Source organism: Hippichthys cyanospilos, chromosome 2 (genome assembly GCF_059441005.1).
Source record: "Hippichthys cyanospilos isolate Australia breed blue-spotted pipefish chromosome 2, RoL_Hcya_1.0, whole genome shotgun sequence".
NCBI classification, from domain to species: Eukaryota; Metazoa; Chordata; class Actinopteri; order Syngnathiformes; family Syngnathidae; genus Hippichthys; species Hippichthys cyanospilos.
The window spans coordinates 28,878,480-29,142,630 of NC_142370.1; the positions used below are offsets into that span (position 1 = coordinate 28,878,480).

At 43.6% G+C, this 264,151-nt stretch overlaps 20 protein-coding genes and 2 non-coding genes across 37 annotated transcripts; 10 read left to right on the forward strand and 12 right to left on the reverse strand.

The window, feature by feature from the left end:
• Positions 1-2,122: 2,122 nt before the first annotated feature.
• On the forward strand, positions 2,123-12,418 carry lima1a (LIM domain and actin binding 1a). 3 transcript variants are annotated; one of them, XM_088408904.1, is made up of 9 exons: positions 2,123-2,290; positions 3,840-4,172; positions 8,816-8,882; positions 9,322-9,404; positions 9,505-9,570; positions 9,649-9,703; positions 9,801-9,844; positions 9,924-10,057; positions 11,017-12,418. In XM_088408904.1, the coding sequence occupies exons 2-9, from the start codon at positions 4,059-4,061 to the stop codon at positions 11,963-11,965; spliced, it is 1,512 nt and encodes a 503-aa protein (XP_088265030.1). In that variant the 5' UTR covers positions 2,123-2,290; positions 3,840-4,058; the 3' UTR covers positions 11,966-12,418. The 3 variants fall into 3 exon arrangements, with proteins under 3 accessions (XP_088265030.1, XP_088265031.1, XP_088265029.1); XM_088408905.1 differs by lacking the exons at positions 2,123-2,290; positions 3,840-4,172 and adding an exon at positions 4,953-5,044; XM_088408903.1 differs by lacking the exons at positions 2,123-2,290; positions 3,840-4,172 and adding an exon at positions 7,033-7,432.
• Positions 12,419-31,219: 18,801 nt separating this feature from the next.
• On the forward strand, positions 31,220-36,080 carry LOC148428148 (insulin-like growth factor-binding protein 6). Of its 2 annotated transcripts, XM_088406468.1 has the most exons (5): positions 31,220-31,379; positions 31,469-31,981; positions 32,471-32,505; positions 33,020-33,139; positions 34,156-36,080. In XM_088406468.1, exons 2-5 carry the CDS (start codon positions 31,645-31,647, stop codon positions 34,267-34,269), a joined length of 606 nt encoding a protein of 201 aa, XP_088262594.1. In that variant the 5' UTR covers positions 31,220-31,379; positions 31,469-31,644; the 3' UTR covers positions 34,270-36,080. The 2 variants fall into 2 exon arrangements, with proteins under 2 accessions (XP_088262594.1, XP_088262605.1); XM_088406479.1 differs by lacking the exon at positions 31,220-31,379 and having other exon boundaries at positions 31,462-31,981.
• Positions 36,081-37,198: 1,118 nt separating this feature from the next.
• On the reverse strand, positions 37,199-43,529 carry LOC148428149 (phosphatidylinositol 5-phosphate 4-kinase type-2 gamma). Its single transcript, XM_088406456.1, has 10 exons — positions 43,152-43,529; positions 42,310-42,407; positions 42,123-42,219; positions 41,659-41,808; positions 41,228-41,374; positions 39,907-39,945; positions 39,698-39,811; positions 39,117-39,384; positions 38,592-38,695; positions 37,199-38,480 (listed from the first exon to the last, which is right to left on the reverse strand). The coding sequence occupies exons 1-10, from the start codon at positions 43,320-43,322 to the stop codon at positions 38,400-38,402; spliced, it is 1,269 nt and encodes a 422-aa protein (XP_088262582.1). The 5' UTR covers positions 43,323-43,529; the 3' UTR covers positions 37,199-38,399.
• A 2,028-nt stretch (positions 43,530-45,557) lies between these two features.
• ackr5 (atypical chemokine receptor 5) lies at positions 45,558-48,200 on the forward strand. The gene is made up of 2 exons (XM_088408256.1): positions 45,558-45,636; positions 46,729-48,200. The coding sequence occupies exon 2, from the start codon at positions 46,739-46,741 to the stop codon at positions 47,795-47,797; it is 1,059 nt and encodes a 352-aa protein (XP_088264382.1). The 5' UTR covers positions 45,558-45,636; positions 46,729-46,738; the 3' UTR covers positions 47,798-48,200.
• Positions 48,201-48,499: 299 nt separating this feature from the next.
• zbtb39 (zinc finger and BTB domain containing 39) lies at positions 48,500-54,790 on the reverse strand. The gene is made up of 4 exons (XM_088437657.1): positions 54,693-54,790; positions 52,757-53,800; positions 51,707-52,045; positions 48,500-51,256 (listed from the first exon to the last, which is right to left on the reverse strand). Exons 2-4 carry the CDS (start codon positions 53,768-53,770, stop codon positions 50,378-50,380), a joined length of 2,232 nt encoding a protein of 743 aa, XP_088293783.1. The 5' UTR covers positions 53,771-53,800; positions 54,693-54,790; the 3' UTR covers positions 48,500-50,377.
• A 551-nt stretch (positions 54,791-55,341) lies between these two features.
• Positions 55,342-77,664, reverse strand: agap2 (ArfGAP with GTPase domain, ankyrin repeat and PH domain 2). 4 transcript variants are annotated; one of them, XM_088401689.1, is made up of 19 exons: positions 70,351-72,413; positions 67,383-67,441; positions 66,641-66,728; positions 66,088-66,173; positions 65,887-66,022; positions 65,067-65,201; positions 64,861-64,979; positions 64,067-64,213; positions 63,852-63,926; positions 63,040-63,144; positions 62,624-62,801; positions 62,205-62,315; positions 61,647-61,781; positions 60,977-61,036; positions 60,661-60,812; positions 59,350-59,440; positions 58,375-58,597; positions 57,880-58,132; positions 55,342-56,997 (listed from the first exon to the last, which is right to left on the reverse strand). In XM_088401689.1, the coding sequence occupies exons 1-19, from the start codon at positions 71,456-71,458 to the stop codon at positions 56,791-56,793; spliced, it is 3,468 nt and encodes a 1,155-aa protein (XP_088257815.1). In that variant the 5' UTR covers positions 71,459-72,413; the 3' UTR covers positions 55,342-56,790. The 4 variants fall into 4 exon arrangements, with proteins under 4 accessions (XP_088257815.1, XP_088257843.1, XP_088257834.1 ...); XM_088401717.1 differs by lacking the exons at positions 60,977-61,036; positions 70,351-72,413 and adding an exon at positions 77,182-77,664; XM_088401708.1 differs by lacking the exon at positions 64,067-64,213.
• A 1,221-nt stretch (positions 77,665-78,885) lies between these two features.
• tspan31 (tetraspanin 31) lies at positions 78,886-85,077 on the forward strand. The gene is made up of 6 exons (XM_088401729.1): positions 78,886-79,074; positions 80,047-80,214; positions 80,296-80,376; positions 81,866-82,006; positions 82,247-82,357; positions 83,220-85,077. Exons 1-6 carry the CDS (start codon positions 79,012-79,014, stop codon positions 83,292-83,294), a joined length of 639 nt encoding a protein of 212 aa, XP_088257855.1. The 5' UTR covers positions 78,886-79,011; the 3' UTR covers positions 83,295-85,077.
• A 5,033-nt stretch (positions 85,078-90,110) lies between these two features.
• marchf9 (membrane-associated ring finger (C3HC4) 9) lies at positions 90,111-101,947 on the forward strand. Its single transcript, XM_088408711.1, has 4 exons — positions 90,111-91,404; positions 95,685-95,840; positions 98,246-98,438; positions 100,881-101,947. Exons 1-4 carry the CDS (start codon positions 91,042-91,044, stop codon positions 101,210-101,212), a joined length of 1,044 nt encoding a protein of 347 aa, XP_088264837.1. The 5' UTR covers positions 90,111-91,041; the 3' UTR covers positions 101,213-101,947.
• Positions 101,948-107,425: 5,478 nt separating this feature from the next.
• On the forward strand, positions 107,426-119,807 carry ctdsp2 (CTD (carboxy-terminal domain, RNA polymerase II, polypeptide A) small phosphatase 2). The gene is made up of 7 exons (XM_088407810.1): positions 107,426-108,090; positions 109,699-109,859; positions 112,048-112,152; positions 113,287-113,343; positions 115,034-115,126; positions 115,982-116,167; positions 117,174-119,807. The coding sequence occupies exons 1-7, from the start codon at positions 108,030-108,032 to the stop codon at positions 117,297-117,299; spliced, it is 789 nt and encodes a 262-aa protein (XP_088263936.1). The 5' UTR covers positions 107,426-108,029; the 3' UTR covers positions 117,300-119,807.
• A 1,594-nt stretch (positions 119,808-121,401) lies between these two features.
• Positions 121,402-127,730, forward strand: tmbim6 (transmembrane BAX inhibitor motif containing 6). The gene is made up of 10 exons (XM_088406026.1): positions 121,402-121,550; positions 123,110-123,186; positions 123,272-123,380; positions 124,443-124,563; positions 124,654-124,702; positions 125,763-125,860; positions 126,680-126,759; positions 126,822-126,922; positions 126,989-127,064; positions 127,139-127,730. Exons 2-10 carry the CDS (start codon positions 123,131-123,133, stop codon positions 127,160-127,162), a joined length of 714 nt encoding a protein of 237 aa, XP_088262152.1. The 5' UTR covers positions 121,402-121,550; positions 123,110-123,130; the 3' UTR covers positions 127,163-127,730.
• A 153-nt stretch (positions 127,731-127,883) lies between these two features.
• nckap5l (NCK-associated protein 5-like) lies at positions 127,884-151,777 on the reverse strand. Of its 2 annotated transcripts, none has more exons than XM_088406003.1 (13): positions 151,639-151,777; positions 139,470-139,554; positions 138,175-138,315; positions 136,968-137,036; positions 136,862-136,900; positions 136,654-136,773; positions 135,664-135,756; positions 132,942-135,526; positions 132,072-132,204; positions 131,913-131,985; positions 130,008-130,259; positions 129,775-129,929; positions 127,884-129,481 (listed from the first exon to the last, which is right to left on the reverse strand). In XM_088406003.1, exons 3-13 carry the CDS (start codon positions 138,313-138,315, stop codon positions 129,248-129,250), a joined length of 3,894 nt encoding a protein of 1,297 aa, XP_088262129.1. In that variant the 5' UTR covers positions 139,470-139,554; positions 151,639-151,777; the 3' UTR covers positions 127,884-129,247. The 2 variants fall into 2 exon arrangements, with proteins under 2 accessions (XP_088262129.1, XP_088262139.1); XM_088406013.1 differs by lacking the exon at positions 151,639-151,777 and adding an exon at positions 140,893-141,666.
• Positions 151,778-152,978: 1,201 nt separating this feature from the next.
• kansl2 (KAT8 regulatory NSL complex subunit 2) lies at positions 152,979-160,901 on the reverse strand. Its single transcript, XM_088436143.1, has 10 exons — positions 160,683-160,901; positions 159,240-159,515; positions 158,127-158,287; positions 157,832-157,949; positions 155,690-155,853; positions 155,412-155,575; positions 154,783-154,879; positions 153,443-153,696; positions 153,192-153,374; positions 152,979-153,124 (listed from the first exon to the last, which is right to left on the reverse strand). Exons 2-10 carry the CDS (start codon positions 159,506-159,508, stop codon positions 153,080-153,082), a joined length of 1,455 nt encoding a protein of 484 aa, XP_088292269.1. The 5' UTR covers positions 159,509-159,515; positions 160,683-160,901; the 3' UTR covers positions 152,979-153,079.
• Positions 160,902-161,700: 799 nt separating this feature from the next.
• Positions 161,701-168,225, reverse strand: ccnt1 (cyclin T1). Of its 4 annotated transcripts, none has more exons than XM_088408682.1 (10): positions 168,079-168,225; positions 167,321-167,437; positions 166,221-166,302; positions 166,000-166,128; positions 165,649-165,709; positions 165,122-165,184; positions 164,973-165,027; positions 164,677-164,840; positions 163,810-163,880; positions 161,701-163,646 (listed from the first exon to the last, which is right to left on the reverse strand). In XM_088408682.1, the coding sequence occupies exons 2-10, from the start codon at positions 167,338-167,340 to the stop codon at positions 162,402-162,404; spliced, it is 1,890 nt and encodes a 629-aa protein (XP_088264808.1). In that variant the 5' UTR covers positions 167,341-167,437; positions 168,079-168,225; the 3' UTR covers positions 161,701-162,401. The 4 variants fall into 4 exon arrangements, with proteins under 4 accessions (XP_088264808.1, XP_088264807.1, XP_088264805.1 ...); XM_088408681.1 differs by having other exon boundaries at positions 167,321-167,461; positions 168,079-168,199; XM_088408679.1 differs by lacking the exon at positions 168,079-168,225 and having other exon boundaries at positions 167,321-168,044.
• Positions 168,226-168,525: 300 nt separating this feature from the next.
• On the reverse strand, positions 168,526-174,325 carry sarnp (SAP domain containing ribonucleoprotein). 2 transcript variants are annotated; one of them, XM_088408760.1, is made up of 11 exons: positions 174,227-174,325; positions 173,203-173,302; positions 172,297-172,346; positions 172,149-172,213; positions 171,412-171,463; positions 171,255-171,328; positions 171,019-171,056; positions 170,910-170,935; positions 170,749-170,817; positions 170,391-170,477; positions 168,526-169,444 (listed from the first exon to the last, which is right to left on the reverse strand). In XM_088408760.1, exons 1-11 carry the CDS (start codon positions 174,257-174,259, stop codon positions 169,403-169,405), a joined length of 636 nt encoding a protein of 211 aa, XP_088264886.1. In that variant the 5' UTR covers positions 174,260-174,325; the 3' UTR covers positions 168,526-169,402. The 2 variants fall into 2 exon arrangements, with proteins under 2 accessions (XP_088264886.1, XP_088264884.1); XM_088408758.1 differs by having other exon boundaries at positions 172,297-172,352.
• A 591-nt stretch (positions 174,326-174,916) lies between these two features.
• hsd17b10 (hydroxysteroid (17-beta) dehydrogenase 10) lies at positions 174,917-178,247 on the reverse strand. Of its 3 annotated transcripts, none has more exons than XM_088409100.1 (6): positions 178,111-178,247; positions 177,255-177,419; positions 176,758-176,922; positions 176,399-176,527; positions 176,095-176,203; positions 174,917-175,240 (listed from the first exon to the last, which is right to left on the reverse strand). In XM_088409100.1, the coding sequence occupies exons 1-6, from the start codon at positions 178,132-178,134 to the stop codon at positions 175,050-175,052; spliced, it is 783 nt and encodes a 260-aa protein (XP_088265226.1). In that variant the 5' UTR covers positions 178,135-178,247; the 3' UTR covers positions 174,917-175,049. The 3 variants fall into 3 exon arrangements, with proteins under 3 accessions (XP_088265226.1, XP_088265224.1, XP_088265227.1); XM_088409098.1 differs by lacking the exon at positions 178,111-178,247 and adding an exon at positions 177,942-178,097; XM_088409101.1 differs by lacking the exon at positions 178,111-178,247 and adding an exon at positions 177,607-177,880.
• Positions 178,248-183,816: 5,569 nt separating this feature from the next.
• fam120c (family with sequence similarity 120 member C) lies at positions 183,817-203,003 on the reverse strand. The gene is made up of 17 exons (XM_088407488.1): positions 201,469-203,003; positions 199,274-199,520; positions 199,108-199,190; positions 197,808-197,936; positions 195,844-195,946; positions 194,684-194,757; positions 193,969-194,240; positions 192,954-193,116; positions 192,770-192,853; positions 192,481-192,682; positions 190,610-190,859; positions 188,839-188,953; positions 188,568-188,777; positions 188,233-188,470; positions 188,003-188,138; positions 187,125-187,188; positions 183,817-187,025 (listed from the first exon to the last, which is right to left on the reverse strand). Exons 1-17 carry the CDS (start codon positions 202,000-202,002, stop codon positions 186,774-186,776), a joined length of 3,156 nt encoding a protein of 1,051 aa, XP_088263614.1. The 5' UTR covers positions 202,003-203,003; the 3' UTR covers positions 183,817-186,773.
• A 2,534-nt stretch (positions 203,004-205,537) lies between these two features.
• On the forward strand, positions 205,538-212,283 carry LOC148428163 (isocitrate dehydrogenase [NAD] subunit gamma, mitochondrial-like). The gene is made up of 13 exons (XM_088407404.1): positions 205,538-205,677; positions 206,765-206,809; positions 206,927-206,941; positions 207,018-207,115; positions 208,057-208,172; positions 208,236-208,296; positions 208,895-209,027; positions 209,708-209,841; positions 209,915-210,017; positions 210,360-210,506; positions 211,160-211,315; positions 211,599-211,744; positions 211,847-212,283. The coding sequence occupies exons 1-12, from the start codon at positions 205,624-205,626 to the stop codon at positions 211,698-211,700; spliced, it is 1,164 nt and encodes a 387-aa protein (XP_088263530.1). The 5' UTR covers positions 205,538-205,623; the 3' UTR covers positions 211,701-211,744; positions 211,847-212,283.
• Positions 212,284-213,435: 1,152 nt separating this feature from the next.
• LOC148428164 (monocarboxylate transporter 1-like) lies at positions 213,436-228,419 on the reverse strand. The gene is made up of 5 exons (XM_088407402.1): positions 228,295-228,419; positions 220,733-220,982; positions 217,230-217,373; positions 216,376-217,155; positions 213,436-215,073 (listed from the first exon to the last, which is right to left on the reverse strand). Exons 2-5 carry the CDS (start codon positions 220,947-220,949, stop codon positions 214,802-214,804), a joined length of 1,413 nt encoding a protein of 470 aa, XP_088263528.1. The 5' UTR covers positions 220,950-220,982; positions 228,295-228,419; the 3' UTR covers positions 213,436-214,801.
• Positions 228,420-233,995: 5,576 nt separating this feature from the next.
• On the reverse strand, positions 233,996-250,071 carry cables2b (Cdk5 and Abl enzyme substrate 2b). Its single transcript, XM_088408179.1, has 11 exons — positions 250,017-250,071; positions 249,038-249,684; positions 241,921-242,016; positions 239,871-239,948; positions 238,682-238,787; positions 238,440-238,608; positions 237,917-238,014; positions 237,105-237,211; positions 236,907-237,026; positions 236,479-236,563; positions 233,996-235,494 (listed from the first exon to the last, which is right to left on the reverse strand). Exons 2-11 carry the CDS (start codon positions 249,514-249,516, stop codon positions 235,348-235,350), a joined length of 1,485 nt encoding a protein of 494 aa, XP_088264305.1. The 5' UTR covers positions 249,517-249,684; positions 250,017-250,071; the 3' UTR covers positions 233,996-235,347.
• A 644-nt stretch (positions 250,072-250,715) lies between these two features.
• ccm2l (CCM2 like scaffold protein) lies at positions 250,716-258,879 on the reverse strand. Of its 3 annotated transcripts, XM_088407913.1 has the most exons (12): positions 258,763-258,854; positions 258,043-258,170; positions 257,072-257,162; positions 256,519-256,602; positions 256,066-256,249; positions 255,095-255,627; positions 254,882-255,011; positions 254,284-254,347; positions 254,035-254,194; positions 253,817-253,955; positions 253,290-253,437; positions 250,716-252,269 (listed from the first exon to the last, which is right to left on the reverse strand). In XM_088407913.1, exons 3-12 carry the CDS (start codon positions 257,126-257,128, stop codon positions 252,137-252,139), a joined length of 1,632 nt encoding a protein of 543 aa, XP_088264039.1. In that variant the 5' UTR covers positions 257,129-257,162; positions 258,043-258,170; positions 258,763-258,854; the 3' UTR covers positions 250,716-252,136. The 3 variants fall into 3 exon arrangements, with proteins under 3 accessions (XP_088264039.1, XP_088264038.1, XP_088264040.1); XM_088407912.1 differs by lacking the exon at positions 257,072-257,162 and having other exon boundaries at positions 258,043-258,210; positions 258,763-258,879; XM_088407914.1 differs by lacking the exon at positions 258,763-258,854 and having other exon boundaries at positions 258,043-258,179.
• A 1,108-nt stretch (positions 258,880-259,987) lies between these two features.
• LOC148428167 (U5 spliceosomal RNA) lies at positions 259,988-260,102 on the forward strand. The gene has a single exon (XR_015864942.1). It is a non-coding gene; the product is annotated as a U5 spliceosomal RNA (small nuclear RNA).
• A 548-nt stretch (positions 260,103-260,650) lies between these two features.
• On the forward strand, positions 260,651-260,764 carry LOC148428168 (U5 spliceosomal RNA). Its single transcript, XR_015864932.1, has one exon. It is a non-coding gene; the product is annotated as a U5 spliceosomal RNA (small nuclear RNA).
• Positions 260,765-264,151: the final 3,387 nt, after the last annotated feature.

A 264,151-nucleotide genomic window follows, 5' to 3' on the forward strand; every position in this document is an offset into this window, starting at 1 on the left:
AGCCCAAGACGACATTGTAAGTTCGTCGCTGGACCCACCAAATGGAAAATATTTGCTATGTTATACTGAAATCAATCATTACCGCCATTTATTGCTGGGTTGATGAAAATCTGCCATATGGAGACTCCATATGCTGCATACACTCCAAAGTTTTTTTTTTGTTTTTTTTAAGCATGACTTTTAAGGGCATTTGGAAATGTATTTGGACACACACGCAAATTGCAAGGACAAAATAGAAATACTTTATGTTTATAGTGTCTACTGTGTGTAAAACCATAGGCCTTAAATACAGTGCCTGGTGGGGTGGAACGTGAATGTTTGGGTGTGAGCAGTGGGCGGCAGCAGCTACTGGATGTCTGCATGCTTGTTGTGTTTGAGTCTGTTTTACTCAGGCTTGACTTAAAGTGACAATATGCAAGATTTAGACTGTTTTTCATTCAAAAAGGAATAAATTATAAATGTCATAAAATAGCAAATACATGTGTTCTCAATGACCAACAGTATTATTTAAATACATATAATCGTCGGGTTAGTAATCATTAAATTATAGTACATTATAGTACTACGGACAGCCGGAGGAGGAGTGTGTATTGCTGCATTTATCGTAATGCCCCTGAAGCTCTCACAGGCGCATACGAAAAATTTTACATACTCCCTTTAAGAGCTAGAAAAAAGATGAAACAGGGAATTCTACTTGCTTTTTTTTTTTTTTTTTAGGAAAATTCACGGGGTTTTTTTTCTTGATTATAGTTAGCTGATTAGAATAGGCAAAAAAAAAAAAGATTGAAAGTTGGTCAGGAAGGACACGAATGCAGCAATTGTAAATCGCTCCTGTTAAGCATTTGCAGCCTGTCAGCTTCTGGCTCATTTTCTTGCACCCCTCGAAAAATTTTGAAACGCAAGAGTCTGCAGAGCCGGCGAAGCTGATGACTTCCGTGGCTCCGTTGGGCCACAAGAAGTCTTTGACGGTCAGCGCCAAGGAACTGTCCATCAACTCTCCTAGTGGCAAGAATCACGACCGTCAATTGTTTATCAAGAACATTCCATCCGTCCGTCGCGCTCTACTGACGACTTTTGGTACACTTTCGTTATCACTGATCAGCCCTGACAAGTTCCTCTAGTTGTACTCAACTGACGTATCTTTCAGGCTCAAAAACTCATCTATTGCATCCATAGGCATCTGTAACCCATTGCATAAAATATCAGATGACAGAAAATTTTACATAAAGGGAAACTAAACCCAAAAATTGTTGTTTCTTTTTTTTTTCACAGAAAAACATTGCAGGATTTTTGGTATTCAGATTTTTTGTGTGATTTTTTTACTGCGTCAGGGTTTGTCTCAAAGTCACAAACATTCTCCAGATGTTGAACTAAATTTATGTGTTTTAAGAGAAGTAGGTGAACGTCTGGCAAAATGATTGGTGAACAAATGAGCTGATGTTCATCTCACAGTGGGATACGGGCTTTAGCAAGTTTGCATTACGGCACTGAGATGTAGTGATGCGAGTAAAAACAGGAAATACAAAGTATTGCAAAAAATGGGACTTTAGATTAGCTTTAAAGGGACAGTGTGTAAGATTTAGACAGTTTTACAAAACGGACAGCAGGAGGTGCTACAGGTGCTGCTTTTACCATTGTCCGTTGCTATAACAAACATGGTCGCCTCTGGAGAAGTCGTCACCCCCAGGTAATATAACTTAATGAAAACTAGACCTCTGATTATATTTAAAACATACTGTTGGTCATTTAATACCGTCATGTTGCACGTGGTATGCGGGCTTCCTCTAATGGTAAAGAATCACTTACTCAGTATAGTAGAGTTGTATTTATTCAATTAGAGTTTTATTGGCTTCTGACTTGTTGGTCTGGCACAAATTGGTAGAAGAGGAGCGCAATGCGAAATGGTAGGTGAACATCTGACACTTTAGAACTCCACTGAGTGTGCCAACAGACGGCAAGCATTGAATCGATCCTATGTTAACAAAGTTTGAGGTGGTGTTTTGTTTGCCACCATAGATCGCCCCCCACCCCCATTTCCTGGACTTATTTTCCCTCATTGCCCTCACTGACCACCTCTGTTTTTGATTTTCTCCTCCTCCCCGCCCCTTCACGTCCCGCTTTCCTTCCTTCCCGCTCTCTCTCTCTTGCTCACTCTCTAAGTGGGGCGTAGGGGGTGGGCTGGGTACTGATCACTTCTTGCTTTCACATCTGGAGCGCCTTGTGGCAATTCTTGCCGGCCGGCCGACGCTTGATCGCACCAGCGGATCGCCGTGTCCTCAGACACGCTCAGGTTTGGACTTTTTCTTTGACTAAAAGTCTATATTTCTTGGCTCCTTTCCTCCCTTGTCTGAATGGCTCTTTGTTTTTTTGCGGAGAGTTGTTTCCTGTCTATGCTGTCTTTTTGCCCCCCGACACCCGCCCTCCCCCTCTGACAAAGTTATTTGTCCGCCACTTGTTTAAAATGCCTTTAACCTCACTCACTCTTGTTTCTGAGCATCATTGTGAAAACTTTCCCCATTTAACTAGAGAAGGCGCCTCTCGTATCACTCATTGTGTGTCTAAGAAATGGTGAGTCATCACATCTGGAGCCCGTCAGGGAAACGTAGTCAAAGTTTAGGCAATCTATTGCACCCATCGGGCATTCTTTGATGAGAAGTTTTACGTTTCTTGTCTTCCGACAGCGAAAGAGAATTTCTCTTATCTAGTGTTGCACTCATGACCACACCAATGAGACCAAGACCTTGTCAAGGCTACAGCATATCAAGACAAAATGGCAGGATCATTTGTTTTTTGATGCATTTCTAAACAGTCATTGCTTATTCTGCGCTCTCAGCACTGGCCCCACCCAAGCAGATAAATATGACTTGCGAGGGTCCTGATGACGATAGCAAGTCCTTGTATCATCCATGCAAGAGTAAATACACGCCGACCTCATTCGCGTCACTGAGTGTTATTTTGGTTCAGAAGTTCTGGAGAAGTTTTGCTCTGAGTCATCCAAATAAACAGCAATTTTTCATTTTTTTAGTTACAATGTTTCACAGGTAGAAAATGCCGGTGGCGAAAATGTGTGTTTGGGGGGGCGCTCCCAGACAATCAATGTCAGTAGTAAATAATTAACCCGCGGGCGGAACTCTTGTTATGAATACTGGTTTCCCACGGGACTGATTTAATGAAAGGAACAGCTTTTAGTGAGTGCGGCCTCTTGACGCTGTTTTGCATTTCAATGTCAGTAAAATACCAGTTTTGGCTCATTTATTCATTCCACTGGGGTAGTCTCTAGCGCTCCGCAACCCTCGTGAGGATAAACAGTTAAAATAATGGATGGACAGTAGCTTTGTGGCCGACCGGCATTAACCAATGTCATGAAGAGGTTGCACCAGCCACACAGTGACGGGTCCGGCTTCAGTAAACGAGACGTTTCACTACTTGGTTAGAAATATTGGTACTATAAAACTCATTTTAATAAGAAATAAATCGCCAGTGTGCCAAATGTGATTTATATGCATATATTTCACAATTGAAAGTTTAAAATATCATAATATGGACTCTTAAAAAAAGTTGAGAAGACCAATCTCAAGGACTACAACACCCACTCTTAACTGACTAACAGGTTCTGAAACATAAAGGGTTAGCCAAGTCACAGAACTTCTCTTTACCCAAAATTATTAGTCTGTACACAATGAATTAAAAGTCTTTTTTTTAAACAGATTAACAAATATAGTTTTTGGTTATTGGACATAAGCTTTTAGTTTGAGGATACAAATCATTGTGCTGACTGAGTGTGTTGGACCACTCACTGGCAGGCAGAAGTCACTTATAAATAATCTTTGTCTTTGTAGGCGGCAGAATCTTCACAGTCATCCCTTGGCACCTGCAACATAGGTGTTCAAAAGAAACCATCCAGTTCAGCCTTCAGAGAAAGTCACCTCAATCAACGGGTGGTGTGCTGAGGCCCACATCGTAGATCCAGAACCTCGCCAACACCCACCAACTTCTGCCTGAAGCAAGACTCAGAGTTGGCAGCACACGGCCGTCACGCCCATCAGGAGCGAACGGGGATGGAGGCCAAGGAGGAACCAGAAAGCGGGCCGGCAGAAGTACCCGAATCAGAAAGACCAAGCGTTCCCCTCAACCACCTGAAGATGATTTTCGAAAAGGGTGAGACGGATCAGGTGAGTCGTCTCCACAAGGATTGGGAACATACTAGAACAGAATTTCTTTGCGCCGCCTCCGGGGTCAGTGCAGCTGTTCTGATTTCAAAACATGTCAACAACTTTGCCTTTGGTTCAGACTGCCGATGGAACAAGTCGCTAATCGGTCACGCTTAGACTCAATCAGTTTGTTGTCAAAAGAGCCTCGGAGGCATCACACTCCTCGTCACATGCTGCGCTCGCCTCTCGTCGGCCTTTGTCCGAATGGAAAGGGGGCTAATGCTTGAAAATCTCAAATTGGAACAATCGCACGGAACATAAAGTGATTATGGTACATTAGCGATCTAGTTTAGGATGAAATATGAGTTTTATTTATTTTTGCTACCAATATTTCTAAGCAGGAAGTGAAACATCTTCGTGACTGAAGCCACGCCACATGTGGTTGCAACGCCCCCTTCGTGATGTTGTTCTTAAGCCGAAACAACAACAACAAAAGTGAATGTTGTAGCGACTACTAATGGGAATCAGAGGCGGTTCGAATGAAGAAGCGAAAACAGGCGTTTTACTGAAATTGAAATGAACTGGAGTCGCCAACAAAGCAAAAGTCATGTCAAGAGACCACAAACAAAATCAATCCTCATAACAACCCCATAAAAAGAGGTACACATTGGAGCTCGGTCACATGTCCACACAATGAGCACTCATCATTAATGTGGTCACTCCTTATTATGTCAACGAAGGCGACGAGCACTTGAAAGCATTTGAGGTCCGGCATGTGCGCCTTTAAGCCATCACGTGTCATCATAGAGGATATGACGCCACCTGATGAGTGTGCTTGGCAACGGCTGGCCAACAGTCGAGCGCAGCTGCGTGGACGGGTCAATTCCAAGCAAGTGAGTATGGACTCCATTTAAAAAAAAAAGCCAAAACCTACTTTGGATTGAGAATCGTTGCAGAGCAGAAAGTTGGGAAAATGCTACCTAGTCAGTGCTTGAAAATCAGCATGGGTTCATATCATCTTGACAGAAAGCTTGGAGTGAAGATAGGCCATGCCTCGGAATGCTGGCTTGTTCACTCATGTGACCTTTTTTTCCGCTTTTATCTTTGGATCAGGAATGTCTTTGTATTGAGTTCACCACAACGGCAGCCTGCTTAGACATGATCAGCAGTAGTCGAATCAAAACACATGACATGACTTGTGGGAAAAAAAAAAAAAACATTGAATATGTTGCAAAAAATTTCCTTGCTGTTGGCTTAAAAACGTTAATGCAAAAGTGCGTCAATTTTGCCTGCCATACATTTGTTACATAGTGTTGAATCGGCCTGGTTTTTGTGGATTACTGTCCTGGTGAGATTGAACATGTAATTCATATCGCTGGTGAACCTCTTTCTGACTTTGTGAATGTTTTCTCATCTGTTTTATTTCTCTTATAGAAGTTGTTACCTTCCTATTAGTTAACAAGATATTATTGCATGACATTCATTGTATGTGGCCTGTTTTGATAATGGAATATTTCTAACCACTCTTGTCATTTTTATTGTGCACGGTGGAGATAATACGAGAATAACTCCAGAGGATCTCCTAATATCTATGAAAAATGTGCATGTGGTCAAGGTGGAAGTTGCCATGAAAAATTGGCACCAAAAAGTTCTAAACTGTAATTGTACTTTTTTTTTAAACTGATTTCACACAAAAAAATAGTTCTTTTATTTCTGTGCAGTTTTAAGTCCACAGTTGGATATTGACGGAATGACAACTTTTAAATCCCTTAAATAGGCATATGGTAATATTCGCTTGGCACAAGTTGGCTGTTGTATGAGCGCACCACTTGGATGATGTAGTCCACAAGTGCAGCCTTGTTAAAAGTAGCTTTATTGCATACTTGCCTGATTATGAAGCGCTGAAGGCGCAAATGAAAGGATGTGAGCGAGGGTGCAGAGGCTCGCACCATGGCCCCCGCTGTGTTTCATTGTTAGCATCGTGACATCATGCTGCTTGTTGATGACATCATCTGATCTTCAAGCAATGCTTACCTCATCAGTCACGTGTGCCATCCCTAAACACACAAGCACACTTGAAACCTCCCCCTCCACTTTTGGTTACCCCTTTAATCCGGCCGCCTCCCTCTGACGCTTATCCAAATAGGCCCCTACCTCATCCCCATCCTTCCTGTCCCCGCACGACGACGCCCTATTGTCAGGCCTGGAAAGAAAAGCGGCTCTTTAGCCATCTGGGTTGGATGTATGAAATGCCAGGGAGGCCTTCTCCGCTGGCTGAAAACTCCACATTTTGGTCCAATCAGATTTCAGACCATGTCTTGCCATGCTCACCTACTCGTCAACTTAGCCTTTTCTTTAGCCAGTACAATTTCAGAGAGCTAGCTAGCCCATAACGCTAACACTTTTCTGTCTCCTGTTTAGTGTGAAAAGTAAAACTTAGGAGTAGGAGAACACACCTGTTGCATTCTGCTCAGTAATACATTTGATCATAAGGATCTCTGACCTTTTTTTTATAAACACCTTACTTGATTTACAATGAGATATAGAAGTGATGGTTTACATAACTGTTAGAAAGCTATTATGCTATTAATTCAGGTAAAAGGTGTGCTGAAAACCTGAGGTCAAAATCTTGTTTAATTTGTTTTCTATGATTTTTTTGTTTAACCCCATAGCTCCAAGAACCCCTATTTTGAGGAAAGATGTGTAAAAAACTTTTGCAGTGCAATGTTCAGTTTTATTCTGTATTCCACGGCTCAAAAGAGTGAATTTAGCTTAGAAATTCAACCAACATCACGTTCTGGCTTGGTACAAAGGCTTGACAATGAAGATTCAATTTCCAAAACGAAGCGTGTGAGATTTGTCAAGTCATTCACCTAGTTCAAGACCCACGTAAAATCAAGTCTTTCATAAGTTTGAAGCAAGCAAGTTTCAAGTCCTAAAATTGGTCCCCCAGCTTGTACGGTAGTTTAGCCCTGACTTTTGGAGCTCATTCGGCATCATGGAACCCTCCTGCAAACGTTTCTGATTACGCCCCCTTAAACCTCCCCTGTTTATCCCACAAACCATCAAGTATGAGCCCCCACCCCCGAGCCCCCCGCTGCACCTGCTCCCCATCTCCATCGCCTCCCACCCTTTCGCCGAGGCCCCCCGGGGGCCCTGCTTCAGCCCTCATCCCCTCTCAGTCTGCGCCTGGACCCGTCAGAGCTGAGCACCGCCTTGTCAGAGCGTCCGCGCCGGCTTCTCCGTCAATCCGCCTCAATTGTTGGTTCTCTTCACAAGAGGTAGCTAACATATGCATTTTTGCTTTTCTTTCTCTTTGCCCTTCTTGATGTCTTCCAAGTTGTTGTCTTCATCATGAAAAGCTGTCTCTCAAAGTTGCCTTCATCGGAGGAAGTCTAGGAGTGCTTCTTTGGCACCAAACATTGTGGCCGGTGCTGAGTTGAATGTTTTCCTTCCTTGTCTTTGTTTTTGAAAGGCTCAATGTGAAGTCGGCTTTATTGAGTGGTGGGTAAGAGAGATTGCATGTTTCAATCCAGACGGGGGCTTGGACGGCATCAAGGTTAGCGGCAGATTCTTTGTCTGGATCATTGAGCTACCCTGCTGAAAGCCCGCCTGCGTGTGTGTGTGTGAGTGTGCGTGTTTACATCGGGCTGGCCACATGTTTACACCCCCTCTTCGTGTGTCTGGGATACCCCCCCCCCCCCCCCCCCCCCAAACATCTGTTGGTCCCTCCCATAAGCTTCCCCCTCGGCCTGTGCAACATAATCCACCCATGGGGATTGATTCAATACCACGGAGGTGGTTTGGGGCTGAAGTGAAGCGGGACATATCTAACACACATTTTTGGTCTCTGTGTTTCATACTTGGTTGCGAATAAATTGCTGAAATTGCTAACAATTAATTCAAAGTGAATGCTGTAGTTTCTGCCAATTTTTGACATTCTTACACCTAACACTGGTAACCAGGTCAGGGTGTCCCCAGCCTACTCCCTGAAGCCAGCTTGGATAGGCACCAGCAAGCCTGTGACCCTTGTGAGGATAACCGGCTCTAGTTAATGAATGGATGGATCTTCTGCACCAAACATAATCGTTCTGCAAGAAAATGATAAAACTCCCCTCAGCAAGGCTCAAGGTGTATTTTGGTTTGGAAATATAGCCATCACAATAACCCAATATGACTCAATAACTCAACTATTTCATAAGAAATTGAATCGCCATTGTGCCAAATATGATGCCTAATCATTTATATGCCAATATTTAACAGTGGAAAGTTAAAAATAAGCACAATATAGGTCTTTTAACTGCTTGAATAAAGTTGAAATTGATAAGAATAGACATTTCCAAATCTTGTGGGGTTTCATGATTTGACTTCAAATATACAGCATAGAAGCAGAGACATGTGCGGTGTGTTTTGTCTCGTGCTGATCAGACTGGTTTGTCTGTCGGGCTTTCTGAGCTCATTAAGGGGATTAATGTGGTGGGGAGACTAAGACACACACACACACACACACAACAGTGGCTTTGAGGTAACCTTTTCTGAACGTGACATAGCACGTTGCCACATGAAGAGTGTGTGTCATGCAGGACACACTGACAAGCGATTTTTTCCTCACTGGCTTGTGTTTAATTGCCTCTTATATTCTTTTCCTGCTCTTTTCGTCACAGCTGTCTCAAGAACAGCCAAGCGGAGGAAACAGTGTTAATACAGCCAGTATGGAGCAGCTTCTGGGGGGTATGTACTCCGACTGTGCTTAAAAAGCTCCACCTAAATGCTAAATACCACACTTGGGTCCATTTCACAGAGAGTGCGGGTGTATCGGATGGTGTGACATCTATCCAGCTATTCTTTAAAGTTAACATTTTTTGTTCTTCACTGCAAAGCGGACTGGAGTAGCTCATGATTTTTCTTGGCACATCTATAGATCATTCCCTCTTTTTCCCGTTTTTTAAGGTAATTGGGATAAAGACGACATCACACACCAATTTTAAAAGATGACAAACCCCAGCAATAGCGGGTAGTGTTAAAGAGGTTCTGATAATATTCCAGAAAACGAGAAAAGACCTGGTTGACAAAATTTGCCCCGATTAACAGTTTGACCACAAAAGAAGAAAGTGTAACAAGCAGAATCTTTTCCTTTTACTTTGAATGTCGTATCTTGTGTTTGGATCAGACGGAAGTCTCGCAGAGTCGACTCCTCTACGAGACAGAATGGCTCTCTACCAGGCAGCCATCTCCAAACAGGAGGTCACCCCGGTCAGTCGGAGTACTATAAATATTCCCAAAAATCCACGGAGTTAATTACTTCGTGAAAAAAAAAGACCATTTAATAATAGGAGTCATTTGTCCCTGTCAGACTGATCTGCAAGAAACATTTGGTGGCAAACAGAAGGAGAATGTCCCACCCTACTCCTTGGACATGGTGAGCTCAGCATGAAGCAGGATACGACGAGGACTTTTGGATCATCAACATGTGACACAAATTGTTCTCTCATTACAGAGTCCAGAGTCTGAGGCACTAAACAACAGAAAAAGTTTTAATGCAGAGAACAACGGTAATGTATTTACTGGCGCCATTCACTTAAAAAAAAAAAAAAAAGATAAACTGCACCACTCAGTTTTCAATTTGTCTGTTGCCTACTGCTGCCACAGGTCCTGGCAATCTTGCTTCCTGTTCTCCAGCCAAAACTCCGAGGGTGAGTCTTTCACACGCATTTATACACACAGACACACTCCCCTCACATTGGTGTGTCTTTAACTGTATATCCTGTGCAGAATTTTTGTCTACCCGTGCGGGAAGCGTGCGTGTCCTGTCAGAAGACTGTGTACCCTCTGGAGAGGCTCGTAGCCAATCAGCAGGTCTTTCACAGCGCTTGTTTCCGCTGCTGCCACTGCAACACCAAACTCAGGTGAGGAGGCAGTACACATTTGTGCCTCACTTTCATTGTTGGATTCATTAGGACTATCTTGTCATATTGGTTGCTAGCTTTGGTTTGATCAAAGCCATTTTCAGAGCTTGTAGGCAAGCCTTCTTTCATTTACGATTGGCATACAATCAAGAAACCCGCTCGAATGCACACAAGATGCAAACCAACATCTAAAATGCCATTTGAATTACAGTTCTACAGGTTTTCATCCTTCAGTGTTCCATAGCTAAAAGAAACATAACACCTCCATCTGAGCGACACTTCCCATTTAATAGAATTAGCGACTACTAGGCCCAAGATTTTCATACTTAAAAAAAGTTGATGTGATAGAACATTTGCATACTATTGAAATGTATAGCTGTTTTTAAAAATGAGAACTAATACACACTGTACCTTTAAGCCACACTTTACATTATGTATGCACTGTCCATTTAATTATTTCTTTAGTTTACCACTAGAGGGAGCTAACCAGTCACACGTTGACGTATCAACATGGGCAATTATATATTTATGTATTAGGGGTGTCCTATGCAACTTTTTCATCATGGATGCGATTCCCATATTGTAGCCTAGAGCGCTTTCCAATTCCAATATGGATCTAATATTATATCAGAACGACTGATACATGCTTCTAAACATTTTCTAGTACCAAATGTTAGAGACTTGATTAAGTAATACTATTCAAACGTTCAACAGACAACAATAGCAATGGTAGGTACTGTATTCCAGATGAAAGATTTTGGATGTACAGTAGAACTGGTCTACAACAAAATCAGTTGCACTCCTCAGCACGGAGTCCAAACTGAACACATTTTGTGCAACGCGTATCTTCCTGAATTTTTTTACGAACGGACAACATCTTCGAGTCCTCACACGTTTTTGCTATATATACATAATGTATATATACATAATGTTTATTTTTTTGTCCTCTCGCCATCTAGTTTGCTCAACTACGCCTCCCTGCACAACAACGTGTATTGCAAGCCGCACTTCTGCCAGCTCTTTAAGGCCAAGGGCAACTACGACGAGGGCTTCGGCCACCGGCCCCACAAGGAGTTGTGGGAGAGCAAAGGCGAGGCAGGAGAGATGAACACGCCTCCACCGACGACTTTGCCGCATGTCACCAAGAGCCCCTCTTCTCTCGGCTCTGAGCTGGTGAGCCCTAGCGTGGAGGAGTCTCCGCTGGCCAAGGTCAACGTCCTGACCGCCACCATGGAGGCCCTGGGACAAGCAACCCCAGAGAAAAGCGAAAAACCGGCGGAGGCGCGCAGGTTGAAAATCTCTTGGCCGCCACTACCCGAAGGCAACGGCTGCCAAAGTGGAGCCGTGACAGCCGCCGACCCAAGCGGCAAGCCCATCCGAGCCAAATGGCCCCCGGAAGACAACGACGACAACTCCTCTTCCTCCTCGCCACCCGGGCAGGGCAGAGAAGCTTCCTGTCTGCGCAGGAGCTCCTCCTTGAAGGAGCGCTGCATGGCCTTCACACTGGCGGGCCAAGCTGCCGCCGCCAAGTCCCCGGGCAGGAAGCCGCAGCCCGAGGGGCCGTCGCCAGACGACCGCAGGCCCAGCAGTGGAGAAGAGGCGGAAGACATGCCAGAGAAGGATGTCCACGACGCGGCCAAGGCAGAAGACGAGCTAGAGCACCATCTCAGCCACGATGAGGTCAGAGAAGTCGGTCCAACTCTCCCGGAGGAGCCCATGGAGCACAAAGAAGAAGAGGTGAGAGGCAAGAATTCGTCCGAGGACGACGAGGTGGAGGCTAGTCGCTCGCCACAGGATGTGGGCTACTGGGAGGGCGAGGAGCAGGAGGCGCTGACCGAGGAGCAGGAAGCGCTGACCGTGGAGGAAATGATCAAGCAACATCGTTACTATGACGAAGAAGATTTCTGAATTGAGCTGATGTCCTAGCCCGCAAGTTTCAGGTTGAACGTGACCAACTTCTTCCATCTGTGCCTCTTTTACATTCAAAGCCGTTCCATCTTTATCTTACTCTCCTTTTTACGTGAAACCTATTTTAACTTTGCCCCAGTTAGAATCATTTTAGACATACAGTAAAGGCCCAAGGACTGGAATGTATTTTACATGACCTTTTCTGACCAGAATTTGACTGTTTTGTGCCACTGCAGCTTGCTGCATTTCGTTGTAAATTACCATGACACCAAAAGCGCTAAGAAACCAGAACCGACCAAGCCCTTCAATTTTTTACTATTTTTAAAACCTTTGTTTAATTTTATTACTATTCAGTATGTTCATGTTGGAAAATTCTAAACCACGACTGGATAATCTGATTCTGATATTTTTTAAGGCCATGACTCGCTATTTAAATAAAATATGTACAAAATATCTGAGATGTCGTTTCTCTTAAAGTTGAATAACAAAAGGTAATTTTAAGGTGTCTTTAAAAATGTGTAGGGTATGAGGGGATCATTAAGTACTCATCCACCATCAAAAATGATTTCCCCCCAAACTTGGCTGATAGTTGATGTGCACATCTGTCAATTTCATCATTTACCATTTCAACAAAAATTCACCATCACAGTCGTTGACAATTAAAGTTCTGTGTACGTGTGCATGGTTTTGGACTGTGCGAAGATACAGCGAGATAGTCTTACAGTATTGTAGACTTTGGCTCCATGCCCACTTTTAGTTTTTCCAAGAGTCCAGAATGGATTCAATGCATCTTATAAAGAATGATGATGTATGGTCGTGACTAGGCCATTTTATGGTGTGGACAGGCACTATAGGGAGAACGAGAGCTATGACATATCACTAAAGTTACTCTGCAATAGATCTAAGCATTAAGCGGGCCCGAAACTCGATTTAGGGTAAAGGAAATTTGATTAAGAGGCCTGTGTGAGGCAGTGATTTCATTGATCACAAGTGACAAAGGTGATTTCAGTTGATCACAATTGGTAAAGGATTTAACTACATAAAAAGCAACTTAATCATCAAATAAATTACAGACAAAATAATAAAATCTGGGAAAATCTCAATGAATGTACTGTCCCTTTAGACATACTATAAGACAAACTGAACCGTATGTTTAACTCATCATGCAAGATAAATGTCTGCATAACACAACCTTGACAAACATGTTCGTGCAAGCACCTGTAGACTACTGAAACTGGCAAACAGCGACTCCCTGATTACTTACTTTATTACTTTCACACTTATTTTCAGACGCATGAATGACTTTTAGGACACGGAAATCAATTTAGGAAGATGATGCTCTAATCCAGGGATGTCAGAGTTGGGTCCTTGACAGCCCCTATCTGTCCTGTTTTCAATGCACTTCAACAACGCACAAGATTCAAATTATTAGCTTGTAGGCAAACTTTGCAGATGCTTGATAAAAATCAAGATCATTTGAATCCAGTGCCTTGGAGGAAGGAATATATGCAAAACAGGGTGTATAGGGACTGTCTAGGGCCAGACTTGGTCATTCCAGCTTTAATCCACGAAAAATGAATCTTCATGCTGAAAGTGAAAACTTTATTGGAAAGTTTTGTTGTGCAGAGGCTTCGCTTGTAATCATACCAACGTGTGCAACATGTTCCACAAGTATGTACTCCGTCACTGGGGGGCGCCCTCTGCCGTACAAAGCTTCTCGAAGCTGTGAGGGCCTCACAGACGTTTAGCTATTTTTTCTTGGTCAAAGAGTCAAATGAAACAAAGCAGAGCAAGGGTGTCGGACCTCTGCTGTGACAGCTGACAGAGAGTGCCGCATTGGATTTACAAGCTGGTGTTGGCGTCAAGGTCGCCTGATGAGGCGCTGTGAAGATGACGATGACATTTACAAGCCAATGGAAGCCTTAAAAAAGCCACCTGCACAGTCTCCAATGTGGTGTGAATACTCTTGTTTTCAGATAACCGCCGAGGAGGGTGCAGAATATGGCAGGAGGTGTGAACAAACCACCGGAGATCATGTTGAAGGAGAAGAGTGTAGAAGGCACAGTTGACATATGATTGGAATAGAATTACGGATCCACTCAAGGTCCCTGCAGCCAAGGATGTGATGGAAACAAATTCTTGTCAGTGCATCTAGTTTCTTTTAATTAGCTTTTCTCACTGGCCATGTCTCCTATCACTACTAAAGGATGGCGCAAACCACCACTAGAAGGAGCATTGCTACCAAGCAGCGCCATTCTCAAGCTAACTCATGGAATTCTATTGTTGAAGCATTGTTCGTTAGTTTAAGGACACTATTAGATGTGTAAGTATGTATAACATTATGTGTGTGAACTAAATGTTATTTAGAGTTTGTTAAAGTTAATTGGTGATGGCTAATGCAAATGCTAATTGCGACTGCTAACTGGTTAGCATAGGCACGTTTTGTTGGCGTTCATTCATAAAAATTAAACATAATAAATAATGAGTAGGTATATCCACTCCATCTCAAGTTCAACCCTAGTAAATATTTAAAAAAAAAAAAAGAATCAACTAATGTCCAAACTAATTTTAAAAAATGGAAGCGGCAGGGAGTGGCCATTTCACGTTAGAATAATATGTAGGATAATTTTGATTCAATAGTGTAAGACCCACATTTAATGTGAATCTTCAAGAACATCTTCAAGAACTTGTGGCGGCCAAATACAAGGAGTAACCTTGCGCTTTACGTATTGCCTGGGTGTGATGTCAGTCAACACCATTTTATGCTACGTGCCTCACTAAGTTGGCCAAGTGATCAAATATTATCTAGCTGTTGTGAAAAGAACATCAAGACAATTTTTAACATTCATACAAAAGGGCTTCTTTCCAACTCGCAGAACAAACACAGACTCCCTAAAACAACAAGTCAAGTGTGTGTCTTGCTTTTCAAACTTTTCATGTGCCACCCACTTGAAAGGAGAGGCTTAGTTGCTATTGTGAGACAAACTGTCGTCATGCATTTGCAACAATAACATCAAGGTGGTGATACGGCACACAGACGGACTATTACATACACGCACGCACAAGCACAAACACACTCGCGCACAATTGTGGCCCGATGCACCTTGGACACCTTCGCACACGTGCGGCCGCGCCCGCTAACCAAGACCTCGTATGTCAGGGAACAGTGCATTGAGGCCAACGAGTTGTACTGAGCAAATGTTGACAAATGGAAGGATTTTCTGTTCTCACCCACTTGGATTTCAGGAGAACATGCGCTCACATCAACTCTGTGACCCTTATGGCTTGCAAATGCCAACGTGCGGCCAGCTGATGAGTTTCACCAAACAGAATATTTGATGTTGACGGAACATAAGTCAGTATCATGCCCTTATGACGACCTTCATTTGAACCCATTATACAGTAGAAATGAAATACAATTGAAGAATAAAGCATGTACTGACACTCTAAAGCCCTTATCCCACCGAGGAATGGTCATTTAGTACAATTGGCTAAGCTAGCAAAATGCACGTTCACATCAGAGATTGTCAGGATTCATTCAAGGTCGCATTTATATGCAATATGTTTGTCAGATGTTTGCCGTTATTTTTCATTGTAGGAAAAGTTTGAATGTGTTCAAAATTCCCCTGGCACAAGAAAGTACAGGTGAACATTTGGCGAGCATTTTTTCCAACATATTCCACCTAAAGCAAATTCCTACAAGAATGCAACATCTGCCTTTGAAAACACTCGGAATTGTTCACTTCTCAGTTGGATGCACTATCACCGCGATTTGTAAAACGCACGCATGCACACACACCCACACGCTCACGCATTGGTGCTGGACTAAGAACTTAAAAGAAGTGGTTTTAAATTTTCAAAAGTGCTAATGGAGGTTTGCAATTTTTAAAGTAAGGATGTGAATACACAAGCTCTGCTCATCCTATTCCATTTGAAGCCATTAGGTATGAAAATAACTTCCCACAATAACTGTGAAACAAATTGTTTGGAAGAACTTAACCCGCAATCAGATTTGGCCAGTAAGAGATGGCCTAATTGTCTTTGGTAAACATTGGATGGTTTGTTGGTCACAAGCTTCAGCTGCGAGCGTTGAGTCAGAGCATATGACTCATTGTCGTTATGTCGGCGAAAGTGATAAAGGTAAGAAAGCTTGCAGGGGAGCACTCTGCTCACTGCTTATTTATGACAGGGCACAAAGGTGAACCTGACTCACTAAAGAGCAAAACCAAGACATCACGCAAGATGATACTTCCCAGAACGACACCAAAAAACTCAAACAGCTACAAACGTTGCTTAACTGCCAGCAATGTGAACGGTGGACAAGTCAATGACGAAAATTAAATGAGATCCAGTACCCAAGAAAAACTGTCGCGAAATATAACAGATTACAAGCAATACAAAGGTCTCAGTCAAACGTGAAGATTGCACTGAAAATTTTTGTTCTCTTGGGGATCCCTGTCCCAATATTCTGCTGGAGTATTTGTGATGACCAGTGTGTGTGCCAGGGTCTGACCTGCTGAGTATGTAAGTATAAAAAATAAATGTACATGACATAATAACACATATAAGAAGTCCTATCAGCTGGAATTAGAAAGCAAAACTGCTTGGGGCACAAAAGTACTTCTTTCTGTTCTGGGGTTACCAAAATGGATGGACTGATGGAGGAGACTGCGTAATGATGTCATCTGCCCCAAGAATTCTAGCATTCACAAGCATTCACTGCATATTGAACAAACACAAAAAGGAGACATAAAAACATAGTGGTATGAGGTCCAGGCATCATGTATTTGCGAAACCTGTTTCCAGAGCCTATTTTCTTTTATCGCAATGGCAAAAAAATTCAACACTTGCATGTGAAAAAATGTCACTTGCGAATGATATCCCTTTGCTCTAGCGTTTCCATTGAGGTTTACTGTCACAATTCTTGAAAATGTAAACTAAAAAATAGTAATTACAGTACTTTGAAAACCACTTAGTGACAATGAACACTTTTATTTACATCCTGAGTATAATTTACAAAAAAACACAGCCACAATGTGTCACAGAAATGCTGCACTGGCTTGGAAAACTGGATTGGGATCTCAATTTTCAGCTCTTTTTGCCGCAGTCATATGATACGGCCAACATATGCATTACTTGTCACCACTCCAAAAAGTATCTGCATGAAGTTCTTGGAATTTCTGAGAACTTCTATGAAAGTCTCATCTGCGCAGAGGGAGCCGTGGCTCTTGGTTTGAAGTAGCTGGATCATAGCTCGCTCTTTCACCCGCTCATGTCAAAGCCCATCTCACATAAGCCACTTGCATCATTCTCATCTCAACCAAATAAGATTGATGGGGGCCGCCCACACGGTTGCCAAAGCAGACATGCCGCATCTAGCGGCAGACCTTTGGGACCAAGCTGGTAAGGGTCGCCCATCACTCAGCGGCAGTCTCGTCCGCAGTGACATCCCATTGTGTTAATCCCTTTTAATTTGCATAAGCAGATGGCGAGTCAAATAAGTTTTCTTTTTCCTGGAACCAACATAGCTTTTTAAGAACCATACAGTGGTACACAACGCTCTCATGAAAAGCTGCCGATGAGAAGTTGAGAGCTCGACCTTGTCAACTCCACAGGCATTCTAGAAATTAGAGCAGACTGTGTGACTGTTGAAGAAAGAAAATCCAAAACAAACTGCAAACTTGTGCACCCAATTCTTGTTTTTAAACATCACTTAAGATGGGTGTTGTCCAATCTGGAAAAGGAACAGCTCAAATAAATCATTAAAAGTCACCATTTAATGAGAGTCACGTCCATACAGAACAACTGGATTGTCATAAAGATCTTTGCCAAAGAATGACGAAAAATACGCAGAACGCAGCTGTGGACGTTCCGGTGCTTGTGTGCTCCTGCCGCTCTCACAAGGCCGACAGCAGCATTCAGTAGCTCATCATTTACTGATGCCCTGATTGGCAGGTAGCGGTTCTTACAAATGACTGATCATGTGTTAGCACAAAGGGCCAAGACTCAAAATGTAGTCAAATGAAATGACTGTCATTTTTTATTAAACTCTCTACTTGACTCTGGTACACTATTTTTGCCTTCATTTCTCAATTAGGAATGATTTTTGTATCAGATTAGACATGGAGGTTTAGGGGAATAAAAGATTTGACACTACTGTATATACTTTAAGATGAAGCGATAGACGGGACTGCAATTTAATGTAACAGTTGATTCTTTCCCACAACTAACGACGCATTGAAAAGAGTTATGGTCAAATGATCACATACCTGGAGGCACATCTTTTACTTGTGGAAACAAAGAATGAAAAGAAATCTTTCATGGTCAAAAAGAAAAGTGGTGTCTTGCCAATTTGCTGACTGATAATTGGCTTGTCATGTTGCTGTCTCTGGCAAGATGACATGAGTCCTGTCATCTGAAGCTCTTTTTCATCACTGAAAACATCTTCTCACCTTGCAGAAGTCCCCGACATCTGTTGACTTGACTTGAAGACTGGATACGAAAAAGGTGAAGAACTTTCCCATTCAAGTGGCATATTTACGAAAGGATCCTGAGGTATATTCAGCTTAACTGCATATACCAATAAAGAATACTCTAAACTTTGCCTGGGCGAATAGTGAAGGCTTCACGGTCCTGTCAGTTTGGACTTGAGAACAAATTATGGTTATATATATATATATATATATATATATATATATATATATATATACACACACACACACTGTATGTACAGATATTTGATCTCCATGGGAAACTTTGTTGGTAAAGTCAATGAAATCAAAGTGCTGAATCATGAAACAGATTGTAAAAAAGTCTCAAAAGCCACAAGGCATTTTATAATGGTACAGGGCAGCCTGAATTTCCACACAGAAAAAGTTCTCAATATATCAACTCAGTAGTGGATTAGGCCAGATGTAAATAAATTACAAACGCGGCTTATACAAAGACAAGTGTGGAGGGAAAGTTGTGCATTTTATGTTTGTGCGTGCCCACGCAACCTTGCCAGGCAGGACTGAGGTCGTGCAGGCGACCGATGCAGCTCTGGTTTTGGAACCCTGGGCTCATACTCCAGACCATAACAGAAACCATGTGACATTAGCTGCTGATCAGGCTGCAGTGAGCACAAGAACAAAGTGGATGTGTCGGAGAACGCTGGCAAAGACACGAGATAAAAAAACTTGTTTGTCGTAGGGCTGACAAAGTGAAGCAAATGTCCACTAGCTAGGTTGCAGACTGGTCTCCTGTATTATTATATTATCCTATATTATTATTATGAATTGAGCTCTTTTAAACCTTTTTGTTATTTATTTCATCTCTTATCGGCTCTGTATGATGTTTTAGTCACTTTAGCACGCTGTAATTTTTGCATTGTTTTTGTTTGAACTTCTTTATAATGTACTTTTGTGCACATGATGCAACACACTCGAGAATTAAAGCTGAGTTCAATTGAAGCAATTTGCTTCTCGTTACAGGATTTTCAGCATGACAGCAGGAAGAAGGGCCACCGTCAAGGCTGCAAAGTGAGTGAGGGCCAACCAGGATGAAGGAAACATATATTATTGCCAAATCTTTAATCCTCCAGCACACTCATTTTATTGTACAACTTCAGGGGGTTGTTTGTTTTTGTTACCCCTAAATTCCAGCGCAGAACTGAGCCTGGATCTCTCTTTGTTCCGTGTCCCGGCAACCAGTCTGTGTGCGGAACGGAAAGACAACATATCAAGCAAGTGTGCTGTACATTCAAAGCCGTGGGGCCTTAGCTTTAAAGAGGAGGAGGTCAAGTAAGGGCATAATTTTTTCACTGAAACACAATGTACTACTACCTTTCATTTCCCCAAAAATATCCTGCATGAGGATGCCACGTAACAAATTTCCAATTCGTTATTCGTCAGAGACAGACGTCCGTCGGTGATGACCCTAACAGATTGCCCAATTGATGGATTATAAATGATGATTTCATCATCGGCAGGACAGCACGTGATGATGACGGTGTTGTGTGAGCAGGTGGGCAGCTAAGCATGACTGCATGTGCGCAACTAAGCAAACAGCAGCAAATCAAATTGAAAAATACGCCTCCATTTTCAAAGAACGAGATGACAGACACTGTGGGGGTGGATACAATTAGCTCTGGATTATATTCCGTGTTTGCACACACCTGCACAAGTGTGTGTGCGTGTGTGTCAGGGCCCTTGAAGGCCACACCCGATGTGAACAATCTTAATAAGATAATAAAACAATTAAAATGAGGGGAGTTCTATTTTCCATGTCTGTGACTGTTGCTTAAATGAGTCACCAAATTCAAAGCAAATCAGAAACAAATACATATAACAACTTCTGCTCTGTGAGCTTGAGTGAGAGGATGACCGTCATTTTGCATTCACACAATAACAGCGAGCCAAATGGATGGTATTATTTCAGCGATATGACTGAATATGTGTATGTGTCATAACAAGTTAATTTATTTTCCGTTCTTACAAATGTTTAAAGAACAAGAGTCAAATGGCTTCATGAATAGTTGGGATCATTTATGGATTTGTGGTCACAACACACGAAAACTGCAACTCACTCAGGGGCGTCACATGTAAATTGTGCAACTCAACCACATTTAAAACGAATCCAAGCAACATGATCAAATTTACTACATTTGAGACAAGAATGGGTTTAAGTGTGTGTGTGCACGTATCCTTGGTTTTTGCTTAATTTTGAGGACCAAATCACTGGTTTTACTGTCTTTGTGGGAACCTCCTGCAGTCATGGCGACCCTTTTGTTGGACCCCACAAGATCAGGCCTCCTTGTGAGGGTCAAGACTTGCTTTTGGAATGCAGGTTTCAATTGGAATTTGATTGAGGTTAGTAAAGGCGATATATCGTGATGGTTAAGGTTAGGGGCTCGGAAATGCATTATGTCAAAGGAATGTACCCACTGTGGTAGAAAAACCCCCGTATGTTGTGTGTGTTTGTGTGTGCGTGCGTGCATGCGTTGGTTCCATTAACAAAAAGGACCAAATACTGTACTTTGAGAGCATGCTAAAGTGTGTGCAATTCGTGTGGCTCTCAAGTGAAAACCTTTCTCCAGCTGCCACATTCGTGGTCAGCCAAATTCAGCCAATGTTTTGAATGGCTGTTGTCCTGGCTGATCTGACAACGCAGCAGCAGGACGGTATTTCCCTTTGATGAGAAACCACACCTCTTTCTTGCTTTTTTTGCTGCTGACTCATGGAAGATGAGCGCCAGACATAGCCTGGAGCAAAGTGTGCCTGACTGAAGGTAGCTGACAACATCCTTACCTGGCAGCGGCATGAATGTGGATGACTTGTTTTGTTGGGCTGCTGCCTGGGAGACAGATGTAACATCCATACAGTGGCCCTGCCTGTATCCTGTCAATTCGGAGGATGAGCCCAATGGAGGATGACAGATGCAGGACAGAAGCCTCACTTTCTTGGGTTGTTTCAACTTTCTAGTTAGATAAAACCATTTAGCCACTGCCTCAGTAGCTCTCGATCACTCACATTGTATTAGTAAAAGTGATCCTAAGATGCTTTCAAAACATTTAAAAGAACCATTATACAACTTTGAGATACTACTCTAATTGGCCATTGTTTATATGAAATTAAATACCATTAATTAAGGTCTCAAATCTTCTCTGAACTCACACTAATCTAGCCAGAGAATTGTTGAAAACTTGACATTTTGTCAGTCTTGGTGTTGTATCATTTGTGTTCAATTTGTTGCTCAATGGGTAAAAGTATCGCAGTATAGCTGTTTTGCTTGTGAAAACAACTCACCGTCACTGATCTCCTGCTCATAGGTGAAAAGAGAAAGGACGAAAGAGAGTAAGGCACAGACAGACACACACACACACAAATGAAAGAAAGAAAGAAAGAAAGAAAGAAAGAAAGAAAGAAAGAAAGAAAGAAAGAAAGAAAGAAAGAAAGAAAGAAAGAAAGAAAGAAAGAAAGAAAGAAAGAAAGAAAGAGAAAATTGGTCAAATTATGGTTTGTGTCTCACAAAACGAAAATGTTGGGCCACTCATATCTGGAGGTACCGCTATACAATATTGCTCTTTGGGGATAAAGCAGTCTTGTTTGGACACAATAAAGCCGTAACGTATAACGGTGATGTGGGTGAACAATGTGGTAAAAACTTTCAGGCAGTAGATTACCAAAGTCAAGTTGAGTATGCTTCCATTTGCTTTGAAAGGCTCACAATGAATGACTAGTTGTGAGATACATATGTCTGTAAACATATGAAAAAAAAATTAACAATCCAATATCAATAATCCATCAGTGCTACGTCATCCTAAGATTAAGGGTACGAGATGATAGAACAAACGACTATTGACGCTGCAACTAATTCGACGCGACAACAATAAAATACAGAAGCAACACTAACAAGCGCTTCAAAAACCAGATCACATTTTCGATGTTTAAAATAGCACAATCGGGGCCAATCAATCACTCATTTCAAAACTTGAGCAGCATTCATGTTCAAGTGCGCAATGAGTCAAAGTCAACGTGTAGCAGCAAAACTGATGCCAGTTAAGAAGCTCTACAAAATATTTGACAACATCTCCATAGACAACCAATCACAGCTGCTAACATGGACGACAAGTCAACATTGACGAGTCGTCAATGAAATGACGCACGCACATTCAGGCGTCGTCGCCAAGCAGTTGCCCTTGGATTTCTGTTGAAAGTCGAGAACATGACACCTAGTCACTCGCTGACTTTGGATGCACTTCTCTTAGCATTAGCGTTACAGTTAAGGCTGTCATTAGCAAATCTTTTTGAAGTTGATTATTCTGACGATTAATCGAATAATCGGATCGATTTTTTATTTTGCAAAGCATATGGCAAAAAACATTTTTTCTTCTTCAGAGTTTATTTACCAATTATTGTTGGTTAGTTTGTATTGTTTAGTGATGAAAATCAACAACTAAGAAATGAAATAATATTACTCGAGAAGAATTGATGAAGCTTTTTTGAAAAGCGTTCAGTCACTGCTTCAGATTTTTCCCTGAACTCAAATTCAAATGTCTTATTTTGATAACCAGAAAAGATCACCATTTGCTTTCTTCTATGTAAAACAGTGATCAATATTTTTGCGTGTTTTTGGCATTGCGTAAATAATGTCATTTTTGAATAAATATTTAAAAATTGTAAAACATGTTCAATTGATTCATAGACAAAATAACAGATTGGTTATTAACAGAAATTGCAGCTCTGGTGTCCTATGCTTTTTTTTGCTCAATCTCCATGCTGTAAATCGGCCTTGAATTTCCCGAAAGCCCCCCAAAAAAGCCAAGTCATTAATATTATTAATAAAAGGTCATGTACTTTATGAATGAATTGTTTCGTGCTTACACTGATTTCAGATGTCGCTGAAGTACTCATTTGTTTGTTTGTTTTTTTAAATTCCACAATTTTCTTGAAAATACTTTCCTTTGTGCTGAATGCAGTTTAGAACATTTGATTACTCACCACTGCTGCTTATTTCTTGCGCTATTTCAAAGCCAATCAGGCACGTCCAACGTTCAATAACAAAGAAAAAGAAAAATGAAGCAAAAGTGGCAAAAAGACAAGAAGCAGGAACGGAAAATGACGCGGAACGAATGAGGACATGATGATGGTGGATCAGATAGCCAGCCATCTAAACAGGAGGGCAAATTTGTACTGCCGAAAACTCACTAGCGTCATTGTTCTCTGTGCTTTCTGCGGTCTTGCACTTAACAAGTGAGGCCTCTTCAAAGGCACAGCGGTCCGACAAGTCATTTATCTTCCGTCGACGTTGTGTTACTGGCCGTTCAGTAAAGAGAGAAATCAAGCACCATGCTGATTACAACGACTGCGTCAAATATTAACATGTAAAAACCAGAATGGTGCTGAGCGCCAGCCATGGTCTTATTTATTTAAGGCAAGAGAACAATCATGAAGTCATGGAGGAAACAATCATGCTGGATCTGTTGGAGGGGATTGTGTTTGGCATAACCCAGTCTTTCTCAAATAGTGGGGCTGGCCCCCCTAAGGGGCGTGGATGACCCCAGAGAAAAGACTTTTGTTTTTGTCATGTGAAGTGCATTTGCAATAAAATAAGGATTGGTGTCTTTTTTTCCAGGCATTTTCGTTGCACTTGGTATTTTTTTCTGTTTTAGACTAACCTGTAAAAAAAGAAACAGTGTATAAAAGCTGTAAAAAAAAAAGTGGTTAACAGTTTTTGAAAGTTGATTTATTATAATCCTTTTTTGTTTTGTCAACGATATAAAAGGATATAGATTTAGCTGTACAATCTTTACTGATAATCCTACGGTTGGCGTGACGAGTGGGGGACGTGGAAGATTTTCCGTTTCCTGTGGGGGACAAATATAAAATACAGTAATCGAGAAGCACCAGCATAACCTAATAGGCTCCTGTTATGGGTGAGAGGGCAGAAGAAAGATGTGAAAATGGAAGGGCATATGAGAGGTGTCCGTCCAATGAATGGTGAATTTAACTTGGGAAAAAAAGGGCCCCGACAGCACCTTTGATTTAGCAAGAGTGATATGCATTCTTCATACAAAGTAGTTTGCTTACCACAAAAGCAGCTCTAGTTTAGCCAACCACATGAATGCAAAGCAGGCAGATTTGACTGCAGCCATAGCTAACGATAGCAACAAAGACGATGTGTAGCCGGCCATGGCAAAGAGCAAGAATCGAATGGGGTAGTAAACATTGAAAAAAAATACACTTTCTGTACATTCTTGCCTTATGGGGATAGGGGGGGGGGGGGGGGGGGGGGGGGGGGGGGGCATCACTTCTTGGGGAAACCACAAATACATAATTCAGTCTTAGCTTCTGAAGAGATAACATCACTTTCTAGATTGAAATGACATGACAAAACATTGGCTGCTGGTGTCCAACCGGCTGCTCGACATGCCAAATATGTAAAACTAGCAGAAATGCAATATTTTCTTTTGGCTAAAATTAGAAAATGTGAAATACTCCCCAAGTCGTTGACTGGAACGGTGAATGTGGAAGAAAAAAAAAAAACACCAGAGGGCTCTCATAACATTCCCCGGGAAAGCTGTTGACCTAGAAGAACATGATAACTGCCGCTAAAGAGCACCGAATGTTTAAATTCCATTTACAACCGCAACATTTTAAAAAGCGGGGTTTCTTATAACAAGACATTATGACAAAAAGCAAATGACAATCAACTACTAGACTAGACATGAGTCATTATCCAGGTTGACATCGAATCTTGTATTCTGATTCCAATCGGGTTAGAAGCGTTAACTTGATGAGAACACTCTATATAAATCAGAAAACACGGTTTGGTAGAATATTCCTTTTGCCAACGTACCGTTCGGGCAAAGGACATAGACACACGCTCTCGGCCAATGTATTTTTTTTATTTTCATGACTATTCTCACTATTCTCACATTGTATATTCTCACTCAAAGACTCAAAACTATGAATGAACTTGTGGAGTTATGTACACAATAAAAATGGTGAAATAATAAAATGTTTTATATTCTAATATCTTCCAAATAGCCACGCTTTGCTCTGATCACTGCTTTGCACGCTCTTGGAATTCCTTCAATGAGCTTAAGTGACCTGAAATGGTTTTCATTTCACACATGTGCCTTATTGGCATTGAATAGTGGAATTTCTTGATTTATCAATGAGGATAGAACCATCAGTTGATGCGTGCAGAAGTTAGGTTACAACACATCCAACTACCGATTGGACTACTATTATTATTTATTATTATTTATTATTACTACTGTGGTAAGAGCGAACAACGAACCGCAGAAAAATGAGTGTCCAGAATTAAATTAAGAAACTGAATTAGGAGGTGTGTCCAAACGTTTGGCCTGTACTGTAAATGCTAATGTGCAATGGCGTCGCCGTTTAATTACGTTTGGTCTGTAACAGAGGGCTTAATTTTATTACAAATTGTCAACGCTATAGGCAAACAAGGAACATTTAATCTATTCAACAAGTCCATGACTAAGTCAGCAAAGCCCGGATACATTGCTATGGAATACTCTAGAGTTCTATTAATGTTGTTTAAAAAGTATTACAACACAGGATGAAAAAAATATATATATTTTGATTAGATGGTTCCTATTTGTCAAACTACTGCTTCTGGTTCTGTAAGTAGAGTGCGTGGGCTGCCACCACATAACACGTGTAGCCTAAGTCTCTTAAGGACACTCACTCCTGTATGTTGAAGCCAATCATTTAGGTCTCTGCATTTGTTCATTGACGAATCTGTCTTAGAAGAAGGCACTTTTTGCTGTAAAAGGGCAGGAATTTGCTCAGTGATGATCCTGACCAACGAGCGAGCAGAATGCTGCACATTTTTAAAAAAGGTGAAAGGGAGTCCACGTGAAAGCCCAGCCAGGAGAAACAGCCACGACGCATACTTGGACGGTAGGCCTGACCTTTAAGAGGAGAAAAACTCCAGCGTCTCAGATAAATGGACAGCATGTGCGTCACAGCTGCAGAAAAATCATTGCAGAAAACAAAATAGTCGCGTAGTTGCATCGGAGCGGCCTTGTCTAAATGTCAGGAGGACCTAGCCGGCTCCAAATGTGACGTCTCATATCAAGACAAACGCTGTTCTCTTGAAAACTCGATGCGTGGGTCAAACATTGCGTTTCACAGAAAATGTCAGGCGCAAATCACAGGCACCTGGCCCCCACCATCGGCAGCGTACGAGCACCCAGCAGACTCGCGTGTCCCTGAAATGAAAGCAACCACACACGAACCACCGTCGGTTCACATGTGGCAGCTTCCAAGACCGAAGCTGACTGCTGACATTTAAGGGCGGGCATAAGTAGAGAAAGAGTAACGCAAGGCCAGTGACCCTTTCCAAAATTGTGAAACCTCACAACTGAGGTCCCTCCACGGTTTGTGAACTGATTTTTGTCACTTCTTTCATTCTATTGTTTAAAGACGAACGAAAACCAGATCATGTAGCTATATAACAGGAAAGGCGCTGACGTAATCTGCAGCCTTTTGAAAAGTGAGAGGTACTTCTTGACAACTGATTCATTGCCAAGGAAGGGCTACTAGCATTAACTAAAACCTCTCAATAAATCTGTAAGAATGATGGTCATGTTTTTCCAAAAGGAAACAGGATGAGCTTTTAACAATTTTAATAAATATTAGCTCTTAATGATTACCAAATTAGTTGATTCACTAATTCACCTCTACTTGTCAGAACACTGGCAAAGCCTCTTCAAAATCCAACAATCAAAAATGGGAGAGAATAACTTGAGTAAGAAACGCAGACGCTTATCTGTGTATGAACTACAGTGGTACCGCTACTTACGGATTTCTCTCGTTACAAAAAAAATCAGGTTACGAAATGCCTCTTCGGAATAATACCGCCTCTTGGTACACAGGAACTTCGGGATACGAAAAGCAAAAATTGTTCGTGTATAATATTAAGACACTAGCGCTTGCTCAACCTAGACTGTTAAGTTATGCGTCATCGCAACTCGCAATATTTTCCCTCCCCTAACGAGATAACGACAATATCACACTCACATTGGTAAAGCACTGAGCTGAGCACAAATCTTTCGTGGGTTTATATCAAATGTATACATCTTTATTCACCATGAGCCCCAGGAACTGATGGACAGTGCCGGTGAGAAGAAGATAGGCGGTTTGTCTAATTTTTGAAAAATTATTAAAAGCCCGCCAAAGGTAAACATGTTGACATGTTGTGACCTACTGGTCGCATTATGATTATCCAAATAGATTATTCTTACCTCTGGCAGCTACTGAAGTAACCCTTAAGAATGCTGATGGGTCTGGCCTCTATAATGCGTTTAACTTCCATCCCTTCCTGTAGATTCTCAAGTGAACCCTGTACAAATTTCCACGGGAGTTTCCTCTTCCAAGTGAATCTCCTCGGCATCCTCTTTTTCCGGTATTTACACAATTATTTACAAAAAAATAAACAGTGCCCAAAAAAAAGGTGTACAATGAAAAAAAAAAAACAAAAACACTTCTTCCTACTGAGTCCTTAAACGGCTAAAGCTTGCATGCCAACCAGCTACAATCAAAAATGCACCGATGAACACGTATCAGATGGAATTTTTAAAACGTTTTCAAAAGGAAATAATGTGGGTTTATGAATGTAAGGCTTGGTTAGTTAGTGAACTAACTAGTTTACTGAAATACCTTTACTGGACAATGTTTGATGTAATTTGACCATTATTGATGGTTTTGACATTTTGGAAATTTAGGAGGCTGTAAATGTGAGTTGCATTAAAATGCGTGGCATTATTCAAATATCCAGATTTTTAGTTTTAGTTCTAACGGTGTATAAAACATGTATCTATAACATAATGTACGGGCAATTAATTGAACAGGGAGGTGCTATAAATTCCACAGCATTCGGCTGTGTTACTGTTGTGATTGAAATTTATGCCACGAAGGCTGGTGGGCTTCTTACTGTGAAAAAACTGAACTATGATGAGTCAGTTTGCGCATTTAACTGCACAGTTCACCACTTAGCAATTCCATTGGATAGCCAACGGAACCAAGAAATGCTGCAAACAACCAGGCAAAACAGTTGGCTTGTATTTCCGTCGGCATAACGGGGGCGTCGGATTGACGGACATCTGACGGAATGTCTATTCCGGCGATTTAAATGACGGATGAAAAACAGCCGTTCCGATATTCTTATTCCGCCATTTTTTGTTTTTTTTTGATAAACGGCCAATCGCAGGGCACACAGAGACAAACAACCATTCAATTTAGTACGTTCACTACACCTGCCATGCATGTTTTTGGAGTGTGGGAGGAAGAGAACCCACACGGGCTCTGGGAGACAAAAACTGTAACAGGGGACTTGGAATGCATTAGGCTATTTACATGTAAAATGTGCCTCACGAAAAATTCACGTTCTGAAATTACTTCCGGAAAGAATTCATTTCAAAAGTAGAGGTACCACTTTAGCGTGATGCTGTGAGTGGACTGGAGTCAGCAAACGTGGAAGCGCTGAGCCTGACTGATTTCCCCTCAGCAAATGATGGTCGGCCACCTAGCAACCCACTTCTTCAGAGTTCCCTTGGTAACAACTACAGGCAATAAATGTCAGGTCAGCATGACGAGCACAAGAGCGCAACTTTCGAGTAAAACTGCATCTGCACTATCGATCCAAACAGCATCGAGCCACTGTACTCACATAGGAATTCGCGAGGAAATATGGGTACAAAGGAAAGCAACGTGATCATCGCTCGCAACAGCCTTGCAATGACTGTCTCGTCAGCCATCGATGAGACAGCAAATTACATCAATGAGCAGGCTGGAAACATGGTTGCCATCTATATATGGCAATTCAATATATACATACACAGCCAGGAAAGCCTATTAGAAAGTCAAATGATTTTCACTCGTTTTTTCTCTGTTTCACTCTCACTATTCTGTGATGTTTTTAAAAACGACCTCAATGTCAGAAGAAGCTTTGGAATTACACAAACACGCAACATATTCGAGTTGCTTTTTAGGAATGTAAATTTGAATAGTCAGACGTGAAGCATAAAGCAAGTCGGTAGAATTGAGGCAGTTGGTAGCGTGTTGACACCGGTTGCCATGTTGATAACAGTACAAAAAAAGAATCATCACGGGGAATGTGGAAACAGAGAGCCCCACTTGGTCTGCTGCTTGTCTCGGAATGTTCTCCAAGTATGCAAGATATGCGGACTAATGCTGAAGTCTGCAAAATGATGCGAGCGTGTGTCGGCAGGTGATTTTAGCCGCCCTGGCCAAGATCAATACAACCTGCGGGCCGCAGATAGCGCTTTCATTTTTTGCCGCGTGTTCCTCGGAATTCCTACAGAGCGATGGGGATATTTGCTCTGCCGCGCTCTGACATCCACTGGAAACCTCCAGAAACATAGAATACATTGTGCTCACGGACCACTTCTCGGCCATATCCTGACCACATACAGTAAATCTATTCCAAAGGAAATTGGATATCACTTGTATGACAAGTCACTCACTGTTGACAATTGAAAGGAAAATGGCAAGTAAAAGGATGTACGCAGACAGAGATGAAACACTTTCGGTACAGTTTGAAATGTTGGTGCTCATCGATCTAGTGCACAGGTATCAAACTCAAAGCTCGGGGGCCAAATCTGACCCAGCACATCATTTTATGTGGCCCATGAAATGATGATTTGACTTCAAGTTTCTGGCTAAAATACCAAACTTAAAAGTACGTTTGTTCTATTTCTATGCTCTTAGCTACCGGTGCGGAAAGAGTTAGCTTAGCACCTAGCGCTAAAAACCAGCCAAGAAAAGGGAGAATGATTGACTGAATGATGTGAACAAGATGTGAGATTGAATGTCTGGATTCCTAATAAAATATAAAAATATTCAGGTTTTGAATTAAAGTTAAGTTTAAGTTAAAAAGAACACACACAGCTTTGACGATTACAAAACCGGGAGATGTTGAGTCTACAGAGACCAGGACATTTTCGAGACTAGGGAGTATCAAGACTGAGACAAGACCGAGGGCCTCTACATATTCTTGTTCTTGCCAAGGACACTTCCTTTCCTAATAATCGAGATGAGCCGGAAATACTCGCAGGAAAAGATCTTCTGGATTCTACAAATGAAGTAAGGCGCTCGGATGCCACATTTAAGTCACCTATAGAAACACTTGCTCCTGATCAACATTTACACCAGGATGTTACCTACGATTCTTCACACCTGTCATATCCGAAGCAATAAGGCCGTTTTAAAATGTAAATGTACTGTATCGTTCCTAACTTGCACGAGCGGATCAGGACGGGTCACAACAAATGATTTAGCTGGTCCCGTTTGAAGAATGATGCGGCGCTACCATTTGCTTGACTTGTTGACCCGCTGACATTCTTCCACCGTGACCTGATGTGAGTATTGTGATGAGGGGGACAGCTGGAGCAAGCCTTTTGCAGTGGTATTTGGAGGAGAAAGGTGAAGGTGACACGAGTGATCCATGTTGCTCAGAAATAGCTTTATCTATTTTTAGCCGGCAGAACATCCACATAGGCGCGGGAGCCGGCCCCAACAATTAACGGCGATTAATCTTCATTTCCGGATGTGGATCGACTTTTATGTGCCAAATTGGGTTGTGTGTGTTAATTGACCTAATTTGGCGTCTGTCATTTTCTCAAGCGTTGCCACAGGGAACGCTCTGGCGCTATCCGGCTGAATAATCAGGCAGCTGTGCAGCCGCGACAGTGATGTTCCAGATTTGTCCGCATGGCAAACGGAGGGTCCCCAGCGCTGGAAAGCACGGAAAGGGCGGTCTTCTTGCAGAACTAGCCGAGACGTGCGACTGTTTGGATCATTTGTGAAAGGGACGGCATCCACCCCCCTCTTCCTCTGTCCCTGCCACCTTCCTTCCTTCCTTCGCTCTCTCGCTCTCGGTGAGTCCCAGCCCCTGAAGGTGTCATAGCTGAGCTCGCTCGCTCTGCCTCCCTCCCCCTCGTGCTCTCTCTCACTCATCGCCTTTCAGATCTTTAAAAGCCGGTGCCGTGCAGCGTCTCTGTCGAGCTCCGTTCATCTACTCTGGCACCACAGGGGACTCGGCTGGCAAGGCACCGAGGATAACCGCTAGTGAGAAAAGGAGTGGGAGCGGAGAGGTGCTTTCAAATCAGCTACATTTACCTGTCAGCGTGGAGAATCAGAGATATGCCTTTGCTGTGTAACTTGACCAGCGTAGTCTTATTGCTGATTGTTAACTGGGGCTCATGGACGGGGGCGAGCCATTTGGGCCCCTTCAAGGTCTGTCCTGGCTGCAAGGATCCGCTGGGGGCGGGGAGGCCCCCCCGGGAGCACAACCTTGCCGGCAGCACGTCGCTGCTGGCCCAGGGGGAGCCCTGTGGTGTGTACACCCTCAGCTGTGCCAAGGGGCTCCGCTGCATACCTCCACCAAGGGAGCACAGCCCCCTGCAGGCTCTCTTGCAGGGCAGGGGCATTTGTGTCAAGCACAGCAGGACCGGTCCCACCGAGAGGCCCCACCCTACAGGTAAGATGCCAGATCTATAGATGGCACCTGCACCTCGGCATACATACTGCCACCACATGTCTTTCAAGCTGCGTATGTCAGAAGAAGCGGCAACATCCGGCGTTGCTCTGCAGTGCCTGACTCCACTCGATTGTGATGTCCACCCCCTCGCAATTTGTCAGCAACTGGCCCCAAACGTACCAGTGACAGACATTGCGGCTGAATGAGGTTTCGGTACGGCGGTTCAAATGATACGATGAGTCGCATTGACACGACTTGCACGGCGCTCCACGTTATCGCGAAAGGGGCAGCGACCCATATCGTGACGGAGGAGCTTTTTACTGTCGATCCAAAAAAGAACTGCATCTTCCTCACATCCGGCGGACGATGTATCCATATCATCGGTGCCACTGTTTGAAGTGCTTTGTGCAGAGACAGATCAAGCAGCTCTCTGATGCTTATAACTGGGCAGATGCTTTCACATCACAATCTAATATTGTTTTTTCTCAGGTCCTCACCCTTCACACAGCGGTGACATTGAAAAAGTAAGTTGTCTTCTTTTCCAGTTATAAGTGAAGGTGATTCGCGGTGCCCTGAATGATGCCTAACGAGGTCACACTGATATAATGTGCGCCGTTTGAGAAATCAGCCAGCTTTGCTATTGGTTGTGTTGCACTGTCACGCATTCACACATGGCACGATGGTGTACGATTAGCCTGCCGCTATGCGGCACACGTCTCCGAGCAGGTCCACAATTGTCAAAGTTTCAAGCCTGCGAAAAATGTTTCGAGTTTGACCCGATAGGTTTTTTCAAGGACCGTATTTGATCAGGGATAATTGATCACTTGGTCTTTTGTGATATTGTCACAAGAAACATCCAGACGTGCCCCCACCACAAAAAAACGAGGCATTGTGTAACAATGTGGTTATATAATGTCATAGGATATGTGCTTGGTAAACACTCTTTGTCAGCTTGTGGCTCTCGTGCAACGTATGCAAACATGTGACCTCTCACCAGCTTTGCCTCTGACTTCACCCTGCTTCGCGTTTGTCTCTCAGGCGCCGTGTCGCAAACTGCTCAACAGCGTCCTGAGAGGCTTGCAGCTGACCATCATTCAGTCGGACCGCGATATCTACATCCCCAACTGTGACACACAAGGCTTCTACAGAAAAAAGCAGGTAAAGACACAAGCCGTGATGGCGTCAAATAATGCAGCGTCATTCCTATATCGCTGTTAAAGCTGTGGTTGAAAATAAACAGTCACCTTTTTTTCTGTTGCCGACAATAAGAAACGATCATCTTCTCATGATCACCAGAAGCAAATTTTCAGTTCTAACAAAGGGTTGGGCCCGCCCCCGCCCCCGCCCAAGGTCACCAAGCTAAAGTGTTGCAAAGTGTGCGACTGCCCCACATTTCTTGACGAGGCCCTCAAGGCTGCGCTCATCACCGTTACTTTTCGTCACCGTTTCCCCTTCCCCTTCACACTCTGTTCATGTACTTAGATAAAGTGCTCCTCTGTGAGCATCCAGCTTCTTTTGGAGACATTCTCGCCATATGGAGAAGGTTTTCTATACAACCGCAAAGTCACTGTAATTCTGAAGTTTACAAAGCCTGACTGAGACCATCAAAAGGCTGAAGAAAACCTTTGCAAGTCTTTGAGTGAATTAGTGGACGTGTGTTAGTCACAAGAAGTCTACAATCTATTTAGGTGAGCGTAGTACATAATCAGTCATTTATGCAAGTTGTGCTAATAATTTAGTAAACAAAAAAAATAATAATTTTGTGTACATACCATACAAAGTCCCATCCACTGTCCTGCCATAATGTTCCAGATAGAACTTAGAAAATATGAAGTGTCAGATACATTTTGGAGGAAGTGAGTTTCTAAAGGTTGGCAGCACTGGATTTGAATGATTTCAGTAGAGGTTTTTGAATGTTTAGAAACAAATAAACAGAATACATTTTCACCCCTTTGTCAGGAGAACCCGAAAATGTTTGTTGAATCATTAGCAAAAGATTTTCAACACATGGAACTGACCCAAAAAGGACTTGCAGGGTTTTAGAACAACAACAGCGATTTGTTTTTGGAAAAGTGAGCGACCCAACTGGGTATCATAGCCTGCAGTGTTTGGAACAATCCCAATTGTGTTTTGGTGATATGTCATTTCCTCTCTCACCTTTGTGTGGCGTCCAGTGTCGCTCTTCCAAAGGCATGAAGCGCGGCCACTGCTGGTGCGTTGACGAGATGGGCACTCCAGTGGCCTCCCGAGCCAGCGAGGATGGTGTGGTACCGTGCGACGGGGAGTGAGCACCCAGCCCGTGCTATCCTTCTGCGCCTGGAGGGAGACGAGGAGGAGAGGTGCTCAGGGAGACGGGAGCTTTAGCATGGATTAGACTAGATCTGCATTGCCTGGACACAAGGGAGCAGGGAGAAAAAAAAAAAAAACAATAACTCACCAGTTGTGAAACAAGATATTTAGGTAGACTCGCAGCTCAAGCCTGAAGGTCCTACTGCATGCTGATGTTCTCGGCCACTCAAGCCAGAACTCAGCAACAGATGGCTCTCTTCCCTGCCTCTTGTCCCGGCCTTTGGGTTCCATTTCTCTTCTCCTTTCTACTAGGGATGCACCACAAAGGAAAATTCAAACACCAAAAGATATAAGAATACCTTCAAAAGTTCATTAAAAAATCCTGGGCTGGATCATTTCCCGCACTTTCCCAAATTTGCCTAAATGTGAGCTGTCTTTTCTTCTGCGCAATGCACATGCCTTGACAGTTGCTGGGTAGCTTTCTGTCTCCGAGCCAATGGCCGGCCACGGCGGCGAGGGAATTTGGGACTCATTTCCCTCACCGTGACATGACACTACCCCTTGCCAGATCCCACTCAATTTTTAAAGTCTTTTAAGTCAGAAACCCGGATTTCCCACTCCCTCGTGAACCAGTGGTGTCCAAACCGAGAGCCAAGTGCACGTTTTCCAGGTTTCTTTCTCGACACACCTGATTCAAATGATCAGGTCCGTCATCGGGCTTCTGCTGAGCTGATCGTTTGAATCAGGTGTAACTAGGGAATGAAACCTGGAAGACATGCAGGAGGATACCATGCCTCGAGGACCGGGTTTGGACACTCCTAGCCTAGTCCAGAGAGCTTTCTTGAAAGAATATTGTTAGCGCCACCACAACACCCAGAAAAAATCCTTCAGCTAAAAACTGCACTTTTCGTGACGGAATTTTCGGTGCATCCCTACTTTCTACTTTAGTATAGCTGCCACTGCCCGTGTTTGTTCTGATCTCAGTGGGCTTCAATGCTGTTATGATGCAGGTGATGTGACACAACCCTTTGAAAAATGTGTCTCCCTCACCATCCTCTCTCCCTCTCTCCAAAGATAGGGCTCGCAACAATTCTATTCTATAGAAGTAAATGATTTGGGGGTCTGTTCATTGCATACTGCTTTAATTAAGCTCACAACTCCTATATTTGTGTATGTTGTTTCTGGAAAAAAAAAAAGTCACATGAAAATGATCCAGAATGCTTTCTTTGTCAAGTGGGTGTGGTGAATGCTTGTTGGTTGATTGTAGTGCATATGTTGGACTTTTGTGCTTGACTGTGTGACGTTCTGAAGCGGCAGACAAAAAGCCTACGGCTGTTGTCCTTTTCAAAAAGTTGTAAGGCATATTTTTATACACCTCAATATATTTTGTATATGAATCGTTGCTTTATTTAACAGACTACAGTATATTGCCATGTATTTTTATATTGTCAGCTATTTAAAGACTGAGATTATTTTGTTTCATGTTGGTGCAAGTCTCATGCTTGAAGGGCACAGAACTTTACGGAAATACCATCAGAGCTCACTTCCAACTACTGTACATGTTATTTTCATTAATGCCTTGTTGAATTCAGATCTGAAATTGTTCATGAAAACACATACTTTCCTGCTTAGAAAATAAGTCTTGCCAAAGTCATACAAATGGGTGTGTTAAGTGTCATTAGAATTTATCAATTTCTGACCAATCTTGTTGTGCAAATGTGTTACCATAATGAATGGATGTCCGCACACAAAGGACACTAAACATCATACTAATAAATATGGGAACGAATAAAACGTACGTTAAATAGGAGTCCGAGCACTGAGTGAGTTCTTGCTTCACAGCCGCAGGACATGCAGAAATTCAGGGCGCATTCTGAAAGATGTGCATCATGCTCCACACATGAAGGATTATTTCTCCTGCTTCTTCACAGTACCGAGATACTGTACATGTCAGTTTCCAAGGTAACACCGTCTGTGGAATTACTGTTTCTGCCCAGGCAAAATGAAAGAAAGGCCCGGCAGAAAATGAGCATTAATCCACCAGCCGATGGTGTGCGCTGCTCATCTCTGGTGTTTCTCTTGCGTTCTTCACACTCAGAAAAGATGTGATTTGTTCGATTCCATATTTGCAAAGACCATGTTTTTATTAAAGTCATTATTCATATGGTTATTGTGAAGAAGACAACGGTGCTGGTAAAACACAAGCATTGTTACATCAATGTTCATAGTCAAAGCCAGTCACAAAGAAAACATTTGTCACCTAGTTGTGGTCCTTTAAACTGCAAGTACGGTGTTCACGTTTACTCAACACCGTAGAGTTGTCAGTTGAGAGTTCTCAAAACGTTTTATCCCGAATACTAACGAAAACAAATACTAAGGTTCGCTAAGCCTGAGCTCAATTCAAGTTGAATGTAAAACGTGCTAATTAGTTTTTGAGACCTCGGTGTCTCCATTAAATTAGAATTGCTGCTAGTAATTATTCTTCCTTCACCTTAAGCAGTAATATTCCGAAAAGATAAACCTTCTTTTAAGCCTAAACAGATTTAATACTGCACAATCTGGTAGGGGGCAAACTGAAGAAACAGCGGTTAATCAGTACAGATTAAACTCTTTAGGCCAAACGCTGGAATCTTACATTTATTTCTCGCCGTTTGTAAGCGGAAAACTCGTTAGAGATTAGCAGTTAGCAGCTACCTCGAAAGGCGCCAACGTGAAGTCGAATGCTCCCGCACGCCCCCTTCAGTGTGGAGCTTGAAACCTTACTACCCTGGAACATCGATAAATCATAGCTACCTCTTCTCATCTTCATTTGAAAAAACATTCATATCAACACAAAGGTTTAACACATTACTTGAAGTCGATCCCCAATGTACTGTAGTTATCAGGATTCAAACTGCTAAGTTAGTACAATAAACACCAATGACAACATAACTTTTTTGTAAAATATATTTTGGTCAGAATGCTGATTTGCAAAATTACAACATGTGCAAATGGTGAGACCGTACACATAGCAGATTCCATAGTACACTTCCATACCAGCTTTTTGGAATTCAGAATTGCATTAAGGCTAACTGCTAAGCTACTAAATGCAGATTTAAACATAGGCCGTCACGCTGCAATTTGATTCAAAACCATACAGATGTAATACTAAATTTATCCCAACCAAGACATCATTGCACCATCGTCAATAAACTACCTATACGATTCACTTTTAATTCAAGTCTGATATATTAAAATATTTAAGTCAAATGTGCTTTTATTAACAAGTAGTGTAGTCCTTTCAAACGATATATTCATTTCTTGCACTTGTCTCTGGGTCAAGTGCCAAATGGGCATGCACAAGTGTGGACATGGCAGACATTTGGCAGTCGATGGTCAGCTCTCATGAATGTCATGAGGACAAGCTTCATTGATCTCCGTTAAGTAGTGAGAATTTGCCCTCATCACTTTTGCTGAGATCTGTGTCAGAAAGCTATTGTCACTAATTTTCAAGTCTGCCATGAGCCCCCCAACATGGCTCAGGCTCATGAATCATCTTTTGCCTCCAAAAGAAAACCGTGAAGCTAGACTTCCTGGAATGTACATTGTGTGCAATACGTACGTTTTTGTACGTCGTCATTCATGTCCGTGTTCTATCCTCTTTTCCCCCTCAAGGTTCATTTATATTGCTTCTATGAAGACAAATCTTCTCGTTGGCCAAGTACCCTCCTCTTCTCCTTAGCTCCCGGTGAAGCTCCGGCCAGGATCACGGAGGAATGGAATGAATAGTTGAGAAGTTCCTGCCCTGTTACTAGACTTGAAAGCCAGTTCAAGAGCAACTACACTAAACAGCGGCCTCTAGTGTCAAAGGGGAATTGCCTGTAGGGCTATCTTTGGAGAAGCCATTCCTTTCCCAATCAAAATTAGTCTTTAATTCGAAAGAAAGACTATGTTGTAGACTTGAACGCTAGCCAAGCTCCAGATTTCTTCCTTCCAGAGAAAGAGCGTTACCAAATCTTGGAAATAAATAAATGAATATGAAGCACACTATATTGTCTATCTAAACAATGAAAAGTATTGTTTCTTCTTGTCAACAAATTCAACGAATTGCTTGCGCACACTAATTTTGGTCAACCATAAGGCGTTTAGGTTATGCAAAAATATTGGAGATGAAGTCCCGGAATCGTTTGGCGTACTGCTCGGGGTGTACGGTGGAGATCTCAGCACCCGCCTGTGACAGAGGCACAAGACCAGACCGGTGAGTCCGAATCCAGCAAGCAAAAGGCGAAAAGTGCTCTGCTTCCTTCCTTCTTTTGGTTGCTTTCTGACGTGTTATACTCACCCCGTGTTTGACGGTCTTGGCTGCATGAGCTGCTTTTTTCTTGGTGTCATATTGGGTCAGGACATCAATCAGGCCCATGAAGTAGACCTCCCTCTGTGGGGCGCCTGCAACAAGAGGCCATTTGTCAGAATAAATATATCGGTTTATCGGTTGATTATATCGGTTTGTAAGAGGTCTTTTCAAAACAAAAACATAAATACAACTTTACTTTTGAATTAGAGTCAATGCTGTTCAGTATGTATGTACAGGACGTATATGACGTGCATGCCTGGCACCTCATTGTTCAGCTTGCTTCTGCATTTTGTCATATCTTTTGTCAAATCATGAAATGTCAGGAAGTATAGATCCATCGCTACATAATACAAATCCATCCATGGGCAATATAAATGCTTATTATGTGTTTTTTTTTTTTTTTTTTAATGTTCTGAGCAATCTGGAATTTTTCTGCCAAATATTGAAATTGGCCTCAAAAAATAATTTTGGTTGAAATACACCATAGCACACGTAATCTGCACGCATGCTTACCAGGGCAGCTTGCGACAGCATAGACATCCACGTAAGGGTCAAACTCGCCGGGTCCGAGAGGTTTGCAGCAGGACATGTAGCCAGCGATCCCCTCAGGAGACGTGCCATAAGATCCCACAACAGCGGAAGCAGGAGCCAAGCCATTCTCCGCCTCCTGCTCCTCCTCGTTGGAAACCTCTTCGCCTTCCTCCTCGTCCCTCTCGGCGCGGCCCACATCGTGGATACCCAACAGAAGGCTGTAGTCCATGATCTTCAGCTTCACCAGGAACTGAGCAGAAAAGAAGGAACCTTGTCAAATTAGTCAGGTTTGTCTTTGTTGAAGAAAAAAAATCAATATGAATGACAGTAGACCTCAGTGATATATGTATTTAAAAAAAAGAAAAAAAGATTGATTTGTTGGAGACGATTTTGAAAATAAGTGGATATTTTCCTCCCCTGTTGCTGTGGCATGTGTATTTGTGATGTTCTGTGTGACGCTGTCTGTGATTTTTCACCTGTTAAGCCCTTTGAGATTGTGGTGATTCAGGGCTATACAAATAAATTGGACTTGACAAGGCGTTTGCGTCATCCTTCCGGCTCACCTCAACATCACGATTAAGCTTCTCTATGAACTTCTCCTTCTGCTCCTCAGTCACATACACTTTCTGCATGTTGTTACGGAAGTCCTTGTCCTTAAAGGTGGGAAGCTCCTTACCCTAATGAATTGTACCATTAAAGCACAGTCAAAAGATTGAAAGAATTAAATATAGCTTGTTGTGAAATGCTCAGCTAAGTTCAGTCGGCTTTTTACTCGTTCTTTGTCGCTTGCTTCCCGATCCACCAAAGAACCCTGCACAGATCAAAGGAACAAATATTTGCATTTTTCTTAAAACATTTTACACCAAATAACAAACAACAGAATGAGTCAGCGAGGAATAACAAAACTGTACTGAAGAGGGCCTTAGGGCTAGGTAAAGTAGTGTTTGCTAAACTGTGATATCTTACATTTGAGCCCAGTGACATTCTCATTGATCCTTGTGAGGATAAGCGGCTGAAGTAAATTGATGGAATTTGGTATCAAAAGTAGTTTTTATTAAAAATGTGTCCACAATTTACAGTATGGTGTAGTGATATATAGAACAAATACATTTTGATGAAAGTGTGTATTTGAACAACAAAAAATAGCTTTGTGTTAAAGGGTAGGGAGCAAATCTTTTGTTGGATCTGGTAATTTAGTGTATTTTTAATGTTTTGTACTAAAAAATGTCATTTCTAGGAAGGTGTCAACCATGGTTCAATTAAAATTAACTGTTAAAGACCTAATGCTGCATTCAAACCGAACGTGAACACGGAAAAAAGTGGATGTCTTTGTATTGCAGTCAATGTAGTTTGCGCAATGGGGCATGAAGGAGCGTGAGACGCCGCAAAGGACGCTTATGGAGCGAAGTGAGGTGACACGCGAAGTGAAATTCTGGCATATTTCGCACGTTGCAATAAGTTCAAAAATGTTAACATTTGTCCTGTCTCGCAACAGCCAATCAGCTTTGGAACGTTCAAAGTCTCACACAGGGGCAGGAATGGGTTTGCGGTCATGCGGAGCTACCCAACACGGCCAGCTGAGCTTTCAATACAAAAGCAGAGCCAAGCGAGAGCGCTCACCTGGTAGAATTGCAAAGGGGGAACTTGGGATAACTGGTATGTGCAGCATTTAGTTCCTTTTTTAACAGTGTGGAACTATAGTTACTGTGACATGATAGTGATAGTGCAGCATTGCCAGCACAGTATTTAGCACAGCATCGGCCACTTAATTGCAACTTTTAAACTTTTTTCTGTCAGACGAGTATTGCCGCAAAACAAAGGACACGCAACATAGAAAAGGAAGAAGGTGCTTAATGAGAAAACATTGGCTCTGCTATATCCCGAAAAAGTTCTCAGCAATGCTCTTGACACCAAACCCACTGTAAAGTGCACATCCACATCTTGCGCGAATATGTGAACAAACTAAATTCCAGCAATTAACACCCGTAACCAAATGCCCACTGAATAAGCATAGCAACGCGGTATTTCGCGTTCTGGCTGAATGCAGCATAAGTGCGCTTAAAAAATGCTAAGAAATATGAGTTTGGCCTCACCTTCAGGTCGTATTTCCTGTGTACCACCAGGCGGTGGCTGAACATGTTCCTCATGACGATTAGGTAAGTCTCTTCACTCTCCACACTAACCCGGTACATTCCCAAAAACTGAGGCAGCAAGGTACTTCCATGACACTTTACTATGTGCTTGAGGCAAACAGAAACAAAAAGTAAAATTTAAAAAAATATATGTATATATATTTATGTTTAGAGGCACAACAGTTGAGAAAAATCCTTGTAGTAGCCATCCTTCAGAGTCAATTAATTAATTATGAGTTACACCTTTCATAATAAGTTAAGAGATGCTTTATATGAGAGATGTGGAAAGCCGCAAGTTGATTCACCGCCAATCAGATTTACCTCCAGGAGAAAAAAAGCAAATTTCTATTTGAACGGGCTACAAGCCAGCTGTCCCAGACATTCAGACCCACCTGGTGATACTCAGACAGGATGTTGTGCATATCGGCCACATCCTCGCCAGAGATTTGCTTGACGATCAGCGTGCGGTCGTAGGAATTGAGGAGTAGCCCCTCGCCTTGTTCGTTAACGCTCCTTGTCGGAGGACTACGTGTCAAAGACACCTTGGAAAGTTTGGGGAGAAAGACAGCCAGTCAACACCAAGCTCAATCCCTCACCATGGCGTCTTGCAATGGCCTTTTAAAATTTGCTGAATAATTCAAGTAATAGACTTAATGCTGCTGTGTTTCTTTGTGTGTGTGGAAGAAATGCAAAAAATCTTAACAGGTCAAAACGCCTGTATGCCTCTTTTGCTGAGAAGTACAAAAAATAAAATCCACCTGTCCGTTGGACAAAAAAATGTGATGAGGGTGGGGTGGGTTTCAATATTTGCTAGCGAAGGGGGGACATTAAAAAAATAACAGGAGGAGGAACTGACCTGATAGTCGAGATCTTCTATACCGAAGCGCTCCCTTAGATTTCGAAAGACTTGAGGACAGTATTCCTTGAATTTAAAATGTCCAGGGAGATTTTCTCTGTGGCCAAAATGAACAAACAATGCCCTGTCATTTGACAAGACAGATGTGGCCACAAACCACACGGTGGCTACCATTAAGACTTCTTACTTGTTGAAGAGGTGGTTGTTCACTTTGATTTTTGTGTTTGCCTTGAAGTCATCGGGGAGCAACATGACAGGCACCGGAACCTGGTTCAAATCATTAATCTGGTGAAAGACCAGCAAGCAAATTAGATATGAAGGTTACTTGTCCAGGGACAAGTTTGTGATGAGAACATACGTCTTTTAATTTTGTGAGAACGTCAAAGGCATTCGGATGATATGCACATCTTATTTTCCACCACAACAGGAAATATTCTCAAGACTGATTCTCTAATATGCCATTTGCTCTTGTGTTAGCATAAAATAAATGATTTTACAAATACTCTGATGTGAAATGACTAATGTCATCATTTGTAATTATTTCTGCACTGCTAACTTGAAATCTTGTTCGTATAAAAAAAAAAACAAGGTTACAAATTGAAAACGGTTTCATTGATAGAAAAAAAAAACTTATTTGATAATAAGTCGCAGCCCTCTCCTCAACCGTATGTTAGCACGAGCAGCAACCGCTACCATATGTTCTTTGAGTGACATTTTTTAATGGGGTTTTCTTGTGCAAAAAAAAGTATAGGAGGGTTCAATAAAGGTCAGGAAAAAGTGCAGTAAGCGAAGGACAGAATTGATTTAATTCGATCAAAATTGATTTTATTTGACTGTCAAGAGTTTGTTCTAAAAATAAACATCGATATTTTGAGGCTAAATTGCACGGATATGAAGTCAGCCAACGGTAAGGAAGATTTGCTGATTATGCGCGTGCCTACGAGCTTGCTTGGAGCGCCAACTAGCATCAAAGCTAACTGCCCTTAGCTAAGCGCGCTAGTAACGTTAGCATGCTAGCTTGCGACTCACCGAATGGTTAACGCCCCACATGAAGACGCTGAGGACAGGGTCGCTGGCTCTGAACACTTTGACCTTCTGCTGAACGAAGTGCTTCTTCTTGGTCTTGGTTTTGGGGGCCAGCAGTACCATGGGGCTGCTGCCGCTCGACGAAGCGGCCGCCGAGTTCCCCAGCGAGGCCATGGCCGCCGCCGCAGCTACTCAGCTACGCCAGTAGCGAACGCGCGAGCAAAGGTCAAAGGACAACCAATGGACAGCCGTCGATCGTCAAACGAATGCGTCACGCCGACTCACGCAACGTGAATGCGCCTCAAGCCCGAACACAACTTGAGCTTCATCGGTCGCCAACATTCAGCTTCCATGAAGTTGAAATCTTCTTCTGCGTCTTTTTTGTCGAGATTACTGGCGGATTACATTTCTTTGCTGCCACCTACTGTTTGGGAGCACGCAAAAAGGGCCCCTCATTTCACTTTGACGTTGCTTCAAGTCATAAATGTCAATAACTTGCACTTTTTCGGTTAGGTCACTTGTGCTGGAGATGTTTGTTTTGAGGCTAGCGATGAGGACGAGGATGTTGTGGAGGTCAGGGACTGGTGTTTGTCTCATTTGTGTCCCAAGATGGACTTCTGCTGACTGGTTCCTTCCTGTCAAACCAAAGAAGATAGAACATGCTGACTCTTGGAAGTCTCTCATATATACACACACGCAATCACATGTACCCACACACACACAAACACACACACAGGGCCCCATACACACACACACATGCACACTCACTGTTCCAGGCAGGATGAATGATTCTCTGAAAAAGCACCATGCAAATCCTAAACTGCTGACAATTCCGAGAAGCAATTGTGTGTGCAGAAACATCGGCCAATGTAAATGTTCCTGTGTTCGTTGCTTGCTGACCTTTTAGCGTCCACCAAACTGCTCCTGCAATGGAAACTCCAAGCAGATACCTGCTGCTCAACTGTCAGTTGAAACTGATTTCAAAATCAATGAGCACACAATAATCCATCCATTGTGAACATTTTAGTGAAACGGAAGGTGTCACTTTCCCGTTTAAGTCAAGTCAAGATTATTTGTCTAGCTCTTAATCACCACAGTCTCAAAGTGATTCACAAGTGAAAACAAAACAAAAAAGATCACATATAGCACATGTAGGGAACTTCGGTTCCTCGAAAGCCATATCCTGCCTGTTCCCGCTTGTACCTAATTGAAATGATAAAGGATCGTTATCAGGCTTCCGCAGGGCTTGCAGATGAGCAGATTATTTGAACCTGGTGTAAAAGGCGAGGGAGACATCGAAAATAGGCAGGATATGGCTCTCGAGGAATCGGTGTTCCCTTCCCCTGAAATATACTCGGATAACACAGGACATAACAAATACACAATGGCAGCCCTGAACAAAGCTCCCGGTAGAGTCAGGAAAAACTTAAAAAACCCCATCTGGGGAAAAGATGAAACCTTCAGAAGGTTGGGTGGGAGGGGACCCATTATAGGCTCAAAAAGTTGCACTAGATGCACAATGCCAAAAATAACACATTGTGCCATCTTAAGCAGTAAGTGTCCAGTGAAGATGTTATGATGCCAGGAGATGCCATCGGGTAAGATCCTCCTCACAGTCGGCCCGTTGCGTCCATCTGTTTAAGACATTTCATCTCATGTTATTAGTTTTTTTTGACAGGGACTGTGCAATTAGACAGTTAAAAGGCAAAGCCTGCAACAGATTTTAGCCATATTAAGCGAGAGTGCAAGAGCAAAAGAAGTGACACAGGGACAGAGTGGTAAAAGAAGGAAGGGAGGGAGGGGCAGAGGTGGAGCAGAGGAGTTTCCAAAGACATCTTGTAGACAAGAGTGGCTACAGACTATATGTCAGCTTTTGTCAAAACATTTATAGTAGGGTGTAGTGTAAACGCATGTGCTAGTTAATGTATTTGGCTTAATTTCCAACATGCCTGAATGTACCTATCACTTACAATATTTTAGAGGAAAACAATATTAAATGTCCTGTCACTCAAACACTTAAACCATGACATGAATTGCAATGTATCACTCAACCCCAGTGTTTATTTTAAATAAAAAACTTTGATGAGCTAAAAAAAGCAAAGAAGAGACAATCTTTTCAATGTCTTTCTTAGTGAAGGATTGGTGAATGAATGGATCCTTTTAAAGAGCCCAAAGGGTAAGGGTAAGTTATATATATATATATATATATATATATATATATATATATATATATATATATATATATATATATATATATATATATATATATATATATATATATATATATAATTATTCCGGTCTCTCAAACCTGCAGCGGAATTTATCCACTACTTTGCAATTTACACAGGATGTCCTGTTGGATTTGTATGTGTGTGCGTGCATGTGTGAAAAAGGGGGGAGAAGGTCGAGCAGGGCTGACGAACAGCTCAGACGTCGGTCAACACAATTGCTGCAAAGCTGCAGGCGAGGAGGAATCAGGAGCCAGCAGGTAGGATAATCTTGGTTACAGCTTTCCTCCAAATTGACAAGCGGAGGGTTCTACAAGAGCTTTTATTCCAAAATATTGATTGATCAGTTCAATACGTAATATGTATTGAAAAGTTCAATACAACTTCAATTTTTCATCAAATCTGGGCTCTGTCTGTACAATGGTATTTTTGGGGTGCTCAAACATCCCTAAATTGAATGCCAGCACCCTCTAAATGTTTCTTAAAAAATGGAGAAGTAATTGTATCAGTGTGCAATATTTTGCTGAAACATTTTGAAAGCAAAATTACACCAATGCCCCCACCTAAAAAAATGGTTTATTCCACCCAAGCCCTGCCACTTTTCCTCGACCAGTTTTCAAAGATGAATTTGGTGCCTTTCGATATTATATTGAGCTACAGCAAGTGTTGGCGTCTAAAAATATAGTTTGTTAGCTCATAGCAATATAGCATAAATAGTAAATAACTTGTTTAAATCTGTCATGAGGATTTTTTTTTTTTTTACCTTTTACCACTCAGGACTTGAATAAGACTTTTATCATTATCACATTGCCGCAGAATTAAATTTGAGCTCACTATTGATGTTCTTATTGCACTTATTGTTCTTGTAAGAACAGTGTTTTAGCACCACTTTTGGGGCCGAATCTCTTAATAAGGAGTCTCCAGACAGGTCTAGAGAACTACTACACTAGTGATGTGATGTGTACCTTATCCACAGTCAAAAGCCGCAACTCATGAATGCAAGAACAAATTACTGGATACAAGCATGCCAAATCAGTTTCCTCCGCAAGGTGTGTGAGCTAACCCTAACCAGTTAGTTGGTTAATTTGAGAAACTCGGTCATCCAAGGGGGCTGTTCACCTGACTGGCCCGGGGACACTTCCCTGGAGGAGCTAGACAAAGTGGCTGGGGAGAGGGAAATCTGGGCATCCATGCTAAAGCTGTCACAACTCGAACCAGGATAAGCAGGAGAAAATGGCCGAATGGCTCGACGGAGTCGGCGAAGTTGCACTTTGACATCCACTGCCTAACGTTTCGGAAAAATGAAACAGTTCGTCGAGATTTCTTGTAACATTTTTTCCGCTTGTTTGCAGAGCGTCCGGGATGAGCGGAGAGGAGTACAACGGGTCGCAGGCGGTGGCCAACGCCACGCCATGGTTCGTGCAGGAGTGCACCCTGCAGCTGGACGTCGAGTACCGCCGCATCTGCCTCTTCCTGCTCTACCTGTTTGTGTTTGTGGTGGGCCTGCTGGAGAACGGCGTGGTGCTGTGGGTCAACTGGAGGAGGCGCCACTCAGCCAGCGGCGTGGTCTTCTGCGTGCTCAACGTCAGCCTGTCAGACATGATGGTGATGGGCGTGCTTCCCTTCTTTATGATGGAGGTGACGGTGGAGCGCGTGTGGCTGTGGGGCCGCTTCCTCTGCAAGCTCACAAGCCTGGTGTACGGCGTCAACTTCTACAGCAGCTCCCTCTTCCTGGCCGCCATGACCCTGGAGCGCTACCTGTCGCTGAGCCGGGCCTCCGCGCCCGCGCTCTTCTCTGCAGCGGCGGGCCGGCGCCGCTGGGCGCTCTGCGCGGGCATCTGGGTCTTCTCGCTCTTCCTGGCCTTGCTGGAGAACGTCCACGTGGACCTGCTGGAATGGGACCAACCAGGCTGCTACATGTTACCGGAAGCCAACTATGCTGAGTGGTTTACGTCAGTGGCCTTACTGTGCCTCATTTTCCAATTCCTGGGGCCCGCCTCAGTCATCATCACATGCAACGTGCTGATCGCCCGGGCCGTAGGCGCCGCGCCCGACGTGCGGGGCCGCCGCGACGTCTGGCTGGTGCACGTCTATTCGCTAGTCTTCCTGGCCTGCTGGCTTCCATACCATCTGGTCATGGTGCTGATGATCATCGGCGACATGGCCCCCGAGCTCTTTAGCTGCAACATGGTGGAATTCGTTTACTTCTCCTTCGGCTTGGTGCAGTGCCTGTCGCTTTTCCACTGCGTGGCCAACCCCATTCTCTACAACTTCCTCAGCAAGGGCTTTCGCGACAACCTGGTCAACGCAGTGCTCAGTCGCCTACCCCAGGTCGGGACCAGGCCCAACGGCGAGGGAGGAGAGGCCGCCGGCGACAAGGGCCGCGAAGTCAGCACCAGCCAGTCTCAAGTAGCCTCTTGACTGAAGAACGCTCTCTTTTTTTCTGTGACCGATCCACTGAGCCTCATTCCGACTTGTCGGGTCAATTCATAAACACACAAAGGCCCGAACGAGACAAACCGCGGTCGTCGTATCCTCCTGACACCCCGCCTACTAATTTTACATCCAGCAAAAAATGATTGCATTTTAACATGTAGGTTGAACTTTAATTTCGAAAATAATGAAAATAGTTTTTACATTATAGAGGGAACGATGTTTTGATGATTTTCCTGTGTATGATTGTGCCAGACGGCAGTTAGGCCGTCTGTAAATGTATGTATTTTCTTCTTTATCTTAAGCAAAAGTGTGATTTATGTAAATGCTTATTGCATGTTTAAAAACACTTCCACATATTTGGGGGAAACCAGAGCTGCTTTTGTCACTGTTTTTATAAAACATTAGCATAGGTATTATTTTACAGTTTCTGCTGTTGTATTTGGGGGTGGGGGGTGGGGTATGCCCATGTCGACAATTTGAACGATAAGCAAGAGGAAGAGCTGTTGTTAGTACAATGGCAGGAAAAAGACAACGGGAATTTTATGAGGGCAGGGGTCGCAGAAATGTGTCAAGTCATCACTGGCCTACTGGGGATGGGTACTTTTTTCTTTTTTTTGCGAGGGGGCACAGGGTCAGGCAACATCAGGAGCCATTGGCACGCCAACCATGAATGATGACACAACCCCCTTGATGCATTTGTTTTATTCTTGCCAATAAAAAGGCATTTACAAAAACAGAGACGCATTGTATAAAGGTGTACAAAGTCATAAATAATGGTCACAGTATCATAAAGATGAGGTCAGACTAATTACAAAATCAACACCAAACATTCTACAAGTTTTCCTTCTTGGAAGTTTCTCAGGTCTCGTGTGCACACCAAATAAAAAGGAAACTCATTTGTCTAAAAATGGAAGGTACGGCCAGTACTGCACGTGCAAATAGCCGCCATGGCAGTTTCTCCAGAAAGTGCGCTCCATTTATGGACTTACACATCCGACTAGGTTAAGAGCGCAAATTTGTATTTTGTGCACTCCGTTTAGCTACATTGTAGCCACAAATTTATATTCGGTGAGAACCATTTAATGTTTGGAGACCACAATAGTCTTTTCTCCCCATACCCATGCACAGTGAGGTGCTCAGTCAATCCGTGGCTCCATATTGGACACTTCGGTGAGCAAATGGGGTGCGGCTTGGCTACTAATGGGAAAATAGTACATGTAAGGGGCGGGGCTAAAGCTACATAATGGGCAGGGACAGTGTGATTGAATATGATTCAGCATTTTTCTCATGGTCATGGAATTGACTTGCACATTATAAAAAAACACGAATACTCCTAATAGGGGGAGGGGTAAGAAATCTTTTGAGTGAGGCACACAAAAACAAACATTTGAACACACAAAAACAAACATTTGCACACACAAACAAACCTAAGGACAATTTAAAGTGCCCGATTAACCAACTCTGCAAGTTTTTGGAAGGAAACCGGAGTGCCCAGAGAAAACTCACAGGTATGAGGAGAACATGCAACGATTAGCATGTTTGCCTTCACTTTTGATATACAAAATGAAAACAAACAAACAATGACAGATACTGTAGCATAAAAAAAAAGACCAATCTACTCCAACATAGCGATATGCTAAACTTTCATGACGTGCTATTTTCTATTATTCTAACTTGCCATTTAACAGACCAGCTGAGACTAGCTGCCATCGCGAGTACACCTTAAATTATGGTCAGGAGTTGGCCTGATCCCAACACTTGCTATTATTACAGTACTTACGGCTTTCCCATCACTATTCTTAAGCCCCTGTCCCACTGAGGGGCAAACTCTGGTGCGTGTACGCAAATGTGGCAGGTCTTGATCTCCTCAGGATTCATTCAAGGTGACAGCCATTGCTCTAGTTCAGTGCTTCTCAGTTATATTTTGCCAAGCACCCCCATGGAAAGAGAAGCTCTTTCCAAGGGGGCTTGCCACCCCCCCCTTTCTGACGTGCTGACTATAAGTTTATTATCTATAAAAATTTTAGGTCTCCCTAAACCTGTATCCTTTTTAACATTAACAAAAGAAAAAAAACAATATAAATCAACTTTCAACATCTGATAGTTATTTTTTGCAGTGTTTACATGGGTTATAGCTTAGTCCAAAACAGAAAAAATAACCCAAGTGCATTAAACTGCCTGAAATTTAAGATTTTTTTTTTTTTTTAATTTAATTGCAATTACCCTTCACATGACAAAAACAAAGCCTTTTGCCTTGGGAGATCTGCGCCCCCGGCATTACTTTCGCCCCCCCCCCAGGGGGCACTGCTCTAGTTGCAAAGAAATTCTGAATGTGTTCAAAATTTTTTTGCGACAGGAGCAAACGTTTGGCGGCTTTGAAAAAAGCCTGAGGGGATCAAAGAGCCGCTACCTTTGTGGTCACTCACCGATATTGTGGGATGGGGGCTTCAGCATTTAGTTTAAAAGTAGGTTTGAACACATTTGCAAGTACATTCAAACAAGTTTGGCAGCTTCATACATTTTGAATTGAGCGTCTCTATAAATGGACGCAATTCCCACGGCCCGTCAGATGTCACCAGATTGCAACGCTTCTTTGGTGTGGTCATTATACATGAACGTATGCTCCATGTTGAAGTCGGGCGGCAGACGGTCCTTGTGCAGTTCCACGTGGGCTGCCATCATTTTGAGTGTGGAGCAGTAGAGGCCGCAAACGGTGCAGCGGTACATGAGAGCGCCGGCGTGCGTCTTGAGATGGCAGATGATGGTGGAGCGGCCTCGGAAGAAACGCAGGCACACCTTGCACTGGTACGGTTTCTCCCCAGTGTGGATGCGCAGGTGGTAGGTGAACTCACCCGAATGCGCAAAGCGCTTCCCGCAGTAGCGACAGCGGTACCACTTTCCGCGGGCACCCACCCCATCCTGTCCCTGTGTCGGCCCCAGGAAATAGCTGTCGGGAAAGCCCAGGCCAGGGCCGAAATTGGCGCCGCTAGTCTTTCCAGGAGCTCCCGGATCCCGCGGGGAGGAGGAAGAAGAGGGCGGGTGCTCCGAAGGGTGCTCGGGCTTCCGCTTGCCGAACCAGGCGGGAGCGTTGTCCGCTTCCCCGAAGGACTCGTGCTGGCCGAGGTTGCACAAGAAGGCAGTGGAGGCGGGCGACGTCTGCGGGCACAGCAATCCACTCAGCTCCTGGGCTCCCGAAAGATTTTCTCCCCCGACTGTGACCACTCGGATGTCGTCCGGTTCCTGGCCGTGCTCGGCGGCCAAGTGGGCCTCCAGCAGGGGGCGCTCCACAAAGCAGCGGGCGCAGCGCGGGCAGGCGTAAACAGGCAGCGAGAGGTGGGCAAGGGCATGCCACAGCAGGGAGCACAGCGAGCGCTGGCGGATGCGGCAAACGCCACAGCACATGCTTTGAATGCACACGTGGCTCAGGATATGCTCTCTCACCATCTGGCGGCCAAAAAAAAAAAAAAGTGAGAACATTGCTAGGTCTGACACTTGATGTTGATTATATTTGTAGACAAGTATTTATTGAAAATTATGTTACTTCTTTTTGATAACAGACCACTTCTATGATCAAAAAGAGGACACTTAATGTTAATTCTTTTTTATTTTGTGGACCAATACCAATTAAGTTTGAAAGGCTCTAAAGTTTAATAAATCGGTCAATAATGGCATGTTTTAAGTCTTTAACGCAAAAATGCTTTGCATTGGTTAAGGGGTACTTGGCTGAAAACATATGTCAGGGGGTACACAGGGCTCGCTTTTTCACTACATTTGTCCGCAAGCACAAATTAGAGGCTGACATTTTACAGGTATCCTGCAGGCCATCTCGCCGTGTTAAAAAACGGAACGCTAGCCGTGAGCAAAACATTTTCAGTAGGGAGGGGAGGCTCTAACCTGAAAGTCCTTGCTGAGAAGTTGAGCGCACACAGCGCAACGCAGCTGGCAGCCTTGGCCCAGTGGCACCAGGGTATCGGTGGAGCCGCTCTGCCGCTGGTGGCGCAGCAGCTTCTTCTGGCTGCAGAATTCCAGGTGGCACATATCGCAAGAGAAAATGCGAACGCCCATGTGGGCCAGCCAGTGGGTCACCCCGGCGGCGCTGTCCGGGAAGGCGGTGCCGCACAGAATGCACCGGGCCGGCTCGCCCACGTGGCTCTCGGCGTGTCTTCTCAGAGCAGACGGCTCTGTGGGCAGAGGGGCCGCGCAGACTCGGCACGCCAGCATGTCTCCCTGAACCTGCGTGGAAAAATACCAGCATGTGAAATTAACAATTAGGCCTGTCCCCATATGACTTTTTCACTTTTTTTTTCAAGTGTTAATGACAGATCTTTGGCGACAAAATGTGTGCGTAAACACTGGCACATGGAAGAGGAGTGCCAGGGAGGCGTCCAAGGCCAGAGTGGTGAAATTCTATGTCCCAGGAGCGAGCTTCTGTAGCTGGGGATCGGTCCGCCAAGACCCTTGCCCACCGCCCAGCTCTCTCTGCACCACTTTGAGCCCTCCCACAGGTGATGAGTCTATGGGATGGGGGACCCATGTTGCCTCTTCAGGCTGTGACCAACTGGGTCTCATAGGTGCAGGCCAGGCCAGTGGGCACTCGGCAGTGAGCCCCTCCTCTAAGCCTAGCTCCAGAGGGGGGCCCTGCTGAGCCGCATTTGGCCGAGGAAGAACGGGATCCAATTATATGATATGAGCCTTTTGCCATGAGTGGTCCTAGCAGGGGCATAAAAGCCCAAACAAATTAGCTCCTTGGATCTCTAGTACAAGCAAACCCCTCCGCCACGGCAAGGTGACAGTTATCTGAAGAGGCAGAATTCTCACATCATAGAAATCTGACTTTATTTTCTAAGTTCTGAGATAAAACTGAGAATTCTGGCAACATTTGTTTCTTCTCTGATTCTCATCCTCTTTGTGCTAGCCTTTCTAATTGAGCAATGCAACCATTACCTGGCTTGATTTGCTCCCATGGCCATTTTCCACGCAGACAAGGTCATCTTCGCTCTCATCATTGTCATCTTCCTCCTCCATCAAGTTGTCGTCATCGCTCAGTTCGATGATCTCGCCTGCCAGTGGGCCCCAAGGCTCCTCCTCCGGCTGTCCGATTGTGCCGTTGCATGGCAGAGCTCGCCGTTCCGCGTTCAACTCTTCCAAAGTGCTCGTAAGCCCCTCCAATGATGAGGAGGTCCCCGCTCCGAGCTGAGCCAAACTCCCAGGCAAGGGGCGGGAAGCGGATGGCTCTGAGTCGTCGGTCTTCTCAGAAACTGCCGGTGCACCTTTAGCCTCTGCCTCCACTGTCTGCTCTTTCTTGGTTAGGAGCTCAGGATCTGTCGACGGCGCCTCACTGCTCAAAAGGCAGCTTCCTGGAACTACTCGCCCGTAGTCTATAAGAGACTGGATGTCTTCTATCTTCAAGTCCGTGGACTGGGTCTCAGTGGGAGAGCGGCGGTCGGTCGTGGGCCCGCCAGCTGGAACGTGAGGTGACGGGGCGGCGGCAGGAGTCAGGGCGGCCGACGATGACGGTGACGAGCAGGATGCGGCGGAGGAGCAGACGGAGGAGCCGGCAGGGGGCGCTTCAGGGCTGCTGGCCTTGGTAGAGCCCCGCAGGTCCGGGAAGGTGGCGTGACAGGCCCTGACCAGCTCGCTCACACCTAGCCGCTCGGCCAGCTCGTAAAGAACCCCCACATCAATGAGATCCGTCAGGATCTCCCCGGTGTACATGAAGCCCAGCACCTTCTCGAAGGTGGCTGGGGAAATGAAGTCCAGCGAGATGGGGTCGACCGGTGCCTGGCCCAGCAGGTTGCGGAAGTAGGTGGCAGCGCAGGCTAGTACAGCACGGTGCGCCGAGAACGTGCGCTGGCCCACTTGCAGGAAGACGTCGCAGTAGCGGCCCGACTGCCGGCAGCGGTTCAGCTCGGCCAGCAGGCTGCCGGCCAGGCCAGAACATTGCAGCCGGATCCTCATATCTCCTGCTGCTGCTGGCCTACAGTTGTCCTGAATGAAACAAAAGTGGAATGGTCAGTTCATTCACAGCTCACACTTCAAATTTACATTCAGCATGCTTGAACGCAGCTCTATGCAAAGTGGGATTCATAATCCAAACTTTAACTTATTGAGATTTATGTGACTGTGTGACAGGAACAGCAAGTGATACCGATGATGTTACTATCACTATCAACTGAAGTTGCTGAATAAAATATGCTACTAATGTAGCTCCAAAGTTTAATAACTCACACACGATTGTCACAATACTGTATTTAAAGTCTGTCTTTTCATCCAAAAATGCTTTGCCCTGGTTAGGCGCACATGCAAGAGAAAAAGAATTCACAATATTGGAAAATGATAAATACGCACTGGATAACTCTGTTGCGTTTCTAGAACCAAAATCACTTCTCCGCCTGACATTTATTTTTACAAAAATATTTTTAGTCAGTTGATTGCGGTTAAACTAGAACAAGTATTATTACCAAAGGACATAAAAAGCAAACTTTCTCCCCTAGTAATACTACAGTACTGCACTGTTTCTTTCGACGAGGTTCGTACCTAAGTTATCACACAATGTCATATTCGGAGGCTCTTGAAAGAGCAGTACAAATGCTGTGAAACGGTCGACAGATAAGAACCATGATAAAGAAGCACTTGTTGACTTTTGGGGGAAGATGATTAAAATTAAGAGCGGCGCTACTAAGGACCAGCTTTGCTCCTCTTCGAGCAATTCACGTGCTAGCTCCTGTAGTTCCCGTAGGATGACACAAACAAGACAACAACATGATTTCATATTTGCAAATCTAGAACATCGAGAGGTTCGGCATGATTGCGTCGAGCGCAAACGTTGGCGAAGCAAGCAAAGGGGAGCTGGCTCACTTGCTAAAAAGCAAAAGCTTACCCGGTTTAGCAGCCATGACAGTGTCGCTTGTTCGCTCTTGATTGTGTTTACAATAAGACGCTCCGAAGAGCCGTGACGCCATCAACCTTTCACAATGAAGTCGTTCTCGAATGTGGGGGGCGCGTGTTGATGACGCACAGGATGAACCGCTCTGTGTAAGGGCGTCCTCTTCAGGCATATCGGTAAATGCACTTTCGCTCCTGGAAGAAGAATGCTTCAGCTTCACGTGATCTTTTTTTTTTTTTTTTTACTAGTCAGCATTCACCGTTTGAAACGTTTTTACGTGTGCATTCAATGGACCCACTTGTCGCAATATTCTTGCTCTCGAGAAATACTTTTATTGTTAATTAATACAAATTTAATGTTTGCTTCATTCCTGTTTTGTTCGAGATATGCCGGTTGCTGCGCGTTTGCTCCAGTCGGCCACCGTACTTATGGATCATACAACTAATCAAATCAGATCTAAAATGAAGCAGATTATACGTTGCTTTTGGGACCTCTGCTGACATTGTTTTTTTTATTTAAATTTACCTTTGATAATTATTTCATTGTTCATGCAATACATCTTTATTTGTGAATATTCCTGCTGACAATTGTTTATGCAATTAATCAATGGTCTCATAGCTCAAAATAAAACAAGTTATCAACATAATGTTTAAAAAAAACTTTATTGAATACTGAATATTGGAATTCACACGACCCACACGGTGTCAGAAATAACAATGCTTCTTTCGTCACAGTAGACTGGTGGAGTAGACCGACGCAACGTGAGCAGATATGGAATGACCTCTTCTCGTCTTCCGTCGTTTTGAGACGTCTCAAATGACATTTCACTACCTAACATGGATGTTGTCATGAAATTATAAAAATACAATGAAAAACACAAGCAAACAAACTGATGCTTAAAAAAGGGTATTTAAGAAATAATTTACAAAAAGGACTGATTGCTTTCCATTACAGTGAATGTAGTACAGGTCTTAATATTAAAACAGCATATCTTGGACCAGTAACAGAAACATACATTAACACATGTTCCAAAGTATTCCATCTTGACTTCTTAAGGCCAAGGCTCGCGTCAAAGGGAGGCCACAGGCTGGCGGCGAGCAGACGACTGATCACTTTTCGGCTTGTTTGCTCGGAGAAAGGAAGAAATGCTTCCTCAGCAGACATGAACATGTGAATAGACCCTCCCCTCAGCACCCACCAGCCCTATTATTGCACTTGTTCGAGAGGAAGTCCAACACAAGTAAGTTGTGGCTTTACAGCAGTTGTCACGAATGAGGTGAAGGGCGACCACATCGCGGCGCTTACTCACACCCGGAATGAATATTGCTTCAAGTGCTATGATATGTTGCTCAGCTTTCACTTATTGGCTCGAACTTCAGTTGGGAGCAACTCACAAATGTGCAAGTCAGACGGAAGTCACAAGTTTCAAGCAAGAAAAAAAAAGTGGAGTCCCCAATTTGAAGCATGACTTGATTACCTTCCATAATGTTCAGTCACATCCAATATCTGCTCCTTTGCCACCTCATGTGTCATCACCTTGTGCATTGGGAGGTACTTAGCTGTACATTCACATCACTTATTGTTCCAAAACCAGCACCTGAATTATCTATCCTTTAACTGTCTTCTCAATTAACAAAGAATGTTGCTTAGTTGACTCATGACCACTATGAGAGATCTTAACCCATCTTTGTGCCTTTCATAGTGGCCAATGAAGTTAGTCATGCCTCTTATCTTTTCATAATGTTGTCACTCAATTTTTCTTTGAAACATAATCTTTGAATCATAAAGGAAAACCTCATTATGCTTGAATCATGAGCTGGCCGAATCAGTACGTATCGGTGGCTTGCCATGTTCATGTGCACAACACTTAAAAGAATTTTTCAATCATGAAAATGTGCATTTTCAATGCACAATACTTAAGTCTTGGGCAAGTCCCAAAATGGACGACTTAAATCTGACTTGTGTCAAGTCTTGTAACTGTCTCTCACCTCCACCTACTACTCCATATCACGTTTTCCTCTTTACGGCCCACTGGAGCGTGTTGAAAGTTTAGCGCCAGCGGGCAACTCCAGCGCTGACGGGCACATCCAAACTATTGGCCGAGCTTCCTAGAGCCGCTGCGGCCCAGGCTGGCCGTGCTGGAGCGGCGGGACAGGACCGGCGTGGCCACGGCGGGTGAAGTCTCATTGGAGCAGCCGTGTTGGAGCAAAATATCCATGCAGCCTTTACTCCCACCTTTTCTGGCCATCATCATGACCGTCCGGCCCTGGTGGTCCCTCGCGTTCACATCGATTCCATACTGCAGGTGGACAAATGAAGTAGCCTCATGTCAGTCCAAAAAAAACTAATTTCTGAACTTATAGTTACCCTGCAATCTGGATGCTTCAAAAAGCTACTGCTTGCCAAGTGATTTGACAAAGCTTTCACAACACACCACTAAACAAGACAAGAGTTTAGGAAATTTAGGGACATTATGGTTTCAAGTTCAATTTCAGGATAACCCTGAGATGGGAAGTCAAGTCAAAAACGCTCTTGACATTAGTATCCTCTTTGCCAGATGTTCTCAAATGGTGGTACGTGTACCCCTGGTCGTACAGAGAGGCACTTCAGGGTTTTTGTTCGATTTTGAAATGGCTTTTGCCGGCACCAGCAAAGCATCTAGTTCAATGCTGAATGCAGGAACAGTACTGTTTTCAATTCAAATTAAGAGAAAATAAATTGGAACACAAAACAAGTTCATTCGTGATAGACTGATTCCTTTGCAAAATATTCAATGCTTTTATTTTGTTAGGTGAAAAAAAAATGTTGAGAAAAAACATTCTGTGGGGTCCCTCCCGCTAAAGAGGGCATTCTGATGCATATTGCATTTGAGGAATATGAATAAAGCAGCAAAATCAGGGCATTTTCATCCATGTCAGTGAATGGTCATTTCGCCACCAACAAAGAGCTGAGCCATGCCCCTGTTAACATGCAATGGTATTTTAATGAGATTTTTTAGTCCAATGACATTAAATGATTGAATTAGGATTCTCAACATACGTATCTTATGTTTTTGAAACGCAGAACATCAGTAAAACTACGAGTATAGATGAGTATTATAGTAGTATTTAAAAAAAAACAAAAAAACATCTTCAGCACCCGACAATGACCACAAAGGAGGGGAGAGAAAGCAGTTGCGCACCCAGATTAGCAGTTGTGTCATGACCACGTCGCCCAGCTGGCAAGCGGCGTGCAGGGCTGTTCCAGTCGTCGGCGGCTGAGCGTTGATGAGCTCCTTGCTGCTGTGGGCCAGCAGCAGCAACAGGCGAGCCAGGTCGCGCTCGGTCACCGCCGACAGCAGTCGCGCCGACATGTTGACGTCCGCGCGCGGCTGCAGCGGCGCCACGAAAGCCCGTTGTTCATATTTGGCGCGGATCCACGACTCTCTCTCCTCACTAAAAAAAAAAAAAAAAAAGGACAAAAATAGCATTAGAAACTTGAACAATTAGATTTTTGGAGAAAAAATAATAGACCATGGTCACATAAACCGCCCTCAAAAAAAAGTACATCTTGTGGGAGTGGGGGGGGCACAATACAACACAGAAGCTATGCCACATTGTGGCGGCCATTTTGAGCAAATAAAACTTTGGGCACTGAGGCGGTTTTGCAAAATGAAAATAGCGAGGTATGCACACACCGTGAAGCGTTGGGCGCGGGCTTGGCCCGGCCCAGAGTGCGGGCCTCCCAGACGCTGTTGGCCGTGTGGTTCCCGATGGCGGCCAGCACTTGCGTGAGCTCTCCGGGCCAGTCGTCCAGGTCCAGCGAGCGTACCCGAGACAAGTGAGTACCCAGGTTGCGGTGGATGCCCGAGCACTCGATGCAGATCAGGGCGCCTAGGTTGAGACTGGCCCAAGTGGGGTCTTCGGGGAGACAGTATACAGGGGAGACATATGACATGAATGATTCCCAAATACAGAAACTGCTTAGCTGATTGCTCCTGTTTTACCCTCTGAATGTCAAAATAAGATTTGGCTGCTGTTCAGCACAGGAGTAGAATTTTTTTATGGTTGGCGGGCCACCTCAAAATCTTGTCAAATCCTAATTTATGCTTCATGCAAAGCTGTCCGGGTAGCATTTTTTATTTCGTTTTTCTAACACTGAAATATATGACATATGGAGTTGCTTGATTGACTGCTTTTGATGTGCTCAATAAATTAATTTTAAAGTAGCCCTTGAACCTTACGCATTTCTGTGTGTAGTCCCTGGGGGGGCTTTGGACACCGCTGCTCTACTCCTCAGGATTAAAATCAACTTTGATTTGATGATAATATATTCCACCAATTAAAGCTTCATGTACTCTGCAGGAAGAGATTTTGGTCCATTCTGTAGATTTATTGTGGCCGGGGGAGGCAGCTGTACTCCAAAATAGTAACATATAACTCCAATTAGAGAAGATAAAATATGATTATAAAAACAACAATTTTATCGTGCAGGTTCACTGACACTTTCCTTTTCGGCGAATCACTTTACATCACTTTTGTTTTACAATGAATTACGCATGTTCTGCTTCACAAGCACTTCATCATTAAGTTGCAATTATTTTTCCTTGAATGTGAATATTGAACTCAAGTGGACAATGACGATGCAGTTAGAGAAGCAGGCCAGCACTCACTTGGCGCCTCGCAGTCAACACACAGATTGTTGCCTTTGGTGTTACGGATGCCCTGCAGCGCCACTGCCTCGCTCTGGCTGCTGCGTCGTGCCTAGACACATGCAGACATACACACACACACCTACATTTAAAGTGAAATACTTTTGACGAATCACTTTTGATCAGTCGTTACATGTTAGGTGAACTATTTAATATCAAAATAATGAGGCAGGTACACTACAGTGGCACATTCACCTTTATTAATTGCTTGCCCCCCATTTCTTGAATCAATGTTCTCTTGAAATGACAATTACCCACGCAAGCAGACTCTAGAAATGCTTAAAATACATGACAAGAAAATAGCACTTCATGTTGTTATAGGACCAGACTGACAGCTATTTCAAGCTATTTCTTTTTTTTAAATGTATCGGCCGATTAATCAGTAGTCGGTATTTTTTATGCCAAAAATTGGCAGAAAGGGATTATTTGAACAAGAAAAACCGCGCTATAACATCAGGTGTGGGCAAACCTTTTGACCCAAGGGCCACAACAAGATGGATGGAGTGTTTTGATTATCTACTTCAAGAGAGAAAAAAAATGCAAGCTGTCTAAAAAACATGTGGTTTAATTTGAATAGAAAAATGACAAAAGCATTACAACTTTCATGTTTGGTTGGGGTTTGTTGTTTTTTGTTCATGTTATTAAGTTCATGTGTGTTTCCCTAGCATCTGCCTTTCATGTCTATGTCTCGTTAGTTTGATCTCGTCCACCTGCCTGTTTAACTACCCCCGCTTGTCATCCAATCCGCTTTTCCTGCCTCTAGTTCCCTTCCAGGTGTTGCGTGTTTCCATAATTAGTCTTCGTGTGTTTAAGTCCCAGTTTTGGTTCAGTTATTTGTTGGGCCATTGCTTTTTCCTTGCTGTTATGCTGCCACCTACCGTTTCCTGTGAGTTTAGTTTACTGTCTCGTTCATTTGCTACTTTGTCAATTGTCGTTCCTGCATGATTTTATTGTTAAACCTTCATGGAGCTTTTTGGAGCTATTTCCTCTATTTCCTGTTTTTGGGTCCCCCTCCCTCCTTGCCCCCACTCAAGTTTATAGCACTCGTATCTCATTTTTGGTCAGAAAAGTTGGGTCAAGAACAAGCTGGGTCAAGAACAGGCCATTGTTCTCTAGGAATGGAATGTAACATTTAAAATCCTTTGCTCAGCCAGATAAAGTGTAATCCCATAATATCAAAATCTAGTTGTCACTCTAAAGAAGATTTCCTGTCTGTTTGGAATCTGTCCATTTGAAATATCGATTGCCCCATAAAGCTATCGACGCGCGTACCTTGTTTCGGCCACTCTCACACGATTGCAGGCTGGCCAAGATCTGACTCTCAATAGCCGACACCCACGCGTCCCTCTCCTCCAGACTGGGTGCCTCAAAGTGCCACGTCTGGCCGGTAAAGGACACAATGATAAAGTCGGCGTTTTCTTCATCTGAAAGGCAAACAACACACACGTCAACAAGCGCCAGCCTCTGCTAACCCGTTTTGAGCGGCCCACCAAGAGACACTGCATGCGAGCAAACGAGACAAATGAAGACATCGGGGTCGGCGATGACCATGTCAGTCAAACAGAGGAAACGTGAGCCCAAATGTTACCTGTCCTGTTAATGTTTCTCAAGCTACCAAAGCTCTTTAACTTCCACATTTTGCGCTTGGCTGCAGAGCAAAAGACGAGCACAGAGGCAGAAGACAAAGCAAAGGAAGAAAGCGCACAAGTTAAAAATTGGCCCAGAAAACATCTTCAGATGAAAGTCACATTCATTCAAGTAATAGAGGAATAAGATTTTTGGTTGAGGGTTGAGCTGGCATGTAGGCTACTCCCTGGATTGGTCGCCAGTCCATCACAGGTCACAAGCACACATTCACAAGTTAGACTAGCGGCTGAATTTTTTTTTTACCTTTAATCACACGAGATTGGGACAGTACAGAATAAAACGTTGACGGGAGCAGCTAAGAGCAAGATTACGCAGGAGGAAGACAAAAAAAATCCTTGGAGAGGTTTGCTTTATTTTTTTAAATGTAGGCTTAAAAGAGAGAGGTTTTCAACTTTCATTTTCAACCAAATTTGGATTGTAAAAAGATGTGTTAAAGATTTGCAAGTTACATTGTTACAAACCATATTCAGACGTTCTTTGGACAGACACAAATAATGCCTGCTCGATGTGTTTTCAACCAGTTTTTGCTGGTGGGTGGGCTACCAGGTGGGTGGTCTCCCCGTCTACTCATGATTCTGCGCAGTGGATTTCTTTTCCTTGAGAGCAATTACCTTCGGCCTGCCCGACGGCTGCATCTCCTTTTTGATTCATGCTTTTCTTCCTCCTGTTCTTCTTGCGGTCTGTCATGGGAGATGACTGGCCGGCATCTTTTCCGGAAAACGCTCCGGACGCCCCCTCCAGCGTATCTAACAGTTCAGATAAGACATTGAAGAAATTGAAGAATGTGAGTACCCTTGGGGGGATGAGTAGGCACTTCAGGGGGTCCCTGAGATTGTAACCTCTGTCGGTAGTTGCAAATGTTATGGTTTTTAATGCTGTGACAGAAAAAGTATAATTTTCTTTTCAAATTAAGAGCAAATGAATTGGAAATTGAAGCAACCTATTGTTTTGCCTTGTTTTGTAAAGTCATAAACCGATGCACATTTTCTACAGCTGTGTTTTATGTTGTCACAATAAAGGGAAATGTTTTGCAAGGATTCATTTTGTATCACAGACACCTGGTGGCAACTTTTTATATCCACTGGGACTTACTGTAAGTAGGGCTTGTGAATCCTTTTTGGTAGCTGAGCTTATTTGTGTCCAAAAGCAGCTTGAGAAAGAGTACGTACCGACGCTTTGCGCTTTGGTGGACAAAGACGAGGGGCAGCGCTGAAGGCCTCGCTCTCCTCCAGCAGAGCGGTCCTCAAGGACAGAGAGGGTGGAAGGACACAACTGAGGCACTGGTGAACAGACAAACAGGAAGGAAGGGTTTTCAAAGAGACATCTGCAACAGGGCTTCTCAAACTACGATTAGACTCTCCTTGTCAGTGTCACTGGGTCCACCTGTCATTGTTAACCAGCCCCCCTCCCCTTGTGTTGACCAATCAGCTCCCTCTGCCAATTGTTTCCTGTCCAGCTGTTTCCAGTTGTCTCATTAGTTGTGTTATGTTATTTTGTGTTTAATTGGTGCTATGATAGTCCGGTTTGTGGACAAACACTCCCCTGTTGGTTTTTATGAGCCATTTGAAATAAGTGTAACATGCAGTACCTGTACTGATGCTCTCAGCAGCTGCCAGTTCCTTACTGAGCCCGTTGAGGCCCGACGAGGTGGGGGGCACAGGTGAGGGTCCTGCGGGAGTCACAGCTCTCGGAGGACGTTTGCCGGGAACCTTCACTGTCACGCGCAGCAGGTCGATTTCTTTCCCGTGCGCATTCTGCATGTAGTCCTAAAATCCGCAACACATTATTATTCTGCTGCTTTTTTTTTGCTTTTCTAAATTTAGACAACGCCCATATGCTAAAACTGATAAAAAGTGCGACAAGAAAGGGCTGCTGAGCTGTCTTAACAAGCAACTTGAGTCGACAAAGAAATGCAAAAAAATGCTTCTAAAATGAAACGGTAGCAAAATGCGAAGATAAATTTGAGAGAAATGTGGATGCACTGTTTGGTAGGGATCGTCTTACACTTGAGCTGGAATGGTAGCTCAGCGTGCCATTTTTGGACAGAGTGACATATTTTTTCTTCCACTCCTTGTTCAGAGAGCTGCCACTTCTCTTCCACAGGATGCTCTGTGGAAACATAGCAAGATCAAGTAGGCAATCTGTTAAAGTAAAAATATATCTTATAAAGAGAAAAGCCAGTGACAACTTGTTTTCATCTGTTTTTGTCAAATAAAACTCCGCAATCAGTCTCCTGCTCATCAACCTGTTCTTGTGTAAACCAATCAGCTCCCTCAGCCAGTTTTGTCTTGTCCAGGTGTTCCTCATTGTCTCATCAGTATGGCTTGTATTGATCCCACTTCTTTCTTTTAGTTTTTTTTTTTTTACTTTTAATCTCATTTTTGGCATTGATGATTAGTTTATTTTGCTTTGTTTAATCCCAATACTTTGCTTACGTTTCGTCCTACTTGAATACATGTTTTTGGTTTATTGAGCACTTATTGCATCACTGCATTTGGATCTTCAAATCCCATGCAAACCCAACAGTGTTTACTCATGGTCACTTGCAAATGTCTGGATTTGGCAAAAAAAAAAATATTTTCCAAATTAGGCTTGTTTTTCGAATTAGTGTTTTTTTTTAGTGTTCCCAGCCTGAAAGATGAAAAATTACGCCCTTTTCACTTTAGATCCCCACACCCAGTATTTTAGCAGCTGGTGTGCTGGAGCCTATCGCAGCTGAATTTGGGTGAGAGGCACACCTTGGAGTTTTCTTCTTGCACGGACTGTAAACTGAAAACGCAATTAACGAGTGATCACAGACAGATTCTGGCACCAACCTGTTTGATGGGAATGGGTCGATTGCCACTAGCATCCCCTTTGCTGTCAGCTCCTCTCTTGTCTGAGTCCCGGTTCTGAAAGCAAAACCCAACGGCGGGAGTATGCATGACATACTCACAAGATAGTAAAAGGACAGCAAGTGGCAGACGGTGGGGTGAAATGATGACAAAGGTGTGACATGGCTGTGGGCGCTCGTGGCTGACAGAGGACTGACCTTGAAGAGCGAGGGTCTTCGTGGGATGCTCTTGAGAGAACGGGAGCTTCCACCCCCCTCCCCGTGCACCACCCTCAGCTCCCTGTGAGTGAGCACGGGGGTGGAGGGAAGGGAGCAGGCCAATCCGCCACCCACACCGTTGCTGACCTGAGAGGAAAGGTCGCAGGGTGCGGCGGCATATGAGAATGGAGGAAGACGATGGATTGGAGACACTGAAGGTGAAATGTCGAAAACAAAGCCTGCATCCGGGATGGACTGTTTGAAAGGCGCCCACTCTTCTTGCAGTTACCCAAAGTGTAAAGTAAGAACTGGATGAAATTTCGTGCCCGGACAACTGACGTCCCCGTGTCACCTACTTGAGCAGCCTTGCAGGTTACTTCTAAAGGTAATTCACCAGTGCTTTTTGAAATTGAACTGGGTAAAAAGTACAGATAAACGTAAAAAGCATTCCAAATAAATAATACATAAAATACAGAGGAAAACTATTTCAATACAATAACAAAGTATTTGTACTTCATTAGTGTGCTTGAGTATGAAGTATTTGTACTTTGTTATATCCCATCTTTGGATACAACAGGGCTTTTTTTGATTGGCTGTTGCCTCTGCGATGTTGCCACACCACTCACCTGTAATTCAAATTTCATATTGTAAGAAGAATAATTTCCAAAGATTGGACACTTTTGAGAACGAGTTGCAGAACCCTGCAAAATGTGTCACAGTTGCATCGCGGGCTTCTGCAGTTTGGGTAACCACAAAACAAGTGTGCAAATAACAGCACTGTGGGGGTTTCCAACCTGGCCGGGGAAGGATGCTGATCCCGGTGTGGAGCTTCCAGAGTGACTGGGGGAGTTGGGCAAGGACTTGCAGGCCTGCAGCGCCGCCTGCTTCTTTTGGGCCACTATTTTCTGGGCAGCTGGGAACAAATGTGGGCGACTTGATTGCTTGCCATGATGCAAGTGGCTTTTGCAAGTCCATGGTGGATTCGGGTGGTACGACTCACCTTCCGAAAAGACTCTATCGACGTTGAAGCCATAGGTGGCGCAGGTCTCATAGAAGAGCGAGTGACGCACATCGATGCACAGCTGGCGGGCTCTTTGGTCCTCAATCACACGCGGGTTGCTGCTGCTGATTTTATCTAAACGAGTACCGCAAAAATATCAGACTCGTCCTAAAACATCAGACCTAGGAGGAATCCCCCGAAATTTTGGACTATAAGACTCCAAAAAATATTTATTTTATTATTTTTTCTATGGTAAAGGCCAGATCATATTGTGTAGAGATGGTCTGCTTTTCACCTGGTCATTGTTGCTTCAAATCCCTGTAATATCAAAGAAACGCAGTTCTACCCATTAGTTTGTGTCCGGTCTACTTTGAAATTACCATGACAAATTGCATTCTAAATTCAAAAGAAAGAAACGGTAAAATGTTGGTTGGTGTGTCTGCTTCAAAAGGTTATGAGCCTCCGGGCCAACCTGTGTGAAATGTTTTCACATTGCCCAAACTTTGCTGAAATTACCTCAAACTCAAAAAGCACTCAAGAAAATGGATGAGCGAGAGAAGAAAGCTGAACTATCTACCATCTGTCCCTGATGGACTCAGCACAAGTCTAAGGGGAGAGCAACGTTTATGGCTCAACAAACATCATTAATAAAACACGCGGCTCAGCAGAGGTTGCCTTCACAACTGAGTCAACATGACCAAGGAAACACTCACCTCATGACTATCAACATCTTCCCTTTTGATTTTATCTAGCGGCAACGGAGAGACGATGCCAAGCCAAACGTGTATGTGAGAGTGACAGGACAGCTGTGCTTGCTCACCTTGAGTGCCAACAACGATGACGGGGACGTCGGCACGCAGTGAGCCCAGCTGGCTGTACAGCTGGTAGAGCTCCTGGAAGCTTCCTTCGTTTTCCAGACTGAAGACCAGCAGGATCGCGTCCGCCCAGCTACTGAACTGAAGGAAGCAAACGATGAGGTAAGAGGAGGGACCCATCGTCGCACGCACCCTGCTTCGCATACCTGCGCATCGGGCGGACCGGATTCCTCTCGGATCAGTAATAAATAACTCTGGCCATCCACCAGCACCTCCTTTTTGTACCTGCCGCCTGACCAAGACAAGTCATGAAGCAGCAAAGCGCACACACACACACACTCATTTCACACCACACAACACATCCTGGCTCATGCAATGAGTTTGTGAGTCCAAATTTATCTTTCATGTGGACATAATCAAGGTCAAATCTTTAAAGATGGTGTACCTTTGAGACCCCACATTTAACATTAAAAAAAAAAAAATCCATATCAGAGTTTTTGTCACAATATTTGTGGTGTGCTCTCCAAATTGAATCACCGCACAGAGGAATATGGCCTGATCAAATGTGGTGTGCATAGTGATCTGACTTTTGTCTTTTGATTGGCTTTTCACTGTGAACGATGGGACACATCTTCAGAAAGAGCTGATCACAGATTGAGGAAATGTCATCGGTCATGGGTATGAAAGGCAAAATCGCCTTCAAATTCTGAATTGTAACCCTTCCAAGTTTTTGCCTTGTTTTGTTTTCCTATCTCTTACCATCGGGTTTCTCATTTGCAACATAACTGCCAGTGATGTATTTGGTCACCAGGGCCGACTTGCCACTTTTCACACTTCCCAGAACGCCCTGATGGAGAGAAACAAGTGCAAAGTTTGCACAATTACAGCAGGAAACAGTTCTACACAGTGTTCAAATGCACTATTTTGGGAGACACAAGAGGAGAATATTCCAATATGTTTGATATTTGAATACATTGTGTCTGCAAATGTTTTCCTTGTGCTTTTGATTTGTGATCCATTCTTGATCTTGTCTAGATTCATCTTGAGGTACCGGGATGGGCAACGGGCGCCTGCATCTGGTCGTGGCCACAGGCCCCTTGATTCATTTTCATAGGGGAAAAAAAAATTAAATAAGGAAAAGGGGGAAACGGGTCATAATAAGACCCACCCAATATGAGTCAATTTGACCCTTCTGGTTTTCATACAACCCCCAAAATATGGCATTTTGTAGATGACAAACCTCAAAAATTGAGTTGTTTTGCATAAAACTGTGAAAGTTGGGTCAAATTGATCCAAATATTGGGTCGGTACTTTTTCACCCATAATTGGGTGATTTGAACCCCCAACTGTTTTAAGAGTGTCTATTCAAGGGGACCCATCCTTCCCATACTCGTAGTTCGGCACGCTCGGGTTTATCTATTCGCAGATGTTTATTCATTGTAAATATAACAAATGTCTAGTGCACCTTGTTAATTCAAGTGTTAATTCAGTTAAGCCTCACCAGTCTGAGCTCTGGGACGGATCTGCTCAGGCTCCATTCCTGGCTGTTGCTGATGTTTACTGCACACATAGAGACAAAGACAGTCACTGAGAAAGCCATATATTCGAGGTTTCATCCATTTTATGAAGAACATCACGACAGCCTGCAACCAGCCATAAATCGCGGCTCTCTGACAGGACACGTTGAGCAGACGTGTGGCCCAGGCACCCACGTTAATGAATGTAACCTTTGTGTCACTATGGGGGCCCTAACGCGTTGCTGTCAGGCTGCTCATTAGTTTTTTTTATTCCCCTCGTGCTGCGAAGGACTAACAAAGCCTGAAGAGGAACATTTTTTAATATGCAAGTACTAGGCAGCTTATTTGTTTTGAGGTGGGGGCCATTGTCCACAATCAGCAAAGAACAAGAATAAGACCAGAAATGCATATTATGGCTTTGTAAGCATTTTTTTAAAGGATGTTTGGAGGCATTTAAAGTAATATGCATTTCCAGAGGTGAGCATTTTACAAATCTCTCTTATCATTCATCCACATTTTTTTAATGCTAAAGCATACTGTAATCCTCAGCCGTTGGGCCATTATTTCATAAAGAACTCAGCACAAAAGATGTCAATGTCTTAACTGCTGGCAACAAATGTGAGTGCATCCTTAAGTGACAAACTCGGCCTAACTCATCATTTGCTGGCTTCATCTGACTCATTACTGGTAAAAGGTGTCAGGTGTGTTAAATTTATCATTATCACTCCTTCATTCCCTCCTACTAGTCACTGAAAAATCAATATGGTCAAGAACTCATTGAAGATCTGGAAGGAGAACAAAAAATGACTGTTGTTTTTCATGGAGACGGCCTCGATTAGAATTTTTCCAACAAATAAAAAATGGACTGCAGCACTGTGGCCAAAATAATTTATCAGTTAACCACAATGTTCCTTCCATTCGTCTCCAAGGTCCACCAAGAAATCTCAATCCATGTTCTCAGCCTCACATCCAGAGGGTGTCTTCACAAACGAGACAAAGAGGAAGACTGTTGACAGCATTGCTCAGTCATAGAGGGCAGACTCCGTGACATCAAATTAATGGGCGTAGTTGTGGTAACGGAAGTAAGCTACTTTGAAAATCTTGCACAGGGAAGCATACAAACAGTTTGCTGAAGACACGCCGCCTAAGGACAAGAATGGCTGAAACCGTGTCCTGTGGTCTGATGTGGCCAAGGAAAACCATGGCTGGGTACACCCATAAAGACAATCAAACTATTTTAGTCCTATTTTGCCCCTTCCTTACAAGTTTCAATATTTACATCCAAAAATATTATGTGGGAAAAGTTGAAGTTTCCCCAAGTCAATGAGTCAGTGAATGTTGATATGGAACAGAATGTAACCAATCCCAGAAGCACTTGAAAAAAATCCTACCCAATACCGCATTTTGTATAAAAGTAGGTCCCCAGACACCACAAAGTACTTTTCTTGGCAACATCATTTTTAAGTGTGCCCCTCTTCAGAAACACTCGGTAAACATCAACATATCGGGGAGGGTCTCTTCTTATTAGTTTTTGTGAGATCACATGTTATTACTGCCTCAGAGGACTTAGTTTCAAGATCGATGGTAAGCAGAATCTTAGGACCTGAAATGGGAGACCAACATCCTGAAAAAGGCCCAGATTATGTATCGACTACAGATAGTGCAGACTTTAGGACCAAAGAGCATCATAAAACTGCTGGAATGCGAATGTGGGTCTTGGTACGAATGATGAGTAAACAACCAAATATTTTTAAAAACTATTAGTCACTAATCACACCTTCACACAGTTTGATCTATAATAAACATGACATATTTTTGCTTCTTCAATTGAGAGAAAATAAATTCCTGAATGTTGGCTTCAGGTTTGTCTTCCTTCCCAGGCCAATACTGATCAGACATTGTAATTCTTCAGCTGCTCTACCGCGCAGATTCCACAGAAAGACAATTATCCACGCTCTGTGCCCCAAAGCAGCCGCGTGGGATCTACTTAGCAGCCCCACGAAGCTGCCATTCGACGTTGAACACAACCAATCTTTCCATTTCATTGTTTTGGGAGGGGATTTTGTTGCATACACACACACACACACACACACACACACACGCATACACACACAACAAACCCTCGTCCTCCGCCACCCTTCTGTTTCATCAGACTCTGCCGCTGTGGCAGCAGCAGTCGTCCTGCCGGTTGCCATGGCAACACTTCCTCCTGCCCTGGGTGAAATTGCATGTGTGTGTGTGTGTGCGCGCATGTACAAGTGTGTGTAGTCTGACTACTTGGGTGAATCCACAATGTGCCTGTGTAACCGTGTGAATGCACAATGAATGAACGAACAGACACACACCCACATCCATACAATTGTGAAAGCTCTCAATGTTCAAATACTACTGATAATTATAACGTTAGTGAATGAAAGGCAGGGAGGGAGGGCAAAAAAAAATTGGCATATGAGGAGGGTGGACTATCGAAGAAACGCTCTTGACGTGAGTGAGGATATATGGTCTCGTTCCTTTCGTAGGTGCAGCTTTATGAGCTAAAAATCACCCCAAGCAGTGAGACCCATCTGTGCAACCTGCAAGCCCCCCGAGGAATCATTATATGATTTAGATCTATGCTGGGAACGTTGGTTATGTGAATGTGTGTGCAGATTATCCCTCCAGCGGCGTGAAATCAGACCACGCTCAGAGGAGAATAAGATTAGGACTGTCCAAGACCATTGTATCACGCCCTCTCAGATGAAAGACGTTTATCTGTCTTCAGTCTGAATTTGCACATTCACAAGAGCATGTTTCAGGACATCAATTTTAGTAACAAACCCATCCCGAGAGCAAGACGGACACATGAACTTTACCCTACCAAACGGGGGCCTCAGATATGAGATTCTTTAATGACAAAAGCTGGAGGACAGAGAGAGAGAGAGACCGTGGGAGTGTGTGTTGGTGGCCACCTACCCTCCTCCTCACTGGAGTCCCTCTGAATGAAGACAGAAGCAGGCGATGTGGATGAGCCCGCCACACCTGAATTGCTCTTTGTGAAAATGCCGCTGATGAATTTCAGCATCTTTCTATCTTTGGTGGCACCTCGCTGGCCCTGTTGTGTCTCCCTGCTCAGCGCTAGGTCTTCAGAAAGGCTGTTCAGGTCGCTGTTGTCCAGGGTGCGACTTTTTCCCTTGCGAGGAGCTTTGCTGGGCTGGGTGACCGGTGCAGGTAGGGAGGTTGAGCCTGACTTGAGTCTGTCCTTGCGAGGCATGTCTCTCAGTATTGCAGCCATGCCACCTCCAATCTCCAGCTGTATCCCAGCTTGGACCTCATCCCGCAGGTCCCGCCATACTTCGGTCCTGCTCGCCTCAGCCCAAGAGGCCCTGCAGGGGCCTGGTGAGCGCGTGGGCATTCTGCAGTCCTTGCGATCAAGACTCTGGGCCGAGGTTGGACTGCGATCGCGACCCTCCCTGGAGTCCCGGCCGCGGGTGGCCACGCTGCTGTGAGATTTGAGCAGACTCACGGGCCTCTGGCCTACAGGACGGATAGGTAAGCTGGTTCTGGTTGGAGTACGGGCAGGTTCAACTGAATCTGTTGAGGCTGCACTGGTTAAAAAGGGAGGCCAGGATTGCTTTGATTCAGGGGCACAATGTATCTTTTCTGCATCAGCAGACTTCAGAGATGTGGCTTTCTCAGGCTGTAATGGGATAGCAATTTTGCACAGTGATTTCTCACAGGTAGCTCTGGGGGAATCAACAGTGGAGGGGGATTCATCTTTCGACTTGCTCTGAGGTTTACTCTCTTCATCTTCATTTGATGTGACTCCTTTCACAAAAACAGGACCTTCAGCCCCCAACGCTTGGGCCTGGGCCTCTCCAGCTTCATGAGGTTCAGTATCCAACTTCGCCCCGGCTTCTTCTCCCCAGCTCGCACTCGGCTGGGTCCCCGATTCTGCTGTTGCCTCCCTCTCCGATGTGCTGCTCTGGACCTCCCCTCCATTCTCCTCCACTGCCTCTACCTTAACCAAGGTTAGGGAGATGAGGTAGGTGGTGCGTTGCTGCAGAGCACTGGCTTCGGTCATGGGGTCCAGCTTCACGACACACGGTAGATGAATGAAAGCGGGCACTGGGAAGTCAACTACTGACAGTTCGTCAGCAGGTTGAGATGCGGAAGAATCCGACGGAGCAACTGATACAAAAAACTTGCACGAAAGGAGCTCAAGTTTCTCCTTACGTCAGCAGAGAGCCCCTTGGCTTTATCCATTCCCAACTCTCCCTCTTCCTTTGTTTGGGTTTTTAATTGAAGTCACAGAGAATCTGCACATTCCATTGCTTTTGCACACAAGTCACAAAAACTCTTTGATGTGAGCGGCTACCGAGGTTGCTAAATCTTCGTTACCGTGTGCAATGCCTCATTCGTGTCGGACCTCAATTGACCTTATTTATAGCACCCTCCATCTTGTACGTTGCTTATCCAGTGGCTCTTTTTGTGCAAAAAAAAGGCTTCTCTTCACGACTCCAATTCCCCTGCATCGTTTACGTCATCAAACACGGGATCAGTAGCAGCTGTAAAGTCTTGAAATATTCGAGAGTCACCTCAAAGCAACAAAGTCAAGTGCAGCCGGGGATCTGGATCATGAGCTCTCAATGCCATTCCTCCAGCCTCACATGCGTGTTGACAACAGGCAGGCACACAGGAAGGACACTGACGAGGGAAGAACTGGATTGGGTGGAGATGCCAGCAGAATCCCTGGCGGGGATGCATAAAGGAGTCAGGGCGCCTTTGGCCATCACGCCCCTCTCACCGTCTTCCAGGTTGTCCGAGTCCTCGCAGCGCATGAGGCATTTAGCATGACGAGGAGGCGGCGGCAAGTCACGGCTTACAACGACACAGACGCCGTCGCACAGGTCTGACGAGTCTGAAGCTTGTTATGAGTTCAGAGTCCGTCTCTTAAGCACGCTGCTTGTAATCTCCATCTGCATGCCCCTCCTTGATGCAAGCCACACGATCCTGCTCCACTGCCGCCGTTTCCTCTTGCAGAGCCTGCTTGCTCTCTCCTCTTTATTGCTCATCCCTTCTATTCCCTCCTCCCCTCCATCTTTCTCCCAGCTTGCTGCCGAGGCGGGGGTGGGGTGTCTATTGGGGGGGTGGGGGGTGTCTTTGAAGTGTTGGACCTGCTAAATGAGCGGAGACAGAGGAAAATATCACTGGAAAAGGGGAGGGGCTGTTAAGCAAGAATGTGAATAAAGGATGGAGGGGGGAAAGGGGACACTCAAGCTGGGGTTTTCTTCCCAAGAAATAATTTTATCAGGATCATCCATCTGTCCGCAGCTATCTGTCGGGGTGTGTTTATGCGTGCATGTGTGTGGTTCCACGTAGCTCCTCCTCACAGGGAGGCTTGGCTTGTTTGTTGCTAAGGTGTTACAATCTTCCCGGTGATGGTGGCACAATCATTTCCTCCATGTCCTTCCTCCTCTGTTGGTACAGTCTGTATCGCTGCCTCACAATGCTTCCATACGTGTGTGCTTGTGCATGTGTCATAGATGAGGGCAAAAGAGCTTTCCTATGAGTGTATTGATCTGTAGCCCATTGCTTGCACCGGCATGTGTTCATTAGCAGAAGTGGGAAAGCTCTTGTCTCAGCAGGAGGATGGGAACATATTGGACATCAATAGCTGGGCTACAGAAAACGATCTGTCACCACATACTTACTTAGATATTTGGGTGTAAGTCAAACTAATTCATTGGAACACAGACAACACATGGTGAGGTTAAGTTTATACATGAAGGATCGGCCCCTAAATTTAAAGTGGACCTGAACAATGTTTTTACAGCAAAATAAAATATGTTTTAAAACATTTTTAACATAATTAAACCAAGTCCCTCTCGTCTCATGAAATATTATGGGGCGGGGTGTCTTGGTGGTATGTGGTCATCCTGCAAGTCACAAGTTGTGTGTTTGATACCTGGCCTTTGCGACCACATTGAAGTATCCTTGATACTGAAGCTCCACTGGGTCCTGATGCTGCATAATTACTGAGGAATTGAGTAGTATTTTGTAAAGAGCTTTGAGGGCCTTGTAAGGTGGGAATGCGCTGTATAGAAAAGTGGCATCTAATAAGTGTCTTGGTAACATTCTTATTCTAATTAAATTTTTATTAAATTTCATAATTCAAGATTGTTATTGTCATATTCATAGTAATTCATAGCCCACAATCAAATTCCTATTCTGTTCACTTCCCCGAGCAGACTACGTACATTTCAAAATCGAGCAAATAATAAGGTAGGCCATAAAACAAAACAAAACAAAACAGTAATAGAGCAATAACGGCAGTAATAATGAACCACTAATTTGAACCCATATATTTTTGGGGACCATTTTAAAATGGAGTTTCCACTAATTATAAGAAACAAATTGTCCCCCTACTTTTATCATTTAATACATTTGTTGTGGAAAAAAGAGACAGCTTGGTGACGAAAAAGGAAAAATAAAATAAGTGAAGGGAGGTTAAGTAAAGGGAGGCAAGGCAGAGTAACATGAGGAATAGAAGAAGCAGGTTGGAATAGCATTTAAAAAAAAACATGGACGGTGTAAGATGGTTAAGGTTTGTAAAAAAAGGAAAACAAATAAAAGACAATGATTTGACACTAACCCTAAACCCCACTCTCATTTGTGAACAATCAAGTACCCTCTGGTGATTAGATAAGATTCCCGATCGTGCTTGTGTCGCACTTGTCTGTTAACAGGAATGTGCCAAAAATAGACTGTTTTTGGTAGAAGGGTGTGACTCAGGAATAGGAAGGAGCCATTACATTGTAGATTAAAAAAAATAGCAGTACAGTATTTATTATTTGTCAGTACTGGCATACTATTTATATACATTATTGAATCGATCAATCTCAGAGCTCTGAATCAAACAGACTTGATGGTGATGTCAAATTGCTGCCATGCAATAACATCAATCAGTCAGTATAATTGTGTGATGTCTGGCTGGATTCAAAAATCAATTTTTATTACTCTGACCCAACACAAAGAAAAAAAACTGCACCTTACTAATTTTATTCGCGGCATTTAAAAAGGAACATCAAATGCTGCTACTGCTCCTATGATGTGCACACCCATCTCTTAGGAATTTCATAGTAATTGCTCTCATGAAATGTTTTGATGTGATGCTGCGGCACATCCTGTAATCACAATCAGCATGTCCACCTGCTCCGTCTGCATGCTCCTCCTCTCATTCCCGCAGTCGGGCCCACAACGACTGGTATTGAATACAAACGAGCCAACAAGTGCCTTTGGCTCAAGGGGACGAACGCCGCCTTCAAATGACTGCCAGACAAAGCGCAGCACAGCGCGGAAAATTGTTTGACCGGCATCCGTGTCGGCAATATTCCATTCAGAAAGCTGTCGTTCTCACAAAATTTAAGGGCGTCACGTATGATGAACGCACCTGCTGTTCACTGAACAGCGGCCGAAAGCTTTGGTCGTATCGGCTGAGCTCCGGTTCCTCCTTCCCTCACCCTCTCGCACACGTCCTTTGACATCTTAAGTGCTGACAAACTCGAGCAGCCATCTCAATTTCTTGATTTCACTCAGCCTCCGTCGTCGTCCTCAGCCGAAAAGAGATGCAACTCTTTTTTTAGCACACGTCAACTCTGAACTCGCACATCAAGGGCCCGCAGAGACGCAAAGCCAGACACTTTGATCCTCACTCTACAGTCGAGCGACGCGCCGTTCCAGTCTAATTATACAAAAACTCGCTTGAATGTTTTCAAGGAAGCATGCAAAGGGGGATGGTTTCAACATGAGCCAGACCCCAAAAAGACCTGAAAGCTCAGCTAAGTCCCACCAGGCAGATAAAAGATTCCATGGTGAATTAAAGCAAAAATAAGTTGATTTGTCCGCCGTCAGACAAAATGGAAAGGAGCTTTATCTTCAAGGGAAAGATGGCATTTCAATTTAAATATTTTTCAATCATTCTGGACCATTACAATTTAAATGGATTTGACATAAAGCGCAAACATCATTTATTTAATGAAGGTTTGATTTATCACACAGCTTTAAATCAATCTTAACGTCAACATTCACAACTTATAGAATGGCTATTGATAGTGTGTGTATAGATTGCTTAAATACCACAATTTAGTTAGTAACTATTGTAAAATATGTATTGTAAATTACAATCCTGTCAGTTGTGCAAAATTTCGTTTTCATGACAGCTCATTTTGAAATTTGATTTATTGCCCATGGAAGGATGTGCGGACAACCCGTAAGCGTGGCGTTTTTTGCGAAAGGAAGTGGCTTTGAGAACGGATGCGCACTTGTCGACAGGAAGTCACCTCTCCTGCAACTGCCGATTGTTGCCTTGACTTCCCTTATACTCATTTAAACACAAATGCCACCAAATGTCTGACCGCTAAGGACATCGACATGAAATTTCAACTGTTGTCATATTCGCACATCTCACGAATCTTGAAATCAAAGAAGCTTATGCGGCTAAATGTGTCGGACGCAATTCCTAGCACATGTGCAGTGCAGCAATACAGTGATGCTGATCATTTGCTTGGTTCAAAAACAATTGACAGAAAAATAAATTATTTTGTATTCATTTTTAGATTAGCGTTACTTAAATGTAAACTGTGCACAGCAGCAAATAATTTTCCTCACTAGAAATATGAATGAGATTTTAGATGAATATCTCTCATGTGGTTGATGAAACAAAGGTACGTAGTTCAAAAGTGATCAATTTGTAGGAATGGCAACTGCGTCAGTTGAGACGTTTATGTTTATTCAGCTGCCTTTGAAACGTCATCCAAGGGCTCTCAACGGCCTACATGGGGCACTTGAGTGCTGCTAGCCCCTAACGCTGTTAGCATCAAGAGCAGCTCGCCACGGGTAGCCACTAACATTGGAGCCACTGGTAATAGGTGCCAATAATTTAAGTATTTTTTCACCCTTGTGCGGTATATTGTCAAATCCTTTGAACTTTACATCAAAGGCATTTCACATCAGAGCATTGAACGAAGACGCCCAGGAGCTGAAATTCCACCCAGATGGCGACAACATAAGTTCAACAGTACTACACAAGGGTTAAAGATCCTTAATTAGCATAATTAGCAAATGAAATTTAAGATTTAAGGACAACATAGTGTTGTTGATGTCGGTGATGAGTCAAGTCAGCCGTTATGTCGCGACACTACCTGAATTCACCTCCTAATAAAAGTGAAATTAAGCATTGATGGTCAAACGTTGTCTGGGAAGGTAAGGTATGTATTTTGAAAGTTGCCTTCTCACATGTTATTGCCACATGTTACATGAATACTTGTTGCTGCCTTTACCTTGACCCCTTCCTGACATAAAAAGGTATCCGAGAAATAAAAATGCTGTACCTATCCAAAATTTGTGTCATTGATAAATCTATCATATTCCATATTTTCATCAAATAAAAATCTACTTTGATCAAAGTTGATTGCAAAATCATATTAACCAATAACTGCAAATCAGGGGCTGATCAACATAGACTAGAACGGCTACAAAAATAAACAAAACTATTTGAGGTGCTACTTGTTTGATAGACACCGCTCAGGTTCAATTACATGTAAGTAACAGGTTATGTAAACTGTAACTACAAATTTAGAATTTTTTTGTAATAGATTAAAGTGACACTTATTTGAAAGTGCCCATCCGTGTAAACTGAGGCTGTAGGAAAGGTCTATTTTCTAGAATAGGGCTAATGGTATGGTTCACCAGCCTTAGCAGACATCCTCATATTACTTGCAAAAAAAAAAAAAAAAAGTCAATTACCTTCTATACTGTGGAGGTAAACTTTAAGGCCGGAGCGCAGCTGTGGATCAGCAACCCTTTCTAGTTGCTTGGAAAATCTGTTGATGCCAGCGTAGAGTGCCTCAAACCTCTTGACCTCCGCTTTGATCACGGCCGAGTTGAGGGATTTGCTGCTGCCACTCATAGTCACAAACAGTAGCAACGATAACACTCGGGCTCGCTCGGGTCCATCGGACTGCTTTCATTCACATATGCGACACTGACAGAGGTGGCAGCAAGCAAGGAGGGTCGAGTTCTCTCTGCGGACCGCTAGAGTCAGCAACCGCCCCGTCAAACCTTGCTGCAGGTTTGAGCTCAAATGAACTCACTTCCTTTTCGCAAGCCGAGCTTGACGGCTCACATGGCTGCTGTGGTCGAAAGCGTGACTCGCGAGCATGGCAAGCTTTACTTCCTTTGTCATCAAATAACATTAGGACATTTGCTCTTATGTACTTGTTCACTGCTTACAGGGCGTACAGAGGAGAGGCAGGAGCAAGTCGCTCGCATTGTGTGGAAATTAGACCAAGATAACTCATTTTAAAGTTTTTGTTTCACTATGTGTTGGACAATAACTTGTACAACTCAATTAAAAAAATAGAGGGAACAATTCTAGGAACTTCATGCTTTTCAATCATTGATGAGTGAAGGAAAAGGGCAGGTGCTTGAGCACCACCTAACATCTGTGTGCACATGCCCCGTCGAAGGCCTAGACCACAGTAGCCGGGATTCTTGCAAACACGTGGTAAATGTCTCCGGTTTGCCCTATCTACTATACATGCCAGGGTTTTTTTGTTTTTGTTTTTTTCAATTAAAACCGAAGGCCTAAAAAACTCCGGCCAAAGTGGGGATTTGCCAATTTCTTTGGATCTGCCTTTTTGTATAGACCTTGGTCCGCATTTCCGGCAGTAAGTCCAATTCATTTCCAGTGAGGGTTGGACTCCACCAAGGCTGCCCTTTGTCACCGATTCTGTGCATTACCTTTATGGACAGAATTTCTAGGCGCAGCCGAAGTGTTGAGGGGGTCTGGTCTGGGAGCCTCAGCATTGCATCTTTGCTTTTTGTGAATGATGTGGTGCGTTGGCTCCTGCAGGCCGTGACCTCCAACTCTCACTGGAGCGGTTCGCAGCCGGGTGTGAAGCGGCTGGGATGAAGTTCAGCACCTCCAAATCTGAGACCATGGTCCTCAGTCGGAAAAGGGTGGAATGCCCTCTCCGGGACCGGGATGAGGTCCTGCCCCAAGTGGAGGAGTTCAAGTATCTCTGTGTCTTGTTCACGAGTGAGGGTAGGATGGAACGTGAGCTCGATAGACGGATCGGGCATCTGGTTAGGATGCCGCCCCCGGATGCCTCCCTGGTGAGGTGTTTCGGGCATGTCCCACTGGAAGGAGGCCCCGTGGACGACCCAGGATACGCTGGAGGGACTGCCAAACATCTCCCTCCAGCCACTCCATGCCATGCCATGTCCTTGTTTTCCTTAATGGAAAGGAATCTTTAGAGATCTGTTCTGGATTTTCCTGCACATGCACTCAGATGAAAACCAGTTAAATGTGTATGTACTTTTGGTCCGTTGTGAATATGTATGTGCGTGCATTTTGATTCAAAAAAAAAAAAACACTTGCCTGCGCAGTACCTGAATAGAAAAGGAAATTCGAATTTGGTCACGTGATGACGTCACGCGCGAAACGTCATGTTCCCGTACGCCTAGTCGCCTCACTATCTGGTGTCTGAGGAGCGAACAGCCGCAAACCAAGCCCAGTCGTCTGGTTCCTTTATTTGGATTTGAGCCTGGCCCGGTCGAGCCGAAAGAGTCGCGATGGTGTGTGGCGGCTTCACGTGTTCCAAAAACGCGTTGTGCTCCTTGAATGTCGTCTACATGGTGAGTAAACTTGTGCGTCAATCAATGCCTTAGCAGTTAGCCTAGCCTAGCCCAGCTAAACTAGCAGTTTAGCTGCAACGCAGAAGAAATATTCTGACTTCGCCCTTTGTTTCGACACGCCTCTGGTTTTCAGGCTAACATGGGTACGTGCGACGCTTCCCACAACTCTGTTTTCCATGTAGATGTTTTTAGCGAGTCCTGATTCCCGAACCTTAGTTAGCCGTGTAGCAATTAGCCTGCTAGCTCCTAATCCGAGGTGAGCATTAGGCCACTTGGGTGACGTCATTGTGACACACCCCACAGGGCGTTCATTTTCCAAGAAATTAAAAGTTCAACCATCTACTTAATAACTAGCTCAATATTCTTTGCAGAACTCTTTATTGTATCTAATCTAAAAAATCTAGATTTGACCCTGCCCTATTTGAATCTAATTCTTTCTATGACTTGTTTACTTCCTTACTATCGGTTATAGCATTGGTTTTATTGTTATTCTTCTTTTAGCTTCAGAGTAAATGTGAGCCAAAGGCTTAAGTATTGCCACATTTATAACTAGCGAAACTGTTTCAACTGACCTCAATTTGAACTTTACTGGCTAAATCAAACCCAGAGATTAAATGCAACCTAAAACTCTCAAAATGTATAATCTGCTGATTGATACCAAATCAGCTTCATTTTGTAAGAAGATACACAAGCCACCATAGTCCAGCACCAGGTGACAAAAATTGTTTACATATCTGATCAAAACCAAATGGATTACATACAGCAGCCAATTCTGTAGAACAACTGCAATCAAATTGCTATGGTCAATTTGGAAAATGTATTCTAGGAAAGATAGATCATGAAAGAAAACATTTAAACAACAGAATGTTAACTATTGGCCTGAAGTTTTGGAAGCTTATTAGAAAATCTCCGCTGAAATGAAAAGATGAGGTGGATGGCATTGTAAAGTTGCCGCCCTCCTGTTATGTCCAGCTGGTTGGCCTGCTGCTGATCGGCGTGGCGGCGTGGGGTAAGGGCTTCGGCCTGGTGTCCAGCATCCACATCATCGGGGGTGTGATCGCTGTGGGCGTCTTCCTCCTGCTCATCGCCATTGTGGGCCTGGTTGGCGCCATGCACCATCACCAAGTCATGCTGTTCTTTGTATCCTTTCCCCTCGGTGGTCGCATCAACTTCAAAGCAACGTGAACAGTCGTGCGCTTTCTTTGACGTCTGCTTTCTAAGTACATGGTCATTCTGTTCATCGTTTTCCTGTTTCAATTCGGAGTGTCCTGCTCCTGCCTGGCCATGAACCGCAACCAGCAGGTGAGTTTGTTGTTTACGAGCAGTGCATGTCAGTATTATTAATTTCAAATAACTTATCATGTCATCCGCAAGTTGATTTGAAATGGCGCTGCCTGGTTCTATTTCTGGTGGACTAGAAAGTAGCTCAAAACAAAATAATGATGCTAATGTTAGCGATCGGATTTAGAAATTCGGTGCTGGCAATAAATAGGCATCAGCTTGAGGTTTGGCAGACTTAAAGGGCCTATAGCATGATATTTTAGACTTTCCAAAATGTATAATGTGCATATGTAATTACATTTGGTACATTGGCCAAATGTAATCAATTTCTTAAATATGAGTTTTATGGTATTTCTAACTAGCAAGTAAAATGTCTTGTTAGCAAAGACCGCACCGTATGCCTGCCTCTCTCCCTTCATGACGAGTCCAATGCAGGCGGGCCACGAAAAGATGCATTCAATTCTCATCTTGACCACTCATCCTCATGAGGCTCGCGGCTGATGGGAGACTATTCCAACATCTCGAATTAGAAATGTATCTGTGAAGGAAAAATAACATTTTGGGAGCGTTTAGGGTGAGAAATTAACATTGAAACTAGGTCAAAAGCTCCAAAAAGTTGAAGTTTAATGTTATGACCCTTTTAAATTGACACTACAAGCCATGTATCTTAGTAGGCATAATTATTCATGACCTCATTCTTTATCATTCCTCACATAGCCACTGGAAACAAAAATGTAATTCAGTCCGAATGCAGGCAACTTGAAACTCAGGCTTTCACGAAGCTATGTGCTCGTTCTCACGAGACAATTAGTCTTCTATTACTCAAAACACTACCGCTTTTGTCCATAAAACCTGAGTGTTATTTGTTGCTTTAGCAAAAGAGAGGCACACAGCGATTTGCAAAAGAAACACTATAACAAAATGAAGCAAAAAGTTGCTTCATTTTCCATTTAATTTTCTCTTAACTTTAAGTAACAGCGAAACAGTTGCCGAAATAAGTCTCTTGTGCTTCTGTCTTTTCTTTCAATGCGCTTCGAACAAACATTGCAACGTCTTTCGCCACAAACCCAAACGACTTCCAAACCAGTGACGATACAACTCCTGTCTTTTAGAAACAAACTGATCACTTTTTTTTTTTTTGTGGTAGCCATGTTTTGCTAACCTATTGCTTGGGGTGGGTGCGAAGGCAACAAGGAATACGGAAGCTCATGAGGGAGAAAAATAGCAATCTTATTGTTTTAAAAAATGTAACCAAAAAATTCAAATTAATCTAAATAAATCTGTCACCCAGGCCTATTGTAGGATTTATAGATGGAAATTTTATTGCTATGGAAACTTGGAAATGGAAATGGTTTTAGTGCAGTGCAGGGCCAGCGCTTGCCATTTCGAGTTTTATTACCGCTCTCCCCGTTGTGGAACACATGAAGTGGATCACCCTCTTACTGACTTTTCGCTGACACGTTGCGGTATGATTGCACGACACTTAAGAGTCCTTGATGTGCTTTTCCAGGAAGGCCTTCTGAAGTCAGCGTGGGGGATGTTGGAAAATAACATCAAGACAGACCTGGAGAAACAGCTCAACTGCTGCGGTCTGCTCAACGTCACCAGCGACCAAGAGCAGTTTAAGGAGGACGTCAAGAACTGTCCCGCAGTAAGTTCCGCTTGATCCCGGCAAACCCGCAGGCACGGCTCGAGCTTGCTCACCTCGCTTGCTAAAAGTGTGGTGAGCGGCTCAAGACCCTGCGTGGTGCGACTTTGCCGTGCCTATCATAGTGCACTTTGTCGCGGCAGCCTGAGCCCAGTAAGTAGGCCACGCTTGTACTCGGGTGGCGGTTCGCGCATTGTCGGCAGACTGGAGGCCTGATCTGCTATTTTTTGCCTTGGACTCCAGTTATGCACCAAAACGCCTCTGTGCTACACCTGCGGGGACATGATGCTGCACCACGCCAGCGAGGCGCTCAAAATCCTTGGGGGAGTTGGGCTCTTCTTCAGCTTCACCGAGGTGAGGGTCACCGAATCTCTCGTTAACCGCAGCACCCTCAAAATGCAGGGGCGCAAACCACAATCTAAACCAAATTATGGTCACCAATAAAAGGACTTTAAAGTCATCATTGTGACCCCCAACGCGCCATGATAGAAACGAGTTTGCTTCCTCACTTATTACTTGAGTGGACTTGCAACGTCATCTGCGTTGCAACCGCGGCCAATTTGACCGCTTGACTAATGCTGATGATTTATGGCTTTAAATGTCAGAGGTATTTAATGCTAGATTACCCTAATACGATATCACACTTTCAAGGTTATCCTACAGCAGTCCTTCTCAAATAGTGGGATGGGGGGGGGGGGGGGGGGGGGGGGGGGGGGGGGGGGGGGGGGGGGGGGCATGGATGACACTTTGCAGGCACATTGATGCACTGTTTTAGACTAACCTGTAGCCTGTATAAACGATCCATATTGTATTTTTTGTAATGTTAAAAAGTACAGTTTTAGGTATACTTATACCATTTTTATAGATAGTAATCTTCTATATTGTCGGTGTGGTGAATGAGGGACCGTTAAAGGTTCTCTCTCTTCTTTGCAAAATATAATTGTGAATCACTGTCCTATAGATTGAAATGATCCTGGTCTGAGTTGTGATAAGATTGAAGTTGTCCCAATAATAGAGTGCAAGAGGTGTTGCCATCTGAAATATTTATGACTAAAATATAAACAAAGAATTCAGAGGTTCTTTTTCCCAGCTCAACCAGGCAAGGCCTCCATGTTGATTTGGCTGGTGTTGTTTGAAGGATTTGTCGCAAGACATCCCAGGTTAACCCTGAGATGCACAGTGTTGCCCTGGTTTGACTTAGATTGTTTTCCTTTAGATTTTGGGAGTTTGGTTGGCAGTGCGCTACAGGAACCAGAAGGACCCGCGAGCCAACCCCAGTGCTTTCCTATAGTGGCTCCCCCGCCTGCACTTGGGCATGGCGCAGTGCGGCCCCGCGCCCTTTCTGACGCTCCACAACGCGCCCGCCTGCCGCACGCCTTCTTCACCCGAGATCCAGAAGCCGCCTGAGCTTACGCTCGACTGCCCGGGCCCTCGCGCATGACGGGATAACTCGTAATACCGGTGAGGCCCGCTCGCCCGTATCGCGACCAAGCCTCGATTTGAGGGCCCCAACCAACTACGACCCACTGATCACATGCCGCCCAGACAAAATGCTAGCGCCGCTCGACCCCTAAGTGAGCGGCGTTCCACAAACAAGCCCACGCCGTGCACCTTGAAATGTTGCCCAGCGCGGCAAAGAGGTGAGCGACAGGAAGTGGTCGGGACATGTGGAGCATAGCGTTGATGAACAACTTGCAATTAGCAACTTGACAAGGGCCCACCATATTTGTGGAATCTTCTCAATTATTGAAATGCTTCCAAAGTCTCCCCAAACATTAATTTATTGGTAAGGACTCCGCTACCTTTTTGCCCACCGATCAAATTTTATTTGCGAAGCAGTTAATCAAAACATCTTGTTTTATTCTGACAAAAAGAACCTAAATAAAGAAATATTTTTCAATGCAATTCCACAGACTTCACTATTAGTAATTACAATACTGAAGTTTGCGGCAATTCATCATCAGTTAATCTCATAATGAATGGCCAGATTAAAGTTATTGAAATCACCATCGGTTGCACACTTGCAATCCAAATTTGTGGTTCAATTTTTTTTTGTGTTTTGTTTTTCCACAGCAAGAGATGTCGTTTGAAAGGTTACACACTATCTTATTGGTCCATGTTTTCAATTGAACTTCCTCAGCCCTTCTGGGAAGAACATTTGAATGTTTTGACCAAGTTTTGAGGCTAAATGTTGAGAGAGAATAGTTTTGCGTCCATTTGATGACCAGTTTTTTTTTGGGGGGTGGCACCCATCGTGGGAATTTTGACATTTTGCAGAAAGATTGCAAATTCGCCAACTACACGATCCCCACTGCCAAATGGCAGGCAAGTGGCCCCTCCATGCACATTGGGGATCTTCACAGACTGGTCATCTTTTCCCAAATGCCATGTTGCTATTAAACGGAAGTTTAGATGATGAGTTGCTAGTCAATCACATGGAAATATTTATGAACTGTACCTGAGCCAGCTGTTGCATGTTTGGACGCCAACGGACTGCAGACTTCAACTTGTACATGTTGTACTTTCCGATGTTGCATGCCCTTTTTTGCTTTAGCCTCTAATTCTGTTTCTCGTCCTTTGTGTTGCTCTGTATTGGGTGCGTCGTAGGTTCCAACCGATTGAAACTGAGACTTGGACAATGTTTGCCCATTTCTGTTGATCACAGTTATGGCATTTCAACACCGATATGTTTTTAGTTTTTCATGAATGTTGTCATTGTGCTGTTTGTCCACTATGAAGCTTGGCTGCTGTTCCATCCAATATACATCTTTCCTCAGCTATCTCCCGTGTTGGCAAGCACTAACACCGTCATTGTTAGCTTGGTAGTGTTGTGCTGCAGGAGCTCCTGAGCGACATAATGCTTTGACAGCAAAATTGTCTGCTTCTCACTGACACCAACAAGTGGACATGGGAAATTGTTTACGATCGTAAAGTATATTCAAACCAAGCTGTGTTTCACATTTTAGGTTCTTCAAAGTAGGCACCTTTCACTCAGATGATAGCTTTGTTATTTTCTCAGCCAGCCTTATGATGTGGATGATGCGTTAGTGCTTTTTTTTGGCGGGGGGGGGGGGGGGGGGGGTCGCTCATATTTGGATATGAAAATTCCACTCTTGTAAAGTGAAACAAGTTGAAGGACAAAGTTGAATGCCCTGCCAACTCAAATTTTTGTTGTTGTAAGCGTTTGGGACCAAAGGATGAGGTATTCATGAATATGCATGTCTTATTGATCGAGTGGTCATCTGCCAATCGAGAGGTTGTGCGTTGGATCCCGACCATTGTGTCCATGCGGAGCGAGACACTTTAACCCCCAATTGCTCCTGATGCTGTGTCATCAGTAGGTAAATGAGTAGTAGTGAAAAGTGCTTTGATTACCTAGGGTAAAAAATAAAAAAATAAAAAATTGGCATCTGCATTGGCCTGGAAAAAAATCCATATGACTGGGGTCCTGTGAATTTTCACTGGAACGTTGCAAGAAAAATCTGATTTGTTTTATTTTTTTTTTGTACCACGTTTTGTAGTGTTTGCTGTCAAGTGTGTTGTTCTGCTCCCTTTTAATCTTCATGTTTTCTTGTCAATAATTGCATTAAATTAATCAGTGTTAAGAGTTTAGAAATGCTTTGTACAAATTTGTGAAATATGTTGGTTGATATTAAGTTATCTTTGCTGGATGTTTGAATTTTTAATTTTTTTTTTGCTCACTTTTGACGAGCGTTTCTTTTCAAGATGAGTGTCAACTTGAATTGCGTGCCAGCTGCAACCAGTGCAGTTTTCCCCTTGCTGTGTACAGATGGCTTTGCCAGATATTCCTCTTCCACAACCTTCATTTGTGTGCCCTTGAGGACCAATTGTATTTTTTCCCTTTTAATTTGAAGACTTCATTTTACAAATAATAAAACCTCCAATTGGATCAAATGTTTGGAGTCTTTTCTTGGAGTTTTTAATATCTGCAAACTGAATAAAAGATTACAATTTCTATAAGACAGTAAGATAAGTTATGAACGTAGAATCTTGATGCCCAACCCAATTTTGATCCATATCAAGTGAATTTTGTGAATCTGGTGCTGCATGTAAAAAATAAACACAACCTAAAGGATAAATACATATTAATTACTATAAGAACAGTTTAAAGTAGTGGGAAGATGTTCACAATTTATCAAGTCCTACCCCCTTGTTTTCTATTTAAAAAAAAATGTCATCCAATATTAAAATATAGAAAATAACATTTCTGTTATTGATGGAAATGAAAATGAAGCGTGAACGTATTGTAGCGTTATTTAGGATTACATTTATCGGTATCTGTAGCATTGTGTTTTTTAACATTTTCAAACATAGTAAGACATTCACACTTTTTCAATTTGTTTTCATAATTATTCCATAGTTTAACACCTTTTACAGAAACATTTGATTTATGTTGGTTCTTGTCTTTGTTTTTATGAATACACCTTTGCCTCTTTGGGCACGACAACTAATTTTGAAATAGTGAATGTTTTTGCAGACAATCAGTAATTCAGAAGCATCACTTCTAACTGTTCAGTTCATCAATAGGTTAGGACCTATGTAAATGTTCTGTTGTCTGTTTGCAAGATATTGGCAATGAAGGGGAAAAAAACAGTCCTCTCCCACATCCGCACCAACTATTTCCTGTAAGGAAAGTTAGTGTACTGTACTCCCTTTTTTGTGTGCCTTTTTTCTTTCGTGCTTTTTTTATTGTGTGCCTTTATGCTTGTTTGCTTTTTGTTTTTTCTCATTTTTTCTTAAATGTTATTTTCACTTCAGGGCCACCGTAGAAGACAGGCGGTCACTCAAGGAAAGTTTTTTTTTCCCTGATCACGTTGAGGAGCATTATGAATTTCCACCACATGGGGGCGGTATAGGCGGTTACTGCTGTTCTATTCCTGCCTCCTGACTGACGTCTCGTCTGTAAACAAGCACACACCCGATGCAAGTGGGCGACTGATGAGGACAGATTGCTCCTCGATCCCCTCGGCTGTTAATCCTTAAGATAAGTGCGGCAAGTGGGAAAGCCGGTGCCAAACCACGACACACCCTCCTCCAAATGCCATTGGTGTTGCTAGCTGCTGTACCCTCACGTCAAGCACCCATAGCTGAGATGCCCAAACTGCAGCCCATACCTTGTTTTGTTGGGGTTTTTTGTCCATAAATTCACTTGCAATAGAGAAGCAAAGAACACATTATCATCTGGCTTGTTTTTGTTTCTATTTAATCAATCACATCGTTTGGTAACTTCCGGCTATGTGCCAAGCTCAATTTAGCACACAAGACTTGGAATTTTGCAGCTGTTCAGAACAGGCGCAGATCTATTCATGTGAGGTACAAAATGACTGGCATGCCCAAATCCTCAAAAATACTTGATTTTGTTTTTTTTTCAGCTCTCTACCACCCCTTACATAAAATTGGCTATCCTGACATGAAAGAATGCAGCTGTCAAAATGGCTGCAATAGTGTGTGCATTGGTGTGCGTGTGTACCCTTGTTTTTTGCTAAGTGGTTTGGGCCAAATTAGAGACTTAACTGTCTTTTTGGGGCTCTTGCACTCCTGGGAATCATTTGGGTGGAGCCCACACGTTCAGACCTGTTTTTGAGGGGCAAGATTTGCTTTTAAAGTGTAGGTTTGGGTTGGATTTTGGTTGTGTATAGGGTAAAAATTGAGGTTAGGCAATCTGTTGTGATGGCTAGGGGCTAGGACTGAATTGTCAATGGGATGTCCCCAGTATGCTAGAAAAACCCTTTTGTGTGTCTGTGTTACTGTATGGCGTGTATGTGTGCATGTAGGGTTCCTGTCAGAAAATCAAGTTAAATTGCTTTTCATTTACATTAATTTTAATTGACCAGAATAGTTAGTTTTTCTATTCAAATTAAGAGCAAATGAATTGAAACATGATGAAGATTATTATTGCTAAATATCCAAACATTGTAAGCCTCTATTTTGTTTTATATAGATACATATTGTCATTAGTGACACAATTTTCCATTAGATGAGTCAGGAATGAAACCGGTGTTGTTGCACGATCCAACTTCTGGAGTTGCTATCACATTGCGATACCACTAAAATGTAGTGTAATAAATCAGGCACAAATGGCACAGCTCTGTTTTGTGTTTTCTTTTCTTCGGTTCAAAAATGCTTTGCGCTGGCTAGGGGGTACCTGAATGAGAAAATTTCTCACAGGGAATATACATCTTTCCATAATGAGAAAACAAGAGTAATGTATTTCCGGCGACAGCAAAGCTATCCTCCTGAGGGCCTGATGCCAGGCCCCGCCCTGCGATGCGGGCCCATATGGCGGCCGGGCTCTTGAGCTGGCAGAAGCTGTGGCGGATGGCACCGAGAGAGCGAGCGAGAGATGGCCATCTGTCCTCTCGGAGACACACGACGACGATGCAACTGCATGATTGTCATCGTACCCTGTGGAAGCTTGCCACAAATTTCTCCAAACTAGCCACGATCACAAGCAAATGCAGAAATTTCACCGGCGGAGGAAGCCAACGCTGTTAAGTCGCAGCGGCTGCTAAAAGCCCCTACACAAGCGCAACGTCTGCCTTTGTACGATTGCAGCCTCTCAGCACACATTTCAAGGGCGAGAGTGTGTTGTCAATCAATAATGTTTTAAACGCGCGCCGGACGGGTCGGTGTCGACCAAATACCAAGTAAGTCAAACATGGGAGTGGTCTCTTTTGACAGTCCCGCTCCGCATGGGATCGTTCCCGCCGCGGCCTGCAACTTAGGGCAGCATAACTTTTCTTCCTGCTTGAGGGTGAGAAAGGTCCAGGTTGTTCTCAGGGCTCAGCCAGGACAAACAGGAAGTCCAATCATTCCCTTCAGTGAGGAAAGACAAACAGGTCAATAAGGCCTATCAATAATGAAAGAGAGCAGCGATGCTGTTTGTTGCTTGTGAGGAAGGCCAACACTCCTTTGTATGTGCAGAAGCTTGCAAACCAGGGCTTGCAGTGGTTATCAACCGCTTCAAGTCACCTGTTATGAAATAAGTCTAATCTAGATTGACCTTGTGGCATTGAACAGTGTCTTCCATTTTATAGAACAGTGACCCCCGCCATACGAAATTAATCCGTTCCAGGGTTGGGATCGTAAGGTGAAATCGTCGTTTGGCGGGCAATAGACACCTACGCTAATTAGCTAATAATAATAATAATCAACTTTTTACCTAAACTGCACATAGCAGCAGTTTGTTTTACTCTCTAGAAACGTTAGAGATTTTACACACATAAAAATCAATTTGATTTTGAATACGTCCTGACGTCAAAACCGCTGCAATGATTTTTGATGGCTAGCACAGCACATTTGAGTAAACCTAGTTTATTAAAAAGTGATCAGTAGGAACAGCAACTGCGTCAGTTGCCTTATTTACCCCTCTTGAACTGCCACTGAAAACTGCCTATATGGAGCTGCTAGCTGCTAAAGCGGAGAGCATCTCATAGGTAGCTGCTAATATTGAAGCTGCCACAACTCACTGATTTGCATACAGACTTTGACAATGAGTGCCACTGCACCACCTAGAGCCATGGATGTGCCATTACACTTCACACTGCATGAGCACAGCCTGTTTTCCAGTGTCACGCACTGCCTCCCTGGCATCCAGGGATTCATCCCTCTGTGCCCTGCGATTGGCTGGCAACCAGTTCAGGATGTCCCCCGTCTACAGCCCATAGACAGCTGAGATAGGCACCAGCAAGCCTGCAACCCTAGGTCTATAGAAAATGGCGGCTGTAGAAAGTGGATGAATGAATGGATGATCTGGATGAAGCCTTTCAAGCTTGGGATTTAGTCATTTATAAATGGGTAATTTGTTGTGGGGCAGCTAGCAATCTTGAGCTGTGATAGTGTGAAACATCGGATAAAAAGATGCTCTCAGTTCAATTTCTTGGAAGTTGAAACACTGCCATTTCCTTTTTATCAGAGTAGGTGGAAACCCAGACATAGCACGTACACATGATCACCGAATTGACGTTCCTATTGTTCAGATGAATAGAAACGATGCTCCAACAGGATCGCAAGTTTGTGGGAGCTTTCTGCATCGCACATTGAGACGAGTTGGGGTGAGCAAGGAGGGCAGACCCCGAACTTCTACAAGTAGGGCGTCAGCACCCCGGACAGCGCCCCTCGGCTGGCTTCAAAATAGCATTTCCAAAACACAAAGCGGAGCTTCGTGCGGAGCGGTCAGGATGCCAGCACGGCCGTTCCGGAAGTAGCGAGCTGGCGACCATTTGGAGGAGGGGAAGCGAGCGAGCAGCATCCTGACATCAGGAGCCTCGACGCTATTCGCTCCGCTCATCGAAGCCGCTGGCGTGTCATTGTTGCGGTGCGGGGAGGTCTGCTTGCATTTTCATAGAGCGGACCCCGACTTGAAGCCCGAATCAAACCGCAGGGTGCCTTCTGTTTTTTGGTGTTGCTTTTTATTCCACCCCCCCTCCCTCCCTGCCTCCACCTCTGGTGGCGAGGATGGCAGGCGGGGAGCACCGGGCTGTTTTTGCCGGAAAATGTAAATGACGGCGTTTTTGGGAGAAGATGGAGCGAGCGAGCGCAAACAAGCGATGGCGGCCGCTGTGACTCTTTTGTTGTCTTGAAGGCGCCATGCAGCTCGCCAGCCGCGCTCGGGCTCGCTCGGCTCTTTTGTCGGACGATGCTCGCGAATGTGGGCCAGGCTGCCAGATGTGAGCGCGTGGATGGCGTGTCGTGGTCCCGGTCCCGGTCCCGGTCGTGCTCGTGGTGGTGTTGCCGCCGCACAGCCCGCGTCGAGGCTTCTGCTCGGGGCTCATCGTCCTCTCGTCTCGCCTTCAAAGAACGTCCGGCTGCTGGTTGCATGTCGTGATTTTCGTTTTTTTAATCATTATTCTTTAGGGCCCGCACAATTCAGGCCAACGATCTCGCAGGCGCTGCTGTGAGGAATGGACGCTGGCTTTTGGCACACATGCCATCAGTGGCCGCTTTTTTTGGTGAATTCTCCAAGCGCGGAGGAGCGTAAACACATCCCGGCGCACTTGTGCACGTAGCGGCCCAACATGTTCAAGTATCGGATTCGCATGTTTCTGAACGAACTGAAAGTGCTGGTGTTGATGCGATCCGAGTCGAGCCCGGCCGGCGGCGGCGGTTCCGAGCGCCCGGCCGCCGGGGCCATGCGCGGCTTGGGCATGGGCATGGGCATGGGCGGCTGCGGCTGGGCGCCCTTCGTCGACTGCCGCTCCCGCGACGACGACGACGAGGACTACTACGGCAGCGCCGAGCCGCGGCCGCGCAGCCTGCAGGCCTTGGACGACAAGGAGCCCGGCAAGCTGCAAGTGGGCCTCGACGCCGTTTCCCTCGCCAGCACCGCCAGCAGCCTGAGGAGCCCCCAGTGCCGGATCTGCTTCCAAGGCCCGGAGCAGGTATGCTTCGTGGGCTTTATTCCACCTCCTTCACGCGCACGCGCGACACAACAACAACAAAGGTTTATCTGCCGACATCTCCAACTACAAGTTGCAAGAAGCCACAGTTGAAAAAAAAAACCAACAACAAACAAACAACTAAGTAAAACGTGCCAAATTTCACATTTTAACTTGACATGATTGACGTTATTGCGACATTGATCATTCGTGTTGAAACCTGATAAATGGCGTTATATGTTCGACTTTTGCCTTAGGCAAAACAAAACCAAGAAATCCAAAACAAAACCAAGAAATCCAGGTGACCAGTGGCTATGTCCTTTTGGAGCGGAGCTAAGGGATGGCCAGCTTGTCACTGCACCCATTCTTTTTGCCACCCATGCCAAGGGGATTTTTTTTTTTTTTTAATCTGTGATTTTTCTGCCATTTTCAAACAGACACTGTATTCTTAGACCCCTTTTATATTGCGTTTCAACTTTTTTTAAAACTACATACAGATTTTAACTCATTCAGTACCAGCCTATTTTAGACCCTCCTTAAACCCAACACATAAAAATTAAACCTAACTAGATACCTGGGATTACATTTTTGGACTCCTAAAAACGTATAAAACGTTTTTTACCACCCCACTGAAACATTACTGGTTACACCCATGTTCACAGGTACGAGCTAAATAACATTACTGTGGTGCTCTTCTTCTGTAAATGGAAATGAACAATAGAACCATGTGTTTTAAAAGATAACACATTTACAAGGGAGACACACAATTATTGGCTCTGTGCTGATCCAAAAGTTATTTCATTTTGCTTCATGCGGAAGTGAAATTGATCACATTCTAAAATGAAATTGCAGCAATAGACCTTCATAATCACAAGATCCTCCATTCATTCCTCGACAGCCAGTTTGAGGTCCACTAGTTTGCTCTTTATTTTGCAATTCGGAAATCTGCTAAGACGATTCATAATCAGCCATCTACCTGCAATGTCCACAATAGCTTTTGTCCACTGTGTACCTCTTTTGACCTACATATACTTAAGATGACTATAAATGAGCTGTTTGGGAGCACACAGCCAATTGACCAGCACCCACTTGAATAGATTTATCAGATTCCTAGAGAAAATCACAGCTTTTTTTTTTTTTTTTTAATTTTGCCGAAGCTCATCTCACGCATGAAACGCGAGATGATTTGTTGTTGTTTTGAAGCAGGTGCCTGGGTGGAGGAGCCGCAGCAAACGTTGCCATCCTGCCAGCCTAGCAACAAAGAAAGTTAGCCAATTAGATTGGCGCCATGACAAAAGGAAAGGAATGAGTCACGAGAAATGCACCGTCCCCACATGTCAGTCACAGCTCTTGCTTTTCGCTCCCTTTTTTTTTTCACGTTTCCCTGCCATAACAGGCAAATCCACCTGAAGGCCCAGTCGATGAGTCCGCAGTTTGTAAACGAGCACGAGTGCATCTGGATACTTGCATGGAGTCATTATGCCCTTGGGGATCTGGTCAGGGCGGTAGTCAAGTCCGCCTTTATTGAGTCCAAGTTAAATCCGAGTCACAAAGATTCCAGTAAAAGTACAGATGAGATCAGGACTAAAACTTTAAAGCCTCTATCCCACTGAGGGATCTTGAAAAAAACCCGATAAGAATGCAATGTCCGCTGCTGTTTCCGACACTGACAAACATGCGGCCCTCGGGGCTCAAAACAGAAAAATATAACTTTCATAACCACAAAGTTAGAGAAACTTCATCATGTTCAAAATCTCTTCTTAGATGGCACTGAACCATTTGCTTTCATAACAAAAATTATGTTGTTGTCAAATGTTTCCAAAATTCTTTTGAAGGAGCATGCTCATTTTTAGGAACAGAAACATACTTGAACTCGGTCGAAGGGATACAAATATTATGCTAGTCCAATGGCCGAGTCTGAATCAAATGCCACTGAGTCTGAGTCAAGTAACAAAACAACCAAAAACCATCTCAAGACCACATTCGAGTTTGAGTCAGGACTGTACTTAGGTGATACGGAACTGATATTGGCAACCTGGGACTGTTTTTTTTTTTTAGTTCTTGAAATTGGTCAGGTTATTTTTATGGGCTCGTCTCAGAATAAAAGATATTTTTACTTGGCCTCGGAAAACTGATCAAGAAAACGCATTCTCTAGAAATATTCCGCTAAGGAACCTAAGAAAAGGACTAAAATAAGTCAGAGGATTTTGGGCCTGATGCTGTAGACCCTTGTTTTGAATCCCAAAAAAATTCAACGCACATTCACAGAGCCTTTTGCAAATCTTTCACACTGTTCAATGCAGTGTGAAAAAGCATTTGTGGACACGCGTGCGCATGTTTGACATTCATTCCAGGTAGACATGGCCCAGGGATTTTGTTTTGTTTTGTTTTGTTTTGTTTTGTTTTAATAGGCCTCTACTAATACTTAGCTGTATTTATGAATTGTCATGTCGATAGGCACTTATTGTAATTTGCCACGTGGCTTCCCGCTGCAAGCGGGGAGCACCTTTGGCATTTTCTTGTCATTTCATAATTGAAGAGGTAACAGCGGGGGTCACGACGCATGGAGGGCCAATTACCTGCAGACGGCGTGCCTTCGCATGTGGGCTGCACGTGCTGGTCTCCTGGTTGTCTGAAGGGTCAACCTGCTGGCAGGTCTTTGTGGAAAAATAGGGAGCAAAACGTTTTAGACCTCAACATTTCTTGGGTCACTCAGTTTTACCATCATGACCCGGGCTAAAATCTCCCCAAGGTGACTGTGACTTCCTCATTTTATCAGAAAAAGAAATGTTTATAATAATGATTAATGAAATCAAATTTTGAGTTGATGTCATGTTTAGGTGTGCAACAATTGTTTGAGTCCACAATAAGAATCAACAAAAAGTGTCCTTTTTTGGATCATAGAAGAAATCTGTTATGTAAAAAAAAACAACTATAAAGAGAAATACAATAAATATAAATTAATATTTGTCCACAGAAATATATTAAACAATTGCCAGAAAATGGTTGACCCTTGCTTGGTGTACCTCCCCAATGTCGTACTGGAGGACAAAATATGTTTTGATCAAGCTCCGTTGAGTAAAATGATGCAAGCATGAGTCAAGTCTGTTGTCATGGTTACAATTACATCTTGGCCATTTCGCCATTGGCCAAGGCTCATAGTTTGGCTACACTGAAAAAAAAATGAAAGTAAATGTTGCTGAAAATCAATGATTGATTAACAATCAGATGTTGTGGCTTGTTTTACGTACTGTATTTTTTATAATTGTTTTTCATCTCTAAATCTGTGAACGCTGCTTAGCATTTTTATTTATGCGCTGGTGTCAAGGACATTCGCGATCTGGCCCGACAAACGTGTAAACTCTTAATCATCCTATTATGTGTCTCAGTTTTTTTATGCTTTCAATAATTTTAACCTCAAATGACCATGCAACATCATAAAAATTGCTGATGATACAGTGAAATATGCATCTTTCTAATTGTTTTGAAGTGATTTAGTGACGAGAAAAAATATTGATATCTGCAAAGAGAAAAGACAAATTGCAAATTTGGAAAAAACAAAACAAAAAGAAAAATACATTTGTTTCAAACAACACCGGAAGTAGATGTGCTCGATTAGCAAAGTGTGCCACAAACAAATGACAAATAAAGGAGGAACAAAGTTTAGTACAGCATACAGTGAAAAGTAAAAACTCAACAAATTGATGAAAAAAATCCAACAGAATTCTGAAGCCAAGCAAAATCGACCTGCTCCAGTTTTTGTTATGAAAACGCGGCTCGTGGCCAAGCAAGGTTCAGCTTCGCTTGTGCAACCCGCCAGCCAATCAGAAGCGTGTGTGTGTGTTCGAACCCTGTCACAACATTTGGCGTACAATTTGATGGTGACGCAAAACCTTCTGTCACTCATGCTTGACGGGACGCTTTCTGACAAGGCTGAAAAAAAATCCATACAGACTCGAACCGCTCGAAATGAGCGGTTTCAATCTCTGTTTATGACATAAATTTTGTACTTGCGCCTCAAAAACAGAATGATCCAAGGGCTATCTTGAAAATTTTTGATTTTTTTATACATGCTCAAGTAAATCAAACGATCAATTATATATATTTTTTATATTTACTGAGTTGTTTCTTTTTTTGAAAAATAAAATACATAAAGTCGATCATTTTTGTCTAGTCCAATTTAATAGGGGAATCATGCGGTGCCCCTACGAAGGAGCTTCCAAGCGGAATGGATTGTGCCGTTTTGCTGACTTGTCGCGGTGCTTCCCTCTTTTGTCCCGCAGGGCGAGCTGCTGAGCCCGTGCCGCTGCGACGGCTCCGTGCGCTGCACCCACCAGCCCTGCCTCATCCGCTGGATCAGCGAGAGGGGCTCGTGGAGCTGCGAACTCTGTTACTTCAAGTACCAGGTCCTGGCCATCAGTACCAAAAACCCCCTGCAGGTAGCTCGCCCGTCTATACTTCCGCTTCAAAACGACGTTGACGACTCCGAGTTACAGCTGTGAAGCTGATTCAATGATTTACTGGCGGCTCTCAGAACCAGCAAGGATTCTCCAGGCATTGTGGCTGTGAAAATTATCTTGAGCTCGTTCAGTTTACAAAACAAAACGTGGTGTCTAATCCCGGCGCATTGTGCCACATGGTGCCCAATTGGCTCAAATTTAGGTCTCAGTTCTGACACATTGGAGGCACCTTCATGGATTTGGGGCGAAAACACGCCATCTCCTATTCATTCGCCTGAAGTAGCATCTTGAACCAATGTCAATTTGTTTGGTTTCATGTCACATTTTGCAAGTCAATGTTCTAAATTTAGCACTCCAGATGCCTTGTTTTGATCGGTTCGGTTGGAACAATCATCTAGGTATCTTAAACCCGATTCTTAAAACATATCATACACCCCTCATATGAGTGTGTATCTGCTATACTGATATAATGACCAACTACTGGACAGATGGCTTTCTTGACTTAATCTGATTTTGAAGTGCTGCAACAATCTCACTCCTTTAAAGTGAGGCATAATCTCCTTCCAGGGTGCTCAAGTAGATACTTTGTGATCTATGAATCCCTCGGCACTATGGGTATTGTTCTCGGAACCGTTCTTCAAAGTTAGTAGTGTTTCTTTGAAGATGTGTGGCTAGGCCAGTGTGCTGCAGAGTACCCTACCAAAACAACCACGAAAAAAATTGATGTAACAGAAAAACTGGAGTAAATGGGCCAAAACCTCATCTTGTAAATGTTCGTTATTCTTATTTATTTTTTGATCTATCTATCTATCTATCTATCTATCTATCTATCTATCTATCTATCTATCTATCTATCTATCTATCTATCTATCTATCTATCTATCTATCTATCTATCTATCTATCTATCTATCTATCATGCTCTCTCTCTCTCTCTCTCTCTCTGATGCCAGCATCTCCATGAAATATAGCGCAACCTTGTGTGGGGAGGGAAAAAAAGGCTGTTTGTGTATGAAGAAGGACAAGGTTGGAGTGCATGTGTGCACCTCTCCGCCTCTCTTATTGGTGGAGCGGGTTGTTGCCATGGAAATGTGTGCAAGTCGGAAGCCAGGAAACGAATTGGACATGCAAATGGAACATAACTTGCACAGAAATGTCATTGTAAAAGAAAATATTGATATGAGTGGATTTTCAACAGCATAGTGTCTTAGTGGAGACTCTCGAGTGTGTGCATGTTTGGTCCTGTGTCAGGAAAGGCTGCAGTCACTCCATCAAATGAGCAAACTGTGTAATGTTTTGCAGTATTAATGTTGTTCATTCAAGTTGTTAATGTAATCAGCGGTGCACTGACACAACCTTTTCACTTTTGATATGATACCAATGTTCCAGTCCAGCGTACTGCTGGATATTTATCTGATTTCAGAGGGAATGATACATTCTTTCATTTTGCTTCTTGTGTATAAAATGTTGGAATAGACTTGTTCAAGTGATACCATTCAAAGAACGATAGCCAGAGGCAGTACCAAGGCTCATAAGGGGTATTGTTTCCCTCTTTACTGTTTAAGTTTTGTACTTTGCGCCACATTGAAACACATGCTTGCTAGTCTCAGAATCAAGTGCCTGCCAATGAACAACAATGTTTTTTTGAATGACAGTTCATTTCTGTTTAAGAGTGTCAGGTTTTGTTAGACTTCATTCGTATGGAACAATCACCATGGTTCAGCATGCACATAGCTAATAGATTGCTTGTAAAAAAAAAAAAAAAAGAAAAGAAAGAAAAGTGCATTCTCGTGAAGACTGCTTGTTCAATTGACATTGCACATTCCCTCTCGGAGGATGAGGAAGAAGAATAAGAGGAATAGGTACAGTATATCAAGCGCCGCAGCAACATGACATAACACACCATCAATGCGCTATGTTGGCCAACTTCAGAATAAAAACCCCAAATAATAGATGTCAATGTAATCACTTTAAGAAACTTTTATTTGAAGTTTTTCCTCTGGGAGCTGTTTAAGCTCTAATTAGCTCTTCATGACTAATTCTTTGGCAGCTGCTGACATGAGGACAATGTATGGTGCATTCAAATGCATTTGAACTATCTATCTATCTATCTATCTATCTATCTATCTATCTATCTATCTATCTATCTATCTATCTATCTATCTATCTATCTATCTATCTATCTATCTATCTATCTATCTATCTATCTATCTATCTATCTATCTATCTATCTATCTATCTATCTATCTATCTATCTATCTATCTATCTATCTATCTATCTATCTATCTATCTATCTATCTATCTATCTATCTATCTATCTAAATATATTTTTTTTAATGTCTTGAAAAGTAACAAGTGTGTTTTGTTGGCGCCCGTGCTGGGCAGTGGCAGGCCATCTCGCTGACGGTGATCGAGAAGGTGCAGATCGCCGCCATCATCCTGGGATCCTTGTTCCTCATTGCCAGCATCTCCTGGCTCATCTGGTCCTCCCTCAGCCCTTCGGCAAAATGGCAGCGGCAGGACCTGCTCTTCCAAATCTGCTACGGCATGTACGGATTCATGGACATCGTCTGCATAGGTAAAGCTTTTTGCAAAATTACAAAATCCAAAGAGGTAAAGCGATGCCGTCAGATACAACCTGAGATTCTGTGACCATGTTGTTCACTCAAAGTTTCCTAAACTCAAAACCTGGTTGAGTTACTTCCACTAGTTGCAGTTGTGTTGACACGCTCTGTAGTTTAAACCATTTATTGTATATTTATTTCTTTTGGCAGTATATTACCTTAGTATTATATTGTTACTTAGCTCTTAAAAATGTATTTACATTGTTTTTAAAAACTTGATTAATTTCGCCCGATTCCGTGGATGCATAATGCACCAGCAGAAATGCAAAGGCAAATATGTCTTGTTCAATGCACTCAATGCACATTGCGGCCCCAGCTTGCCGAGGTGGCGCAACATTGCATGGAAGCCGAATGAGAGAAGCAGATGGTAAACAGGTAGGAAGCCGAAAGGCAGTAAATGATGATGACATCACGGGACAATCCGGTCCTACGGGCCAGATGACGTCATGCGCCCATGGGTGGCACCAACCCGGCCCCTACATCACTTGACTTACCGTGTGTTGATTGATGAGCACAAAATATTAAGTCAAAATAGATGGAATGAAAATCTATTAAAAGAAAGCATAGACTCTCTTCTTTCTCTATTGTTGTCATGTACCGGTGGTCGTACATCAATAAAGTGGTTTCCACGTTAGACATTTACAATAGAGGGGAATCAGATACTCGACCAGCCATCCCTGTTGGAAAAAAAAAGTATACAGTACTTGACAAAGGCGGTAAATGAGTTACATGAAACAAAAGACAAAATGTAACAAATGCAAAGTTGCTGTGTCATCATTTGGCCACCGTCAGTGCGTTTTGGTTTTCTGGCACTTGAAGGACAATATTACCTGGTGGAAAGAAAGAAATTTTGAACAGGTCTGGTCAATACGTCGATCGGGCTTCCTCCCTCAATCTATAAAACAGGGCAGCCAGGTCCGGTCCTCGAGAGCCCCTATTCAGCCTGTTTTCCATTGAACCCTCATCCGGTACATCTGATTCAAGTTGCTATGATTGTTATCAGACTTTTATCCTCAGATTATTAGTTTATTAGCTGAACGTTTGAATCAGGTGTACCGGATGATGTTTACATGGAAAACAGGCTGGATAGGGGCTTTCGAGGAATGGACTTGGGCACCCCTGATCTTGAATATTCAACCCAATTCCAAAATACAGTAAACATCGCAGTCATGAGTCACACTTTTTCCTGTGGTGCTCATTGTGTTGCGATTTCTGATATGTGGGCCTTGGCCCCCCGAACACAGTCACGGTTTTACTTTACTGGAGGCTCAGCTCCACATTTGGTTCTCCGGACGCCAGTAATAGTAGTCTTTCTTTGCAGAGCAGAAAGATCACAAGCCTATCTTTCTACATATATTCTTGTACCTTCTGTGATGATATGTGTTGCTCAAAAGATGACTACGCCACCACATAGATGATAAAGAGTTAACCTGGATGTGCCTGTGGCATTTCTCATTGTAGTTTAGCATACAGCTCATAGAGGCTCTGTAGTGTCGTTGAGAGGATTTTTCCAAATGTTTTGAAAGAATTGTCTGCTCCAAACTGCGACTTAGTTGTGTTCATTGACACTCGCAATACAAAGCCAAAAATCATCCCATTGATGGTTAGTATATTTAAAACACCAGATGTGGGGAGTCCATCGCCGACGGACACCCGTTTTGCGAATGACAGGAATGCTAAAAAGAACTTATTTTTTCATCCGTTGTTGTCATTAGATGTCCGTCAGGCTCACGTTCCTTTTGCTGACAGAAATCAAGTCACCTAGCTTGCATGTTTGTCTGCTGTGTCTTTAGTTTAAACTAAAAACAGCAATTTCTTTGCAGTCAATATAACTAAAGTCAATTTACTTTGCCACCAAACAGTGGAGAATTGTGTCCAATTGAGTACATCAACTACTTTTTATCAACTTATCATTCACAGCAACTGACCTACAGGGGAGATCTTTGTGCTGCCTTTCTGAGTCATGGTTTTCATGAACCAAAATGCATACTGTACACAATCACAATTGCTTGCGGATTTAATGTGCAAACTGAGTGCTAAAAGTAATGTTTAGAATTACGTGTAAAGCGATTTTTTTAATGCTATTTTGCTTTTTTATTATGATTTACATAAAGACATTACTTGATAATAGCCAAGCAAAGCATTCTCGTTCAAGTAACGAATGAGGAACAAGCTCAGCAGCAATACAGAAGTTTTTAAATCCGACTGGTTGTCGTCTGACGAAACGACGATTACAATTTTCAGCGTGAAAAAAATGGCGGACCGACGATGACGAAAGGGGGGCGGGGCACTAACGACACTCAGAAAGTCCATTCAGAAGGCAGCAGGCAAATTTGCCATTCAGTAAGGAGCTTGTGTCAGACAAGATTGTGACAAGTTGTCCCTTACGCCCGCAGGCCTCATCATCCACGAGGGTTCGTCCGTCTATCGCATCTTTAAGCGATGGCAGGCCGTCAACCAGCAGTGGAAAGTGCTCAACTATGAGAAATCAAAGGACCTGGGCGACCCGGTGAGCCTGGCCGGCAAGGCGGGGGCACGCGGCGCTCGTGGGGCTCCACACGGCCTGGCGGGCGGCAGCGCGGGCCGGCACGGCCGCAGGCTGAGAACTATTCTGAACCACCACTGCGGCTACACCATCTTGCACATCCTCAGCCAGCTGCGGCCCAGCGACCCGCGGATCAGTGCTGCCGCCAACCGGGAGGTGGTGATGAGGGTCACCACCGTATGAGGCCTCCTCTTTGCCTTTGAGTACGGACAGGCGAGCAGATGGACGCCGTATGACAAAATGGTCCGATGACTCGCAAAGGAAGCAGCGACGCCCGCAGCGTCAACACGCTTACCAGGGGTTCTCCTCGTTTCTTACGACTCAAAGGAAGCCAGATGCTGCTTTTCAATAATGAAGCAAGTGATGAAAAAAAAGACAAAACATATTGAAAAGACATCTAGCGAGGACGGGGGGGCGGGGTAGGGCGGGGGCATAAACGGGCTTTCTACCCTGACGGGAGACGACGAGATGTTTTTTCCAGTTTTACTATCAGGATGCTCAGAGACATTTCTCTTTCAGTTGATCCTTGCGTTTGGTTCGCATCTTTTCTCCTGCTTTGGTTTTCTACTCCAGCTTTGGTTTTGTACGAATCAAGAAACCATGAAAGTCCATCCATGATGAGCCTTTCCAGACACCTCCACTATGTCCAATTCTTCATCTGAACATGCTTCCCAATGCTGGCCAATAGACCTATAGGAAGGAACCGGAGGGAAACAAACGGGAAGAAAAGGATAATTAAAGGAAAAAAATACTCATAATAGTAAAGTTGAGGAGACATAATCTCTCTGCAATAAATACATATTATGTACATTTCACAGGGAATTTTGCATGGTATATCATTTTATTTATCACATAACATGAACACAAATTTGCTCTGTTTCAAATGGTGCTTGCCAAAATAAACACTTTCAAACCATACGTTTTCATTACACCAACTTTTTGTCAAGGGGAAGAAAGACGAACAGGGCAGTACTTTCACTGTCACTGACAGTCCCAATTTTGATGTTTTGAGTCCCAACGGCTTTTACTAGCCCCATCGTTTGATCGCACCCTACCTTGCCGTTTTTTTTTTTTTTTTAACAGTTCAACAAACTCTTCAGTTGACTGAAGATGCGTTCAATTACAAATCACCAAGTAGGATATCTCAAAAGTCATTCAAAATATGAATTCAACGCATCAGACCACAAAGTCCATGTGCACATTGCAGGGGGTATGTGAAAACATATACTTTATTTGAAAAACCAAAATGGGAACAGATGCATGTTGACTCAAGTTGCAGGGCAGCGTATACAAATTTTCTACCAGAGGTGTCTCTGCACTTGGGTGCTGATGGAGCAAAATGCAGGCGCAAAAGAATGATCTTTAAAGAGTAATAATCTATAAATAATATTTTATCATGAAAAATAATATCCTTGATTATGACTACCAATTATGTTGCAAAGGCAATTCCGGTATAAACATTTTGCATAATCCAGAAGGTTTGCTAAAGCCTAACACAATTTCTCAAACTGTGACTCAAATAAGGCCAGTCCATGAGCTTTTGTTTAAGTGACGAGTCACCAAAATCGTAGTGCGCATGTCTGTAACCGCTCTCAGCAGACAGCCATGGGGCTCAGTCAACGCGGCCTCAAATCAGCCAATTAAAATATTGGTGTGACATACGTTAGACTCAAGACACAACAAACTTTTGGTGGATAGCGGCAGCAAGCTAGCACTGTTTTCATTGTAACCTAAAGGACAATAAAAGCAACTCATCAATATGAATGATGTAGATGCAAAACATTTGAAATTAAACCTTTAGCCTGTGGATTTTAACATCGTTCAATCAAGAAGGAACAAATCCGCCCCTTCATCTCCGAATGGCTCAAAAAGAACGTGACCAACTGTATTTGTGATTAGAAAATCGCTGGACACCACATGTCGTACAATGGGATTCAAAGATCGAATCGACTGAGAGAAAAGTGGATGACTTTGGTCTAGAGATAGGGGCAAGCGCCGATGATACAGAGGAGAACTTGGAAACAAGGAAGCTTGGCCAAGTGGCGGAGAGATTTTGCAAAAGTGAACATCGTAGAGCAGCACGGCTCATGGTAAGTTCAGCGAATCATTTCCATGTGCTGAATTTGAATGTGCAACTAAAATCTGCTGTACAGTCACTCAGAGTTGCATACAGGCTACACGCTGTCTCTGTTGCAGTTGGGGTTAGGGTTACAACCTACAGGATGCATTATATGAAGCTGTGTGACTGTTCAAAATTAGTTATCACAACTCAAATGACAACAACGGAGTCAGAAAAATACTTATGATCACTAAAAAGGAAAAACAAGTTTACAAGAAGCACAATAGGCTGGCAGAAATTAAATGCACTAGCTACTGTATGGTGTCCATTGAAAATTAATTCAGTCATGGCTTATTGGACTTTGACCAATTGGTTTTGGACAAGTTTGCTCGGATGAAAGCTCAATGCTCATTCTTTCTATCCAAGAAATGAACAGCTCTAGTGAGTGATACTTCGATTTGAAGTCTTTTAAAGCGTTTATTCATAATTTTGTAAAGTTAGTAAGAAAATAGGATTGTGTTGTTGAATTGGAATAGAATTGTGTAGGTTTTACTGCTTTTGCCCACTGTGGTGCCCCCTCAACTTGTCATGCTAGAGACGCCACTGCTTGGCACACACAAACGAAAAAGGCTGGGTCATGAGAAGTGCAGTGATCAGTTTAGAGCTATTAACGGTCATCCAAGGTAGCATTTTGGACTAGCCAAAGCAATAACACATCGACCAGTAACCAGATTTACTAGCAATTAAATTTGTTATAGTTCCTGGTTAGAATCTATTGCATAGCCTACTTCTTTTTCAGCGAGATTGTCATGCCCCCATTTTTATTCTTGAAAATCTAGTCAAACTATAGGCAAACGTAAGTTTTAAATAATGGCGATTCTTTTTGCATATTTTCTGTTACGATTTACAGTCAGGCGGATTCTGAATTATGCTCGAATCATTGTTGCCAGGCGCCATTGAAATTGCTCAAAAAGAAAAAGCAGGCGACGTCAATTCTAGCGGCGTTTGTCGCCCCCTAGCGGTCACAAGAAGCGCATCGCAAACAGACGCCTTCCTATTTTCATTACAAGTTACTCTGCCGGGTCTGGTTTTGGACATGGCTCGTGTGACGCTGTCCATGAAAAGCTCATTCCAAACATTCGAAACTCGCAGTAAGCAGTTCTGCTCCAAGAAAGTGGGACTTTATCTTTCAGCATTTCAAGTCAGCATTTAAAAGTGAAGTAATTTATAGCTGCTCTTTGAAGTTTTGTTTTTGTCGCTTTGCAGTCGTTCTTTGTACCTGATCGCTAAGGCCTCACGAGGAACAACGCCTGAGCAGGTGGACTTTGAGTCCTCAATGGCAAGCATAACGTGTGTGAGCAGGTCAAAGGTCGCCTCCCACACCTGCCACATTATGGATGCACGCTACATTTCAATAATTTAAAGAAATTGAATTATATCATGAGAATTGCTGTACGTGGACAGGAAGGCAAATCTCTTGAAGCAACTGGACATGCTGCGGCGGAAACCCATTTTGGCTCGTTTTTTTGGTCACGAACCATAGCTGGTGACCATAGATGAGGGCAAAATGACCCCAAGATACGTAAACTCCTCCGCTTAGGCTAGGACCTCACCCCCGACCCGGAGAGGGCATTCCACCCTTTTTTAACCAAGGATCAGAGTCTCAGATTTGGAGGTGCTGATCTTCATCACAGCTGCTTCTCACTTGACTGAGAACAGCTCCAGTGAGAGTTGGAGGTCATGGCCCGAAGAAGCCAACAGCACCACCCCAGTAGATTTGAAGGTGTGTCCTCCCACGTGTAGTCCTGAATATGAAGGTTTCTTATTTTCCCCAGATGGGGTTTTTGAGATTTTCCATCCCCTTCTTGGAGCTTTGTTTAGAGGATACTGTTGTGTATTAATGAAGTTCTGTGCGACTTCTTTTTCACTTGTAAAGCCCTTTCAGACTGCTGTGTTTCACGTTATCCTTTCAGGCTTTGCCCAGCCGGGCCCCATGGGTGCAGGCCTGGCCACCAGGCCCTCGCCAACGAACCCCATCTCCAGTCCTGGCTCTAGAGTGGGGCCCCGGTGACCCACGTCCGGGCAAGGGAAACTTGCATCCGAAATGTTTAGTCTGGTCCCTCACCAAGGACCCATTTGCCAGGGCCTTAAAGACCCAGACAGTGATCATTGACCCATGCAAATCCCTCCACCACGGTAAGGTGACAGCTCATGGAAAGCCCCTTGAAACTCATTTGACCGCTTTCAGATAATCAACATATGTAGCTGCACCATGTGGCAACATCTCAAGTTAGCCAGACTCTGTGGCACTGTGCATGCCGTGCATTTTAGTGCCTCCTAGTGGCCGTAGAAAGCCATTTTATGTTACGTGTACGTTTTGAAAAAGTACAATATTCTTGAGTACTATTTTCCCTTATTAAAGAAGTCAGACATGAATAATTGTTTATGACAAAATAGGCTAGAAGTCATTATGGCATTTCCATTCATTTCAATAGTCAAATATTTACGTGGAACGGTCATGGTTTCAGTTCCAAGCATGGCCACTAAACAACTTCAAGTCCTATCTCAAGACAGTGCTGAATTTTCCATTGCTCCCGCTGGTCTCTTTAGGTAGGCCAGTCATGTGGAATCAGGGTTCCACTCTGTTGGACGTTTCGCGACACTTTCATAGAAATGCTGTCATCGTCTTCGGTGCTTCTGACAAATTTGAGTCCCCTTCCAGCCGGCATGTTATTGTGTAATCGCCGCTCGCAGTCTTACTCACATTCTGGTCGCCAAGCGCTCAAGTAAGCTGAGGAGTGGCGGCTGGACAGGTTTTTCAGTGGGTTTTTTTCTCTTTCTTTCTTCTCCTGTCATGGAGGCTGAGTTATGTAAGAGGGAGAGTCTTCCCGCCCACCCGCGTGTTTTTGTTTTCCTCAATGAGCTAAACGTCTCCCCGCCGAGGCCTCACAGCCTGTGTGCTCGGCCCTTTTCCTGGAAACTTCCAGCAGAAGCTACTTGGGGCCGGCCCGCGGCCGAGGAGGGGGTTGTCGCTGGTGGGTGTTTGCTTCCAGCAAATCACATGACCGGCGACCCTGCCATCCCAGCCACTTAGCCTGTGCCTCCTTTGCACTCCTTGCTCTTTTGAGGAGCAGTAAAACAACCTTTCTTTGGTATCCCTAGTGTGGAAATGCTGAAGGGATTCTCACAATACACTTTGGTATTCCACAGTTCACACCCAAAACTATGATATCTGCCCCCCCCCCCCCCCTTTTTTGTTAAACCTCTTTACTTCCACATTTTTCAAGCAATTCAAACCATTCCAACTTCTGCATTCTCCTGACATGCATGTCATTCAAGGCATTGTTTTTTTTTTCATATTTTTCTGTTTCAGGTTTTCTATTCTATTCTATTTTTGCAATCATACTATTACATGCCATGGGTAGCAAAAAGTAATAGCATCCTCTCATTTTGACCAAGTATGAAGTTAAGCTCAGATATTCTTTTGATTCCGATCGGTTTTCAAATGTAGATTGTACAAGTCAAAGGTTCTCAGATAAATAAAAAACTCCTGTAAAGTAAAGATACTCTAAAGATACTCAAATTTACAGATTTAACACTTGTTAAAAAGATCCGGACAGTAGAAAGTTTGTAAAATTCACTTTTGAAAAAGCAACCCTTTCTGGCTCCATCTGATGCCTCGAATATGATTTGGAATTATGATTTTCAAACATCGCCAGAAACTGTTATCGTAAAGGGCTTTAACGAGCATCAATCACTGCCATGCACGCACTCACATAAGGCACACTCAGTGGCGCCACCAGGGGGTGGCCATGACCACCCCGATAAATTATCCGGCCACTCCTCTGGCTACAGTTTAGAATGCAGACCATTTCATTGTAGCACATTTCTCTAGCGGTTGTTTAATTTACAGTAAATTTACGTGTTCTGGACCGCCATGATATGTACTGGACAAGTTGCTTGGTGAATGGATGGATGGATGGATGGATGGATGGATGGATGGATGGATGGATGGATGGATAGATGGATAGATAGATAGATAGATAGATAGATAGATAGATAGATAGATAGATAGATAGATAGATAGATAGATAGATAGATAGATAGATAGATAGATAGATAGATAGATAGATAGATAGATATCATTTTATTTAGGGTTAGGCCTGGCTTGTTTTTGTGCGTAATCATAATCAAGTTGCGAAGGAGCGCATCTCTGGTCGCGGGGCTGGAATGTGGCGCGTGCAGGCCTGGGAGGAATGCCTTGACCACGCCCCCTTGCCAAGGCTCGCCCAATCAAAAGAGATGGTCGGTTTCAGGGCACCCGCCGACTGCCAAGCGTAGAAAAACAACGCGGGGGCTATTTGACAAAAGTCGTAATTTTGCCATTTGGGCCTGGAGTGGAGTTTATGCGCGTGGAAAAACGGCGCAGCTGAGAGGAGCGGGCGTTTTCGGGGCCCTCGGAGCGCATCTGGCCGATGTTGTTTATGTGTAGTAAGGGGGAGCTTGAAACCGGCTTGGCTTGCCCCATTTCCTCGCTTGTTTTCCTGGTCTGCTCGCTCGCGCCTGCTGGATTCTCCTCCATGTTGACGCCGCTGCCGCCGCCGAAGTGACGACTCGGCGGACTCGGGAACACAAGCAAGGGGCCGTTCTCGCCGCCGCCAAAAAAGCCGTGACCGCAGAGCCCCTACGAGCGGTTCCGACTTCACCCCGCTGCTCCTGGCAACCGAAGAACGAGAAAAGGCGTCAGAGGAACAGAAAGACGGCAGACGCACCAGGAAGGCGGGCGGGAGGGCGCCAGGCGGGGACGAGAGAGAAGCCAGTGACAGGCGAGCTCGGCGAAGCGTCGGCTGGGTCGGAACCGTGAAGACAGAAGCCAATGAGGGGTGGCCGTCAGTGCCCGGGGGCAGGATTTGAGGCTTTTGCGGGCTCTGTGATTGTCCGATGGAAAGTTCTGTTATCACCCAAGTGCACAAAGAAGACGTCCAAGTGCCCCCTAAGACAGGTGAGACTACTTTGGATGCTTGGAACTGCCTCCTTTGCGCCTACTTCGCGGTTGTTGTTGTCCCGCTCGCTTGCCAAGCTAGCCACGTTGATTCCGCGCGCGCTGGATTGACACTTGGACGATTTGACTCAAAAATAAATACATAAATAAACAAAAAAAACATCGCAATCATATGTGCCAGTTAGAATTCAAGTGGCTCTATTGTAACGTTAAATGCAAAAAAAAAAAAAAAAAAAACGAATTGGTGTCGCGTCGCATTGGAAGTCAACTTGAAACTTGAAGTCACGGTTTGGAAATGGCTGCTGTTGTTTGATTTTCGTTGCCGGAGTTTGGGGATCGAGAAACAAACGCTGCTGCTGGAGTATTTGTGAGTGTCAGGTTGCAGCTTGTTTGGCTGCGAGCAGAAAAATACAACGACAGGCTCGCTTTGCAGATTGGTCCAAGTCCGCTCGGGCACTTTGGGTTTGGGTCGCATTCGGGGGGCGACGTGGGGGTGGGGTGTTTGCATAACGCCAACATGCACCGTAAATAATCTCGCTGCTGCTGGAGAATGTGTATGGGGGGGTGCTGACAGCGGAATGCTGCACCCCCCCCCTTCCCCCGTATACGCCCCTTGTAAGTAAGCGAAAGCTTTTCGCTCTCTTTTCTTGGTCGTTTTGTGAGTCAATGGCATCTCAGCAAAATGGGAGACAATCGTAGTTTGCATCAAGTCACAGCTCATTACCAATGGAGGAGGAATGTTTGCATTTGTGTTACGCTGATCTTCTGCACTTTGTGACACACCTTTGGTCCTTCCACGCTGCACCGGTTCACTTTTGGCCCTATTATCATCACTTTTGGCCCGATTTTCATCACTACTCTTTTAGGGGAAGGTCGACCATCTGCTGGAAGCCTCAACGTCATCGGGATATGATGACCGTTGTTATGTGTCTTGTGACTTTCAGCTTGTCTCCAAAGCAGAACTCAACCCAGATCCCATGTTAGCACAGGGCAGTATGTCTGAAAAGGCCTCGAATGTTCCCCTTCAGTGGAAGGTAGTGAGTGCTGCGAAGTGACTGTGGCTTTTCCCGCCCTGTGTGATTATATAACCTGGGCCGGCCATTTCCAGCAGCAGAAGCAGCAGCGGAGGCATTCAAAGCAGAATTTACGCAGGCTGTGTTATCTTTCACAGAGACTCTGTTGCTTGCTCAAATCCGCTTACCCTCACAAGCAAAGTTGTATAGCTGTATATATTTTAATATCATTTTTCATCTACAAAAATACAAGTCAAAATGCTGAACAATTAAAACAACAAAAAATTATAAAGAAATCCTATCGCCTCACCCCAAACACACCCCAAAGAAACCTCATAATCTTTTAATACAAGCATCGATAAATTTGATTGATTGCTCCATGCCCATTTCTACTTATATTTGAATATCTGAATAGCAAAAATAAATGAAATTGATGATTTCCAAAACTGTATACAAATGCAAAAAAATATAGAGCATGCGTGCATTAAAAGCACGTTCCAAATGAAGAAAAAGATGTGAGCTTTTTCAAGCTTGTTTTTGTCAAACATGCTGTGCCGTTGGGGTGCTCTCAATGTTTTTTTTTTGTGTGACTCAGGCCAGGTGAGCCGCTCGGCCCTGAAGCAGCCTCGGAGTTGTAACGTCTTCAAAGCGCTCTTCTGCTGCCTGCAAGCTCAGGATGGGCCCAAGCTACCTCCACCACCACCGCCTTCTCAGCAGGCCTTGCTGGAAACGCAGGAAAATGGGGCGCTTGTCAAGGTAACCCCGTTGGCAATTCCATGTAGTCCAGACACTTGCACTATCTAATGAGGTTCGACGCAACCCTACATATCGCATCTTCAAGTTGGAGCCGTGGAATATAAAGTAGGGAAAAAATGAGACGAAATGTGTGGGACCCGCTCGCTGTAAGAATATGATGTTGTCATTTACAATATGGAGGTTATATAACCTGAGAAGAATTTTTGTTTGCCTGGCAGCAGACCAAGAAAGCTCAGCTAGAGAAACCATTCCCGCTCTTCATAGATGCCTAGCACTCAGAGAGAGAAAGCCATTCATAGAAATAGAAGCCGGTTAATTTATTTTCCAGGCCTCTAATTGATAAAAAGTTGTCAGGAAAAGAGACCAAGAATCAAAACATAGTAAAACGTACTGTTTGCAGTAAAACGTTGAAATTGTGGATCGTAGCAAATGCGGTTGAAGGTAAAGAAAGTCCTGTTCACTTTGTATTATCATAGACATTAAACTGAGTGCAGGGAGACTCAGTAGCCAGCCAGAGGGCGGGGCCACATGGTGGCCACCCATGTCACTCGGTGGCCAACCTAACACTTAGGAGATATGTTTGATGTTTGTTTTTTTTTTCAACCCCTGCTATTTTTACATGGATGCAGTATTCTTGAACCACTTGACAGTGGCCAGTTATTCATATTGACTGCATATTGACATTGCCGTTTAGAAACTAAAATTCAATTATTTTATTTCCTGAAACCCTGACTGCGCATGCCAGTACTGGCCATCCCTCACCGATGTCTTGTGACAGCTTGGTTACCCGTCAGCAGCAAGATTTTCACGAACACTTCAACAAATAAGTAGCTCCCGAAAGTCTACCAAAATTTCAATAGAACGAAAATGTTCATCTTTTGATAATCTCATCAGCATTTCTTGGCTTATTCTGTGCTGTCATTACAGTACTTGCATGCATTGCATTAAAGGCTAGTACTAACTCTGTAAATATTGGGTTACTCTTTCTCAAGCTTAGATTGATGTCCTTGGAGCCTCTCAATTGCTGCTTTATATAAAAAAAATGTTTTCGATTTTTCTCACAGACTGAATAAAGTATTGAGCTATCTGATTGTTTATCTTGGTTTTCAGTCCACTGAAAGAGAAAAAGTCTGCAGCATTTCTTAGAAATTTCATTAGCATTTTGAATAAATACGTAGTTGCCTACACCAAGTGACTAGCGATGTCCCGATCACTTTTTCTTTGCACTCGAGTCTGACGCACCAAATTTTGACGATCGGCAGGGGGCATTTGGGAAGAAAAAGGTGCATTAAAAACCCCAAAACAATACTATTCCAGTGATGAGACATTTTATATGATTAGTGGAGTGGCGAATTAAATCTAAACATTTTAATATTTGTCAGATGCCACTTTAAATGAGTTTTGTTAAACACAGCTCTGTCCTCAATTTGCACATACTGCAAGATTTTGCTTTCAACACTAAAATATGTACAGCTTCCTGTGACAACCATGAGAGCATTCGCCCACTGGCTACGAGGTCTTCCGCTGTTTTTGCCTGTGTTGTGATATTGTTTAGTGTAAAATGAAATATATATAGGGTTTTTTGGAGAATGTTTGTGGACACCTTAATGATTTTATTGATCTTTACCACTCCCCACAATTAAATACATAAATTGGAACCTGATTGTTTCCCCTGCCCCTATTCTGATCAGCTGAAAATGATGCGATCAAGCCTGATATGATCCAGATCTGGACATCCCTAAAAGAGACCTGAAAAAGTTGCCTGAAGTTGACTCAGTTTTAAATTATACCGTTGCTGGCCGTCAGGCATGAACGTTTGTCGAAATTCTGAATATCAATGCTGATAATCAACCTGGCTAATACTCAGTCTATCTGTGGATACGAAACCCACAAACCAGTTCACGAAATGTTTTTGTTGCTGATTTTCAATGTTTTTGCTTGAATCGGACGTTTGCCTGTAAGAAGGTTCAAGCTGTTTAAAAGATGTACACTCCATCTTACTGAATCAACATCTGATCATTTCAATGAATATGCAATTGAATTCCAACCCAGAAAATCAAAATGGAATCCGGGTGCAGCTAAAGAATGGAACTGGAATTGAATAGTGAAATAGTCGCCAATGGATCAGCACGCTTCAACATGCGCGCGTGCACATGGCGTTGAAAAGTGTTTGTGTGTGTGTGCTCAGCTGCGCGACGCTGTCGGCTTGCTGCCCGAGGTGACCGCTCGTGACCAAGGCAAGATCTGCGTGGTTATTGACCTGGACGAGACGCTGGTGCACAGTTCTTTCAAGGTGGGGACATTTCCAACCGCTCAACAAAAGTGCGTTCCGTTTTCAGCTCATGGGTAATACTCAAGGTCATTTGTATTCCCCCCCTCACAATATATGAGTTTTATATAAACTCTGCATCTTTTTTTGTAATAATAATATAATTTTCAACACACTTTTAAAGGAGAAGTAATGTTAGACATTTTCTCCATGATGGGAATGTTCTATTCAGCCCCACTTGTTGGAATGTTTTGGGAATAGGAATGAAGCAACAAAGTCCACCTGTTTTGATCCATCTCCACTAGTAGCCATTTGTGGCGCTTGGCTGTCAACAGAAAATGACGCCACTGTTGCTCTGGTATCAACCAATCACGGCTCACCTGCTTTCTGCTTTTGTTCATGTGACAGATCACAAGAAATTTTATTTCAATGTCTTTTTTTGTGTGTGTTTTTGGGGCTGGGGGTTTGGGTTTACTCTCCCAATTTCCATCTGCTTTTTATGGAAGAATGCATAGCGAATGTTCAAAGTGATGTTTGAGACCCCCCCCCCCCCCCCTTGCTTTTAAATGAGCATCAATTATATGCAGATATTTGCTATTCACAGAGCCCCCTGGTCCCTACCAGTAGCGGGGTTCCACTACATCTTTCAAAGCATTAAAGATTTAATTTGAGGGTCTCAAAAAAGAAATAATCTAATACATTTGCATGGGTGTCTTATCTGTTTTTGTGGATTTTCAAACTCCTCAAGTGAGTCCAGTCTTTTTCCCTTGCCAAAAAAATAAAAAGGGGAACCGTGAAAACAGAACTACTCTATTTTAGGGCTTTATTGTACTTGTTAGTAGTCTACTTTTAGGTGTGGTACTTGGTATTAAAAGTTCTACTGTTCTAAATGACAATATTTGCATTTTGAAAGTTGCGATGTCTGTAGTGTCATAGAAAAATTTCCCCATCTCTGACTGCATATGACTGCGCTGAATCCATGAGTCAATCCCCTTCTCTTGTAAATCCAAAGAATGTTGATCAAACGTCTATATGTGCACTCGGCCCGGAGTGCCTGCCGTTATTTACGGCATGTGAGCAAGAGCTTATGTAACATCATGTGAGCGCCTGTACGAGCACACGCCAACCCAAAGTCTCCCGTCTGTGTTCCTCCTCCAGCCAATCAGCAACGCCGACTTCATTGTGCCTGTGGAGATCGAGGGGACCACGCACCAGGTAAGCTGCGGCAATGCGAGCCAACGTGCGTGAGCTGGTGTTTTTGCAGCAGCCGCACAGCGGCAGAGCCCTCTTCTGGCCAGATGTGGAACGACGCTTTCCTTTCACATTTGACAACGCATTAACATGGAAGAGGACAAAGTACAAAAGCTACTTGGCGTTTTGTGGAAAAGCCTTGGGTGCTGCTGTCAGCGGGGCGTCGATGTGGGCCTCTGCCTGCTTCAAGTAATCCAGGATAGGCTGGTTCACACTGGCACGGCCTATTCTTGATTACTTGTTTCAGGAAGTGGCCGTGAGCGGCCAAACTGGGGCGACTGCCGAGCTGGAGCCACACGGTGGCAGCGCGCATCGCGGCGGGCAAACTTTCAGCCTCACGCCTACGAACAACTATACTAAGTATGGGCTCATGTGCCGACCCGCCTTGCTGACAGAAAGCAAGAATTACATTCATAGTAGTAATTATGGATTCTCCAAAGAGTGACCACATCCAGTAATGTCATGTAACTGAGTACACTGTGTTGTTATCTTACCTAAAAGGACAATGTGTAAGATCTGGTAGCAATTTGTGGTCCAAAAAAAAAAAAAAAAAATCATTGTCGAAAACCTGTTATAAATTTCTGTAATATACTTGGTAATTACGATGCTGAAGGGGGCTGACATGTTTGGCCGCCATCTTTACCCAACGGGGCATACAAAGTAGTATTGTGCATTGTACAATGTAGTGTGCCTGCTTTAAAGTCATTGCATTCTTTTAGATCACCACTAGATGTCACTCTATCTTACACATTGTCCCTTAAACAATCTTTAGCTAGGCGTACTTGATTGTTTTTATTTCTGTCAATTTACACATACACTCCATGACCACACTCAATCTGTGAAATATTTACCTTTACTTTGATGGATGTTTCATTTGTTGTTGCAAAATGAAAATCTGAGAAATTCTTGGATGGCGCAACTGCCAAGCATAAAGCAGAACAATAATGCTGCCTGTTAGGAACTTAAAAAAACAGCTTTCTTTTTCAATACGTTAACTACCAGTTGGAGCTGCAACCAACAGTTATATTACTATCAATTTTTCATTTCATTGAGGCATCTATTTTTTTTTTGTGCCTTGCTTGAAAAAAAAGACTATTTCAAATTTGTAGTTTAGAATGCATGTTTTTCTTGTTGTTAAGTTCACTAACAGTGATTACTTTAGTAATTAAGGAAGCCAAAAACCACAAGCCAATGTTTTCAGTCAAAGCCAAAATATTTTGTTTCAAAATCCAAGGTCGTCAAAACTGAAAGGAGCTTCTCTTCGAAACATAACTGAAAATTGAAATCATGAAATGTCCTGAAATGAATGCAGTTTCACGTTGTCTTAATGACCGTCAGATTAAAATTAAAAAACAAACGGTTGATAACAATACTAGTCAAAAGACTGAATCTCTGTGGCAATAATGGGTTTATTCCACACAACGTCATTTAAAGATGCATTTATAGATGACTTTATAATAATTATTGATAATAATTTTACAGATAAGAAATGAACAGAGAGGTACAGTGAAACAAGAAATGATGAATGTTCTCTGACTAGTTGCAGCAGGACTCGAACCGTGGTGCTCTCGGTCCGAAGATGAGCTCCGGTCACCCCGGAATGATCTCTGACATTTTTCCGGCATTGATGGAAGCGTGCGCTGTGTGTTGACAGGTGTACGTGCTGAAGAGGCCCTACGTGGATGAGTTCCTGCAGCGAATGGGGGAACTGTTTGAGTGTGTACTGTTCACCGCCAGTTTGGCCAAGGTATGGAGCGTGAAACGTCATTCGCAAATTGGTGCCATGTTGACTCCCTCTAGTGGCAAGCAAAAGAATTACTCAAATATTCAAACATGGCATAAAATTGAACCCCCCCCCCCAGTACAACAGTACACTTTGTTCCAGTTGCTGATAGCTAATCATTTTAACCAACAAACATGACCATTTCAACCTTTTTTAATTAGTCAATTGTATTTAACATTTAAGGTTAAATGAATTTGATTTTCATCGTTTTGTATGAAAGCATTTTGCATTCACGCTACGACGCGCCACAAACCTGTTTTTTTTCCTGAGTAATTAATGTTTGGGATATAGTTTCACGCAGATATTAAGTTATTGTACATGCTTTCCCGTAATTTAACGTATACCTGAAGTTAAAGGGCAGATCTGCAACAAGTCTTTTTAGTTTAAAGGTAAAATTTAAACAAAAAAAAACTTTTTTGTTGAAAAAAAAAAAAAACCCTACATTTAAAAATGATTTAAAATAATCAAAATCATCTCCTCTAAAAATTACTAAAAGGAACAGCAGAATTTCTTCTTTCAAGTCAATGCTATTTGCTTCCATAGTTTTGAATATTAAAGTCCCAACAGCATAATGTTACAAGGGCTTCCAAGAATACCTTGCTAAATCTGCTTTTTAGCAGTGAAAGCTGTTCTTTGCCTGTTTTGTATACTCTGTGCATTTCTGTAAAATGGTGGGACTTTTTTTTTTTTTTTTTTTTTAAATGCCTCTTGTGACAGTACGTTGAAAGTTCCCTCGCTTATTGGGGCACGCCGTTTAGCGTTAGGAGTTTTAGCCGTTTCGGTTGGCGCTCCCTCACCTTTTCCCCAACTGTCCGCCAGTACGCCGACCCTGTAACGGATCTGCTGGACCAGTACAGCGTCTTCCGGGCTCGCCTCTTCCGGGAGTCCTGTGTCTTCCACCAGGGTTGCTACGTGAAAGATTTGAGCCGCTTGGGCCGAGACCTTCACAAGACACTCATTTTGGACAATTCTCCCGCATCTTACATCTTTCACCCCAACAATGCTGTGAGTACTTAAACACGTGTGAGGAGCTTATTTGGCGGGTCGTAGTGATGATGACTTTTAGGGCTTTTAAACAAATTAGTATAAAGCTGTGTCAAAAAACACATGAAAAACAAAAACTGCATGAAAATGTTGGTGAAAGGCCTCTCAAAGTGACTCTTCGCGTGGCCTACAATTGTTCCAGGTTTTGATTCGCGAAAGGAATACATCAGAGCAGATATCTTCTCCGTAGTGGTCTGTGGTCTGTGCAGTCTTCAGGTTAGGTTTACTTTCTGCCGCCAAATTGTCACTCCGCAAGGCACGTCTCCAAGGACAACTGGACAGGGTACCCCGTCTTGCCAGGGGCGGTCGGCCAAATATGCAAAGATGCTAAGCCAACAGAAATCTGGAGCCGCCAGCATTTGCGCAGTCTATAAAAATGGTGTCCAATTTGCAATTTCAACTTGATAGAATCCAGGCATGCAGGCCTAATGATCCATTAAGTTGTCGTTGCCACACTTCATCAGGTTGGCCGCTGTACACACTCCCTGCTTTCTTTCCACCATGCACTACAACAACGCAGGAAAGTTAGATTGTTTGCACCATAGTATCTTGTATAGGATTCCTGTTTTTGTCTTGATCTGCTGAGTCCTTGAAGCTTTTCCAATATCTCAATTTTGCCGATGCTTATTAGCCTTGACCAAAAAAAATACTGTAACTGTTGGTTATTGTTGCTGAAATTGTTTGTCTTCTCAGCAATTGGGAATGGTTGTATTTTGTAGTTGAGAAGCTGCTAGAAATTTGGCCATAGTTGGAAAAAAAATCTGCATTTTTCCCAACATAGGCATCGGGCTTTTTTTTTTTTTTTTTAATATGATGGCTGACAACCAGTTTGAAACTGAGTCAACTTCAGGAAACTTCATAAGTGTTTCTGGTGACCCTGGGAACACTCCTGATTAAACAAAAAAAAAAAAGAAAGAAAAAACGTCTTTGTGTGTTTTGTAGTAAAGCATGCGCATCTGATCCTCAGGTCCCTGTGGTGTCGTGGTTCGATGACGTGGATGACGCCGAACTCCTCAACCTTTTGCCCATCTTCGAAGAACTCAGCCAAGCAGAGAACGTTTACACACAGCTGGACCAGCTTCGCGGACATTGACTCAGCTTTTTGCAGGTGGCCTTCCACGTACATACACTTTGAAGCTGGAGAGCTGCACAAACTACGACACATTCCAAAGTTTGCATTTTGTATGCTTGTGTTAGCGGCAAGCTCGAGTGAAAATCATCCAAATCTCCGCAAGACTGTGTGAGGAACCAAAGCTCCGCCGTCACAAATGCTGGCATGCAAATAGGGTAATTGTTCTCTGCTTTAAACAAGCCCTCCTTTGACCATCCAACATCCTTCGATTAAGTGTGCCTTTCAGAACGGGGGGGCTTTTTGTTAAATCACCTCATGGTTTTATACATGATTCGTTTTGCTAAGTTGTTTTATATGGAAATGTATTTTTAAATAGTTCCTCTATGCAAGCCAGTTGTGTCAATATTTCATTTCAGAGTAAATAAGCTTTGAAAATAAAAAAGCAACAAAAGAAACGGCTGCTTGAAGCTACATTCACACTGCAGGGTCAGGATTTTTTTTTTCTTCTTAAATCCCATCTTTTGATGGAGTTGTTGACAAATATGACCTTTAACGTGAACAAACTGCATTGGTGAAGTGACACGACGTCATGTGACGCACGTGGTGTCCTGAAAAGAAATCGGGCCCCTCGCTCATGTGGATAGTAGTCCTGACGCTTTTCTGACAATGACAAGCATTTGGTGAGACAAAACCAGCGTTCGCAACTGAATCGTTTCATGTCATCTTTGTTTTGTGTTCCACATCGGTCCATTTTGTTTGGCACTATCTAGATCAGTGCTACACAATCATTTTTCAATTATCCATCCCCTCAGAAATATTTTTTTCAGTCAAGTACCCCATACGCAGCGCAAAGCATTTTGAGTGGGAGGAAAAAGGCTTAAAACAGTGCTGTGTATTCACCAACTTGGAATCCGACCCGAAGATAAGATCGTGCAACATCATCAGTTTTATTTCTGGCTCGTCCTCCGAAAAACCTCATCGCTAATGTCATTTTACTGCCGTTTAAAATGTAATAAAATAAAGACACTGTGTTTTTGCAAATAAGTTACGAGAACACAATTTAGCAATAAATTTCATTTGGTCAATGTTCCAATTAATTTTCTCTTAGTTTGAAGAGAGAAAGCTACACTTCCTTTCATGGCAAAGGAGCCTCTCAAGTGCCTTCATTATAAGGTTTGGTGCCATTTGGTGACCTGTCGGTTGCACAAACATCCAGGCTGCAGTTGCATTGACTACACATGCAATTTTTATGCACATATAAAAGAGGCCTAGGTCAGATTTGAAAACTAAACTGCAATTGGACTGTTCACATTGATGTGAAAATCAGATCCAAGTCACATTGTGTAAAGAATTGGGAATTCACTTGCAGTATGAATGTAGCTCTGTGTGTACTGTTCTAGAATAATATTTTCTGCATGTCATTGATTGATTGGATTGGATTTCATAGTCACCCTCTTCAAACAATGGCTGGTCATATTTTGACGAAAAAAAAGATAACATCCTTCAGCTCCTTTTGAATACTGGCCGCAGCTGAAAAGCCTGCTGTAACAGATCATTCAATCTACTGAAATGTTAATAAATATAATTGGCATTGTTTTATTTTTTTGTTTTGTTTTTTTTTTCTGAAAAAAAATAATAAAATGAAAGAATGACTGGCCATTCTTTTAGGAAGGTGCTGATCTGTAGCTTTCAGGTTGAGCAAGCAGAACAAAATGGCAATCATGAAGAGTTAGTGGCTAGCACGCGGACACACTGGAACATGCTGGTCCGGACTTGGGCCAGACATGCACACCACATTCAGTCAAGCTTTCTGACGGACTTTTTTTTTTTTTGTTCATCTTGAACAAACTCTGCTGATCGAGAGAGACAAGTGTGCCTTTTGAAATTTGGGAACGATAAAACGTGTTGTGCCGGAAAGAGATTTGATGGCGTCAACACTTGAACGCACATCATGCCGAGCATGAGTGAGGAAACACTGGCGAGCGAGTTTGAAGACACATATGCAGGCGGCTCTGCTATTGCAGCACAAAAAAGAAAAAACACTTGAAAATGTCCTTGTTTTTTTCTGTCCTTTTTTAAAAAATTTTGTATATGTATTTATTGGCCAAAAAAACCCCTGTATCGTCCAGTAATGTGTAATAAGTTGTATTGTTTTCCATTTGCCAACTTTAAGGCAGGCTTTGTGTGGAAAGATTTTGTCTGTGCCGAAAGTTTGAGAACATGACCAACATAAGCAGTTCCAATTTTAGTTTGACAATTTTTGTTCTAATATTAGATATATTTGTTTTAATTTCTGGGTGAGTTTTCGTGGGCTTTTCGGTGATGTTGATCACCTTATGTACTTCTTTTTTTCTGTCAACTAGTTTACAAAAAAGGCACAATTTACCAGATGTGATGATCCAAATTATTTGTCAAGATTGCCTCCATTTTTTTTTGTATATTTTTTGTTTAGCATATCTGACCAAAACTATAAAAGACAAGGTGCTACCAATTTTTAATTGAAATAAAAATTGGTTCTATTTTCCTGTACTCAAGTGTTTTGTACCATTTTTTTTATTCCAGAAATTTAGCGTCAGCTACACTTCGATCTGAGATTGAAAGGTAGTTTATTGGTCCTAACTGAGTTCCAAAAGAAAATTGGTCACTTAGGTAAATGTTTTTTGAAAATGGACTACATTATTTACATTGATGTATTTATTCTACAGCAGATTGGCGTTCACAATTTCATTATGTCCTGTCTCATTCACGTTTTAGTTTTCATCCTGGTCAGTTTGTTTGCAGTGAGGCCTGTGCCGTGAGTAACCAAGTTGACTAACTATAGATAGCAGTAATATTAACATCTTCTCAATTATTTCCTGCAAACTCCCCTCCCAGGAAAGGGAAAACTTTTCACGTCCAGCTACTCACAGCACGAACTCTAAATACGATTGTCATCTATAAAAGTTGTATAAGTATACCTAAAATTGTATCCTCCAATATTAATTAACTTCCGCAAATTGTTAACTTTTTTTTCTTAATGCTTATAGAGGTTACAGGTTAGTCTAAATCTGATAAAAATAAAATGACCAAGCGCATAAAGGTGCCTGAAAAAAATTATACCCATCCTTATTTTATTGCAATTAGACTTCACATTGCAATATCAAAGCCTTTTCCCTGGGGTCATCTATGCCCATTCACTAACTGAGAAGGACTAGTTTAACGAATTGAAGAATTGTGTATATATATATATATACATATATATATACAGTGTCAAAACCAAATATGAATTAAAAATAGTCCATCCTGAAAAAATAGTGTAGTAAAGCAATTTTTTTAAAGTCATGGTCCACCACATTGAGATAAAAATACACTGAGTGGTCGATGCAGCCACTAAAGCCGGATGCTTGTGTTGGGAAAAAAAAAGATAAGTGTTTTTACTTTCCAGTTTAAAAAAAAAGACCGCAACAGAGGCATTGCAAAATGCCTGCACTGTGGCTTCAGTTCATCCGCGACAACCAATTAGCATTCAGTGGCGCTAACTTGAAAAGCGCAGACCAATCACGTGACATTATGGCACATAGAGGTGGGCGGCGGCGGCCATTTTAGGTGGCGACGTCCTTTTTCAAGTCTTTCGTGTTTTTACGCCTTGCTTTATATGAGTCAAAGACGTCATCGTCGTTTTTTTTCATCAAGCCGCAAGTGATGTACTCAAAAAATATAAATATTTTTAAACCAAATATAGTTATACAAGAAATTCTTGGTGTGGCAAGTCTACATACATAAAGCATATAAATGGGAAGAAATATTAGTGAGAAAGGCGGGGTTCAAAGTTACTATCATAAATTGCTATCCTGACTCTAAACAAGATTGAAGATATTGTTGGAACTGCATTCTACGAAACCCGGCTGCAAAGGTAAATTCTTGTCAAATCATCCGGAATAAACGAGAATAATATCTCAAACCCAACAAGATTTGGTCTTTGACTTGCAAACAATATAGTAGATTAAAAACGCATGGCATTGCCTCTATTTCGTTACATTTTCCAAATTTTACACGCATCCTATAACGTGTTTTGTTTATTGTCCAAGCCAGATCAGCAGTCCCGGAAGTGGTGCGCAGGTCTCTGGGCGTTTCCATGGTGACATCACTGCACATGTGCGCATGCGCGCGCGTGCTATTGTGTGACACGTCCTGGCTTTCCTGACGCCACTCAGAGGAAGCGGAAAGAAGGCAGAGAAAGATCCTACCTAAGGCCCACAAGGCTGAACGCGGAACGTCAGCAGGAACTAACAGGTTAACGGCACACACATTATCGTATTGAAACCTTGACTTTTCGCCCGAATGGCTTGCTCTTTGTGTTTTTCGAGGTTGCTGTCGAGATAAGGAATTTGTGGGCGCGCTAGCTAGCCGACGTTAGCATGTTCGGCTATTAATAACACGCAGCAGACGGCAAACAAACAAGCAGTTAAACCTTTCTTGCCAAGCCATCAAACGATTATTTCTACACTGTTAAAAAGTGTCCAGTTCGTTGCTGGTTCATTCGATGTGGTAAATTATCGACAGCTGTGATTTCGCAGTTCGCGTACGACGCATTCGACGACGCATTCGAAGCCGAGCCAACAATCGTAGTCCAAAACGAAAGTTTGCCCCGTTCCAAGTCGCTCGCACTTCCGCCAAATGGGCAGCCAGAGAACGAAATGACTCGACGTTCTGAAATGTTCGGCTCTTTGTGGATCATTTATTGTAGGCTTGCGAGTATCGACTTCATAGGTACGTTAGTGTAGATTTTTCAAAATTGTTTTACTTTTCAAAAGTTCATATAAGAAGGCGGTGTCAAGACAGTTTTTTTTTAAAGTGCAACCAACTATTCATGAATTACAAATGGATCATAGTATCAATTGACATCTTTAGTTGATTTATCATTAGGAGACAGTTTTTAAACGGTCCAAATGCTCTCAAATTCAGTCAACAAGATATTTTGGATGTTCAACATTTTTTTGCAATTTATTGCTGTTTGCACATTTTTGGTATTGGCCAAGTGAAACTTCTTGAAGCTTTGCAGCCAGTTGGTTTGCACATACAGTATAGTTCAAAGCTTCATCGTTCTTTATTTCTAAGGCGCCATCAGGTGGTTCAGTAAAACAAGAAGTCAACAAGGTTGAGAATTTTAGACGATTTTTCCAAAAATGACACGAATGTGCTTGAATTACTCTATGAACAAAATACAACTGCTATAAATATCGTTTTTTTAAGCACTATTTTTTATTTCATTAGAAGCATCAAAAATCAAATCAAAATGCTCCCAAATAGGGCAATTCTACTTTTTCGCCCAGGGTCCATTGCAGCAATGGGCAATGCTACAAAAAAAGCAATCGCAGTTATATAGGTGTAACAGCAGCCTGGAATCCACGCTTCTCCCACTCAGCACATTTCGTCCCATCACGAGCATTTTCAAATAATGTCCTTGATTAGGAGTGGAAATTGACAAATGTTATTTTTGTTCAATGAATCAAAAAGGTAAACAACACATTAATGGTCAAAATCATTAGTTGCGCGGCCATAGAAAAAAATCCAAACTCCCTGTCTCAACTTTAGGAATGGCCTACGGCTGTTCCATGACAAAATTTTGACGTTGTAGAATTTTCGTTACCCTTATTTTTGTTTCTACGTATAATGCAAAATGTAAACGGCAACAGTGATTTCAAAGATGTTGTCCTTGTTGAATTGCCAATGCAGCAAACACCATTTGATATCGTTCACTCCTTCCTGCCTCCTGAATCAAAGTAGAAATGAGCTGGGCATTTTTAAGGTTTTTGGCATTTTCAGCCTTAAACTATTTCCTCTTTCCTCAGGTTGCATCTTTCTGTTGCACCATGAACGTGTTTGACCGCAACATCAACTTTGACGCGCTCTTCAAGTTCTCCCAAATGTATGCCTGGCACCCATCTGACTTGTTCTTTATGTACGCTGCACTCCTCTCATCCACGCTTTTTTTTTCCCTTCCCTTTTCCCAGATCTCATTCCACCCAGGTGCACTTGAAGAATGTCTACGCCACCTTGGCAGCATGCATGTTCTTGGCTGCGGCTGGTGCCTACACGCACGTCGTCTTGCGTCTCGTTCAGGTACTTTTCGCAACCTGCCTAACTTGCTCTCTTGCGTCATCTGATGAGGATCTTTATGGACGCGGGCGTAAGATAGCAGGGGAAGTGTGTGTTCAAAGTGTAAATATGCAGTGCATCTGGACATTTTTTTTCCAAAAATCGTCTTCCAAAATGGAATCTATGTTTTGCTCCTCATCCAAGTGGTGATGAGATATATCTACAACTTACTGATTTTCAAGTAAAACAAATCCATAACTGTTTTGACTATGCAGTCATCATTTCGAGAATTTGTTTCATGTCAAATAGTCCAATGCCACAGCTGTAAATGTCCAATTTCTGAAGCCATCCATGAAAGCTGATTGATTCCTGTGAGGAAGGTGTGATTTTACAGTGTTTCATACTTTGTGTTCATTACAGATCGACCGATAAGTTTTTATCAGGGTCGAAACAGATCTTTGGTAGGCGAGAAGGCAGCCAAAATTTGGGGCTGTCATAACTTTGTTGAAATATCTTTAAGAATATGTTTATTGTGTATCTTTAGGATTTGCAAAATGTTTTTTTTTTTAATATACACAATAGCCATAATCATATTTTAAAGACATGCTGATAGTCCCTGAGTCAACAGCATGTCTTCAAAAGTTAAAAGAAAACTTTAAAAGGTAAATGGTTCCCAGGAGTTTTCTACAATAAGTGAAGTTTTACAGTATTTCAAAAGAAACAGTAATGTTAAACTTTCACGGATGTTTGTTTTAACTCCAAACAAAAACAAGGTTTACTGGGTCAGCAGAATTTTGCATAGAAATTCAAGTTATTTTGGGGATTTTCATCAAAATGCCTCATTGGTACCGGTAATCGGTCTGGCCTTGTTTGTATATGGTAACGTATTGTTGGTGGAATATTTTTAAATAAGAAAAAAGTCTGTAATATTGTACTGCATCAAAACAAGCAAATTACTTCTCAAATAGAATATAAAAGAATGGGGGGGGGAGGGGTGAAATGAAAATCTGAACACTCGCAGCTGCTTGTTTTTGGACTGACATTTGGCTTTGTCCAAAAGTGACGCGAGATGTGTTATGCTGTCAGGGCGGCGTGCTGTTTACGCTGGGTTCGCTGGGCCTAATGCTGTGGCTGGCCATGACGCCGCACAACGCCCAGACGGAAAAGAAGCGGCTGGCCATCCTGGCGGGATTCGCATTCCTCAATGGTTAGGACTCGCTGATTGGCGTGTTCGGGGGCCTGCAGCGGCCGGACGGCGCCATTAACATGCCTCTTTGTCTGCCCCACTACCTCTTAGGGGTGGGCCTGGGCCCTACGCTGGACTTTGTCATCGCCATCAACCCCAGGTATGCTGAGCTTTTTGCAGGAAGGAGAACAACCCTTCTCAAGTGACCTCCACAGGGCCAATGGGCGGAACTAAACCCAGCAGACGTTTTGATTATTGGTTCTATGTGGACACTATAAAAAAAAATGCCGGTAGCGGAGTCAGATTTGATTGTTTTGTTCTTTGTTGCACGTAGTGATTAAAGAAAGCCAATACAACAGCATTTTTTTTATTTGATTTAAAAATATCACAGTATTGTGTTATTTAAATAACAGCTTTAAAATAATATCAAAATCTCTGTGGGAAATTTGCCATTTTTCTGCATTCTCAAAAACATTTTATGTTTAAACAAAAAATACAACACAGCATTTCTTACAATAACAGACATTTACCATACTAAATTATAATAAATATGTAATTAAAATCAAAACATACCTTCAGTGAGCAACACAATTTTGCTCACTAAAAGAATACATGCATTCTTTCTGATTCTAACTGAAAAATGGACACTTACTATAAAATAACAATTTAAAAAAAAGATTAAATTCATCCTTTAACTGCTATGTATCTATTGCATGCACAAGCTCCTTCTGTTATGGCAAGCAGATGAAATTAAACGAAGCTAACGTGCTTTGTTATGTGTTGTTTGGAACACCACTTTTTATACCTCGTAACGTCTGAGGCCGATACTGAATCACTGCTTTTTTTACGTCGAAACGATGTTTCGAACGATCCTTTTTAAGCTTGACGTCGAATGGCGTTGCGTTGTTGAATGGTAATGTTCTAGATGCCGTCTGCCGTTTTTCAAAATAAACAGCGGTTTAGCCGTGAGGAATTATGAGCGACATTATTGACGCCCAAAATGTCACCTGTGTCCTGTCGGTACCGATCTTTTAGCGATGTCCAATTTAATGCTGTAAAATGTTTAGCACATATTTAGCTGGTCATGAAGTCCTCATCACTCGGAAAGAGTTGCGGCCCTTCAAAGTAGTAGTACGTAGCTCTGATTGACAAATGGAACTGTCACAAACCACCACAGCTGCTGCTTCTCTGATTTGTCTTTGTTCCTGTTCTGTTTGTAGCATCATGGTCACAGCCTTCATGGGAACCTCGCTGATCTTCATTTGCTTCACTCTCAGCGCCCTCTATGCCAAACGTAGGAGCTACCTGTTCCTCGGAGGTAAGACCCCATCCTTCCTCCCTGAGCTTTGCACGGCTAAAAGAAACTTCCTATTAAATACGTGCTGCTTCCTCTCAGAAGCGTCTTGTCAAATGGTGAATATAAAGTGCACATAAAGTATGAGCTCACTGTTAATGATAAACTAATAGGAACCCTCAGCTTACTTGAGTCTCAAATACTTTTGAGGTCGCTGCCTCAATGTACAAAAATTTACAAGAATTACATTGAGTCAGTCATGTTAATTAGAAAATGTTAATTAGTTGCAAATGAGTTCTTATCAATGCAAAAGATTTGCATATGCTAACACATACCAAAGGGAAATACCTGGCACAAACGAAAATGCTAATGAGCTAAACGCAAACAAGGCAGTACTCTTTAAAATGCTGAAGATAAGAACTAACATTAGCTAACATGCTGTCCACAGTTGCCGTTGGATCAGACAAACTTAATTTGGGACATAATGTCATAAATGGCAACATTCTTACAAAGAAAGTACAACTTACCGTGGGCCACATCTAACAGGGACAGAACTTCATGGGCGTCACTGACTAACTGCTCTCAATTGAAGCAACACCACCCTTCCTCACTACGAAATAGAATATCAACAGTGACAAGAGATGGCGCCAAGAAACAAAATTCAAGCCAAACAGAGCACATATGAATCAACTGTTAACTAAATCAGTTCCAAAACATCGTTATTTCACGTGCGACCCATGTGGCCCGGCACCGGTTGATCCAAAAAAAAAAAAGTTTCATGATCTATCTCCTGATGTTGCTGAAAGTAAAGTAGCACTGTCTTAGACGGTTGTGAATTTGCAGGCACGCTGATGTCCGGCCTGTCTCTGCTCCTCCTGTTGTCGCTGGCCAACATGTTCTTGGGATCCGTCATGCTCTTCAAGGTCAGTTGTGCGCTTTGCGTGCGCCCGGCGACCTCCACCGTGACCTTCGCCCTTTCCCGCAGGCGCACATGTACCTGGGCCTGCTGACCATGTGCGGCTTCGTGCTCTTCGACACGCAGCTCATCATCGAGAAGGCCGAGAACGGAGACAAGGACTATGTGTGGTGAGTGGGGGTGCCGTATGCCCCCCCCCCCCCCCAAAAAAAAACCTCAACTCTTGTGCGCCGCAGGCACTGCGTGGACTTGTTCCTGGACTTTATCACCATCTTCCGCAAGTTGATGGTCATCCTCGCTTTCAACGACAGGGTGCGCCCCTCAAACAAGTCGGCGCCCGGGTGCCGCTGAGCACGTCTCATTTTGCTTTTCTCGCCTCGTTTCAGGACAAGAAGAAGGAGAAGAAGTAGAGGAGCTCGACGGACGAAGACACGCCCGTTTGCCACTTTTGACTTAATTTCTTTAACAAAGCGCTTGTGGTCTTCCCGTTGCAAACGATTTAATCTTTCTTTGCTCTTTTACTTCCGAGTCTTGATCATTTTTTTGCGCTCAACACGCTTGGCCTGCAGAGGTCGGCGTTGCTCACGTTTTTTTTTTTTTTTTTTCTCATGACTAGACAGGCCAGGAATGCTTAAAGTTTGAAGCGGTGTCACGTCATCACATGCAGAGTTGCTTTATTTTCCGGCCCCGTTTTTCTTCTTCTTTAGCAGAGTGCGTTTTGGACACTGAATCCCCTTCCCGATGTCCTCATTAGTGATGCTTTGAATTGTCCGGGACTTTTCTAGCTCCCTCCCACTTGGTGGCATCTGTCCATCTTTTTCTTTGCTCTTGTTAATTCCACAAATGTCTGATAGTTTGCCAAATTAAGTGAAGTTAACCTGATGACATTTTGCAGCCTATACTGTGAAGATTATTTTGTTCTTGTAAAAGCTAAACTACAACTTTGATATATTTGCCCAAATAAATGTGTTGAAGGACTGCAATGGTCAAGTGAGTTGCATTATTTGCTGGACAAATTCCCTTAAAAAAAACTTTTAGCAGTCTGCCCCAGTTTACAATGATTGTACAGTGAAATGCAAGTTTTGGCAATAATTTTCATGTGTATTAGTGATAAAAGAAGCACGCAAAGACTCGACGAAAAGCTTTTAATAGAAAGTTGAAAAAGGGCCATACATACAGGGGAACTAATGTCTAAGACACAACAACATGGAGAAACTGACATGATAGCAAGCCCCAAGACTTGATTTTTTTTTTTTCCTCCCCAAAATGGCATACATTTAAAATAAATAATGGAAATATTCATGGAATAGCATAGCCATTTCTCTTTGTCATTATTGCTGGTATATATTACCTGTAAATGCATTGTGGTTTTTCAGACTTTTTTTTCTCTTTTCTGGACAGACCTCTGTGATTGCAAAATTATCAATTCGACACGATAAAGGAAAAATGTTTATACATTGAAATCGTGACGGTTTTTAACAAACAAAAAATGAACATTCTTTTTTATTTTCATCTTAAGGAGCACAGCCTATTTTTGCCTTCAAGTACATGACATAGTGAAGTGTGTCCGACGACGCCACCTACAGGTACTACGCAGAAAATAAAAATATCCTGAAAAGCTTGTATTTCCGCAATTCGACAATAATGTGAATCCATATTTTTCAACTTTTATTTCTTTCGATTCACAAACACTCAGAATATTAGAATATTGCAAAATATAAAAGATTTTGAATACAAAAATGTAAGGCCACCAAAACTCTTGAACCTGTAGTTGGTACATAGTTGGGGTCCCTTTTGCCCAAATGGGTGCTACCAGTTTGTGGCCTATCACAGGAGTTCTAGAAGACCAGCGTGCTTCCACTGCGGCCTTTAGCGCTTCTTTTATTTGGTCTGAGTTTTCTCTTGACATGGCCCCACAGATTTTCTTTAGGGTTTAGGTCAGGTGAGTTTGCAGCATGGTAATGGGGTGCCAAGTCCTGCTGGAAGATGAAGTCTGCTGTTCCATGTCCTGGTAGAATGTTTGACTCCACTAAGCACGGAGAACCAACTCCAGCCACTGAAATAGATCTTCACTAGACCACGCATCTGCAGGCGATTTGATGACTTGCCTGCTTAGAATTCAACAATGCTTCAAAAAAGAAAGCTTTTCACAGTATTCTAATTTTCTGAGTTTGTGGTTTTAGTGAGCTGAAAATCTCGGAACTGCATTGAGATATGTCAATTTGCGTGTAATAGCTCCTTGCCATTTTCTGGTTTCAGCTTTTATGTTACGTTGCAAAATAAAACAACTTTTATTTGATATTTTATTTTTGGTAGTACCTGTAGTTGGACGCCGTTTGTGCTATCTGTTAGCTCGCTCACACACACATCAGCAGTGGTGTCCACAGTGCGGCATCCGTTTGGTGTCTTGGGCTGATCCTGAGTGCTCGACGGCAGGCGGGCGGCGGGTTTGCTTCGAAATCCTTTTGGGGAGCGGTCGCGACCCCGCCGGCGAGTCATCCTTGGCTGCCGCACGAGGACAGACTGTCGTAGAGCGAGTCGCTGAGGGACTCGGGCGTCTCTAGGACCTGCGGCCGGCCGGGCGACAGCGCCTCCTCCGGCCGCTCCCTGAGCAGCTCGGGCCCGCCGTCGTGGCTCTTCCCCCGCCGGCTCAGGCCCGACTCGCCCGGCGCGGGCAGTCCGCCGGACTCCACCGCCCGGCTGGGGGACGGCCCGCTGGCTCTCAAGCTCTGGAGGGGGGCCGGACACCAGAGGGCCTGTTAGCAACTGGCAATCTTTACATGGGCGTTTACTCGAAAAGCAATATTATTGGTCAATATCCATGTTTCGTCCTCATTTGATCTGAAAATAATTTGGAAGTGCAAAGATTCTGGCCAACACCAGAAATTTAGAGACAAGAATTGTTTGTTGACATTTTATTTCACCCAATAATTTACACAGTGCTTCAATTCTCTCTTCTCCTGCACTGCTTCCACTTACTACACATGGTCATATTTAGAAAAAATTTTAAAAAAGCACGTACCGCTCTGAAGGGGGTGGCAAAGGACACCACCTCCTCGTCTTCCTCCTCCACGGCCAGGTAGACGTCGGCGGGTGCCGCCGGAGTCTTGAGGTTAGGGAAGGTCCACGTCTTGGAGCGAGGCGAGAAGACGTGCGCGCCGTGGGCTTCCTTGGAATCTGGTCCACAGTGCCAAGATTACACAACTGGCCGGACAGCGAAAGACAGCCGGGCAGGGCGAGGCGAGGCGAGCTCACCTTGGCGGCGGATGACGCCAGCCGGGCCCCCGGCCTCCGTTTTGGAGGCGTGATGCGTGTCTTGAAGGAGCCGCTTGTGGGCGGCCCGGCTCTCGTCCGGCGCAGCGGGCTCCCGGTCCAAGGTGCGGGCCCGCCGCCCGGCCCTCCCCGGCGAACCCGAGGGCCGCTCCCGCCCCGTCGCCCCGCCCCCTCCGTCGGGGAGCGGGAAGGTGCCGATGCCGCTGTCCAGCGTGTACGTGGACGCTCCGGAACCTGCAGTTCGCATTGAAAAATCAAAGCTTTCAACTTCATTTTCAACTTGCCGAATTTTCAACATTCAACAGTAAGATTTCACAGTGTGGTTGAATAAGAGGGTTTAAACTAGGTTAATTTTTAAAACCATGAACCTTGTTAGGATTAGAGTTCCTAGGTAGGGTTATGCTTTCAAAGTAGCGTTTTACTGAGGTTTACTGTTTGAAAATGAAGTTTGAAAAAAGGTTTTGAAAAAACTATTTTGAAAATACAACCAATAAAAAAATAAGGTGATAGTTTTAAAGCTGGGGTTTAAAGAAAGGCGAAGGTTTCAAACTAGCATTACGCTTTCAATTTTTTTTTTTTCACTAAAAATTAAGCTAAATATTAGGAATAGAGTTTAAATGCCTTTACTAAGCTTAGGCTTTCAAAGTAGGGTTTTAAACTAGGAATTTGGTTTTCATTGAAAGGTCTCAAAACGAAAACCCCTTACCCAAACCCTTACAAGTAGGGCTTCAAAGTCGAGTTTCAAAGTAGGGTTTTAAACTACAGCTAGGGATTCAAAGTATGGTTTACAACTAGAGTTAGGCTTTCAAAGAACTAGACTTTCAAAACAGGGTTTCAAACCAGGGTAAGAGTTTCACACAATAGATTCAAAATAAAGCTAGGTTTTCAAACAAGGGTTTCATACTAGTGTTAGGCTTTCAAAGAATAGATTTAAAAAACAGCTAAGCTTTCAAACTAGGGTTCAAAACTAGGGCTAGGGTTTCAAAGTAGGGTTTTAAACTAGGGTTAGAGTTTCAAAGAATAGATTTAAAAACCAGCTAAGCTTTCAAACTAGGGTTAAAACAAGGGCTAGCGTTTCAAACTAGGACTAGGGTTTCAAAGTAGAGTCTCAAACTAGGGTTAAGGGTTTCAAAGAATAGATTTAAACTACTGTTAAGCTTTAAAATTAGAGTTTCAAACTAGGGTTAGAGTTTCATAGAATAGTTTAAAAACCAACTAAGCTTTAAAACTAGTTTTTCAAATGACGACTAGGGTTTCAAAGTAGGGTTTAAAACTAGGGTTAGGGTTTCAAAGAATAGATTTAAAAAAAACAGCAAAACTTTCAAACTAGGGTCTCAAACTAGGGCTACGGTTTCAAACTAGGACTAGGATTTCAAAGTAGGGTTTCAAACTAGGGTTAGGGTTTCAAAGAATAGATTTAAAAAACAACTAAGCTTTCAAACTAGGGTTTAAAACTAGGGCTAGGGTTTCAAAGAATAGATGTAAAAAACAGCGAAGCTTTCAAACTAGGGTTTCTAACTAGGGCTAGAGTTTCAAACTAGGACAAGGGTTTCAAACTAGGGTTAGGATTTCAAAGAATAGATTTAAAATACAACTAGGCTTTGAAACTATAGGGCTTCAAACTAGGACCAGGGTTTCAAAGTAGAATTTCTAACTGGGGTTAGCGTTTAATCTACAGTTAGGCTTTCAAACTGTGTTTAAAAGTAGGACAAGGGTTACCTAACCCTTTGAACAAGCGCTTGGCTTTCAATAGTTTCAAACTACATATCAAATTTCAAACTAGGGTTCCAAAATATGACTAGGGTTTCAAGTTAGGGTTTGTACACAGGACGTTTATGAACCAGAATTTGCTGATAAAAGCTCCTTGGACTGGCCAAGTCCTCTCACCTGCAAAGTGTTGCGAGTGAAGTGAATCGGCCAAGTTGTCATCAGACACGATCTTGTCCGCACGATGGGATGCCTGCGAGATGGGAGAGACGCTCAGACTTTTTCCAACCGACCGGGACCTGGCGGGAGACGCCCCAAGGGGCCCAGATGTCCACCCACCTTCTTGCCTTGGTCCTCGCCGGCGCCGGGACCCGCCACCAGGCCGCCTTGCTGAGCGAACATGGGCCTGGATGTCTTGCAGTCAAATGAAAGCCTTCGCTGCGGCAAGCTCGGGCCCTCCTTGCCGTCCACTCTGCAAGCAAAACCTCAATAAGTCAATGGGCCTATGGACTATTCGCAATCTTCACTGAATGCAAAAGGGATGCCGTTGTAATGTACTAGCAAAAATTCTCAAGCTTTTTAGCCATCTCTTGAGACCTTAACTGTTTAACCTCTTCAATGACCTTTATAAGAGATTTTGCTTACCCTACCCTGGGAAAACTGCATACTTTGTTTTGTGTTTGTTTGAAGCAAAGATAATGGAAGTTTTATTATTTCAGTTATTTTGAAAAATTGGAGAACCTGATTTGGGGTGTACTTAATTCCCTTTCAATAAAAATGGATGGATGTAATGTATAATGTCTAGATTTAAAAATATACAAATAAATTCACCCGATGCATTTCTGAAAAGTTGTTCAACAAACGTGTTCATTTTTTTGTCTTTTGCTGAAAACTAAGCATCTACAACAAATATCGGTTATTGACATTCTTGCTTGACAATTATCCATATCAGCCTAGCAAAAATCATTGATTGATCTAATTTGAGCTCGATTACATTTGTGCATTTTGGGGACAGAGAGTCTTCACGTGTCACTTTTTAGCCACAAATATGAGAAATGCAGTCATTAGGCGTAACTGTACAGCACTATGTGCTACTTCATACTTGGAAAAGCCTCTTGTTTTGTTTGCAGTCAAGCCATTGCGCCATTTTTTTTAAATGCGGCAACTGAGTAGCCAAGAGTGGGTGGGCACGTTCCTCGGCGTGGGCACCTGTTGAGCAGCTGCTGCATGAAGTTGTCGGAGCGTCCTCCCCGGTACATGACGGCCAGCTGTCCCTGAGTGGGGTCCATCACCACCTCGCAGGAGTGGCCCCTGCCCGACCTCTCCACGTAGGCCCGCTCCTCCTCCAACGCTCGCCGCAGCCCCTCCGCCTTCTCCATCAGCGTGGAGATGTTGAGGCCCTCCACGCCTTCGCGACACTTGCCGGCCAGCCGGCCCGAGTCCCGGCCCACCGACGGGATGTTGATCTTCCACTCGCGCTTCTCCTCTTTAGACTTGGCGGAGTCCGCCTTGCGGCTGAGGGCGGGCAGTTTGCTCTTCTTGCGTCCGAACCAGCCGGCGATGCCGTTGGACGCCTTCGGCTTGGCCTCGCCGGGCTCTTGGAGCTTCAGCACGTTCTCCTCGATGCCCTTCATCACCTTCTGTTCGATGGCCGACTGCGGGCTGGGCGTCGGCGCGGGCGGCGCCTTCTGCCCTTCGGATGCGGGAGGCCTGGGGGGCGGCGGCGGGAGGCTGTCTCCGTACGTGGGGTTCTTCTTCCCTTTGCCGCCCACTTTGGTCCTCTCCTCCGACTTGGAGGAATAGCGCGGGGCGTCGGCGGGTTTTCCTGCTCTTTGGACGGAGGGACCCTGGCAAGGTTTGGAGGGTGACTTGGGGGGGATTTTATTGGGACTTTGAGCAGCGCCTTTCACATTGGAGGGCAGCTGGAGTGAGGCGGGACACTTGATGTTGTTCCGCAATACCAGCGGCGCGTCGGCGTGAGGTGACGGCAGGCCGATCTTGCTCTTGGAGCTCACGCATATTTCTGCTTTAGCCGGCGTGGAGGAACTCGGCTGAGAGCCACCTGGGTACTTCAAACCCACGCCGCTAGGCCGCCCTTTACCTTCCAACGAGTCCGTGTACTTGGAATGTCCTTCGGCTGTTTTAGCAGGGTCCTCGCCGACCTCGTCTGGCGGCCTGGAGCCCGCCTGCAAGTCCTCGGAGCTCCTCAGCTTTCCCAGTGCAGCCAGCCTGTCTTTGAAGGCGTGGTGACTGGAATCGGTTTGCGACCTGGCCGCGGGCCTTTTGGGGATGGAAGACGGATCGTTCCTCCTCGCGGGAAGCGGGGGATGGGAAGGCTCGCCGTTGGGCGAGCGGTCGGCGCCACACCGAGAGCCGGCGAGGGCCGAAGAGTCGGGCGGGCCGCGATGGTCCACCCACAGCGGCCCGTCGGAATCTTGGTCGTCGTCCGACGTGGACTCGGACGTGGACTCCGACGTAGAGGAGGAGAACTGCTTTCGCTGCGGGGATGCGGCGAGGACGCTCTCGGGAAGCGATTTCACCAGTTTGCGCTCGCCATTGCTGGGCTTGCTTTGAGACGGAAGAGTGGTTCTTTTCTCCATCTTAGCGGACAGGTCAGATACGTTTTCATAATGGGGGATACTGGGAGCCAGTTTGGGGGAGGATGGTGAGGCGGCGGATGAGGGAGCAAGTGCCTTGGTTTTGGATGCAGAGAAGCTGCTGTAAGCGGCGCCTTGAGCAGGTGCGGTGCAGGCATCTTGGAGTTGCGGCGGGGAGGTGGGCGCGGAGTGAGTGGCGGGGTATGACTCGGACCTGGTGGGCGGCGGCGGCGGCTGCCTGCAGCGCTCGGCGGTGGTGGCCCGACGGGAGGGAACGGGCGAGTGATAGACCTCGTAGTTGTTGGTGCGACAGGGGATCCTGGAGCTGCGGGTGAGCTGGGGGCTGAGGCGGACGGCGGGGGCTGAGGCCTGACACTTGTCCCCCATGGAAGGGATCTTTAGGAGCTTGAGCAGTTTGGACGGCGAGTTGATGGCGGCTGTTTTGACCTCGGTGAGGCAGGAGGGGCTGGGACTGACGGAAGCGCCGGCTCGGGCGACCTCCGGATGGGCGGCCTCCTTCTCCGGGACGGAAGAAGCATCACTGGATGTCACGCTCGGGGAGGAGTAAACGGGAAGCTCATCGTCGCCTGCCTCGCGCTCACTGCAGGAGTTGAGGGCGCCTTCTGAATGAGGAAGCGAAAGCTGGGGGACCGGTAAGAAGTCTGTGAGTTCTTGGCAGTCCGGCTTCCCCTCCGATCCCTCCGGGCTCGGATGGGCGGCGTCGCCATCGTCCGCTTTGGAGTGCGAATCATTCTCGGTGCATTGCTTGGACGGCGGGACAGCTTCCTCCGTTGGCCTCTTGGGGGGACATTCGGTGGTGGCGACGGTAGGCGCGGCGCACGGCATGGAGGAACCGTCCGGGCAGTGTAAGCAGCAGGCCTTGCCTCCCTCGCACATCAGCGCCCCATCCCCGTTGACGTGTTGGAGAGAGTCAGTCTGTGAGCGGGGGCAGCAGCAGCGCGCGCGCCGGCCTTTGCACTGCAGCGCGTCGGCCTCCGCGGACACCAGAGCCTGGCTGTAGTCGCAGAAAGACAGGCCGGCTGTGGCTGGGTGAAACTTGAGAGGATCTGTCTCCTCCATCTTGCGCAGGACTTCCAGGATGTGTGCTTTCTTCTTAAAGAAGGGCGAAAGGGCCTCCATGGAGGTGGCGGTGTTGCGCGGGCCCGGAGATGAGTGCTGAGTGCGGTAGCCGTTCCCCTTTTGACAGGACAAGACAGAACAATTGTATCAGTATCACAGGAGACCAATGGAGCTAAGCCACATGGGCCCTGCGCGCAAACAACACCAGTGCCTTGTTTTTGGCGTCATGTCAAACACTAGTTTGCGCTCATCACCTTGGCTTGTGCTTGGTTCTGAGCAGCCTCCAAATGCTTGGCCGAGTCATTGTGCAGCGACGTGTTGTAGTCAGGGAGGGGTCCTGCCAGGACCTGGAGGCAGCAGACGGCCATGAGATGGTCCCCAGACACAGGGGAGCGCTTAACTTGATCTGCCAGCAGTTATTTTGTTCACCCAGAGCAGGTATTGTTGCATGCTAACTTAAGGACAACATAAGTAAAGCTATTCATATTAATGGTAATCAGCGGCTACTTTATTGTCATTATAAAACCAGACCAGAGTGCTCCACAGCTGTCCTTGAGTTTGAGGACTCTTAATGAGGACACTGAAACCAATTTCACACTTGCATTGAGAGGTCAACTCTTCAGAATGCAAGAAATGCACGTTGTAATAAACCTAAGCACTCAATTGCACTCAAATACAGAAACACTAATGCACATTATGTTGACGTGTAAAAATAAACGAACAGTGTTAGCAACGTGCTAATGGCTATTACATAAATGAGTATAAATACAGATCATTTTAACTTCAAATTTAAAAACTTCTCACATACAACATTGCATTTTAAGTTGATTTTGACATCACACAATTGAGTGCCTACATCTGAAGAAATCTTCACTGAAGCATTACATATGAGCCACTAGAGCTGTCAAAATTAATCAATTGATAAGTAATTGACTATCAAATTAATCAACAACTACGTTATTAATCAAGTAATAATTAAGAGGCATTGTTTAACTTCAAACTGTCCAAATATACTGATTTCATCCTCTCTGCAGCATTTATTCACTGATTTCAGTCGTATTACATATTTTTTTAAGAAACTGACTGACAAGGTCCGTCCAAACATTTGGCCAGTACTGTAAATGTATAGCAATGTAATTTTTCCAAATATGGTGCAGCTCCTCATGTGATGTCACGGTGTCTATTGCAACACGCACTCCCCTGTTGAACCCCAAAAAAATGAATATGAATGGCCATTCAGTCACCTGGTAATGAGCAGTGGGATGATTGGGCAGCTTCTGCTGAAAAAGCTCACAAAGTGCTCGATTCTGTTTCTCCAGGTCATACACCAGCATCTTCAACTTGATGCACTCTTCCCTCAGGTCCTGCTCCGTCAATCACACACAAAAAGCGCTCACTTAGGTCAGTGGACACTCAAAGACGCCGCAGAAAACGCAAGCAAGCGGACGCTACCTTCTGATTGAGGAGGGCTTGGACCACGTGGTTGGCCACCTAAAAGGAAAAACGTATTTAATTTGACGGGCCGCCGGCGGACGATCGAGTTTACGGGGTACATCACCTCATCCAGGCATCTCTCGTATGCTTCTCTCTGACTCTCGTTAGCGAGCATCAGGGCCGAATTTTCTGCCTGGGAGAGAAATGACAAAACGCTCACAAAATGCCACGTTTCTGTTCCAATGAATTGCTTGCTGTGTGTGCAACACAAGAGTTTGGAATTCAGCTGTCAGGGTTTTTCTTTCACGTATGAGCACATTACTTGTGTTCCAACAGTCAACGATGTATAGTGTGAGAAAAAGGAAAGCAGCAAAAATGAAAGCTGAGTTGACGTCAGCTGAGGATTCCCGCAAAGAAGAAAAAAAGAGGGGGGGAAGCTGGTGCTGATTGATTGATTTTTGGACCTAAAAACATTGCAGTAACTCTAATTCAATATTTGGATTCATCCCACCGACGATTCAGCTTTCTTTGCAGTCTCATGATGCTCTCATGGGCCCATTGTCTGCTTTTGTATGAATGATTATTCTTGTGCTGTTTGACTTTGCTTTTTTCAAGGTGGCCCACCCTAAAGGTGCACGTTTCTGCAGCGACTTGTAGATGTTACCGCCGGCCCACAAACAATACACACCTTAAGGGGATTTTAATTTTCACAATTTTCCATGCTTTAATACACACTGGCCTATTTGACATAACCTAATCAAACTTGTTGTTGGTGGGAAGCAGTTTTAGTTTAGCTTACCACATCAATGTAAAGCACCCACAGTTAACAATGCAAACAAAGATGCCAATGATAACACACAGTTGACGTTTTTCTAATGATTTGGCGATTGACAAAAGAAAACAGCATCATTCCTCCTGATGGTCGGAATTAAAGGTTGCAGCCAGCATTTAGGACTACTCCCATATACAGTCCGTTAAGTAAAAAAAAAAAAAAAACAATTGATGCCTCTCTTTTGTTGGTGTCCATCTTTCTCATCCGTCATAAAAATACATCCATTCATTCATTTTCACTAGCCGCTCATTCTAAGTAGTGTCGCAGGCCTGCTGGTGCCTATCCCAGCTTTTTCTCCACCAGTGCAACATGAAATATTTTAAATGTTTTCATATTTTGTGTACGTCAGGAAGAAAGAATGATATTTGTATTGAAAACGGGTGAATAGTGAGACAAAGGGCTTGGAAGGCCTTCACGAAGGCCGTGGAGATTGTCTCGAGGGCCGGGCAGCAATTTGAGGAGACTGCAAGCCTGTTTTGAGTGAGTACGGCTGGCTCACCTCTAGCTCCTTGAGCCGGTCCATCAGCTCGCTGCTGTTGTCCTCCAGGTACGACTCCACGTCCGCCTCCTCGCCCTCTTCGTCCGAGCAAAAGTCCTCATCGCACATTCTCCGCTCCGCCTCATCAGACATGCTTCTCATCTGGAAGGACAAACTGGAAAGTTAGGCTAGTGCCAGCCAGTAAAGTTTAACTATACAGCTGTTTTTTTGTTTTTTGTTTTTTTGCTTTAATTGTACTGGGAAAGAGCTAAACAGTTCAAAGATAAAACAGTTTGAATGAGTCAGAAAGTTGAATGTATCAATGGAAACGAATGTCAATTTTACCGTGCACATACAAGGTTGAATATTTGGAAAAGTGTGAATTTTTGGACTGAAGTGCTGGAATGTGCCAAAAGTTAGAAAAGATAAGAACGGGTTGAAAAATGAAGAAGTAGTTGAAGGACAAAAACAGTTGCATCAGACAAAAGGACGGTGAAAAATAGTTAGCGACAGTGTAAAATGTGAGATTGTGGAAATGTTGAAAGTGAAGGTCAAGATGAATTGAATGAAATGAACATTTAGAATTAAAAAAAAAAGTAAATTCCCATTTGTGATTTAAGCGGGTATCGTTGATAATTGACCAAAAAAAAAAAAAGTACTTGTCCTTTTGTTCTTCATTTTATTCATAAAACGCTTGAAAAAGCCAAACCCCACAGCTGTACTCGTATAAACTCAATAAAACAGTAACTGCTTAAAACACAAACAAAAGAGCCAGAAACAGGGGCAGCCTTTAATGAGAATCTCATGATGTGTTGGAGGCCAAGGAAGAAAAATGGCGGCTTTGAATGATTTCACAGCCTGCACTTTTTGATTGTACTTAAGTCAAAGAACTAACCCCCCCCCCAAAGAAAAACAACAAAACAGCCACAAATGTTTTAATGTGCAGAAGGCGTTTAGCCGCCCGTCACTTGTGTAACCTGAGCGGTGCGCTAAGTGTTTACAGGAAGATTATCGAACGCCGCCAGGGCGGCCTGCATAATGATATGCTATTCAGTAAGAGGAAAGATCTCAGCTACAGGTGAAAAATGAGCCTGACTCCTTCTATGTTAACATTTGCACACTAGATAGTTGATTGTGTTGCTTGATAAAAACAACACCGTTTAAAAATGGAAAATTTACCGTATAGTTGGCATTTTTTTTATACTACAAATCTTGTGAGACATCTGACCTCGTGAGATTTGTGTCTCGTCCTATCCCTATGAGAAATATTTCAATGACGCTTACGTTATTGAACCCGCGGGCGCACACACACACACCTGTGGTTTGCGCTCTCCTCTTGAGCCGTGAAGAGTTTGAGGGCGGCGTCAGGTGCCTCGCTCTCCCAACAGCATGAGCAAGGAGCTGCCAAAACAAGACAAAAACATTTTGCTTTCATTCATTTTTTCCCCCATTGCTGACTCAGACGAGACAATAAAAAATACACACACACGCACAAATGATTTGCACTCAATGAGCAAGTCAGCCATTTTATTGAGTCGTGCCAGAACGGCTGGGAAATTCCCACACAAGAGCTCAGCCAACAAAATAGTCTTCCCCATTCGATTCCATCAATGAATCTTTTTCTTTTTGCTGTTGTTTTTGACATGGGCTACACAGGAGAATATGCTTTCCTATTAATCGTTGTGTCTTGTCCCATCCCTAATTTACAGTGTTCCCCCAGTAAAGTATCACTTTTTGGAAAGTATACTTGCTGTCATGCCCTCCCAAGAGAGAAAGGAGAGCCACAGATGCCTGAGCGACGCCGGCTAGTAATTTTCAAGCCACCGTCTTTGTAAGCCAGTGACCTGTCAGTGTCCCGAAATGGGCCGTCAGGCTCATCATCTGTGATGTGTTTGGGCGTCGAGCTCGCGCCTTAATTCCTCCTCCCGAGAGGTGTGCACGGGCGAGCCGTGCCTGATCCTCGGAGCTCAAGTCAACGTGAAATGAGATTAGAGGTGTTGAGCATCTGCCCTCCCTGCGGTCTGGGTCAGAATAGAACGCCGGCGGATCATCTGGGCCGGCATCAAAAAACAACCCCGGAGCAAGGAACCCTGTCATCACCTCACCCCAAAAATCAATGGCGACACCTCGTCCACTATCCAGGGCTGTCGCGGAACCTCTTTCCTGGAAGGAGGGCAAAAAGTATTCCAGGAAGATGCAAAAGGGCGCGCAAAAGCTCCTTAAATCACGTCGGCGGCGTTCTTGAGGATTTGGCGCAGGCTGCAAGGCTGTCAGCGCCATCCTTGGCGAGACCAACCCTCCCACGCACCCAAAACCTAAATGTAGGCCAAAGTCGGGCGCTATTGTCTGCACGCTCAAGTTTGGGGCGCATATCAAAGAGATGTGACGAGCCAGGCGAGGCGAGGGGGGCTGCTTCCTGTTTGATGTTTGCTATGCCCATGGTACACAAGCAATATTTGGGCTGGTGGGGGAAGGGATCCATATACAACCTCACACACACACACACACACACACACACGCGCACGCTGGAGGAAAGGCATCGTGGCCCGTCTGTTTCCACGCTTTTGTTTTTGTTTGACACACGAGAAAGCCGCTCGTCAGATTTACGACGCTTTGTTGACGCCGAGCGAAAGCAGCCTGCCTACAACTCTCCGGCGTCAAAGTGGCACCTCGGATGCGGCGCGCCAAACAAAAAGCGGCTCTCGTCAGTCGTCCGGACAAAGCGCGAGCGACGCTCACCTTGGCGGTGGGAGGGGGGCGGCCGCGTTTCCTGTCATCCGCTCTCTCCGGCCGGCGGCGAAGGAGGCGGCCACCATGAGAGCGCTCACTCTACGCTGTCCCGTTTTTGAGGAGGAAGACGCTCGGGGAAAAACCCGCGGCGGGGCGCCAGCGCCGGCCGAGCGCGGCCCATTGTTTCGGGACGATGCAACCGGCGAGGAAGGCGTCCTCCGAGCCCAGCGGCGCAGCCTCTTTACTACGACAGCTGTGGAGAGGCCCCCACCTCCTCGCTCAAGTCGCCGCCTCCCTCCCCCTTACAACTCCTGCCTCTGCTACGCATTAACCCCGCAGCTGCCGTAAAGAGGGGAGCAAAGAGAGGGGGTTGCGGCGGCGAGCACAAAGGAACGGCACACAGGATATCCTTCCTGCAAACCGGGAGGGGAAAAAAAAAGCTCTGCTAAGAGGATTGGCTCACTGGAGCACTTCTGTGTTCAGCGCATTCGGACGCTTCTCGTTCTGGAATCAAGCCCCACCTGGACAAGGCCATTTCACTTCTCAATCACCGACAGAAGTCAACTTTCATTCATTTGACTTCTGGTTTTCTGATGAAGCTCCAAGCCGCCTTATGTTGGTTAGGCTGCCATGCATCCATCAGTAATAATAAGTAAATAAATGTGTGTTCTTCAAGAACAAACTGTAAAATCATAAGCAGGGTCCTGCGTAGCAAAGAAAACTGCATCCAATGGATCTGACTACTTTCATATCACAAAGTTAGGACTATTCTTTAATTTGATTCACTGATATAACATCCACTAGAATGGAACACTGTAGGCTAGTTGCTTGATTAGGCAATTGGAAACATAATTGACTATATCAATACCAACGTAATTTCACCCAATTTGATTATTCTTCTTGAAAGAAAGCCCGCATTATTTAGACCAGTGTTTCTCAAAGTGGGATTCGCAGTGGACTGCAGGGGGTCTATGTGTGAATTTGGGTGTTTTTAAACTGATTTAGTTTATCTTTTAACAGTTTCAGATTCGTGCCTTGTTCGGCTCAGTCCCTGTGTTTTTGGCGCCGCCTCTGGCCAATGTTGATAGTGCACTGATCCATAGATGGAGGGACAGAACATTGGATTATTCATCAGAAAATATTTTGTTCATTTTATTTTATATTACATCGTCAAAGTATTCATGACTCGAACGTATTTTTTCAAATGTAATCATTTTAAAAATTTGTCAAAACGTGTTTAGTGTCTACAACTGCTTGCTAATGAGGCGATGAAAGCAGCAAAGATAAAGCGGCATTTTATTTTATAAAGCTGTTTTTGACTAAATAATAGGCAGCAACCTTTTTCATATAACTCCTAATGAGTGATTTTCTCTTTTTTTTTGCTCAATCTAACAAAAAGGGCATTTAAGCCGAGTAGAATATGAGTCGCTTCTTGGCTGCCTGCAGAGTCGACTCAAAAAGCCGCCGCTTGGAAAATACTTGGATGACAATCACCTTTTTCGTAACCTTCTTGGCATGCATGGAGGATAAGTAAAGTCTTTGTCACACATTTGCATGTCTAAACCAATAAATACGCTGAATTTTGAAGATATAGCACACTTCTGGAAGACAACTGAATGAAGCTTTACCAATCGAAATCAAGTTAAAAAGCTGAGCTCGTCCTCCGCCTTCTTTTTTGCTCCTGGTAATTATACCATCAGAATCTGTTACGGGCCCATGCCTAAGTTGAAAAATGATACTTGATTTCTGGTAAATAAAGAATTCTCAGATGTTGAAATGGGACAATTTCCAGCAGCACAACTGATAAACTTACAAATGGCAGTGACTGACAGCCAATGGCAATGTGGGAAGCACGTCTGCCTCACAATTCAACTTGAGGGAGGTGATTTATTAGTTTTGGTGGAGTCATCAAATTTCTCTGCCATGACTAGGCCGCACGCATGACAAAATCCAATTTTTTTTTTTTGCGTCACCGCCTGTCTGTTCCAGTGACTCCCAACCATACTTAATTGAATATGATCAAATATGTCTGCAGTTGAACAAAAATATGTGGAACAAGTTTGATGCCCGAAGACAGGCAAAATGGCCATTTTAAAGCAAAATGGCAGATTCCCTGTCGTTTTCTATGTTTTGGAGCATTTGCGCACAGCAGACGTGCCGAGGACAATTGACTTTGCCAAACGGGTCGGTGCGGTACACAGTTGGCGCGCTGGCACTCTACCACATGCCCGAAGCTACATCGCAACCTCAAAAGACGCGCACACACTCCTCACAAGTCAGCAAATACAGTGAGCAAATACATTAAGAATCAACTCCTGCCTATCAATTGCTCCATACTAATATTTGCAAATTCCTAATTATGATGAAACAAGATAATCCGATTCTGATCAATGGTTTGGCCAGTACACAAATGGCCACATTCAGCGTGAGGTTTTCAGCAATGTTTGCACTGGCGAAAGACAAAAAAATTGTCGTCTAGGAACTATCAACTCTTGCGTTGATGTTTTATCGACCCAAACGTGTTAGCTTTGCTAACCTTGTGCATTAAGTAGCTTACAAACGGCCAAGGTCTCCCAACAATCAACTCAACCATGCTGTTTTTTTTATTCTTTTAAATCACAACAACATCCTTAAAGTTCTCTAAAAGTAATCAGCGTATTTTATGTGACAAGTGGCAATGGAAGACCAAAACGGTTAAAAATTAATGAAGAAATAAAAGTGGAAAAAAAAAAAACCTGAATAAAAAAAAAAAGACTCAAAATGTAAATGTGGAAATAAATGCAATTAATAAAAACACTCTGCTCACACATTAATTTAATCAATGCTGCAAAAAAAGCCAGAAGGAAAGGTTATTTAAATAAGAGGGCAGTACTAGGTGTACTGTGGGGGTTTTGTGCTTAGTTTGGATGCCAAAGAAAAAGGGCTGCACAGTTAATCGAATTTCAATCGCGATCACGATATTGGCTGCCACAATTAATTAAGCTGATCCTCGGAGATATTAACGTTTAAAAAGCCGCCTACCTTAATTGTCAAATCAAGCACTTTGTCATCCTACCAATAGGGGGCAATGTTTCCCACATGTTTGCATGACAAAAGCTTATGCTTTTCTCACCTTAATATATTATTTACCAGTGTGAAATGGCGTTGAGATTTCACCTGATTTCGTGTTCTTGTTTCAACTCTGGTGACCACGCTGACTTGAAAAAAAGTGAATGGAGGCTTATCAGACATTAATGTACAGCGACATGCTGATGAGCTGAACGGGCCACCGAGGGAATTCCCTCGTGAGGGTCTGCTGGCCTGACCCGAATGAGGGGCAGTCACATGCCCCCCCCCCACCCCCCACCCCTCCGAGCCAAAGCGCAGCGGCGTGCGGATAAAAGGCCTTTTGTCACACGCTCCGCCAGCCAGGCTTTTAGTCAGGATGCCGCCCAGCCCAGCGCTTGACCACCTCATTGGAACGGGAACAAGAAGATGACGGCGGAGTCACATCCTTGGACAACTGGAAGCCCACTCACTCATTTCAAGTTGACACACATCTCTCACGCCAGGGACAAGGTTTGCCAATACCTAACCCTAACCTAACCTGGATCCCGCATGCTAAAGGAGGTGGCGCCAAAAAAAGTATTGCATCATATGGCATCTGCACAACAACAACAACAAAAACTGTGACATCTTGCTAGCATAACAAGCATTTTCTAGCAATAAATAATGCAGTAGCTGACCAGGCTCATAGCGACACAATATTCAAGTTCATTTTAACTGGTAGGTGTTTTTTTTTGTCTGAGAATTGTGTTATTTGTGCCAAAAGATGGCGATGCTCTTGAAGTGTCATAATTGAGTGTTTTTTTTTTTCCGTGGTATCCATAAGTATTGATTTTTCCTCCCCTTTGGACAACGAAGGTCCCCAAAAATGGACAAAGACTGTCAACTGGTTAAATTAAACAGAAAAGCACCTGAAATCAATTTTCATTCATGAGGGCTCTTCTTGCCCACACGGAAGGGCATCCCACAACCCAGTTGCTCTATTTCTTCATGAATCCAAAGTGCACAGATAAAAAAACAAATCGCCGTCTAATTAGGATAACCAAAACCAAATTTGAAAGGGAACATTGCTTTTGTTTGGATTTATCTCATCAATTACAGTGAGAAAAAAATTACATGCGGCCAAGTTCTTCTTGGCTAAGAAAAGCAGCATGTGAAGATGTCAAATAATGCGCAAGTCACAGAGCTGATTTGTGACCAATCTGGTGCATGATGAACACGATTGGATGCGCAAATAGTTTGACAGTGACAGATGGCGAAGAAAGGAAGTGGCAAGCCCAGCGGAAAACAGCTGCATGGACCCAGCAACATGCACGCAAACATTGTTCCTTTCACGCTTCTACTTTTAACCACGACATTTGAAAAACGAAAAAAAAAAAAAAAATCTACATCTCCGCTTTCTAAGATGGACGCCAAACGAGGCCCAAAAAGACAAGTAAGAGATAAACTTTTATTAAGAATAATAATAATTACGGATACCAGATAACAGTGACGAATTAATTACAGTCCCAGTAAAAGTGTTTTTTAAAATGTATCTGATTTTTAATTTATAACTTAATTCTTTCTGTATGCTGATTAGGTCTTGCAAATGGCTGGCAATCAGTTCAGCGATTGCCCGAAGATAGCTGGGATAGGCTCATGATAAGCGCCATAGATATTGTATATCTGGTTTTATGCATCCAGCTTCTTGCTCTTGTGTGGTTGGTGTTGGAAAACTAAGGTCAAGCACACCCTCAAGAGGACACTTTGTTTGACCTCAACTGAAAGCCTCCTTTTGTGTGTAGGAGGCAAGGGCGTCACTTGACCTGATACTGTAATGGTGCACAAAGAATTAACGGGAGAGCACAAAGTGCATTTAAAAAAAAAAAAAAAACATATTTAGCACTTATTTATCATGGAAAACAAATAGTTTTTTTTTAAACTACCCAATCGTATCAGACTATGTTGCTGTCTGGTACTGCGGAAGTGCATTTGGCCTACTTATGGACTTTACTATAGACGTACTAATTATTATAAAGAATTAAACATAATGAATGCGCTTAGGTCAAATTTAATAAACTTTTTAATTTAGTTAAATGTCAATTCGCCCAATCTAAGTCAATGGAACTTTTTGGAATAGAAAATGAGGGCTTGTGGGAAAAGGGTAAATATTTGGAATAAGAAAAAAAACGCAGTCATCATGTGAATGTGTGGAATAATATGAAATTGGATCAAAAAAAAAATAATAATTACTTTGAGAAAAAAAAAAAAAGGCATGAACCCTATCAGGGTTCGAACCAGCGACTACTCACATCGAAAAATGGTACTTTAACCACTGTACCATGTAGCCTTTTAAACTAAGACCAATAACTTTCCCATTGAGAATGAATGTTGAATGAGTTTGAAGAAAGATACAGAGATATGGAAAAAATATCTGCAATTTGTAAATGATTGAAACTTTGTAAATGATCCCTAAGGTTAAACGAATCAGGAAAATGTTGTGAATGTGAAATTGGAAAGATTTAAATGTGAAATACCTAATCGGCCATTATAAATGAATGGGACTGTTTATTCGGAAAAAAAATGTGGACACAGCATGTGAATAAATTACCAGATTAATTAGCCATGTGAGCATTTCTTATGTGGAGTGAATACAATAGCAATGAAGTACAATAGAAAGTGTAATCTGAAATAATTTTATTTGTTCGTTGAACATAGAAGGAAGACATGAAAATGGAAGAGCATGTGAGAGCTGTTGGTTTGATCAATGGTAAATTTAAATTAAAAAAAAAAACGAATAAATAAAAGTCCTACCTTGATAAAGGGTTAAAATTAAAATGCATTATTTTTAAGAAGTTTTCTTACCACTAAAGCAGTTCAAGTCTAGACTACCAAATAAATGCAAAGTACCCACAGCTAACAATAGCAAAAAAGATGCTAAAGTAGTGAGTTAGCACAGCGCTTTCCAAACTAAATTTGAGAACGCCACGCGTTTGCTTAAGGAAGGACCTAAAGATCTGACGAGATCCGTGCGCACAAGATCATCTTGTTGTTGCAAGACTTGCAAAAAGGCAACTGCTTATTTGTTGCAAAAATCAAGTAAATCCTTGTGGACAAATACTCATTTTTAAAGTCAAAATCCAGCCTAAAAACAACTCACCCCTTTATGACGTTCCATTTATGAAGTTTTCCATCAAACTGTCAAAAAACGATTCTTTCAGGTATTCCCTCAAAAATTGTACTATTCCAGTGGCAGTATTAAAAAGCATCTGAATTACCTGCAGAAATCTCGTTAAAATCTGACGTACACTCTTAGGTGCCGTCACACACACCCGAATGCCCAAATCTCGACTTTTATAATATAAAAAATATTCTTTGTCACCACATCTGGCCGTCCGTTTCAAAGCAACAGGTGTCTCGTTTTGACATTACAAAAAAGACAAACAAAACAAAAACCAAAGGTTCCATCAGGACAGAAGAGCGAGAAGCCGGCCGAAGATTTCCCTCCTCTCGCGTCTGCAGTTGTGCGCGGCACATCTGGCAGCAATTAGCCGCCGACACAAGCGACAAGCGCCGCCCAATAAAGTCGCCCGCTCGCCTCGCGCTGATGTCATGCGCCACTAGTTGGACCAGCCGTGTCCAATTGCGCCATTGGGAGCGAGCCCCTCGCTGGCAACGGAGACGTTGGCCCGCGGCAAATAAAAACAACTCCTGCCCATTAGCGCCCGCTGACTCAGCTTAGCAACACGACAACAATGGACAGCGCGCTAGCCGACCATGTAAAAAGATGTCGATGGGACGCCACACAACCAATTGAAAGCAAGTGATTGAAAGTGGGTTCCCACCTTTGTACTTTGCACTCTAAATCCCATTAATGACTAATGGGATTTAAAAAAAAATCTGCACAATGTTGATACATTTTTCTTTAGGTTAAAATGTTTAAGATATTGGTGCTCCTGTGTTAATGATCCAGATCAATTTAGAGTTATTATTATTTATTGATTTTTTTTAGCATCAAGCAGTTCAGTTGATCAAAAATGTTTCTAGTTTAAATAAGGATTGACATTTTTTTTTCAGGCACGATGGTGGACGGTTATTTTTTTCAGTTTCACACTAACCTGTATAAACTTATAAAAAGTAAACATTTGTTGAAAGTTGATTTAGAAATGATAGTTTTTGGCATAGTTATGAAATTTTTATAGATAATCTTATTTAGGGGCGGGGGGGCATTTTCCCGTTCCAAGGGGGGCTTCCACAAGATTATTGTGGAGCACTGCAGTGTTTCTCAAACAGTGGGGGGGCTTCTTTTTTTTTTTTTTTTTAAGTTTCAGGGACTTTGATGCACTTGTTTTTTTTCAGTTTTAGACTAAGTTGTAACTCATATAAACACTGTAAAAAATAATTAATGTTGAAAGTTGATTTATGTTGCTTTTTTCTTTTGTTAATGTTAAAAAGGTGACAGGTTTAGGTATGCTATCTATAATTTTTATGGATAATCTTAATTATAGTCAGCGCGTTGAGTGGGGGGAACGTTTTCTCTTTCCTTGGAGGGGCTTGGTAAAATTGTAATTATAATTGAGAAGCAGTGCTATATAGGGCATGAATACATGAAGTTAAAAGATCCAGGATCGGACGATGAAGCTGTATTTGGATTAAAAACATTAACAAGAGATGACATTTGCTTCATGCTGGTGTATGCTGTGTTTTTTGTTTTATTCTTTTTTCTAAGATGGTCTAACGAGATGAGAATATTACCATGGAAGAATCGAACAAAAAGTGATCATAATTAAGATGAGACAGCCACATTTGTCTTTGTCATTCACTTTTTTTTTTTACTTCGAATCCAATTTGTAATAATTTCCCTACTCAAGAAAAAAAAAACGTTTCTGCCTCCCCTCCCCTGACTATTTCAGCCACCCCAATTACACACAAAAGACACAAGAAACTTCTTTCCGCTTTACCGATCAATACCAAGTGACGTTTGTAAGCAGTTATCTTACCAGTATGAATTTTGGGTCAGTCGAAGAACTCGGAACCCTCTCTAACCTACAGGTTGAATGGGCGTCGTTTTCTCTAAAGGCGGACAAGGATTACGGAAGAAAAGTGCTTGGTTGTCCAGCAGACTTTTAGCAGAAGTCATACTGGAAGAGCCTCTAGGTGGAGAGCAAACAGCTAGGCCAAGCAAATAGTGACACACAAAGCGCATACCCTCAAAACCAGTCATGAGACACTTAGAGACATAAAGACACATATCAAAATGACATTATCTTGTTTTTAAATCATTGCTAAGGGCTTCTAAGTTATTTGTTAAATTTATGTCATTAGGCCATAATCAAATATTAGCAATATGACAACACTTCCTGTCAAAATTCTGAGTCGGGCAGGAAGGGCCCCATCAACTTGAGGACCTCGATAGTCCCCAAAAAATATCTTCTTCGATTGCTAATGCAGTTTCAGCATTCTTAACGGCCCAATCAGTGATACTGACAAGCTTTTTTGTGCTTTTTTTCGAGAAAGTATTTTTTGGGGGGTGAAATAAATTTTAAAAAAAAAGAAGAAGTTGACGAGAGCGAGCAAGTCTAACGAGATCCTTTGTCAACAAATTTGGTGGAGCTGTACTTCTCTTATTGACTGACAAATTTCACTTCTAAAGATCTACCAATGAGCTTGCGCGGGTGGAAATTCTACAAAAAGCCGCATTGAAACGATGGTGTCTCGCCCTCAAAGGTCGTCCGTTTAAAAGGTGAAGCACTACTTGTGCAAGCGTACGCACTTCCTTCTTTTCACACTTCCTCTGTGAGCAAAACAAAGTCTGGCATCCGCTGCATTAGTGAAAAAGACACGTGCTTTTCAACTGTTGTCTGCCACCGCGCCGTTGACATTTTGACACCCGCTTTCACATGGTAATCATTTGAAATGAAGGGCGGATAAAGAAAATGCGAACAGTGCTCCACTACTGAGAGTGTGGCTGAGCAAGAAACAAAAATGCCGAAGGAACATTGAACTTGTGGTGGATGATCAAAGCCACATGTAGCTACATCATTTTTGAACTGAACGTGACAAAGTTGCCTTCCCTTCGATCTTTTCTGACATGTCCTATCTGATGGTTTGTCTTATGAGCAAAAAGTTATGTTTTAATTCCTCCTAGATTATCGCAAAACAAATAACTGGGTGCAAATTGGAACTATGCTTGTACATTGGATTAAAGGGAAAAACAAATCTCACAAAAATCCTCAATACAGCAAAAGTCTTCAAATGCTAATTGGGGTATGCTTTTCCCCGCAAGGAATGCTTCAATACAATTCTTAAAATGCAACCATTTGATTTAGTTCATTTTGCAGGGATTGACGTGCTATACATATGTTACAAACTATCTATGTGAATTCAATTCCAACAAACAACAACACATCAGCAATTCCTAACATGAAGTATGGGAGACCGAGGCTAGTTGTCACATGGGTAAATTTTCACATTGCAATTATCTTCTCCGCCAGAGGGCGTAGCAAAAAAAGTGGAATATTGTACTAGTTTTCTGTCTTTACATGGTCAGGGGTCATGTACTGTCTGAGAAGACAGTGGCGCATTGTAGGCAGAGCACCAATTTACTATGTTGCAAACTCCAACGGGTTAAAAAATAAAAACAGCAAATTGGTATATTTTAAAATGAATTTCTTTCAGGTAAAAAATCATAACAATGATCAATGCGGATTTGTTAGGAGAGGTCGAGGCATCTGGTCTAGCCCCAATCATGTTGAACAGTTAAGGATAACTTTAAGAAAGAAGTAGCTTTAGCAAAAATGATAGTTTGGGACACTTTGTCACAGTCTGGATTTTAGTCCAGTGTGGGATTATTTTGTGTGAACGTTTGTTCACCTCAACAATAATTGTTTTCTAACTTCAAAGTTCAAAACTTCAAAGTTCACTTTCAAGTTTAAAAAAAAGAACAATAACTGTGTCCTTGTTTTATGTTTTGAAAATTTCAGTCGTCAATTTACCTTATATTGGGGGTAACATGTTCACTTTCCCTATACGATGGCCCATCATTTTAAACTGCGAAATACGAAAATGTTGTTAATATAAAATGTATGCTTAAGACTTTGGTCTTTCATGTGGTCCAGATTTATTTCCAAATGATGCATTAAGAAATATATCCAAGTGTAGAAAGTATGAAACAAGCAAGGGTCTCCTCGACGCTACGTTCAAGGATGCGACGATTTGAGTTTGCTCTTCAAATCAAAACAAATATTTCATGATTTTATTTATTTATTGTTACTGCGGATGTATGTTAACTTTGACAATGAAGTAAGGAATAAACGCTAACCCAGGATGAACATACAAATACGAAAGCGGACACTGGGAGGGCATCCCAATGTGAGTTTCTCATTTCGTGTTTTTGCGATGCTTTTGAATGTGTGCGTTATGCGTCAAATTCCAAATGCGTGCCAATTTGGGCCTTTCTGCTTAAAGCAGTCAGCTGACAGTATTCCGCGACGTGCGGTTTGGCAGCTGCCGTCCAAGAAATGTGACGAAGTGGGCAAAATGGAGCCCAGGAACCCGAACGCCGGGACGGGGGCTTCGGCTGCAGCAGGCCGGCCGGCCGGCCATCCCTCCCATTGGCCTTCCCCGGCCCCAGCCTCACCGTCTCCGCTCGGCCTTCTGGCAGCGACCCCTTCACCGCCGCCCCTCCTTGGTCCTCGGCTCAGATAACGACACGAGGACGGAGTCGCTTACCTCATTTTCTTAGCGGTCCTCGACGCCACTCGGACTGAAAATGGAGCGCGTCCTTGTGTAGCCGCTGCCGCGGCTGGGCTCATTTGTCCTCCTCCTTGTCGTCTCGTCGTCGCTCTTCTGTGGCGTGTTTGGCTTGAGGAAAAGTGATGTCATTGCATGAAGCTGCTCAACCCGCCCCCATTGTGTGTGCGCTCTTTTTTCTTTTTTTTTTTCTTTTCTTTTCCATACGCTGTCCTTTTGCAGCCAAGTCCAACTCCGGCACAGCACATACTTGCGCAAAAGACGTCTTCATTATTCTCGCGTCCTTCTGCGATGTTGGCATGTAACAAACTCTAGTTGGGAAAACTTCTGCACAACGAATTCCTAAAATCAAAATATTTCTAATCAATAATTTGCAGGAAAAAAAACTATCAAACTAAAGATCGCGAGCAAAGATTGCATACATGACAAGGCTGCATGTTCGCTAGCAATTGAACGCAAGAATTAGTAAATAGAATTAGTAAATAATCAAGTAGCAAAACTATGTTGGACAGCCGGGTTCATCCCAAGGACAATCCAATCGAAATCATTTTCGACATCATATTAGCAAACATCTTTAGCTGACTCGTCAATTCAGAAAAAAATAAAAATCAAGAAATCTATGAAAATAATGATTACTGCACACGTTCAGACGGTACGTCAGGACCTCATCCTGCAAAGTTAGAATTGGCTAAAAACACCTATTTGCAAATCCACGCACTAAAAGCCACAAGAACGCTCCTTTTACAAAGCGGAACATGGGAGTCAACGATGTGCATTTGAATCCACCCATCCATTTTCTAAAGCTGCTTCTCTTAACAAAAGTCACAGGCTTGCTGGTGCCTATCTAAGCTGACTTTGGGCAGTAGGCAGGGAACACGCTGAACTGGATGCCAGCCAATTGCAGGGCACACCAGGATGAAAAAAAAAAACATTCATGCATCAATTACACTATGGATAATATAGTGTCCAATACACCAATATTGGAGGAAGTCAGAGTGCCCGCAGAGAACCCAGGCAAGCTCTAAGAGAACAAGAGATCTCCACACAGGAAGCCCGGAGCCAGATGGAATTGAACCCGTGTCCCTTAACTGTGAGGCAGACGTCTTGACCATTGCTCCACCAAGCCACCAGTTGAAACCATGTATTGGTTTGTTAACTGAAAGAGGTTTTTTTTTTTTTTTCTTTTTCCTGCCACGCTTCTGAAACGATACCAAAAGGTGTTTGGATCTATTTGTTGTACTGCTAAAACGATTCATTTGTGCAATTTATGCCAAAAAAAACAAAAAAAAAATTGGTACTACAATGAACCACAGGCAGGATGAGGACACATGTACTTTAATGCCAGTGGACCAATCAAATAACTGCGAGTAAACATTTGAATTTTCCCATTTCAGAAGGACATCCGTCTGGGCCGCTGTCTTCATCTTGGTGCGTCTTCTTGTGCCGGCGCTGCTTCCGATGCCACCTGCAAGAAGAAGACGGTCGACTCACTCTAGACGAAGTGGCTTGGAAGGCAAGCGAGGCCAACCCACCTGCTGGTCGGCCACGTCGTCTGGGTCGGCGTCCAGCTCTGCCTGATCCGGGTGCTCTGCGGTCAGCAGGTCCATGGGGGCCTCAGCGATGGCCCGGATGGTCTGGTCCTCCAGGGCCAGTGCCGTGTCGAACTGCAGGGGGGATGGCGGCCCCTGCATCCCGTCACCTTCCACGTCTAGGTCCTGTATTGGAAGCGGACGGACACGTTAAACGCTGACGGCAGCAGCCGGGCCCCGCCACATGTACGTACGTCGCTGAACTCCAGGGGGAGGCTCTCGGTGGGCCGCAGTTCGGCGGCGCTCAGGTACAGCTCTCTGGAGGCGGGGGCGGAGTGCTCTTGTGGGGGTGCCTCCCGCTCCGGCCGGTACATGGGGGGCGGAAGGGGGAGGTGAAGCGGGCAGCGCGGGTCCTCCGACTGGCCCATATGCACCGTGCGCTCGCACGGCACATCCTTGGTGCCCGGGCAGCTCTTGAAGAGCACCTGGTTGCTGTCCTGGAAGATGTCTGGGGCGGACGCCGTCAAGGATCAAGCACATATTTCGCTTAAGTATCTTTGCTCATCTACTCATGCTAATGGCATGAGAGACAGGAAAAGTAGCTGCACAATTCCAATTTTCCATAACTATAAACATAGGTTTACAAAGTAGTTTTATGTTTACTGGAGTTTACCCCCCCTCCCTGAAACACACAAATGATGATCCCCCTTCTATCGTATTCCTCGGGAATCACGCACTGTGTTGTCACATTGCCAATTATGATGATAAAGGCAGTCGTGAATGTCATGATCGCAAACCCATTCCTTCCTTCAATGACAACTATAAAGGGATTTGAGTGGGCCATTTTGGGGAAAAATGGTTCTTCGAGCTGGCAGAAGGTGCAACTCCATCAGCCATCCACTCAAAATAAGAAATGCTTTGTGTTGCCATAATAGGCCCGCCTGTCACAGCCACTAACAACATTAGGAGGTCCTACCACAAGATCTCAGCATACATACCTTGGCAAAATTTGTAACCTTTGCACAATTTTTGAGATTAAACCGAGTAAACAAGTATAAATTGTTGTATTTTCTGGATTTTAGCAGCCGTTGCTTGTGGGTTCTTCAGTCTAATCTTTGACCATCAGCTGTGGCCTAAATCAACTACACAACCATCCGTTTGGCACCTTGGAGCAGCATTGGAAGACTACAAAGGGCATTTGCAAATATCTGTGAACCGATTTGTCAAAATTGAGCATTTCTAGCTCATTGGCCAGCAAGACGTGCATTGCTATCAAACACGTCACACATGCGGAAACACATCACTCACAGCGGTTGAAATCAACTAGTTGCGCCATGTCTCAGTAAGGGTGACAGTGTGACGAGATAATGCATCTTACTGTGTCACAAACAGCGGAAATGATACTTGATATGAGGAAAAAAAAATGTTTTCTTTATTCCTCCCAACTGAATTGGTTGTGCCTATGTTAGAAGATGGCAAACCAACAGACCACAGGAAGGATTTGATGTGGGCACCTCTGAAAAACCAGAAGCTACTGCAAGCAACCAGTCACGATGGGCGCCATGAGCCCATGTCCACTTTTTTGCCAGGATACGGGAGATGCAGTGGCGGGTCAGCGGCAGGCTGGGATTGGCGCATCGAATTCCGTCCACCAGGGAAATGCATTTTTCCTGCATTGCTCGCATGTGTGTCTACAAAATATGAAACGGCATCAAAGTCAGTGCATTTTTGGTTTCACAATGCCCCAGTGACACTTGAAGGAAGGACACCAAGAGGGACTTCTCCAGCTTGTTTCCTCAGCATCGCCGGCCCAATAAATTGCACAAATGGCACGCTCAACCTTCAAATTTGGGAATGACCAGATTGAACCACAAAGTGCAATTACCAAAAGAAAATTCATCTGGCGTCATGTTTGATACTATTAATGTTTCAAGATATTGTTTCACAATGTGTTTACTTTCTCTCCTTTAAATTTCAAAGGAGAGCTCAAGAATTTTTTTTGAGCCATTAAGACTGAGCAAAGCCAATGAGAATCCAACGCAAGACGTTTTAAACACTTGAATCAGGCAATAATTGGGGGCGGATATGAGAATGGTGAGAGTTATGTTTTTTGCTGAACGTGCCTTTGGAGCAGGAAGCTGAAAATTATTTGTTTGCAGCATCGGAATTTAAATCTAGGCAAAAGCAAGAAGTTGCACTAGGAATGCCTGCGTGCGCAAGCACCTGAGGAACGCCCTCGGTCAGCATCTGTCTTCGTTCCTTCAGCTGGCGGTGCAGCAGTGCCTCTACGCCGTAGCGCCGGCGATAGCGCCGCAGTGCTTTCAGCTTTTTCAAGTTGTCTCTCTCCTTCTGAGACAGGCCTTCAGGTCCTGTCAGAAGGCTGCTCCCTGGGCCGGAAAAGAAAATGAGCCGTGGGCGTGCCAGCGCTGTCTTTCAAGGAGCAGAAAAGCAAACGGCCTGTGGGCCGACCGGCGCGGTCTCACGAGGGACGCCATAGTTACCGATGGTTTCGTGCTCCATTTTGCGGTTGTGCAGGTAGCGGCGCTTCTTTTCTTTGAGCAGGTGCTGGAGACGTTTGAACTGGTCGATGTACAGGGACTGCAGCCTGATGAGTTTCTCGCGCGTAAAGAAAGCCACTTCCTCTGCCGTGTACACGCCAGCGTGTCTGCCGGGAGAAGAGGCACAGCCCGTCACACTTTGCTCTAAGGACCATCTTATCAAAACCAAACAGTCCAACGTGCAGGTGCGGTGCTGCCAGTGAAGACTAGTTGGTAAACCTGACAAAAGGATGCAAAGAAAGGCTTGGACAACTTTTAATCGTGGTGGAAATGAATGCATGTGCAGTGCACTGAGGGATGACATACCGGAGAATGGCTGCAATCTTTGGTATTTCCAAAATATACAGGCTCTATGCTTTACTAAGTCAATAAAAAAATATATATATATATAAAATGGCTATTGGTACTAGGGATTTTACCTGTTGTGAACAGGACTTGGCAATAAATGAAATTCATTTGATAAATTTGTCATTTTAACAATCAGCTATTTGATAATTTGCTCAATTTAAGGTTTCGATTGATGGGTGTTTGACAAACATATTCACAACAGTGACTAACAACTTTGTTGTGGTATTTACACATGCCCCAAGCTGAACATTTTGCACAGGATTTATGTTTGAATTAATCAAATTTTCCTTTAATTAATGTTTATTTCAATCAGAAGCATAACGGTCTAGAATAAATGAATAAAACTCCAGGCCAGATCGCCATCTCAAGTTGTGACATAGGCCTTGTCTACACATAACCAGGGTGATTTAAACCAGCATATGACCCTCCTTGGAATGTAAAAAAAAATCTTTGTCCACATGGCTTTATTTATAACTTCAATTAAAAAAAAAAAAAAACATTGCAACACAAATGGCCCAGTGCAGTTTAATTTGTTTACAAACATGCCAACCCACTAGGCAGCAGTAGTGTAACCAAATTCTGTGCAAACAGAAATAACTTCTGCCTCTGGTCACCAGCATCTGTATCTTTGGCAGGAGATAGAGCGAAGACGCAAATCTCCAGCAGATCCGGACGATTTGACAAATCTCCACGTTGGCTTGGGTTTTTGAGACCTTCAGTTTTGATGGGGGGAGAAATGGAGGAGGGGAAAAAAAAAAAAAAAAAAAGCCTGGGCACGTATAGCCAACAGGGCAAACCGGAGACACTTACGACCCATTTACAAGAACCCCAGCTATGTGTAGACTAGACATGGATAAGCAGCTTGGCAATATAGGGTCAAGTCAAGCTTATTTAAAACTGTCCAAGTCTGTCAAAACCGGCAAGTTTTTTTTTTCCATCCCGAGTCGTCTGCCTTAATGGGCAGCTGCAGAATGTAGCTCTCAGTGTGTATCACATGTGAGTCCTCCTCTGCTGCAGCAGTTCATTTTCTTGGTTTGTCAGCTTTTGCACCACTATAAGTTGAGTACTGCGGATAACTTCTGCAGGTATAGTGTATCAATTAATAATACAATGTAGATTCTGTCATTTTGAGTATTTTCCCCCCACACACGCATGCACGCGCACACACACCTAAACAAGCTTCTTCTGTCACTTGCGCTCTCTCTTGCACTATGGCAAGCGAATCAGATCATCCAACGCTAATTCGCGTTTATTTTGAGTTATGTTGTACGCATTCAGAACGCCGTTTTTTTCACCACTTTTTATGCCTAGTGGTATCAGGGACCGCATCGAGGTCGCCACTCTAGATGCCTAGCAACGCCCAGTCTTTTTTTTTTTTTTTTTTTAAAAACCAAACACCATTTGCAGCACTAACAAAAACCAACAGCATTAGCAACGCCAGTCGGCATCACGCACAAAAAACACGATTCCAAACTCCGTCTTTTGTTTTTCAACATGAACGGCTGTCACCACGAGCCATCTAAAGCGGTGCTTCGCTAACGATCTTAGACATTATTAGACCCAAAAAGCAGCAAGTCAACAGAAAATGACAGCAGTTATCCATCCATCCATCATCCATGCATCCACAGGCTTGCTGGGAAAACAAAAAGTGGTGAATTGAATCCGAGGGTGCTAAATGCTTCCAAACTGGAATTGTTAGCGCGCGCTGATTAGCATGAAGAAGATGCCGCATCGTACTTCAGAGGATCCTCTTGGTCACTGTCGATGCTGTCGGCCTCACTTTCGGGTTCTCCTCTCCAAGTCTGGTCCAAGAGTAGCGGACCCTGCTCCTCTTCGCTCAATGGACTGTCCTCGTCTGGACAAAAACATTTTTTGTGTAAAGCCCATTTCGTACTGGCTTTGATTAAGCTTTAGATGCCAAAAAATGAGCACAACTTCGCTAAGATGAATATGATTGAACTGTGTGTCAAACTTGTGAGTTGTGTTGACGTCTCAAGCAAAACAACTACAAGGTGCCGGTGGCGGCCTTCACCTAGAATGCGGCTGGCTTCCGAGTGAGTTCCCTCCAGGCCACGGGCGTAGCCACTTAACTGTGACAAGAGTGTCTCAGGCGACGGAGCGGCCGACGCCTTCCTCATCTGAGCGCGGAGTGCCATGGCGTTCCTGCGAGCGTGCTCGGCGCAGAATGTCACACTTCAACAAAAACAGGACAAAAGCGAACCAGGTGTGAGGAAGTGGCAGTCCATCACACGGAATGAATGAGCATTCATGAAAAGCCCAAAGCGGGACATCAACAGTCCACTCATCCCCCAAACATCTCATGACCTGACTTTTAGATAATTGCTAACAGACGAAAAATATCCCAGTTGCTTTTACTCACATTTGTAAAAGATACACGGAGATACAAAATTGCCAAGCGGAAACGTCGTGGCACACAAAAACCCCGTTCGGATGTTTGTTGAACGCAAGCTGCAATGTAATGTATAAAGGCTCACAATTTTTGTTCATGAATGATCTGGAGGAGGAAACCACAAGCTTTTTTTCGTACAATAGAAAAAAAAGAGGCTTCAAAAATGAAGACAAGTTAGATTTTGTGAAAGCATCGGACCCATGTCATGATAATTGTGCTTAGATGAGAAAATGGACACATGTCCATGCATGATTGAGACATCCTGTCAGGCTGGTGTCAATTGCTTTGCTGGCTGCCGCTGGACCCACACGCACAAATGAGTGCAACAGTTTTTGGAAATCCATTGAAACATTGTGTGTCCACTCGGTTCAGGTGCATGCACAACAGTGTGGAGGAATGCTAATGCTAGCCAAGATGGCAGTGTGCATGCTTGCACCGGCTACTTTCAACCTAATTGTTTTCTTCTTTACGATGCATTTTTTAACCGTTGTTATACTACAGAGCATCAATTAGTTAAATGATTAAGAAAATAACTGAGAACAAGGAACTGACTTTACTGAAGGTTTGCTCTTAATGAGGAATTTAATTATGCTAGTCTAGTACCCTTGCAGACGTAGTAAATGTTTCAAAATATAATATCCATCATGTGGATGTAAACCTACAAGGTTTTCAGTGTAGGGTACGTATTAAACAACACACATAGTTATTTTTTTCTGCTTCTGCTGTAGCACTTACCCATCCTTCCTGTCCACCTTGGGCGCCGCGTTTGGGCAGCGTTTGCCATTTTTAGCAGAGACGTAATTGCATTGTTTGTAGGGGGCGCTCTTGTCCTCGAGAATGTGTTTGATGCAGAAGTCCAAGCCGTCCAGTCTGGGCTGCGAGCACGGCCGCTGCGCCAAGGCGCACGTCTGCGCCTCCTGCGGACGCGATGTAGCCGCCGCCGGCTGCTGCTGGGTCAGCCGGCTGCGACTGCTTGGCAATACGTGGATTCGGATCCTGTTCATTACCACTCTGCAAACACATGCATAACAAAATGGAGCTTAGGCTGGACAAGATCGAAAGATAGAAAAAAAAAAAGTCATGTCTCTCTTTGTGCAAGCTCAGGACGAGAATGCATAACATCTATAATGTTAATTTTGACACCAGGTGACATATACTGTATATGACAGTGTCACCTGGAAGTCTGTCTCTCAGAACCTACTCACGCTTAAAGCATAGAATAAGGGCGTAAAGTTAGATAGTACCTTTCAAGAAACATAACGGCATTTGCAAAGTGTCGATCCATAACAGAGTACCAAATTAATCGACAACTGCAAAGTGATGAAGCATTTAAAGATGTTTACACAAAAACAGGCCAAATTTTCTAGTATTAGCTTGTTCCAAACAGATGTTGGTTTCTGCAGGGATACTTGTGATATACTTAGAACCAAAATACAGTATTCATAAAACCGCAACAGCTACAACTTAAAGAGCATACATTTCCCGAGCAATTTCAATCAAGCGACGTGCTAATGTTGACACACTTGCCAACGATTTATTTTGCAAGTTTATATACACTGCAGTCACTCCTTATTTTGGCTTTGTTCTGTTCCAAGCTCATTTCAAATTTTCTACATGGTGCGGAGCTAATCTGACCGAAGAGCATCAACCTCCTCGTGTCGTCCTTGAAGTTCATACATTTATTTGAAAAAAGCCCGGCCTTAGAGTGTGGATTTTCATGTATCCACATCAAAATCTTAACTATGGCGCAAAAGCGTCTAAGAAGAATTACTGGGTTTGCCATAAGTCTAACGTGAGTATTTTCCCCACATAGTGGCGCGTAGAACGACGTTTAGATAATAAAAGAAATGTCAAAGGAAATTAACTGCATGTTGCTGTTATTGCCTAAGGTCCGAGCAAGCACGAGGCGGCGTTTTAGCCCGCCCTCCACACGCTGCATTAACTAAAAATACGACAAAAATATAATATCATATAATAATGTAAACCTGCCCCCTCTCAGTGTCAAATATTAACTAAACTAAATTGTATTATTTGTATTTGGCACTTTGTATACTTCACATACTTTTGTGTGCGTGTACGTGACTAATTTGTAAATAAAGTTAAAGACACTGCGTCACTCTTTGATGGCGGCGCCATCTTTGTCTGGCAAATGCTAATGTTAGCTAAGCTAACGCTTACCGTCTTCAGCTTGCGTCCAACACTTTGGGTCTTGAGGTGGTCGTGAAACAAAGTAACCTCGTACGGAGGGAGACAATTGTCTCCGCGAGAACAGGACGGAGCTAGCTAGTCCGTTAAAAGCGACGAATTACGTCACGGAACTCTCCTGCAATTCTCTACCGTAATCAGGCTGCCCAAGGCGAGCACTATGACAATGAGGCGCCTCACTTTCACAACGTCAGGCAGTCGCGTAAAGCCCGCCTCCAACGACCTCTGATTGGCCCAAATCTCGCATCAAATGCGATCACTTGATTAAAAGGCTGCCAATCAAAGGATAAACAAAAAAAGTTGCTAGTAAAAAAAACAAAAAAACAAACGAGTCTATATACGTTTTCCCTTAAAATTTTATTGACTTTTAATATGAATGAAAAAAAACGCTATGTAAAAACAAGTATTCACGTACAACAGGTTACCTGGAAGAAGAAATCCTAACATGTCATTTATGACCAGTCCTGTGTTTCAAAACTCAGATGCAGGAAAAGCTCAGGTAAATAAAGTGATTTGCATTGCTGTGTTGCATGGCAGTTGTGAGTTCACCCCCCCCCCCCCCCATTACAAAATTAGATTTGCACTTGCATTGCAGATAAACTGCAATGCAACTTTTCAGTGCACTTACTCTTGCGTCTCAGATAAATGTGAAACTATTGTTAATTTTCCGGTCTAACCATGAAAAAAATGTACAAACTAAAATCTATGTAAAAAGAGGTCATCTGTTGCCCATCTCAACTGTTGAAAGGAAAATAACGAGCAGGATCAATTCCATGATGAAGTAGAGTTCCAGGTTGTTCAACATCTGACCCAGTCCCCTCATCCCACTTTTTTTGATAACCAAACACAACTTTGAACGGAACAAGTTAGCTGAGTGTACAATGCAAAAGGTGCAAGACATCAACTTTAATACAAGTACATCAGAGAGGTCGCACGCACAATCGACTGACCAACCCAACGCCCCCCCCCCCCCCCCCCCCAAAAAAAAAAAAACACTCCCAAAAAGGAATGCCTCCAAGAAAGTCAACCAACAACAGCTGGTTTATCAATAACTTGATATGGTCATCATCTTAAATCTAAACAATTGAAAACAATCTGCATCTCTGTGCCAATATCAGCATGATGCATTTGAGAGCTATTAGAATTTCTGAGCCACAAAACATTTTTTCTATACATTTGTCAATAAGTATGTTTAACAATTTTACAACCATTTAAAACAATGACTGCAACACGTAGAACAATAAAAACTCATAACTTACACTTTTTTCCATTTTTTTTTAAACAAAATGTAAAAATATTGAATGTATTGTTTTAAACATTTTACAATCCTTGCATACATTTATCAAATGTAGCAAGAAAATTCCAGAACTCCTAGCCCGCAGTTTTTCCGGAACAGGGCAGCTTTGGGGATAGACTTGCTCATGGCATTTTTTTACAGTACAGTATTCTTTGTCAATCATTCCAAGGAGAAGGAATAAATAAAGCGAGTCAAACATTTAAAAAAAAACAACCTGCTGGTTGTGTGCTGATCTAATCTCCTGAATTTCCTCAGAAAGTCTGTATGGGCCAAATGAACAACAACTCAGCTGTGGCTTTCTGGGGACACTTCAAAGCTTTTTAAGCCTTCTCAGTCAAAGTCAATAAAAACTAAAAAGCATAAAATTTGATGGCCCATGAGCAAGCGTAAGAAAGTCATTTGGGTAGAGGGGGAAGAGGGGGAGGGGGATCGGACGGCAGGGGCGGAGGCCTGGCGCCGCCCCCCCGAGACCCGCCGGAGTATTTGTAGTCTGCGTACTGGGGACGATAGTCAAAGACGGACGGCTGCGAGGGCTGCACGCCCTGTGCGCTAAGGAGCGAGTTCAACATTTCAAAGGTATCTTGGTACTCATTGGATTGCGCGCCGGCCGCAGCCCCGCCTCCGCCGCCGTGCCCGTTGGTGTCCGTCTTGTCGCCTTTGGCGTGCGAGTAGCTTCCCGGCGGGTGATGGGGGATGCCCAGTGTGGGAATGACGTCGGAGGAGGAAGACAACGACGGAAGCTGGTAGGGATGGCGAGACGACTTGCTGACTTTGGAAGGGGGGTGGGAACCCATCGAGGGGTCTTGGGGGTGCGTCCTCTTGCGCGAGGCTGAGGACGACGACGATGAGGAGCTGGTTCGGGATGAGTCGCCCGGGGCTTTTTTGCCGCCGGAAGCGGATGAGTGCTTGTGCGAAGAGGAAAGGGAGGCGGCGCTAGAGGAAGGATGGGGGTGATGGTGGTGATGGTGCTGCTGGTGATGGCTATGGTGGTGGTGGTGGCTGTGGTTCGAGCGCTCGCCCCTGTGCTTGTCCCTGCTTTTGCCCTCCTCAGCCGAGCTTCCCCGTTGCTTGTCAGGCACGCGGATGCGCACCTTGATGTCCTGCTCGGGCCCCCTGGCGCCACCTCCGCCGCCCAGGGGGAACCTCATTTTCAAAGCACTTCGATCGTGCCTCTCCTTCTCCAGGGGGATCTTCAAAATAATGGGCGACGGGTTGGCCAGGTCGGCGGCAGAGGCGGCCGACTGTTGCTGCCGCTCTTTCCTTTGCTGCTGGCCGATAAGAACCTGGGCGGCGTTGGCGTAGTCCCGCTTGACGCTGGCCTCCATGTTCTCCAACTTCCTCTTCTGCGCTGCCAGGACATCTGCGTTCTTGGCGCGATACTCGCTTAAGGACACCTTGGCCGGGGCGGGAGCGTGCACCTCGTGGTTAGACGACTGTTCGGCTCCTGGCGGGCCTTTGGCGCTCCAGGTGGCGGCGCTGCCGGGTGTTCCCCTGCCCTTGTCGGCAGCCGGCAACGAAAGGCTCATCAGGCCCGCAACGGTGCTCTCTGACGAGGCCATGGAGATCATGCTCATCATGGTGTCCCTCTGGTCTCCCTCCTCCTGGACCTTAGGCTTGGCCTTTGGTGTCTGACCTCCCGCCTGGGAAGTAGCAAAAAGACGGGCTGCTAAGATGGCTTGCAAAACAAGTCATCGGACTTGGTTTGAATAAGTCACAGAGATGGACTAATCTGGCCTCTATGCTCCTTCGGTTATCAAATATACATTTGTCACTGTAGCATGTTTTGATGCCTATCTTACAAACCTTCCAGTTGCGAATCCGCTTCAACCTGCTGGGTGTTTTTTCCAGGATCTGCAGGAATTCATGCGTGAGCTCTGGGAAAAAAACAAAACAAAAAAAAGTTAGTAAAGAGAATTGGTGGGGTCAGCTCGAGTTAATTAAAAGCACAGATCCATCTACAGTTTTGACCCACTCAAAAGCGAGCTTTGAATCACTGAGGCACTCAACCAACAAAATATTTCATAGGCCACGCTCATTTTGACATGTCCATCTGGAGAGGCCTACGGGATTTTGGCCTGACTAGCGTATCGCAGGAGAGTACTGCCTTGTCCCACCGTAATTATTTTACTCAAGTGCAGAACATTGACATGTTTCTTATACCTACCATTGTTAAGATTTGGTCTGGCTTGAAGATATCAATAGATCAAATCTCTTAACATTTCGTTCTAAAAACATAAATGCATGCATAATTCCTGCAATAATTATTGTTTTTTGTGAAAATGTTATTTCGGGACACCCCACATCACTGGATATTTTTTTAAGTGAAACTTGACGGCCGACTGGAGAAGGGCGTGAGTCCGAGTGGTGGACCAAACGTTGACCCACAATCACACAATTGAGTGTTTGACTCAAACGTCAAGGCGTTTTTGGACCAGACTCTCTATTGGCAATACCAAATCAAAACCTTTTGTGTTTCCAATGAGTTACTCATTTCTTACTCTTAAAATCACTACAAGGAGAATTTGCAGTAAACATTTTAGGGAAGCACCCAGATCCACAAGATGAAGGGACCATTCCAAGCAGAATCTTGCAAACCACAAATAAGGGGTGTTTTTACAGGCAAAATGAAGGTGACTTTTGCTAGTTTCTGAGGAGCATCGGCGCGCCTACCATCCAGCAGCTTGAGGGTGACGGTGGGGTCAACATATTCCCACCAGTGTTTGCCGTCTGTCGAGACGGGTATCTCCCAGTTGGACCACTTGCAGGCCAGGTGGATGCATACGCAAGCCACTACGGGCGGACTGTACTGCAGGCAGAAGGTAGTCAAGTGGAGACTGTGCGGCACCGTATGTTCGTGGACAGCAACAGCGGAAAGAAAGGGGGGTAGGGGTGGACAAATTCAGTATACTGAGTTAAAGGTAATGGTGTTTCAAAGAAACCATAACACACACAAAGTAGGACTATACCTGTTGGTGGCCATGAAGTAAGATGTTTGAGCCAGATCCTTACTTGCTGAAACAACAGCAGAATAGATAGACACACTTAAAGTCAGAGTCTGTGCAACACTTTTGTTTGTCTGCCCCCAAAATGAGCTCAGGTTTCATTTGATGCTCACCTCGGACAAGCTGGGTGCACTTGACAACATGGGTGTGCGGATGGTCAATGGTGATTTCAAACGCTGCAGGAACAGATGACAAAACAAACAAACAAACAAACAAAAAAAAAGGATGAGTTAGTCACAGACAGAAATCGTGATGAAGGCGCACTCCAAAACCCATGCTACAAAAGAGAATCCTGCTACGCCATACAAAGGCTTTTCTGCTTCTGACATTCTGTCCTAAATGAAAAGACCCAAAGGTTTATTGAGAACAGTCGATGTCAATTTTCCCCTGGGAGCAAATAGAAGAAGTCGAGGCATTGGGCTGACGGGGGGAAATGTCACCTCGCCGTCCTCAAATGAAGAGACGGGCGGAAAAAAAAAAAAAAAGTGAAAATGCGAGCATTTGACTATTTTAGTGGCTGGGTGAGGCCTGAACATGACTTTGCGGCTTCCTGTTGGACAAAAGTCAACACATGTTAGTCGACTTGTGGAGAATGACAGGGGGGGAAATGAAGGGAGCCCCGCTTTCCTTGGCAACTTACCCAAGGTCTGGAGTATTATGCTCTCAAGAATGACCAGGTCTTGGGCTTGTTGCAGGTAGGCCTGAGGTTGAGAGGACAGGCACATTACTCAGTGCGAGGCCACTAGCTGTCCGTACACAACATCACCCGCTCATGCACTTTGCATTCGCTAACGTCAATTAATCGCAACCGCTTCTGGGCGTGACTTGGAGAGGCCCACTTTCTGCCAGGCTTCTTTTTAAAATGTCAAGGTTCTGACCTGTGACAGCTGAAGGCAGCACCAAAAAAACTTTTGCCAAGGTTTACTGGGCACCGAGTGCAAGATGCGACTGTGGCTGTTGGGCTAAATGCAGGAGAGCATGGGAGACTTACATCACTGCGCACGTCTGGCGATGGCTCCTGCGGGTTGAGGCAAGCGTGGGCCACCTTGATAACGTGTTCCAACTTTCGGGGCTGCTCCTCAACTTTGGCTGCCAGGAAAAGGGCGGCAGGAGAAATTACCTGATAACCAAACAAATAATCATGTCAATATTAAGTCCTCTGCCAAATGTGGCATAAGATGAGGTCCTGTGCTGCACACAATCGGCACTCACATTTCTGTGAAATCTGGTGAACGACTGGACCATGTAGAAGCGATGCATGTACACGATGGCTGTATTAATCGTAAGCTGGGACCTAATATCAGCTTGTTCAGGCAAACAGCATAAACATTTGAACTGCATCGCACATATTGGCACAAAGGCTGTTGAAGTGAAAGATCAATTTATGGAGTTTGTTCAATCTCGAATCAGGATTACCGGTAGTATTTTTAATTGCATGTTTGAGTGCTTAATGCAATCACAACATGTCATCTTAATCAAAAACGATATGCAAACAGTTTGGCTTGTCTATTACCTTGTTTTGAGTTCCGTAAACCTGGGTACTTGTCGACCTATGTCGACTATTTCCAAACTAATTTGACGTTGTGTGGTTACAGAGCTTTCGACTGAATACTGCCGCCTAAGATTTTGACTCCCAGGTGAAGGCTTGGCGATCAGACACTTTCAGAACTTTTCAGCGCTCTTACAAAGACGTAAAATTCTTATTTTTTGCCAGAAAATTATACTTGTATTATTGTAGTATTTATTTTTCAATTAAACGTCAGCTAAAGGTTGTCTGGTGCAACTCGATTACAACCAGAAATTGTTTACACATAGTGAATACAAATAAAGGCTAGAGTGAAGATAGTCCAATGTTACTGCGTTGCTAAGCAAGACGAACAATTCTAAAAATATCCCGTGAAAAGCAGTCAGCGTCACCAAACAAGCAAAAACGCGCATTACTAAATGCTCTGGAGGGGAACAATATTGAGTTTCAAACGGGAAAGAAGTTTGCGAGCTGCCGCTAATAGTCAAATTTTTGCATGAGCTAATGCTAAGAAGAACGTGCTAGCGTCCAGGCCCGAGGCCTACATAACTCGGTTCGGCTGCGGACAAATCAACATCACCGGAAACCGGCAAAAGAAGATAAAACAAGGTGGCGATAATAATTGCAGCTATTAACACAAAGGCAAACGAGACACATATAGTATGCATGTAAAGGTGCGGGGAGGAAACTGCCGAGTGGAAGCGAGCGAAAGCGCGGTGCTGCCTTGGCTACCCTAGCCGCTAACAAGCTAAGGCGAGCGCTTGCGACGGCGGCGGAGAAAGGATACACGTTCAGCCGCTGGCCCATGTCCTGCAGCAGGTTGGCTGCTTGTTGCCTGTACGACAGCTCCTTGTCCGGGTCGAGTCCGGCTCGCCGAGAGGGGTTGTTGTCGATCTCCTGGCGGCTGTAGTACCATTTATTGTTGCAGCTTGCGGGAAGACAACGAAGCGAAGCCGCCATCACTGACCAGGAGGAACGTTTTAAAATATCGGCGCGTCACAGGAAATGCGTCACACCCTACGCCAAGGGTGCATGGGCGCGAAAGAGGGAGTTCGCCCGGTTGCCAGCAGATGGCAGTAATATCAGGACAAAATTAGCGCCATATACGCGCCAGGGCGCCATTTTGCAGCCCAGTCTGCATGGCGCACGTATAACGGTACACGTCGGCCACATTATTGGTGCACGTTCCTTTCTTAAGCCTTAATCAACATTTCATCATGAAAATTGATATTTATACGGAACGCAAGTCGATCTTCCCACTAGTTTAATCGATTTTACGTATCTGAATAAAACTCGTGAAGCAATGACCAGGTAAATAGCAGGTTGAACAGCTGTGCGTTATTCTGTTCCCAAACACTTCAAAGTTTGATGGTACCCTCGCCAGTTCACATTAACTCATTGCCATTGACTTACTGCCAAGTTCAACACTTGCAATGTTGCCCGCTTGATTGGCATTTTTTGCACCCATTTGTATAGCCGCACGATTAAAAAAATCCGTAGTTTGTTTCATAAAAGTCATTTGATTAAATTTAGTCATAAACTTACACCTGCTCTGTCCATATCGTTCGTCTCTTGTCACGCAGAGGATCTACGGAGCTTTACGCGTTTGCCACTTCGCCTTTTACACAGGACAGCCATCCATGTTATTGGATGGTTATGTAAACGATGAAAGACTAACGAAGACGGTTGAAGCATCAGCGACAGCGAGCGATGGCCTTTATGATGGCGCCATGAAAATCATGTGACCGGTTTCAGCCAATCAACGTCCGTATCGGCGACAAACTGCAAGGTTTTAAATTGGCCAGATTATTAAATATACGTCATCGGGCAGTACTATATACATAAATAGAGGTTAGCTGTGCCCGGTATGTCAAAAACTACGAAACTAAGAGTTTGGTACTGTTTAATGCACACTTTTGTTCCATTGAAGCTGATATGATTTATACAAGAAATATTGCGAATAAACGTTCAAAGACCCATACAAAGCCAGTATCCAAAAATTGAAAACTTTTAATTTAAAAAAAACATAACGAAGCAGTGACCAAAAGCGGCAGTTACAGGAGTGAAAGTACAATTTGACACAAATAAAACATTGAGTTCTATCCTTTCAAGTAATTATCTGAAAATGTTTGTAGACTTCTGATCAGTATTTCATTACAAAAACAAAAGCCTAAAAAAAAAAAACCAACAACGGTGATTTGGTCTGACGATATTACACAGTTACAACTTCCCCGGCCAAATTTTCTCCTAAGATTAACGAAAATATAGTTGGGAGGTTTTTTTTTTTTTGGTGCCAGAATTAACAGAAATCTCCCGCTTATTATATTCAAAAAGGACTCAATGCTCAAAATGCCTGAAATGTATCAAATTGCATCTGTTGGACAGATTCACATTTTGTCAATAACCTGGATTTTATGACTGTGCTGTAGGACAAAAAGCAAGAGAGAAAAAAAAATCCAAAAGGGTATTTCAAACCCAATGGTGCACACTTTTGGTAATAACTCAAGCTTTTTGTCCAAACCTGCTGGTCTACAGAAACGCGTGTTGATATAGGAAATATGCTTGGAATTGTGCTCATTCAGATTTGAGTGCAAGAAAACATGACCGCGAGAAATACAACATGGCAAAGACAAAAAAAAAATAATAATTATCACTCATGGTCACTGAATGTCGCACAGGTGGGAATAAAAAGCTTAACAGTAGAAAAGGCAGAAAAACTATGACATGGAAGCAGGCAAAACAAGTTTCCTTCCAGTTTCCCCTAACTTTTTTTTTCCTAAACTCGGTGAGCCTCTGCCCTCTGCTATTACTTAGAATCCTGATGATTAGACATGTTCAAAAACAACAGAAACCAAATCTCATACATTTTTTAAACCATTCCAAATCGAGCAGCACGCTTCATTTTCTTTGCCTGTAAACAAAAGGAAAAAGAATTAATGCACACTATCAACAGTCAATTCTCCCCAATCTGCAAAACGTACCGGCTTTTGACAAGCATTGTTACTGCGTCCCCAGCTTACTTTTTTTTTTCACGTTTTGCAGTGGAATACGTTTTTTGTCCCCTTGTTACGTCATTTTCCCCGCCTTACGGCATCAACAAAAATTTCTCTTTTGCGGCCAAATAACTGTATGACTGCGAGTCACCCGCCTCCCACCAGGCTCATATGTCTCCAAATGCATCACCAACATGCTGGTCTGCTATTGGTCGGCGTCACTAAGATGCCGATATACTATCAGCCGAAATCCCTCCCAGAATGCTTGAAAGAGACGCTGCCTCTCTGTTTACCGCTCGTTCAGTTCAGAATCTCACGTGTTTTGTCAAGACTTGATTTCGTGTGATATTGAATTTATTGTGCACTTTAGTGCTTAATTAAACGTTAATTGGTTAGCCATGGGTCCCGAGATTGCTACTGATGTTAACACAGAAGACACAAGAGATGATTACTATGGAAATGAAGCTGGTTATAATAAAATACGATGAAGGCACGTGCATCCTTACCTTCGTTAGGGAGGCACGTCACTCTAAAGGTAAATAAAATGTAATTTGTCCCTTATATCTTTTTTATTTATAATCTTATTTAATTATATTAATTACATAGCAGGGCAGCTCAAGTGATAGATGGACTGTTCTAATATCTGGGTTGTCAGCAAAAAAAAGCTAATTTTTGCTTTGCTTGAGTGGCTACTAAAAAGCTCCAGCAATCTCATTATTGTTTAGAAATTGTGATTTTCAACAGCTGTACTTCAGGTCTACAAAAGAGTCGTAATTGAAATAATATTCAAGTGCTCATGGCTTATCGTGCACAGGTTAAACATATAGTATGCTCAACGTGGGAGAAAAAAGGAGGAGTGGCTACCTCGATGTCGGCCGAACCGGTGGCTGTGCCGCCTGTGAGGATGCCGAACCTTTCCTTCCTCTTCATCAGCTTCTCATCTGCTTCCAACTGTCAACAGCACCATGCAAATACAACATTCTATGGTTTTGACTTTAACGTCCAAATAAAGTCTAACCTTCAGTTATGGGGTGAATTCCTTCCACAAACAAGCTCCCAACTTCATTTACTTGCATAAAAAAAAAGAGCTTACGTAGCTGGTATCGGATTTGGATCGCCACAGAAAATGCGACTAGCACCCAAAATGACAGTTGCTGTGGCGTGCCACTCCAAAAAGTGGGAGGGTAGAAACTCCATCCAAGATAAGGAGAGCGCGGCTCACCTTTTGTGAAAGCGCTGACACGTTCATCCCAAATCTCTCCGCCCTCTTTTTCAGCTGATCAACGTTGACCTGTGACAGATAGCAGAAGTATTCACGGCAGGGTTTGGTTGTCAGTGCGCAATGGGCGGGGCTTGGGCTTGGCGTGATGTGACGTAGCTTACCGCCGTGTTTCTGGCCATGGCGGCGCCTGTGCAGAAGGAAATGATTGATGTAGCGTGTTGCCAGAACATGACGGATGGCAGTGTAATGCCAGAGTGTCATCATACACACCTGTGGATGCGCCGGAAGCACTGCTGGCTAAACCAAACCTGTCAGTGCAGACACAACAGGACAACATTGTCAGGTCTCACACCCCAGCCCAAAAAAAAACAATACACAAGAAAACTTTAATATGATTGAGTGAGCTTCATCTTTTCAAATGTGCAGTACATGTGCTCCAGTTCTTTTTCTGCTATATAAAAAGGTATTTTATTTTTTATTTTGAGTCAGGCCAACGAGGCTCTCACCTGGCCGCGCGCTGGGCCTTCTTGTCTTCAGCAGACGCAGGCAGATTGAAACGCTCGGCCCGTTTCTGTAGCCGCTGCACCACAAAAGATCACGTTAGCTGGTAAGTGTCAAGCTGTGCTTATAAGTGATGCCAAAGAAAGGAGGTGTGATGCGTACTTCACCGGCAGTGGCTGGGGGACAGATCTTCACCATCTTCTTCTCAGGAGGCCTGCAAGACAAGCGTGGCACTCTGGACTCCGGGGATCTCATAATTTGATTTTAACTGAACATTAGCTGGCAGCCTAAATGTGTAATGTGTAGACTGCTTAAAATTTTGACTCTGCCCACAAAAATGTGTGACCTTCTTCCACTTTCTTTTATTACAATTTCTTTGGTGACTTTAATAATGATGGCACGCTTATTATTTTCAACACTTTATTGAACATGAAAAATGACAAATATACAGCGCCATCTTGGGAGTGCGCTCTTTGCTGGGGACATGTGTTGCTATGCCCATCATACTCATTTCTATCTGAAGGACATCTTTTGGACCAAATAGCCGACACTCACAGAACCAATGTGGGCTCCTCTCTTTTGAGGGATCCTGAACACACTGGGCATGCTTCCACGGTCAAACATTCCTTTGCTCACCCAGCACTGACTTCAACATGGCCATTTCCATCGTTTCCGTCAAACGATAGTTATCTCTGCTCGAACTGCTTATATTGAGGGCTGAGTTTGTCATTTCATTGCTCAATAAGGCATTCAAAAATATTCTAAGCGTGATGCCATAATACGGCACATAATTTAAGTTTCAGCTCCGACCATGACGCCAGGAGAGAGGAGGGCAAGGAAAGGAAAGGATGGGAAAGGAAAAGGGAAAGGGAAAAAAAGCACATTGGGAAGTAACTCACAGCTCAGCCACAGGAGATTCCTTGACGTCTTTGCCGTTGTCGACGATCTTGGGTTTTGCGAAGTCCTACGATGCAAACGGAAAGGCTCATGATGATCTCCACTCCAGCAGCCCAATCCAAGCGGCACTTTGCCAAGCGACTACGTTACCACGGTGTCGTCTGCCAGCACCTCGTCCACGTCCACGTCCACATCCTCATCTGTGGCTTGCGTAACACACACATACACTGTCAGTTGGTGTGCTTTTTGTTGGAATATTTTTAAGTACTATTGCCTATACCTCGAAGGAAAAAAAGATAACGCCTTCCTACACCTTTCTCCACAACCATTTGGTTTCATCCACTACTTGTGTAAGCCCTTTTTTAACTTGCTGGCAAGTTATCCATCAAGAAGTGTGAATTGCCCAACATTCCAAACAGTTTTGTTAAAATTCTTGGGACATTTTCTATACGTAGTGATGGGTACGGCAACATCAACGCATCAGTGCATGTGTCAAGTTCATAAAGGAAAATCCCTCAATAAATCAAAAAGCTTTCAATCTTCTCTTCAAGTTAGAAAGATAGAGATCCCCAAAAAAGAAGGATTACAGCTTGCAGGTTTTTTATGCCATTTTGGCAAATAAGACCTACATAAGTGAGCATTCGGTTTTACTTAAGATTTAGTTTCACTTGCTGTGCCTTCAGATATGTGCATGACAGAGAAGAGTGCAAGGATATTTGTCTCAATGGCTGATATATTTACCCTACGTCTTTACCTGCAGCAGCTAAGTTAAATTTGATGAGTTTTATTTAGGGGGCTATGTTGTGTTTGGAGACAATAATGGTGGCTGCTTGTCACACTGCTTTTCTTTGCAAAATAAGCATGAAGGATTATTGTGTGTGAATGCGAATGTTATTCATAGCAATTTGAAAGTTATAGTTTGGATAGATTCTTCTTAGTTCTAGTTGTTTGCTGTCGACCGGCTTTGGCAAGCAAATGAACTCTTTAAGATGACCTCGGGTGCACGAATGAGCAATGTTGAGGTTCAGCGGATCCTCACTGCCTGCTGGAACTCACCGTGCTCATCCAGGTAGGCTTGAAGGCGTGCGATCAGGTCGCCCTTGTTGCCTTTGGTCTCCAGACCACGCGCTTCACATTCTTGCCTCAGCTCAGCAAGCTGAAAAAAACAAGTAATCGATGCTTCCAATTGTCAACTTTGAGGACAAGTGTTGGGTTCGTTTGTGAATTTGCAGCATTGCAAGCTCGTTAACCTCCAACACAAGCCTTGCAGATTATCGGTGCTTTTTTGCATTTGTAAGTTCATAGGTTCTGCACTATTTTGAAGGAAGGGTATGAAAGCCAAACCCAAGAACGGTAAGCATTTTTCCAAAGGTCACAATATTTTGGAGATTGACCCATTCACAAGCTTCGTTGGATTTAAGTCTAACAAGTGAAAAGTTATTTTGATTGCTGAGGTGGTCCTACATTCTCAGTGTTTGTCAAAATAAATAGATATAAATATTGACGTGTTAATTATGTAGCCCATGACAGAACACCAGGTGTGTCCGGTGTATGTTTATAGAGTAAATGCTTAATTTTGTAAAATCACATCTCATACAATAATGAAATACAAGGGCAATTGCGTGGATATCTAATAACATGAAATGAGCATATACTGTGTTATAGTCAATTGCAATAGGTGTTACGTTTTCCGTGTCCAACTTCACTTGGACGTGGGCCGCCGGTCCAGGAAAAAAAAATGTCCTTGCTGCACGTTTTCAAATTTCATCAAACTTTTTCGCGAGGGCGCTCGGCGCTTATAGTGATGACTTAAATTGTGTTTCAAAGCGGGTTGCAATCGAAAAAGTTTGTGATTGAAAACGTTATCTCAGAGCGCGAAATGTTCGCACGTGAGCGCGGGCTAACATTTAGCATTAGCTTTAGCAGCCGGGCACAAATTGCACCGGCCGGTGAGCTTTGGTTATCTCGAAATTCGAACAGGGGACGCGGCAGAGCAAACCCAGCGCCGCCGGTACCACCAAACAATTCGCACAACTAGACGCTTGCAGTCCAACAGTCGATATTAAGTGGCAAGACCAACCTTGAGTTTGTGCAGCTCGATCACTTCTGCCATCTTTCTTTGTTGACCAAACGCTTCACCCAATCAAACTGCCGCTTCTTCTTCTTCGGCCTCCTCATCTTCTTCGTTGCCGTCGTCTTCTTCTACACTGAAAACCCCAGCGTACTTTTAACAGCTCCAGAACAGTATAATTTAACGAGAACGCCAGGAAGGACACGTAATTAAAAAAATAGGTCAGAGACAAAACATCTACATTGTCGTATACCGCCAAGACGTGTTTGGATCTGACGAATTTCGAAGTTTAAGTGTTCCTTGCTTAATTTCTCAAGTACGCTAAAACATTGAAGAACCTAAATCGATGGATATATTGTTTCATAAAAAAAATAAACCAGTGTTGTACGTCATTTCTCGTTTTCAATTTTGTACTATTTCATTTCATGGAGAAACGGGGGGAGAAAATCTCCTAATGGTTATGGCAAGATACAGAATTTTTAAATGCAATAATTTTTTGCCTTTTAGTATTCCTCACCAATCGTTCCTGACGCCTCAATCAAGGACATGGATGTAGACGAAACCTTTGACATTGAATTTGAGAGACATTCAGCCACATAATCTTTTCCATTGCTGACTCTTAAGTAGTGCCATTATGAAAAATATTGTTTTGGAAGCTAAATACAATTGGAAAACGCTTGCAAACCTCAAGCCCAAACATATAGTGATGATAGTTTTATTTTAAAAGTGGTTGACCAAACAGCTCACCAGTACTACAATGTACTGAAAACTTTGTCCACATATGGTCTCATTGGGATGTGATAAGAATGTCCATGAGAGGGGGGCGGGGAGCTTATGGCTGCATGCGAATGGCTCCATCCAGCCTGATGACCTCGCCGTTAATCATCGGGTTCTCTGCCAGCGCCGTCACCAGGTGGGCGAACTCGGCCGGATCACCAAGTCGCGAAGGGAAGGGCACTTGGCGAGCCAGAAAGGAGCGTACCTTCTCCGGAAGCCCGGCCAACAGGGGAGTGGAGAAGAGACCTGAGTGATGCAATAAAGTCAGCTGTTATGCTCAAAGGTCTGCACTGATTGATTGGATCGGTTGAGTCTCGAGGCTATGGGCCACTGAAGTGGTGGCAATATATGGCTCTCGCTGTTGTTTGGTCTTTCATATGTAAAGGCTTTATCACTTAACTTAACATCCAGGCCTGCTTTTTTGATCGCCATTGGTCTTTCTGAATCCTTAATACACTAATATTATAACGACACAAATGCCTTTGAATGTTTTTAATTTATATTTCTCAAAGTGTGTTGCAGCAATAACTAACTTGACTCTGAGACTGTTGCTCCAAGAGTCGCTCTACATAATCCTGGAATCATGTTCAATCGCCGAATCAGGGTGCTTAAAAAGAAGACTTGGTGTGTGACTATGTATTGCGGGCCACCAGTGTTTATCGCAGCGTCTTTGCTGCAAGCTAGCGGTGTTCGAGTGCCCCCAAAAGTGGTCAGATTACTTTTCAGAGGCAGCTGAATAGATGCAACTTACTTGTTTTGATGCTGACATCCGGTGCCGTTCATACTGATCACTTTTCAACAAACTATGCTGACGGAAATGTTTTCAGAGGTCATCACTTTGTTTCATTGACCATTACCCAGAGTGAAAGAAGTCTAAGATCTCACTTTATACTTGATTAAAATAAAGTTGATTGTCTGAATAAAATAAAAATTTAAAATAGAAATTTGTGTTTTGTTCCCTCCCTACTAAACTACTCATTGGCTTTTGGTGCCTTAAACGGAAGCACCGTTGGAAGAAAGAGGTAAAGGATGGAGGGCTGACGTTTCTTTAATCAGCATTTGTATTCTAAGACAAATGACTGAGATGTTTGTGTACTTACCCGGCGCTATGGTGACCACTCTGATGCCCATGGGGGCCAGATCCCTTGCGATGGGGAGGGTCATTCCGACGATGCCGCCTTTGGATGCCGAATATGCCGCTTGGCCCACCTGCACGCATGGAAATACAGCCCCACTCAGGCGGCCGGGAGTGTGTGTGTATGTTTTTTTTCACCCTCCCAAAAATGCTTTTCTCCCATGCAAACAGCCCCTCTATTTCCCATACGTCATCATACACTGTTCATTCATGATCTAAATTGACTCATTTTCGCTCTTCGCTCTCAACGTGGCTGAAAAGGAGCTCACCTGCCCATCAAAGGCGGCCACACTGGCGGTGTTGACAATGCAGCCCCTGTGGCCATCTGCATCGGGCTCATTTTTGCCCATGGCTCCGGCGGCCAGGCGGATCACGTTGAAGGTTCCTGCGATGTTCACCTGCATCACAAAGAGGGTCCATCAGGAACTTGCTCGTCATTTTTCAGTCCTATCTCAGGTATAAGGGAATATTACATTAATACAAGTTGACGCTAGAGGATATGAGGCATTTGAAGAAAGAAGCCAATGTCCCCAAAATAAAGCAACATTTTTGATGCCATTTGTCTTGTTTTGATTGAGGAAGGAGAAATTTCAGTATTTTATTTCTGAAAGAAGTGCAAGGCACTTACATTAATGACGCGCTGGAAATCATCCAGGCTGTGAGGGAGGTCCTTCTTGAAGTTGTACGTCTTGACGGCCACGGCGATGCCGGCGCAGTTGACGGCCAGGTCCAGTTTGCCAAACTTGTCTCGAGCCAGGTCCACCGCGGAGCGCACTTCTGCCTCTGATGTCACCTGCCAAACGACGCCATGCATGCAAACTCGCTAGAAAACATCTTGCTGAAACTTTAAATGGAAATGAAAGGGGATCAACAAGGACTTGTTATCAAAGCAGAAAAGGCTTCCATCTGGCCCACTTGTGTGTATATATGTGTTCCTGTATAGCTGTACTTGTGAGAACCGTCGTCACTTGTTCAGACCTCTTTTTGAGGGTCAAGACTTGGTTTTCGAGTATAGGTTTGAATTGGGTTAAGATTTGGGTATGGGTTAGGTAATCATTTCTGATGGTTAAGGCTTAGGGGCTAGGTTATCTCAATGTATGTCCCCACAAATGTGTGTGTACTTGCATCAGCTGGAGCAAAGGCACATCGGTCTCCCAGCGCGGAGGCTAGCGCGGCTCCGTCAGAGGATGGCAGGTCCACGATGATGGCGGCCGCTCCGCTCTGCACCAGACGCTCCACAGTGGCCCGGCCCAGCCCCGACGCACCGCCTGTCACCAGGCCCACCATACCCTGAAAACGCCATCACACATCAAAAAGTCAAAGGCGATGGAACAAGTCTTTGCAGATGGAGGCAGTTGCTCGCACACCCGGTACACAAAAAAAGTTTTGGATCATCATTTAGAACAGAACCAATTCTGCTAGATTGCTTTATGGGGTTATGTGTACAAAAAAATCCATCTCTGTCCACTCCATTTACCATATGGCACCAGCATGCCAGCGATCCTATTGCGGTTGAGCGGCTAAAGAAAATGAATGGACGGATGAATTGATGCTACCGTGGCCGACGATATCTATAAAAAGGAGTCCGTGACCTGAACAGCCGAACACGAAAAGTCAAATTTAGCACGTTTTGACGTTGGTTTAATCAAGCTTCGACATGAAATTGATCACGAGTTAGAAGGCGGAATGTAAACTTGGGGCGTTATCTCAAGCGGCATCGATGACGCCATAACTTTTTGTCTCGCCGTAACCCGGCAACTCAAGTTGTCCGCGGTGTGAAGTGACGAAACTCGCTCGCGTGTTTGTTGGCACCTGCAGCAGTTTGGGTTGAATGCTGAGAGCTTGTGCCAACATGAGGTTCGCAAACCGCAATAGTGATAAGGTAGCATAAGTAAGACTCAAAACTCGAAAACGGTTAGCATTTGACACACAGCCAACTTTGATACAAAGCTTGCTTCCCCTTTTTCTTTCCTTTGCTCACCTTGACACACCGGATGGTCGCCATGTTGGATTACGTGACGTCACGAGCGGCAGAGATCGCGTCCTCGACAGATGCGTCACTACACGTAGACTACACTGTCGTTTTTTTTTTTTTTTTTTCACCGAAAACAATGCCTCTGGAATTGTGGGGGTTGAACTACAACGGCAAAGGATACAATGCAGAGATTTGGATTTTTTTTAAATGTAAAAACAAATGGATTTGAAGTTTTAAAAATCGCAAACAAAAGAAATACATTTTAAATGGAAAAAAACACGCAACAAATGAAAACACTATACTTTTTTAAAAAAGGATCCCCAAATTTGTAATTTTCTTGGCATATTTTGAAGTTTGATTTACGTGTTGTAAAACTAAAAATACTCACCAATCTCACATTTTTATTGTCATATTATTTATTTAGACACCAGAATTTCACTCTTCAGACCCAACTCAATCACGTCTGGGTTTCACTAGTCACCAATATTTGACAAGCCTTCGATAAACACCAAATACATTTCAGCCATGTACGTACATACATCATTGTACAATTCCACTTTTTTTTTTTGCAGAGCCCCTCAGGAGTGAAAAACATTTGGTGCACCCACCCACTCTGCCGTGGTGACTATAAATAATAGAATCTATTAAAATGTATGCATAAAACTGTATATCTATTAACATTAACCAAAAAAAAAAAACAATTTAAATAACCGGGGCCACAGTGACGTAAGGTTAGCGATAACACACGCTCAAAAGCTAACGCTATTTTTCACTGCACAATTGCAATTAATAATAGTCTATATATAGTTCTGGTCAATGTGTATCAAGAAGCCCCACTGAAACCATCTAATTTTTGAAACATGTTTCCACCTCGTCATCTGATCTTGAATTTGAATATTAACATTGAAATTGTGAAATGCATTAACTGTTTCTGACTGCAGTATAACCAAAGCATCACTATGCAGTGAAGTTATGTGTAATGAGCTTCATTTAGAATGGCAAATTCTTATTTCCAGTTATGGTGGTGAGAGTAATACAAAAGTAATGCAATCGTAGTGTAATGTATTACTTTTCAAAAACAGAAATATTGGAAGGCAACTAATTACTTTGAAATTACAGTAATAAGTATTAAATAATGCATTCGTTTTTAAATAACTTGCCAAACACTGGTTCTTAAGTTATGACCGTAACTCGCGCATATTTTGACAATGACAGCAATCACTGCACCACCTGGTGCTGCAGATGTGTAATTACACCTCAAAAGCAAGTCATATGTGACCCTCCTGATATCGCATTATGCCATTCAGGCTCCACTATTTGCTATGGATTGAGGTTAACCTTTGAGTGTGACCATTTATTCCGTGAGCAACTGTGATGTCACTCAGTCCATTGCAAGTAGCAAAATGGCCGTCCTCTGAGATTCTTCAAAACAGTATAATTAAGACTAAACATTTGGTTTATTGAGATTACGAGATTTGCACATTTCAAATATGCCGCTGAAGGGGAAAAAATATGGAGCGTGCATCTCTACAACTGTGGACGCCATATCCCATGACGACACAATTTCCGGCCACACGACAAAGCAGCTACAAATGCCACCCAAACGTCGTCGACTGCATCACGGATGAACAAACGGCCAGCCGCCGCCAGGGCCGACGTTGCCATGGCAACGTGCCAGATTTGTGGGAGGCCTATCATCACATCAACGGGATGCTTTGGTTGCCGTGAGGAAGACAGTAGGCTGTATAGTCATCTCCCAGATCTGGTGTGATCCTAAAACTATACAAACTACTACCTCATCCCACGCACAGCCCCACTGCCATGGACAACTGATGTCTCATTAGATAGGTCCTCTTGCAGCCTCCAGTGGCAAACTGGCATCTGACAAGTTTGGGGAAGAAAAACATGAAATTAATCAAAAATATCATCCACAACATTCTTACTGATTTTTTTTTCTTTTAGCAAAGGGATGGCACACTCCTGGTAGTGTGATAATGAAGTGGTTGTGCCATGTTGAACTGTGACAAGGGAGAAATTTCAGCTCCCTATTGAGTTCTCTCAATGTTTTCCCTTTGATTTTAAATGTTTTGATGTAAAAATCAAAGGATTGGTCAAAATACCCAGGGTTAAAGAACTACTTTTTTAAGGCCTTTTATTTTACTTGGTAGGTGTTAATCCTTATTTGCACTACAGTAGAGTATGCAGCACAATTTGACGACTGGTATTTTAGGTTTTTAGATTAGTACCCTTCAACACGTGAAACATGCTTACAACTTTGCCCCTCCTAGCATAGCTCCACTGCAGGCACAAAGCTCAAAAGGGGCGTGTCCTATCGAGCAATTTTCATATCTTATCTATGGTTTAGAAGGTTTTCAGCACATTTTGAAGGGCTTGGTCTTGCTAACCATAACCCTCTTGGCCTTGGACTGGCCAGATTCGATTTTCTATAGAGACCGGTCAAGATCTGCATGACAGAGACATGACATTTTGTAAATTGCCCCCCTTCCCAATATTATTTTTATTTTTGACATAGATAGGTTCTTGTAATTCTCACCGCCCAGAGATGAATGTGCCTAAGATGCCAAAATGACATGTTGCCACTTGAATCCTCGTCGCGAGAAGACGCCAACCCGATCACCATCCGAGCCTTGCAGCGAGTTGGCCAGTTTGAGGAAAGGGGGCTGACAAAGACGTCAGCAAGATTGGGAAGCAACTTTTCAATTCCAGGCCACGACCAGACGGTCGATGAGTTTTGGAACAGAAGCGCCGCAAAACGGCCTCGCAAGTCGGTCGGCTAACGTGCGAGTGCTGAGCGGCGAGCTGACGGCTAACAGCAGCCGGCGCTCGTTTATTTTGTCAGCCCGACACCGAACTAAGCCGAACCGCGGCTGTCTCTACGTGGGAAAAGACCTTTACTTGCCCCGCCTCGCCTCTTCAAGCTGACAGGAAAAAAAGAAAGAAAAACGGAAGGACACTTTGCTCTCCTCACAACTCCGACGTTCACCGTCGCTCGCCATCTTTCTTTTTGCTGCAGGCAGACTGACAATTCTCGCGAGACCTGACGCTAGTATCAGATTTAAAAACACGTGTTAACAATATTCAAAAGTCGACTATTAACTGCACATATTACTTACTTCAAAATATATAGCGTCAAAGGGTAATTTGCTTTTTACTTCCCTTCCCACGCATTAGTGGTTACAGATAGTCGAGTACAAATATTTCATACATAATAAACTTGCCACCATTTAAAACAGACGCCTCAGGGGGGAGGTTTCATCGCCAGTGTTTAATGTGGGCCGGAATGCAAATTACCGGATATATTCTACTCAAATACAGAAGTACTTTTGCATCATCTGCAAATTTTTAAATGTATCAACTCCAGTCTTTCAATTATCAATGACTTACATACTCAAACCCCTTGTGCAGAATTGTAATCTTTTTGGGCCAGTTTCTTTCACATCATTTTCGCGGTACATTTGGTAGTGCGTGAATTTTCAATTTCCTCATACCTTCTTTTAATGCCTTTGATGTAAAGATCATAGGATTAAGCAGCACTGCTCTAGGCTTAAAGGGACAACATGTAAGATTTAGGATGTTTTTCATTAAAAAGGAATAAATTAAATTAAAAAAAAAATGCAAATAAATGTGTTGTTCATGACCAACAGTATGTTTTAAATATATTCGTTGGTCTAGTTATCATTACGTTATATTACATGGGGGGTGGCACTCCTCCAGAGACTGCCATGTTTGTTATAGCTATGGACAATGGTAAATGCAGCACCGCCTGCTGTCCAGAATGAAAATGTCTAAATCTTACATTGTCTCTTTAAGTAAAATACATACATGCTATTGCCCCCGCTTAAAAAAACAAAACAAACAAACTGGAAACTTTTTTTTTTACTAAAAGAATAAATTTTATTTCAGCACTGTAAGTCATTTCCCAACCAGTACAAACATGACTGCCATGGTTGTCTCTTTCTGAACCATTCCTCCTCCCCTCCATCTGTGAGATCAGACCACCAACACCCAGACAAAAAAAAATGTCACTGACTTTCTTCCCTCCGCTCTCATCTTTCCACAAACAGTCTGGTGCTTCCATAATGCTAACAATGATGACAAATGATACCAACCATAATTATAACAGCAATAATGATGATGATGATGATAATATCTCTTGAAGAATAATATCATGGATATATTTGAACCCTTGTTTTGCTGCACGCACAGGTATCTTGGGCAGGTGGGCCTGGGTACTGACATATCTACCGAAGGCATGTTTGAACAACGTGGCCGCAAACGTCCACATTGATCAAGAGGAGCACCTTAGGGGCATTCGTATGACGTTTGGAGGGCTGCTGAAGGGGGCGTGGCAGTGGAGAGCGCGATCGATAGGGACCCTTAATTCAATCCGGACAAAATACTGTGAGAATCTGGCCAATAGATCAGAACAGGCACAAGCAAGCAAGACCAGCGGACATTCGCTTCCACACTCCAAACACAAGGGCACCGTTTGATGCAGACACTGCGCAGCACTTTTTCTTCCCCGAGACGTGAGCTACTGCTAATGCGCAATCTGTTTCCCAATTCGTAAAACAAGTTGTTTTTTGCCCAACTAACAAAACTTTTACAAAGTTGAACAAATTAAAACGGCCTTGGTTAATCTTAGGCAGTTTCTCTAAAATGCTCACCGGTTAGTGATGAGATCAAACGAGTTGACATTAAATTCATTTGAATTCCAGGCCATCGCGCTGCGTTGGTCTAGAAAAGCTGACCCACTTTGGTGTGGCGTGGGGAAAGTTAAGGCATCAACACTTCAAAACAAAGCAGGGGAACCAAAGCAAGGTGTAAACTGTTGAGCGCGTGCGCAGTGGTTGGCACAGCCTAAATTCAGTCAACGTGGACAGACTCGCCTGGCGCTTGCAATCACACTTGCCTGCCTGTTTGTGTCTCCATGAAAACCGCGGACAACAGCCACTATTACATCACAGTCTTGTCTCATAAATGTGGTTATACATAGAGTCCATATCATCACACTCACTGGTAAAAAAAAAAAAAAACTCAGAACAAGCTGTCAATGTTTGTGGGAGGTGGGGACAGACTGACTATGTGGGCTCTTTAAAAAGGTGGTGATTTGGGGGGGGGGGGGCACTGGGTTTACTTTGGTTCTCAGGTGAGACGTTCCGCTGCTTTGTGCAAGGGCGCAGAGTTCAGCTTAGATCGACCACAAAATTATCATCAGGGATATTATAAAAATCAACAGTGCAGACGATGGTTCTCAATCGGTAACGGGCAATATTTACTTACGTACATTAACGGTGAAAGTGTCTAAAGATGCCATATAAAGGTGAGGAAAATCGCAATTATTACAGTTCAAATCTCTAGGTTGGCTAAGCGTATTTCCGTACTAACTGAAGCAATGGTAGAAGGATTAGAAGATGTAGTAACATTAAAATAGTAAGAAAAACACATTTTGCACAACTGAATTTAACAGGTTTTTTTTCAGATTTTTTTTTTCAAACTCTGGCTAGATACATACAGAAACTGATTATTAACGTTAATATAACCTTTACTGTTAGTTGGGTTGATTAAGGGGCGGGGCAGCCTAGAGAGAAAAGAGAAAGGCGGCCAATACAAATCATCCTAGGGCTACAGGACAAGCGAGGAGGTGTGGGGAGGGCAAAACAGAGAAATTCAGGACAGTTTTTATCATTGTGTGCGTGTGTGTGTGTGTGTGTGTGTGCGCGCGCGAGCTCGGTAACCGTCACAAGTGACAGCGTCATCCCCACAAAGCAATCACTGTCTATCTTAAAGTTGGACAATAAAACCTTGGTGGAACTGAAAGATCAAAATGAAAAGATCATTCTTCATCAAAATGAATTGTTTCCAAACTGAACAAGAGCGCATTTGTCTCTTAAAAGACCTTAAGGGTCAGCAGTAACAATACTATCAAGCTGAGAGAACCCTAAGACCCTAAAAAAAAGCCCCCCAAAAAGCAGATTTTAAATTTAAGCACGTGAGCACTTATGCAACAACATTGTATTGTTTTAAAATTCCATATCATGGAACAGTGAGACCAAGTCTTGTTGCTTCATGGGGACCAAAGTGTGTGTGTGTGTGTGTGCTGAGAAAGATAAGCAAAGCACAGAAAAAGAAGTGTCAATAAAAGAGGGGACAACGTGTCAAAGCAGAGGAATGCAGAGGGGGTTGGGTTAGCAAGAGAAAAAAAAAAAGAAAAGAGTCTCTAATCAAATCTCTATCCAACGAAATCAGACGAGGACAAAAGAGGAACACTACATAATGTTTCGTGTTGCTGTTTGATCCATCCTAGCTACTGTGTAACTCAGGGTTGTTTAACATCTACATATGTATGTGTGTGTATGTTGCGTGTGCCTACCCGGAACGTGTGTATATTTCATGTGTCCGTATTCCGAGTCAGTGGAACAAGTTTTCAAATGATCTCAGATGAACTGACAAGCACTCCACTTGCTAGCGAAACGGCACAAATTCATTATGGCAGCACAAAAGCACACACAATGCTTCCGGTAAAAAACACAACTGAAAATCTGTTTGTCCGACCTGCGTGTACATGTGTGTGTGTGTGTGTGTGTGTGTGTGTGTGTGTGTGTGCACTAGTGGCGAGCAAATCGGTAGAGGGCATGGTATAACAGCTCACTCTCTGGCTCGTGGCAGAAAGGCTGTCGTAGAACATGTCATGTACTATTTAAATACATGTCCTAAAGTCCAAATAGGTGCAAGCGGTAAAGTAGGAGATTCCCCGGCAATGTCGCCGTGGAGCGTTTCGGCCAGCTGAGCTATATTTTCTCTAGCGTAGCCGTGATGTCTGGGTGTTTAAATCCACTGATGTGGGCGCCCATGAAGGCGTTGCCGAGGCGACGCGACGAGCACGGCGGCGTCTGACTGAAATGGTCGTGTTGGTAACGAGGGGGACGTCTGACGCGACGACATTGACACAAACACTCAGGTTTTGTTTCCTTCAAAACGGCATTCCTGCATGTCAATTTTGCGGCGCGCAAAAGAGCGCAAGTCATCAACGTAGTATGAAAATAAGGTGCATTCTCGTTGACTTGCTTTTTAGTCTGATTGAGCACACGCGGATGCTCTCGGTTGGATGTCGACTGCTTTCAAATGCGCAGTTGTGTACGTGGAACTTGTATTTCCGTTATGGTACGAAAGCTACTGTTGGGGACATAGGTGTCCAAACAAACTCAAGTGCTGCAGCCAAATATTTGGCTAGCACAGTTTCCCCAAGGTGAGCGGGACACTCGGGCAGGGGGGCGCGTTGCCGCCCACTCTGCCTTGGCCTTGCCCCTCTTGGGCAGGAAAGTGCATGCTGTTGGTCTAAAGTGACACGCTGGAGCTCTCAGCGTTTCTCAACGGCAACCTGAGGGCGGCACGCCCCTCTTACGTCGCTGGGCTAAGCGCGCTCAAATACACTTTGGACATGACTTTTTTGAAAGTGACAAGGAGACTTGGGCGTCCTTCAAAAGTTCTTTGGAGAACGTTTGAGGCCGTTGCTTGGAAACGTCCATTATCTGCTAAGCAGCGGTCTTTTTTTTTTTTTTCCTATACTTTTTTTTGGCCTGGAACTCTGAAAAGGTGTTTGACTTGTCGCCCACCTGGCAGAGGACCGTCCAGTGTGGTTTGACATCTGGAAAACAAAGTGCCTCTTTGTCTGGAACCACTCTGTACACATTCTGACGTCTCGCAAATAGATCTCTACCTTTACATGTACTTCTCTGTCATCATTAACATTTACTTAAGATGCACGCACCCCACATATGTTCAATTAATAACTATCAGGGGCTTTTTTAAAAAAAAAAACAAAAACATTTAAATACAACATCAAGTGCTTATGTTGGGATAGTACAATCAAAGCTTTTGGAGGAAGGGGCAGGAGGCCGGGGGAATATAATATAATAATGCACTTTCTTTTGGAGAAGCGGGGGGAAACCTTGCATACTTTAAGGATTAAGGTGCGTAAATTTGTGGGATTTCTTAGCACAGCTAAGCGCCAGGCTATGCTACATAGGTCAAAGGAAAAGAGCCTCCACCCATTGAGAGAGGAGCTCAGGAATATTTGAGCTTTTCTTGCACGTTGGACACACGGGTGTTTGATTGCGTCGCCCTAAGTCAAGCCTTACGTAAGACGGCAAATGCGAAGCGCACAGACACGCGCCTAGCCAATGTGGCGAGCAGGCTCCACGGGCCGTAACCGTGGAAACCGCATCCTGTCACCAGCAACCTCTGTGTGCAGAGGTTCCAACAGAAAAACGTCGTGGACATACTGGAGAGGGGACTCGCCTACGTGGCAGCGGTCGTGATGGGGCGGAACTTCTTTGATTTTGTGTGCGGGGGAGGGCGGGGGTATTTTTGGAAGGTGGGGTGCTTACAGACTCGTGGAGCTAATCACTCTCCCAAAAGAAAGAAAAAAAACAAACAAAAATAAAAACTTAAAAGCACATGAGAACTAAAAATGGGCTTTAACTGTTTGGACGCATGATACGGAGCAGCAGAGCATACGAGACGGACGCACGCAGCTGCTCGTTGCTTCGTGTGATGACGTCCCAGTTAGCGGGCGGGGCTACAAAGACGGGGAAAGGCAGTCAAACACAAACTCTCTCCGGGGACGCCGCGCAAGCGTGCGTCCGTCACTCCTCTTTCTTTAGCGCTCCGTCCGACGGGCAGTCGTCAAGGCAACAGGGGACCTCGGCTTGCACCCCCTCTGATTGGTTGTCTCTGCTGGCTAAGGCACACGGAATTGGCTGGGCCAGGGGGGCCAGCTCCAAGGGCTGCCCCACGGCTGCTGAGCTGCCATTCAGCTGCCGAGTCACCGCCTCTGGCGCCGAGCTTGCCTCCTCTGAGGACTTGGTGGGACTGTCGGATGGAGGGGGCGACGACGTCTGCCAGTCGGGAAGTAAGGAAAGGAGGAGTTAAGAACACGTCGCAATATCCTGAGCTTCCTTCTTCGGCTCTCTGGCCGACTACAAAAGTGGCCATACCTGTGTTCTGTTGGCGGTGGCTTTTTTCCCTCCCTTTAGCTTTGCTGGGATTTCTTTACCCCTCCTGTGGTGAGCACACAGACAAGACTTTAGCACAGGGCTGTCAGACGGCCACATTTTGCTCTCAAGTGGGCCTCGCCCACAACACCAAGGTCACATATTTTCAAAGTGCTGTACTTTCTGAAAGTACTCACATTAACTACTAGCCAGTTGCAAAAAAAATGAGCAATGGAGCTGAAAACCTGTTGACTGGCATTTTGCAAAACGCTAGTCTTCAATTATTTCTACAAGGAAGTGTTCATTTTCACACACCTGCAGTGACAGAGCAGCATTTTCTATAAAGTAGGCTGGCATTGCTGGTCAAACTCTGCATTTTTGTCTTCACAAGTGCTTAATTATTAGGCCTCACATCCTGACTAACAGCCAATCTCATATAGTCATTTCAGTGGTTGTCATGGTGACCTCCAATGGAGCGAAATGGGAAAAAAATGGTACTTTTACAGAAAAATTACAATGACTCTACCTCCACGAGCCAGATCGAAAGCCACCCAATGATAGGCGGGTTCCGATCTATGGGCATCAGGTAATGCCAGAGGTCCACACCTTACCAAAAAATTGCACCAATCATGTCCATGAAGCACACGCGTTCAGTACAAAGCTATGCATCATCACACCAGGAGGTTTTGCATTCAGAGGCATTATTCTGTCCTGAACACCAGCGTAGAGAAAGTATACTGTTTTAATATAGAAAATGTTCACAAAGCCAACTTTTGGAAAGAGGACTCTACTTTGCCACAAACATGAAAGACTCGACCGATTCTTTCCATTGAATTTAATGAAATGAACAATTACACAGTTTTCAAGAGAGCCACACTCACCCTTTCCCAGCTCCCACTGAGACCACTTGCATGTTGAACCCCCCTCTGCCGCGAATGGGTTTGTTCCCAGCCCACTGGCCAACAACCATGCCGGCAATCTCCAACTTTCCTCCCTGTGGGGGGATTGACTGGATTCCTGGGGAGGAATAAACACATTCAGAGAACAAATGACGACAAGGCCTCTTTGCCTTGCTGGGCGAGTGGGAACAAAATGCGCCGGATGAGCGTACCTGGGAAGGCTCTGGGTCTGTGCTGGGCAGGGTGATGTGGATGATGTGGGTGATGAGGCGGCATGCCGCCTATGGGCCGAGATGGGTAGAGAGGTGGCATGGGGTAGAAAGGCGGCACCATGGCGGGCGGCAAGAAGGCAGGGGGCGGAAGAGGGGGAGGCGGCGGTGGAGGACGAGATAGATTGATGCCTTCAAGTATAGCCTGACGCATCTTCTCCACCTTGGACACCAGCTCCTCCTGCCAAGTACAACGCGGATAAATGCACGTTCCCAGGCGTCTCCAGACAGGCTGGCGAGAATTGCTCCACATAGACCGGGTTGGACCGGGAAGCTACCTGGCCTTCGCACATGTCTAGCAGGGCCGCCCGGTCACGTGCGACACGGGCCAGTTTGCTCTGGAACAGTTTGCCGTCAAAAAAGCCCCAGGGACAGCAGTGTTCCCAGGGCAAGGGCTGGCCGCACACGTCGTTGATGAAGAGCGCCGTGTCCACGCCGGCCATGAAGAGCGCGGCCAGCTGCACGCCACGGGCGTCCACCTTCTCCACCTGAAAGCCCAATTCATGAAATAAAGTGCAGGGATGCATACAAGGGAAGCTGGCGCCATACCTTGAGCTCCTGGAGCTGGTCCGGTTCATAGAGCTGGTTGGAAACGGCTTGGGCCAAAAAGGCATCCAGCTCATTTCTCTGGAGGATCCTTCCTCCAGGCCACTGCATCATATACCTGCGCAACAAGGACATCACAAATTGCAATCATTGCGGACCTATTATTGCTTCTGCTACACCCTAGTTTGCTGCAATTAGCCATGTTTTAAAAGTTGTATGTAAAAACTGGTTATTGAGCTGGCACATAGTCAGAGATATCATCATATCATATAAATACTGCTGAACAATTGTTGCGTCTGCTTCCGACACTACCAGCATGCGGCTTGGAATGATGGCGTCGCGCTAAAGGTGTGCGTTATGACCAAAGATAATCTTGACTTTCCTCAATTATTACGGACGATCACGATTTTAATCAAAGAATAAAACACAACAAACATTTACTTAAAGGGTTTGACTTGTTAAAAAAAAGAATCCTGTGAAAAATTCTCAAGACAAAAAAAATGAATTGTGATTTAGAATCAGGTTTAACGTAATCTTCAGATTTATAGCCTGTGCGCAACAAACTTAAAATGTTAGTCATTGCCATTCAGCAGTAAAAAGTTATTTTGTCTGTAATTATTTTGAAAACTAAATTATTTTTAAACATACAGTTTATACTTCTAAAAACAGGGTAACGACCAATCATGGCTCACCTGTTGGTCCTGTGAAATTCATAATCTAAACTGTGATTGGTCATTACCAGAGCCTTCAGCACATGTGCCATTTTCAGTCAACTGCATGGTAAATGTGCTTTTAAAAGTATTGATTGTACGTGATAAATACTTATTAAAGCATTCAGTGCAAAAGGTGTAATTTTATGCTTTTAAGAGTCCAGACATGCAATCCCAGGTACTTTTTTTCAAATATGTTCAAATATTATGCTAAAGGATGGTCTGAAAATGGATGACACTAAAATATTTTGACAAAATATAAACTTTTTACTGCTTAAAATGGCTAACTAAATGGACTGTCCCCTTTAATGTCAGAACAAAGTAGCAAATACCAATTGTAAAAATCTAGAATTTCGCCACTTTTACGAAATCTCAATTTCACAATTAAGTTAATTTTTAAGTCTTTGTTTTTTTAAACAGACAGATTAAGCTCAATCATTTGATATAATGCCTAACCTAACATTGCACATTCAATATGTTTTGAATTCTTAGAGGCTTGTTTTATTTTTTTAACCCTTTGTCCTGGCCTTCCCCAAAAAGACTGAGGGGGAAAGAGGCAGAAAAAAAATAGGGTTAAAAGGAAAGATCAGGTCTTAAGTCATTAAATATGCATTTTTCTTTTTTTTTATTTGTATTTTTTTTAAACAATTGCGACAGCATATCAAGGGGACAGTCAATCAATCCATTTTCTATAGCAGCTTATCCTCATTTGAAAATGGGAGAAAAAAAATCATCCGTGAATCAATTTTCTACAGCTGATTATCCACACAAGGGTCGCAGGCTTGCTGGTTCTTATCCCAGCTGACTTCAGGCAGTAAGCGGGGGACACCCTGAACTGGTTGCCAGCCAATGGCAAGGGACACCGAGACGAACAACCATTCACGCACCCAGTCACACCTAAGGACAATTTAGTGTGTCCAACAGAAAAATCACAGATGTGAAAATCTTCCCGTGTGTAGGGATAGGGCCACTAAGAAAATGTCGGCCACCATCGAAAGACCTCACGCTGCAGCTTGGACACTGCTTGTTTAAAGGTTCCAAAGCAGAATGCGCGGCCTTCCTACCTGAGCACGCAGCACATGAGCAGCAGATGCTGCGGGACCTGCGCCGGGTTGAGGAGGGCTGGGCAGTCAGAGCGAAGGCAGGCCAGGAAGGCCCGGGTTCTCCTGGATCGGTCCTCACTGGCACGACCCAACCAGAGGCGGCGGAGGTTTGGGCAGGTCCATTCCCGGAAACACAGCGCCGGGACCAGTTCGGGAGTCAGCGCTGATTTTGCTTTACCGCTGCTCCACTCTTTGACTATCACTGGGGGAACTGAAACATTGCAACGGTGTTACTTACTGCCTGCTGGGAATGCTTTTCTTACACATTCACTGCAACATTTTAGAGCATAGGTGTGGAACTTCAGTCCTCGAGGGCTGATTTCCTGCATGTTTTCCATATTTTTCTGCCCAACACACCTGATTCAAATGATTAGCTTTATTAGCAAGATCTGCGGGAGCTTGGAAATGATCCTAATCATTTGAATCAAGTGTGTCTGAGGCAGACGGTTCGAAAACATGCAGGAGATCGGCCCTCTGCGATTCGAGTTCATCACCTGTGTTTCAGAGCATTTAGACTTTTATCAAGACCCATAGAACACACTATTAGTTTAGCAGGCAAAAAAATTTGATCCCACTTTTCTGTTCTGTAGTTATCAATAGCAGTGAGAGTACATCCATACATCTCCAAACATAAAGAAGTCAATTATGTATTTAGACCACAGCAATGGCAATCATGGGCTCATTCAATCCCAAAGATATATACATATATATATATATATATATATATATATATATATATATATATATATATATATATATATATATATATTTTTTTTTTTTTAAGAGTACAGACATTTAAACCAAGGTACTTATTTATTCCCTGACAAATTTTTATGAATTTTTGGCTCCAGGAGGTATATAAATGGCGACGGTGAAGACGAATGCTATTACGTACAAACGTCATCAATTACTTTCTGTATTTGAGTGGTGAAATGATTACGTAGCCAAGTTATTTCAGCGATTCGTTTAATACCTGTCATTTTTACACCTTCCTTTAGCCAAACACTTGATATATGTGTGTGCCAGGACTCTCTCAAAAAAATATAATCAAATTAAAGTTATAATTAAATAAAAGTGGGATTGACTGTTTTCAATTGTGACAATTTCTCATTGGCTCTTGGGAAATCAGATGCACGAAAATCATAGCAGAAACCTGGCTATGTTCATACTGCAGGCTATGATCCCCAAGCTGAATTCCACTTTGTTATGTAGTCCTTGATATTCTAGAATCAAATTTGTAAATGCGCTGTGATAAGTGGCGGCCATCATTGTGGAATTAAAAATGTGTTAGAAGAGGGGTTTCCCGAAGAAGGCAACATGTAGAACATTGAGAAACAATGATGTTATACTGTTTGACTGTAAGTTTCTTGACCAGATTCCTTAAAGGTGATTTCACATAAAAACATCTTTCGCAATGGCCATTCTTTCTAATGCAAAAATATTCTCAGGTGTTCAAAATTCTTGGTTCATTGTATTGAAGTTGAAGTGGCCATTTGTAATGTGAATAGAATTGTGATACAAGAAGGAAATCTGGTGCCTCCTTAACATTTGTGTCAATTTTAAGTATTTTTTGGAACAGGAACCAACACTTTCTGTACTGAATAAGTTCACCTCATCACTCTTTGGCCAGTTTTGTACTTTTTTTGCTTTTGGCACCCAACATTAGATAAATTTATTTCTAGAAGCATGTAAAAGAAAAACACTTCATATACACAAAAGAAAATGGCAATTGTACGATTCACAGAGCCATGAAAAAAAAAAAACATCAGAAATGACCTGCAGTGTGAACATAGCCTTTGACACAACTTTGAAAATATGCCGTAGTTTGCCACCTCCGAATGCTTGACAATCCCAGCCCCAACCTTCCAAGGGAGCTCGCTTGCGGAGGGCAAGTCTTTCCAGGCGGCGCTGTGTTTCGGCCAAACTGAAGAGGACGCCGTAGGCGTACTGTCTGGCGGCGCGAAAGAGCAGTGAGGCAGGAGGCAGCTCTGCGTTACACTCGTCCTCGATACAAACGGGCATTTTCATCTCTCCCTATTGGTGAGAATAAGGCCAGCGTGGCAAACCGTTAAAATTGGAGTAAGGCAGGCCAAGGAAGTTGAAAGCCTATTAGGACTTCACCTTAGTCAAGATGTGGTAAATCTGCGGGTACATCAGCCCTCTTCTATGTCTGTGTTCGGCTACACGAAGAACCTCAGCGCTAACCTAAAACACAGTTTAGTTTGTCTCAGCGCTGTCAGGTCTCCCATGTCCCATGCCAAGGAGAAAAAAAAAAAAAAAAAAAAAAACACTTTTTGAGACCAACCTGAGGCAGCGGGGGTGTGGTTATATCCATGTGACTGCGAGTGGCCATAGATAGAAGTGACGGAATGCTTGAGCTGCTCCCGTTGCCTTGGGAACCGTCTCCGGTGGCTGAGCCCTCTCTTCCGCCAGGATCCTCCCAGCGCGAGGCCTTGTCTGTCAAATGGCTGCCACAATGGGTCCAGGTCAATACGTGCACAGTGGAATAATAATAAACAGTAAATGTGCAACAGAGTCGAAAACCACTTCGCTAGGCCAGCACTTCCATCTCCTCAGAAAGTACCAAATGCTTTAATCGCAAAATATGCCAAGTCAAAATTGGATTTTAACGATTTCTCGATTATGGAACTAGTTGTCGATAAATTGTGATAATTGATTAGTCGTCGATTGACGGAATAATACTGATAGCTCAATTTTATACTATGCAAAATCCCAGCAAAAGTACATGCTGCCAGTTGGCTAACTAAGTTGTTGTGGGGAGCAAATGTCATGGAGCAATTAAAAATGTCTGTCATATGGAAATTTTTTCTTGTGAAAGTAGAGACCTACAATGTACTGGCAATTTGCATGGTGGAAAGGATAAAGCTGCGTTTAACATAATAGGCCACCTTTAGTTATTAAAAAAATAAAAAAAAAAAGTTTGGATTCACTTTTATTCCCACGTCAACACATTCTTTATTTAGCAATGTGTGTTTCTTTAGCATTGAAAAAAAAAAATCGTGTCCATGATTATGGGATAAGGATAACGGAATTAACCTTTTGGAAGCGGACTTGCAGTTTGGGTCTTTGTTTTCCAAAGAAAAAGCAGACATTTGCAAGTGTTTTATCTGGATTCAATACAAAAGCTTATGAGTCTGCTTTAATCAAAGACAACACAAATACATACTGGTGAGGGACTGAAATCAGAGGATTTATACAGTTTTAAATTAAACAATGGCTCTAAACGATGACTCAATTATTAATTTTCAATTGATTTTATCATCGTTGAGTTGTTGATCAAGTTTTACTTGATACCTTACTTTGCATTGTTGTCGTTGGGTTCGTCTCCATCTGATGATGAGGAAGGCGATGGCGAAGGAGCCGACTGAGGGCCGGCGTGGTGATTGGGCAGTCGCCCTCCACCCTGAGAGGAATCATATGGCGCAGACCAATCAGAAAAGCCCATCTTCCCTGTGGGCGAATCGTTGCAGTCTTGGGACGGCGGCGGGTTCTGGAACAGGGGGTTGGAGCCAGGTCCAAAGGGAGCATTTGCAAAAGGCGTTTTGAAGCCGGCCACCTGGGGAGGAGGGAACTGATGGAGAGGACAGAAACAATGAAAGAAAAGCATTAGGCGGGAATAAAATTGCAATGTGAGAGTCCATTTTGGTGGGACAAAATGACAAATGGCTGAAATCATAATCTAACCTGCAAACAAAATCGCTTATTTGATGTCTTTTATGTCATAAAATGACGAAACAATTCAAGATTTACTCGGATTCCCAGTCCTAAAGTGCCTTAACTCCAATATAGTCGCGACAAGATTAAATCAAGGTCCACAAGTTTAAGTGGCAAATCCAACCAGTCAACATATTGACACACTTTTTGGGAGAGATCCTGTCATGTTGCAAGTAGGTGACTGAGATTCCCACAAAGTGGCTTGAAAGGACACACAACAGATGCAAGTATCTGGTACATGGAAATAAAAATAAGCAAATCACCCAAAAAAAAAAGAAGAAGAAGAAGAAAGAGGGCTACCTGATTTTTTCCAGGATGCATCGGTCCCATGTGGCCAGATGGTCCCCCAAATGGAGTGGGCCCAAAGCCAGGTACTGCATACACACACAGACTTATTAAGAATGGACACAAATAAACATTGTTGCTGTTGTTTGAACTAGTCCAGCCAAGGATGTCAGCCTAATCATATTGTGAGTAGCTCCAATAGACAGTATATTTCCAAAGAACTATCCTACAAGCAGGTCGGGGTGATCACAATTACTTATTCTTTCATACTGTCTAATCGCTCATCATATATTTTAGTAACATTTTTAGACTCCAAGTTTTAAAGCAGCTGTTCTGAAACTGTAATTTAACATACTAATTCATATTTTAAAACAAAATGAAAAACAAGAGCATATGTAGAATTTTTTTCTCAACTGTGTAGAAAAACAAAAAAGTACAATCACACGGTGAACTAGTTTACTATCTTGAGTGTTTTTGAAGTTATGCAAGACCTAAAATGAACAAATTGCCCCCAGGGAAATAATGACGAAACTTTCTAAAGTAAAGGTGATTATTTCCAAGACATGCTCCAATGGGTATGAGCATCATCGCTACGTGCGATCACGCATGATGCAATGATGACAGAATTGAGTGCTGCTTTGGTGTTCTGGCTGCACAGCTCATTAGCAGCTAATGTAAAGCATTTGCAAATGTAGGTGGTGCAGACTCAGTTGGCATTTAGAAGCTTTGCACACCCTCACATCACGTGGGAGATCAAACTTGTGCAAATGATTCCACAGGGTTGTTGTGACGGTTGTTTCGAGGGTGGCAGCCACTGACGGACCTTGAACACTGAGGTTTCACATTCTCCAAAAAGAGCCTCATCTTGGGAGCAGAGCCACAAGTCACGATTGACGTCTACATGGCCTCTAGCTTAGCCGTGCGTTTGCTTGCCGATTACATCTTACAATTGCTTTCTGCCTCTCTTACAACTTGCAAAAGCGATCAGATCAGGTCCAATGATTGGCCGCTGTTATGCATATTTCCATCTTTTCTGAATGAGTAAATATAGTATGCCTCCTGTTGATCACCATAAACAACCTGAAATTGATCACTTATCACAATATGGGCTGTGTGATATAATGATAGCGTTAAAACATAGGATATAATCAATCAACCTGATCAGGCGGACTTACAAATGAAGGCAGGAGGTCCCATGTTTGGTGATCGCGCTTTGGAGGCTGCAGAGAAATATTCCACAGCTTTCTTAAAGCGATCCACCTTGTCCTCCATGCGTGACTGCAAGGACAAACAGCACCATGTTAAACAACAACAAAATGCTTATTTGCCAGAAGCAAACATTCATAAGCCTTGCCAAGACTTTTACAAAACATAAGAACAGAAGGCTCCAGTATTCATGTTGCTTGTTTGGTGGAAAGAACAAAAAGCGGCGAAGTGGAACCCTTTGATAGCAACCACCACGAGAGCTGCTATAGTCGATTGCCATTCAGCCAAGACTAAAGTTTGCTAGGGACCAGGCCTGGCCCATATGGCCTTCAAAAGCAATTGCAGATTTGCTTTTCTCCTCACAAATACCGATACCAATCTTATCGCCCGCACCTACAGTGTTTTTCTTTATTCTCCTGATAGTAAAACGTGCTTTGAACTGGTTCTGTTTGTTTCCAGATTGTTGGCCCCAGCAGAAAATAACATTTAGGTAAATCGGCGAAAGAGGGAGCTAGGGTTATACTTGACCTATGCCTTCCTCTTTGACACCACTTGTTGGACGAGGTGCATCCTCTTTAGTTGCACTTTTTTTGTTTGTGTTGTGCTTTCGCTTGACGATATCATTGAAAGTAGCTAAAAAGTTGACCTTCCACCCAAATCCTTTCTTTCACAATGGGAAAATGTTTCAGCTCATGCAGCATTTTTTTTTTTGAGGGGAGGGGGGATGTTCACTTCCTAGTTAATTTATTTGGTGATGTTGGGGGGGGATGCTGAAAATGCAAATGGCTACATTGACTGCAAGTCAAAAAATATACAGGAGAAGAGCGTAAATTTAACTTGTCAAAGTAGGATTATGAGCAGCGGTACTCTATTTTCTGCATTATAAGGCCCACCTTCATTGAACGGTCTATTTTAAAGCACAAAGAATATACTGTAAGCTACAGTAGTGGCTGGGGTCATGTTATGCATCCACTAGATGGAGCTGCGCAAATAGGAATGTCAACAAAACAATCAGATAAGTCAAAGTTTTTTAATAGACAATCAAAAATTAAGAATAAGGATGATTTGTGGGAAATACTATCAAAGTCAAAGTCGCATGATGCAATGATGACAGAATTGAGTGCTGCTTTGGTGTTCTGGCTGCACAGCTCATTAGCAGCTAATGTAAAGCATTTGCAAATGTAGGTGGTGCAGACTCAGTTGGCATTTAGAAGCTTTGCACACCCTCACATCACGTGGGAGATCAAACTTGTGCAAATGATTCCACAGGGTTGTTGTGACGGTTGTTTCGAGGGTGGCAGCCACTGACGGACCTTGAACACTGAGGTTTCACATTCTCCAAAAAGAGCCTCATCTTGGGAGCAGAGCCACAAGTCACGATTGACGTCTACATGGCCTCTAGCTTAGCCGTGCGTTTGCTTGCCGATTACATCTTACAATTGCTTTCTGCCTCTCTTACAACTTGCAAAGGCGATCAGATCAGATCCAATGATTGGCCGCTGTTATGCATATTTCCATCTTTTCTGAACGAGTAAATATAGTATGCCTCCTGTTGATCACCATAAACAACCTGAAATTGATCACTATCTGAAAAAATGGGGAGAAATCCCTCTATTGCCCTAAAAAACTGTTTAGATCAATGCCAAGACTCCAATTAAATATTCTCCAATTAAATATTCAACAATTTTCTTCATTATAGCGATTACGTTATTTTATCGTCCCCCAAAAAATGAAAACTTCTGTGCCATGCATCGTATAACGTGCACCGTACTATAAGGCGCACTGTCAGCTTTTCAGAAAATTAAAGGCTTTTAGATGTGCCTTATAGTGCGGAAAATACCGTAATTAGATTGAAAAACAGTGTGTAGGATAACATTCCCATGATGGCTAAGTGTCAGGTATTTGGGCAGGCATTTGGATGGCGGCGACCCACCGGTGACTGTTTGAAGACATCTCTAGCGATGGCATCCAGGTTGCCAAGGTCCTTGATGGAGGATACATACTCCGACACAGCCTTGATGACCACTTCGCAGGGCGGGAGCACCAGCTGATGAGCTCGCACCTGACAGGGGGCAACAAGGCCATCATTCAAAAATGTGGATGGGATGAGACACAAATTACACGAGATGACATAACTCTTAAGATTGAGTCCACAAAACTAACCAATTAAATATTATTCAGTTTTCAAAATGTTCTTTATTTTTCCACTGAGCAAACAGCAGAACATTTTTTGCTTTAGTGTACAAAAAATAATTACAAAAGAAAGGCCAGCCTAATTTTTCAGCTATGGCTGAACTCTTTCCTAATGCCGAATAACAAAATGCATTCGGCTACTGTTAGCTGTGTGGTATGTAGGTATCTGTCTTTGTTACACCTTCCAATAATTTGCCATCATTTTCTTCAACTGAAAAAACGGAAATACCACCACTGGTGAATTGAAACAAATTGGAACATCCTGTATTCTTCCTGTACGGTTGAAGATATTGAGACTGTGTATTCATCAAATAAAATATTCTTTTATTTTGCTTGGTGAAAAACAAATATAAACACGAGACTAAATAACACAATTCCACTTAATTATGAATGACTATCATTATTTTTGATCATCAACATTTTAGTTAGATATATAATGATATTTTAGATCGTTTTCTCCCACGCATCCTGGTCGAGATGAAGTGAGGTCAGAACCACAAAACATATATTTGAGTCAGCCTGGATTGTTCAAGAGTACAAATGGGAACTGTCAGACTGTCAGCATCAAAACGGGCATAATCATCAACTGCTCACACCAGCAAAGTGTTGCTACCTAGCAGCTAATTTATGAGCGGCTACGCTGAACACTGGCAACAAGCACAGTACAATAAAATGCCAGCGTAATTAAGTCATTTTAAAGTAATAATAATAAAAGCCTTTGTGTCAAATTACAAACATTCTGGCTCATACATTATTTGGTCTGGCAATGTTTATTTTTAAGTCTCACCACAATTGGCATCGTTTTGCTACCAAGGCAATAAAAGGCAGTGCATTCTGCTGTGTACTCCATTTCCAAAACCCAGCCACAATAAATTGTTTATTTTAAAACCTGATCTTCTTCCGTGAATCCAATCACCTGAAAATTATGTTATCAACCGTCATTTCCAATCACTTGACCAGGACATACCCCTCTGGTAAACATTTTGCTAGTTTTTCAACATGATCACGTTACACTGTTACGAAGGCCAGAGGTGGGCTACCTTGAGAGATGCTAGTGGGTGTTCTGGTCCCAGCAGGCTCCAGTGGAAGGCAGCAAGGTCTTCATCAGGCAGAATATGATTCCCTAAGAAAAAAAACGCAGAAACGCTCGTGTGAATGGAGGAGTGAGTGTGCAGAAGCGCGCAGGCGGACGTGGGCCGCTCTTACCCAGCAAAGCGGCAAAGCAGGGCAGATGCTGAGTCTTGAGCCCCAGCTGCCTGGCAGCTTCAGACAACAGGTATTGGTGTGTGGTCAGATTTTTGCCGTTCCAGCTCAGTTTGAGCGCATGCGAGGAGAAATAGGCGGGCACATTGCACAGCGCAAACTCAGAATCCTGAGCAATCAGGCCGGCAAATCCGTAGTCCCTGTACAGAGACAGCACTTCCTGGTGATGATCCTCCAAAGTCTGTACAACCTGCAGAAAGAGCGGGCACAGTCATCAGAACATTTTCTGGTTACACATTTGCCAGCAGAGAGATGCCCAAAACTACCACTTGTGGGGGCTAAATTACTTTTTTCACAAAAAGTGTCAAAGGAGTACAAAGACTCTGAATGTTAGATTCAGTGCGACTGTAATAAGTCGGAGCCAGTTGCCCCAGACTTGTGAACTGCTTAAGGTGAAGCTTAATCCTGAGATGGTTACACACACGTTACGTGGTGTACACTATCTATTTGGAGCTCCTTAGTTGATCAGATGAAGTGCAGGTGAATGCCAAAATAGCTTAATAGCAATTTAGTTAGATGGCATAATCCAAACTGAGAAAACAAGGGATATCCTCTCCTTCAAAAGTGCTGATACAAAGAGACAAATATGACTGCCAAAAACTCAAAAGAAGCCCAACTCCCATCGCGACCACTGCTTCAAGGGCATTTCCACACTGAACAAGCAGTCTGCCATTAACATGTCCCATGATGACTTTCCTACTTCCAGTCAATTATGTTAAGCATTTAGTTGGTGCCAAGTGAAAATCTGACAATGTTTTGGAAAAATAAGACTTTTAAGATGTTCCCTGACTATAAGCAGCGAACCACAGGAAAACATCCAAACATCCGAAACTAATCACTTCAATGGATCGGGGTCGATCTTTCATTCTAGCCAAAAACAAAATCTACAATCCACAAACAACACCAGCAGCTAAACGACTACCATTTCAAATTTCACAAGAAACTCCAGAAAATTGCAAATATTGTTAAAAAAAAAATAGAATCAAGATCAATGAACTAATTAATCACACACCTCCACTTAACAATACTCGAACCTACATGTGAAATAGTTCAAATAAGCCAGTGTGTCATGCACTAAAAGCTTATAAATAGACATGCAGTGAGCAAATTTTCAACTATGTATTTCAAGTTCAGTGAGTTCAATGTTATGCAATTCAGAACCCACTAAGTAAATAGTTTGATTCTGACAAATACTGAGACTAATGAACTTGATGGGTAAATGTGTGAGAAATGCTCCTCTAGATACACTTACATACTGCATTACTGTGAGTGATTGAGGCTGTCGCTATTGAATATTTGTAGAATAGATCATCATTGTTGAAGATCATCTGAATTTGCACTACAGTTGATTGCAAAATGTTTTTTAGAACTTGTTTTAACAACCAATTACTGTATATTTGTATGTTTGGTAATGTTGAAAAAATTCCTAAAAGGAAATAAGCATTTGCGCAACCTCATATTTAGAGTGAAGTACATGCCGAGCTTCTGGAAGGTGGAGAGGTAATATGATGGCTACTTACTGATGCACACACTTCTTAGAATGCTCCACATCAATTACAGGTTGGTCACATGCCAAAGCTGCAAACTTTAAACTGTCTATCCCCTCCATAAATTGACAACTATTCAGTAAGTAAGTTTAAGTTAGGACTGGAAAGTCTGTCAGAAAATTGGGAAAAATGTTGACGATTGCATTGGGCAGAAATCCAGACTGCCGTTTGTTCCAAAACTCAAGGCAGTGCAAGTCAATTTACATCTACTCTGGACAGTCCAACCATTAACTGAGAATTCTTGAAAATGTTTCACTGCTGACAAACCTCTGCTAAATAAGATGGGTGAATATTTGTGCAGATCAACTTTCAGTATTGGACATTTTCAGTTTAGGAGCCACTCACTGTGCTGCTTCAAGTAGCAAAAAAGAAAAGTAGTCTGGAATTCTGCTGAATGAACGAAAGAAATACGAGAAATTTGAACAAATTGGGACAACACAAATTCTCTAACTATTCAGGAATTGTGGAAATAGCTGTGGTTGAAATTGACGAGTAGTCGATTTGTTGTGAGCAAGTTTTTTTTCGCCAGCAAAATCGCGGCAAAATGAAAAAAAAAGCGGACAGTAGGACGACAAAGTAGAGAGGGCTCACCCGCACTCGGAAGCGGAACATGGCCAGGCGGACGCAGTGGCTGAGGCAGGCCGGGGGCAGGAACCAAGCCCGGGGAGGCGGGGTGGCCTTCCCGCCGACGTGGTTGACGATGAGCTGCGCCGTCTGCCGCTGGCCCTGGGCTCGCCGCGCCCACTCGGGCCAGCGCTCCTTGCCCAGCGTGCCGTTGAACACCACCACTAGCTCCAGGCCGCCCTGGAACAGGCAGGCCTGCGACAGGGCGGCCAGGTAGCCCAGCATGGCGTTCCACTGGCCGCCGCACACCCAGTCCGTCTGGTAACCGCCGTATAGGCGCTGCAGGCCGGAGTCGGCGTCCACCAGGATCCTAGCGGGCGGGGGTGGGGGCGGGGGAGGCATGGCCCCGGGGTGGTGAGGGTGCGGGTGGTGCGGGTGCGGATGATGGTGCGGGTGCGGGGGCTGGCGGGCCGCGGTCCGGGCCAGCTTCAGCAGGTCCACGGGCACGGCGGCGCCCGGACAGCGCTTCTCCAAATACTCCTGAAAGCCCTGCACGCCCATGACGCTGGTGTTGAGCCTGTGCGTGTGTCCGGGAGCGGGCTCGGAATACGTTCGGTACGCCGTGGCTGGAACCGGATGAGTGGCGAGACCAGCTAGCTAACCGCGAGCTAACCGTCTGCCCGATGACAGTGACAAGTGGAGCGAGCGCTTTTCCGACACCCCCGAACGAGTCAAGCGAGCGATCATGCGCGATCGCCGCTTGATTGATGACGACTTACGCCCACCGCCCCAAAACAAAACTAAGCCGTAAAATAATACCAATGCCTTCCCCGATTCAGACGCGAGTGCGGAGCGCGGCGGCCATCGCTGTGGATTTCGCCGAGAGCCACAAGGCCAGTGGAGCTACAACGAACGACTCCGTCAATTTTCGGCTCACTCCATCCGCAACATCGCCAGCTCCCAAACACGCAGTAGCTCTCCGTGGCGTCCGAAAAGTGTCCGATGTCGACCCAAAATATGGAGATATGCTCACGGCGTGAGATGGATGAGATACTGCGCACTAGTTAGCAGGGCTGGACGGCCACTTCGCGGACATGTTGAAGCGAGCGGCTAGCGCGACTCTTTCAACGGGCAGCCACGGGATACGCCACGCAGTCAGCGCGACAACGGCTTCAAATTCAGCATTTGGGTGGCCCGCGTTGAAATACCGAGTGCGATAAACGCCGTAGTCCGGGTCCGCTGGATTTGCCAAGTGTGTACGTGTGTGCGCGCGAGCGAGCGCGGGCGCGCGCGTGTGAATGTGGCTAGCTGCTGGCAGGGTCCCCGGCGTGATTTTGACGCGTCAACTCCCCACACAAGTCCGGGGCGGAACCGAGGAGGAATGGGATGGATGTTTGGCGGAATAAAAGAAAAGAAAGTAAAAGAAAAGAAAGTGAAAAGCCCGATGGTGCCTCCCTCGCTGTCGTCCACGCTCACGGCTCCATGTTGTGGAGGAGAAGCTCACTTCCAAGCGACAGCGGCCATCTTGCGACTTCCTCGCGGCCCAGCCGAGTGGGAGAGAAGGCGGAGAAAAAGTGGAGGAGGCGCCACCGTGGGGCTTTATGGGAAATTAAGTGCCAAGCCCACGTTGCTGCCCTTTCGGAACACGGAATGGCAAGCAACGAGAACTACAAGTACCGGCGTCGCGATAGCGGACGTTTGGTCCGGACTCGTCAAGCCAAGAGGCGATTTCTCCAAAAAGTGCTCAAAGTCATAATGAAGTGAGCAAACGCCGTTTGTTACGGCATCAAACTGCGCTCCGCATTCGACAAGCATCTTTGCAACTTGCGATTCATTAGTTGCCATTTTACCGATGCTGGTCGGATAATGCGAATGCTCTGATATCGTAAACATTTAGACGAGATTAAAGCGGTTGGCTGAGTGTTGGTTTCAGCCGCGAAATCACTAAAATGCCGCACAGTCGAGCTTCGGTGGTGCTGTGTAACAGGTTGGATGGCTCACTTCCGTCCATGTTGGCGTGTTTGTCACCCCCCTTCGGTCATGACCGGCACTACTATTTCCGACGCTGAAAAAGAGAGCCATTCACGTCATTTTCTGAACACCACAAACAAGCCACCCTGAATAGATACATTATTGTTCCTGCTTGGCTTGCATCACTTACAATCACGCAATATTTAATTTCTGCATTCACCGCGTGTTGGGGCAAATAGACAACAATAGATTATGGTTAAAGAGGTTCATATTGTCACTTTTCAGCCCTCTTCTGCTTAGCTGTTGGATGAACTTCGTGAAGAATGGAGTGCTAAACATTACGCCCCATCATATTTTTTGTCACCTTGTAGCAAATCTACTCAAGCGTATTGCCGAGTGTTAAGTTATGTCACGAAATCACTATGCAAATTCTATCTAAAAACAAAAATATTTTCAATAAACGAGCCACTTTGACCAACGTGAAACTTTAAATTATAAATGTTTCACTGTCGGTGTAGGGTTAATTAACCGTTGTATTTTATTAGTTTTGCGCAATTCTTCTTCTTTTTTCAATAAAGCATTAGATATACAACCCCAACTGTGGGACATAGCGCTTACTACTGGACAGGTTATATAAAGCATTCATGGCAGCAGGCTCTCACACTGTGACGTCCCTCACCTGGGGTGGCACCTCTGGACCTGTAATCTCATTTCATGAGATCTGGTCCATGGGGTGCCGTGCTTTAAATCAATGAAGGCTTTATTCATTAGTTTTACCATTCCCAGTGATATGCCTTATACCCGTCTAATCTTTTTTGATGGCCCTGATACTGGATATTTGATTGTCTGCCTCATCTTGTGCTTTATCTGCCATGTTATGTCATCAGCAGGGCCACCCTTAGCTACTCATGAGCCCTGGGGATAACCATAAAATAAAGAACCCTTGGAAGGAGGGGGCATAGTTTGAATTTGGATGATACCGGTTCAGATTCTGGTTCTTCGATTCCATTCCAGTTCTTCACGATTTGTGATTTAGATTGTTTTTAAAAAATGAAATAAATTAAGCTAACCAGAATTATTTTTAGCTTTATGAGCTGGTGCTGTGGAAAAGTGATTTACAGTAAGTTGCAGAATATTGTGAAACAGACTTTCTGATAGGCCCTCTTGGCTTCACAGATTCACCTGCAAAATAACAAATTGGAATTTTGTTTTTTTAAATATGGCAGGTCCTCGATGACTGTTGGCAAGACCTAATGTGTAAAACGCAACCATTAAACATTTTGTGTAATGCTTAAAATATCTGACTATGGGAAATTAGAGAGCATTATATTGGAGTTGCAAAGGCAAAGAAAATTGAGTAGACACAAGCGTCAGTAGTACACAGTCAGTCTTAGTACCCCTCATCAAAGATTTGCATACACAAGATAAACTGTAGTTTCAAAATAGCCTTTAATATGTCATAAATTTAGGATATAAAATAGAACGTTATTTCGATCAGTCACTCAAACAGATGCTAGCTGCGGCATGGAATTACACAAACAAAAAAACAGCAACCGTGTTTCACCTCTCCCATTGTTATTGTCCCCTCTGTTTTTTTCTTCCCTCCGTGCTTAGATTGGTTGAGTAATTTTGACCTGTTCATCCACTTCTCTCGGGTCATACAAATAGAATTTCCCCACACCCCACTGAGAGGGAACAGGAATATTTGGTATTATCATTTGTCCTCATATTAATGGGCGTAACTTTATATTCGAATATATGTTAGTTGTTTTATTTTCATGGCTAGTTGTCAAGTTATTGTTACTTTGGGCAGCTTCTCAATTTGAAAGAGGTTCATTTACACGCAGATTTTATTCAGTGATCAAGAAATATGTTTCCATTTTTCTCTTTTTATTTGAACATTACCGAAGTGCGACAGTTCATTAGGAAGTTTCATTCCTTACATTAGTCACTGGCAAACACCGGAAAATATCCATCCATCCATCCATCCATCCATCCATCCATCCATCCATCCATCCATCCATCCATCCATCCATCCATCCATCCATCCATCCATCCATCCATCCATCCATCCATTTTCTAACCGGCTCCTAACCCATCCATCCACTTTCTAACCGGCACGTGAGAGAGAGATTACGCGTGAACTCGCTGCACGCCCCTGCGTGGCGATCAAGCTCGTAGGCAGACGCCCTGCAAGCGAGGAGAGGCAGCATGACAGCCCGCGTCCTCAACTACATCAGACCTCTACTCGGCCGGACGGCAAAGGTAGGACCGGTGAAAAATTATATATATGATTTCGAAGATAAATACCTTTCTTTTTTTTCCCTTCTTTTTTTTTTGGTTCCACTTGATTCGGATAAGTGGCGCTAAGAAGATTAACGGCTTGTGGCATTTAGCGATCACTTTGATGTCGCTTTCCGTTCAGTACCTGCACGTCACTCATACATCTTTGATTGCGTAGCTTCACTCTTATGATGAGCTCAAGTGGTTTGCGAAAGCAGTCATTCAAGAACGTCAGAACTAAAAAAAAAATATTATTTTTTAAAATGGCAGAATAATATACGTAGTTAAAGTATGTTTACAAAATTCAAAGGCTAGCGAAAGTAGATTCAATACCGCCACAGCTAAAAAAACAAAAACAAAAAGAAAAAGCTGAAATACATAATTGAGGTATTTATACAAAATTAAAAAGTCTTGATCTATTTTCCGTTATTCAGACCCATTTTTATCATTTGACCTAACAAAGTCCTCTTATGGCTATAAAATAGCTTGTCTTTTTAATGAGGTAAAGTGCCCGTAAAACAAATTAAAAACTTCATATGCTACAGAAACATTTTACAACATGTTAGCTTAATTACAAATATGCTAATTAGCTCAGTTTGTTACTTGTGTTTGAGCTGACTGGACAGAAGTTCTTAAGGCCAAAACCTGCTGGCTTTTTGGTTGACAAAAGACAACAATAGCTTGTCTGCAAACATTTCAAACGATTCTTTTAACTAATGCCATAAATGAGGACAACCTTGCTTCTCTCGAAGTGCTGCATGCTATCTTATGTTTTATTTTCAGCTCATCTCACTCAAAAATCTTAATCGTGCCTAACTTGGATTCATTTCGTGTAGGCTAACATACACAACCGATAATCGAGTCGAAACCACAAAAGTGAATGTCTAATTTCATCATTTAGTTGAAGCCTGTATTTTATTTTAATATTATAAACACACCTGCATTAATCTAACCACAACCCTTGTGGAATGTTTGTTTCGGTGCCCCCAAAGTTGTGTTTTCAAGTAGAAACCAAGCAGCTTCCACTAGACAACTTGTTGATCGTGGCCTTTTCTCTTTGGGTCTGCAGGCGTGTGCTTCGCCTTCTCGCTCCCTCATGGGCGCCAATTACGCTGTAAGCAATGCACACACCATCCTTCCCTTCTGCCCTTAAAGTGCGTGTTTCTCTGACCTCTCATTCCCATCTGTCCTTATGTCTCCACGATCATAAATGCACCTTTCCTCCATCCAGACTCACCAGATGATTGTGAGTAGGCATGATTAGGACGTAACTCCAAGTCACATGATCGAGATGTCAGTGCGACTGTATGTGTGGATTTCAGCCTCCACCTGCACAGTACGGCGGCAGGCACACAGTGACGCTGATTCCTGGAGACGGCATCGGGCCTGAGCTGGCCAACTTCGTGCAGGAGCTCTTTCGGTGCAGATTCTGGAAACGTTGCTCTTGAAATGAATCCGAATGATTATCAATGTCATTTCTCATTACCACCATCAACAATCTTGTTCATCGTTTCCCAACCTTCATTGTGCCTTGGCACATGTTTGACATTCACACAAGGTGCAACAAGCAAAAAATATCTAAAGTGCATCAATTTTTTGCGCTTAACCAGGTGGCTTTGCAGGGGTAGCCGCTTATGAAGCGTCGAGTCCTTGAAGGTACCTATCCAGCATGTTTTGAGTGAGATCCTCCTCCAGCGCACCTGATTCAAATGATCACCATCCTTATCTGGCTTCTACAGTTTCCTGATGATCTGATCATCTAAATCAGGTGTGGTGGCCAATCATGGAAACATCACAAACATTCTGGCTTGGTGCGCTTGATGACTTCAGCTGGGAAGCTCAGTCCTAGAGATATTAAAGGGACTATTAAAAAACAAAACAAAAAAAAAAAACTGCTTGTGTACCGTTTAAGTAGATCTCCAGGTTTATTGTACTTCTGCCTTCTGGTTGAAAAGGTTTTCATTCTTCTGCCTGTCACTAAATGTCAAGAGATATAGATGAGGGGTGTCAGGTCCTGGAAGGCCATTATCCTGCATGTTTTTTTATATTTCTGTCTTCCAAGACACCTGATTCAAATGATCACGATTGTTATTAGGCTTCTGCTGAGCTTGCTGATGAGCTGAATATTTGAATCAGATGTAATGGAGGAAGAAAATTCAAAAACATGCAGGGTAGCGGCCCTTGAGGACTGCTCAGACGATCAAAGACACACTAGAAGGGGATAAATTGAATGCGTTAGTCTGCTGTTGCCAACTGGTTGGGAATCAGTGACCGAAATGCCAGACGATAATTCGTGAGGATGGATTTTTCATCCAAAACCTGCTTTTGCTGACAATTTACGCTGACTGGTTTTTGCATCAGGTTCTGTTGCGTTCCGGTGGACTTTGAGGTGGTGGAGGTGGACTCGTCCGCATTCTCTGAGGATGACATCAACAACGCCATCATGGCTATTAGGCGCAATGGAGTTGCACTCAAAGGTGAACTTGGCTCATGTGCGCTCCGGATTCTGTGCTTTTGTGTAACTTTAAATTTTAATGCAGGTAACCTTGAGACCAACCACAATTTACCCCCGTTCTACAAATCCAGAAACAACCTGCTCCGGTGAGTAGAAGTACATTTGTGGCACAGCTAAAAGCTTCTGCTTGAGATACCAGAACACCTGCCTGGCAGTGATCTTACCAAAAATGTCACCTGAGACTCCACGGCCCTAATTTCTGAAAATTCACGCAAAGAAGATGTGATTACGACCCTCTGTAATGTCAACTAACATCCCAGGCTTAACTTTGTTCCTCTCCAATATGCAATAATGTTAATGTCCCAGTTAACATGTTTTACTTTAGCTTTGTGGACATGGCCTATTACCTTTAACTGGTTGGGGCTTCTGAAGACAGCCACAAGTTGACTGGGGACGGCACTCTAAAAACAATTGGGTCAAAGCAACCCAATTATGGGTTCATACAAATGAGCCTTGGTTTTTTTGTTTTTGGTTGACCCATATTTGGATTTGTGTTGCCAGGAAGTTGGTCGTTTTTTGACTCATAATTTGGTTATTTTTAACACAGCTCTTTTTAGAGCGTGTGTGTATACTTTTTAGTGACACATTTGATCGGTGGCAAGCCTAGAGACTTGTGCCATGTCAGCTTTGTGCCTTGGCTCAACAAAGGCTGAGAAAAGTCTCGGACTTTGCATCTTTTGGCAGAACCTCTTTGGATCTGTACGCCAACGTGATGCACTGCAGGTCTCTGCCGGGCGTGCCGACCCGACATCAAAACGTCGACATAATGATCATCCGAGAGAACACAGAGGGAGAGTACAGCAGCCTGGAGCATGAGGTCAGCATCTTTCTCAACTGGGCTTGTTGCTGCTGGCCAGAGATGGTCCACTTGGTCCAGTCCAGTGAGCTGAAGACCTGAACGGCTCAAAATGTTTTCACGTTAAAACCTGTATTCTTTAGAGATGTATCTTGGAGAAATAAAATCACATAAGAATCAAGAATCTTATTTATCACGATTCAGAATCAGTATAAATCAATTTTATAAATTAAAAAAATGTAAACAGACGCTTTATGCTTTTATTTTGAAGGTGTTTTATGCGGCGGTTGTTGCGTAACAGCAAACTCTATTCCATTGCGGAATAGAGCCCTTAACTTGACTCATCAAAATGACTACATCAATATTAACACACCACCATTAAAAAACATATTTATTTACTGATTAAAGACCCTAAAAAAAAACACTAGTCAATTATGCTGTCATAACATGAAATGACAGGTCTTCAGCTCTAGTCCTGGGAAATAGCAATGTGGTGCATACAAATGCAGTCGGACATTTCGAACTCAAGACAGAAGAAAAAAAAGTCAATCGATGCAATAAACGTTTACTACAAATATCTAAAAAACATGGGCTTTCTAATAATCTACAAAGAGGATATATTCCCAGAAGAATGATAGGGGTGAAATTATTTTGATATTTTGCTTAATTATAATAGATGTCACCTGTGCTTCCTTTTGTAGAATGTTCCAGGAGTGGTGGAAAGTCTGAAGATCATCACCAGGAGCAAGTCATTACGCATCGCCGAGTACGCCTTTAAGGCCGCTCGCGAGAGCGGTCGCAGACGAGTGACCGCCGTGCACAAGGCCAACATCATGTGGGTGTCACCACACGTGCCTCCAGGGACGCAGCTTCATGATCGCTTGATCCAGGTTTTGCATTTGGAGCAGGAAGCTGGCCGATGGTCTCTTCCTGACATGCTGTGAGGAGGTTGCCAGCGGGTACCCCGAGATCACCTTTGACAGCATGATTGTGGACAACACCACCATGCAGGTAAGTGGTGGACGAATGCAAATGACATCTGGAGCACTGACAAAAAATATTATTGCAGTATTTCAGCCATGGAATGATACACTCCTAGTGTTATGATAACTATGTTGTCATGCCATGTTGAACTTTGACATGTTGTCATATGGGTGAAATTTCAGCTTCCTACTGTCTTCTTTCAATGCTTTCCATTCCATTCATATTACTCTATGTCACTATACAGTATTTCACTGTTTTTGCATGACCTCCGCTAGTTAGCCCAATCTATTCGCCCTGCTTAACCTTTGTTCATTTCTCAAGCACACATATGTTGTACTCCAGTACAGCAATTGATACTATGTGTATCAGCTGGTTTCCAGGCCCCAGCAGTTTGAAGTGATGGTCATGCCCAACCTCTACGGCAGCGTGGTGAGCAACATTTGCGCTGGGCTGGTGGGCGGGCCAGGCTTGGTGCCCGGAGCCAACTATGGCCAGGACTACGCCGTCTTTGAGATGGTGAGCGGTACCTCAGTGCATTGACACTACGCGGATGGCGGTTAGCTAGCGAATAAGTGTGTTATATTGAAGGTGACTCTCAAATTGTAGGCAAAAGCAAAGAAAAAGGTATCATTGCATCATTATTAGGACTCAATATCTCAAATAGATATCACACTTTCGGGGGGGGGGGGTGATTTTAACAAGAGTTTCTGCAGGTATATGCAAAACATTTCAAGGGACAGTGTAAGATTTAGACAGTTTTTCATTAAAAAGATATACATTAAATGGTTACAGATTTCAAAAACTTGCAAATAAATATGTTCTTAATGACTAACAGTATGTTTTAAATATAATCATAGGTCCAGTTATCATTAAAGTATATTACATGGGGGGGGGGGGGGGGGGGGGGGTGGCACTCCTCCGGAGGCTGTCATGTCTGTTATTGCTACGGACAATGCTAAATGCAGCACCTCCTGCTGTCCGTAATGAAAAATGGTTTAAATCTTACTCATTGTCCCTTTAAGGCTTTTCAATGCAGTGAAAGGAACAGTGAATTTTCAAATTAAGCGCAAATGAATTGGAACAATGAGGAACCTGTTGCCAAATTGTCTTCTCGTGATTCTAGTGTCGTGTGCATTTCACGAAAGCCTGATTTGTCGGCCATGTCGCAGGGGACCAGGAACACCGGAAGGAGCGTCGCCAAGCGCAATGCTGCCAACCCCACCGCCATGCTGCTGGCATCCTGTCTGCTGCTGGACCACCTGAAACTGCACACGTACGCTGGCATGATCCGACGGGCCGTTCTCTGCGCCCTTACCGATGCTCAGGTAGGGCTACGTGAAGGGGTGCCAATTTACATGTCAAACTTCCAACAATTATAGGCTGAGCTATGATTGGTCGCTACTTGAGCAACCGTGATGTCATTTTCAGTTGGCAGAAAAGGGCAAAATGGCCACTCCTTAAAGAACGTGCATTTCTTTTTATGTAAGGGATAAAACTAATACAGTTGTCAATTGTATATTTCTTTTGAAAGCCGAACTGGCCGGTTCTTCTTGAGTTTGAAAGAATCTTCTCTCCATCTTGTTTGTGACACATCTTTTTGTCCCTCAGCTGCACACACAGGACCTAGGCGGCCAAGGCTCCACTTCTGAAGTGGTGCAGTTCATCATGAAGGCCATTCAGAGCACCGGGCAGCGCACACTCAGCGTCTAGCAAACATGCACAACACCACTGAGGGCTTTGTGTGTTACATGGAGGTAAGCTAAGTGTTTTGATGTTCAGCTCAGCCTTTTTTTTTTTTTTCAAACTTAATGTACTCTTTTGCAAACTATAACTGCCATTATTCTGCTTTCCCACAGAGGGGAAACACCATCAAACATCTGGCGAGTCACCCTTACACACGATCAAGAAGCGTCCCCGCATTTAATTTCTACATAAATGGCGTTTAATATCAGGAAATACGGAAATTGTAACATGCAAATACTGTTCCATTTATATTGAAAATAAAGTTGTAGAAAAAAACAATTGTAATATCTTTTAAAATAGTTATTTCTGCCCTGAAGAAAACAACAACCCCTTTCAGCAAGAAAGAGCAAACGTATTGGCCCCAAAAAGTGATCTGGCCCCTGGCCCATGTTTTGGAGCCTAATGTTTTCTGCAGCTATTTATTGTGACTGGAACATTTGTACCGAATATTTATCAAATTAAAATCACTTGTATCATTGTTAAATAGTTAAAATTTGTAAGATTTAGAAAAATATTAAATTTAAAGAATTAAAAGAATTTAACTCAGTGATTCTAAGCACACCATTTGTGATCCTCGGGTTACATTCAAGTTTCAACCAGTGACACACGTAGTTGTAGTGACAGCATCTGAATGGCAGAAGTGACACTTTTGCATTCACATTAGGGAATAAGAGCACAGGTGCTCAACTGTTTTGCATGTGTTATTTTACGTTTGCATTCACAAATCCATGAGTTTAAAATCTTTGCTAAGTGTCAGCCTGTCACTGGCATTTTCCATTACATTTTAGCATGACTAGTTTGGGCATCCTTCAAGCCTAGCAGTTTAGTTTAGTTGCTTCAAATGCAACCTGACATTTAATTGTCTTCCTTTTATGTTGAGCAAACTTTAGCTGGGAGCGGTATGAATGCTTTTAAAGGTTCGTGTTTGAACACCTGTACACCATTTGCAGGAGCAGGATGCAATGTACAGTACAGGAAGCAAGTTCCTTAAATGAAATTTCCAACTTCTCCCTTTGAGTGTGATTGCGAGTCAGGGCACATTACAGTCTTGTGTGGCCTATTTACTTTTTGGACACTCCATTTTAAATCTAGATCGCGTTATTCATTGACGTCATGGGATGACGTGTTCATGTGCGTCAGTGTCATTGGCGAGTATACAATCTCAGCGTTGTTCCCGCAGTCATGTTTATAATTTTGCATCCAATGTTATTTTGTGATAGGGAATCTTATGCTCAGGCTTCTCGAACATGACGACATTCACGTATATTCTGAGGTCACGTGTATTAACATTTCGTCATTTTTCAAATTTTGGGCTGCTGTGATCGGAAGATGGAAACTTTGAGGGTTACTTACCTTCAATAAAATGTTCAGAACACACTTTAATATACTTAGTCGGTTAGGAATCTTTCCGATTTATCCTGGCAATCCATGTTTCTTCTCTGGTCACTCGGTTCCTTTTTTGCTTCATATCAGCTTCTTTTTTTCTGTATTGTTGGCCTTGTTGTGGCACCCGTCAACGGGTGCATGCGAGTACCATTGTGAATCGCTAATGGGGGGAAATGAATGTAATGTTATAGGAAACGCGTTTTCCTCCGCTTTTACGTTTGCTCACCGCAAATGTTTGCTAGACCTAGAAAATGGTCACCGGGTCGAGTACCGTGGTTCCGTGAGTTAAGTGAATGATATCTGTAGAACAACGCTATTGTTTTAAAAACCTTTAATTCCTTCACTCTTCCATCATAAAAATATCACAGTTACACGAACTAGTATGACACTTGAAATGCAAAACACAGCTTGTTTTCCGGAAACATTTTTTCATTAAAAATGCCCCCACTTCCTCATACAGAATGTAAAACTCAAATGCAAATAAAACCAAAAAATGTTCCTATCAAAGTGCCTGTGTTGACTGTGAAAGGCTTCAAGTTTTGATTCTGGAGGGCAGTACTTGACAATTAAACTGAAAATGTGCATCATTACTGGAATGTTAGAATAAATGAAGTTGTTTGTCCACTAGAGGGTGATGTTGGACCACAAGGTGCACTCATGCAGTGTCTCCCAGGCACTGACGTTCTCATGGAAATCAATTTATCCCAATATCTGCTAATTGATCAGAAAACAATTGACGTCCAAAACAATGTTTTTGTTCGTACATCTATGGCTGCAGCGTGCAGTGACAATGAAAGAGTGTTCCATTCGATGGCAGTAAGCAAGATGTGCTGCTGCTCAAATAAAGCGAATTTACTGTACATTGTCTCTTCTGCTTTTGTCCCGTTTGATTTTGCACTTGTAAAATATGTTGAGCCTCGTGAAGGTTGGCAAACCACACAAAAGCAATTCAAAGAAAGAGAGAAACAAAAGTTATCATTCACAAGTATAGTGTGGTTAATACTATAGGTAATCAAAGCTGGTGTGTATATATATATATATATATATATATATATATATATATATATATATATATATATATATATATATATATATATATATATATATATATATTTCGGATTTGCTTGAAGCTAAAATTCCTATCCTTGCTGGTTTTGCTGATGGAAATTCAGAATGTTATTGGCACTTCATTTACTGCTTGGCGACCAACAGGCCTGTCTCCAAAAAGGCGGCACAAAATGACTTCAGCTTCTAGTAGAAGAAGCTGTAACGGCTTTGACACATTCTGCAGTGAAATGTAAAAACCACCACACCACACTCACACAATTCTGTCACTCTCGCACTCGCATGTACACTCCTTGCAATCCGATTGTCCGGATACTTTGAGCTCAAATATTTGTTCATGGCTGCACCTATGTGGGTGTGTGTGTGTGTGTTTGTCGCACTGGCAGCTCATTTTGTTTGGCGGAAGCTCGCATAGAAATGGTTGCAATATGGCAGCTGGAGACCCTGAGAGTAACGTCATCCTCGCTGAATCTGTGTGCAACTAGTGTTGCCCGAGGGCACATCAACAAAGAGAACACACACACAAGAAACTACAACAGATGTGAGTTCAGTGCTAGTCCGGAAGGTCAAAAACAGAAAGGTGTGTGCTTATGATGGTGTGCGTGTTTTCTGCGCTCCTACACGGTGTTTTCGTCCATTTTGGAATCCTCCTCCAGTTTGGCGGCGGGGGCGGGCTCGGCGGCGGGCTCAGCAGGGCCGGGCTCGGGTGGAGCCAGCATGGCAGCGCGCTCCTCCTTGGGCTCTTCTTTCTCCTCGGCCTTCTTCTCTCGCGCCAAGAGTCTGTAGTTGATACCCATGCCCACAAAGAGGAAGAGACTGGCCACAATGAGGATGACACCCGACGAGATGTAAGTGTAGTCATAGTGCTGGTAGTAGTTGTAGAAGCTTCCTATGGATTGGAGGGTGACAAAATGACAGCACATCAGCTCCAAATGCACAGTGGCAGAGTAACATGGTGGTCTGGATAGGAGTGATTTTACTGCTATTTTGACATGGATGCGGTATTCGTAGACCTCTTGAAAATTTACTACAAGTTGAACGAATTGCACATGTAAATATGAATAAGAATTAAGCAGCAATATCCACCCACTCTTTTTCCCTTCTCTTCCAACTGAAATTGACGTCACAGTTGCTCAGGTATCAGCCAATCATAGCTCAGCTTATGAACGTCACATGACCCAACTTAGGAAACATTACCTGGGCAGCTGTGATGTCATTTTCAGGTGACACCTAGTGACAAAATGGCCACCCCTTAAGATGGACAAAAACACAAAAGTAATCAGAATACCGTGTTTGAACTAGAAGGAACGCATATACATCATGTAAAGAAAATACTGTATGCTCTATTCAATAAAGGACAGTCAAACCACACGAACCGAACAACATGGCAAAGAATTATCATACCATCCATAATCACTGCTTAATGAAATAAAATGCAGACATTTTTTGCATACTGTCACAATGCAAGCATGAGGAAAAACAACATTTACTTTTACATGCAAAGTAGAATTAGGAGAGTTTTGAGTCATTGCACTTCTTAGATATGCTTTGAACCCTGATATTATGCAAAATGACGTTGGCGATCTGTGGCAATCGATCACCCCGATTAGCTGTTAGCGAGCAAAACAGTGCAAAATGTTGCTTTTTACTTTGATTTGTTCCTGCCTGATGATGAATGTGATGGGTCTTGTTTGAGATAGGTATGGATTTTCTTTCATGAATTCCTGTCCAGGCGGCATGGTGAAAGAGTGGTGGAGAAAGAGGTTTGGGCGTCCGCCCCACAGTGCAGAGGTCGTGGTTTTGATTTTGGCTCTGGCCTTCCTGTGTAGATAGTGGAGTTTGCATGTTCCCCCCATGCCTGTGTGGATTTCTTTCCACATTCCGCAAAACAAGCACGGTAGGTATATTGGACACTACAAAATTCCCTGAAGAAGCTTTGAAAGTATGATTGACGTGTGCTTTGAGATTTGTACCCTGACTAATCCCTGAAGACAGCTGGGAGAGTTTCCAGCATACCTGCTACCCTAGTGAGGACGAGCGGCTAAGAAAATGCATGGGCAGATGAATTTCTGTGCGGCTGGTATGACCTTGCGAGCTAGCAGCTCGCTAGCAGCAGCTAGCAGCACTATTCTGCAAATGTAAGTCAAACTATTTGCGTATGGTGAAAAGGCGAGCGAAGACGGGGGCATACCTGTGAGCGGGGGGCCGAGCAGCACAGGGGCGCACTCCACGATGGTGACCAGGCCCACGGCGGAGGAGAACCTCTGCGCCCCCACCAGGTCCATCAACGTCTCGAAGAGCACCGAGCTGAGCCAGCCGAAAGCGAAGCCAAAGAAGACGGCGTAGACCACGAAGCCGGTGTAGTCAGACGAAAGCGGCGCCAAGACGTGGCACACGCCGTTGTAGAGTACGGCGGCAGCAAAGAAGTACTGCACCCGGGGGCGCACCCACTTGGTGTTTGCCAGCAGGCCCATGGAGGGCCGGGCGAACATGTCCACGAAGGCCAACACTGACAGAAGGAAGGCTGCCTTGTCCTTGCTGATACCCTTGCTCTTGGCAAAGTTAGAGAGGAAGACGAGCGGCGCGAAGAGGCCTAAGAACATGACCACGTTGCCCAGCAGGTATAGCAGGAAACCGCGGTGCTTGAAAAGCGACAGGTCGATGAAGGAGTTGAGCTTCTGCAGCACCGTCATTTTGGCATCTGGACCCGGCGCCGGCTGCCGCTGCGGCCGGGGTCCTATGGGGCGCATGAGCGAACCGGCCACGCAGCAGTTGAGCAGGAGCCCCCCCAGGATGAGGAAGCTGCCCCTCCAGCCGAACTGATCGTACAGCCATGAGTTGAGCGGCGCCAGCGTGGACAGGAACACCGGGCTGCCGGCCATGGCGAGTCCGTTGGCGATGGGACGCCGCTTGTAGAAGTACTTGCCGATCATGGTGAGAGCCGGGTTGAGGTTGAACGCCAGGCCCAGCCCTGCACGAAAGGCGCGCATTTCAGTGGGACCCTGCCAAGGGGTCGAGAGAGCCGGCGGAAAAGCGAGGGCCCACCTCCCACCACGCCGATGAAAAAGTAGAGCTGCGGCACCGTGTTGCAGAAGGAGGCGGCAACCAGGCCTGCACCCGCCAGACATCCTCCGAGCAGGATGATCGGCCGGCTGCCGAACCTGTTCACCAGGATGCTGCTGATTGGACCTGACGACGCACACACACACACACACACGCACGCACACACACACACACACACACACACACACACACACACACAGAGGATCAGATGTCACCTCAAAAATACCGCAGTGTCATAGGCCTACACTAAGTGCCCTTCAGTCAGGAATTGTTAGTTTTATGGTCAGCCACAGGAACATCAGTCAACATTTGAATGAAATACTTCAATTATCGAGAAAAAGTTGGAAAGGGTTAAAAAGGTCCAACAGGCCACAATTGTGGTGATGCAGTGTGAACTTGATTGCCACTTTTTTTTCCCAGTGGCTAAAATGCCCACCATGTTTGAGGTAAGAGCTTTTTATATAAACAGCAAGGCCATTCTGCAGCATGGTAAGTTTACATAACATGTATTTTTGCTTGGTCTTTAAATGCATTTAAAAAAAAGAACACTCCAAACTGTAGCAAAAGCCGACAGAATATGTAAATACACGACGTTAGATGAACACAACACTCAATTTTATGAAAGGAAACCCTAAAACAATGTGAATATAGGGCACTAGAATGTCATTAAATCTAATGTAAATATAAAGTGCTCAGTGTAAAGACCATAAATAAAGTAAATATGGAACATCAGGTGTGTGGACATAAACAAGTGCTCCTCAAATAGTGGGGCGGGGCCCTCTGAAGGAGGCGCGAGGTGATGCCAGGCAGGGCGCAGATAACCACAGCGAAAAAGACTAGTGTAATTGCAATAAAATAAGACTTTTCAGCCTTTTTTTTTAGGTTTTCAGGCACTTTGATGCACTAGGCTACTCTTTTCTATTTTACACCAAACTGTAACCCGTACAAACACTGTAAAAAATAATTAACAGTTGTTGAAAGTTGAAGGAAAGGGACTAATAATAATAATAATAAATTAATAGAGAAGCACTGATATAAACTATGATGTGTCTCTATGACAATTAGTGTATAAAAACCAACTATGATGGCAGCAACATGCAAGAAGACTCTGAATTTTTGTGAAAGCTTTGAAGGAACATCTAAGAAACAGACAACCTCTTCATATCTTGCTTGAAGAAGTAAAAGCGCAGCAATTTGTATGCTGCATCAAAAAGTGTGACGTCACTTTTCACCAACGGATGGCGCTGTGGGATAAAAAAAGACCACTTGTGTAACATGCATCAGTGATGGGATGTCACCTTCAAAGAGTCCCAAGGAGACGCAGGTGACCTTGAAGGTCGCTAACCTTTTCAGCAATTTCATTTAGAATGAGTCTGCTTTGTTCCATGTCGAGCCCCGATTACAGAGCCCTGACAAGAGGCGGAGGAGGCAGCAAAGAGACAGAACATCCGTCGGGTCCCTCTTGCGTGCCAAGCCGATGAATGGACTCTCACATGAATTCACAGCCACCGAATACAAAGTGCAAGCCAGTACAAGAGGAGAAAAAACAAAAACAAAAAAAACAAAAAACACTTCAATAGCTGTCAGACAAAGCCAAACGGGCAAAACAAGCCACAATAAAAAAAAAATGGATCAGGATAGCCAGGGAAAGAAATGTAAGAAGGGATTGAACAACAATGATTGCACTCCTAAGACACTTTTCTATTCTATTCTATTTGTTGTTTATTTACATAATATTTATTGTTTGTATTGGTAATACGCACCGATCTGGGCAACACTCCTAATTTAATTATAAGACTGCATACAATGAAAATAAAGAAACTCTATTCTGTTCTATATGACTTGATTCTATTCCGTCTCAGTCAGGAAAAACATGCTCAACCCACAACGCTTTGGATTTCCTCCTCTACATTTTAATCAAATGAAGTCGTTACCACACAAATTCCATATGTATAAAGATATAAAGAATGAATTGTTATATCTACTCACAATAACATACAAAGAATAAATAGTCTTCCTTCAGCCCATGTCCAAACTTAGTAAATTATACTATAAAAAAAAAAACAATTTGAATGATTTTTGTACGTGTGATTCGATTACTTGATTATTCAACGGAATAATCGATTTGAAAAAGATTCGATGGTAACAGGTCTAGTTTCATCAAAGAGGCAAGGATAGATTAAACCGGAGGCTAAGAGGCGACTTAGTGAAATAGGTAAGAGTTGACTGCAGTGGGAAAGGGATGCAACTGGGTATGGACCCGCACAGTAACCAACCTCACAGCATGAAGGCATGGAGCTTCGGCGTCAACTAAAGGACACGCGCTCGCGCAAACACATGAGTGGTGACGCTCTTTGTTGCTATCTGGCAAAACACAAAGAGAGCAGTGAGGAGCTTTCTCAGGGGGATTATATAAACAACAGCCCTCCTCCCAGCCACCACTCGACCATTTTATCACCGGCCTCACGTGGGAAACTGAATCAACTGTTTTGCGGCCTTTTTGCATTGCATTGTTTGGTCAAAAGTCCTCCAGAGATGCGCTTCAGTGGGAACAGGAGAGACAAAAAGCGAGGTATGAGAACGGCGCCAAGAAAAAGGCAGATAAGAGCAGGAGGACGCACACTCGTTATTGACTCTGGCTCGGCTTCGTTTTCGGGCCAGGAGTTTCCCGTCATCCACAAGAAGTGAAATCCAAGACGGCCGTCCCTCCCACTCGACGGCCACTGAAAAACAGCCTTTGTCTGCGAAGAAAATCTTGAAAGTGGAGATGCCACAACTCCAAAGTTCAAGTCCTAAGTAGGCCATTCGTGCCCTTCCGACCGACCGAGGAGGCACTGCCCAGAAGCGGAGCAACTTGACACAGCCCAAGAGAACGCACTCAATTGTGAAATCAGGAAGAGGTTGGGGGGGAAAAAAAAAGTGCTCCAACATCTGGTTCCTTCCTTGCCTTCTACACCTTTTTCAATTCTTTCCCCGGAGCTCCCCTAAGACTCCCACGTCCTGACTCAAAGTAAAAGCACATGCAAGTCACTCGTGAAGCAAACATATATGAGCACTCCATACAAAGGAAGAATGGTGCGTGACGCTTAATCGAAGCAGAACATCAACAACCGTCAAAAAGAACAAACTTGCCTTTACAATTTGCAACATCTCCGACAGGAGTGTGATGATTTCCAAAAATGCAAAGCGGCGTGCCACCAAAGTTAAGTCTAATTGGAAAGTAGTAAATTTCAGAAGAGTGTGCTAAATTGATGCCTGTCGACTGATCTTGGATCTTTGGATGTTGACATGGGGTTCACGTTAGCCTGGGTTGTGAGCAGATGTTATGGAGAGTCTTCACCCATGTGAATGTTTATGCTAGGCTGAGAGAATTAAACGAGTTTATAAATCAAATCATCTATCTCCAAGTCATTCATTTTGAAGGCTGAAGTTGCAGGTAGAATTTGTTTGGCTGCCATCTTTAGCACCCCTCTCCCCCGCCTTACCTCCTGCATACATGACAGCCAACATGATGGAGGAGATCCAGGAGACTTGGCTGGGCGTGGCATCAAAGATGACTTCAATGTCTTTGAAGAAGACCGTGATGGATTTGGGGAAGGCGTAGGAGAAGCCGATGGAGATGAAGGCCCCCACCACCACGGCCCAGCCCCAGCCCCCCTCGGGAGGGGTGTATCCCGCAGGGCCCCCCACTGGTGGAGGCATGTTGGCTCAGGGGGGAACTTGTGATCTGGCGACCTGGAGACGAGATGCATGCCAAATTTTCATTTCGCACAATTGATAAACAAACAATTCTCGCTGCTTTGGATCAATTGAGGGAAAACATACACAGAAAGGACAGGAGGGGCTTCACCAAGGGCAAAAGCATTTCTCTTATTAAACACCAGTAAATGACATTGTTTTCCTTTTAATGCATCAACGGTAGGGATTGGCAGAAACTGAAACCAAGTGTTGGAATCAGGTCAATACCTCTCCTTATTTCAAAGTATCAGTACACATGATAACAGCGATACTTAATATCAGCTGATCTTCTGAAGCCGTTTTATGGACACAAACTAGAAATGACAAACAAGACTAGAAAACTGCTATTAATTTCTTGAAAAAAAATCTGCTGGAATATATAGGTATATCTTCAAAATTATGTCTTTTTGTGAATGAACGTATTGAAGATCACTGTTGACGGGTTTTTTATTTTAGTGATAAAATAAGAAGAAAAGCCTTCAAAATGTATCTTCTCTTCCTCAAGGGGCTAATTTTCACATGAGCCAGAAGGAGAAAAGGAGAAAAAGAGGGCCTTTGCTTGGAAGGCAAGTACTGTTGAAAGCCTTACAGCCGGTTGAGTAAAGAGCACCGCCGAGCTTTCGCTACTTTCCCGGTAATACCGCTGAGCTAAAAAAAGACCAACCAAGGATGACGAACAACTTAACGTCACACCCCAAAGGTGTGTTGTAAAGGCCGACTGCAAACACATAAACGCACCAAATAATACATGGACGTCAATAGCAATAAGCCCTAGTCCTTCATATATGTGTTCGAGGAGTGGCAATAAGTGCATTTTTTTAAAAATGATGAGGGAATCCTGTCTATCTATAAAATCTGCCATGTATCAAGAAAATGATGGGGATAAAATTCCATTCTAGTGGTTGGTGTGCCAATGAATCAATTTAGAGAACTTGCCTGTCATAACATTTTCCCACCAAACAAGCGCATCAAAAAAGCACCCTTTAAACGGGCATTGTAAAAAAAAAATACCAAGAATAATATTCAGACCCATAGTTTGATTTTATTTTCATCAATCGCTTACATACCTCTGCAGGATGCTTCTTGTGACATCAATTGGCTGCCATGATGCAATGTGCAAATAAAGTTTTTTTGTTTTTTTTTATGTTTCTGTTTTCAGCCAAGCATTTCTCATTTTCAGTTTTTGGCATAAATCAATCATTTTCAATTCGGGGCACATCTTTTTTTTTTTTAATTTATTTAACAAAATTGTGATTTAAGGTTAGTAATTCACGTCAAACACTTGCATTATTCAACTAATCTTTACTTATAAGAATGAAGATTTACTTTGTTTTGAAAGACAAGTCCACACAATTGACACATTACATGGTACTTATTTTCAGGTCACAAGCTTATGGTATAGAGTTACTGTATAACACTAACCCTGTAATAAATCATGACAGCAGTCTTACTGTACTTGCATACAACGGCTCTAAATAATGGTAAAAAATTAAATTTGCCATTTGCTTGATTATTTTTGGCCAATATTTGGAAGGCCATAATTGATTTAATCGGCCTAGACCTAGTACACACATAAAGCTATTTTTGGTTTCACATCCGCCTGCAACAACTTGCAGTGATGCGACACTTGCAAATCTTTGAAAAGAAATGCCATATGCATGCAATCTGGAGCCATGCCAGTAAAAGAGTTAATCAACAACCATGCTGTTGCTCCGGTCAGGGTGTTTAGTCTGGATCAAGTTGTCAACGAGTAAACTTGAGCAATAATTACACTGACACAAACTTGTCCCAAGTGCCCTCTGAAGTCACCACATGTTCTCAATGGAATTGTTCATTTCGGTCCAAGGGTGCAGGTAAATATTTTCAAATTCTGTTTCTTTCCCACTTGAGCCACGAGACTGAGGCATCAGTCACATCAGGAAGGGCACCAGGCCTGGTAAAAAGTCAAAGGCTGGCTAAAAGGCACAATAAATCCAACTTTTCATTCCGCAGATGGAAGTTGGCAGCTCGGAATCTCCAACTGCTTTTCCCAACTATTTTGCTCGACGAGCTCAAGGCTGATATGGCTGACAGCTCCAGATGGAAAATCCGCACGCAACATTTGACCTGTAAGGAGGCATGTATGTTCCCCACCAGCAAGGAAAGCGCTGATCAAAAAAAACTTTTGGAGAAAGCCACACCAGCGTCACTTCTTCACCCTTTCACAGACAAACTTACGGTGACTGGAAAGTACAAAACAAAACACCAAACTGTAAAACATTCTACTTTGCATGAAACAAACTTACATTTCAGGAAACAATTTACAGAAAGCGGAAACCAATTCACTTTTTCAGAAAACAAATCATCAAAAGCAAACACACATTTACATTTCAGAAAACAAATGACCAAAACTTAAAAAAAAAAGTTCACATCAAAAAACAAATGAACAAAAGCTGAAATAAATTGGCATTTCAGAAAACTTATTTATGTTTCAGAAATGAAATGGCAAAGCAGAAACGGCTTTTGTTCATTTGATTTCCGAAATGTAAACGTGTTGCTGCTTTCTGTGATCTGATTTTAGAAATGTAAATTATTTCCACGCAACGTAAAAGCGTTTCAGTTTGTTACTTTGTTTTGAACTTCTCAGCCACCATAGAAACTAGCACAAACGTTGGAAACGGATATTCACAACGGCAACCAAAATTCCGACAAGGTCCCCATGCCATGACGACGCCTGCTAATTGCACAACAAACAGACCAAGATTGACATCACGCATCAATGCAAATCCAACCAAAGGAACAGCACGTCTTTCCTGTATTGACCCATTACGATTTTGATAGACTACAAAAATTGCCCTCATTATGATAGGAATGTTGTGCACACACGCATGGGCCAGCAACTCATGACCAAGCTCTCGTTCGCTTGTGCAAACATTGCACGGGTGTCATGTTGGACCTGTCGCACCACCGCATCTTCACAAGTCACCCAAAGTTTGCCAAGGAAACGTTTGCCCCGATCAAAGCCAGCACTGAACAGCGCTGAACTTTGTGCCAGCACATGAGTGCTTCCCGTTCCTCGCAGGAATGTGATGACGAGACTAGTTGCGCGGAGGCGGAACCTCCTTTAGTCTCAGCCGCCGTCTCTCGGAACGAGGCGTGGACCCCACGTGAGGGGAACGCCAACGCGTCAAAAGCCAATAACACGCTGCAATGCCGGCCTGCCGAGCTGCTGAGCCATAAACCACACAAATGAGGCTAATTGTTACTTAAAAAAAAACCTGCAGCAGACAATTGCCTTCAAAATTTTGACATACTTGACTAATAAAGCTGTTTCTCATCTGTTACATCAGCACCAGAACGAGAAGTATGACATCAGCTGAAAAAACACCCCTGCAGACGCTTACAACAAGCTAACAAGAACTTTTGAGACATTTAGGGAGACAATATCTATTTGTTTTCTATAGCCGCCCATCCTCATGCTGATGCCCATCCCAGCTGTCTTCAGGCAGTAGGTGGGGGACGCCCTGAGAGACCGACAACCATTCGCACTCACAAACACACCTAAGGGGAATTTGGAGTGTGCAATTCATCTACCATGAATGTTTGTGGGAATGTGGGAGGAAACCAGGGTACCCAGGGAAAACCCAGGCAGGCACGGGGAGAACATGCAAACCCCGCACGGGAAGGCTGGAACTGGAATGAAACCCGGGACCTCCGAACTGTGAGCGGACAGTTGAATATGAAGAGATGGCCTTGAGGTTTTTTAGCAAATAATAAAAAAATAAGATTGAGAGGAGACGAGGTGGCTTTTAATTTGTTTTTAGCATCAAGATTTGGATGGAACCTTCCAGGAGGGAGAGGAGCTCTTTTCTGTCTTTTAGTTGGGTTGGCATTTGTGTATTATCTCACTCAACATTCATGTTTTGAGTCTTCAACGAAATTGTTCACTTTTTAAGAAACTTAAAAATGTACTGACAGAGAAATTGATTGAGTGGCTGCAAATGTCATGCTCTTTAATTACAGATGTCACAGTTTTTTTGCACCAGAGTCTGAGTCACCTGATTTTGAGGATTGTTTACAAAAAACGTACGACGCTTTTTATATGGCTAGTGTCGTAGTAGTTTAAACAAAACAGCCAAAAGGCTCCCCCACCGGCTGTGTTTTTACTTCACTTTTTATGTTGCATAGAGCACACATAACTTTTTTTTTTTAATGAAGATCTGTGTAATTTTCTAGCACACACACACACATATATATATATATATATATATATATATATATATATATATATATATATATACATTTTCCTCATCCTAATCTTTCGCTCCTGATTTGACCTCCGATTATGCTCTGCTCATCTATTTAATTTTTTGATGTTGTATGGCTGTCTCAAGGCAAACAAAACATCTGTACAGCAAGTCAAAGCACTCCGAGGGAAGTGAAGGAATACATCCAAGTGAAATGATTGTCGTGCCCTGTGAGGAACCAAGAGCAGAAGGGAAGTTGCGAGTGAGCTCAACCGAGCAAACAGGAAGGTCATTAAATTTGGCTGCTCTCAATCTAAGAGGAAGTCTGTGGTGAACTATAGGCGGGCCGTCACGAACCTACTGCTGACACCTTAACAGGCCCCTCCTGTGCCATTCTGAGCTCAGCTTACACACACACACACACACACACACACACACACACACACACACACACACACACACACACACACATGCATGTTCGCCAGAATGGAACCTTGAATCTGCTTAAATTATGCACAAAACTTCTGTAAAGTGCCATATAAGTGAAAGTCCATTAATCATGTCACCGTTTACTTGGCTCAAATCAACAGCTCGTTGGCTGTGTAATTCCGATGGGCTTAACGTCAAACTTCAATTGTTGGAGCTCCATTTATCATAAGCGCACACGCTGGTAATGTGTGGAAAGAAGTTGCCCACCAGTGGTGAGAGGGTGGCGCACAGGTAGGTCCACACTCACTAGGGCAGGGCACGCCACAGCTAGCCTCGGCCCAAAAGACAAAAGCGGCATGCACACCAGTCAGCTTTGATGCAACACTTTTATTGGCCGGCAATAAACACACACGTACAATCATCCCGGAAGCTGGCCAGCCATTCTCAGGTCAGAGCCGTAACTTTGCCCCAACAGGAAACTCGGCCCATCGTTATCATGCTATGATGATGCAATTCGACCGAACATGAAAACGTCTGCAAAAATTCTTGAGCTCTGGCAAAAACGTCAAAACGTGGACCGCCGCAATGACATGACTCCCAACTCCAGTCAAGTCGGGCCTTCATGTGCATTTTCATATTTCGGAACCAGACTTGGACTGGACCCTCACAAAAAGTGACAATTGGCAACTCACAGCAGCACAACCGAAATCATGATTTTGGAATGATCAAAGTTGTTTCTTAGGCTCTTATCCTCCAGGTCACACAAAACAAGCTTCAAACCGGTTTAAAAAAATAAGAAAGAGAAAAAGCATCGAGTCTTCATCACTCTGTCGCCCCAACTCCCACAAATCATATCTCTAACACTTTATGCTAAATTAGCATGCTTAGCCATGACAAAGACCTCCAGGTCAGATAGGCAATTAATTATAAGCAATATTGTTTGTACTATTTTGCAAAGGAGTAGAGTTTTGAAATTTATAAAAGAATTACTCTTAAAATCTAGACTTTGCTCACAGATGTTTTTTTTAATGTTAGATTCCACGAGGAATGAAAAAGCACACTATTTCACATGGCACACAATGTTATATGTACTTAAAAAGCCACTGTCGTGTATTTGCATTTGAGTAAAAGTATATAATGTTTTGATGGTTTCAAAAAAAAAAAGCTCTTCTATTTTTTTCCTGAAATAATCCAGTGCTACGCCACAACTTCAGGTTTCTTCCCCCCAAAATCTATATTTGTATTTGTTCAGCACTAAGCTAAAGTCATATATCTTTTGTTTACAGTGCCAAGATTCAGCCTGCCTCCACTGCTGAGAAAAAAATCTTAGAGTAAGCACTGCTGTGACATGGTGACGCAGCACAACAGCCATTAAAATGTTGTCAAGCGAGCAACCATTCATGAAAGGAGTTGGCAAAGGCGCAGAGCTCATATTTACCCTTTCCATTTCATCAAATCAAGTGTTATCTCGCTTGTCTATTTAAACTTCCCCACTTGAAAAGACCCTCCCACAAAATGACTTGCACAGTTTACGTTAATGCTAAAAAAAGTGATTCACCTTGGCCTAATTTGACAAAAACCTGGCATTTGAACAGGGGTGTGTAGACTTTTCCCTTTGAGCTAAACAAACTTTTTCAGATTGCTTTGGAAGCCGTGAGTCAGTTCACCGTTTGTTTGTGTTTGATTGCGCAATAGCGGCCAACATCGGAGAGGAGCATGTGACGCACGCCGGACCCCCGAGAGGTCACCCAGCCGTCTAACGGTCCGCTTCCACGCAAACGCCAGCAGGCCTCTGGGGCAGAGTGGGAGACGGGTCCCAAGTCCGTTTGGACTTAGAGTAGTGGATGATTGTCAGAGTCAAATGCACAGAGCATTGCTTTGCATGCTCCTCGTCTTCTTTCTCCTCCGTTTGGTGCAATTTCACATGACAGTCAAATTCATGACGTCCGGCATCATGAAGTTTTATAGTCCACCCACTTGGAGGGGGAGGGGGTGTACACTTTATGTAATGTTTTGATTGACTAAAACATTGTAACCGTCTCGTTTTTGTTTTGTGTACAATTTGTTCTATTTATCTATCTGTGCTCTTCTGCTAGTGACTACAAGTGATCTACAATTCTACTAGTTAGCATCTAAGGCTTCGCCAGTACTACTAGTGCTGCAATACAGTTATACGATTGCACTGGAATGTCACGCCGACAAGGACACAAGGAGAGTACACTACTCCCCGGACACAATTGATCAGCCAAAGTCCTCCTCAGATTGACGCCAAACGTTGGAAAAACAAAAGGAGGCCGCATGCTCCATTCGTCAGTTCTGAGTCCGACCCCGGGGGGAGCGTGCCTGGCTCGGTGCCGACCACACGAGCCCGGCCACACGCCGGCCGGCCAGATGCACCCGGGGGAATCGGGGAGGGGGAGGCGGGGTGCTCCCGCAGCATCACGGCGCATCACGCCACCACGGGGGAGGAAAGCTCCACGCGGCTTCCGAGTTCCAAATCGTGCCTGCGCTGCAAATCTCCGGAAGCCGAAGGAGATTCACTCAACGTGTTGATTGAAAAGACAAGCTCGCGTGTGGTGTCGCTTTGTCTCGCGCCGTCGCTCCGACCAACAACAAAATAAGAAAATCGGAGGAAAGAACGAACGAGCACTCACCTGGAGGTACACAATTGTGACGGTGTCGTGCGGACTCGGAAAGCTGCGGTATCGACTGGAGCAACTGGAGCGAATGGATGAGCGAGTGGAGGGATGAGGACCCAAGCGGGATGACGACACAGACAGTCATCGCGCATGCGCTCAAGCGCGCTCACCTCCAAAACTGGCGGAATCTCGCCAAAGAAAATGACGTCACATCTGATTTTGCTGTCTCTTGGCGCGGCGGCTAGTGCCTCGACATATCGCCAATAAATAAATAAATAAATAAATAAATAAATAAATAAATAAATAAATAAGCTGAGTGCGTCAGGACCTTGTGAAAAAAATAGGCAAAGGAACCGCTGTGTGTGGCGACTCCTGATGGAATAAACCGAAAGAACAACAGCGTGGTTTCAATTATGCGAAATAAGCATTTAATAACGTGACACCGAAAGTATTAAAAAAAAACATAGTTTTTTTTTATTTTTCCAGGGACAGTGTACTGGATTACAAAACGGGCTAGGAAAAATAAAGGAAACAAGTGCAAAGAGTGCATATGTTTTGGAGCACACCTGGACCATCATCAGCACAGTTGATGCCCTCAAGCAAGCCATTAACCTTAGTGAGCTTTAAGGCCAAATTTTCCAAGCCCAGCACCCACTCAAATATTTACAGGTTGGGAGAAAATGTACTTGCATTTCAAAAAGCACTAACAAACAAGAATGTTTTTGGACAAAATGATCATCACATTGAACACCATGGCAGGTTTCTTTATCAGGTGCAGAGGAGGAGCGCTCTTATTGCTTAGTTAAATGTACAAGAATGAGATTTATATATAATTCACCTTTTTTAGGGGTGGGACATAATTGGTTCTAAAAAGAGCACAGCTACTTCTTTTCGGGCTGTCGTGTATGTTAACACTACCTGACTTTTGGTAAATGTTATACTTAATCAAAGGAACCTGTATTTCTTGTTCTGCCAGCGAAACAAATTAGGACTTGTCCACACGAGTGGCAGCTTCACTCAAGAAGGAGACTTTAAAGGGACAGTGTGTAAGATTTAGACCGTTTTTCATTACGGACAGCAGACGGTGCTGCAGGTGCTGCATTTACCATTGTCCGTAGCTTTAACAAACATGGCCGCCTCTGGAAAAGTGCCACCCCCATGTAATATAATTTAATGATAACTAGACTATGATATGTTTTGAAATGTAGTTAGCAGTTTTGCAGTTGTCAAAGGTGTTGCATTGTGGGAGGAAACTATAAATAGATCGATGGATAGATCCTTCTTGTTTCTCTGTCTATGTCCTGTGAAGGATCAGCGAACAGTCCGGTGTGGACGCCACCTCTCACACATTACGTCACGCCCAGGACACAAATTAGAACAAGACAACAGAAAAGAAAGACCAAAGCTCGATCTGATTTCAAATAGGAGTGTGAGCCAAAAGGAGGAGCAGAGTCCCCACGTCACTCAAGTCAGACTCATGATGTCACAATGCCGTGTGCTGATGCCCGGATGGAAGGGGGGGACTTTGTCCTTGCTTGAATGGGCAAAGTTTTGTACTCTGTAGGCCTGTCTTGTGTCTTTAAAAAAAAAAAATCTCATTCAAAAAGCACTGATTCAACTGTAATTAAGCAAAAAAAAAAAAAAGTAAAAACCTAACCTAGTTTGCTGTAGCCTATGTTATTTTAGGATAAGCTAGTATTGGCACAACTTGTACACATTGAAAACATGCCAACTAGTTTGTTGACGCTCCACAGTTGACATTCTTTCATGTTGCTGCTGTCAACTAATAAAGGTCTCGTCAATTTCACCTCTCTTCAAGCACACAAGTTGAAAAAACAGCAACACACAGTTGAATGTACGGATTTTCAAATATAAGGAGTTAACGTAAACATTTCAGAAGAATAAATTGTCAAGGCAAGTACAGTTATTTGAAAATGGACTTAAGTAGGACCAAGCAAGTATTTGCACTGTGGTACTTCCCACTAGATGTTCATGTGGGGGAGGAAGGGGGAGGAAGAGAAGGATGAGGTAGAGAATAGCAGCGCCATGCAAAAGGCAGCTGGGGCCGCACGCCGAGCGGCAGCCCAGACCCGCGTGCTCCTCAGCGGGCCTCTCACAACCAGAGGTCATCTCTCGTGACCTATCGCGGGCAGGTTGCTCTTCCACCTGTGTGGGTGTGCTCACAGGCCTCCCTCAAATAACAAACAGGAGAGCAAGAGACTCTCAGTTTTCTGATGCTCCCTTCTCAAAAAAAAAGCGTGAAAACAAAATGTTTACCATGGAAGCAGCAGCAGCTAATTAGGAACACATTTTGTGTTAGCGAGAGATCCAGCTTGGAGGTGTGTGTATGTGTACACGTGCACACATGCACACACACACACTGACCGAGTTAAAGCAACACACTTGCAATATGAGAGGATCTTCGTTGGAAGAATGTTCCAGTGTACGCTGCTTCCCTTTTTTTTAAGCATACACATTTTTGATGTGAAATGCAGTTCCCAAGTTGAATAAAAAGGAAACAGGTAGAACAGCATTCTGAGTCTTTTTTTTTCCATCCAAAAATGCTTTGCATTGGAAAAAAGATTGAGAAGCGCTAGCTTAACAAGCTGAAATGTTCTCGGAAGCATAAAAGTGCCGGGCAAACAAAGTCCCCTTAAAACAAGATTCAAAGTAAGGAAAGGAAACACACACACAAAAAAAACAAAAAAAACCACACAGAAAGGTAACGGAAGAGCACAAAGAGGAGTTGGGGACTCGACACAGACGGAATAACACAAGTCAAGAAACGAGTTGAAACACACCTGGAATAGGGGTGAGTGACAAAAGAGGGTGGGAGCTGATAGGCCAACACCAGGAACTGCTGGAGACCAGAACCGAGCCAACAAAAAAAGACGTCACCCAGAAGAGACATGAAGATTCCTCGCTGCCTTCTAAAACAGGCATGTCCAAACCCGGTCCTCGATGGCCACCTATCCTGCATGTTTTTGATGTTTCCGTCGTCCAATGCAGCTGATTCAAATGATCAGGTTTGTTGTCAGGCTTCCGCTGAGCTTGCTGATGAGCTGATCATTTGAATCAGTAGTGGTAGGAGGACAGAAACCTCCAAAACGTGCCGGATAGGCGGCCCTCCAGGACTGGGTTTGGACATGCCTGTTCTAAAATAATGCGAAAAGCAACGTTGAAGAGGACCAAGAGTGGAACCTGCACCTCTGCAGTTGGACCTTAAGGCAGTGTTCACACAGAAAAAACGTTAGGTCTTGTATCACAATCGCCTATTACCAGATTCTTTTCATAGGCGTCATGTTTCACTCATGTGTGTGTGTGTGTGTGTGTGTGCAGCAAGCATCCGTCTTATTACTGGAATCCCCTTTCTGCTGCCCCAAAGAACCAAAGCAAAAACAGTAGACTCAAACTTGAAAAACAGGAAAACTGTTTGCAAACTTTTTCAAGCGCTGGTCAGGAGCATTTTTCTAGCCCGGTTTGTGTGTGATGTTTGTTTTGGGTTCCAGTCGCAAAACTTTTATCGATCTCTGTATCTGTCCAGAATGTCATTGAACTGCACCGTGGTCCTGGTCAGTTTGAAGGACCCACTGGCCTTTGGCCCACTTTCAGCTTTTCTATTTTGTGCTTTGTGTTTTTTTTTTTTTTTTTGCGACCGGTCCCAGGCCTGCTCGACCGGATGAGGTCCATTTTACTAGACTTGACTTGTCACACGCCACCACAGAAATTTTTCTCAGGCCATCTCTGGCAATCCACAATTGGACACTTTGTGATCCTTGCATAACAAAATGACTCCGGGCCTTCCACAATCACGCTATGGAAATTTTTTTATGTTTTTTGGAAGGGGGAGGGGGCGATGGAATGATGTATGGAAAGCATATTTTTCTTCTCTGGAAGTCGATGTTTGCCTTTCAAGCATGTGATCATACGCCAACTATTTCAACATCTGGACTTGATCTGGGGGCCAAGTGGGAAGAATTCGCCTCCCCAAAGTGTTGAGGTCTGGATTTTTTCAACGTCGACGAGAAGCGCAGACCTGCTGGCCTCTTTTGAATCCAGAATGAGCGTGAGATGCCAAGGATGGGCAAAGACCTGCAAAAAGACTGACTTGACATTTTGGCTTTAGTCTTTAAACAAGACAGGAGTCCCTCTTTTTCTGTCAGTCTGCGTATTTGTGCTTCACTGTTTCGATTTCCAAACGTCTGTGCGGCGCTCACAAAGATTAAATTTGCCAGTTATCCAACATTTAGCATGCTGACTGCTTTTGACTTTTACTCTCCATAGAAAAGCAATACTGGTGCTAATCGGCCAATTATTTTTTTCATCATGCATAGTGACATAAAAAAACTGATGGTAACAAAACAAAAAAAGCTGTGAAAACTATGTCAATTGAATGACCAAAAGACAATTCAAGCAACATAAACATTAAATGCGATGACAATTCCAAAAATTGCTCTATTGCACTGCTGGGAAGGCCCTTTTTATTTTGAGAGCTCGATTAACTTTTAGGGAACTTGGCCTTAAAAACATGGATTGGACGATGCAGTTCCACGTCATCAGTCTCTAGAGGAAAATCACTGGACACGTTTGATTTGGACCTCCTCGAGGACTTGCTCTACTTGGGACTTTTCAAAGCTGCCTCATTTGTTTTTAGCAGCCCAATCATTCCACAACTTGTCTTCTTTTGAGTTCATTCCCACTCGAATTTACCTGCTTGCCTTCCGATCCTTTCGACATTCCAAGTGATTGACAGCTTCCATCGCTTGATCAGCTGACAAGCCCTAGCTCTATTGTGCGCCATCAGAGCGTTTTCGCCCATGACCCAGTTAGCATGTGATAGAGACAGAGACTCCCATTTTTCGTCCACTCAACATCAGGCAGATGGAAAACATGTGACAATAAAAAAAGGGAGCAGAGGAATGCTGTGGTCATTGCGTTGCCTTATTTGGAGCAGCGATTGCAAAAGTGCATGCGTTTTTTTTCTTTGCTTGTCTCTTCACGCAACGGAGAAAAGTGAGACTATTGAAGGGCATAAGGAAATAATAAAATGTGATCATAAAACTCTGATGCGAGAGCTTATCACTTCTACTTCGAAGGGTCACCATGTTCAATTTGGATTGACAACAACCACACATCTCGTGTGCCACTCTCGAGTGAAACGTCACCAGACAAGAAGAATCTACAACTCTAAATCGTTGGTCAATACATGAAAATCTTTTTGACTATTCAACCATGAGAATCCAGAGTAAACGTGATCGCCTTTTGAATGCACTTTTTGTTTTTAGAACGACCAAGCAGTATTGAACATTTGCTGCCATCTAGTGGGCTGTTTGGGGCATTGCGAGTGGGAACATTTTCAGAGGCTAGCCAGGACTTGAGGGCAAGACCACTGAGGTACTATCTGAACTGGTCAGCAGAGAATCGCAGGGTGCGTGTAGACAAATAAGCATTCACAGTAAACCACGTGATCACTTCGCAGAACAGAACCCGTTCCTATGCAGTTCTACCTGAACAAGTTGCACAACTTTACTTCAGACTTCACTTTCACACTGCTGCATTGAAATCCATAATTAGTCGTCGTGCCTCTACGTGGCTTTCTCTTGTTGCAAGGAAATGTAAGTAAAAGTGAAAGAGGAAGTGTTTCTCTATTTGGAAAGTGGTGTTACTCATCCGTCAAAAGGCACCGATTATTTAAGTCAAATTCGGCGTGCTCATCTTTCCTTGAAGAAAATAAACATTTAATAAACATCGACAGTATTGGTTGCCATTACAGTCGGACTCTTGGAAAACTAATGGAACAGTGTTTCCGGGAGCTACAAGACATTGCAAATGTTGACGTCAGAAGAAAGAAAAAACTGCGCACGTGATAACCACTTGTGGGAAAAGTGGCTGCCTTCAAAACTCAAATACAAAAACGCTGACAATATCAACTTAACCCTTCTTTTTTTGGAGGGGGGGGGGGGTGTGTGTCTCGTGTTTATATATTTCTACGATGAGCTTTGTTAAAGGGACAATGTGTAAGATTTCGACTGTATTTTATTAAAAAGGAATACGTTAAATGATTATGAATGTCAAAAACCTCCAAGTAAATATTTTCTGAACAACCAAGAGTATGTTTTAAATATAATAGAAGGTCTAGTTATCCATGTCCATAATGAAAAACAGTCCAAGTCTTACACTTTGTCCCTTTAAAGGACAGGGAATATGGCAGTGGGATGACGATTCATTAGTACATTTAAATTCCATTGTGCATTAAAACTGTGTGCTACAACTCGTCCACAGTGAGCTGAAAACAAACAAAATGTTACTTTGAATTCATTGAAATATAAGAAATGATTACATATAAATGGAAGACAAGCAGACAAAGGTTGGCTGTGTCTTAAATGCATGCTTGTGTGTGCAGCGTTGAGAAGGCTGCACAGAATCCTTGACATCTCTAACGTAGAGAAGACAGCATTGCACCAGAACCGAATGATTCTGGACAGCCGATGCCGCAAATGTCAATCAGCCAATAAATAATCCCCTTTGGTTGGTGCCACTCACAAGATATGAAAAATAATGATAAAAAAAAAAAAAACTTCAGTAGAAAAATATCACGTCCTTTTGCCCGATTGGGACCAAAATAAAAAGTGCAGGAAGATCGAACGAGCGGCCGGTCATTTCATTTATACCAAAGGCTCGACAGAGTCGCGGCATCACAACCACTGGCACCATTTCGAGCAATAATGCTTTGACAACTGTAAAACAGGAAGCTGCTTGCCAAGATGGTTTGCATACGTAGCAGCACACTGACGAAACAGGGCTTCTCAAAAATTATGGGACACCTTACAGGAGAGACTTCTTTCCTTAAGGTTCCCTTGTAGTTAAACCCAATTTAAGTGTATGGGGAAAAAGCGCCTTCTGTTGGGGAGGAGGGAGGACTTGCGGTGACCTCCGTTTGGACCAGAAGGGACGCAAGCACGGCTGGGACGGCCGGTCCAAACGCAGCCAAGTCGAGTCAGCAGCAAGACTGGACGGGAACTACTGATGCGCCGTCTTGGTCCTTTGTCCGGGCCTTTCGCCGCGCTGCTAGGCCTGCTGTTGCTGCAGCAAGCGCCTGTAATGCGGCATGACTTTACTGTCGGGCAGGTAGAGCGCCATCTCCAGGGCCACCAAGATGGTGAACTCAAAGCTGATCAGCTCACGCCTGCCGATCCGGAAGCGCTCCTCCAGCTTCTGCTCCACACACAAAACATGCACATTGGTACACTCTTTTTAATCTTCTGTTATTATTATTACAGTTATTAAAGGTACATGCATGGATAGCCTTTTAATCTGTATGAGTCCGAAACGTTCAACTGCATTTGAATGCTCAATGACTCATCATCACTGAGGAACAACTTCAAAATAAAAGCATGATGAGGCACTTTGATTGAAATCCAGATGTTGTTTGGTGTGATTATTTTCAAGCTGGCCAAGGTAGAGTGTTAGCGGCGTGTACGTAATGTCGTTGTTGTACTTGACAAAACTACTCCTCCTTCTCTTTGTCCTATGACAGCAACCTCAACCATGGCAATCGTTCCCTACAGATCCCGGACTAAATTTAACATTCTTGAACACAAATGTCGTTGAAAAAACATTTGAAAACATCAGTGGGTGTTTGAGTCTCAGTTTAGCAATTCTATGTGTTTAAATGTGGCGCAAGGTCCAAAATTTACACAGCAAATAGACAAATTCTAAATTTTGAGCTTCGTAGTATAGAAATGCAACCACACATTTTTAATGTAATTTCATGAGTGATATTAAAATGCGCTGTTGTAAAAGCAGAACTGATTACCTCACAGCTTCTGTGACAAAGCAATTACTGTGATATTACAACACATTACTGGGAAATTCCATAAATTTAAAACAGGCTCATGCCTGAGTCAACATTTTGTGGAAGGGGGGACCCTGTACTCCCATTTTCACTTCATGACAGAGTTCGGTCCATATTAATGTAAATGCACAACTGATACCGGCTTCATAGATTGGCATTTGGCTGGCCTTGGGAGGAATCCTCATACCTTCAAAATCAGCACTTTCGGAACACCCCAAAAATGACAAGTCTGTATTGTCAAACACAGTGCATTAATCAGTACTCCAAATTTGGGGGGAAAATAAAAACCGGGTTTATGTTTTTTTAGTCTTATGTTATTGCAAGAGTGTGTGTGCGCATCTTACATCAATGAGGTGTTTGACCTCCTGTTTCCTGAGATCACTGCTGATCTTGGCGGCCAATAGGATGCAGGCAGCAGACACCAACTTCCTGTTGAGTCAAGCACAACAAGAGGAAACCATATAATATACATATATACTTATACACATATAGTTGGATGTTGATCTTCCCTTACTTGAAAGATATTAGAAGCAAACGTGACAAATCGTGTACATAAGCTGCACGTGTTGACTAGCTACCAATTCTATTGAGGTTGCAGTTACGCCTAAAGCCTGAAGATGTCGTTGTTTACTAAGAAACCAGGAACTTTATGAATGCACTTTTGACTATCCTTCAGGATCCTTACGTCTATTACGTCGAGAATTTGGCTGTTGGCTACGCGTGAATAAAAAAAAGACTTGGTCCAGTCCAGGAGCAAAGGTGGCGCACCTACCTGTTTTGTTTGTTGAGTCGCCCCTGCAGCACCAACTTCTCAAAGTACACGAAGGCCATGGCTACTGTGACGGGCTGCAGGCCGCAGTCGTCGCCCACTGAACGCATCTCACGCTTCAAACTGAGGTGCAAATGGGGAAAAAAAGCTCAGCACTTCATGTGTGCGCTTTGCCGCTTTAAAGGACCCTGCAGCCTTTACCTGCGAATCTTACTCAGGGTGAGTTTTATATGCGGAAACTTCTCCTTGAAGGTCTCATTCATGTCTCTCTTCAGGTCAGATGGTTTCACATACTCGATGACGGTCGTCTGCAACAAGAACGGGCATCTAACGTCAACTTTTTGTCCTTTGCAGCTTCCAGTTCCCAGCTAATGGAGGCCGTGTCAGCCACCAAACCTAGGTCCTCACCAAGACGCACCTTTGTGCACCAACTACATCACTGGCCTATTTTAGGATTCACAAGTCCCCGAAAAGAGCTATATATCATGGGAGTTGAACTTTTTAGAGTTGATACCCATGTTACAATGCTAATACCCCACCCTAAAACCTCCAAAGTATTATTCCCCTTCACCAGTGCTGTTTGCCTGTGTCCCTGCGTCGAAAAATCGATACATCATTTTTACCTGGAAAGCAAACGTTCAAATCAACGTGCATCCGTAGGGAAACAAATATTTTTGGCTGTTAATATATCAACAGTGACACTAGACTCTCTTCGCTCTCTCTCACGAGCGCATGTCAATTAAATGAGCTAACCAGGAACAAATATTTATACAGTCCACTGTACTGGTTTCCCAAGGAGACGGATTTGACAGGTAAAATGGGTCTGTCTCTTGACACGAGTTTTGCTTTGTTGGCTTTCCGGTTCGATCTGATGTCAGTAAAACGCCTGTTTTTGGTTCCTTCTTTCACTCTACTGGGATAGGCTCTAGTGCCCCGTGACCCACGCGAGGATAAGTGGTCAAATGGATATATAGTTGCATCAATCAGCTTCTCTCGCGTGCAAGAGTTCTCACCATGTACGAAGCAAAGATCAGCACCCGTTTATGTTTGCCGCAAGGCCACTGGGGGTCACTCAGAATGTTTGGGTCGTAGTCAGTCACCTCCTCCAGTCCTGCAAAACATAGACACATCAATTGGAGGCCCCCCTGCTTGCTCATTGTTGCGCAAGAGCGGCTATTACTTTTGCTCCAGTGGTCAACAGTAGGGGGAATGGGTGGGGGTCGCAACAACTACAAAAAATGCATATTTGAATATAGGATGTATGATGCGTCATTTGACAGTGTAACCTAAAAAAAAAAGGCATTTTTGTGGATGTTTTTTTTTTGTGTTGATCCATAAAATGTGGTCCAAAATAGCCTTGATATTTGAATGAAACACTGCCATTCGTTTCTTTGTCGCCATATCTGCCGAGACTGTTTTTCTTCAGCAAAAATATAAGAAAAATTACAAGGTTTTCCCTAATGGCAGAGATTTGTTCCGTGCACAGAAAAAGAAGATGCAAGGACAGCCATGTATGTGTGCATGCACGTGTTCTACCGAGGTCGAGTCCCACGGCGCTGTTGAGCCTACTCGGGGGGAAGCTCCTGGGGGGTGCGCCGCGTCCGCCCCTGGCGAGGGGAATTTGCAGCGTCAGGTCACTGGTGGATGCCGGTTTGTGCCTGACCAGGGCGTTGGTGGGGTACAGGAACTGGGCGTACGACACCGACTGTGCGGGATGCAAGCACAGGGTCACCGAAATGGAATTGTGGAGGCAAGCGGGCGGGCAGCTGGTGACGAACCCTCCCGTATGTCTCCAAGTGAAAGCCCTCCAGGCCCATCATCTCCAAGGAAGTGGAAATGTTCCCGGACGAGTGTCTCCTCCGGGGATGGTTCAGCATGGGCTCACTAGATGAGACAAAAACATTCAAAGATAGGCCTTCAATGCTTTGCAAGGAAGCCTTGCTCAAAATGACCTTTCGCTTCAATTTGTAAAGGTTGCTTATATAATTTGTCATATTACGTGTGCTTTTGGAGAACAAAATCATTTACAGTCAGCTTGCTGACTGAAGACAAGGTCCACCTTTAAATGTTAACTTGATCCCCCCAAAATGTCCACCCTAGCAACAAGCCTCCATCTTTTGCTGTTTGCTGCACATTGTTTGCTTGCACATTTAGCTTTAGGGCTGGCATCAAATTTATTTGTCATTTGCAAAATGAGCCATTTGTAAATGAGCTAAACAGCAAACTGGAGCTTTTGTAAAAGTGGCAGAATGTTTAATAGCTGCTTTATGAAACATGTTGAACTACCCCCTTGTAGCATTTAAGCAAATTATGAACACGCAGTAATTTTTTTTTTGCACAAGATATGAATTCATATGAAAACTGCATAGGTACCATTTTTAAATAAATCAAACCTTCTTTAAATAAATAATTATTGATGTTGATGTTTTTTTTTTTTTTTTTTACTTCAATAGAACAATACAAAGAAAAATATAGCCCAGCCTAAATTTATATATATATTTTTTAAAAACGCGGGAGCCTAAACATTGCATGTTTTCTTATAGCATAACATTGACTCAATACAATGATCATAAAGTTTGATTGAAAACAGATTTTTTTAGTTTTTAGACAGTAAAAGAACACTTTGGAGATAATTTCATCATCCAGTGGTGACTTAATTGTCTTGGGCCTTGCAAAAAGTCAAAGAATATGTGTGGCTCTGTATTTGAGTTTGCGACATTGAGGGGGCTCATATTCAGGGTTTTTACTGTCAGGACATCTTGTTCTTCAGGGCCATTTTGGTGAGCCCCACTAGTCCACACCTCTTTGTGAGGGAAGACGTGGTTTTAGAGTTTAGGTTTAAATTGGGTTTTGGGTGAAGATAGGGTAAGGATTAGGCAATCATTTGCGGTGGTTTAAGGTCAGGATTAGAGCCCGCCTCCCATTATGTCAATGGGGTGGCCTCAGTAAGGCAAACCGTGTGCATACCTGAGGTAAAAGCTTTCTCCGTAGGGCAGAACTGAGAAGGCTGCGCACAGAGATCTCTTTGCGCAAATCAGCACGATTCTGTAAAGCAAAAAAAACATGCGTCATCTTCCTCCATCACACTTGGCAACAGTCACTCACATCATTTTAGGCTCCGTTTGGCCAGGCCTGACTATGCACGCAAGCAGGCAAAAGAGCACTTGTTTCACATGATGGGAAGACGGGAAAGTCTCGACTGAGCCGTCTGTGGGGATTTGACTCGAGTACAACTTGGCAGCAGACTTACGGCGGGTCAGTTTTTTGTCATTATTTTACATGGGGACAACAGCTCGAGATGTATGAGCCAGACAATAGCCCTTTGAGACTATTTGGTTTTAAGGGCTGCAGTATATAGGACATTTGACATGATAAGGTAACAGGACCCTTGCCTGCATTTTGGTTGAATTCTTGGCCCCATATAAAGCGGGTTACAGCCAAATCATGCAGCACGCCACCCTCATATGTCCTTGATATAACCAAGTCGCCCCCCGCAATGCCCTCTCTTTGTTGATCTTATCTGAGCAGCATCATTTGGCAGCGAAGAGCCATATACATCAGATATCAAAGTCTACACACCCCTATTTCAAGGCCAGGTTTTGGTGACATGAAAAAATATTTCCAAACTTTTTTCACTGCGAATGTAACAGCGACATTGGAAATTTTCCTTTTCCATTTTTTCAATGAAATCATCAAATGAGAATCTGTTTGCACAATTGTGCACAGCCTCTTAGAGGTGGTGCTGCATTCAGAATGATGTGATTACAATCAAACTCTTGTTAGACGGGAGTCAGCGCACAGCTGTCGTCATTTCAAGCGCTTCTGAGGAAACTCAAACAAAAATCAGATGTAATAATAAGAGGGTGTGCACACATCTGCGACTACATCATATCGGTTCATCTTTTTCCATCCATCTCCAAAATATATTAAAAACATCTATTGCGTTGTTGGAAAATTTTTGAAAAGACGAATCAAATCTCACCAAATCTGAGCAGGGGTGTGTAGACTTTTTAAGATCCTCTTTTGTCTTGTGCGTGATGTCATAGCGACTGGTGATCTACAAACAGCTGCGCTGCTCGAGGCAAAATCTATTTTGGAAGCATCGGCAATCATCAGTCTATTATTACCAATTGGAACCACTCATTCTTGGTACCCTGACCAAGAGGTCCGATTTGTTCCGTCTGGGAGGAAGTACGAGAATAGAGGAACAATTACACTAAAGACAATCACAACAGGAGGCAGAGCAATGGCTTGGAAAATGCCAAGATGCTTCAGACGAGAAAAAAGACCGAACACTAGATGTCTTCTAGATGTTGGATTTGAGGCTAGATCAGATCCATCCATCTTAGACTTGATTTAGTCCAGAAATAATTGTTCAAAACTGGGTTCTGTTATAGCCTGACTAATATGATCCAGATTTAGTTCGGAAATAATCCTTGATAATAGATTTGTTTTAGGCCGATGTGTTTAGGCCGTCCAGTGGGATCCAAATTTAGTCCAAAAATAGATGCTACACACTGGGTTGCATTTTAGCTCGTCCAATGCGATCCAAATTTAGTTCAAAAATAGTTATTGATAAACGCCTACTGTAATAGCCTGTAACTGTGATCCAAACTTAGTCCAAATATCAGTCCTTTGAAATTTGAAATTTGTATGGTGCTTCGCCCACAATCCAAATTTTGTCTAAATATAGTTAAGATATACGAAGATCATCCCGTGGGGTACACATTTACTCTCATTTAGAGGAGAGTTGGTGTTTCTCATTTCTACAGGAAAGAATTGCAGGCCAAAATAATTAACCAAAATTAATAGGAAAAATTCTGTGCAACAAAAATGGTCCTTCTGGTTTTAAATATGGCTTGCATGCCAGCATCTTACATCATGCAGACGCTACTCGCATCTGCTTAGCTAAAACCCCTGACTTTGAATGCCGAGGACTGCTTTGATTACTGGTCAGGGTGAACTGTAAGATCTAATTAATTGCTCAGGCAACCCCCTTCAGCATTTTTTGTCTGACCTGCTGCCCCTGGTGTCGTACTGCTTCATGTTTTTGATGAAGTGGATCTTCTTGGGTTGGCGCGGCTTGGGAGAACCACCAGAGAGATTTCGGGTCCTGGAAGGAGAGACACATCAATCCATTGGAGATGCCAAAAAGAAGCACAGACCTCAGCCACATGCATGTGTGTCCTTTGGACCTTCTTGGTTCCTTCTGATTGTTCTTTGGGCACTTACTGACCCAGCACATTTTGCAAAACCGAGTGTGGCTCTGGAGCACCATGCCATAGTTTTGCATGCTCAAGCGATTACAACATAATGACTTGTTTCGATGAAGGTCGAAGAACTGAAGGAACGCATTGACAAGGACGATTGTTTTTTATGACCTCCATTATTATTTATTGAAAATGTGACCATTCTGGAAAGAAAGCAATAAGAGTGCTGTCTTTTCCTTCTCTACTCGGCGCAGCAACCGACCATCTGCCGGAGGCGTTGACCTCGCGGATTAAAACGGCGTCACGTAAAAATCAGGCCAAGGAGGTCGGCTCGGTGACATCACGGCAGTTACGCAACTGCTGTGAGGTCAGCACAAGAGTGTCACCTGGACGGATTCAACTCACGGACGCTCCTCAAAGCAGCTGGCCAAATGCATTTCCTTAGTGGCTTATTACTGCCACACATGCCAGACAATCTGTACATTTGCACACATTATTTTAGAAGAAAGCTGCGGGCAAGAACACTTTATTGCCGCATTTAGTTTGACTTCTGTTGAGTTTATTTGAGCATGCTGACGATGCTGGACATTTAATATTTAATACAATGACAGGCCAAAAGTAGGCTGAAGCTAATAAATGCCTACCCCACCACAGATCGTGCCTTCCACAGCAAGAGTGCCCAAGGGAGCCGCGTATTAATGTAAGCCTTAAAGTGGCTTTCACTGATCAGCAAAGGTCATGGAATCGTGAGTCACAGTTATGCTGGAGCTTTGTTATGTAGCTACAGTGGAACCCCGGGTTACAGCGTCCGTCTTACGTTTTTTTTCATGTTGGGATGTGGAATACTGAGTTTTTTTCGTCCCCTCTTAGCGCTATTTTCCCCGCTTTGCGACAAAAACAACTGTCATGACCCTAAGGGGGTTGGCTGTATTTGTGTTGTTTTGTCTCCATTTGCAGGCGTTTTTAGGTGACTGCACTTGTTTTCTGTTGCCATCAATGCCTCCATGCAACGCGTCACCACAATGTTGGCCTGCTATTGCTCAGCGTCTCCTCACGGAGATGATGGTCTGCTATTGGTCGGCCTCACTTGTTTCAAAATGGCGGAACAGTAAACCTTTGTTTGATTGTGAGTGGCTTCAAAACCCTATTTAAAGTGCATTTTACTGCTTAGTTCAAACTTGAATGGGTTAGCTATGGGTCCCAAGATTGCTAGTGATGTTAAAGAGAGAAGCAAGAAGATGATTTATATTGAAACGAAGTTGGAGTTGCTCTAATTCTCTCTCTTGCACTCTCTCATTCATGCGTTAATATACAGGTCCACATTTATATACCGTACATATATCCAAGCATGTTATGCACAAGGTATGAGTAGCTATTATTGCACAAACTATGAATATTAAGTTTACTTAAAAATCTGATTTAAAGTAAGTACAGTATACATTATTATTATCAACAGTTTACAGAGGATTTACTTCTGAATAATCAAGAATGAATAATCAATGAATAATCAAAACAATTCCATAATTATTTTTAAAGGATTTTTGCATGTTTGTTTGTTTTAAAATCGACTAACCCCTGAAGTTCCTTGAAGTACCCCCAGGGGTACTAGTACCCCAATTTGAGAACCATTGATCTAGACATATCTAACAAAAAGCGTAAAAAAACACCATGAGGCTAAAAATCACTATAGATTGTCCGGACAACAACGGCACAATGGATTCATTCCTTAGTGCTTGCAAATGTTATTTATTTGATGGAAAAGTTTGACCATGAGGCCATTGAAAAACAGGGGTTAAATTTGCCAGGCCAACTCCTTTTGGCCCATTGAATTAATCCGTCACACCCAATAATGCTTCGATCAATTTTCAATCAATATTCAAATGGTCTTGCACCAAGTAAATATTTTTGAATTGATCGGAGCAATTATATTTGCTGCGATGGACTAAGTCAACGTTTCTAAGTTAAGCTTGTGTTTTCTTTTGTCAGAACATGCAGGAAAGGAAAAGGTTGCAAAATAATGCAATTTTGCTTATTCCATTTATAGAAAAATGTATTTATAGAAAACTAGAACCCTTTTTGAGGGGTTGGAAAATGTTCTAAAAATTGCGAAAAGGATGCTAAGCTGGCAACACATCAGACCCATTATGGCTGTGGCTCACTAATTCGCCTGTACTTGTGTATATCACACAAAAAGACAGTTTTCAAAATAAAAGCATTCATGACTGCGCTGCTCAGAGCCTGTAAGCGTGCCCACACTTTGCTAGTTCCCTCTCAGACACCGGAGAAGCGAGACGCAACCAAGTCCGCTCACACAAGCACGCTAACGTCATATCAGCCTTCCCTATGCAGCTAAACGTGTGGCTCCTCAATCAAAGTTCTTAGCAGCGTCGTCGGGTTTAGCGTAAGCCGTCACATGACATGAGCACATTATCTCAGCAATCATAATGCCTCGGCGTTCTGGAAGACGTTCAGGAATGTTCCATTAGGTTCAAAACGACCAGAATTGGTGCCAATGTGAAGAAAAGGAGCCGGCAACGTCCGGTGTTGTTGCTTGTTTTGTGACCGGGAAAAATGGGCGTCATCCGAGTGGCAGCTGATTGGACTCCTAAATCCTCAGTCAAGCTGATTTGCAAATGATGCGGCTTACTCTCCGGGGGGGTTAGCTACTGTGTGAGTGTCTAAATCTGTGGGGGCATGTGAATGGCACATCCCTTGGGCTGCCGCCGCTTGGAAATGGGCGTGACCTGCAGCCCGCATCTCCGATGAGAACTTGTTTTCTCTAGGATGTTGTGGAAACTACCGTGGGAATGGAAAAATGTCCCTGCTGCTGCTGTAACATTGGCCGACTCCTCGCAAGGGACAACAAAGCACCCGAGCCGAATTGGCATCATCTGAGCCCTTCAAAAACATCGGCATGGTGATGGCCAAATGATCAGATAGCCATCACATTGTTTTATAATGGATTTTTCCATATATTCATCGAATCATCAGATAAAAAAAATGAATTATTTTGCATGTGAGTCTATTGTGAAATCTTTTTTCCACAATGATGGTTTATGGAGTGATTAATTGTGATCAATTATTTACAATCATAGTTAAAGCGCCTAATCTAATTTTTAATTCTAACTTTATGCTTTCTGGATGCTGATTAGATCAGTTTTTATGCATCAACATTTTTGTGCTTGAGTTGTTGAGGGTTGGAAAACAAAGGTCAGTCTCACCCTGAAGTGAACACTGATTGGCTGTTGTCAAGTTTGGCAAAAACTGATAGGGTCCTGTTGTGGATGGGAGGGTAAATTCAGGGACAAAAGGAAGACGTGAAAATGGAAGAGCATGTAAGGGTTGTCCATCGATAATTGGTAAATTTATCTTTTAAAAAAATGCCCCGACAGCACCTTGGAAAAAATAGAGTGATAGGCATTCTTTGTAAATTAGCTCACATTTAGCCTACCACATACAGTAACTGCAATGGACCCATAGCTAATATTAGCAAAAAAGGCGCTAATGTAGCGATCCATAGCAAAGCGATTTGCCAAACTCAACTCAATAACACCTCACTTTTGAGGAATTCTCAGAGATGCGTGACAGGACAAAAAGGCCTCTATGGGCTGTTTTTTGATGAAGAAATTGCATTCCAACATGGTTAAAAGCTCCAAAAAATGAATTTGCCCATTAATAGCTTGAAACCAATTTGACAGGAAGCAAGCAAACTTTTTCAAACAAAAAGCAACTTGTTGGCTATGGCTTGATGTGAAGGGAGCTCTGCTAGTACGCACTCGTACTCTTCAGCGGGTTTATCATCGCCTCAGTTAATTGTTAGTCCTTTGGGGAACATTACAGTACGTGCGAATAATCCAAAGACAAGGACACTCATGTTGAAATGGTCACAACTCCCAACCTGACTTGGAACAATGTGCAATGCAGGCCAGTCGAACTGCCAACAATGTGCGTCTGAAAGGCGAATGGAGTTTCTGCATTTCCTTGGCATCAAGTAGAAGCAGATCACAGATGAATCCCTTCTCGGGCCAATGTTGAAGATGATGTGAGTGATTCTTGATTGTTTTGTAAAATGGAGCTGGTGACCAACTTGAGTCCCAAATGAGCTGTGAGGCTTTTATCTTCCAAATATAAAAATAGTGGCAGTGACGCATTGTCTAAAAAAAGAACTTCAGGTTTGTCTCTGCTTTTCGTCAATTCCGCTGCCCTTTCCTTGCTTGGCAAGTATACATATTCGTCAGTCCACTCTCACGAGCATTCTTGAGCCAGTTTAACATCTTTTAGCTAGTTATGCTGCTAACGAGGACTCCAAAAATAAACGTGGAACCTGAGCTCTTATAGCATTGTTCCCCATCAAATTTGACCTTCCTTCTCCTGATTGGGAAATGCATTACAAAGAAAACACCAAATGTGAACAGAATCAGTGGCCCTTGTGAACAGAGCCAGTGAAGGGAAAAAAAAAAATCCTGCCAAACCCCATAACAAAGTCAAAGTTCATTTTGACTGCCTTGCAGGGACAATCAATTATGGTTCACCTCAGTCTGTCCACAGATCAATGAGTTGGCGCATGCAGCGGTCAAACGGCAAAACACAATGTCGCACCCATACCACACATCAACAAACACTCGGGTAAGAGAATCCATGCAGCTCCACTAAGCTTTTAGCTTTTCCATAATAATGCTCTCATTGAATATACCATCTTTTCCGAATAGTTAATGCTGGCCCAACCTTGACAGGAGGTAGCTACAAAAAAAGATCTTGTTTTGTAATCTTAGGGCTGATTTGTCAAAAGTTGATTGATTCATCTGTCAATGATTACTTGGATTAATGATATATATGCATATACTGTATATTTTCCATTCCATTTATTTCCAATGAACAACGTAAATTAATTGAGATTCAGGCACTGCTTTGGTCGTTCCTCATAAATTTCTCTCTCTTCTTTGAAAAATCTTCTGTTGATCCGCTTGCAGTCCCAGCTAAATATTTTCTCTGAGTTGCCGTCTTCATTAAGCATCTGTCTGGATGCACAGCAGGCGGGAAGGGAGATGCGCGCAAATCCCCTCAACGTCGAGTCGTGGCCATGCGCCAGTCGCAGATGAAATGTCTTGTGCGCATGCAGGGGGATAATCACTCAGCCAGCCCCCCCTCTGCTGTGTGTCTCACATCAGCACAAGTCCATCACAAGTGGGGTTTCCAATTTTGTAAGCAAAATGAATGTGCCACTTTTTCCTGTTTGCGTTTGTTATTATTTTGCAAATATACGTAGGGAGCCCTCATTGCATTGTTTTCCATCTGTATGGGAACGCAGGAGCCTTCCTGAAATAATGATGGCTTCTTTTATTCTTTAAACAAATATTTAGATTCTACCCCAAGATCTCTTGAAAACATGCCACAATGTGGTATTTGGTCCATTCACGTCGTGAATGGTTTATTTGCAAAAGATGAATCCATAGCCAGAATGCGCATTTGCCTTTTAATACGCTTAAAAATCCAAGCGTTAAAACTTTGTTTGCGAACGTTTAGTCTTTTGCATTTCTAGCATTTCCAGCTTTGTATTTGCAAATGATGAAAGGTGGAATTAAAAAGAGGTGGATAAAAACCCCACGACAGACTCTCGTTTCGGTGAAGGACTGACGGAAATTTTGGAACAGTAAAGGCCTGTGGTGGGCAGCCCGTCAGATGCCACGGAGACTCTGTGGGTCCATCATGTGAGTGACACAACGAGGGACAGATGAGAAGTGATGTGCGTCAACTTGGTTCACATTTGCACCGCCAATGTCGAGGCCGTGCCCGCCAGTCAATCTCGTTGCGTGCCCCCTTCAACTTCTTTGCGTGTTGGGACACAAGCACACAAAGTCCGTAAAACCAATGGAAGCCGGTATCTGCTTTCTACCGACGAACTCTTAGGTGGTACATTAGGCTCACTTTCACGGCCGCCAGGTTGAGCAGCGGCAGCGTTTAATGCCGCAGGCTTGAAACTCTGCCAAAACGCTGACTCAACATGCAAACATCCTTCGTGTCGTTTATCTTGACAAGCGTACAGCTGCGCGCTTGCATCTGCGCGAACTGAAACATTTTGCCCTCGTTTGACTTGTTGTTGTCTGTTTGTGGTTTGAGCATGCCCCTCCTCCTCTTCCTCTCAATGCACACGTTGGCCTCCGCCAAGCCTGACACTTCAGGTTGCCACTCTTTCCCCATTCTCTCCAAATCCAAGAGTTCAAATAAAGGTTTTCCAAAAGATTGGCGAGAAGAAAAGCCTGCGCAACCATTAGCTTCATGCACACTTGTCGAAATACTCAAATGAGTCGACAAAATGTTCCCTAACATCGCAGTCTCCAATGTGGCTTTCACGACGTATACTTGCTTTGCTCACTTTGTCTCACCAAAACACATTCGGTCAAAGAAGCATGAACAGCACAAGATCAAAAAACACAAGTAGTTCTTTTCTATTCTTGATTAAATCAGCTCGTGCAGAAGGTTGACTTATACCTGAAGTATACTTATTCCCAGCCCCTAATCTCAATACAAATAAATGCATATTGAAAAACATTTCCAGCTAGCCCTTTATTCCATGTTTGTATACAGTACTTGATGCATCTTACCATAGCATGCATTTTGGGGGGGGGGGGGGGGGGGGGGGTGCGTGGAGAGGCGCTTTCTGTAAGATCTGGGGCTTGCATCTTTTCTTGATTTTGATTCGTGTACAGGTACATCATGAGTGAGCAATTCTTGTTTCCCGTTTATTGCTTTGTCCTTCTTAACTTTTAGTTATTCATCCAGAAGTTCCAAAGTTTGCTTTTCGTGAAGGTTGTTAGGTTTTTAATTTGCTTCGGCTCGAAACAGCATCATTGCTTATTTTGAGAGGGGGCTCGCCCCTCGGATTACAGAGTGGCAAATAAGAAGGGTGCTTTTGTGTGTGCTCACCTTTGCCTCGGGTCGGAACCCAGCGAGTTGCAGCTGTGCACCGAAAGCAGCGTGGACGACTTCCGCGGGGCCAGCAGGCTGCTGCTGGACGCCGACGCCGAAGGCGACAGCAGATGTCCGTCAGCCGCCGAGGGCGCAGAGTCCCGGCGACGGGCGAGCAGCAGCTCCGCGCCCGGCGCGTCGGAAGGCAGCACGACGATGGGCGGCACCGTAAGGAGCCCCGCGCCCGCCGATTTCACGTCCTCGCAGCTGACGGAATCCAACAAAGTCGCGCCGCGGTCCTCGCAAGCGGGTTCGCTGCGCTCCGGCACCGGGACGGCGTCGCGCCGCACGGGTCGGCCGTCCAGCGAGATGTTGGAGAGGAACAAAAGAGCCGCTCGCCTCCGGTTTGAATTCTCGCGGTTCCTCCGGAGCTGCTCGCGAGTTTGGCTTTTGCCGGCGGCGCCGTGGCGGGAGCAGGCGGCGGCGGCCGCCGCCATGCTGCGCGTCCCGTCCGCTTCTGGGGTTCTGGCGAATCGCGCTCTCGACTGTCAAACCGCGTTCACCCGGCGCCAGGCGGCTTAAGCCCTCCCGCGCTCCCATTGGATCGAAACTGGCTTGCGTCGTGACGTCACCCGGTCTTCGGAGTCTTCCGGGAGCAGACGACGCTGTCAAAACAAACCAGAAAAAAAGAGGACGCGAAATAGGATGTTTGTCGGCTGCACTTGGAGGAGGGAGTTTCAAAGTTTTCGCAAACGAGAATCCAAAAACTTCTCGTGCGAAGTTATGAAAGGGCAGAAATCTCCTTTAATATTTTGAATTCTAAATTATTATTTCGTCCAAGCAAAGACAGTGATTACGTGCACCATTTCTCGCGATTCAATATCCGAATGAAATCAACATGCAATCCTTTATTTCTTTGCATCTCCATCAGCTGTGAGCATGATGACCTGTCCAACACACAGGAAATGACAAAGCCTGCCATCAATGGGGAACTCACGCAGGCCCGGGCGACGTCCTTCGTGTCATTGACGAGATCCACGTCTGCTACTTCCGGACGGCGCAAGGCGAGTGGGGTGCGACTCCTGCCTGTCAACTGATGACGAAGTTTCGTCGGTCAAAACGGCCCCGGGCGACGACGGGCGTTTGCGCCCCCCTCCCTCCACATCTAAAAGGCAACCGGTGAACTACAAGTGACCTTCCGGCTTTCATGACAGCTGGTTAGTCTCTGAAGCTGACATCAATTGAAATCTCTCGGGCGGGGGATTTCATTTCCAGTTGTACAATGTCAGGTCAATATGGGTCACACATAAAAAGTTTTTCTATCATAGTGGGGACATCAATATTTTTCTGTGGACAAATATTCATTTATAATGATTTTTTTGAGAACAGGTATGACACTTTATGTTGATTATTTTTGGGGGAGAAATATTTATTTATAATTAAGTTAATGATTTATTTTTGTGAACAGATCTCTACTGTAACCCCGAAACAGAACGCATTATGTTTAATATTTTTCTGTAGACAAATATTCATTTATAATTATTATTGTTTTATAGAATAGATCTGACACTTTATATTGATTATAATTTTGCGGATGAATATTTATTATTAATTAAGTTATTTCTTTTTTGTTTGGACCAATAACATGAAGTTTGAAAAGGACTACAAAGAGGTTTGAAAAGATACACAGGGAGTACATCATAGAAAAATTAAATGTATCTAGGTTCTTTTAGTCTCCACAAAGATGGTCAAACCTGGGTTTTGGTCCCCACCATGTAGCAAAACACACATACACACACACCTTGTACCAGTGACCACCCTGACGGGGACCACCTCGTCCCTGATGGGGACCACCGCATCAGCCACCCAGAATTTAGTCCTCCGATCATTCGCAAAAGTTTGTTAACCTTTCAATAATCTGTCTCATCATTTTGGGACTGAAAAAAAAAAAAACATAAACCACGGCGTTTTAGCATCTTCATTTGATCACACAGAAGCGTTCGAATGACTTGAAACCTTAGAAGCCATTTTAAAAACAACAACAAAAAAAAACATTATGGTACAACCTACATGGTAGAGCGGAAATAGGAGCAACGTTCATATTTTTGCAGCTTTTATTGAGGAAACTAAACCTTTGAATGCTGCGCTGAATGTAAACACATGAAATAGATCTCCCGCTTGGGTCGCAAGCATGACAGCATGTTTCCAGGACAATTCTCATGTCACACTGACGAGCGACACTTTAAAAAAGGAATTTAACGTTGGCTATATTCAACTTCCAACTGCTCCTGCTGTACCTCACAGATAAGCCTCAAAATGTAATAACAACCTCCTATGGTCTTTTCAAACTCCCCTTTCGCCATGTTTTTTTTTTTTTCCTATTACACAGCGTAAGCCCTCACATTGCATAGCTTGCGAGCAATTCTATTTGTGTCAGTGGGCTGATGGTGCAGTTGTTATGAGCACATGGGCGATTACAAAGATCAATGTCAGCGCACTCTAATCCACTGATGATTGTGGCTTTTCCGTTTTCATTTCACCATGGCGCACCAACACAACGAGGCCCCCTCCCTTGTTCTTGCGGGTGAAATGAGTTACATCACTACTCGGTGGCTGATGTTCAGTGAGGCTGGCAGAGGTCACACGGGTCGGCACCATGGGAAGCTACTCAAGCGGGGCCTGCATTGTGGTGGGTTACTGTCATTTACAAACTGTTCAAAAACACACAAGAAACCCTTTTTAATCGCTAGCCTTGCATTCTATATTCCAAGACCATTTCTTTCCCTATTTTTAAGATGCATGCACAGAAGGTGTTCTTAGCTATTAGCCGGAATCGGTACGGTACTGTCTCTATCTGGTGGCTAGCGGTACTGCAAAATCACATAAGAGCATTGTATGCGCTCCAGCATTGAAAAAAAAACAACACATGAAAATCAAAATAATGTTTATAACAATTGCAAGAGCTCAATAATCCGATCACTTAAAACGGATGACGGGTTGTTTTCTGTCGCGTAATTACAAGTTAGCCCACACAAGTACCCCAAGGCAGGCCAGCAGGCCAACCACCTGTCTACGGTCAATTTAGGCTACTAGGTTGAGGAAGCCCCTAATCGACAATCATAGGTAGTAGTCTTCTTCTTCGATATCAGCGTGCGCGTCTCCGAAGCCGAGGGCTTGAATGTCGTGTGTGATGTCGCTGATGCGGCGATTGAACTCTTGAGATCCTGATGTCAGGGAGCAGCTGTCGTACCTGCAGGCGAGATGGGCAACTTATTTCAACGTTGTTGTTTTTTTTCCCAAGGCAGTCAATGCAGAAATCTGTAGGGTAGAGTCGCCTTTGTTTAAAGCAGGCCCCGTGGCGAAGTTAAGTCACTGTAATGACGACGCCATATATGACCAAGTCCTGTCGCAAATACCCACATTCTGTCAGTTATTGAGCCCCTGCCCTGACACAATGAGCCACAAGGTAGCAGCAAAGCACTATTTGTGTCGAAACGAAGCTCTTCACATTTCAATACCGCCTGGGCACCAAGGGTGGCCGCTTTGGCAAAAACAGAAAGTGTTCGACTTTTTTGGCACAATGTGACCAGATTTGCCCAAAACTTCAAGTTCAACGCAGCAAGAATCAATAATGTGCGACTGTGAAAGTGAGTTTTTGTATGGAGAAAAATGTGTGTGATATGTTTGGAAAAATCAAAACATACTCAAGTTTGATTATAAGTATGGCATGCTTTTTCTTCCCCACAACCTATGTCCTGAAAACTTTGCTTTGCTCAACTAAGATAAGCTAACCAGTTTCACCTCAAAATACCCACTAAAACAACGTTATGGGCTGAAAGTTTAAATGTCAATGTGACTATGTAGCAATGAGGCTGTCAATTGGCCTAAAGAGTCGACTTGAAGAGCACAAACCACACATCGAGAATAAGAGCAAAGAGTGAGGACTTCACTCATCAGATTGCTGTTGTCCGTTTTTTTTTATGTGAAGCATTTTCAAGGTGCAATTATGAGGAAAATAATAGCAGTCACATCGCTACTGACAACATACAGTAAGTATAGCATCTCAGAAATCATCTGCAAGTATGCTATCACATCAAAAACCTTTCTGACCTACCTGCAAACTTGGTGCATATAAAGAACATCTGCAATGTTCGATGACAACGTTATTTCCACACCCTCCAGATGCTTTACGCATTGTTCGCCTGGATAATTATTTCAGCTTGCTTTATTTTGACTAGTCAGCTGTCTAGCCCGGCACCGGCCCTCATACCCTCTCATGGCGCTAGCCGATGTGTTGCTCATGCTGCGCTTGATGCGTCCAAAGCTGTCGGTCAAGATTCCACCCTCACGGATCCCGATGCTTTCCAAGAAGCTCTCAAAAACGCCAACGTCCTTGTCTGGGATAAATGGATGCATACCTGCAAGTCAAAGCACATTTATTAAAGGCGCATTCCACACCCAAGGGAGACCAAGAGTGATGGGAAAATGAAGCCTCATGAAGCATTTGTGATACAGTATATATTATTTTACTCCTCCAGATGGTGTTCTTGGTTTGAAGCCAAAAGGCTAGTGCAATGGAAATGTATTCAATCACGAGCCTTGAGTTTGACATATGTGATCTAGACAAATCTACCAAAAAGCATAAAAAAACAGGAAGAGGTTCAAAATGGCACCATGCGTTCGTTCTTAAATGCTTACAAATGGAGTTAATTTGATGGCAAAATTTACATTAGGGACCTGTTTGATCATTGATACCCAATCAAAAGATTGGAAAAAACAACCATGTCCACTCCTCACCCAGCAGCAATAACTTGCGTTCATCTCCATACAGCTGCAGCAGCTGGGAGCAGAAGTGTCCAATGTCGCCGCCCAGTCTGTATTCTCGCAGAAAAGCCGCAAAGTGTTGCAACTCCGCAGCATTCAGCTTGTTCCTCAGCTACGCGGCCACAAACCAAATGTTTTTCATATCAACTAATATGCAAATGAAGCATGTCGTTGGCACGTGGCCCCCTTACCGTGATCATGTAGTCCTGCATGAGCGCCAGGGTGGGGTTGGCCTCTCCCGCCGCCTCGTCGGCTGAAGCCGGACGGCGATGGTAGTCCTGAAGCGAGAGCGAGGAACTTTCGCTGTACGTCTCACTATAATAAAGCTCCATGGCGTCCTGGGAGCCGTCACTGAAAGAGAGTGGACACCAAAGGAGGGGAGGGCATGGTCTAGGCCATCCGTAAACGGCCACCGCCGTCGTCCCCAAAATGAGACTGACTAGGAGCTGCAGCAGCTGAAGTCGGGATCGTAGGGGTAGGAGGTGTCCGTCAGGTAACTGTCACCTGCCGCATATAGGACACAAAAAGTTGCAAGTCGTTGCGATGGAGATTTTTGAAATTTGGAAACTTTTGCAGTGAATAAACAGGCGTTACATAATGGAAGATTGGCTCTTGTCGGGAATTTGGAGACATTCAGCACAATGGAGACTAAAATGAGCCCATTTCAGGCACGCACGCTTGAAGGTTGCTTGCTTTTGCAATTACCGGAGGATTTTTTCTTTTTCTTTTTGAATAAGCAAGTTTGCATTTTGGTTCGATCTGGAATGCGTTGGCTTGGTGAGTAATACTAAATTCGACAACTGTGTCGTTTAATAAAATACTGAGTTGGTATAATTTTGACTTGCAAAGTCATGCTATTTCATTTTGCAGGGATGTCATGATGAAATAAACATTTTTATTTACAATATTCATATTATTCCCCATTGAATTTTAGCAGAAATACTACACTAATTTGCAATGACTCCACAGTAAGTTCATTCTCAGGCCTGAAGGCCGCAATCACTCATCACGATTTTTGTATGAAATGGTTGCACTCACTTCTGTGCAGCCAGTAGCGGTCGGGCATGGCGTGGTGGAATCCGGCTCTATCCACGCACTCGATGGTCTGATGGCCGTAAATGATCTGGAACATCTGGCAGATCAGGGAGCAGTATTCCTCTGCAGCATCCTAAATGCACATAGGATGCAAAAGGTCAAAGCGTTTAGCGAGAGCTTGAACGGCGAGGAGGCGGGCGACGGCCAGTCACCCACTCGGTTGTCCACGGCCAAGATAACCAGGTTGCAGTAGGCATCGGGGCATGGGGTTGGCTCCAGCGGGTTGTGGTTGCGCCTCTCCCAACTTCCGTAGCTCTTGCCCCTCTCCCAGCTCCCCGTGCAGGCCTGTCGCCGCTCCCAGCTTCCAGCGCCGCCTCCCCGCTTCTCCCAGCTTCCCCCACCTACGGGCGCCACCCCGCTCGCCGGCCTCGGCCGTCGGCTCTCCCAGCTGCCGCCCGTCTTACGCGTGGCTTGCCTCCTCTCCCAGCTGCCTCCTGCTCGCTTCCTTTCTAAACTGCCGCCATCCCCGCCGCCATTTACTCCTCCTCGGTCAGCGTTCTGGTTCTTGTCGTGGCTGCTCCTGGACAGCGACGGCCTCCAGTCCACTCCGCAAATGGTGTGACGTCGCTCCATGGTGCCGCCGGAAGGTCGCGGGTCGGCGTTGCAGCTCACGCTTTGCCGTCGGCCGTCACTGCCCTTCTTTCGGTCCAGGCTGTTGTCCCCGGCCACCACGGTGTCCACATTTAGACCTGAACCACAAGAACGTGCCACACCACCTGCTCATCTTCTTCCAAATATCTCAAACTGTTGTCATACTGTGTATAAACTTTGTCCAAAAATAGTTTTTGATAATAGGGTTGTGTTTTAGCCCATCCAATGTGGTTAAAATGTTGTCCATAAATACTCGATAATAATTGGGTTATGTTTAGCTCATCCAATGGGGTCCAAATTTGTCCGATGACATTTTTCAAATTCATCATTCAAATTTTTCTAAAAATAAGTGAAAATTTTATTGTGTCTATCTCATTGAATGGATGGAATTGAATATAATCAAACAGACAACTGTTAAAACTCACAGTAAGAACCTTTTTACAATCTGAATAACACTGATAATGTGCCATGTATACGAGCACACTAAACCTTACTACTAAAAATGCTGATGGTTCAGTTGCGGTCCAAAGGCTCACCTGTCTTGAGGACCAGCAGGTGTAGCGCATCGTCTCTCAGGTAGGATGCGGCGGCGATCTCGTGTGTGGGAATTCTCATCAGCAGCTTCTCGTTATCTCGCCATGTCAGCAGCAGGCAGCGAGCGGACAGGCTCAAGATGCAGTCTTGCTCGCAGCTGGTCTTGGACGGCAGAACCCTCAACTGCTGCTCACCCACACAACATTTCCTTTCTTACTGTACTGGAGGAGACTCTTCACAAACGGAGTCAAGACTTTTGCTTGCGCTCCCTTTGACGATTCTTAGCACTCCTCAAACAATAAGGCTAAATAATATATTAGATAGATATATTTTGGGGAGCAAACCACGCTGGGATATCGCTTATTGGTGATCGTTTGAAGATTCTTTTCAATTATATGTAAGAGGAAAAATATTTGCTTTGCTATCCCTGCATTCAAAAGAATTGGACCACTTACCCTGGCTGTGTCCAGCAGCTGCAGCAGTTCATCTCGACTGGACGGGTTCAGAGAAACCGACACCCAGGTCAGGTGGCCCAGGAACTGATGGAAAAGGTCATGTGATCAGAAGACACTGTGCCATCTTCTGCACTCACCACCAATCGGTGAGATAATTGTGAGCAAAAATATCATGGTTTGGCAGTAATAAAATTACAGCTGCAAAATGGCTTTCCAAAAATATTTTTAGAAATTAAATCAACATTTCTATTCATTGAACACCAATTTATTTTGTTTACTTTTTAATGAAATATGGAATATTTGGGAGAAAAGTGGCTACTGTGTCACATTTAAAAATAAATGTTACAGTGTTTTTAGTTCCTATAAAGTCTAAGTGTCCCATAGTCAGCTATTTTTAGAACAGACCTGTGGGCAACTCAAGCTGTCCTTGGGACTGACTAATACCCACCGGTATTTATTTTTTAAGGACAATGCAACTTAATCAGCAAACACAAAAAAAAAAAAACAATCCATGCAACATCCATAGCTGCCCACCCCACCCCTCTCTGCTCACCAAGAGGTAGAAAAAGCAAGTCCATTTCATGCAATTAACTTCAAGGAGGCAGTTCATTGACTCAACAAGAAGCCAATCATATCGTCAGTCCCTTAAAAAAAAGAAAAGAATACGGACAACCAATCAGCAGTGACAGCCACCGTTAGAGGTTATTGAAAGCTTGACTTTTTTAAAACTACGGTAAAGCATCAGAGCAGTTATGGGCCAATGCCCACTCAAGAATATTGTGCCAGGAGACAAGTGACATCTTGAATTGTAAAGCATCTTTCCAAACCAACTATCAAGATGCATTGGACTGGCAGCACAAGAACACTCATATATACACACACATTCACAGACTTCAAAACATATGTACACATTCCTATTCTAAAGGTCCTGATCTCCACCCACGAGATGTGACTATGCTGTGAAAGCACCGGGACTACTACTAGCTGCTACCAGCTGGCCATGTCATGGACCCCCCTCCAACCCATCGCCCATACACCCCATCCACGTGTTTTGTGCGAGATATGCTTTAGTGTCGTTTTCTGTTGGCGCATGTGCGGGGATTTTTTTTTTCCTGGACTTTAGCCATTTCCTTCATTTGGGGCATGGCCGAAGATGCGCTTTTTTTTCTCTCTTTCGTGGATAGTTCGAGCTCATTAAGTCAAAATTTTGTTGCCTTGTACTGCAGGTGTACAAAATATTAGAAGCTATTTTATCTCAATAGAGATTGAACACAACAGTGTTTGGAGAAGACCAAATAAGAATGTGGGTTCAATTTTCTTAGTTAGTCCAAAAATAATTTGCTACAAAAAAACTTGTCTTTGCACATCGATCTTTTGCAAAAGTCAAATGGTGACCGGCAGAGCAATGGAATATTCCACTCGATGACAGTTCATGGGTGTATTCCCATTTGGGGTTTATTCCCCCTCGTGCCAAATATGGACAGATGTATTGTTCAAGATTATGCACCAACAGGCCAGCCCTACCTTGACCTCCTTCTCCACATAGTCGAAGACCAGTCGTTCGGGGTGAATGAGAAAGTCTGGGGGGTAGAGGGGCACGGTGTGCAGGGGACGCCGGTAAACGCTACCTCGCTCCGCTGGCCTGCGACTAGCTTTGGACCACACCAGACGCTTAATGGGGGACACCAAACCCTTGACAGGGACATCACATGCACATAAGAAAACAAAATGTCAATGAAGCAAAAGAACTTGTCGAAAACAAGATAGTAAAGGGAGTCAAAATGAAGCTACCCCAAAGTTTCACAGTTTGAATTGAAAGACTAGTTTAGTTTGAAAATAGCAAATCTTCTGATTTGTTCTTTGTGTTTTTAACTCTCAAGTATGCTGATGATTTCATCAAACTCATCAGCATACTTGGGTTTGTGGCAGCCTTTGAGCAGACACGAAAATAGACGACCTAAAGCAGCATTTTCTTTCCATCACTTGTTTTAGCCACAACTTTTTTGGGCAGTAACACAATTAAAGCATTTCATCAATGTCACTTTTTGAGCACAATTCCGGTATCTGCTTGCAATTGAAAATGCTGCAAGAGATCATTCTTATTCTATTTGCCAGTTTTTCTCAATTGTGTTGATTTCTAAACTAGCTGTGAGTTTGCGTCCCTCGCACGTAGAATAAAACGTTACAAATAAATGCCAAGAATTCTCGTTCACCAAATATAACATATAACAAATAGGAACTGACCTTTTTGGATTTCTTGGGTTCATAATCCATTGCATTTGTTTAAATTTGCTCCTATATTCTTGCCATCGTTGCCTCCATGTCTCCAAATTCTTGATCCTTACCCTGCTACACTGATTGTTTTGTCATCATATTGTTGACACACACACACACGCGCGCACACACGCGCACGCACACACACAGGAGGAGAAGGCAGGAAGTAAAGGAAGGCCACTTCCTGCTCAGAAGGAAACTCCACCAGAGGCTGATAAGGCCCATTTTAGCCGAACTGACACACACACACACACACACACACACACACACACACACACACACACGCACACACACACACACACACACACACACACACACACGCACACACAGACACAATTAATAAACATGACAGTGGAAATAAGCACGTTGCTATAATATTCTACAACATATTTACGTAAAAACCTGTCACATTAATCAATTATTTGTAGAGATCGACTGTCATATTTTTGTCAGAGTTTGGCTTTCCCTCAGGAGGCCATGATGACTGTCTAAATTATAAACCTTTATTTGATTTACTCTAATTATCAATTATATAACGTGTTCAACCCTCATCACTATATGACAAATTTTCCCGGTAACGATAGTTCGTTTCAAGTTTTTTCAAGGGCTGCCAACCGCACGAGATTCCAAAGGACGGAAGGGCACCCTCCTGCAATCTTCCGAACAGCCGACAGATGTCACTGTTACAGACTGCGGTCAGCAAGAGAAAAAGGGCGCCAATAGCAGGCCCAAAGACGGAACATCATCCAGCCTGAAGACAAACAATGACAGCATGGCATAAAACCGAGGCAGGGTTGTTGCTGTTTTTTTTTTTTTTGGTCACCTCCAGAGGTGCGTTTGTAGGTCAGGAGTGAATTGCAGCACTGCAACCCAAAACCTGATGATGTCACACAAACTCCCCCTTTATTAATCCCAATAAATTAAATGTTCTCCAACATGTGAAAAAAGGGTGCTTCGGGTCTCCTTTTCTACCGCCAATTCAGAGACGTTGCATAACACAATACACACATTTTTTCACATTTATTTAGTGTGTGTGGTTCTTGAATCACAAAGTTTTTTTTAAATCCATAAAATCCATTCTTGCTTTTCGTCTGCACGGAAGTGACGTCACAGCAGAACGGTTACCTTTAATTTAAGACCGCCTGTTAAGACAGTATGGCCATAGCATAGCCCGTTTCAAGATCGATGAGGTTTAACGCTTATGTTTCTCTTCAAAACGTATAAATCTTTCGCCTTTTACTAAAGATTTCCGTGGAGAGGAACAGTTAAAGATTTACTCAAATTTTTAGATGCTCTGTGGAAACAGAGCTCTATTAATGGTCAAGATAAACATTTCAAATAAACCGGAAAGACTCATCCTCCATCTGTATTTGATAGAGGTAGTAGCCATCTGTATATAGACCCACTTGAGCCAAATGATTCGGGAAGGAGTTTGTTACTCTTCTTGAGTTGTACATGCACACAAGGCATTTACTGGCGAAGTTTTGTATTTCTATTTTCGTGTCTATGATTTGGGGCTATGCGAAAGTGGGGCGCACTCCCTTTAAGCATTTGGATTGGTAGTCGGTAGTTTATTATTTTTTGTTAAAAACTACGCGTGACTTCACAGGATGGCACATCATTAAAGCCAAGTAACTACAGTACATTAACAAAAAAAAAACAATCAGATTTATAGTGGGCGTAATCAAACGTTGAGCCTCCACCCTGCACTGAGCCGCGCCCCAAACAGCAAGCCAGGATTTTCTCTGACTTTCGGACACACGTGACTGACGTCACAGAAGAACGGATGACTAAAAACCGTTTGTTAAGAAGGTATGGCAGGCAATGGAATGGCCCGATTTGTTAGCCATTCGGTAGTTCACTCTTGCTTCTCTTCAAGTCGTACAAATCTTTCGCCTTTTACTAAAGATTTCCGTGGGGAGAATCATAAAGAGTTCATTCAAATTTTTTGATGCTCTGTGAATACAGAGCTGTCTTCATGGTCAAGTTAAATTTATGCATGAAAAATATTGCAGTCACTCTGTCCTTGAGGCTAAGGCTAGAATGATAAAAATGCTTTGTGGTGACAAACTACAGACCTCTGTTCTACTTAATTAGTGAACTATAAAATACGAATTCGTTCATGTATAATGTGCCTATTTGCGTTTTTGCCTCCCTCACATTATAGCTTGATTGTTAAAAAAAGAAGTGATGTTGTGTTGCGTTTAAGTGTGCGCGGGTGAGCGCACGCATCCTCAAACGTTCAAAGCAAACATTGTCCGAATACACTGCTTTTTGCCGGAAGAGGGCACTACACTATAACTGAAACATTCGGCCGTCACTAAATTTGACCCGTTATAATCTGTTAAAATGATACAGCAGAAAATGAGTAACCCGTTTTAAAGCCGCTTTAATTACGCTCGTTTCTCTTCAACTCTTTTAAGTCGTTCCTCTGTTACAAAAAATGTGGAGAAACATGAAGAATCCCACTGACATAAACTCAGGGTCGATAATTAGGTTGAATAAAGTTTAACAAATAAGGAACTACATTGCCTAATAATTAACACATTGGCGTCCATAATATAGTCAGAAAATATGCGAAACTTCATCAGGCTTCATTTGCTCTATGGCGTCATCAAGTGGTCAAGAAGACCAATGTGTAAACTATGCATTATTAAATGCATACCATGCACTCGCTATGCACTCGCAATTGGGTTTCATTTCCACGCCCACATTTACAGGTTAGAAGCCCTGCAAAAGCAAAATACTGTACTAAAATATCGCATAATTTGTCGTTTAAATGAATTATACTAAGCAAAGCATGTTGCATAAAAAGCGCAGAGAAAAAAAAACTGATAAAACTATACAATTTGGCTCATAATACAAGTGTTATCGCAGATAGTAATATGACGTTCATGAACCAACTGAGGTTTTTGTACAGCTCTTCAATAGTGAACGACGGGACTCGAGTCTTTGAAAGGAGCCGTTCAGCCACCCCCCACACACAATAATTAGTTATATTAGTTATATATTTGGACAAATGAAGTCAATGGCACACATACCTTGAGGTTGGTCGATTAAATCAGAAAAATGTGTTAGTTTGGATTTAAAAGCACTCACATGGTTATGCAAATTTTTCCAAACCTAAGTGTTGAAAATTACTCGCTCTTTTTGATGATGACACAGATTTTAAGGCTTCCACCAGGTGTGCAATTTTATTTTGGCTTCCTAAGAAGGAATATTTGGAGATGCGAAGGCCAGGCAATGCCAGGCAATCACGGTATTTATGTTTTCTTTCACGTCAGGCTTGGCACACTGACCCATAGGCTTCTGTCGTTGAATCCCTGGTGTGCTGACGAAGGCCCTACAACTAAATGAACTCTGACCTGGTGTCATGGCTACGAGTGCAGCCTGGCTGTAATGATTGTTTGTCAGGAGCCGACGGATTTGACATCACGGAGGGAGGGGGGAATTTGTTTTGACAAAATGTGGCATGCAGTGCTTTCATACTAACAAAGAGGGCGGGGGCATTTCTAGTCCATAAATTTAGTCTCATAGTGACAGTCTATTACGAATAAGTCATGCTTGCAACATTGTTGAGGTGCACTTTTTGAAAAAGGAGCCTAGAATATGCCTAGCTGCAACTAGCAGGGAAAAGATGGCTTCATCCTGGCGATGGAAAAAATTAACTGAACAATACATTCTGCATTCACAGGATCCATTGTGAGCCAATTAGCACAACACACAGCCCACTATAGCCCAGTGACCTTTGCAAAGGGCGCCATTAGAGCGCAGAAGACAAGATGGGCCGTGAAACATTTCAAGCAGCCTAAGTGCCCGCAGTTCAAGCCAAAGCCGCATTTGTAACACACTTTTCTTTTTTTTCCATCTGGTAAAGTCCAAGGATGTCGTTACAAATCAGTCACTCATACTTTTTTGATTCAGGCGTGATGGGAAAAGTAGACCATCAAGGATTGATTTGTATACATTATGTTGGCGTCTTCTTAACGTAAACGTTCTTAACGTTAACGTTGTGGGAAAAGTTCGCCAAGCAATGTTGAAATCATCCTAAGATGAGGTAAAGTCCACTTTTGGTCAAAAGAATTGGACTGATAAACACATAAGAGAAGTTCATAAGTGTGTTCTGCTGATTAGATGGTTTTGCTATGTGCTAGTCGCAACTTTTACTGCTCTCTTAGATTTTCTTCATGGCATTTGAACCTTAACATTGTGTTAGGCAGATAAATGAGTTTATCAAAAATCAATAACTCCCAATGCTAATTGCCAAAATTTGAATTGAGTGTTCAATTTCCATCATGCAAGAGGAGCAGAAAGTGAGAAGCCAAAGTCTCACAAAAAAAAAAACTGAGTGTGGCATTGTCTTGGATTTATTTTTATGAAAGTGAAGATTATGTAACCCGATTAGTTCGGCCTTTTTTCTCTACGTTCACAGTAGAACATCAGAGCTGTCTGGATGATAGACACACTTGTTACGTTTTCATGGCTAAAGCCTGTGTGCACCACAATTTTTTTTTCCTCTCACCTACCAGGGAACCTCTGCTTTCATGGTGGCGTGGTGATAAAGGCAGAAGAAAGGGCAGCGACCTCTGGACCGTGTGTTGAGGAGCTTTGACCAACACTAGAAACTTCTAGCGGGCGGCAGAAGTTTGCTGTTCCTCACACAATGTGCGTGATGCCGACGTTGCAAACGCATAATACAGTTGTGTTGTTGTGCCTGTGCATCAATGAGATGCTGTTGCTTGTTGTGAACTTACAGGCTTAGTCAGTCAAAAAGCACACACCACTTTATCTTTTTAATAATAATAAAAGAAAAAAGCAACATCAGTTTTAAACAATGGTTAACTACCTTTTTTTTTACAGCTTTTATACAGCTTACAGGTTAGTTTAATTGAAAAAAAAAAAACAAATACATACATCAAAGTGCCTGAAATAAAACAAAAATATGCCAATCCTTATTTTAATGCAATTACACTGCAGGTGGCAAGAATCAAACCTTTTCTCCTTGGGTCCCCCCCAAGGGAGGCCTGCCTCACTATTTGAGACGGACTGGCCAAGTAGCAAGGTCTAGTGTTTTATTCATCAATATGGAACAAAACAAAAACGTGGATGTCATAGTCTAATCCAGTTCACCTGTTGTGCCTTACTTCTAGACATGAAATGCATGTGTATGATTTCCGTGTGGCCATGGGAAGCACTTTGCAAAACATCACTTAGGACATGTTGAGAAGAGCTATTCATTATTTAGCAGTGTGAACTTGCCGTCTCCAAATATGATTGAGAAGCAAATTAACTGGGTGTTACATCATGGTTGCTTTTAAGCTTCTGAAAACCAGCCCGCGTATGAAAGACGGGAGGATGT

Excerpts from the sequence above, each read along its gene's own strand:
- lima1a (XM_088408903.1), top strand. The coding sequence starts at position 7,223 with ATGAGCCCCCACCCCCGAGCCCCCCGCTGCACCTGCTCCCCATCTCCA. Across the intron at positions 9,704-9,800 it reads TTTTAATGCAGAGAACAACG|GTCCTGGCAATCTTGCTTCC; the intron begins GTAATGTATTTA and ends CTGCTGCCACAG. Across the intron at positions 9,845-9,923 it reads CTCCAGCCAAAACTCCGAGG|AATTTTTGTCTACCCGTGCG; the intron begins GTGAGTCTTTCA and ends TATCCTGTGCAG.
- LOC148428148 (XM_088406468.1), top strand. The coding sequence starts at position 31,645 with ATGCCTTTGCTGTGTAACTTGACCAGCGTAGTCTTATTGCTGATTGTT. Across the intron at positions 31,982-32,470 it reads CGAGAGGCCCCACCCTACAG|GTCCTCACCCTTCACACAGC; the intron begins GTAAGATGCCAG and ends GTTTTTTCTCAG. Across the intron at positions 32,506-33,019 it reads ACAGCGGTGACATTGAAAAA|GCGCCGTGTCGCAAACTGCT; the intron begins GTAAGTTGTCTT and ends TTTGTCTCTCAG.
- LOC148428149 (XM_088406456.1), bottom strand. The coding sequence starts at position 43,322 with ATGGCCTCGCTGGGGAACTCGGCGGCCGCTTCGTCGAGCGGCAGCAGC. Across the intron at positions 41,809-42,122 it reads TAGAAGATCTCGACTATCAG|GTGTCTTTGACACGTAGTCC; the intron begins GTCAGTTCCTCC and ends AAACTTTCCAAG. Across the intron at positions 39,385-39,697 it reads AGCTTAATCGTGATGTTGAG|TTCCTGGTGAAGCTGAAGAT; the intron begins GTGAGCCGGAAG and ends TTTTCTGCTCAG.
- ackr5 (XM_088408256.1), top strand. The coding sequence starts at position 46,739 with ATGAGCGGAGAGGAGTACAACGGGTCGCAGGCGGTGGCCAACGCCACG.
- zbtb39 (XM_088437657.1), bottom strand. The coding sequence starts at position 53,770 with ATGAGGATCCGGCTGCAATGTTCTGGCCTGGCCGGCAGCCTGCTGGCC. Across the intron at positions 52,046-52,756 it reads ATGGGAGCAAATCAAGCCAG|GTTCAGGGAGACATGCTGGC; the intron begins GTAATGGTTGCA and ends TTTTCCACGCAG. Across the intron at positions 51,257-51,706 it reads TTCTCAGCAAGGACTTTCAG|ATGGTGAGAGAGCATATCCT; the intron begins GTTAGAGCCTCC and ends TTTGGCCGCCAG.
- agap2 (XM_088401689.1), bottom strand. The coding sequence starts at position 71,458 with ATGACCGAAGCCAGTGCTCTGCAGCAACGCACCACCTACCTCATCTCC. Across the intron at positions 65,202-65,886 it reads CATCGTTGTTGGCACTCAAG|ATAAAATCAGCAGCAGCAAC; the intron begins GTGAGCAAGCAC and ends GTACTCGTTTAG. Across the intron at positions 63,927-64,066 it reads GAAGACCCTCGCTCTTCAAG|AACCGGGACTCAGACAAGAG; the intron begins GTCAGTCCTCTG and ends TTTTGCTTTCAG.
- tspan31 (XM_088401729.1), top strand. The coding sequence starts at position 79,012 with ATGGTGTGTGGCGGCTTCACGTGTTCCAAAAACGCGTTGTGCTCCTTG. Across the intron at positions 79,075-80,046 it reads CCTTGAATGTCGTCTACATG|CTGGTTGGCCTGCTGCTGAT; the intron begins GTGAGTAAACTT and ends TGTTATGTCCAG. Across the intron at positions 80,377-81,865 it reads CCATGAACCGCAACCAGCAG|GAAGGCCTTCTGAAGTCAGC; the intron begins GTGAGTTTGTTG and ends GTGCTTTTCCAG.
- marchf9 (XM_088408711.1), top strand. The coding sequence starts at position 91,042 with ATGTTCAAGTATCGGATTCGCATGTTTCTGAACGAACTGAAAGTGCTG. Across the intron at positions 95,841-98,245 it reads GTACCAAAAACCCCCTGCAG|TGGCAGGCCATCTCGCTGAC; the intron begins GTAGCTCGCCCG and ends CGTGCTGGGCAG. Across the intron at positions 98,439-100,880 it reads CATGGACATCGTCTGCATAG|GCCTCATCATCCACGAGGGT; the intron begins GTAAAGCTTTTT and ends TTACGCCCGCAG.
- ctdsp2 (XM_088407810.1), top strand. The coding sequence starts at position 108,030 with ATGGAAAGTTCTGTTATCACCCAAGTGCACAAAGAAGACGTCCAAGTG. Across the intron at positions 109,860-112,047 it reads AAAATGGGGCGCTTGTCAAG|CTGCGCGACGCTGTCGGCTT; the intron begins GTAACCCCGTTG and ends GTGTGTGCTCAG. Across the intron at positions 115,127-115,981 it reads TCACCGCCAGTTTGGCCAAG|TACGCCGACCCTGTAACGGA; the intron begins GTATGGAGCGTG and ends ACTGTCCGCCAG.
- tmbim6 (XM_088406026.1), top strand. The coding sequence starts at position 123,131 with ATGAACGTGTTTGACCGCAACATCAACTTTGACGCGCTCTTCAAGTTC. Across the intron at positions 123,187-123,271 it reads CTCTTCAAGTTCTCCCAAAT|ATCTCATTCCACCCAGGTGC; the intron begins GTATGCCTGGCA and ends CCCTTTTCCCAG. Across the intron at positions 124,564-124,653 it reads GGGATTCGCATTCCTCAATG|GGGTGGGCCTGGGCCCTACG; the intron begins GTTAGGACTCGC and ends ACTACCTCTTAG.
- nckap5l (XM_088406003.1), bottom strand. The coding sequence starts at position 138,315 with ATGAGAAGCATGTCTGATGAGGCGGAGCGGAGAATGTGCGATGAGGAC. Across the intron at positions 137,037-138,174 it reads ACCGGCTCAAGGAGCTAGAG|GCAGAAAATTCGGCCCTGAT; the intron begins GTGAGCCAGCCG and ends TTTCTCTCCCAG. Across the intron at positions 130,260-131,912 it reads TCACTCGCAACACTTTGCAG|GTTCCGGAGCGTCCACGTAC; the intron begins GTGAGAGGACTT and ends TGCGAACTGCAG.
- kansl2 (XM_088436143.1), bottom strand. The coding sequence starts at position 159,508 with ATGAACAGGATCCGAATCCACGTATTGCCAAGCAGTCGCAGCCGGCTG. Across the intron at positions 157,950-158,126 it reads GGAAGCCAGCCGCATTCTAG|ACGAGGACAGTCCATTGAGC; the intron begins GTGAAGGCCGCC and ends GTTTTTGTCCAG. Across the intron at positions 153,125-153,191 it reads ACGACGTGGCCGACCAGCAG|GTGGCATCGGAAGCAGCGCC; the intron begins GTGGGTTGGCCT and ends TTCTTCTTGCAG.
- ccnt1 (XM_088408679.1), bottom strand. The coding sequence starts at position 167,493 with ATGGCGGCTTCGCTTCGTTGTCTTCCCGCAAGCTGCAACAATAAATGG. Across the intron at positions 166,303-167,320 it reads ATGGGCCAGCGGCTGAACGT|GTCCCAGCTTACGATTAATA; the intron begins GTATCCTTTCTC and ends AGCTGATATTAG. Across the intron at positions 163,647-163,809 it reads AGCGGATTCGCAACTGGAAG|GCGGGAGGTCAGACACCAAA; the intron begins GTTTGTAAGATA and ends GCTACTTCCCAG.
- sarnp (XM_088408758.1), bottom strand. The coding sequence starts at position 174,259 with ATGGCAGAAGTGATCGAGCTGCACAAACTCAAG. Across the intron at positions 172,353-173,202 it reads AGCCTACCTGGATGAGCACG|CCACAGATGAGGATGTGGAC; the intron begins GTGAGTTCCAGC and ends GTGTTACGCAAG. Across the intron at positions 170,478-170,748 it reads TGTCAGCGCTTTCACAAAAG|TTGGAAGCAGATGAGAAGCT; the intron begins GTGAGCCGCGCT and ends TGCTGTTGACAG.
- hsd17b10 (XM_088409098.1), bottom strand. The coding sequence starts at position 177,983 with ATGTTGGCACAAGCTCTCAGCATTCAACCCAAACTGCTGCAG. Across the intron at positions 176,528-176,757 it reads ATTTCCAGCGCGTCATTAAT|GTGAACATCGCAGGAACCTT; the intron begins GTAAGTGCCTTG and ends TTTGTGATGCAG. Across the intron at positions 175,241-176,094 it reads AGTGGTCACCATAGCGCCGG|GTCTCTTCTCCACTCCCCTG; the intron begins GTAAGTACACAA and ends TGCATCACTCAG.
- fam120c (XM_088407488.1), bottom strand. The coding sequence starts at position 202,002 with ATGGGCGTGCAGGGCTTTCAGGAGTATTTGGAGAAGCGCTGTCCGGGC. Across the intron at positions 197,937-199,107 it reads ACCCACTAGCATCTCTCAAG|GTGCGAGCTCATCAGCTGGT; the intron begins GTAGCCCACCTC and ends GCCCCCTGTCAG. Across the intron at positions 192,854-192,953 it reads CCACACCCCCGCTGCCTCAG|GTTAGCGCTGAGGTTCTTCG; the intron begins GTTGGTCTCAAA and ends ACTGTGTTTTAG.
- LOC148428163 (XM_088407404.1), top strand. The coding sequence starts at position 205,624 with ATGACAGCCCGCGTCCTCAACTACATCAGACCTCTACTCGGCCGGACG. Across the intron at positions 209,028-209,707 it reads ACAGCAGCCTGGAGCATGAG|AATGTTCCAGGAGTGGTGGA; the intron begins GTCAGCATCTTT and ends TTCCTTTTGTAG. Across the intron at positions 209,842-209,914 it reads GTGCACAAGGCCAACATCAT|GAAGCTGGCCGATGGTCTCT; the intron begins GTGGGTGTCACC and ends CATTTGGAGCAG.
- LOC148428164 (XM_088407402.1), bottom strand. The coding sequence starts at position 220,949 with ATGCCTCCACCAGTGGGGGGCCCTGCGGGATACACCCCTCCCGAGGGG. Across the intron at positions 217,156-217,229 it reads TTTCATCGGCGTGGTGGGAG|GGCTGGGCCTGGCGTTCAAC; the intron begins GTGGGCCCTCGC and ends CCTTTCGTGCAG. Across the intron at positions 215,074-216,375 it reads GCTCGGCCCCCCGCTCACAG|GAAGCTTCTACAACTACTAC; the intron begins GTATGCCCCCGT and ends TCCAATCCATAG.
- cables2b (XM_088408179.1), bottom strand. The coding sequence starts at position 249,516 with ATGGCGGCGGCCGCCGCCGCCTGCTCCCGCCACGGCGCCGCCGGCAAA. Across the intron at positions 238,788-239,870 it reads GGAGAAAGCTTTTACCTCAG|TGAGCCCATGCTGAACCATC; the intron begins GTATGCACACGG and ends TGTCTCATCTAG. Across the intron at positions 238,015-238,439 it reads CGCCGTGGGACTCGACCTCG|GACTGGAGGAGGTGACTGAC; the intron begins GTAGAACACGTG and ends TATGTTTTGCAG.
- ccm2l (XM_088407912.1), bottom strand. The coding sequence starts at position 258,792 with ATGGATTATGAACCCAAGAAATCCAAAAAG. Across the intron at positions 255,628-256,065 it reads CCTGCTGGTCCTCAAGACAG|GTCTAAATGTGGACACCGTG; the intron begins GTGAGCCTTTGG and ends CTTGTGGTTCAG. Across the intron at positions 254,348-254,881 it reads CCGCTACTGGCTGCACAGAA|GTGACAGTTACCTGACGGAC; the intron begins GTGAGTGCAACC and ends TATATGCGGCAG.